Source organism: Sander vitreus, chromosome 14, assembly GCF_031162955.1.
Source record: "Sander vitreus isolate 19-12246 chromosome 14, sanVit1, whole genome shotgun sequence".
In the NCBI taxonomy this organism is placed as follows: domain Eukaryota; kingdom Metazoa; phylum Chordata; class Actinopteri; order Perciformes; family Percidae; genus Sander; species Sander vitreus.
In genome coordinates this window covers 9,545,842-9,834,199 of record NC_135868.1, presented here as the reverse complement: position 1 = coordinate 9,834,199, position 288,358 = coordinate 9,545,842, and the positions used below count along the sequence as shown (strand labels likewise).

The 288,358-nt window shown below is 40.4% G+C and overlaps 10 protein-coding genes across 22 annotated transcripts in view; 3 read left to right on the top strand and 7 right to left on the bottom strand.

Moving 5' to 3' along the window:
* Positions 1-43,442: 43,442 nt before the first annotated feature.
* On the bottom strand, positions 43,443-88,669 carry sdc2 (syndecan 2). The gene is made up of 5 exons (XM_078267680.1): positions 88,226-88,669; positions 51,007-51,121; positions 50,076-50,248; positions 46,774-46,903; positions 43,443-43,817 (listed from the first exon to the last, which is right to left on the bottom strand). Exons 1-5 carry the CDS (start codon positions 88,283-88,285, stop codon positions 43,654-43,656), a joined length of 642 nt encoding a protein of 213 aa, XP_078123806.1. The 5' UTR covers positions 88,286-88,669; the 3' UTR covers positions 43,443-43,653.
* A 3,823-nt stretch (positions 88,670-92,492) lies between these two features.
* ppp1r36 (protein phosphatase 1 regulatory subunit 36) lies at positions 92,493-100,158 on the bottom strand. The gene is made up of 11 exons (XM_078267903.1): positions 100,129-100,158; positions 99,791-99,861; positions 98,917-99,000; positions 98,580-98,716; positions 98,233-98,302; positions 98,027-98,125; positions 97,731-97,871; positions 96,646-96,688; positions 95,782-96,011; positions 94,081-94,281; positions 92,493-93,031 (listed from the first exon to the last, which is right to left on the bottom strand). Exons 1-11 carry the CDS (start codon positions 100,156-100,158, stop codon positions 92,755-92,757), a joined length of 1,383 nt encoding a protein of 460 aa, XP_078124029.1. The 3' UTR covers positions 92,493-92,754.
* A 1,086-nt stretch (positions 100,159-101,244) lies between these two features.
* On the bottom strand, positions 101,245-107,394 carry LOC144529141 (putative thiopurine S-methyltransferase). Of its 6 annotated transcripts, none has more exons than XM_078268101.1 (9): positions 107,270-107,394; positions 106,265-106,390; positions 103,586-103,678; positions 103,321-103,453; positions 102,814-102,866; positions 102,341-102,415; positions 101,993-102,078; positions 101,790-101,834; positions 101,245-101,608 (listed from the first exon to the last, which is right to left on the bottom strand). In XM_078268101.1, the coding sequence occupies exons 1-9, from the start codon at positions 107,365-107,367 to the stop codon at positions 101,490-101,492; spliced, it is 828 nt and encodes a 275-aa protein (XP_078124227.1). In that variant the 5' UTR covers positions 107,368-107,394; the 3' UTR covers positions 101,245-101,489. The 6 variants fall into 6 exon arrangements, with proteins under 6 accessions (XP_078124227.1, XP_078124228.1, XP_078124233.1 ...); XM_078268102.1 differs by having other exon boundaries at positions 106,265-106,387; XM_078268107.1 differs by having other exon boundaries at positions 107,104-107,363.
* A 1,881-nt stretch (positions 107,395-109,275) lies between these two features.
* ext1c (exostoses (multiple) 1c) lies at positions 109,276-185,443 on the top strand. 2 transcript variants are annotated; one of them, XM_078267824.1, is made up of 12 exons: positions 109,276-109,448; positions 119,212-120,618; positions 171,318-171,411; positions 174,555-174,662; positions 178,655-178,774; positions 180,987-181,119; positions 181,669-181,787; positions 181,947-182,042; positions 182,407-182,493; positions 182,604-182,764; positions 184,306-184,477; positions 184,595-185,443. In XM_078267824.1, the coding sequence occupies exons 2-12, from the start codon at positions 119,672-119,674 to the stop codon at positions 184,778-184,780; spliced, it is 2,223 nt and encodes a 740-aa protein (XP_078123950.1). In that variant the 5' UTR covers positions 109,276-109,448; positions 119,212-119,671; the 3' UTR covers positions 184,781-185,443. The 2 variants fall into 2 exon arrangements, with proteins under 2 accessions (XP_078123950.1, XP_078123949.1); XM_078267823.1 differs by lacking the exon at positions 109,276-109,448 and adding an exon at positions 109,459-110,509.
* Positions 185,444-186,099: 656 nt separating this feature from the next.
* LOC144529466 (mediator of RNA polymerase II transcription subunit 30) lies at positions 186,100-192,053 on the bottom strand. 3 transcript variants are annotated; one of them, XM_078268575.1, is made up of 5 exons: positions 191,861-192,053; positions 190,367-190,597; positions 188,373-188,531; positions 188,001-188,090; positions 186,100-187,125 (listed from the first exon to the last, which is right to left on the bottom strand). In XM_078268575.1, exons 2-5 carry the CDS (start codon positions 190,589-190,591, stop codon positions 186,997-186,999), a joined length of 603 nt encoding a protein of 200 aa, XP_078124701.1. In that variant the 5' UTR covers positions 190,592-190,597; positions 191,861-192,053; the 3' UTR covers positions 186,100-186,996. The 3 variants fall into 3 exon arrangements, with proteins under 3 accessions (XP_078124701.1, XP_078124702.1, XP_078124703.1); XM_078268576.1 differs by having other exon boundaries at positions 190,367-190,593; XM_078268577.1 differs by having other exon boundaries at positions 186,100-187,092; positions 191,861-192,052.
* A 7,081-nt stretch (positions 192,054-199,134) lies between these two features.
* Positions 199,135-200,929, top strand: LOC144529467 (uncharacterized). Its single transcript, XM_078268578.1, has 2 exons — positions 199,135-199,396; positions 199,954-200,929. The coding sequence occupies exons 1-2, from the start codon at positions 199,337-199,339 to the stop codon at positions 200,395-200,397; spliced, it is 504 nt and encodes a 167-aa protein (XP_078124704.1). The 5' UTR covers positions 199,135-199,336; the 3' UTR covers positions 200,398-200,929.
* A 918-nt stretch (positions 200,930-201,847) lies between these two features.
* LOC144529464 (uncharacterized) lies at positions 201,848-205,088 on the top strand. The gene is made up of 2 exons (XM_078268574.1): positions 201,848-202,674; positions 203,807-205,088. Exons 1-2 carry the CDS (start codon positions 202,621-202,623, stop codon positions 204,596-204,598), a joined length of 846 nt encoding a protein of 281 aa, XP_078124700.1. The 5' UTR covers positions 201,848-202,620; the 3' UTR covers positions 204,599-205,088.
* Positions 205,089-205,171: 83 nt separating this feature from the next.
* anxa14 (annexin A14) lies at positions 205,172-215,480 on the bottom strand. 5 transcript variants are annotated; one of them, XM_078268570.1, is made up of 14 exons: positions 215,460-215,480; positions 214,459-214,498; positions 214,255-214,307; positions 213,720-213,816; positions 213,480-213,568; positions 212,286-212,399; positions 211,992-212,082; positions 211,783-211,862; positions 211,417-211,455; positions 206,344-206,434; positions 206,129-206,224; positions 205,985-206,040; positions 205,531-205,638; positions 205,172-205,339 (listed from the first exon to the last, which is right to left on the bottom strand). In XM_078268570.1, exons 1-14 carry the CDS (start codon positions 215,463-215,465, stop codon positions 205,280-205,282), a joined length of 1,020 nt encoding a protein of 339 aa, XP_078124696.1. In that variant the 5' UTR covers positions 215,466-215,480; the 3' UTR covers positions 205,172-205,279. The 5 variants fall into 5 exon arrangements, 4 of the variants coding, with proteins under 4 accessions (XP_078124696.1, XP_078124697.1, XP_078124698.1 ...); XM_078268571.1 differs by lacking the exon at positions 215,460-215,480 and adding an exon at positions 214,835-214,896; XR_013502992.1 differs by lacking the exon at positions 205,985-206,040.
* Positions 215,481-217,233: 1,753 nt separating this feature from the next.
* On the bottom strand, positions 217,234-262,934 carry crybg2 (crystallin beta-gamma domain containing 2). The gene is made up of 24 exons (XM_078268466.1): positions 262,595-262,934; positions 253,159-253,276; positions 248,556-248,711; positions 245,252-247,959; positions 234,737-235,901; positions 233,258-234,022; positions 228,262-228,309; positions 226,633-226,751; positions 224,552-224,777; positions 223,724-223,863; positions 223,443-223,569; positions 223,288-223,323; positions 222,977-223,116; positions 222,688-222,814; positions 221,640-221,797; positions 221,399-221,525; positions 221,283-221,315; positions 220,124-220,236; positions 219,786-219,915; positions 219,560-219,699; positions 218,958-219,081; positions 218,497-218,655; positions 218,217-218,376; positions 217,234-217,934 (listed from the first exon to the last, which is right to left on the bottom strand). Exons 1-24 carry the CDS (start codon positions 262,774-262,776, stop codon positions 217,846-217,848), a joined length of 7,290 nt encoding a protein of 2,429 aa, XP_078124592.1. The 5' UTR covers positions 262,777-262,934; the 3' UTR covers positions 217,234-217,845.
* A 20,031-nt stretch (positions 262,935-282,965) lies between these two features.
* Positions 282,966-288,358, bottom strand: part of prdm1b (PR domain containing 1b, with ZNF domain) — a 6,531-nt gene continuing 1,138 nt past the window's right edge. Inside the window, exons 3-5 of the mRNA XM_078267652.1 lie at positions 285,982-286,898; positions 285,741-285,869; positions 282,966-285,266 (exon numbers count right to left, since the gene is read on the bottom strand). Of these exons, the coding sequence (XP_078123778.1) occupies positions 284,691-285,266; positions 285,741-285,869; positions 285,982-286,898 (1,622 nt within the window). The 3' untranslated portion in view covers positions 282,966-284,690. The remainder of the gene's footprint in view (positions 285,267-285,740; positions 285,870-285,981; positions 286,899-288,358) is intronic.

Sequence of the window (288,358 nt, the reverse complement as noted above, 5' to 3'; positions counted from 1 at the left end):
TATTTACTTTAAACAATGGCGTCATCTACACCAACCTTTAAACAAACAGAAAATGTATCACAAGACTGTTAGTTTATTATACACAGCCGCAGTCAGATTTCCCCAATGTTTTTTTTTAATGTTTTTATGATATTGTCATAAGACATTGTAATGCTGAATGTAGAATCTTGTTACACCTTATTTAGAAGTGGTTGGCACTGACTTTGTGACTCTCCACCCATCACTTTGTTTTGGCAGCAGCACGAGTAAAAAGCTACTCTCTTGGGATCCGATTTATTCTTAGCTCCAGGTGCCTTTTTCTCTTTATTTTTTAATGAATTTAATATTGCACATAACCGGTTTGCTTCTAAACCCACTGAGCAACCATGATGCTTTGCTTCAGTTGCTTTTATAAAACTTCTTAAAACCCATCTTTTTCAGAAGTCCAAATTAGCTTTTTTTTCCTCTCCATCTTTTACAAAAAAAACTTTTTCGGCAAAATGATGTGAACTCTGTCATTTCTATGGCGAACAGCGGAAGTAAAGCAGCACAGTTACAGCAGAGCTGTATTGTTCATCTGCAGATTGTGTGTGTATGTGTGTGTGTGTGTGTGTGTGTGTGTGTGTGTGTGTGTGTGTGTGTGTGTGTGTGTGTGTGTGTGTGCTGCATCCAAGTACATCTTTCCATTTTCTTGTAAGGACTGAAATACTACATGTTCCTTTGACCTCTTTAATGCATCACTGACTCACTGTTTTAATAAATAACGAATATGTCATGTTCTCAATATTTCTGCCACTGCATTAATGCATCTATTAACAATGGCGTCATCTACACCAACCTTTAAACACACAGAAAATGTATCACAAACTAAAAAACTACTTACAGTAAATGTTGACAGTGCTCAAGACTGAAATACCTTGACTACTAGGGGACGTATTGCCATAAAGTTTGCTTCAGGCATTCATGTACAGTTCTGGATTAATTGTGATAACCATAGTTATGTTGCATATGTTAGCATGCCAAACTAAGATTACCTGGGGAAAACGTTTACCTGCTAAACATCAGCATGTTAGTGTGCTAAGGTTAGCATTTAGCGCAAGTACAGCCTCACAGTGTTCTAGTTATGGTGTTGTTCATTTTGCCCAATAAAACTGCACAGTGTGTAGGATTCAGTAAGCCTACATTGTTAATCACTTTGTTTGGCAGCAGAATAGCCCTGCCAGTACAAAATATAACCTGCATCACCGTTTAAAAAAATATATATATATTTTGAATCGTATGCTGTGGCGTTTTGGATGACATCTGTAGAGAGGAATGTTAGTGTGGATCTGTGGCAGAGAGGTTTGGAGAGGATTTAGAGAGACGTTTTTCATCTTCAACATAGTTGCAATCAACATCAGAACTTTTGCGTTATAAGGTAAAACACCACAGAAAAAAACATGCAAAGCCACAAAGATAACAATTTGTGGTGTCCAAAGACCCAGTGGCTAAATGTTTCTGCAGATAGAACAGTAACATTCTCCTTATCCTTAAAAAGTTCAAAATGACAAAAAAGTGACATGATGACTTGACTTGACTGATTGAATCATATGCTACAACCTTACAGTACTGTAAATTCTTGGATTATTAGCGATCATGCTACTTAGGACGATAATGTGGGTGATTTACTCATTATGAATTTAGCTCCAAACTAACTTCATTGTTTTAGTGCACATAACACACATCATTATTCCTTGTGTGTGACGCATACTCTCGATTCATGCCATAAACCAGATTTTAATTTGCAGGGCAAACCTGACGTCGTCATGGGAGCAGCATAATGGGCCCTGAGACGACACCAGTCCTATAGAAAACATCATTCTCCATCCCCGTGTTCAAGGGTATGGCCTTTGTGTGTGTGTGTGTGTATATATATATATATATATATATATATATATATATATATATATATATATTTATATTGTTAATCACTTTGTTTGGCAGCAGAATAGCCCTGCCAGTACAAAATATAACCTGCATCACTGTTTAAAAAAAAATTTTTTTTTGCTGCTGGTGGCTGGTATATATAAATATATATATATATACACACACACAGAGACCGACAAAAATGGTACAGTAATGAAAAATACAGTGGCTGCATACCAGTTTTGTAACTTTTGTCTGCACTTTTTGTTTAGATTTGTCTAAAAGCCTGTCTTTCTTGTCAATCTGTTGTCAGCCCAAAACTAAAACAGATACATAAATATATTTATATTTTGTATTTATGTATTTATGTACTCTTACCATATAAGGTAATAATTAGGGCTGTCAGCATTAACGCGTTAATCGCGATGCGATTAAGGGCCGAGCATAATGCGTTCATTTTTTTTAATCGTATTAATCGCATGCCGCCATTTATTCATTTATTTTCACTTCACTTGGGTTTGCGTCGTGCCTAACAGGCTACTATTTTGCCGTACTTCCTCGTAACACATCCTGCTGCTGCAGGAATAGCAACGTGGATTTCGGTGCCTCATTCTGGTGCCACTGATATGTCTGCGCTTCTCTCTGATGCTCTGAAACAGACGTTACAGGTAACAGAAACATCGCTGCACGTGACACGTATACTCGACAGCAGATAACGTTAGCCTACCGCTAGCTAGTAGCTGGATTAAACATGGTTACAATGCTGACAGCTAATGCTAAACGGTGTAAAGTTTGTCTGTATTTCACTGTAGAGGATTCAACACCGGGATGCAACAATCTGCAGCTGCTGTTGTCGGAAAAATGCGCTAAATGAAACTGGTAATTTACAGCCTCGTGGTGCATTCAAAGTTGTTGTTAAATGCCCTTTTCCCATCTGGTGGTTGTTTTTGTCATTCAACAGCTATTTACTAGTGAAATAAGTTATTGTTATAGTGATTACATTATTATGAAATCATTTAATTTTGACGATATGGCCTTAGCAATAAACAAGCCATTCTTTAATGAAATAAAAACTGTTTAGTACCCTTCTTTTTTTAACTTTCTTAAAAAGTATCGGTTCAGGCACCGTTAAGGCACCGGTACCGTTTTAAAAGTACCGCTTTAGCACCAGTATCCAAACCAAACAATACCCAACCCTAATATTGACTCTAGATTCAAATGTGTGACTAGATTAAATATATAATAAACAAATACAAATCTTAAAATCAAGTTCATAAAGTCACTTTCTTTGCATTCATTTGATTCCCAATCAAGATACACTGGTAAGAATTGCTTTCCATTGTTAATATGTACTTAAAAACAGTTCTGAAATGCAAAATAATAGAATTTTAATCATGATAAAACATGCGATTAATCGCGATTAACTATAGAAATTCAACAATTAATCGCGATTAAGAAAATGTAATCGTTTGACAGCCCTAGTAATAATGCTATTATAAATGTGTCAATTCATTAATTCAACTAAAGACTGACTTAGAAGTCCATAATTATGTTTGTGGCACACTCTGGACTCTGGATATGTACCTGCTTGTCCCCAGTGTGTGAACTTCCACAACCTGCAGCCACACTTCAGGAGTAAGTGTCTGGTAACCAATAGGCAGGATTATCAGTAGGATAATGTCTGTTTGCCTGCTGCATTAATTAAAATGTTAAAGAAGTCAAACACCTCAAGGGAGTTTGTGATCTATATGAAACAACCCATGATTAAATAGTCTTTGGGTCTGATAGTGGTATCTGTTTCTACAGGTTTATCACTGCTCACAGAGAGAAGGGAGATGGGGTGGTGTGGGGGTGTGGGGGGGATTAATGTGCTCATTATAGAGAGGATTCGGTTTATTACAGTTTTGACACTGATGCATGTAATCCAGCATGTTGGTAATAAAGCTACGGCCGCCCTGATTGGCTGTTTTTAATTGCTCTGACAGAACAGAGCAAATACAATAGTCTTGTCCTAAATCTTGGTGCTGTATGACAGTCCATATCCAGCATCTATAAACATTTAGCTACGAATTCAATGTCTTTACTGCTGACAAAAAGACTATTGATGGGATTAGTTTCAGAAAAGTTTTGGGCAGTTATGGAATGAATGGGGTCAACTTATGGTCAGAGTTTTAGTTAAAAGGAGGGAGAAAGAACATTGTATGGGCTGGTTGTTGGTGAACAAGCTGCTAGTCCATTAGTTTGATGTGTTTATCTGTTTGCCTCAATTCATTTAGCGGTCGGAGTTACAGAATACTGTGAATAATGCTGTAGTTTATTGGCAACATAATAAACTGATGGCCAATAGAAAAAACACAATAAGCACATGTAAGGAGATCTGTAAGAACCAAAATGAACTTATTTTAAGGGAAATACCCCTAAAATGTGGACCTTAAGCAAAATATCACTTCTATGATATAATTTTATCATCTAAGAAAAACAAAATATTGACATTGGCTGCAAAGAAATGCTAAGCCAAAAAAATAATAATGCAGTAATGAAGAGAAAGTGCTGCTGCAGCATGTCACATCTGGTAATGGCCTCATGGTGTAGTTTAACAGCAGGATGATAACAGGAGTGACTGTGGTGAAGGGGAGGGCAGGCAGTAGTTTATCAAGGGTTGAGAGGGAACAGTGGCGGCGATATAGAGGTGGTGGTGAGATCTGGGGGACAGAGGAAGCAGGAGGTGTAAATGTACTACAGGAGCATAAAGGCGGAGGAGGAGGAGGTGATGGAGCGTGTTGCGATAACAGCATGATGGTGGTACGGTGGGAGCAGGAGAAGAGTTTATCTGAGCCGCTGAATGTCCTCCATTGTTGAGGCCTCCACACAGATGTGCTTCAGAGGACAGAGGGAGGGGAGGGGGGGGATAGGGGAGGAATTTGACAATCTCCAACGCTATCGCTCAATCTTCAACCGCAGCTCCTACCAGCCGACAGCCCTCCTCCTCTTCTTTTCTTCACTCTCTTGGAGTCTGTGAAGCCATTTGAAGTGACATTCAGTTGACATAGTAAGAAGATAAAAGCAGCAGATAATGCAAAGTAGAAACTGAGGGTTCTCAGAGAGGTTAGTATTTATCTGTATTTTTGAGACAGCTACATATTTCTCATAAGTCATCCTTTTATAAAGGTTTCATAAGTTGTAAATACTGTATCTTTATTAATGTCAAATCATTAATTACTGCTGTTATATCTCTGATTTTGGGACCTTTTCATTAGAGCATAAACACACCATAAGACTTTTCAAGAACTGCATTACCACTGAACCATACTGTTACAAATGTAATTTGATTTAAATATGTTGGAGCTAGTTGTTTCTGTTAAAAATCAGATGACAATCATTGAAAAAACGTCGTGGTCGTGGAACAACGGACCAGATCTTTACTCTCGCAAGGATCCTGGAGGGAGCCTGGGAGTATGCCCAATCGGTCTACATGTGTTTTGTGGATCTGGAGAAGGCGTATGACCGGGTGCTCCGGGAGATACTGTGGGAGGTGCTGTGGGAGTACGGGGTGAGGGGGTCCCTTCTCAGGGCCATCCAATCTCTGTACGACCAAAGCGAGAGCTGTGTCCGGGTTCTCGGCAGTAAGTCGGACTCGTTTCAGATGAGAGTTGGCCTCCACCAGGGCTGCGCTTTGTCACCAATCCTGTTTGTAGTATTTATGGACAGGATATCGAGGCGTAGTCGGGGTGGCGAGGGGTTGCAGTTCGGTGGGCTGGGGATCTCATCGCTGCTTTTTGCAGATGATGTGGTCCTGATGGCATCATCGGCCTGTGACCTTCAGCACTCACTGGATCGGTTCGCAGCCGAGTGTGAAGCGGCTGGGATAAGGATCAGGCCTCTAAATCGGAGGCCATGGTTCTCAGCAGGAAACCGATGGAGTGCCTTCTCCAGGTAGGGAATGAGTCCTTACCCCAAGTGAAGGAGTTCAAGTACCTTGGGGTCTTGTTCGCGAGTGAGGGGACAATGGAGCGGGAGATTGGTCGGAGAATCGGCGCAGCGGGTGCGGTATTACATTCAATTTATCGCACCGTTGTGACGAAAAGAGAGCTGAGCCAGAAGGCAAAGCTCTCAATCTACCGGTCAGTTTTTGTTCCTACCCTCACCTATGGTCATGAAGGCTGGGTCATGACCGAAAGAACAAGATCCAGGGTACAAGCAGCCGAAATGGGTTTCCTCAGGAGGGTGGCTGGCATCTCCCTTAGAGATAGGGTGAGAAGCTCAGTTATCCGTGAGGAGCTCAGAGTAGAGCTGCTGCTCCTTCGTGTCGAAAGGAGCCAGTTGAGGTGGTTCGGGCATCTGGTAAGGATGCCCCCTGGGCGCCTCCCTAGGGAGGTGTTCCAGGCACGTCCAGCTGGGAGGAGGCCTCGGGGAAGACCCAGGACTAGGTGGAGGGATTATATCTCCAACCTGGCCTGGGAACGCCTCGGGATCCCCCAGTTGGAGCTGGTTAATGTGGCTCGGGAAAGGGAAGTTTGGGGTCCCCTGCTGGAGCTGCTACCCCCGCGACCCGATACCGGATAAGCGGACGAAGATGGATGGATGGAATTATTGAAAAAAAAAAAAAGTATTGAGCATCAGGAAACAAAACAATTTTGTAAAAGAACAAAAGAAAACTCATTACTAAAAACTGACAGCCTCAACCTCTGACATCCTGTACCCTGTGTGTTGTCAACCTGTTTGGAAGAGGATATGACAAATCTCATTGAAAACCAACTGCCAGCTGAGCCCCTGTCCTATAATAAGTAACTTATTTTGTTCAGTTGCTATGGACACGGACGGTAGAGAGCGGGGCAGTGGTAAGAGACAGAGGAGGTTGATGGGAATGTGAATCTGTATGTGCGGATAAAGGCCTGTTACTGTGACAATGTGGTCACTGCTCTGGGAATAGGCTGGCTGGCTGGCAGGTAACAAACAGCAAACACAAAGCACAGTGTCAGTCGCAGGGAAGACACATTGAAAAGGGAAAGCAGAAAAGTATTTTCCCAGAACCGTAATTCAAAAAGTACAGGAATTTGACTTTGAGTCATGAGAGCAGTGACACAGAGCTCAAATCACAGTAGTAGGAAAAGGAGAAAAAGGAAAGTCACAGACAGGCTAGCCACTAGATAATACAGTACAAAAAAGGAAACCACAGTTTCACAACCTGGTTTCTGCTATCATACATATTGGTAATAATAGCATTGTACTCACCCTGTTATTTTGAACAAACCCCCACGTCTTACTTAGAAAAGAAAACAATGTAATACTTAATTATCATTGTAGATTAAACAGATAATTTAATATTGAAGGGTACATGGTAGCAGTGTTTTATACTTTAAGTGTTGCTAATATAGATTTTTTTTTAATAGAAGTAGAGAATCTTTTATTTTATAAAACATTTTTGTTAACGGCTTTTGCCAAATGCAGGCAAATTATGCCGGTGTCATGCAATAAAGTGTTGAAAGACATCTCCACAAAGTCCTTTCTCCACTATACAAAACCATTTTCCTGTGCAATGAGGGATTATCATCATTGATTCGTACACTTTTGGTTTTTACTTGCAAATAAAGTGGTTTAGATAATCTAAACTGTTGACTTGTTTACAACCTTTCTGATTGTCTGCACGCAGTGCACGAGTGTCGTTGCTGTGTTTGCAAATCTCAGCAATTACTTAAGTGAGTGCAATATTTTTTTTTTTATCAAAAGATACAAAATTAGGACCAAAATAGCAATAAACTGGAGCACCCATTTTTTCTGTTATATAATCCCTCTTTTCTTTTGGTCCCTGTCAACTGCAATATCTTTCATGTTTTTTTAATGATCACAGGCTAACTATGTGTGTCACCCCCTGAGAAATAATACATTCGCAGCCTACGCTTTGTACATTGAGCAATTAATATAATGAACAAATAGCACTTAACGTCCCCATGCCAGGAGATTTCATTATGTTGTATCAACTACTGCACGTATACTGATGAATAGCTGATGATTTGTTTTGCAAGTTGTGTTTACTTTTATTGTGTTATGTCTATTGTTTTTACTTATTCTCTATTATATTCTGAGCTTTTTGCCCCTTCACTCTGCACAGGATACTGTGTGGTTACAGCTGGGGAGGAACTACAGTATAGTGAGCAGGAGAGTAGGGGGAAATGCTTGAAATAAATTGAACCATCTACAGAGGTAGGTGTCTCAGAGTGTTATAATGCAGGGATGATAGCGCCTATTCTCTCTATTATAAATACGAAGTGCTGCTGAGGGGATAAAGAGAAATATATATATATATATGTATATATGTATACATACACACATATTCATTGTTTTGTTCAACCTGGATGATAGTTAACAAGAATATTTTCTCAATGTGCCATTAGGCTCGCTTATTTCTCTTTATCCCGTTATAGCAAGATTCTGTTTTCTTCTAATGTGTACATGTAAGAAGTTTTTTACTGGTGGTTCATGTAGTGTGACCAAATGCTCAAGAAGACAATTTGCCCCTTGTGCTCAAAATGGAGGCATTGTTCCTGAACTATTCACTGTGATTTAAACGTAAATCGGGAAGTGCTGGTGTTTCCTTGGTCCTGTAAGCACAGTTGTTCCGTTTACACGCTGTGGCCTCAGCGGAGGATTAGCTGTACAATAACAGACTCTGTGTCACACACACACACACACACACACTGACATAGGCATATCCCATAATGAGAGAAAAAGGACAGACAAAGTGTTACCACCTGTTAAAGATAATTTCCAGTCACAGTCTCACTCTCCCATCAACCCCTCTTCCTTCTCTCTCTTCACATGGAGATAAACAACTATTACCAAGTCACTTTGACACTTTCATAGACTGCCGGGCCACGGCTACTGTTGAACTAACCACACAAGCAGGCATGCGGTGCTTACACCTTCACAGCTGCAAAGCCTTGGTGTGTATATTACATTAGGCTAAGCCATGTGAAGTATTGTGCTTATGTCTGTGTATGAGCATGAAAAAAATAAAATAAAATAAAAAATATATATATATATATATATATATATATATATATATATATATATATATATATATATGTGTGTGTGTGTTGTGTCAGTGGCACATGTTTTTTAGCCTTGTTGCCGCAGCTATCCAAAGCAGATTTAGCAGCTGCCTTTGACTCATTTCGGTCAGGGGAAGCATGTGAGAGGAGATAATTTGCAGCACACATACATAGACACACACTGACTTAGTTAGAGTTAGAAAGAGAAGAAATAGAGAAAGATATGGAACAAAGAGAGGAGAGGAGCAGATTGGGTGCCAGAGCAGAGAGGAACTGGTCTCGCTAAGCGACGCCGCTTGGCTCTTTAAGGGATGGGGAAATGAATATGAGTCTGCCACGTAATCAGCTTATCCCGGGACCTTGCTCGGCGCCTCGCTTACGCAACGCTCACAGCATCTGAGAGCCTTTCATTTAGTTTTCATTTAGCGGGCTGAGAGACTGATATACCACATCCACTGGCTGGCTCACCACAGCTGGGCTCAGCCACATACATCCTGCTCTAATCCCGCCTGCTGCTGTATAACTGTGTGTGTGTGTGGGTGGAATTGAGCTAGGCAAGGGGTTATGAGAGGTTATATGCGTGTGTGTGAATTTTTGCTGGAGTGTTTTTATTGTTCATCTGCAGATTGTGTGTGTGTGTGTGTGTGTGTGTGTGTGCTGCATCCTGCTGCTACACCAAGTACATCTTTCCATCTTCTTGTAAGGACTGAAATACTACATGTTCCTTTGACTCGCTGTTTTAATAAATAACGAATATTTCATGTTCTCAATATTTCTGCCATTGCATTAATGCATTTATTTACTTTAAACAATGGCGTCATCTACACTAACCTTTAAACACAGAAAATGTATCACAAACAAAAAAACTACTTAAGTGTTAGTTTATTATACACAGCAGCAGATTTCCCCAGTTTTTTTTTTTTAATGTTTTTATGATATTGTCATAAGACATTGTAATGCTGAATGTAGAATCTTGTTACACCTTATTTAGAAGTGGTTGGTACTGACTTTGTGACTCTCCACCCATCACTTTGTTTTGGCAGCAGCACGAGTAAAAAGCTACTCTCTTGGGATCCAATTTATTCTTAGCCCCAGGTGCCTTTTTCTCTTTATTTTTTAATGAATTTAATATTGCAGATAACCAGTTTGCTTCTTAACCCACTGAGCAACCATGATGCTTTGCTTCAGCTGCTTTTATAAAACTACTTAAAACCCATCTTTTTCAGAAGTCCAAATGAGCACTTTTTTTTCGGCAAAACTGTAATTTCTACGGCGAACAGCGGAAGTAAATCGGCACAGTTACAGCAGAGAAAAGCTGCATGTCTGGATAACTGACTTAAGACCACTAGCTTCTTTTCTGACCGACAGTAGTCTGTGTACTGAGTTTTAAAAGTTACAGTAATAATTTTAACTTTAGAAGAAATTGCATGACATTTAAAAGCATCTTATGCAACTATTTTAAAGCACAATGTGTGCAGTATGTGCGAGGCCTCTAAGATACGGTAGTAAAAACAAAGATGTTTCTGCTGGGCACAGGCTTTATATTATTATATATTTATTTTTAAGTCTTGAATGAGAGAGCCACTTTTGTGGCAAATGCTGGAATGGATAGGCAGCATGCTGACGGGTGGGGTGGGGGGGGGATATTACCTCTAACCTGTATTTATCCAATTAAAACGTTTGAGTACACATGCTCGTTCTTAGCTATACCCTGATTCATCATTTAATACAAGCTGCCTCGTACAACCACTGTGTTGTCGACTGGCGCAAGTCAAAGATAGTGTTTTGTTTGGCGGCATTACAGCGTGACTGTGTATCTTTTGACAACAATCTTTCTCATACAAATGAAGAGTTGAATTGATAAAGCAATAAAGCACACCCTTGCTCACTGAAATACAATCAAATTATTTGCTGGTACATTCTTACTTGGTCTGGTAACCAGTAGCTTATGATGGTTAATGTTAGCTACCTTAAGACAGACATTGCTGTACAAATTGGTGGCTACTGTTAAAATGACAGTCTCCCTTTTAAATATTGGTAACAAAGATGAACTGACCAATGTTTTTAATTACTATACTGCCACCCTGTCTCCAATAAATTACGTTTATATAGCACTACACTGTTTTCCCCAATTAGGACCAACTTACTCATTGCATCCAGACTCCTGTGTGTGGTTAGATTCAGGCAACCTGCTTTCAAGTTTAAGGTGATTAGAGAAAGATCATAGTATTGGTTAAGTGGTAATACACGTTGTTTCTCAAGTCACTGTGAACGTTTTCTATATTAAACTATGATCTTTTCATAACCAAGAGCTCTAAGTGCCTCAACATTACCATAAAAATGTTACCATAAAAATGTGGTGGCATCACATGTGTGTGTGTGTGTGTATATATGTATGTATGTATGTATATATGTATATGTGTGTATATATATATATATATATATATATATATACAGTATCTCACAAAAGTGAGTACACCCCTGACATTTTTGTAAATATTTCATTATATCTTTTCATGGGACAACACTGAAGAAATGACACTTTGCTACAATGTAAAGTAGTAAGTGTACAGCTTGTATAACATTGTAAATGTGCTGTCCCCTCAAAATAACTCAACACACAGCCATTAATGTCTAAACCGCTGGCAACAAAAGTGAGTACACTCCTAAGTGAAAATGTCCAAATTGGGTCCAAAGTGTCAATATTTTGTGTGGCCACCATTATTTTCCAGCACTGCCTCAACCCTCTTGGGCATGGAGTTCACCAGAGCTTCACAGGTTGCCACTGAAATCCTCTTCCACTTCTACAGGACGACATCACGGAGATGGTGGATGTTAGAGATCTTGCGCCCCTCCTCCTTCCATTTGAGGATGCCCCACAGATGCTCAATAGGGTTTAGGTCTGGAGACATGATTGGCCAGTCCATCACCTTTACCCTCAGCTTCTTTAGCAAGGCAGTGGTCGTCTTGGAGGTGTGTTTGGGGTCGTTACCATGTTGGAATACTGCCCTGCGGCCCAGTCTCCAAAGGGAGGGGGATCATGCTCTGCTTCAGTATGTCACAGTACATGTTGGCATTCATGGTTCCCTCAAGGAACTGTAGCTCCCCAGTGCCGGCAGCACTCATGCAGCCCCAGACCATGACACTCCTACCACCATGCTTGACTGTATGCAAGACGATCTTTGTACTCCTCACCTGGATGCACACATGCTTGACACCATCTGAACCAAATAAGTTCATCTTGGTCTCATCAGACCACAGGACAGCACATTTACACTGTTATACAAGCTGTACACTTACTATTTTACATTGTAGCAACATTTCTTCAGTGTTGTCCCATGAAAAGATATAATGAATATTTACAAAAATGTGAGGAGTGTATTCACTTTTGTGGGATACTATATACGGTGTGTGTATATATATATATATATATGTGTATGTATGTATGTATGTATGTATATATATATATGTTCAGCATTAACATTTTTGTGACTTGCCAGATATGTTAAATACCTACATTTTCCTAATTATGTTAATGAAATTAATCCAGGCAGCATTACGTTTCCTTTGTAACGTATGTGCTGCTCCAAATTCGTTGTCTATAAATGAAATTACTGGAGACAGGGTTGTCATCTGTATGGAAGAGTTGAAGAAACGCATAATTAAATAAGTTAATTTACTTTTTACTTGCAACATACAGTTTGCAACATGCATATTGCAACTGATCATTTTTACATCTCTTGCCTGACAATACAAGCTCAAGCAATTAATTTAATCACTTCAATCATTCTTCTGTAATGTTCATATAAGGGTCTATGACAATTTAACTGCCAAAAATAATAACTTGAAATGACTTATCCACCCCACTTCTAAATACAAATGTTTTTTTGTCGTTTGAAAGTTACAGATTTTTGCATGAGTGGATTAAACTGTTAAGGGGCCCCTGGACAAAATGAGCTGTTCCTAAAATTTGTACTCCAGCCTTGTTTTTTGCCTTTAAGTTATGAAAGAGAAATGTGTAACCACTTTCTCCACACAGAAAGGACATATGATTGCAGCAACCATGCTTCTCTACCAACTGTATTAGACCAAACTGTTAGAGGAAAACTCCACTTTGGGGTACACCTACACTACGATGTAATGTATCTGCAATTTGAGATGCTTTAATACATTCTATGAGTTATTTTGGAATGTGCATGATGAAGTTAATGTTTCTTGGTGCACCCACTTTCCCTCAACCCACCTCATCTACTTCTACATAAAGTTACATTTAGCCACATTTCCTAGAATAAGTGAGAGTCCCTAGAGACAGGGTGTAATCTCACTGCTTTAAATGAAACGTGGGCACATGTATAGCCAGCTCCGCTGCCACTAAAGTATGATGTACTTCATCTTAAAAAAAAAAAAAGTGCAAACTTGTAAAGCATTTGCTCTTTGATTGAGGAACTAAAACACTCCTACAGTATTTTAGATAGACGAACAGTAAATGCAGTACTTTGTTCAACAGTAGCACGTTATAATGCAGCTGCAATGAAGAATTGTCAACTTCTCAGCAAAAGAATACACCAAAAACACTCCAATGGACCAGTACATGTATGGGCAATACTGCTAAAAGGACTCAAAGTACCTTTGGTGGGGAAAACATTGGCGTAGATAGAAATTCTGGCAGTATTGGAAAATCAGTGGAAATTAGGAGGCAGGAAAGGGAATTTTGATGACATCCTGTATTGTTACCTGTAAAGTCCAAAAATAACCACACAGATTTGATTTATCTGACTTCATTAGTCTCGTCTATTTTAATTTGATCCAAAGCGCAGTCACATCCATCCTCATTAGAAAGCGTCTCTGTGTGACATAACACATGTCACAAAAATGCTGCCCTAGCCTTGCCTGTCACACAGCACTGATTACAAAATGCCAAGAGTCCACAGAGATATGTGTGTGTGTGTGTGTGTGTGTGTGTGTGTGTGTGTGTGTGTGTGTGTGTGTCTGTGTCTTGATTAATGTGTATCCCATCCCTGCATGCAGTCATGAATACCAGCAATTCTCAATTACACACTTGAAGTCTTCCCTATTACTCGATGTAAAAACACAGGTGTACTTTATGTGAAAGTACGTAGATAGATCACGAAAACCAGTGTTCAGTCTGATGACACCTCCTCTACCACAAAACATTATCACACTTCTCTTCCAGTAAATGAAGCTATAGCATTTGCCATAGGAGGTATATTGCACATACTGTATATAGCTTACGGAACTTTCCCCTTAGATAGTAATCTCACTCTGTACATACCAAGTGCTGACACAAAACACAGATGAAAGATGATTCATTTGAGTGGAATCTCCCTTTTAAACTAGAAGCAGAAAGCCAGATTCATCCTCCATCCTTTGCTCAAGTGTGTCTGAATCACACCCTCATGGTATGTTGATTGGATGTAATACAAAACCTGAGAGCTTTATTAGGGTATGTTGGGTGTGCAGCCCAGACAAGAAGTGTTTCAAGTGATGGCGCACCCACTCTCTTGTCTAGAGGAGAAACAAAGGCGCCTTTCTGCTCCCTGGGCACTTTTCCCCACTCTGGTAACAATAGAACCACACGTCTGTGTGTGTGTATATATGAGGCCTGTCTCTCAGCAGTAAGCCAGCTGGTTGAAATGCATAAGGTAGTCTGAATAAGAGGAAAAATAGAGAGCAGGTATGTAAGTTAAATTATACAGGCTAAAAAATATGCAGTCCTATTTTTTAGGTTTGTATTATGAACCTGCTGGTTTGTTTGTGCATTAATACTGGAATGAAGGTTAAAGTGCATTGCTATCAGCGTTCTAAAACCAGGGGTCTCTTCAAAAGCAAACAGGTTGAAGGTTGTGTTTGTTTTAGAGATCAAAATACCTCTGGCAGATTTTTCCAATACCAGGAGGAGTCATAGTTAAAAAAAAATCTGCATGTACTTTTTCATTTTACTTATCCCTAACTCTGCACTAAAAATACCCATCTTATCAAGTTTTTTTCTGTTATCGAGCCATTAAATTCTTAAAATGTTCATGAAATCAAACCCACTTTTCTAGTACTGTTTATGGTTGCCATTTTATTCAGCAATAGCCATTCAGTGTGTTTACATTCAGTTGTTACCTGTCTATATAATGTTAGTGGCAGAGTCTGCCATTCCAGCAGGATTACAACCGTCTTTCTTTTTCATCATCATCGCTGAAATATCTAAAAGTAGAGAGTGAGTGCATGAGCCGATTTATGTTGACTCATCACTTATTACCATACACACCTTTCTGAATACAGGTGCACAAAGATCACTTTTTCTGCATAAAGGTTATCAATTCAAATCAAGAATTAAAAATGTGTCGACTTAACTTGGAAAAAGAAAGAGGAAGGCATAATTACTGAAATATAATTAAAACTTTATTTTTTAACAAGTTTTCACTGTAAACAGGTTTCAAGTTTCTTATTACTGAGATATTTAAAAAAAAAAAAAAGAAAAAAAAAAGTGGATTAGAATAGTAGACAGCAATTTCTTGATTTAAAGATTGAAGTTAAAAGATTTTTGCAGTTAGGGACAATCAAAATAAACAGAATTTTGTTTCTGGAAAGGTTTTACCATTTTCCCTGTGGAACCACATTTATCCCAACACATCATTTGAAGCCATCTGGGCAGAGTTGCAATACATTTTAGAGGCAAGGTTGTCCTCGTATGTATGAATTGGACCAGTCAAGGGTGGGCGTCAAGAGCAAAAGCAAGGCTGTAGATGGAGATGAATATCAATCAAAAACCATGGAGATGGCGACAGAGAGCAGAGATGAAGGTGAAGAAGGATGGAAATAAAAAGAAACAAATTTCAGTACAAACACTATGTTCTATGACCACTATTTACCTGTCATGGCAAGTGTTAATTTGCCATGCCCAAACTAAATGGGTGTACAGCCTCCCCATTTCATAACACTGTAAAAGCCTAATTTGGTGCTAATAGGCCACTGTCTGTTTTTACAAGCAGTTGCATGCAACCACTAGAATTTTACAAGGGAGTGGTTTTCTCTAAGTGCCTTTTGCAAGAAATGCAATTTTCTCTAAGTAGGGTATAGTTAGATGGGTGTGAGGGTGGTGGGGGTTAGGGTGAGATGACTTGGTGCTATGGCTCAGGGTGGAGTCAAGGTCCAAACATAACAACTTTAGCAATTTTGGACTGAAAACTAACTGTAATCTGTAACTAGGCCCAGACAAAACATCTGAGAGCATAAATCGAAAGGTTGAGCTCAGAATAGTCATTGCTTGAAGTGACTTTAGCACTACATGAAATTCTTCATTTCAGATACAACACTGGAAAACATTGTCCTGTGTGTTTATTGCAGCACTTTTAGAACACAGCAATCCTAACAAAGCTAATAGTGACACAAAAACTGTCATGCCCTATACCTAAAGGCAGAATGAGTAGGAGTTTCCAAAAAACAATGTATAGATCATAGACTCGTACAAAAATAATCCCTTTTAATCCTCATTTATGACGCACTAGAAGTGTGTAATGGTGTCTGTATCTGCATAGACACTGCCTTCTGCAACATGAAAAGAAAAGAGAAAATCAAAATGAAAAGAAAACATAGGCCTATATTTTCTCTTTTCTTTTCATTTTGCTGTGTTTGGGACGTTTCTGAGCATCAGCCTTTGCTGTGTTCAGGACGTTTCTGAGCATCAGCCTTTGGGCACTGGGTGTGTAGCCCCCAGCCACAGCAGGATGTGAGGGCTGGATTCTATAAAAATGTAAGGACCAAGTGCTAGATCGCAAGCATGCATCCAAGAGGAAGCTAGAAAATGGCAGACACAGCACAGAAAAAAACGCAAATACAGCGAGGCGAAACGCTCAGTGGACAAAGCTTTCACCCGCTGGCGAGCACCAAAGGAAAGGATGGAAATGAAAAGCAACCACGGTCAGGGGTGCCGTGTAGTGTAGCCAGATCGTCAAAGATAGGCAGACAGACTTCTTGAATTCCAAACAGACCAAACAGCAGATGTATTTGCAGGGTACCAAACAAGTATAAATGAATAAAAAACACACAATTTGAAAATATCAAAAGAAACTGGAGCCAAAAACAACAACATCTACTTGATAAACTTGCTATATTGGCAGCACGACTTCTCATCTATAGGCCGTACCAAAACGTCAATGCAGCACGTGTTTGTATCAGCACGGCTCTCACCTTCTCTTTGTACACCTCAACACTCAAATCTTTCCTAAGCCGTGTTTGTATCGCAGCAAAAGGCCACTGCTTTTATAGGGCTCTCAATCAGCCCTGGACTGCACCACTATCTTCCAGCGGTGAGTCTACCAAACATTTTAACACCAAAATCTGGACAAAGCTAGACACAGTTTTCCCTCATTTTACACAAATAAAGAAAATCAGGATGGGAGAGAAAAGTGCTCTGGTATATTGGCATTTCTTTAAACCAATCACAATCGTCTTGGGCGGTGCTAAGCACCGGACAGAGCGATCCCGGTGCCTCTGCAAAATAGCCTTGGGAAGGAACTTGTTTTGGTGGAACATATACAGTGGGTACGGAAAGTATTCAGACCCCTTTACATTTTTCACTCTTTGTTTCATTGCAGCCATTTGCTAAAATCAAAAAAGTTCATTTTATTTCTCATTAATGTACACTCAGCACCCCATCTTAACAGAAAAAAACAGAAATGTAGAAAGTTTTGCTAATTTATTAAAAAAGAAAAACTGAAATATCACATGGTCATAAGTATTCAGACCCTTTGCTGTGACACTCATATTTAACTCACATGCTGTCCATTTCTTCTGATCCTCCTTGAGATGGTTCTGCTCCTTCATTGGAGTCCTGCTGTGTTTAATTAAACTGATTGGACTTGATTAGGAAAGGCACACACCTGTCTATATAAGACCTTACAGCTCACAGTGCATGTCAGAGCAAATGAGAATCATGAGGTCGAAGGAACTGCCCAAGGAGCTCAGAGACAGAATTGTGGCAAGGCACAGATCTGGCCAAGGTTACAAAAGAATTCCTGCTGCACTCAAGGTTCCTAAGAGCACAGTGGCCTCCATAATCCTTAAATGGAAGAAGTTTGGGACGACCAGAACTCTTCCTAGACCTGGCCGTCCAGCCAAACTGAGCAATCGTGGGAGAAGAGCCTTGGTGAGAGAGGTGAAGAAGAACCCAAAGATCACTGTGGCTGAGCTCCAGAGATGCAGTAGGGAGATGAGAGAAAGTTCCACAAAGTCAACTATCACTGCAGCCCTCCACCAGTCGGGGCTTTATGGCAGACTGGCCCGACGGAAGCCTCTACTCAATGCAAGACATATGAAAGCCCGCATAGAGTTAGCCAAAAAACACATGAAGGACTCCCAGACTATGAGAAATAAGATTCTCTGGTCTGATGAGACCAAGATTGAACTTTTTGGCGTTAATTCTAAGCGGTATGTGTGGAGAAAACCAGGCACTGCTCATCACCTGCCCAATACAATCCCAACAGTGAAACATGGTGGTGGCAGCATCATGCTATGGGGGTGTTTTTCAGCTATAGGGACAAGACGACTGGTTGCAAATGAAGGAAAGATGAATGCGGCCAAGTACAGAGATATCCTGGAAGAAAACCTCATCCAGAGTGCTCAGGACCTCAGACTGGGCCGAAGGTTCACCTTTCAACAAGACAATGACCCTAAGCACACAGCTAAAACAACAACTCTGTGACCATTCTTGACTGGCCCAGCCAGAGCCCTGACCTAAACCCAATTGAGCATCTCTGGAGAAACCTGAAAATGGCTGTCCACCAACGTTCACCATCCAACCTGACGGAACTGGAGAGGATCTGCAAGGAAGAATGGCAGAGGATCCCCAAATCCAGGTGTGAAAAACTTGTTGCACCATTCCCAAGAAGACTCATGGCTGTACTAGCTCAAAAGGGTGCTTCTACTCAATACTGAGCAAAGGGTCTGAATACTGACCATGTGATATTTCAGTTTTTCTTTTTTAATAAATTTGCAAAGAATTCTACATTTCTGTTTTTTTTCTGTCAAAATGGGGTGCTGAGTGTACATTAATGAGAAATAAAATGAACTTTTTTGATTTTAGCAAATGGCTGCAATGAAACAAAGAGTGAAAAATTTAAAGGGGTCTGAATACTTTCCGTACCCACTGTATAGGCTACGTTTAAAAGTTGTTTTAGTCGTTCAACAGAAAACTCAGATTGGACAGATAGTCTAACTAGCAGTCTGGATTTACCCTGCAGAGATCTGAGGAGTCTTCTCCGGGAACCATCACCTTATCGTGGTGGAGAGGTTTGTGTGTCCCTATGAACCTGAGGGCTGTGTTGTCTGGAGCTTTGTGCTCCTGGTAGGGTCTCCCAAGGCAAAGTGGTCTCAGGTGAGGGGCCAGACAAAGAATGGTTCAAAAATCCTATGAAAAATCGAGGAAGAGATGAAGTGACCCTGCCCGGAGGAAGCCCGGGGCCCCCGTCTGGAGCCAGGCCCAGATGGAGGGCTCGTCAGCGAGCATCTGGTGACCGGGTTTGCCACGGAGCAAAGCCGGGCACAGCCTGAAAAAGCTACGTGGCGGACATCCCTCCATCCCATGGGCCCACCACCTGTGGGAGGAACCGCTGGGGTCGGGTGCGCTGCCACATGGGTGGCAGTGAAGGTCAGGGGCCTCGACGGACCAGACCCGGGCAGCAGAGGCTGGCTCTGGGGACGTGGAATGTCACCTCTCTGTGGGGGAAGGAGCCGGAACTTGTGCTGGAGGTGGAGCGCTACCGGTTAGATCTGGTGGGGCTTACCTCTACGCACAGTCTTGGTTCTGGAACCATACTCCTGGATAGGGGTTGGACTCTTTTCTTCTCCGGAGTTGCCCAGGGTGTGAGGCGCCGGGCGGGTGTGGGGATACTCACAAGCCGCTACGTAGGAGTTTAACCCGGTGGACGAGAGGGTCGCCTCCCTACGCCTGCGGGTTGTGGGGGGAAAAACTCTGACTGTTGTTTGTGCATATGCACCAAACAAGAGTTCAGAGTATTCGGCCTTCTTGGAGACCTTGAGTGGAGTCCTGCATGGGGGCTCCAGTCGGGGACTCCATAGTTCTGCTGGGGGGACTTCAACGCGCACGTGGGTAATGATGGAGACACATGGAGAAGCGTGATTGGGAGGAACGGCCTCCTGATCTAAACCAGAGTGGTTGTTTGTTGTTGGACTTCTGTGCTAGTCATGGATTGTCTATAACGAACATAGGATGATGCTCATAAGTGTACTTGGTACCAGAGCACCCTAGGCCAAAGGTCAATGATCGATTTTATAATAGTTTCATCTGATCTGAGGCCATATGTTTTGGACACTTGGGTGAAGAGAGGGGCGGAGCTGTCAACCGATCACCATCTGGTGGTGAGTTGGGTCAGGGGTGGGGGAAGACTCTGGACAGACCTGGTAAGCCCAAAGCGGGTAGTGCGGGTAAATTGGGAACGTCTGGAGGAGGCCCCTGTCCGACAGACTTTCAACTCACACCTCCGGGCGGAGCTTTTTCGTGCATCCCTGTGGAGGCTGGGGGCATTGAACCCGAGTGGACAATGTTCAAAGTTTCCATTGCTGAAGCTGCGGTGAGGAGCTGTGGTCTTAGGGTCTTAGGTGCCTCAAGGGGCGGTAACCCACGAACACCGTGGTGGACACCGGTGGTCAGGGGAAGCCGTCCCGATTGAAGAAGGAGTCTTTCCGGGATATGTTATCCCAGACGACTCCGGAGGCAGTTGCAAGGTACTGAAGGGCTCGAAGGGCTGCAGCCTCTGCCGTGAAAGAGGCAAAGCAGCGTGTGTGGGAGAAGTTTGGAGAAGACATGGAGAAGGACTTTCGGGTCGGCACCAAGGTACTTCTGAAAACCGCTCGCCACCTCAGGAGGGGGGAAGCGGGGAACCATCCAAGCTGTGTACAGTAAGGATGGGACGCTGTTGACCTCAACTGAGGAGGTAATAGGGCAGTGGAAGGAGCACTTTGAGGAACTCCTAAATCCGACTAATACGCCCTCTATGGTAGAGGCAGAGCTGGAGGATGAGGGGGGGATTGGCATCAATTTCCCTGGTGGAGGTTGCTGAGGTAGTTAAACAACTCCACAGTGGCAAAGCCCCAGGAATTGATGAGATCCGTCCAGAAATGCTTAAAGCTCTGGGTGTGGAGGGGTTGTCTTGCTGACACGCCTCTTCAACATTGCGTGGAAGTCTGGGACGGTGCCTAAGGAGTGGCAGACCGGGGTGGTGGTTCCCTTTTAAAAAAAGGGGGGACCAGAGGGTGTGTGCCACTACAGGGGTATCACACTTCTCAGCCTCCCCGGTAAAGTCTACTCCAAGGTGCTGGAAAGGAGGGTTCGGTCGATAGTCGAATCTCAGGTTGAAGAGGAACAATGCGGATTCCGTCCCTGGTCGTGGGAACAACGGACCAGATCTTTACTCCCGCAAGGATCCTGGAGGGAGCCTGGGAGTATGCCCAACCAGTCTACATGTGTTTTGTGGATCTGGAGAAGGCGTATGACCGGGTGCCCCGGGAGATACTGTGGGAGGTGCTGCGTGAGTACGGGGTGAGGGGGTCCCTTCTCAGGGCCATCCAATCTCTGTACGACCAAAGCGAGAGCTGTGTCCGGGTTCTCGGCAGTAAGTCGGACTCGCTTTCAGATGAGAGTTGGCCTCCGCCAGGGCTGCGCTTTGTCACCAATCCTGTTTGTAGTATTTATGGACAGGATATCGAGGCGTAGTCGGGGTGGAGAGGGGTTGCAGTTCGGTGGGCTGGGGATCTCATCGCTGCTTTTTTGCAGATGATGTGGTCCTGATGGCATCATCGGCCTGTGACCTTCAGCACTCACTGGATCGGTTCGCAGCCGAGTGTGAAGCGGCTGGGATGAGGATCAGCACCTCTAAATCGGAGGCCATGGTTCTCAGCAGGAAACCGATGGAGTGCCTTCTCCAGGTAGGGAATGAGTCCTTACCCCAAGTGAAGGGAGTTCAAGTACCTTGGGGTCTTGTTTGCGAGTGAGGGGACAATGGAGCGGGAGATTGGTCGGAGAATCGGCACAGCAGGTGCGGTATTACATTCAATTTATCGCACCGTTAGACGAAAAGAGAGCTGAGCCAGAAGGCAAAGCTCTCAATCTACCGGTCAGTTTTTGTTCCTACCCTCACCTATGGTCATGAAGTTGGGTCATGACCGAAAGAACAAGATCCAGGGTACAAGCGGCCGAAATGGGTTTCCTCAGGAGGGTAGCTGGCGTCTCCCTTAGAGATAGGGTGAGAAGCTCAGTTATCCGTGAGGAGCTCGGAGTAGAGCCGCTGCTCCTTTGCGTCGAAAGGAGCCAGTTGAGGTGGTTCGGGCATCTGGTAAGGATGCCCCCTGGGCGCCTCCCTAGGGAGGTGTTCCAGGCACGTCCAGCTGGGAGGAGGCCTCGGGGGAAACCCAGGACTAGGTGGAGGGATTATATCTCTAACCTGGCCTGGGAACGCCTCGGGATCCCCCAGTCGGAGCTGGTTAATGTGGCCCGGGAAAGGGAAGTTTGGGGTGCCCTGCTGGAGCTGCTACCCCCGCGACCCGACCCCGGATAAGCGGATGAAGATGGATGAAGATGGATGGAGATCTGAGGAGCAGTTAACCATAGTCCTCATAAATCCACTGGAGTTTAAAATTCCAACAAAAAAGAAAGCGTAAGGTAACGGACATCTGGCCGAAAAGAGGAAAACAGAAAACCGAGCAATCCCGGAAGTGGAACGTCGTGAGGGACGTGACTTCTAGCAATTACCCCTTCAAATGAGTAAAACAAACACATGAAAATTAACTACACACAGAAACCCCCCCATGACTTGGTTCTGTTTCATGATGTCAGTGATGACATAATACATTAAATCTCACAAATACACCATGCTGCTGGGCAGCTCCTCCCCAAACATTTCTGCATTGTGAACCAAACAAAGGAATAAAGAAAAGGTGACTGTGAAGAAACAATCAAATCTGCTACTTAATACATATAACTGACACTAAACAGTGGTTGTGTAGCTTTTTTTGCTGGAAACAGCTGCCTTCTGTGGCCGTAAATGACACTATGAGAGTGAAGTCAGATCAGTGAAGTTGTGGGCTGGAAAACGCTCCTTCAGTCAGTCCGATTCTCTGGGTTTTTCCTCTACCAGTAGACCCTATTACATTAAAGAGATCTCATATTAGCAGTAGTGAATATTGCAGTTGTGGAAACAGCTGTAGTGCAATCAGCAAATTATTAATCACATGCTGTGCTATCACAACCAGTAGCTCCTTGTACTTTTGACAGTCCAGTCTGCTGCTGGAAGGATTATGATAAATCAGTCAATGTTCTGTATTTACAGTTTTATTTATATATATATATATATATATATATATATATATATATATATATATATATATATATATATATATGCACAAACCTCATCCATCCAATTCATGACTCTAATGTTGTGGTTTGACTGCTTGGAGAACAACCCAGGCTTTGTTTTGTCTTTTATGTTCTGAGCTATTCTGAACAATCTACTGCTAGTAAAAGGCTGACATCACAAGTGAGAGTTCTCTCGAGCGCTGATCTTTTCTTTGAACAACTTGGCATCCTGATATAGATTCTTGTGATGAGTATTAGACTTGCTTATTCTGCCTTGCTTTTACAACTCCGTTTGTGGAGGGCGGCAGAGGAAGAGACAAAGAGGGAGACAGAGCATTAGAATATTATCTGATGTTCCTGTGAAATGAAAGAAGAAATATATTTGCTTTTTCACGGAAGTAGAGGAATAAAAGATTATTCACATTCTAACACCCACTCTTTCCCACACTACAAATGTGATTTACAGTCAGTCGTTACCACTTGCTTTGGGTAATAAGAGAACCAGGGAGCTCAGAACTGCATCAGAAAAAGAAAGCGCTTGGTACCTAAAAACACAGAAAAATGCCAGTAAAGAGTGTGTGAGGTCTACGACATATCTGAATAACTAGAAATAGAGAAGCCAGGAGCATAATCAACACTCATTCCTCTTCTTTATGAAATGACATTGCCTACAACTACTGCTGCAGTAATTGTTGCAACAACAAAAAATAATCCACTCAGATGAGAAGAGAAATGTGCAGAGCCCATCTTCAGCTCTCTCAGCTCTCTGAATTATCAGCAGTCACCATCTTGTGCACGAGGTGGACATATTTATTTTTCATGATGTTTTGGAGGTGAAAAGTGCATCGCAAAGCAATTAGTCAAAACAGGAAAACAGCTGTGTGTGTGTGTGTGTGTGTGTGTGTGTGTGTGTGTGTGTGTGTGTGTGTGTGTGTGTGTGTGGTTCCTCAGGTGACATCACTCAGCTCCTTCCTCTGTCATTTTTTTCTCTCTCTTCATCTGTGGAATAGGGCCTTGTTTCACATAGCATCTAAAGTCTATGATGATCGAAAAATCCATCTTATTAAGCTTAAAAGGTGTTTCAAAAAAGATGCTAGCAATGATCGTAATACCTACTATCCACTCGTAGGAGGCTAAGCAACACTTAAGCAGAATCAGCAGGAAAAAAAATGAAATAACATGCCACTAAATAACTAAACTGTTTTGCCAGTTTCTGCCATTATCATCCTCCCATCCAGTTGCCGTATTGTATCTAACATCAGTGGGAAAGCTATTTTGGGTGCTATTCATAATACTTCATTTATTTTTCCCATAGATATTACATGACTCATAATTAGAGCACTTCTACGGCTTGGATGGGCATGAAATTCTCCCGGTTGAATCTTCAGTACAGAAGGTCAGCAACTGTGTTACATTAACAAAAAGTCGAAGATTCAATCCCAGGTACATAGAAACTTAAGGGGGAAGAAGAAGAACTAAACCTCCAAAAATGCATTTCAGAAGAAACATCCAATCACCTAGCAAATAATTCTGTTATGGAAGCTAAAGCCTGCAATTGCAACAATGAAGCCTTTTGAATTTGCTACAACTCTAACAGGCTTCTACTCCATAGCAACGGTGGCTGAGGTTCATTTTTATATTAATAGTATTGTAGTATTTAGACCAGGTCCTTTTGTGTGGAGTTTTGGAGAAATGGTGTTTCCCAAGTCGTCTTACCTTTGTAGATTTCTTCCATAAACCATCCATTTCTCTGATGTTTTCCAAAGAGAAATTTTCTGTCAAAATCAAGTAAGGTCAAAGCCTACCAATGTTTATACAAGACATTTCCCACCTTCTTTCAACAAGGCCAAATAGTGTTGGTTATGTATCCGTGAGAGGCCATTTCTGTTCCTTCAACATTTGGGAGGACCTATTGTGTTGTTAAGTTTGTATTCCACTTGGAAAGTAAGTTAGACAAACTTGCTTCAATTCGGACCATGGATGTATTAAAGGAGAACTGGATCGCTTCTTCATTTTTGGTCCCAGTGGAAGCTAGTTAACCTATCTTGCTAATGTTTGTTGTATATTTAGTTGCAGCACTGCGTTGCCAATGTGTGGAAAAGGAACTTCGTTGACACTGTTTTTGATTATAAAAAGGTTTATTACATCAAGGATTTCAGCATCATGATGGATCCTGCAGAACCCGGAGAGTACAAAGCCAATATGCACTCTGTCTTGCTGCAGCAAGAACATGGCTTATAAGGGGTACGTTTAGGTAACATGTTAGATAAAGTAAATAGATGTGAGTTGGCAAGTAAAGGTCTGAGTCCCTTTGAGGTCAGAGTCTCTTTGGGGGGCTCCAACACTACACATAAAATCATTGATCCCACTCAGCCCCCAATCATAGAATCACATAAAACATCCTCTTCAACACATCACTCCACTGAAGGGGAAAATCATTAAACTTACTTCACTAACACAGTGCCCATTATGTCTCAGCACATTTGAGCTTTATACAAACTTTAACCTTATAGGCTCTTCAGATACTACATGTTAGCAATGATTCCTTCAAAACATTGCTTGCATTCATGTTATACATGTTATTACAAGTCATTACCAGCACCACATTTTACACAGGAGAGAAGTCAAGCTAGTGTTAGCTCTCTTTCATGGGTCCAGTTGTGATGAGAGCAAATGGCCAGACTCAGCAGTGAGTTTAGGGGTATCTTTGTGCATTACCCCTTGTGTTAAACCACAACACAGAGTAACGTACGGAGAGATTTAATAACAGATGAGACAACACAATGGCTAACGTCAGCCACCAAGCTGGTTAAGTGCCTGTGTGGCAGTTGGAATTGAGGAGTTATGACAAACCATTTTAGTGCCTCCCACACATCGATATTGCTCTAATCGAATTGCTACTCAGTAAACTATGGTCTAAAGTTTCAACAAAATCCAGTCAGGGACAGAATAGCCCCCCCCCCCCCCCCCCTTCCTTCTAAACAATTAAATATCCACAAAACCAAGGCAGTGAAAAAAAATAATGTAAAGCACCCAAAGTTAAAATCTCATTGGTAGACATATTCATGCCAACTCGAAGATGGACACATACTTAACAGCTGACTTGATAAATACATCATTTAAAATGGCTCCAGCCTAAAAATATGACTCAGTGAATCATTTATGGGATAACAATCAAAGTTGTTCTCCAGGCATGAGGCAGCACGGCGGGACTCAAAACCTCAGACAAACGCCTCGGTGAGCAGAGAAGAGAGGAAACATTATGTATATCATTGCAATCTTTTGCTTAAGCCAGCCTGTTTTTTTTACTCCCTGTGCAGTGTTTTTGCAATTTAGGGCATTACTGACCTGGTGTCTCATGATCTGTGACATTTGAGGTACCGGTTACACAAACCATAAACAGATAAAACCTCCAACTGGTGTCATTTTGTATATAACAGATTTGCAAGTAGAAAGAGCTTTAATACTTTGATGTATTCTTTTTCCGCAAAACAGATTTTTTTTTTTTTTGGAGTATTGGTTGCATAAGTTTGACTATGTATGCAAAATTCCATGTAAAAAAAGCAGGATTAGCTCATATTAAGTAGTTAGAACTGGAGTAGTTGTGATTAAGACATCCTTTAATGATATCTGCAGGCTTTCTGAACTCAGGGTAAAAAGGGAGATAGAGTAAGAGAGGGGAGAAAAAAAGCAAGGGCGGCACGTTCAAGCAGGCAGAAGCAGAGAGGTGAGCGTGAACCATAGCGCTGCACTAATGTTTTCTTTCAACCCATTAATCTCTCGCTGGCCACGCCGCAAAAACAGGGCCTGGATGAGAAGGGGGCTGTAATCACACAGACTAAGCTTGCCAGTGACTGACTGACCGTCCCTGGCCTCCTGTCCGCTCCACGGAATCCAGAGTTAAATTCATGCATGCCAGCCTCAGCCCCAACAAACACATCAGCACATGACTGCAAGTTAGTGCTGTCATAATATAACTAAAGTCACATTCTCAACTAATGGCATGAGGCACAGTTGTAGATTTCTTTTGACATTTTGAAATGAAATACAAATGTTTACGTTCAGTGTTTCCAGTGGTGGAATGTAACTAAGTTGTATGAAATAATAATATAACTGTTGATGATTTTAGTACATTTTGCTGATAATACTTACTGTAAGTAACATTTTAAATGCAGGAATTTGACTTGTACTGGAATTGTTTCATAGTGTGATATTGCTGCATTTAGGGTAACTACCGTTTTTTTCAACCGGGACCCTATTTTCCTATGTTTTTGTGTCTAAGTGACTGATGGGAACAACAATCTTTGACATTGGTCCAGTATTAAGCATGACATCGGCAGCGGCGAAACAAGCTACAATGTAAGTTAATCGGGCAATTGTCCAGCTTGTATTTACCTTCACAAAAGTGCTTGTTTTGCCACTGACAGGCTCAGATTAATATTCTAAGTGTCTAACAACATTATGGATCCCTTCAGAGATAGACTTTTAAGACCTCTTTGAGACCTTTTTTGTTTAACCAGAAACAGCTCTGAAGTCGCTAGCGCTAAACCCACCAGACTCCACTTAAAAAACAATGCTTTTACTGTGTATAGAGCCAACATACAGTATTTAAATCAGTATGTAAATCAATAAACTGTGTTTGTTTCAACCAAAACTACAGTTGTGATGGTTGGAAAAGTGGAAAGACGACCCAAAATGGCTTTTCATAGTTTTTCATTTTGTTTCTGTCAACTTTGATTACATTGTATTTTACGATGCTAAAATAATTTTTTGTTTATTTACATGGAGTCTGATGGGTTTAGCAAATGCAATTTTGTGGATGTTTTTAGGTTTAAAAAAAGGATCTTAACTCTTTAACAGAAATGTCGACCTCCTTAGAAATTCTTTCCATAATGTTGTCAGACACTTAGAATATTAATCAGAGCCTGTCAGTGGAAAAACGAGGACTTTTATGAAGGTAAATACAAGCTGGGCAATTGCCCTATTAACTTACATTGTAGCTTGTTTTGCCGCTGCCAACTGCAGTGATTTTGCTTAATACTGGACCAATTTCAAAGATTGTTGTTCCCATCAGTCACTTAGACATAAAAACACAGGAAAATAGGGTTGGAAAAAAAATGGTAGTTACCCTTTAAGTTAATAACTCAAATACTTCTTCCGCCACTCAGTGTTTCTCAACAAAACACATCCTTGAGGTCTAACAAGCAATTTCAAAGCCATTTTTATTGTTAACATCTGTGCTTCCAAGCTAGCTGTCTTTTCTTTGCTGGTGCATTGATACATTTCTCGGCATATTACTGCCACCAGCTGTCAATCAGTGTGACATATAATAATAGTTTACATCATATTTTGAAAGTATTGTAATCTGAAGAGCACTTCCCCTCAGTTTAAATGCAAACCATTTGCAGCACAGTATACAGTATATCTCTTATGATAACACATGGCCTTAATAGAGTGCTTCTGGCAGGAGTCATAGATTGTGTATGGCAGGAACCCACCACAGTGGAATATAGATACGTTAGCTGGGTGAGGGGTAAATGGAGAGCCTTTGTAAAGGAGAAAGCAAGAGATGAGGATGACCTGCAGGAAGAAGAGGAGGAAGAGCGTAGGAGGATTGGATTGATAGGTTGCACAGCAGCGAAATCGCCCACAGAGCCACTTTGTTGAAATAACAGAGTAGTATCAGTGCAGGTGGATGATAGGATGGGAATCACTATCTCTTCCTGAACGCTGGGCACATGCATGTGTGTTTCTGAATGTGTGTCTTTGATACATATAGATACATGTACCCAGGCAACCACAGCACACACATGCAAGCACCACCCACACTATTTTTTCTTTCTTTCCATACATCCCTCTCATCCTGCAGTCACAGGCTTCAAAGTCCTGAAGCTAACGGGATGGGACCACCACGGTTGGTTAAGTAGAGACATGATCCATGTCCTGATCACAGAGGAGGACAGGAGTTGAAGGGGGTTGGTGAAAGGGGAGGTGGGTAGTAAAAGGAGGCAGTTGCAGGGGAGAGGATAGAGAGGAGGTGAAGATCTCACATGGAATTGACAGAGACAAAAGGAAGGAAATCAAGAGGGAGAGATGGAAGAACGGAAGGGAGAAGAAACAAGGGTATGTCTTCAGAGAGATGTTGGGTCCCTTTTGAAGAGGACACGGGCGCTGCTCAATCACAGCAAACTTCAAAGGCTCTTCATTAAAGCCTTGCCTGGAGCTCCCCCCCCCTCCCCTCTCCTCTCTCCCCTCCATCCTCATCCTTCTTTTCTTCACTGTCTGTCTCACTCACTCTCTCTTTCTCCCCTTGCCTCCACTCAGCCATTAAAAACAGCAGGTAGAGAAGCGAGTGAAAGGGAAGAAGAGCGAGGAAGAGACAAAAGAGCTCAAAGGGAGAAAGATCAGCCATGCAGGCAACAGAAAGCCACGTCTGTTGAGTTGAGTGGGCAAAGTCTTCTCTTAGAATCTATCTTCTTTTGTTGTTGCTCAAGCTCAATCAGCAATGTTGTCTTTTTTTTACGGCTTGAATGGTTGAGTCAGAGACGGATAAAGAGGTGTGCACAGGCTTGAGTGAAGAATCAGAATAGAAACAGAGGCGAATGCATCACAGTGTTTGAGGCCCGCCGTGGCAGGGTGATGTGTCACATAACTTATCAGCTGTCAAATGAAAAAGTCGGTGTTCCCAAAAAGTCAATCTCAGGACTTAAAAACAATCCACAGAAACGGATGCGTACAATGTTAATAACAATGTTCAGTGTCATGATGAAATATACACCATTCTGAGGAAAGATTCAGGGAGCAGCACAGCTTGATCATTAGCAGGATAAAGACTACACATGTAGCGCAATCCTCATGAGAGCACACACTTCAGTCTACAGATAGTGAATCAAAGGAAAAAGAAAGTGTAATTTTGCTCTGATTGGAGATGCTAGCTTGGACATTTGTCAGGCAGAATAACCAAAATAAAAACAAGCTTCCTGTCAGTCACAAATGATGAAAATGCATCAGTAGCCATGATGAATCACTGACAGAGAAATGTAAAACCGTAGACAAAATCTAATGAGAGAATGATATAGCTGTATGGCCAGGAGACAATTTTTGCATCACTACTTGAATATTTGCTCAGGCTCTCCTGTCACATCAGTAGCATGTTGGATACACAGTTCAAGTGCTTGTTGTCAGCTCCACTAATAAGAAGTACAGACACGCTGGCATCAAAGCCAGCATATTTTATTGATGTAATGCATTACAGTTGCTTAAGATAACAATTTTGAATAAAAGATATTCTGTAGACCTACCCGTATTATTAGCTTGGGGCTACAAACAGAGCTTTTCAGTAGTTCACGCAGGCAAAGTTCTTTTACAGTCACATGTTTCGTTTACCATCCAATCAAATACGAATTTGACCTGTCTCTAACATCAGGAGTCCATTTTAGGAAGGAGGTTTAACAAACTCTGAGTCTAACCCTGAACTCTGGGTTGATTTATCCTGAGATGAGAAACTCTGAGTTTTCGGTTCCAGAACAGCTGATCTGAGTTGGTTCAATCAACTCAGAGTAGGTTCACTCAGAGTTAAGGCCTGCACCACCACTATAAAAAGGCAGCATCAATGGAGGCATGATACTACGATTCACCATGGTAACAACCAGGGGCGGTTTTTGGCACGGGCGACCCGGGGTGGGAGTCATGGGGGGGCGCCACGAGCACTTAAAAATAAAATAAAAAATCCTCTGCTCCGTGAAGCAGTTTTCTATTATCTATCATTTCACTGTGTGGGGAATTGGCAGATTGGCGCCCCCTGCAGCTGCAGGCGCCCTGCTTGCACCCCCTACTTTCACAATGAAATCAACTAGTCCGTAACGGTGCGGGGCCGGGCGCGAAAGATAAACACACGGTGACAGGAGAACTCGGAAGTACACAGAGATGGAGCAAGACGAGTCTAAACCTTTCTTTTATGGCAATGGTCTAAACGCGAAAATCAAACAAAGTTACCCAAGCCGCTCAAATAAAAGAAAAAAGCGAAAAGACATGTTTTCGGCAGTAGCAGGACCTTCATCAGCTCCCGTGGCTGATGATAGTGGTTGTGGTGTCGGTGTCGGCGACAGTGGCAGTGGCATGCACAGTGAGGAGGAGACTCAGGAGGAGAGGGACAGAGATGAGGGAGTGAGGGTAGAACCTGCGGTAAACACAACTCCCCTTAAAACACTTTGGCCCTTGATAAAACTGAGCCAAAAACTGAGTGGTGGACAAAACACTACAACAATAACAGACGCATGCTTTACTGTATGATTGCATTAGTAGCCTATATAAACGTTGCACATCATGCAAGAGTTCAATACAACGAGAATTGTATCTGCTTTTCTATCTGCTTAGGCAGACAAAAACTCTTCAAATTAAAGCACAGGACCTCTTGAAATGATTAAAAAAAAAAATATATATATATATATATATATATATATAGAGAGAGAGAGAGAGAGAGAGAGAGAGAGAGAGAGCTTGTTGTATACCGTTTTATTAATTTATTAATCTTGTTACATTTTTTATTGTATATATTGTTGGCACATTTATGTATATAGTGTATATTTATTTTAAGTTCTGATAACCTATACTGTCATATTTTGTGCAGAATTGTGTTCATTGTGGAGATTGTTCACCTTAAAAAGTTTGTTTTCTGTTGTAATTGCAATAGTTAAATAACTGGATTATCTTAAGTGGGTTTTTCAAATGCTCTAATGAAGGATTTGAGCAATTGAGAAATATAATTTTCTCTTTCACTTATGTTGTTGGGGGGGGAGGGGGGGAGTTACCCCTCTCTCTCAGGTTTAAATAACCTCCCTTTCTGAAACAGAAAACCCAGAGTTTCCCTCTTCTCATAGTTAACAAACTCAGAGTTTTCACTAAACCTGCTTTCTGAAACAGACTCTGGTAAGCCATATAAAAGTAAATATTTGGCAATATAAAAGCAAATTGAACTCCCTCCACTTAACCTGCTGTTTACGGAAGAGGATTAGGGCCACATGTGAAGAAATGTATTTGAGTTCTGAGTTTAAAGTCAGAATTCTGACTTTTTTTTAAGTGTAAAATTATTATTTTTTTAAAAAAAGTCAGAATTCTGACTTTAATCTCAGAACTCAATACATTTTTCACATGTGGCCCTAATCCTCTTCCGTAGCTATTAGTGTTAAGATTTATGTAAATGTTTATTTATTTTTTTAATAAGTGTTCATATTTATCGACAACAAAGTCACAATGCCAAATAAAAAAATAAAAATGCTAGTGTCAAGACCGAAATGAGAAAAATGGTGGAAAGGAAAAGTTCACCAAAGTTAGTAGGATTCGTCGTGTTGGAGCCATTGATATTGATACAAAGTTCATGGCAATGTTGAGATATTTTAGTCTGGACCAAAGTGGTGGATAGAAGGATTGCAATGCCTAGAACTATGCCGCCCTACAAAGGCAAAAGACCTTAGAGAAAAATGACTTTAAAGTTTTTTAGTTGCCCAACCAATTGAATTATAGATAGGACACTGGAAATCTGGCAGTTAGATGTTTTAATAAATAAAATGTATCTACATAAAAAATCTTGAGCTCAAACTTGACTTTTTGACTTTTGACCTCTATTTTGAAGTTACTGTACTGTAAAAAGTGAGAAGTCACACCAAGGCAAAAGCCAGTAACTTCCACATTATCAATATTTGGTTGCTGATCACATTTACAAAATTATTATAGTAACACCTGTATAAAATCTAGTGATCATGGCATATATTTCTGATGATTTACAATTACTTATAGCCATCTACTTATTGCTATCCTGTCTGTCTATCCCTAACTCAATTTGAGCGTTCCAAAACAAAGTCAAAGAGCGGTAACTGGTGTTGTGGCGTTCTGCCTTGGTTTCTCCTGGGCTTTTGGAAGTTACTGTTCCCATTTTCTCGAAAAAACAACGAAATTGACTTAAGATACTTATCTGCATGATAAAGGATGTCTTGAATTTCCCAAAAATGTCATTAACTAATTTCCGACCAAAAACTAAGTTACACCGTTTTGCCTTTGCACAACAGCATGCTAGGGTGGATATAGAAATAACTGATTTTCAAGGGTTTGTCTTGTGAGGTGCGAAGGCAAAAAGCCACTTTCTGGGCCATAGCATATCCACATACAAATGCTCATCAGGTTGTAGTCTGTATCTGGGCCTGACGTCAGCCATGGTCATTTGAATACTGTAGACGCCGAAGACCTTTTAGAGAGCACATCTCTGTGGTCCAGCAGCTCCACTGGTTCTCTGCAGCTTTTAAGCACAGGGAGGACTGGACAGATCATTAACAGTTGGTGAGGGAGCCCTGGCTGTTAATGATCTTTCCAGTCTGTCCAGCCAAAAACCTCCTTGCCTCACAGTCGTGGCTTGCAGTGCCGGACTCCCATCACTGCATCCATCACCAGCAGATTAATGTGACGGGACTACTGCAGAGCCCAGCTGCCACCAACGGCTGTCATCAGGACAGCTTCTTAACATCACTACAAATAAGTGATTAACATAGTCATTTCAGCATTGACAAATAGTCTGGCTACTACGCTAGTGTACATCTTCCCCCTGCTTTTCTCCATCCAGATTTGCCTTCAGAGACACATCCCCTTTCTTGCCCCCTGGTTTTAACATCCTGAAAAGATGATTTATTTGGAGATATGAGGCTTTCATCATATAGCGCTGCAATGGTTTTGAGAACAAAGGCAGCAGTGCAATGCCAGGTCTTCCAAGAGGTCTACCAGTTCCGAGACTGAAAAGTATTTATTTTCTGTGATGACTATACAGTATAATCAAACAATAAAAAAGACAAAATAAGATAGAGAATAACATGTTGTGAACTAACTGAACTTGAAATGTATGTGTTTTAATAGTAAGTCAATCATGCATTTCAACATCAAAGCTCAACTTTTCCTCCTTAGCTTAGATCTTTATGGGAACCTTATGGATGTCTTGAATCTGAAATCATTCACCAGTCACTGTGCTGCATATATATTTACCACACTGTATGCTCAGTGTAGTGAAAAGTGAATGAGTGCAGTATATTTTACAGGGCCTTAACACAATTCCAGAAAACGCATTCCCATGGGCTTCGAGTACAAATCCATATGACTTTTCCTCCCTGTAGCTTCAGATCCAATTAGCATAATAGTTCTATCATGTTTCAGGCTATAGCCGGGGAAGATGAGAAGTGTGTGTTGATGTGTATTCATATGAGAGTGCTCGGGGAATGGCGTGATTTCCAAATCCTATCAAGAGGAAGCAAAGTGGCGCATTGGCATTCATTAGCAGGCAGCGTTTAATCAAGAAACTCTGTGATTAAGTGGCAAAGTGAGCAGCTTGTCGTTTCTCTAAATTGAGTTTGTCATGTGTGGAAGGTTATTTTAGCCATTTCGAGTTAATCCCACCAGCAATTGAACAGTTCCTTTTGGTTTCTGGTGGTTTGTGAGAGCACTTATTTTTTTATTAGTATTGGTCTGTTGGTTGGTCCACCACTTTGGTCCAGAGTGAAATATCTCAACAACTATGATTCCTTTTTTGTTGATTGACATGTAATTTGGCACAGATATTTAATGGTCCCCAGAAAAGCTTACTGATAGCTTACTTTTGTGATCCCCTGACTTTTTCTCTCGCGCCACCATGAGGTTGACATTGTTGGGTCTTAATGAAATATCACAACAACTATTAGATTGTTTGCCATTAAATGTGGTACAGGCATGCATAGTCCCTGGAGGATAAATCCTACTTTCATTGGTGATCCCTTGACTTTTAATCCAGTGATATATATCCAGTATTTTTTGGCACTTAATTTGAAATCAGTGAGATATCTACAGGTTAAATATCAAGACCATGTGTGTCTTGTACCTTTTTATTTCATTGCTCTTTATGAAAAGCCTGATTTAGTGTCTTGAGTCAACAAAATATGAGGTTATTCAAATAAATTGGTGCAATTATGAAATTGAATTGAGTGTGACTTGGGAGAAATCAATTTTACAAAAAAATAAATACATAAAAAGAGTGCATGAAGCCAATCTTGTGAGCCTACAACACCATTGTGTTCCTTTAATCCTTCATCTTCGCTGGCAAATTACACTTACCTTCATGAAGGTGGACTTAAAATTGGATGAAACAGAATCGGGATGCAATTCTGTTGTTTGAAAAGTGTCCTTATAACACTAGATTAAGTTGTATGTGGTCTATTACAATGGATAGAAAAACCTAGTATTAGTCTGTCTTGTGTAAAAGCAGTGTAACAGACAAACAGCCTTGATAGTTGCAGAATGCATCACCACATATAGGCCAACAGTATGTTTTCATGAACCAAAGCATCATGTTACAGAGAATCTCAAAGTTGCTGTTGTTTAAAGGCTTTTCATTAATTTCTGCATCACGTTAGCTTCTGTTTTGCTGGACCATAATTCCTGAAAACCTCTTTGCTCATTATCTGAATATATTAGCAGTAGTCATTACATTCTTCTACCATCCCAAAAATGCTGTTCTTTATGCATCCGTGATGACTAAATGCTTAATGTCTGAAACAAACTCAACAACCAATTTACAATTGCAGCAAGGCGTTGCACTCCTAACCTGGCTCTGTTTATACTTTTAACCAAGGAATTAAAATTCTTCAAAATCCCCGGCAGATCATCCAAATGAAGCAAAATTGTTGCATGATTAGTTTATGCTTCCCTGCCTAATGTAAAAAGCATCATTAAGCTTTAAAACCTCAAGACCTAAATTACCTTTTTTTATACATGACTCAAAGCTTTTAGAGGGAGGATAATAAAGGAGATGGAGATTAGGCCCACACCAAATTGGTACAAATTCAACACATTGTAGCAGTTTCTTCACAACATTTAGACATGATTTACCTCCTAAGCATCCTAAGAAGTACTCAGCTGAGCTCACCTCCCTCACTGGAGTGAATTACACTAGCTCTGAGACTGCTTTGCTTTCAGGAAAGGTCGAGGAAATACTGCTCATGCCGTTATCTCCTCTGTCCTCCTTGACAAGTCAAACAAAAAAGCCAGTAAATAGCATTTACTGTAACAAAAGAACAGTTAGTTTGGCTCAGGTAGGACAGAGACAGGGGTTGCCAATACCAATTGTCTTTATAGCAATTTAATATACTATATATATACAATCATTATTGTTTTGTCCGATTATTTCTTGCCATCCCACTCCTGCCAATTTTGTCCAGTACCATGCAGATTCCCTGACTTCTGATCCATCTGTCCTGTCCATATTTTATCCAAATAACCTGTGTTAAGTTTGACATTAATTTGCTCACTTTGACCTCCTTACCTGTACCGATCCAATCCAATTTGTGGTAACAGAACTACAAACAGTAACTGTAGCAGTAGCTGGCTCATACATTGTGCCAAAATGGCTGCAACATACAAAATAACTGTCAGATAATAATGCACATTCCTCTGTGGATCGCCATGAAATTCTGTATACAGGTAAGACCAGTATACTAGATACTTTTTGACCAAATACCTGCAAATCTCACACCAGCTTCAGCTGTGTTTAGTATGTGTTTGGTGTTAATTAGCAGATTTTAGCATGCTAACACACTAAAACTAAAACAATGAACATGGTAAACTTATATCTGCTAAACATCCGCACGTTAGCGTTGCCATTGTGAGCATGTTAGCATAGTGATGTGAGCATTTAGCTTCACATAGCTGCTAGCATGGCTGTAGACTCTTGGCTATTTTTGTACTTAGGGTTGCTTCTTCTTTGACTGACTTTTTAGTTCAGTATTTCTTTATTGTCTTCTTTGTCAGGGTGTGCTTTAAAGTAATAATACATTTAAAATAAAAATACATTCTTGATGTCATGTTGAAAAGAAGCAACTTGATTGGGTTTTACACACTGTTCTGCGCTCTGCAATTTACCCTTTCCACCACGAGACACTGATACATATAGCACACTGTGCCTCATACAGGAAGGTAAACGTTATTTAAAGTGGCCTTGCTTCTGTCTTCTTAGCCTGCTGTTTTGATACCTATAGATACCTCACTTCCAGTTTACCGCACTTTAGTTAGTGCAGTAGGAGTCCAACAACAGTGCAGTGGCTGCAGCTGGGAGAGTTGAGACTGAGGCTTGTGGTAACGACAACTAGGGCCAAGGCCATCCAAGAATATAGACTTGAGGTTGGAGCTTGGACTGAGACTTGAACTTCATCATACTAGAATTATAACAGTTAGGTTTGCCAGGCTTGGGCTTGTGCATTGGCCTGGTGCAGTGCTGTGTTGTGTCTGCTTGCTATGCTACGGTACTCTGTGTTTGGGTCAGTGAGGTGCAACGTGTCCACTCTAGTCAGGCCCAGGCTTAGTCTGCAGCCATGAGATCTTATGAGGCCTGACAGCCTGTTTACCTTGGACGCCATTTCCTTGACGTTTCTGCATGGTTTGGCGCTTACTACCAGTTTATGGCCGACAGCTTTATTGAATTAGCTTTGCAGCTACAAAGGCAGAGAAAGAACAAAAAAGAGACAAAAGGGAAAGAAAAATGAGCATAAGAGTGAAAGAAAGAAGAAAAGGTTATAAAGTAGTCTAAAATCCACCCACCTTCATTTTTGACTCATTGTGGTTTCCATTTGTGTTCTCTCTCCTGACAATAACACATACTGACCCCTTACATTAACCTGAACAAAACACAAACAGCATATAAATCCTGGTTGTACTTTGACACAAACTGGAGACTTAGGGCAAACACACGCAAAATAGTTGCACAGAGTGGAACAGACAGATTGGGAAACGTTGGTTACTGCAATCTAAATGGCTTCTCCTATTGGTTCCCTGCTGCACCACTCCCCCCTATCCTGGTGGGATGTCTTGTACAAACTGCCTCTGGGCAAATATCACACACCATATTGGAACATAGTGACCTGATTCCTTAGAAAAGAATAGAAAGAGGAGTATTCACTTAAAACAACATATCAAGAACCAGAGGTATAGCTTTATCAGCCTCCCCTCAGGTTAGATACAAGAGGAGATGCACATGGACACAATCAGTTTGACATGCTAACACACTTGTGCAAACACACACTTTTGCAATATGCACTGATGCATGCATGTCCATTTCTTTTCCTCCTTTCTCATCTTCAAAGAGAACATCACAAGGTGGTTTTTGCACACATGAAGGTCTTTCTGGGCTGTTTTGTCCCTCCTGAGAGGGAAAAACATGTTGGCTTTATCAGTGCAATATAGGCTACAAGCCCAGATATGTTTTATGTGATAACTCTAAATAAATAAATTAACCTGTTAATGAGAATAAACGTGCCCCCTTTGAGAGTTTTGTGAAAGCTTCATGTCAGCCTCACTGGTTTCTCAAATCACTCAGGATGTGCAATCCTATGTGAGATTAATCCCCACCGTTACTCTAATCTCCCTCTGTAACACGGTGAGATTAAGGCACTAAAATGATATGTGCAGCACATAACCACATAAAGATTACTCATCTGCACATTGATAATCCCCTTAGACTTTAAGTAATGTTAAGAGAGTGAATGTGCTGCAGAGTATTGAAGGCCGCCCTACATTTGAAATGTCTTTTATTTATAGATACAGAGATACCCTTCTTTTTTAGGGCAGCTTTACTGTGGGATGTTTTTGGCTTTAGGGTAACCATAGTAAGAAAGGCTTACCTTTGAATAATTAACCAAATTAGTACTTTGTTGTAGATGTTTTTTTAAGTAGTTAATGAGCCATAAAGCAAGGTGTCTGCCTTTCACTTTTTTTTAGACAAAAACACTTGCTAATAGATCCCAAGAGAAATTGCACAAATGTATTTATGATCAAATAGAAAACATATAAACTTAAAGCCACACACTCCCATTAATTATAACAGAACAGCATGACTGACACACTCATTGATATATTAGTGTATGTGTATTTCCAAGAAGTATTTCAACATTTTATGAAATTTGCTTATTTATTTTTATTGCAGAGATTTAGAGTGATACCACTGTCATGTCTGTCTGTTAAGTCTGGAGCCAGGAAGCAATTATCTAAGTTTAGCATAACGACTGTAAACAAGGGGAGACAGCCAGCTGTCCAAAGTTTAAAAAAATCTGCCTACCAGCATCTCTAAAGCTTAATTAAAATTTTGTCTAATGGAAAGTAAAAATAAAGTTCTTAATAAACCATGAAGCAAGCCATTTCTGTCAACTTTTTACAAAAAATCAAAACACTCACTAACAGGTCCCAGGACTCTTTTGAAAGAAACAAAACATATAAACTAAACGCCAACTTAAAGCTATAGTGCGTAGTTTTTGTCTCCCCCATGATGAATTCTAAGTAATGACAACACTGTTGGCGCGTCCACATGATACAAGCCTTCCGTGATCGCACACAGCCCCCACCCCTCCACGCAGTTGCTTGTAACCACGGAGGACATGGAGGATTAAAAAAACATGATGGACTCTTCAGAAGAGGTCATTATCTTCACTTGAGTTTCTACTCGCGAAAGTCGCCAGACGACAGTCTTCTGAACATAGCCATACTGAGAAATACAGACAGTTGTATTGGAGTTGAAAGCCTTAATTAGCTTTATAGCAACTCATTTGGCCATGGCTTCAATGTAATGGACGTTCATTAATATCAAAAGTTATGCACTGAAGCTACAACAAAACAGAACAGCATGTCGTGAGTTGAAACTTTCTAGGGCTGCTATTACCAATCGTTTTCAATTCAGATTAATCTACTGATCAATTTATCATTTAGTAGTTTGAAACTAGTGAAAAAAGCAGATTATTTCCCAGAGGTCATGGTGAGTCCTAAAAAATACTTGTTTTGTCTGACCAAACTGTTGAAAATCCAAAAGATATTCAATTTATAGTTATCTAAGATTGACAAAAGCAGTCCTTCACATTTGAGAAGCTGGTATGTAGGAAAGTTTGGCATTTTTGCTTGATAAATGGCTCAATCCATTCAAACTATTGACTTTATTTTATTATTATTTTATTATTGATTTATTTTTCACCCAGCCCCCTATAGTCACAGTGAGAGTTTTACATTAACTGGTAACTGCAAAACACCTGATGAGAGTTGAAGCATAGACAGTAAAATAAATGGACAAAGTGACGCCGTTGTTTTTGCCGTAGACAGGTAAAGTCTATAAGAAGCACTTTTCCGGTGATGGCTGAGCATTACTGCGCAGCCTCTAACTGAGCTTGACAACGTAGATGTGACGTGAGCAACCTGTCTGAAAGTTGTTAAGTCTTCTGGTAGCTGTGCCAAGAGAAATCTCAATCATTCTGAATCTTGTAGAGCAGGGAGCGTAGGTATATGTAAGGAGATAACATGGGCACAGGCTAATTACTGCTAACTAAGATGCTAGTTAACATTAGTAATTAAACTTAAACAGCTAATGTAAGTCGAAACTGCCTGCGAGCTTCTCCTGTTCTATACGGTAATGGCTCTACTGTGCGACAGCAAGTCGCTTGGTCATGACACAATCGTTAGCCTATTTTTACAAAAATGTCTGCTACGCAGCCATAACTTGAGATACAAGGTAATGGAGCCTTTTATACATTGTCATGTTGCTTTAGAAATAAACAATTAACAAATAAAGTCTTTAAACGCTTCAGATGTAAAGTTATTTGCTGTCAAAGTGACGTCAAAATGAATGGCAGTCAATGGAATGCTAACGGGAGGTGATGGTTTATTAGCATCAAAATGGCTCCATAGTAAGTACAGTTTGCGGAGGCTGGCTTACCCCCTTGAGTTGAAGTCACAGCAGAGGCGCAACATGCTTCCTGCTCTGTGTGATTTAGTTTTGATTTGTAAAAGATATTTAATTGATCTTAACATTGACACAATCAACAGATCAGGGAGAAAAAACAAGTGTGATTTTCAAATGAGATGACACACACACAGTTGGATATTAGGCCACAATGTTTATTCAGTAGTGTTGTTTCAACTTATAGGTACAATACTGTCAGCTTTTGTAAGACTAAAAAAAAGTTACCATTACAGTCATCCATGCTCAGAGAATGCCAGTCAAGTCGTTTACACCCCTCCTTTGTGTACACACCCGCCACATGCTCACCTTGAGCAAGTACATTTCCAAATGGTAGGCACTTTGAAGGTTTAAAACATTTGTGAATATACATTTATATATATTTATATATCTTTTCATATACTAATAAGCAATTGGACTCAACGGTCAGGTCTCTAATAGAGAGAGAGAGAGAGAGAGAGAGAGAAAAAAAACACCAAAAGAGAATGAGGAAACAACATGATGTGGCCATGGTGGAGGGGTTTGGGTCCGGGAGGATGGTGGGAGTAGAAATACTGTGAGTCTTTGGGTTTTTCAGTATAGTTCAGTACCTTAGGTGCTATGAAAAGAGCGGACAACAGAGATGGGGAGAAGAGGATGGTAGTGGATAACAACAGGATCACAGATGGATTGAAAGAAGAGAAGAACACGAGAGATGGAGATGTAGAGGGATGAACAGCGTCGTGTGGGTGGTGTTAGAGTGAGTTTAGATGATGTGACGGCATCTACTGTGTCTACTTCACATTACTGTACAGCTGAAAAAGGCAACTTCACAAACCTGACAGACAAAACACGTGCGTCTCTTCAAAGCAAGTTCATGTAGACGTGATATTAAAAAAATAGACAGTAACTTGTTGGTGTCATGCAACCGTAACCATAATGTTTTCATTTGATGTAGCTACGTGGCTATTTTGCTGCAGCCATTTTGTGGCCTTTTGTTGGGTTTTAAAGCTGGTAAACAACCTCAATTTCTCAACAGAAGCTCTTTTGAAATGTGTGCACTGACCACTAAAGAAAGAAACATGAGTAGCCCTGAACGTGGGTGTCTTGTCAAAGACTATTCAGACATAACACTGGACTGGACTGGTCTTACATTTTCTGTGCAGCCATATTTATCAATCCCTCTGAAGAACCCCTCTTTCTAGAGGGGGGGGGGGGGTTGGGGGTTGTTTTCTGCAGAGGTACGTGCTCTGCATGTGGGGATTGGGCCCGGGCCTGGTGTGTTTGTGTCCAAGCAGTAGCAGGCCTTTAGTGAGCAGACCTTTGGGCCTAAAGCATCAACACTGGGACAGGGACAATAACACCAGGCTACACGGGTGGCTCCAAGTAGCTGAGAAGGGGAGTGACACTCAACTGGCCATGCTCCAATCTGATTAAAAAGAAGGTGGGAGTGAGGGAGGTGAGGGTAAACAGAGAGAGGGGGAGGAGATGTTAGGGTTAAAGGGTGACAGCAGAGTTTGTGCGCAGTCACTTAACTCAAGGGACATATCGGGGAGGGAGGTGGCTATGGACCAAAAACACAACAAGCCACGGCGCAGAAACTTCACCCCCAAAAAACTCCACGAACACTCAAAGCTGCACCACATCAGTGGGAAGCGAAAGCAGTGAATGTGTGTTGTGAAAGAGAATGCATTTAAATAGAAAAGAAGTTCAGCGAGACATAACAGAAGCGAGATTTGCGGGTTTTTTTGTTGTTTTTTTCCCCGAGCCCTGACACGCTTATTTTTTTATCGTTTAAAGACCTGTTCCTTGTATGTACTGTAAATAAAATGCTGTTGAAAAAAAAAAAGGCTACAGAGAAGAGAACAAACAAATAAACAAAGACATAATGAAACGCTCACATTTGACTTAAAAACTGATGTGAGAACAAATAATAAACATTGTAACCTGAAGGGAGAACATTTACATTGACCGTTAACAGCGTTAATATGAAGACCAAAGAGCTTCATCAAAACTACAAAGGCATTTTTTTTTATTTTTTTTTAACATCAGAGAAAAGATAAATTAATGTAATACACCTTTAGAGATCAACAACAGACATGCTAGGACAAAATAAAAAGAATAAAAAGAAAGTAGGATTGATACAGAATAATTATATTCAATTATTTCCACTTGTAAATTTGTTTTCTTTACAAATAATATACTGCTACAGTTAAGAGTAGTCAGTGACTAGAATCCGCTCCTTTGACAGAAGACAGATGTGATTAGTTTCCTTGCCTTTACAAAGCCTGTTTAATATTTTTTCAGCCTTTTCAAATAATACACACATTGTTTAAATACACTGAGATTTTGCCATAGAATGAGAAATGCTTGGTTTTAATTTTTAAAGAAGAAAGAAAAGGTCTTAATAACAATACTCTATGCAAAAGCTTTCCATGTATGCTATTTTCCTTAAATCAACAACAAAACGAAAACATTTTGTTGTTGATTCTTGTTGTTCGTGTTTGAACAGGTTTGCTGTTGTCGTGAACTGTGTTTTCAACAGTCACTCGCGATTTTACCGATCTGATGACGGGAGGGTTTTTTTATGCATAAAACTCCTTGGTTGGGGCCTTCTGATAGGCTGCGCCGGAGGGTTTTCTCTCTCCCAGATCATAGCTGCCCTCATCCTTCTTCCTCATGCGGTAGACCAGGAGGAGGATGAGGAAGATGGCAAACAGGAAGCCGATCACGCCGCCTGCAATAACAGCTAGAGGGGGTGGGGGCGGGCAGAGACAGAAAGGGAAGGTAAACTATCAATGCTCAGAAAGTTAAATCAATGTCCACTGTGTGTCCTCATGGACAATGATACCTTAAATTGAGCCGACTCCTTATAGTCTGAGATGAACGGTGTCTTGAGAAATCAATTACGACAGTGAATTTTTAGCAACCCTATCAGTAATCAATACTAATGCAATCACCCAGCAAATGATCAAAATCTAGGGCTTAAATGTGGTGAAACCAAGTGGCAACCGTCTCAGCAGAATGTTGAAATCAATGCAGTTACTTCATGTCAATGGGAGAAAAAAAACCAACTCAATTTGTCTCAAGGGATACAAAATCGATCATTTTCTGTCGTTCATTTCACTTCTAATGTGTGTCCTGTTGGTGAGTTTGAAAGTTAGTGATCCATTTAGTAGATATTAAGACTCCAATCCTTGATTGGTACACAGAGCTGTGTTGTCCCAATGGTGGTTAATTCAACATGGTCTGTATTCAATTTAGTGACTGCCGACTGGGGGCTTAAGAGAAAGAAGCCGATTGCATTGGTTCCATTGCTTAACAGTCAGGCAAATAAATCCAATGGGGACAAACAATCAACGACCAGTCCAGCATGGCTTGAACTAAATCTTATTTCTGCTCCTGAACTGGCTGATAAATCTCATTGCAAGACAAAAATATTGACAGCGAACACAAAATCTCCATTTCTGATTAGTTCATCTGGTTGGAAGATTGTGGAAAACAAACTTTCAGGAATAGAATCAGATTCTATTTGTAGAGTTTTTGACAAAAAGATAAAGCTAGCATAGTAATGTTATATGTAAGAAGTTATTTTATTGTTTGATGAATGTTTTACCACTAACAGAAATAAGAAACAACACACAGTACTTTCTAATAACCTTTTTAACTTTCTTGTCAATTTGGTATTATAGCAGGGCCCAAATTGACTGTATAAGTTACACTTATTATATAGGTACTCAACATATCATGACTTACCCAACGATGGGCCAAGCTAAAAAAAAAAAAACACTGGATCCTACATTTAATAACTCCACTGAAGACATCATTAGGGTTATATTCTCAGAAACAGGATTATACTGTAGAAGACGATGTACAACTGTTTGTACAGGCTGAGTATTACTAACCATGACTAGTGAACTGATCTTCAGGAGTAACATTTGTGAAGCGCCACTGTAATTTGTAATGCAAAAACATTGGTTTAGCACTTGTTTAATGTGACTTGTCATTATCTCTTTTATCAGTCAAGTCACCATCTGTTAGCAAACTAACTTGTCTAAGTCTTTTAGTTTGGTGTGTGTGTGTGTGTGTGTGTATACACATAGAGAGAGATTAGAGGGGCAGCTGTTGTCACACAGGAGGACGACAGATGTGACTAGTTATTAGTCACTGATGCAACACACCTGGGGGACACCAGTAGAGCAACGGATAAAATGTGCCCTGACAATCACGCAAGGGTGACCGGTTTGATTTGTTGTTTTGGACAATTTGTTCTGCTTTGTGACGGTTATTTAACAACGCCTGACGAGGGAGCAATGCTTGGATCTGTCAGTACAGTGTGCAGATCTTTTCTGTGACTTTTGCGTGCAACTTATTTTTCATTCACCACCTGTAGATGTTTTTGGATATGCATACCCTACACTCAGTTAAGGACACATTGTAAACCGAAATGCCAACAGTGGTGTAACATCAAGAGAAATCTGAATATGATCCACGCCCTCCTACAGCTTTGACCCCGACTCTCCTCACTAATGCGTCTAACTCGCCACATGGGCTTATTTCACTCTCCCTCCCAATTATGCCTGTACGAGGTTCTTTATAGCTTCATAATTGGTTTAGGGTCATTCCTGGTGCTACATTTTGCCCTCTGCTCCACTTTGGGTTTTCACATGTTGACAGGCCCCATGGTCCCATGGGTAAAGATCCTGGCACACAACCAGCTGCTGAGCTCCAAGAAGCAGTAACACAATTCAGAGCGAATAAATGAAAATTAGATTATGGGCAATTATTTTTATGGAAGTCATACGGGAGATGAAGAGTAATGGTTATAATCTAGAAGAAGGGTAAGGAGAACACTGTAGAGAAGGGAGAGATAAGCAGTGACTAACAGGCTTTATCTAAAGAACCTTTTTTTTTTTTTTATCACAATCCAAGAACAATATGCAAAAGCTGAAATGAGACTATCATTAGGAGAGAGATGTGAGCCGAGTTCTCATGTAACCATATTGCCAACACCAGATGGATATCACACCAAAGTAAAAGTGAGGTACCAATCAATGTTTGCCTCAGACACGTAGGGAGAGATAGACTGCATCAGAGAGCACAGTGATTTCTAGTCAGATAATTTCCTTTCCACTCTTTCATGTATTTAAAGCGACACACACACACACACACACACTTGAAATCCCACAATGCTGTGAACTACAAGGTCTCACAGAGGGACGCAGATGGAGTTTATTAAAAATAATGATGTTGAGAAGTGGATTAGGCTGGAGACATTATGGAAAATATTTCCTGCAATTTTCATGTTGTAACGTATAAGAATGTGAGAAACAGACGACAAATGAAACCAACGTTCCCAAAATGCATCGAAGACTGTTGGTGGAGCATCAAACTGAAAAGTTACTTTCATTAGAGGCTCAAATATTAAAGGAATAGTTTGTTTGTTATATTTGGGGATATATGCTTTCTTGTCAAAATTTAGATGATGAGAGCTAAAGGTTAGCTTAGCATAAAGACTAGAAACAGGAGGAAACAGCTAGCCTGGCTTTGTCCAAAAGTAAGAAAGTCCGCCTAGCAGCACTCTAAAGCTCAATATTTAACATATTATACCTCTGCTGTTTCCCCATTTCCAGTCTTTTTGCTAAGACTTGGAAATCATTTTCGTATGTGGTTTGATGTCTGTCGTGGTTTATTATGACACATACCTGCCAACACCTCTGTCCTCTGGAAGAGGTTTTCAGTGCGGACCTCAATGGCCTCCTGGGGTGAGCCGGGAGCACTAGTTGTACTAGTAAGCTGGTTCCTCTGCATGTCCTCTGTAACTGGCACTGGTGCCTGAATGAGGAGAAGAAAAACAGGATGGTTAGAAGGGAGTTCGAGATTGCTTTATTGACTGAGCTTGCTTTCACATTCTGTTCTCCTGATATTTCTTGTCTGTGTGTTTTGAGGATCTGGGTTCATTCAGGGCGTTTTCACACCTCTAGTTCGTTTGCTTTAGTCCGTATCAGCTTCCCCTAAAATGTCTAAAATGTCATGGTCAAATACGTACTATTGTGTTAACATTTTATTGACTAAAAATGTGTTAGAATACGTTCATCTCAAAGACGAGTTCGTTCAGAATCAGCTGACTCAATTTCCTTCTCATACATTCCCGTAGCGTCACAGTGCATTTCCCTGTTGAAGCCTAGCGTCCATTGACTTCAATGGGACTGCTTTGAGCAGTTTTTTTCAGTGCTTTGAAACTAGACGGTCATTGGATAAATTCTGCTGCGATTATATCCCGCCCACGGACGCTCAGCGTCTTTGGGGGTCAATGGAGCAGTGGGCAGGCCTGGCTGCCGGGGTTCTGCGTGATGATTGGAGGGTCTGTCGAAAGGCTGCATCTCCTTTTGATTGACAGCGATTTTGTACTATAAAAAGTCGCCGAAGCTGTTCGAGGCTTCGAGCAGAGCTCAGCTCAGTCCCATCGCGGATTTTGCAAGTGTTGTTGAAAGACGAACTGCTGCAACCTATTTCTTGGTATTTGCTTGGCGAAATTGCTAGCCAATTTTCATTATACATTTCATACAATTATACACCACATTCCTTGTTTCAGTTTAACCTAATTCCCTTCCTTAATATTGTTTCGTTAGATAGTTTATTCATTCATACAGTAGGCTAGGCTAGTGTTGTAGGGGTGAACTAGCCAGCTAGCAAACTGCACACGATGGCAGACAATGCTAATATTGTTGACCTGATTTTGGCAAAGCCATTTGAAAGTCTTCCTTACGAGGAGAAACTTAGAATTAAACAGCAGGGTTAGATCAACACTTAAGATTGATTTAGTGCAAAAGATAGGGAAAAGTAACAGTAACAGCTCTCCTGGTATGACAAAGTTTGCCGGCTCACTGGAAGTGCTGTGACAAAGAAAATGTACTGCTGGCCATGCCTCTTGATGAAACCTTCTCACGGATATTATAAATGATTATGATAATAATAATTATATTATTATTATTATTATTATATATTATTATTATTATGTAATATGTATTATTATTATGGAATATATTATTATAATATCAATACATTGACAATTTTTATGATGTAGGCCGAAAATGAGCTTCCCCTCTTTGAAAGACCAGCAACCGCCACTGGAACATACAGCAGTTGGTGCAGTTCGAGGTCGGATCTTATTCTCACCACAAACTTACTGCTCCAGAGTTCAATTGAAAGCCTACCGAGCCCACCTCATCAAGGAGGTCTGGCTTGTTTGGTCCGTTTTTGGTGCGCACCCGGGTGTGATTGCCGCGTTTTCACCTGCCATAACGAACCGCACCAGCAGGGCAAACAAACTCTAGTGCGATTCAACCAAACTAAACGAGGCAGGTGTGTAAGCCCCCATAGGTGTTATGGCATAATCCCTAAATTCATAACAACTTAATATTTAAGAAATAGCTTGATATTTAGGAAATACGCTTAATCACTTTCTTGCTGACAGCTAGAGGAGAAGATTGATACAACTCTCATATCAGTCAGTTTAATAGGAAATTACAGCCAGCAGCCAGTTATCTTAGCTTAGCATAAGAGTGGAAACAGGGAAACAGCTAGCCTAGGTTACAAAATCTGTCTACCTACCAGCACCTCTACAACTCACTTATCAACACGGTATATCTCGTTTGTTTAATCTGTACAAAAACTGATGTTTAAAAATTACAATTCGGGGGTTATGTTTGGGACTATTTCACTGTGCCCAGCCAAGAAATAGTCTCACAACAAACATGATATTTACAACCAAGATATAATGTGTTAATTATTGAGTTTCAGAGATGCTGGTAGGTAGCTATACACTTTGACAGAGCCAGGCAAGATGTTCCCGTTTCCAGTCTTAACGCTAAGCTAGGCTAACCGGCTGCTGGCTCTAGCTTCATATTAAATGTATAAGTATCAATCTTCTCATCTAACTCTTGGCAAGAAAGCAAATAAGTGCATTTCAAACCATGTTTAGCTATACATTTAAGGAAAAAGTGAGAGTTCCACTGGTCCACTTAGCATGAAGGTCTAGTCAAAGGAGGAAAATGGAGACCAAAATGGAACAAATCCAGATTGCCCAAAAAGATTAAAGATTGCAAGGCTCAAAACATTTAGGCAATGAAAACCAGCCAGTGAACCTTAGGTTTTGCTGGGACTCTAGGAAAAGAAGCAGCATATCTGGAATGGATCTGGGCCCATGTATCCCATGCTTTTTCAAATAACACTACAGAAGAGTGAAAGGACCAAACTGTAACTATGCCAGTACATTTGGCTATTAAGGGAGTAGTGATAGAGGCAAGAGGGAAAAAAATGTAACCGGGCCAGGTAGGTTTGGCTTAGGGGGTTGAGACCTTGACGACTAATCCCAAACAGATGTAATATCCAGTACAGTACAGTAAGAGTGCATCCCACAGAAGTGAGATCTAGGATGGTTCCAGAATAAGTGATTATGTCCGAGAGAGAGATGTAATCCTCCGTAATTTACAATGGAGCGAAAACATTGAGAACTGATGTGAGCACTTGATCTTTATCCTGAAAGCAACCTCACAGCTCCTGGTATTACCGGGGATTTGATGACATACTGGGTCAGCTAAAGACATACCGAGGCACTGTGTCACTCTCTGTTGAGTCAGGCCAGTTACAAATGAACCAGCATGATTATGAATGACTTTCAGTTGCATTATGCCATAATATTATATACAAATGTACATGGCAAGAGTTGAAAATGTTTCTGGATGTTTTAATGTAATAGTTTCATATACATTTAGTAGTTCAATATACTTAGAAAATTGTGATTGTGGACTTTTAGGCTACTCAGAGCACCATGTGATCTCGGTGGCGCAAAAATACATGTGGGCATATCAGCATTAGTAACACATAAGTTGTCAAATACAGAATGTATATTTAAAGAAATAGTCTTTATCAACATTATCCGATTTTTTAAAACTTAATAGTGGTATCAGACTCCAAAATCCAGTATCAGTCGGGCTGTACTTACCTCTGTTCTGAATGGTTTCCTGGGTGTGATGTCCCTGGCCTTTTCCCTGACCGTGGCTGTCTCCACCCTGGGGGTGAAATCTTTGGTGGAGTCCTGGGTGGGTTCTGCTGCATTGGGCTCCATATAAACCATAGTGACAGTCACCGTTTCCTCCACCACATCTTCCCCTCCACCTGGGAGAAAGAGGTAAATGATGTCTCCATTAAAAGGCAGAGTGTTACTGAAGTTAAAAATGCAGTTAAAAATGTTAAGATTATGATTTGTGTATGTGCAAATAGGTAAAATAGGGGCATTTGTGTTATTAATATTTCATGCCCACAGTGATATAGTTTGTCTGTGGATTTATTTTAATGCATTATTTACAGTTTAAATCTCCTATAGAATACAGAGTGGCAGCGTTATAGGGTATACAGTATTGGAAGGGCTATTGATCTGGTCTTTCTCCTTTTACCTAGCATGATCTTCTCTCACTGCAGTTATGCAACTCTCTCAGAAAGGAGACTTACTTTTGACCAATGAATGAGGGTTGTAAAGGTGCTTAAAGCAAGTAGAGCAGAGGAACTAATAAAAAAAGAAAAATTTGCACACTTGCAGGTGTCACACCTTGGGTGACAAGGCAATCTCAATTTAAATCGAGTGAGAGAAAGAGAGAGGCAGTGAAAGAAAGAATAGACAAAGAGAAAGGGCGAGGAAGTGCTTTCCCTGTGAAAGAGAGAAACTTTTCACAAAACCTACCTGCAGCAGACTTGAAAATTAATGTAATCACGCCTGTGTGTGTGTGTGTGTGTGTGTGTGTGTGTGTGTGTGTTCGTATTCAGAGATGCTGAGTATCTTTGAATATATTTTATTTTTGCTACAGTATGAAGAAGTGTGTGTGTGTGTGTGTGTGTGTGTGTGTGTGTGTGTGTGTGTGTGTGTGTGTGTCTCTTACCTGAGCCAGACCCTGAGTTAAAGTCATCATCATCTTCAGGGTAGTAACCTCCTGAGCCTGTGTCATCTAGGTACAAGTCATCAGCCTGAGAGGAAGTCTTGGCTGCGTCTGCTATCTGTAAAACAACAAGATAACAAGGTTTTGATGACGTGATGGTTTTATTACACATCTATATTTATAGAAGTCCACGTTAAAGGACAAGTGTGGGCTTTGGAGTGCTTGTGGCACTAGAGGAAAAGTCAGGCACTCTCACACAGCAGTGTGGCTCTGGGGGTGGCAATGTGTTGTTCTGCTCACATCTTTTGTCCAGACTGAAATATCTCAACACCTATGGATGCATTGCCATACAATTTCATACAGTCATTGGTGGTCCCCAGATAATAAATCCTAATGACTTTGGTGAACCCCTAAAAACATGTCACCATTTGAGGACTTAAATGAAGCACAGGTGACTGTCCAATCACAACATGTAGCCCCTCCCACAGCCGTGTTGTCTTGACAACAAGCCTAAGTGGTGGGAATGTTTGTGTTCTGGCTTAATTCAGTGATTGGCTGAAAATACCACAGTTTTAACAGTGCCCGTTTGTTTAGAAAGCACCTCCTCTCATGGTGTGTAGGCTGATATTTTAACGAGAAATAAGATTTAAAAAAAGGTTTTCCTTAAAGTGGCTTGCAGAGCCAGATATATGTTGGACACTTAAATATTACAGCTGCTATACAAAGTGTGTGTGTGGTACATACCGATTTATAGTGTGTGTGTGTGTGTGTGTGTGTGTGTGTGTGTGTGTGTGTGTGTGTGTGTGTGTGTGTGTGTGTGTGTAATAGCTATAAATGCATCCATAGCAACATCTATTCAACTCCTATTCACCAATCTGTGGTCAGCTGTACTGCTCCTGCTATACTGATAGTCCTGCTTTAGAAAAAAAAAAAAGAGTACAAAAGAGAGCACCCATAATATATCACCCCTGTGTGTGCTGTGAGGATGTTGTGCTGATAAACCTGGGGCTGAATGAAGTTAGATTGGAGGAAATAATCAATTCGCTTGACAGGAAATAAGTGATTTTTGTTGTTGTTGTTAAAGGCAAAAAAAAGAGGCGTGCTGTGAGAAAGCTGAGAGAATGTGCAAAGACAAATTATGTTTTGGACAAGGGGGAAGCAAGTAGGGTGGTTTTCATTATGGAATTGTCTGTCCATTTTTTTTTTTTTCAAGTTTGTAAATGATGTAAACTTTCTGTGGGTTTCAGCATTTCTGTTTTTCCTGTCTGCAATTTAAAAAGTGAAAAAAGACCAAATATTAAAAATTGTTCATCACAATTTCCCATAGATCAAGTAGCATTTTCAGATTTCTTGTTTTGTCTGAACAGCAGTCCAACACAGGACTTTAAACACATGAAAGTAGCAAATCCTAATTTTGAAGCTGGAACAAGGACGTTTTTGGGCAATGTTGCTTGATTAATTACTTCAATAATGAACTGATTATCCGAGTTGTTGCAGATTAGCTTTCTGTTCAATCACTCAATGAAGCAACAAATCATTTTAGCACTAGAAAGAGAACAGAGAAAATGCCTTCTTTCAGTTATGTCCCTGCTTCATCTCAGCATTTCCAATTACACTCGGTATTCTAATGTGAGTGTGTTCAGTAATGCTTTTAAGTCATTGTATGTGCATATATGTGTTTGTGTGGAGTAATGAAAGAGAGACCTGGCACTCTCCATAACAAAGAGGCAAGGAATACACACAGCTAACAACAGCGTGATAGAGCAAAAAGAAAGACAGAGGCGAGATGAAACAGAACAATACGTATCTAGATCTCTCCTCTCTCAACTGGCTCTGACTTCTGGAAGAAAGGCCATTCACTGCTGAGCCGCCTGATCAAAGAGAGAATTTGTTCAAAGCAACTTTATCTTAACCTTTCTTGCCTTCTTCTCATCCAAACAAATTCACCGGTCCATGCGGTCCACAGGTCTTTATGCATTGCCGATATGAGCACAATGGACCAAAAGGAGACGGGCCACAGATCAACTGGTGACAAAGGGCACTAATGAGATAGAGGCCACACACACATCCATGCATGAGTGGACATGTTTTACAAATGTATGCAAGCATTCATTGACTATACATACATTAGAGTGAGCAATTTAGCATACAACAAGACAGCACACACACACACACGCATGAAAACACAAAGAAATGCATAAAGAGCTAAAGGGCCCTATTTTAACGATCTGAAACGCCAAGTATCAAATGCCAAACGCAAGTAGCTTTGTGGGCGGATCTCGGGCACTGTTGCTATTATACCGGCGGGATAAATGACTCTTGCGCCCGACGCAAATCTAAGATGGGTTGGTCTGAAGTAGCTACATTACTCATAGGTGTGGTTTGGGCGTAACGTGCAATAAACCAATCAGAGCGTTATCTCACATTCCCTTTTAAAGCAGGCGCCCTTGTTCCATGGTGGATTGCTATTAGACGCAAATAAATATATATATATATAAAAAAAAAAATACATCCATGGACGCACGCAAGGAGTGGTTCACACCCGAGGAGACCGACGTTTGCTATTGATTTTTCTTTTTGACAAAATGTAAATAAAGAAATGTCACAAAAACATACTTTCCGATGTTTTGGGCTCACTCTCGCTGAATCACGAGGTTCTGAATGCATGGTGATATTTTTGCAATGTAGTCCAACATTAGACCGAGATTACCTCACTATAGACGATGCAGCTCTTCTGTCTCTCCTCTCTTGTGCTGCTGCTGGGGCATTTGGGTTAAGTGGCCTCGGCACATGCAGTTCAACATCACATCTCCTTAAGTCCTCTAATATTTCCTTATTTATGTCATCAACACATCTATGATTCATGGAAATGTTGTGTAAAACTAGGTCATATTTTCCCTTGTATTTATGTATGGTTTGCAAAAATGGGAACTGCTGGGTCCGGGAGATGAGAGAAGCAAAGCGTATGCGCGGTGTGCACACTACATTACGGCCAAGCATGCACCCTTAAAATAGCATCTGAATAACACGCCACTGACTTCAGACTAGGTTTTTCATGGTCTGTGGCGGAATTGTTTTCTGAAACTGCAAAATAGCACTAGGGAACGTTTGCGCCGGAACACACCTCCTCTTTTTGCTGAACCGCCCCCGGGAGAATCGGTATCGGCTCCGATACTGCCTAAACGCTAGTATCGGTACCAGGAAGTCCTGGAGTTCATGCACCAATCCGATACCACGTAAAAAAAGCCCTAAAGAAAATCTACATTAAAGTAGTTTATGTTCTTTTTCCGTTATAACGGATTGTCAAACTGCATAATAAAAGAAAGTTCTGTGGCGTTCATTGTTCATGTTTCACAAAGAGTTTACCTGAGCCAGACTGACAACAAAGATATAGAAATAATATCACGTCCATACAGGGATAGTAGAATACAGTTGATAAAACATAATAAAATATATGACACACTGGTATCGGCCGATACGCAAGTTCAGGTATCAGAATCGGCATCGGGAAGCAAAAAATGGTATCGGGCCATCTCTAGTCGGTGTACAAAGTCAATTGCACTGGGTGCAAGATAGGGCCCAAAGTATTAACAATGAAGCTTTAAATCCCCTCATGCGTAATAAACACAGATTTCAAAGACATTCTAATTAAATTGAAAACACTTTCACCTGACTTGCTACATGAATAAATGGAGGATATGCATAGTGATGCACAAGCAGCTAGCGAATTATCATTTTATTTTCTCTCTGTCTCTCTCTTTAACCAGGAATCCCTTAAGGCTGCAACTAATGATTAATTTCATTATTGATTAATTAGTGATTATCTTGATTATTCAGTTAATCATGTAATCATTATTTCAGCACTTTTAAACAAAGCATTTGGGTTAGAGCGGTCCAACTGTACGAGCTACGCTGCAACACCAAATCAGTGCAGATCTGAGGAGGAAATGGTCTGTTTGACCTCGATAAACATCCCTGACTTTATCTGACCCACCGGGACACACAAACTAGCAAGCTTTCTCTTTCTTTCTCTGTCACTTATGCACAGACACAGCCACCCGATAAACTTTTCTCTCCTTATCAAATCCAGTGACATTTACAGGTAGTCTCTGCTTTCAGCCCTTATCGCAGACTCTGAGCTGAACCAGACATCAATCTGTCGACAAGTAAAGCAGCGTAGACAGCGAAAACCAGTTAGTTGACAGGTTTGTTTGTTCCACTATGGCATGGCTGCTCTAGTCTAAAGAATTATTTGAAAAAAGCATGCAGTGTTACTGGTAGAAGAGACTCAGGGCAGGAAACTTGTAAAATGAATCCAGTTGGTTACTTTAGCAACTTATCTTGTTGCAACTTATCTTGTTTTTGGCTATGAATGTTAAATATCTGATGAACAATTTCTAAATCCCATTTATTACACAACAAAAGTCTATCGACTCTTCCATCTTTAGAAACCAAAACAGTGCTCTTTTCCTTACTTTCTATGTCTCCATTCACTAAATCTAAAAGCTAATGTGATATTAAAGTTTTGTGAACCAGTAAAAATAAAAACGTTAACACCTGCAGTAACTTCATATTAAATTTTGAGTAGTAAACCCTTTTTATTCACTATGTCAACCGGTATCAAATACACAACATTTTCTGGGTATTACAGGCATCAAAGACACTCCGTTGCATTCAGTCACTCTTCATAAATCAGGCCTAACTTTCCACTGGTCTTGCTGTAAACCTGTAGCTGTAAAACATCAATGCTCCTGAGTAACAGTCTCTATGCGGTACAGCATACTTACACAACAAAGGCACACATTTTCAATGTGACATGTCACCTTTGTGTGCAGCAACACCGAAATAAATAAATAAGAAGGAAAGCCACGGATCATATAACAGCACACACACATATATATATATATATATATATATATATATATATATAAATAAATAACTCATGCACTTTCCATCACACACAAACACACAGATACACTCATTTACTCCTCTTGGTGTTAATAGCAGTGTCAGAAAAATCTTCTGCAGGTACCTAAAATAAAAAACACTGACTGTGTGCCTAATTTTATGGGCCACGTTCACAAATCATACTTAAGCCCTGTATGAAAACAACACAGCATGCTCATTCAGTTGAATGAGGCCACAACGTTTGCCACAACACAATGCAACATCATCCATCAAGGCACTGCATTGGCCAACCAAGCAGGTGGATCACTTTGTGACAAAGCCATATTTCTACAGTTTACCCGCAATCGCCACAATTAAATGATTATCACGTGAAGTTTCCACTGTCTTGGTGTCCAATACACATTCAAACTCACGGCTCTACTAATCAATATGTACTTTCTGGATCGTATTTCATCATATCACTAGTACCTGAAACAACACGCCTGGACTCATGCAGCTCCTTGCACTTTTTTTTAATGCAGCACTTTTTTCGTTTTGAAAGCCCAGTACAACAGTCACATCACTGATCTTTTGAAAGCGATGTAACATTTGAAAGAAGAAATATCACAATCTTCGTCTTACAAATGACAATTAATCCATAAGAAGAAATAAAACAAACCCTTACTCATTTCAATAACTCAGTTACATCTGCATTGATTTCACATAATTCAAAGTTATTTCAGAGGCCAAACCTTAGAGTTCCTGACCTTTAATTAATTTTTTTTAATTCTAGTTACAGTCAGCCTTGTTGGAGCTATCTGAGCCGCTATGCAGGGTAGGTAAATAGATAGACCTGAAGGAGAAACTAGAGATCATCTTGTGATGGAATCAAACCAGCCATCAAACCAAATTGAGCCAGGGGTGTTAAGTGGCCAATGGCCCCTTCCCTACTTCCAACCCCTCTTCTTCTGGGTGCCCTCGCTCAGACCAACTAAAGTTTTGTGACTGCATCTTGCATGGTTGTGATGACATGGCTATCACGGTGACAAAATCTGTCCACAGAGGTGGCCGGGTTGGTTCAGTGGTAGAGCAGGCGCACATACAGTATATGTAAGTACGACGCAGAGGTCCAGGGTTCGAATCCGACCTGTGACGATTTCCTGCATGTCTTCCCCCTCTCTCTCCTCTTTCTCGCCTAGCTGTCCTGTCAAATTAGAAGGCAGAAAAGCCCCAAAAATAATCTAAAAAATAAATTCTGTCCACAAAGTACTCAAAAACACCTCTCCCGCTACAGAAGGTGTGTCCTTGACCACATTTTGCCATGATGACACACACACACACACACACACACACACACAGAGACTCGCAAGGTGAATATAATACCAGCATCGCTGTCACAGCAGGTAATAATGAAGCAGGTGAAACTTGCTCACACACAGACAGACACCTTAACAAGCAGATCCTACATAGTCTGACTACGGTTAGAGACGTCTGAAAGGGACAGACAAGGAGAGAGTAAGTGAAAGCGAGCAAGAAGGAGGGCAAACTGCCATAATGAGCTAGTAGCTAGCGATGCATGCCCTCTATTAGCTGTGAGAAGAGCTGCTGTTACTGGCATGTCTGCCTGCTAATGAACTAATACGCCAGTGGGAGGGCAGCTTCCAGACTGACTGACTTTCTCACTGTTTGACCTGTAGACCCCGGGAAAGGGATGAAGACCAAGATTGGACAAGATGTCCGCGAAGAGGCAGACAAGGACAGACTGAGGAGGAGAGTGGGGGATAAAAAAGAGAGTGGGGGTGGACAAAAAGTGGGAGAAGATGAGAAAAGAGTGAGCGAAGGAGGGGGAAATAACCCACTACTGCAGACAATCCTGTAGCCTGGAGGTTGCTCTGCTAAAAGCCTGTCAACATCACCATGTCCATGCCTAGCAGGGCTTGAAAGGCACTAGGTCTGTATGCGCTTACTGTGTGTGTGTGTGTGTGTGTGTGTGTGTGTGTGTGTGTGTGTGTGTGTGTGTGAGAGAGAGAGATATTTGCATCTCCCTCTCCTTTCTATAAGGGACAGACGGAGGTGATGAGGGGATACATATGGGGGAAATGGAGTCATCTGAACTAACTCTGGGCTCCTGACTTCCTACTGTTGACACACTGCTCTCACTTCTAACACAGCAAATATTAGCCCAACTCCAAGTCAGGCCAGGGGAAATAGTGTTCCTCAAAGGAATGCAGACACACACACACACACACACACACACACACACACACACACACACACACACACACACACACACAAACAGAACATCTGCATGTCCATGAAAGCACCCACGGGACACACATATGTGCCAACACAGACAGACACACAAATCCTTATCCAGCTCTCACATCTCAAAGGCGTGAGACGAATACACAGACATACACACATCATAACACCGACTTCAGAGAGAAGAAAAAGGGGAAAATAAGTGCACGGGGGCTGGCAGACAGACAGAGGCTCCGATCCTCTTTCGTTGGTCTGCTGTTGTCTCTGGTTCTTAACTATTTCCTTAAGTCTACCTCAAGAGCCATTTGACTTGCAAACAAGCTTCCTTTTTTCTCATTTTGAATCAAATCCATTCTACTCGACTAATTGACATGATTAATCGATATGACAGTAATTCAACAATTTTCATAATAATTTTTTTATTTGACTCATTTATCAGGCAAAAATGCAAAACATTCTCCGGTTCCAGATTCTTAAAGGAGTAGGTCAACTTTTTGGGAGATATGCTTACTCGCCTTCCTGTCGAGAGTCAGATGAGAAGAGAGAGATAGAGAGATAGATAGAGAGATAGATAGAGAGATAGATAGATAGATAGATAGAGAGATAGATAGATAGATAAAAAGACCATATATGTGTGCTTAGTATGAAGCCAGGAGACACTTAGCTTAGCATGAAGACTAAAGCAGGGGGAAACAACGCGTATCCTCTAAGCACCTATAAACACAATATTACTCATTTGTGTAATCTGTACAAAAACCATAGTGTAAAAACGACAAGTTGCAGTTTTATGGGGGGATTTGTGCCAGACTTTTTCTTTTCCCCTGCTGCCAGTCTTTGTGCTAAGCTAAGCTAAGCATCTATCTAGGTTATAGCTTAAAAGCTAAAGTTAAAAAAGGTTTTGGACTATTTATCAGACAATACAATTTGAAGATATTACTTTTGTCAAAATAATTAATTGATAATCAACATGATGACTATAGGTTAGGTGGACCCCTCAGCCCAAGTTTCACAATATCTTCATATGCATAGTGTGAAAGCAGTACTCTGTGGACTGTATTGTCTGCTTTGTTCTGTCCTGTGAATTAAATCAGTTCTCATTATCACAATCAGGCAAACAAATATCTGCATCTATGAAAGAACTCAATAATATGTGAAGGAGAGGGTGTGTGCGTGTGTGTGTGTGTGTGTGAGCCTGCTAATCCTTAATTAACTAAGTAAGGTGGCAGATTGGCCTGCTGTCTTTCACTTTATCTTTTCTCCTCGTCCTGTCACAGATCGATACACAAGGTCAATATACAGCAACACAGTCTAGCAGGCAGCAAATGTGCTCTACATTGTTTCACTGTAGACAAACCTAACTCCCTCGACAAGCCCACTCCCTTCTTCCTCCCACCGCCTCCTTCATTACCTGGACTTTATCACTGCACAACTGACAGGACACTCGCAAACTGTAGACAAGAGGAGGGGATATGGGCTGAGAGGGCCATTAAATATGTCCCCCTACTCCAGCTGTAGGGACAAGAAGAAGAAAAGAGAATGAGAGAGGCATATGCCAAATTTCCACTGCATGGTACGGGTTTGCTCGCTTTTGGTATCAGGTACTTTTCTGGAATTTGTTTTCCACTGCAGATAGTACCGCCTCAATGAAGGCAGGATTCTTAGCGGATCGTCTTTGCGACACCGTGTGAAACTGCCGTGACATCATCTTCAACCTAGGGCTGGGCATTACAGTAAAGTGATGTAATTTTCTGACTGTTCTAGCTGTTTTATTATTTGCCTTTACCCACTTAGCCATTATATTCACGTTACTGATGAGTATTTGTCAAAAATCCAACAACAATAGTCAACCCCACAGTATCAATATCGAGGTGTTTGGTCCAAAATATTGTGATATTTGATTTTCTCCATATCGCCCAACTCTACTTCAACCCGACATTCGCTAAATCTTTTCATTGGCAAACAAACAGAGGAACATCCGTACTTTGTCAATTGGCAACGGCGTGGTTTTACGAATGATTAAAAATAAAAATTGTGGCACTATTGACACTAGCATGGCTATATATTATGACCTCATAAGGAGCAAGATTCCAGATCGGCCCATCTGAGCTTTCATTTTCTCAAAAGGCAGAGCAGGATACCCAGGGCTCGGTTTACACCTATCACCATTTCTAGCCACTGGGGGACAATAGGCAGACTAGGGGAACTCATATTAATGTTAAAAAATCCTCACAAAGTGAAATTTTCATGCCATGGGACCTTTAATGTTACATACATGTAGTAGTGCTATATGTTGTTACCAATTGCACTGACAAAGTGTTCAGATTTCCTGTGGCTGGCTTCTTCACCATAACTATACACCAGCTGAGGCTCATTACTGTTATTTAGAGCAAAACAACACATTTTCTCTTTAAAAGAGATGAAATAATTATAATCAATGGGCATAATATACACATAGCGTGGCATTAAATTATCCTAAAGACAGTTTTTATGTTGAGGCTGAGGATGTCATTTGGACAAAACCTTTCAAATTAGATTTTTAAGAGGTAAAAAAAAAAATTCTACAACTTTGCAACTCTATTGTCCCTCCCTGATGTTTGGAGAAGTGAAGAGTATAGGAGAGGAGTGACTTGAGAAGACCAGTCCATGAGAGTTTGGTGGCTATATAGGGCGACAAATTGGCTTCCCTGAATTCATGCAGCATTGGCCATCAACAGTGCAGACAGCGGCTGCTTTCATGGATCAAGTATGAATAACAGCTGGAAACTAGAGATGCACCGATTACAATTTTTAGGCCGATTCCGATTTCCGATTTTTCATTGAGTTTGACCAGCCGATACCGATTTTAGTCGATTCCGATTTCATTTTTTCTAACCACTTTACAGCACACACAAATGGTAAATCTTCTATTAAAGATAAGATAGAAAATAAATATTTCTATCTTTTCTTTAATAGAAGATTTACCATTTTTCATAGAACATTTTTGAATAGATAATCGATCACTATAAAATAGAACTATATAAATTACTACTGGTGGGGGAAATTCAACGTTATGGAAGAACCATTTCCTTCTTTTCACATCCAATATCCAACTAAAAAAATTTGATATATTAGCAAACTAAACTTCTGTATGTATGAAAACAGGGAAAACAGGTAAAGGCAATAAAATAATATATAAATAATAAATAAAAATAGATAATATAAATAAAATAAATATAGCCTTGCAGTATAAAGATATTTCTCAAAACACACACACAGGCCTGTTTGAATGTCAACAGTAACATTACCTGAAAACAGCGTGTAGTTCCTTTTTCAGCAAGTTTGCTTTATTTGTCATTGTGCATAAATATGAACAATACTGTTGCTGTCAACGGGCTTATCTGCTGCTAACATTAGCTACCGGCGGTAGGTTTTTAATGTTGGTTTTGAGCGCTATGCATCCCCACTAACCTGGAAAGCGTTTTAAACAGTAACGTTAATACAGCGTGTCGGAGGAATTACAGCGTTTTTTTACACAGCGGCCAGCGGGGCATCAGAGGCAGAGGGACCGTAGCGTTCGCTAACGTTAGCTTCTTGTCTCATCTGGGGTCTGATAAACAGTAAATTCATCAAAGTCAGTGTGCCCAACGCCATTTTCGGATAAACTGTAGCTGTTATATTTCACGGGACCCGTGTGAGTGCGGTTTTCATGTTCCAGTTGTTCAGCCTCAGGGGAGAGAGAGCGGTTGACTGTTCGCCTGAGATCAGTAGAGCAGATGGCGCTGCAGAGCCGTGTATAATTACGACTTTATGACATTTCACAAACTGCTGATGCAGTGCGCCGCTGCTAAGTGCATATAGCGGACCGGCAGGTCGCCGGTCATGGCCGATGACGTGAAAATCGGCCAATTCTGGTCACCAGCCGGTCAATCGGTGCATCTCTACTGGAAACATGATGGTGTTGTGATTAGAGACTGAAAAGCACAGGACAGGAGGAGTGCAGACAGAAAAAAAACAAGAGGACAGAAGGAGTTGGTGACATTGAAACATTAAATTTGTCGCACACCACCTGCTAATGACTGAAAGAACTTGTGGCAAGATAGACAGGAAAAAGGTCTGCGTGTGTTATGTATGTGGGTGGTGAGCATTGTTTGGATGCAAATGTAAATAAGAACAGAGCAGACAGTGACAGCCACCGACAGGACTAAACTAAAACTCTAATGGGCCAAAATAGGTGTAGGTGTGTGTGTGTGTGTGTGTGTGTGTGTGTGTGTGTGTGTGTGTGTGTGTGTGTGTGTGTCTGCCTTTGTGCTCTTTGAACCCACTCTAACTTTTATTGCCCTCCCCAGGATCATAATAAGGAACTAATTGATAGTCTTTGAGCCGCAGGCTGAGGAGAGGGGGAGTTCCTGCAGGAAGTCAACACAAATCAAACTCTCTCTGAGCCTTTAAGGTCTGGAGCTACTCCAGCTGAGTTGTGGTGGGGAACAGTCACTGCGTGCACAAGTGTGTGTGTGTGTGTGGGTGGGAGAGAGACAGAGAGAGGAAGTGCAAAACAAGATAAAGAGAGAGAGCGCCATAGTCTGAAGTTGACATTTACGGTTTACAAACCTACTTTTCTGAATGTCGCCTCCTAACTTAACCACACAAGTTTCCGCTTTTGACCTAACAACTCAAGAAAGTTCAAACTGTGCATTTCTGCTATACGAGACATTCCGATATCCTACCTCTCTTTCATGTAAAACTACAAATACAATATGCTATGGAAATTTCATCCCACCTCCCCTTGACTGTTCATTTAATTTTCTCACTGTTCCTAAAGGATTAGATCACATTGCCTCTGTAGGTGAAAGACCCCCAGCTGAGCGTGTGGGTGCCTTTGGCTCAGATTCATATTGTCTCCTATTCCAAAACAAAAAGCTGTCTGACATAGTTAGGCATATACAACATCCCACATGGCTCAAGCCCCTCCATAAGGGGGTTGGCGGGAGCCAAAGGGGTTTCCAGCTCAAACTTCCAGGGGTGTCTGCACCATACTGTGCAGTGTGAAACTTATGGCCTTCTAAAACTGAAGGTGAACCACTATTAAAGACTCTTAGGAGGTGAGGAGCCAATGATTCTGACCGTCTGCTTTTGTAAACAAAAAATCTGTTGCAGCTTGGTTTGGCGCGTGCTCGCCCAGGCAATATTGCAATAACTAATAAAAGGAGAAATCATAGAATAATAGAGACTGAGGGAGACTTTTGTGTTAAAGAGATAATGAATTCTTCCAATTATTCCAAAGTTTTTGGCTATTTGGGATTAACAAATGAAATATGAGGTTTCCAAGATATGTTTTCATTAATAAGTACACCAAGAAAACAAGTCAACTTTACATTAACCACTGACTAAGACATTGTCAATCAATTATAAGATACATTTAGTGATAATCTGTATGTATGTCACTGTTAGCAAATTCAATTTAAAGACCAAAACCAACAGTGAATTGATCTTACTAACAAGAAGTGCCTGTGTAGCCAAAGCCTGATTTAGCAATAGACAGTATATAAGAATGGACCAACAGATCCCGTTGCTCTGGATGGAGACCAGTGAAGGATATTAGAAGCACTTTTCCGGTGATAGCTGAGCGTTACTGCGCAGCCTCCAACTGAGAGAGACGACATAGATGTGACGTGAGCAACTCTGAAAGTTGTAAGTCTTCTGGTAGCTGTGCCAAGAGAAATCTCAATCATTCCCACTCTTGCAGAGACGGAGAGCGTAGGTATATGTAAGGAGATAACATGGGCACAGGCTAATTATTGCTAACTAAAATGCTAGTTAACATTAGTAATTAAAGTTAAACAGCTAATGTAAGTCGAAACTGCCTGCGAGCTTCTCCTGTACTGTACGGTAATTTGTCTACTATGCAACAGTAAGTCGCGTGCTTATGACACAATCATTAGCCTATTTTTTACAAAAATGTCTGCTACGGAGCCATAACGTGAGATACAAGGTAATGGAGCCGTTTATACATTGTCGTGTTTCTTTAGAAATAAACAATGGACAAATAAAGTCTTTAAACGCTTCAGATGTAAAGTTATTCGCTGTCAAAGTGACGTCAAAATGAATGGCAGTCAATGGAATGCTAACGTGGGTGAAAGCAGGTGAGTGCTTGTTAGCATCAAAATGGCGCCATAGGAGCTATGCGTTGTGAGGAGAGGCTTACCCCCTTGGATTTAGCTTGAGCTTGTTCCTCTGTACTGAGCTCCATTGTTGACCAAAAACTATTACAAACACATCAAGGAACTTCACATTACAATTACCATGGGCTCTGTAGTTTATTTTGAGTCAATCCCACATACACCATCCTGCTGCTGTAAATACAAGCGCACCACATGTGTATTTATCCACAGCTGAAAATAGTCCCCAATAAAAAATCATCATTACAGTCATTCCTGTAATGTTTGCTAAAAACTACAGTGCCTAGCTGTTTAAGAAAAGCCTCTTCTTTTTAAATAAAAGTATATATTCTTCAGTCAGTTTTAATGGGCATGGGGCTGAGAATCACAGACGAGGGGAAGTCAGAAAGTATTAACAGACAGACTAACACACTGTTGGTTTTAGTCCGAAGATCACACAGTCACAAATAAACGTATTAACTTCCTATGGCTAAAATGTTCCCAAACACTTTCTTAATGTCACTCAGACATCCATCAGAAACAGAGCAGCGTGGGCTTCCCGTAGGAATGCTCTTTTACTTCCTGTCAAATGCAAGTCCAAGAATAACTTAGCCCTAGTTTGCTCTGCCAATTCCAGGAAAAACATCTGGATCTCTTGACTTGCTAGATGTTTGAATGTATTCACCAGCTACTAAGTGACTTGGGCTCCCTACTGTTTTGCACTGAACAGGTGGCATATGGTCAGCTTGCATGCTGGAAGCTGTAGTTTTATATCACAGTGTCTGTGACAACTGTTGTGAATGCAAATTACCTTAATTACTATCAATTATAAAAAACAACTATATATAATGATAAATATCAGCAACACAACACTTCTCTTTTTAAAATTGTCCAAATATCATTTAGAGATTTCAAGAGGGTGAAAGGTAAAAATATGAGTTACCCTTTCATTCCTCTGACACTGCCCTGCACACTATTATAAAAAGGAATGCATTAGCACAACTTTATGTCCCTATATCGATTAAGTATACGGTCCAGTAAGGACAGAACAATCAAATACAGCAGATCTTTCTGCAGCTCAACAGATATGTCGGCTGACTGGTTCAGACTGTCACTGCTGAGCTAATACACCGAATTTCTGAAGTATATGACAGATTAGCTACCTCCTCACTACTAGAACATTTTCTGTCCACTGAGAGAGCATCAATAACTACAACTGGTGGCTGTTGGAAGGCGTTTCAGTTTATAGACAGGGTAGATGAAGAAGAAGGTAGCAACTACAATGTACATCAAGGGTCTTTAACGTTTTTTAAGCCAAGGACCCCTTACTGAAAGAGAGATTAGAGCAGGGACCCCCTACTACATATTGTATAAAATTAAGTTGCATCATAAACGGGGCCTATAATAATGTGTAGGGCGGCCTAAAGCCTTTTTTATATACCTTTTTTGCATAGAATACTAAGCAATTAAAATAGCCTAATAATTGTTGGCATTACTGTTACCAATCCCACCGACTTTAGTGAGCCCGTGACTTTTCCTTTAGCAGCACCAAGAGGTTGCCATTTGTGTTTTTTAATGAAATGTCCCAACAACTATTGGATGGACTATCACAAAATTTGGTACAGACACACATGCCCCCCTTAAGGTTAATTGCAATATCTTTGGTGATCCTTAAGTTTATGACCAAATCCCTGCAAAATGCCAAAATGATAACTACATATTATACCTACTGATCATCACCATATTAACATTGTCATTGTGAGCATGTTAGCATTGAGCTCATAGCACCGCAGAGTCTCCCAGAAAGAAGCGAGTTAAAGTCCAGTTTGACAACTAAAACTGAATCCATATGGGAGGTGACCACTTTCTGGCTGTAGGAGTGGACTAGAGAATACATTTTTACTTCAAAGCTAACAAATGAGTAAAAAAAGAGAACTTGATGGGGGCTCACTGAGTCATCTGTAGTTGTATATTACTATAACTTATACCATGTAAACGTGTGGGGAGAATCGTAAGCCCACCTGCCATAGCGTGCCGCTTTTGAACCAGCACCACATGCTCCTCTGTTTTTTCCTCCTACACACCAGTAAGACACAACATGGAGTGGCTATGATTTCCTCCTATGCAGTATTGCTCCCCAACAGGATGAAAATCAATTTCATGGTTTCCAAGAAAAACAGACACATGCTAACAGACCACTGACGGGCAAGAGGGAACAATGGTGCTCGCTTCCTACCTGTCCAGTTGTATTTAGTAGTCACTATGTAACATTCTTATCTCATAGCACCTTTTCTATTTCATTTATGGGTTTTTTCTGTGAGTGCGTCTCACATGCTGCAACATATTACAGCTGATTTACTTCATCTCAGACCACTAAATATTTCACCACTCTAATTAAAGGCTGTCTGATTCTGTCAAGTGGCTCTCTAGAGGCCCTGATCAGATTTAAAGTTAAGTTAATGTAAACCTTCTCACTGTGAAATTTCTCCCTGAGTGCTCCCAGAACTCATAAAGAGGGGAACAATGTGGAGCTCATGTGGCTTCAACATGGCCCTATTTAGAGAATACCTCAGTGCTGTGGTATCCAGCTTCATGGACCGTAACTGGCTTACTTTATGCCTTCTGCACAAGAAGGAGCTCTGCAGATTCCCAGGCCTAGCGAGCTCTGCTGCTCCCTTGAACGAATGCCACCCTCTCCTCCCTCCTGTACGCCTCCCTGCTTGCCTGTCCACCGGTTGGGAATTGGGGAAATTCCTCAGCGCCGTTAAACAGCTTCTGATACGCACGGGAAAGCCTACATTCTTTGTCAGCTGTGAAACTCTAGACACTGGGAAATGGGCTTCACCTTCCAGTCATCCCTGGTGCTTAGGAGGGGGGAAAACAGGAAGATTTGCTGCAGCACGGCAGCTTTCTTCCCTCCAGACAGGAGAGAAAAAATAAGCTTAAGAGAAAAGCTTGAGCTGAGCAGTGCAGAGAAGAGCAAACATGGTAAGAGACAGAGAGATTTAATTGTGTTATATAAAACAGGTACCTCAAAGACTCTAATAATCCAAAAGCACTAAGGCGCAGCATGGGAACAATCAAACAAACAAAAACAAGTATCTTATTGTCCTGATAACTCTTTAATTCACTCATTTAAAAAATTCAATTGTTGATGTTTAAACCATGCCTCCTTCACATTCTAACTTATCCATAAAGTGTAGATAATCTTCCTACTAGGTTTTAGTCTTTTCTGACATTGTTTTTGTTTGTTTTTTAGAAAGAACTGAAGCAATCATGTTGATTTGAAGCCTCTTAATTACATCTGTAGGAATTGACCTCTTTTTTGGGGCCCAAAGACCCAGATATATTATGTTACAATGATATAATAGAAAGAGAAAAACAGCAAATGCTCACATTTGAGAAATTTTAACCTGATGTGTGCCTTTTTCCATTCGTTTTTGCTTGCAAAATGACTGAAATGTCAAATTAGTTGCTATTATGTTTCGGTCGATCCATTAATCGACTAATTCAGCGTTTCAACTCTAATTCAGTAGTCAACTAGGTAATTCACTAGGTTTTCATGAAACATGACTTAATCCAAGTATTGGCCAATTATTATATGTGGAAAATAGCTTTAATAATAACTATATTTATTGGCCATCCATTTAGGTTTACAAGGACTTTGAGGCCCCAGGGGAACCTGCATTTGTATGTTATTCTTCAAAGCAGAGACTGAGGGATGAAGAAAAGCAAGCTTACAACAGAGAGAGGTTTGAAAGCCCCAGGTAAAGGCAATTACAGAGGACACAAACAGAAACACACAAACACACTGAGACAGAATGTTCATAGACATCGTCACTTCTCTCCTTTAATTAATAGCCAGATATGGTCCCATGGCAACCTTTAGCTGGACTAAAGAGGTCCTGTGTTTTTTTTCCTCATTCATATCCCACTGAATTATGGCAGACAATGATAAAGCCTGCAGTGCCTACTTAACCTGGGGAGAACATTAGCATTATGACAAAAGCTTGTTCTGTCAAAAAGGTCTCAGTGACCCTATTACATTCACTCACTCTTAATAGAACATGAAATTAAGCAGAAATCTGGCCCTATATCGGTGCAGCATTCTCAGTCTCTCTTGGCCCCCAAAACAGCAGATTTTCAGTCCTTCACCTGCATCACATTAATACTCACTTGGCTTAACTTTTATCCCACAAATGCACACTATATGAGACCCTAGCCTTTCGTCTATGCAAGAGCAGGAAATTAATAGTTATGCTGCTAATTTAGCAGGTATTCTCCAAGGAGCTGCAGTGTATTTCAGAGAAAGTAGAATAAAAGAGCCCGTATAACATCCCCCATCGCTGTCTGTACAGGACTTCTCATCTTTCAGGCCTGCTATGTAATACTCGGCTCAGTGGACAGGAATGAGTGCATATTGTGTACATCCACCTCTATTTAAATGCATATGAGACTGTTATCTACCTCTCTGTGCCAACAGGCTGCTTGCTCCCTCGATGCAAGCATACCGTGGTTTGGTTGAGTAGCATGTGGCCCAGAACTGAAGCTCTGCTGTGCTCAACTGCTCTCAGCAGCCGACACACAGACTCTGGTTTAAAAGCTGGGAAGGAGGAATACTGGTGCCAAGACCATCTGTAAGGGAGTGTGAGAGAGAAAACAGGTCTCTCTTTATCTCATGTCCTTGGACCGGCCTGCTAAGAGGACACGGGTGGATGGATGGAAAATCTTTCAACTATTACTTGTGGAAGCTTAAGCTCAAGCTTACGGTACAGTATACTGTATATAATGAGTCGACAGATAATTAATTGCCAACAATTTCTAAAAACTGAGCAATCATTTAAGCGATTTATCACGCAAATGCCACACATATGCTGGGCCCATCTTCTTATATTAGATTTAGATTTTAGATTTATTGTCCCAAAGAGATATTTGTTTCCACAGCCAGTACACATAACAGCAAACAGCAATATATAGATATACAAATAGCCACATACAGATATAGTCAGTAAGCAAAATCTCCACGAATGCATTCATCATACCAGCTCACAACAGTGTCCCCGATTGTTGTTTAGGGCTGCTATTGCATAGGGCACAAAACTCCTGCTGAAACGAGCTCTTCTCTGTTTGAGAGTCCTGTAACCTATGCCAGATGGATTAAAATGTGAATTGTTGATTGAGGCGACGATCAGTGGAATTTGCTTTTGTAAGTGCTAGGTGTGACGGCTCTGAGGTTCATTTCTGAGAGATTGGGAGTGGGAGGGTTTTCCGCTTTTCTCTGTGTCATATCATTGTAAATTGAAAATTGAGACAGTTACGTTTAGATATGAGGACAGAAAACGCTCCTGTGGGTCGTATTTCCTGCCATCGCTAGGGGCGTTCATTTATGAAAAACAGGAATAATTGACCTATATCGTTGCACGGTTTGGAGGACTTGAGTTAAATGCTAGTGTGCAGAAATACCAGGAGCGTCATTATATACATTGTGTTTGCATAAAAAAAAGCCATTTCACATGCAAAAATTGGGTAAATGTGCATACCACTACAATACATTTGAGCCTTCATACAAACACTTCAGACACTGTGGGAGTAAATAAATAAATAAAATGCATATTGCATATGCAAAATGAATATATCAAATTTCACAGCATTCTTCAAAACAAATATCTAGGCATAGACAGTGATTTTATTTTTCAGATACACTGCCTGAAAATATTAAAGCCACATCAATGCGTGTGAAAGAAATAATGCACTTCTTTAGAGACATATTTGTCTCTCTGATGAGGAAGTCTCCAATTATAGATGCCAGGCGCTCGTATCCTCTGACCACCACCGGTGACACTGATGCTTAGTTGTCTGCACTTCTTGGCATTTGACTGTGATATATGACCATTTCCTCTTCGTTTCTGGAAATTGAAACTCTGAACTACTGCTGCTGTTACATACTGTCAAAAATGTATCTTTAATGGTCACACAAATACAAATACACCAGAACCATGAACACCAAATATATTGCATCCTGCCTCGAATTTATTTCACTCTCAGTGCAGTTTATTTGGGATTTTTGGTCTGGCATTTTGCCACCTTGCCACCAGAATTTTTTTTGCAAACAAACACCTGAATGACTGGTTAATTTATATCCATCCAAGTATTCAGAATGGCTGTTTTATTAACCGTTTTTAGCTAACTGTGGGAGGTAAAAAGGCTGGAATCCTGGCTCATGTATAAATGAAACATTTCGTTCCGTGCTATTATTAAGTGTTTTGGATGCTTTTACAAATCAAGATATCACATGGCTTCCTAAATACTTTGTAAATAATAACCACCATTATTAACCAGTTAAGACTTCAAAAGCTTCTCTGGGCTCCCACCTGAGATCTATCACACTGTGTGTTATATAATCCTCTGCTGTGCATATTACACCTGTGCCACAGGCAAACACTATATACACTATAGAATGGATTGCTTTGACCCGTGCATTGACCCAAATTCACATTCACTCACTCACACACACACACACACACACACACACATAGTTGTCAGTGTGTCAGTTAGTGCTCTGGAAAGGGATGAATGCAGTCTTTCAAGCCGCAGCAGGACTACAATATCAACCATTCCTGCACTGACACAGGTGGTGCTGCTACTACTGCTGGACAAGTCAGTTGAAATGAATATTGTGTGCACATGCACCTATAGTAGATTAATGAGTGTGTGTGTTGGTGTGTGTGTGTGTGTGGTAATCTCTATATACAGGCATACACAGTATACAAGTATAATCACCTGAGGCATATGGGGTCAGTCAGAGTCCCGTGTTCTGCACCGCTGACTGAACTTTCACGTCAACAAAGCGTGCGCACATACACACAAACACCACTGGAATGTGTTTTGTTTGAACCCTATCACTATAATTAGGCTTTGTGTACGTGTGTGCATTTGTTCCATGATGCCTGTGAATGCTTTGTACTTGCACTCTTCGTTCTTAAACCGAACAGTTGTTCAAGTACTGCCAAATGCGGGTCATGTAAATTACATGCTGAAGACTGCATATACCAAACGTCTTGGTGCTCTGGAGTTCAATTTGATTTGGAAAATAAAACACATTGTGGTACTTCAAACGTTCTGTCCTCAGTCTCCCATTAGCTGTTCTACCTCTGGCATGCACATAATGTGCAACATAAAGGGGCACTGCTAAGTGTTTTAAACTCAGTGCCCTTAATCTTTGAAACAATGGCATGCACATAGTTTAAGGCTCAAGAGGGGGTCAAAGTCATTAATCACTGATCATGTGCTCCAGACTAAGAGCTAAGCTAATCAACTTGTCTTCTAACAATCAAGGTGCAGAGTCAATGCACTTTCAGCTCAGTCAAATGAGTGTAAATTAAAAACAGTGTGTTCCATACAAGAAAGGCCAATTAGTCAATCACTTGTCTTTTTTTCAGTTCAATAACAAAGATAACCCGCTATGAAAACTCCTTGATAGCAACGGTGGATTGTCAGCGGTTTCTATTGTTAGGGGTCCTCTAGCGCTCAGTGTCACAAAACCAGTCTCTTACACCTCACACAGTCTGGTTTGCTCTGTCACTTTGTCAATGGAAGGGCATGGTTTCCATCAACTCTGCCTTTTAAAAGCTTGTGTGTTTCACTGGCGTTATAAAAATCCCCAGGGCAGGGTGAGGTGTGCTCACATACTGTATGTACACATTAAAGTGTGTGTGTGCACACACACATTTCCTTGATGGACGAACTATGTAACCAGTTTCAAATAGTAATATAGTCCAGCTTTTTTCTCCCATTTTAACGTCTCTCAGTCCGTTGTTGTGTGTCGTTGCTGTTGCCAAAAAAAGAAAAAAAAAGCCTCCAGCTCTTCAAAGCCAGATCATTAACACCACAACATAAAAGCGCTCAAGGACTGAAGGGGTCAAAGTTTGCCACGTCTTCCTGGCCACATAAAAATACAACAAATATAGAGGATGGATCGGAGGAGGAGGAGAAGCTACGGTGGCTCTGAAAGCTCAACGCACTGCCAACGTGCAAACAGACAAAACACAAGCAAATGAAGAAAACGAGAGAAAGAAAAGACAACCAAATACGGAAACAGAAACTTGCAGCAGGTCTGTAAACAATTGTTTGCCTATTTCCACTGACAATCTGAGTAACATGGGTTACCCCGTGTATTTCAGATGACATGGTTGGATTATAAACGTATAACTAGGAAGAGTGGGAATCCAGATAGCAATATGTTCATGCCTGTTAATACATGTGGCTATTTATGCACTTATCAGCGTGCACGGTAAAAAAAAAAAATCATGATGTGCCACATTGCTCCATCCAGGACGCCAATCTCTCACTGCTGCCAGCTCTGACAAATAGGCCTTTATCACCTGAGATGAAAGCTGGGGGAGAGAGAGAGAGAGAGAGAGAGAGAGAGAGAGAGAGAGAGAGAGAGAGAGAGAGAGAAGATAGGGCAGGGGCATGCGAGGAGGGGGGAGGAGAGCGATTTTTGTCGCTTTGTTGACTGATCTGGTTCAATCCTTGTGGTGCAGCGATTGAATTCCCATCCAAGCATTTTCCTTAAGAGGATTTGGACTCAAGGGAGTCAGCAGGCAACAGGACTAGAGTGTGAGGAAAGGAACCCATGATGGGATGGTAAAAAATAAATAGGAACCAAGGTAAATCCTGCTCTCAGTTGAGGGAAACGTGTTATCACTTCTAGCAGGGATAATGTGTTAGCTATTTAAAGACAGGAAGGATGCAGAGATGGTGAGTAAGGTTAATGAAAGAAGTCCCACACATTATAACTATCAGAAAGAGAGGGACTGTGGAAGAGAAATTAGACAGTAATATTTGAAGGAACAGATAAATAGAAGGAATAGAGATGCATTGGAAGGATGAGATGACGGGAGGGAAACGGCAGGTGGTGATCTCTGATCCCCTTATCCAGGGCTAATCCTGACCAGCAGTGAGTGTGTTTGCATGTGTAGTAGTGTACATGTGTGTGTTGTTTTTGTTGTTGGCCTGACACTCACTGGCACATCAGGTCTGTTAGTCAAACCTGAAACCAGCTTTAAGGAAACAATTTGAGATCTGTTCAAATGGGGCAAGGGTTCATTTAAAAAAAAGAAGAAAAAATGCAGAAAGGATTGAAATGTCTCATTATAGCCAACTATTCAGTGAGCCACATTTTGTTCTACCAATACTGTGAATCTTAACAAAAGTTTGGCTATTGTTTTTGTATAGTATACATGTTTTGACAAGCGTTTTGTCATTTCTTGCTGCGTTTTTTCACTTGTTTCTGTCTGCTCTCCATCTCACCGTCACTCAAAGCTACAGACTTCTGACAGCTCGCAGCTTGTCAGATGAAACAAAGTACGTCTCAGCTTTCGTCCACAAAACAATAAAACTCGGGTGTAAACTTTTCAAAGTTTGAGAAACAGCAGATACAGTGTGATTGGGTGAGTTGAGAGTGAGTGAGAGTTTGGCAGCCCTCGGTACGAGTCCAAAGTGTCGTCTCCTACAGTATGCACAGAGTATATTAATAGTCAGCTAGCCAGAATGTCTGGGGCACAATGTGTTTGTGTTACAAAATGTACAGAGACTGATTCATAAACACACTGCTGAAATTTCAGTTGTTACACTGTTATGTTTATATGAATAATGACCACAGATTTATAGTCTTTATAGATTCAAATTATATCTTTCCTGTTATACTATGATCACAATGAAACAAACACTATTATATAGAGAGCCTAAGTGAAACCACAACTCCCAAGTACTGTTACAGAAGTAAAAACACCTAATTCAAAACAGTAATTATGTTAATTTGTATACAATATTATGTTATATATGTTTTGTAGCTGCCTATAACACCTAGACCATGACAGGTCAACAAAAGAGGCAAATCCATGAGCGAGTGGAGTGTTTTTAGGCAGCAGAGATTACAGCTAAAGAGTAAGGAAAATGCCAATAATAGGAGAGTGTTGCTAGATATTATGGATATGGACAAAACAGTTACGTTGCTATGCTGGTAAATTTTCATGGAAGCTGCAGTTTTTTTGTATGCTGGAAAAAACATGTTTTAATTAGATTAGATTGCATTGAGTAACATAAGATAGTGGAACAAAGGCTAGCCGGGATGGTACGTCAGGACTTCTGTACAATAAGACCTAAACAGTAGATTATAAATCAACTGATTAATACTGGTTCATAATCTAAGCAAAGCAATGTGTGTATCACCTCCTGCCATCAGTGCATTGTCATGTTTGAAGAGGGTTTCATCATCTGGCTCTAATCCAGTCTGGGCCACCATGTCATATGATGATGTCAGATGACTGCAGTTACAGATGTAGATGTGCAAGTCATTATGCTGTGTCATGCTAAGATGTTAAGCCTCAGAAAAAAAAATGTCTTGCCAAAAACACTGTAATCCCCCTTTATTCAAACCAAAGACAAAATGTGCTATCAACCGCCAACAACAACTAAATTACTGACACATTTATTACACTATTTTAAAAACATTGGTGTTATGTAAAGTGCCATGATTAAAAGCCAGGAGCTACATTGAGTTCATTTATAAGTCTACACGACATGCAACGGATTGTAAATCCATTTATTGTTTGTCAAAACTGCCAGTGAAGAGGTGCTTAAAACAGACTTTGAGTACTCCTGCGGGGCAACGGTCTGAATATATGCAGTGTTGTAATGTCTTGACACATGCTCGAGGTGCTAAATGGTGTAATGACCCCCAAATATTTTGGATATCCTCTATGATCCTGAATCAACAGGCATTCAGACCTCAAGTCTCAAGCAATGTTTTACTTATTTATAACCATTTTAGGCTATATCCACACTAATACCTTTTTGATTAAAAACATATCTTTAGCTACGTTTACACGACATGTGTTGTCAGACGTGTTAATATGGATAGTTGTGTGGACGGAAGTCGTTTTTGTTTCAAAATGCTGTTAAAAAAAATGAAACGTAGCAATGTGGATGTAGCCTCTGGTAGTTTTAAAGTCAGAGCAAGGTGGGAATGTAATTGAGCGTTGCCATGGCAGGACATCTCTGTTCAAAAGATGGGCAAGTTGAAAAGCATGACACAAAAAAAAGGACAGCTCTTAGTGGGCTTACGTATGAACAGTGACTAGATGCAATGTGGGCTAAGCATGACTCATGTAATTGCACATTAATGGTGTGTAATTATGGGTGCATGAGCTGAGCTGCATGCCAGACTCAGCGTAGGGTCCACAACTACACAGGTTTTTAAATCTCTAGTCTCCATCAATATGAAAACTTCAACCTAAAATATCTTCAAACACAGACAAAGGAGTTCCTTTTAATGTCATGTTTGCTTGGCAGTATTAACACAGTGTAGGTTTAATTTCTGCAGGGAGTTTTAAGTACTGTAAGGCCCACCGACATAGAACCAAGAGCCAAATACTAAAGTCGATTATTGCAGTAATAATGTGCACCCATGAACCTTGAAAGACCATGATTAGCTTAAACAATATAGTCATTGAAACTTCCTATTTAGCTAAAGCACTGATCGTGCAGGAGACAAACTTCACATTTCAGCCACAGAGTGGAAAGAATGAAGCCACAGGCCACTTGTCCACCGTAACACGGTTACCTGTGTGGATCAACAGTGTTGAAGAGTAACCTGAGGTTCATCTGGCAGATGCTGAAGATTAGCCTGCCTTGGGCTGAACAGCACCTCAGACCTCTTAGCAGTGTAGTCCAAACTTAATCAGAATTGGTGTACAAATACTCACTGCAACACAAGGTCTGTCCATACAATGGCGTCAATACCAGTTTAACCTGCTTGCAGTTACAGTAGGAGCAGACACGGCTTGCAAGTAAAGCTATAGCGATTAGATGATTAATTGATTAGTCGTTCTGTAGAAAAAGTATTCAATTTTGAAAATTGATTCATTGTTTTGGTCATTTTACAAGCACAGATACCGTGCATTCTCAGTTTCTAGCTTCTCAAATGTAATGATTTTTCTGCTGTCCTTGTATCATATGTCACATCACATTCCATAGATATTGGACTTTTGATCGGAAAAAAACTAGCAATCTGAAGAGGTCACCTTGGACTCTTGGATAGACTAAACAATGTGAAAATACAATACAACTCCAATGTTGACCAGTTACAGATTATGGTGTATACCGGTGTTGGTGAATAAGACAGCACATGCTGCAGCCATCTAGGCAAAACTAGAGCACTTCCTTTAGCTTATAAGCCCGTCATTTCACCAGTGTGAAATAAAGGTGATTTTGTTTGGAGAATACAGCCTGCCTTAGGGATCAAACACCAATCACACAAAGAGGAAGCCATTGTAATGTACATCTGTGTGTCTCTGTGTATGAATGATGTTTGACAGAAACACCACAGCCTGCCATCCTTGCGCTCAGTTCCTGTGCTAGTTGAAACAAACAACAAAAAGAAAAACGCTTTCATGTTTAACATATGCAGGCCAGCTGCTTGATGCTAAATGCATTCTTCTCTTATCAACCAAACAACAGCCCACAAGTAAGATCAAAAATATAAGTCAACGGCTCACAATATTCTAGCCGATATCCTCCAGGGTGCATTATATGTTGCAGTTCAGTTTTGATTTGCCCCTAACTGGAAAGACTCTTCTGAGGATTGCCTGCTTTTTTATGCTGTTAAAAAAATAAGATCACACTCTCCGACTTCTAAGGATGAGATGTGCATCCGTAATGTCACAGCAAAACCATATTGTATTGGTTTGAGGATATTTTCTGCGACTTTTATATAAAAAAAAGGTCTTCTAGCCTCTGGCTCATACTTGGAAATGATGGGGCGAAATTCTTATTCATGTTCCATCCAATGTAAATAATTGAATTCTGGCAACCAAAATAGGCCCAGTGCTCCAACCACAGTTAGGCTGCATTTTCAATCTTTAATGACTTTGTGGAAGAATAAGCTGAGACTTTGAAACAGTGCCAATTTATCAAGACAGAAAACACACTTTCAACTGAGATAACACACAATTAGCAAGAGCCCAGCCTTTCACAGAAGACAGCGACTTTTTGCACTCACTCCTTTAGATGCAGGACCGATATCACTAACAAAACTTCTGCAGCTAAAAATGGCTTTTAATGTGCCTGCCAAACCTCTGCTCACTATATGGCCTTTCCCAATTCTTTCCCTGTGCTGTAATTCTACAAGAATGTGTGGTTTCTGAAGACTGTAGTCTGGCTTTCCTGAAAGGTCCTGAAACAACACAAGATGCTGGCCGACTGGCGCTCCACCCTGTGCTCCAGGTTTTACTTTACCACCACCTAACCGATGGGCTGAGCATGCTGGGGTCTCAAGAGAGTCATCAAAAGACATGTTAAGACACAGCATCTTCTCTTCTTTTTTTTTTTAAACAATAAGAGAGATGAAGCACTGAGCTCTACTCCACGTTACGTTCATAAAACTTTGAAGACTGATCTCTCAAGTAAAAACGGACAGATATATGCTGTGAAAGCTAGGGAGCAGAGCTTGTGGTAGTACATCCCACACTAAACAGGAACACTATCAAAAACCCACCAGACAACAGATGTTTGCAGCAGCTTTTGCACTGCAGGTCTAACAAAATGTGTCATAAACTCTCTTGTGGTCACCAAGTCACACAGAGCGAAGTGAAACCACACTAAACAAAAGCAGAAGCTGTGATAGTTAGCAATCATCTTCAAAAAGACATCTTCAATCTTCAATCGACGCTTCAGAACTGTGTGTGTGCGTTGATGCAGAGAATGTGTAGGCAGCTAAGATGTGGCGAGTTCAGTTTAGATGCACACTGTAAAAGCAGGATGCCACAATTTCACTATAAAAAAAGAGAGTCTCTAAAAGAGGGAGAGAGCTGACATAACCACAGTTATAGCTAGGGATGTCACGAGACCCGGTACTTCGGTACCAAAATTCTGAAAACATGACGTTTTTCTACATTACCATAGGTACTGGGGGATGCAATTCTTCTGGACCTGATGGGGGCAGTATACGCATACAAGTGTTCTAGTCTGCAGCTAAATGCTGGAGAAGAAGAAGAAGAAAGCCTGCCAGCACAGAAAAACAGAGCGCCTCATGTCTGTGCACGGTTTTACCGTACATCTACAGCAACTGCTTTCCCGACTTCACCTGGATCCCAGACAGAACGTAAGTCTGTAAACTAACTTAACAACTAATTAGTCAACAACTAAACATGCTTGCTGTTTAGATTTGCATCTCCTGATTACATGTAAATCACACTTTCCTTGCCCCCTCCACTCAAACCCATCAGAACGTTGAAACTAAAAAACAAATGAGAGTGAAAAAAGAGTCCCAAACCCCCCAAGTGTTATACTTGTTATCCTAAAATTACCGTGGCATCGAATTGAGTATCAAGAATCATGAAATTTCACTGGTATTAGTATTGATGACTACATATCTGGCATGACATCCACAATTGCCACTATTGTTTTTTTTTTTTTTATGATGTTCAAATGTTTAAATAAAAGGAATTAATGTACGTATTATAGTTATTTTTCTTTTCTTTTTTACACACCATGTTTCGACTTTGGTATAGAGTATCGTGTACTTTTTTGCTGGTATTGGTACCCCCTACGAGATCTTTGGTATTGTGACATCCGTAGTTATAGCTACGAGAAAATGCAGCAAGACATGCATTGTTCTCATAATATGGCGAAAGTAGATTCCCTTTGATCAGAACATTCAGACGTTTATGTAAAATAGTATTCAGCAATTCATTATTCCACCTCTAAAACGTTGGGAGGACTCATAAGAAAGATTTGAAGTCAAGCCAAAGCAGCAGCGCAGCATATTCTGGGTTGTCTTCGCATAATGCAACTCAATAGCACTTCACAAAGCTCCTCCTGAGTCACAGCAGACATTATAATTTACAACTATTTTCCTAGTTGTCCTAGTGTGTGTTCATGATACGATTAACGGGGACCCCCACATAAAAACAATGTCTCCATGTAAACTCCACAGTGCACCTTTAAGTTTGGCTTAGTTCAACGATGACACTGAAAAATAAAGAAAACTACTCATGTGTTTACTTAAAAACTGTTTCAAGGGTTAATTGAACAGCACTACTGGACATAGGGGACAATCACTTAAGTTAGCCAAAATGTTATGAGGCTTAAAGCTGCTTAAAGCTTCTGAAGATCCCGTATTCTCTTTATATATCCAGTATGTAATTCTTTGTGATGAATCTGAAAAGCCCTACAGAGACTGTGCTGGGAAAGCCAAAAGACTCCCAGACAGAAAGGATATCCTGCTAAGTCTAGAGGATAGTGGTCATGCAGCCATTCCACTCAGCCACCCAATCACTTGATTAAACAAATTATTATAATCAAGCTTTGCACCCTGCCTGCCTGCTTCCATTATACCATGAAAACTGGTTTAGGCATAGCATGGAAATGATATGGATTATTAAAGTGAAGCTATGACCTTGGCTGATGTCGCTGTCAAAAGCCCTTATATTTTTGAGGGTGGAAGTAAAACGGAGATAGCCGAAGAGAAGGGTGAAAGCAAAGAGACAGACCAAAACAGAGAAATCCAAAAAGAGAGAGGATAATGAGGATAGCGTAAAAACTGATTTGTGTCCTTACATTTACATTTAAAATTTCCAAACCCCACACACAATGAAGCCTGCAACCTGAACACAGTCAACCATGCAAAAATAGATTTCCAGTAAAGAAGTCAAAGGGTCAACCATGTACCTGACTGTGGACATGACACATTCTTACTGGCAGCCTCTGTTTGTTTAGAGACCTCTCCCTGAAATTTTCCACCCGTCAAGGAGGGCTGTGTGGTCTCACCCGTAAGGAGAGTGCCGGCAATGAGCGTGTCGGCGATATTTGCATTTAAAATCAAAATGGATTCCATCTGACACGGTTTCTCTGGTCTAAAGCCTCTGTGGGCTGGATAATAAACCCAATCCCTCAGCGTAATGGAGGACTGACTGCTGGGGCGCTGAATGCAGCATCATGCTCTGCTGAAAGGGTTTACAGTCGCAGTTGAGATCACAGATGGCTGTTAACAGAATGCATTAGTGAAGATGAACTCGCCTGGTAGAATCGCCACATTAGTGCCTCTGATCATGTTAACATCCACAGCAGGGAGACAGTGTGGGGTTTGATAAGGCATGCAATTTGGCCTGGGGCTTCACATTTAATTGTGTGTCAAATGTACTGCCAGAAATGAATTTAAGAATATTGGCAATATCAAAATGCCATACAATGTAGAACAGCAGTCCAGATGTCAACTGTGCAGGCAAGTAATTGTTACTCTTAGGGTGGTATATAAAGTTTATACATGTTTTAGCCAATTAAGTCACACATAATAAACATTACTCATTTTCCATTTCTGTAAGACAACTAGGGCTGGAACAACAGAAAATGAATCAGCAACTACATTTTGACATTTTGAACTGTCAAACATTTGATTTTTCAACTTCTGCAATGTGAAGATTTGTTGTTTTTCTTTATCTTCTATGGCAGTAAATGGAATAAGTTTGGGTTTTGGACGGTCGTTCAGGCAAACAAGACATTTGAAGACATCAATTTGGGCGGGCATTTTTCACTTTCACACAAAACATCAAACGATTAATCAAGAAAATAACTGGCAGTAATTGCCACTTGCAGAAGGCTCGCTTTAAGGACATTCCATATCAAGTCTGATATTTTTTGTGAGAAAAAAAAAAAAAGTAAATACATTTAAAGTCATTGGTATGCACATGGTGTTATATCTTAATTGTGTATTTCAACTTTTTGAATGCCCAATGGCAAAAACTAAAAGAAAGCAGAAGAAAATAATTAAAACGAATAGAAACAACAATAAGGCTACGGAGTTTCTGGCTCCATTCACAGAGCACAGAAGGAGCTGTGTTCACAGATTTTACTTTTTTCCACTTCAAATTCTTTGTGTGTGTGTGTGTGTGTGTGTGTGTGTGTGTGTGTGTGTGTTGTGTCATGTACATAAAATCACACCTGTTTGTTTTTTCAGATTACAGACTATAAATTATTTAACACTTGCTGTGAAAAGGCCCTCAGTCTGATCCTCAGTAGCAAATGAAACTCCACTCCAAGTATTTTCTTTATTTCATTGCCCAGCAATGTCCCTTTATAAATTTGGCCCCTGCTTCACCAATGTTAGCTCATACAGTCTTACAGTGTGAGTCACTGTCTGGACCGCTTTGGTGATGTGGTCACAGTTTAGACTTTCAAACATCGGATGTCTGCCACAACAGCACAAAGGAACATCTGGATATGGATAGGGTCTTGACATCACGGTTCTTCTAAATCAAAATAAGGAAATGAAGCAAACTACAGCAAAATCAGCACTCACCATTGCCTTTGAAATTAAACTCAGATTAGGAACTAGGATATGAAAGTACGGTTTTAGACTCAAATGTTTGTTTTTGCCAAGAATATGGATTGTTGGGAGACGAATGCACATTTTTCCAAGCCTCTTATTAATAAATTACAGGTTATGTGCTCATAAGGACATTATTAAAAGCTGGAAGCATTCAGGAGACTACTGAGACTACCCACGTGGAGACAGGGATGGAAACACATCTACTTCCTCTTTTTTTGTGATCCATTACAATGACGAACACATCTCAATAATGTATATTCATGAGCTCTCAATTGCAGCCTTTAAAGCCACTGCTTTTCACTAAAACAAGATGAATTTACACACAAGCATGCATTTAGAGGAAAAAGTGCTATGTGCTATGTGGGGAGTTCATTAATGAATTTTTCTATCCAGCTCATCAGCTTTCCCAAATACCCTCTGGAGTCTCAGAGTTTTCTCATGAAAACAGCTCTAAATTAAATGACTGCATGGAGTATAATTTGTGTTTGGTGATAGGCTACACCTTGCATAGAAAGCATGATTTACACACTTTAGCTCATTTGCTGCCGTTTTGAGTCAAGATGGGGGGGGGGGAAATAATACAAAACACCAGACAGAAGTACGTTTTTTTTTCTGCTTGGGAGGAACACCAGTGCAGATATCAATTTGGCGCCTTTTAGAGACGATAAAGCGTGCTCGTAAATATGGGTGAGCACAGATGTGTTAAATGTGGCGTGCCATTTTCCACAGCAATCTTGGGAGTTACATGGAAAAACCTAGCTGACGTCATGGCTTCAAATGTCTGCCATTTTTTTCGGGATAGTATACAGATGGAACACATTTGGCCCTAAGATCATTGTCTATTCAGCAGAACAAAGTCAACCAAGAAAGTTTCACAAGCAGCATTTGATTTCACTTCATCCTTTAACGAGCCGACCAACAAAACCTGAATCGACCACAATCCGCGCTAATGATATTTAATACAGGAAAAATAGAGTAAAGCAGTCTAATTCAGCTTTGCAGTAAATTGCAGCGACCCAACAATGTACAATTCTTACGATAATTTTTACGTGCTTTGGCATATAGACTCTGGACCGTAAGAGTAACAGCATTGCAATAATGTGTGAGATTCAACAAAGCAGAGCTGAAACAAATGTTTGGCATTGCTTAAAAATTGAAACACCAATCATTTGCTTTTCAAATGTGAGGATTACATGTTTTTCTCTGTCTTATCTGATGAACTGAATATCTTTGGGTTGTCCATCCATCTTCGTCCGCTTATCCGGTATCGGGTCGCGGGGGGAGTAGCTCCAGCAGGGGACCCCAAACTTCCCTTTCCCGAGCCACATTAACCTTCATAAACCTTTAACATTAATCTCTGGGTTGTGGACTAGTGTAAAACAAGAAATGTGAAAACCTTTTTAAAATCACATAAGAATAAAAAGGTGAAAGCACAAAGTATCTTTCGCAGTAACTGGAAAGTGAACAGGGCAGATTCCTAAAACTCTTACAGACTGTTACCAAAGCAGACCTGTCCAGTGGTTACATACCAAATATCACTCGGGGCACTCCGTTTACTACATGGGTTTGTCTCTTTCATTTGACCCCCTGCCAAGTTAGACATTTTTCACACCTCGCACAGCAAAAGGAAGGCAGGGTTTACACTTCTCCCCCACTCATTTTCCTTCATCTCCCTCTTTTTCTCCTGCCGACTGAATCTGGAAGGCAGTTAAAAAAAAAAAAAGAGAGAAAGAAAGAAAGAAAGGAAGAAAACAGACATCCTGACAGGGTTTTCCCCATTTCTCTTTGTCACAACCACAATCCCCTCAACTGCTGTCCTGCCAACGAAGTTTCCATTTGCTAAGCTAATTAAATAGAAGAAAGGGAGGAAGAAAGAGGGTGGGTACAGAGAAAGAGTAATGCTCCAGGTCTACTATGTCTAAATATTTTCATCCAGATTGCCACATGCAGAGGCTTTTATTATCCAACGTTGCAGCCTCGGATAGTCTGCTAGCTAAGAGTGGCTGTGGCCCAACATAAAGCAGCACTGCTGTCGCCGGTTTCACTGCAGCCACATCTCCCTAATGTGTTTTCCCTTTGCCTTGGTGGCTGGGATGACAGTGTATTTTAAACACGTGGCTATAAACTCGCACACACACAAACCCAGAGGGACATAAAAAAGGCACAGATGCACAAACCAGCACACACAAACACATGCACAGTCAACAGAGTTTGGCTATTTGTGAGTCTTTACTAGTATGCACAAGTCCTTGCCAAAGTAAGAGCCTCTTCCAACTCGTCAACAAGAGAGGAGGAGGAGAGAGGGGAGAGCAAAGCAGCTCCTTTCAAAACGCACAGACGTCTTGCAGATGTCGGCAAATTCAATGCAAGCACCCACATCTTAAGGGAAGGGAAAAGAAAAAATGTGATGTATCTTGTGTGGAAAAAATATATACCCTTTCCCTTCATTCCTTCCAGATGCATCTTCACCATGCTGGCAGAGAGATGTGGCAAATGGGGCGCAATGTAGAGAGGGACAGAAAAATAGAAACACTGGGGAGGCAAGAGACCATGTGTGCGAATGTGTGTTCATCTACTTGTGTTTGTGTTTGTGCTTGCATGGTGACAAAACAGGAGTTCATGCATGGACACAGATGGATTCAGGGGCAAAGGGGGGCGGTGGTGGTTGCTGTTGTGCTTTCAGTGGTCCAGCAGCCCCTGCCTCCTGCCTTATGTAGAGTCCATTAGCGATTGCATAATGCTTGGCAGACAGGGACCGAGTGAATGCACCCCCCCCCCCCGAAGGGTCGGACACTAGCGAGGAGGTAGGTTGCTCTGTAGAGCAAGAAACTCGGTGTTCCCAGTGGTGGATTTATTAAAAAAATAAAATGCAGGGGGGCTAGTTGTGTCTTCGGTTTGAGGAATTCTAGGTTAATGCAAAATAAAAGAGCATCATTAAATATACAGCAGGGGAAGCTGCAGTCGCAGGACAGCATCTGGCCTCTGCTTCTATGTGGCACTACATCCTTTTATGTCTCTGCTCTGTCATTACCGTCTTGCACCTCAACTTTTATTACATTCATTATTTGTATGCTTGCATATTATTCCTTGCTGCACTTATCCCTTTACATTACCTCCTCTTGAATACAGAATGACAGAGAAGAGGGTACATATTTTGCCCACCCACTACAGACAGGCAGTTTACTTATTCATCATGAAGCACATTGGCAATGAAGTGCTTTACATGAAGCATATTGCTTTTATGACTGAAGAATTAAGAGAAAATGTCCAATGTATACACCTCATGCAGGCTCTAAGAGCCTTGGGCTGTGAAACGGTGATGGGTTGCAATCAGTTCAGTAGCCTCCGAGAGGGTTTCAGGAGGATCAAAAAAAAAAAAAAAAAACATTAATTTAGAGGAAAATAACATGCTTTTAGGTTTTATATAGACTTCAGATCAATCTACGCATGTATGTGTATGCATTTGTGTGTGTATACAGTATTTGTCTGACAAAATGCACTAGACAGTCTTAAGTTGCGAGGAAGGTCAGCGTGTGCGTCTCTGCTGCTCATTTCATTACCACCAAATCAGCTGAAGACTTCCATTTAAGCCAGAAAATGAAACTATGATGCTGCTGTGGGGCCAAGATAATACATCACTCATAATACACAGCCTGCACCTTTTCCCCTCCCTTCAAAAGCCATCAAAGGCTTCAAGTTGAAGTCATGTATTTGCTTGGATGACCTTTACACTGTCTCTTGAAATACTATAAAGGGATTTTTCTCAGGCTTAGCATGTCTTTTCTTTCGGACCATGTGAGAGTAGTTTGTCATATAGCAATCCGATCTCACTTGCCCTTTTTGAGAAAAGACCAAGACAGCTTTCACCTTCGTCATCTTCATAAATGGGGTCAATCCAAAACAAATGCCAAGGAGAAGAAACTAAACCAATATGTGAAATCTTCCTTTGGTTGCCTCCAGAATCCCTTGAACATGAACAGAGACATTCCATGTGATTTTGAATCTGTTTCTCCTCCATCCTCCCATTTCCCCCTCTCAAACCATCCTTAGAAGCCAGGCTCACACCAAACCCGCCTTCCTCTGAAGTGATTCTTTTGAGTGCAGCATCAGAGTACAAGACAGCACTCAGAACCCCCATGTAAATCACAGATGTAAAAGGGAGGTGAACAACACCCACGCTTCCCACCAAAACATGACACAAATTACAGACCACAACATCTGGTGAGTGGCGTGCACCGAAACACGACAGGGTGGGCCGAGTATATACAACCTGGCTGAGCCCAGCCAAACTCTTCCTACTTGTTCACAAAAGTTCTTGAAAGGAGAGGAGTGGAAAATGTGAGAGAAGAGAGTAGACCGTTGCAGTCCAACCTTCACTATGTTGACCTCATCTAGAGATGTGATAATAACACAGCAGCATGGCTCCACTGTGCTTTGCATCCTGCAAAACAGTATTTTCCTTCAACATGTGCAGAAATCTCACATGTTGCATTACTGTCAAACCATTACTTGCTAAGTAAGATGATAAGCAGGCAAGCCAACAAAAAAAGAAATAAGGATCATAAATGATTTCTAGACAAAAATCACAGCCGGTATTTTGTTTTAAGCCAGGAGCAGTGAGTTTTATCTGAATGTTTATTAAAAGCAGCCGAGTGTTATAGTGTAGAGTGTTATACTGTACCCATGTGATGCGATGGGGTAATTAAAACACAGACATATGTGCCTAAAGCAGGTTATCAACCACTTGTCAACACCAGTGCCAATACTGAGAATCAATGTCACGTGTCAAGTTCCAGTGAGGCCTTCAGGGTACATAGAAAATGGGGAGGTGGATATTGATCAGGTTAAAGAGTGTGTGTGTGTGTGTGTGTGTGTGTGTGTGTGTGTGTGTGTGTGTGTAAAGTAATTTCGATGTTTATGGTCAAGCATTCCAATCCTGCCATATTCTTGTAATGGCTTATCTCATATTGGTGGATTTGGTGATTGGGATATTATACTATATGGCCAGGAAAATATCAGCCTGTATAATTGCACTGCAATCCAATGTAGTATTGCAAAAAATGCTCCTTTGGCAAGACTTTTAATTGTTGTGGACACTGTAGTACAAGTACTGTCCTCTTATATTTTATGGGCACTTTGTGTATATTGGACCATTGTATAAACATGATATACATGATGATGATGATAAGAAGTCAAAGTTCAATAACAAACCTAATCGTTGTGGACAGTTACACAGCTCTGGTGTTTAAAAAAAAAAAAAAAGAAAAAAAAGAAAGAAAGATCATCGAAAACATGTTAAAAAAATAAATAAATAAAAAATAAGTACTCTTAGGGTGGCCTAGTGCAAAACAATGAGTCATTAAAACAACAGTGTCTGAATCAGCTGATCAGCTGCTCTCACAGAGGAGGAGGCACTGCGCCAAGCGACAAGTCACAACCCACAGAGAAACAACAGGAGGGGACAATAATGACAGAGGCTGCACATAAAAGTGCCAAAATCTGTCATTCCAAAAGACCGGCTGATTTGCAGGGTGATGCACACACTCAGGCACTACACTGACTTGAACCTGAAAATGGATCAAGGAAACAACAGCAATGTGTGGGTTTAAAACTAGGCTGATAATACAAAAGGGGAAAAGATGCATTGAGAATACAAGTTAGGATACTGCTCAAATGAGCCACATTAACTAAATGTCATAACCATTCAATCCTTGCCACCAAAAGGAAGAAGAAAACAACAGATTATTTGTCTGTCCAATAATAATAATAATAATAATAATAATAATAACATTTAGTACTCAATAATGAATCCATTTCAGTGAGAAGGGACCTGTCCACAGCAGTCTTATGAATCAAAAACATAATCACTGCAATACAGCTAGAATGCTCATATAGAGGCTCTGTGTTCCCTAATAGTCAATGTGTTGATCATATCCTTCATTTCTAAAGGCATATACAGTAGGCTAGTCTATAACCTTCCCAGTTCATGTGATATTTTTAAAGCGTCTCCCTAAACTGTTTAGTGGTTATGCAATTAATTCATAGCTTTGAAAGAGACGTTTAAGTAACAGATAAAAGCTCGTTGAATAAACTTTATCCACATAGGTTTAGATCCCTTTAAAACATTGCTCCATGTTACGAAAAAAAAACTTAAAGTACTGAGAAGCACATTGATCTCTACAGGCTCCATTTGAGCTCGTCATGCACAGTTCAGTATCTAATATGATTTAAATAAAATTATCATAGGCTGAGTCTTGTGCAAAGTGGCAGCAATGGGTCTGTCTGCTTGGTTCTCAGGCACAACGATTCAATGGATAAACAGTCCGACTTCTCGGCAAAGTACAGATAAAACGTTTCTCATCGTTTATTCCATCATACCACAGCAGTGTTTTGCACAACATAATAGGAAAACACACATGAAAATCAACAAATGCTCCGAGGGTTTTATCAAAGTGCAAAAAGCAGCAGCTAGTGGTCCGACCGTGGACCCAAGTCGCCTTTCTCCCCCACAGCTATTAGCCCGTTTTAAGTTTGCTTTCCAGAAACTTACCCTTTCCCCGGAGATGAAGACGGTCAGCCCGAGGGTCAAGATTATCCAAACGTTTCTCATTATTCCTCTTAATTAATTCAAACGCGTTGTTACGAGCGAAATGTCAAATCTTTACCCTCTTCTTCTTCTTCTTCTTCTTCTTCTTCTTTCTCCCTTTCGCCTTCCTTGCACCCTTCGCTCCAACTCCTGCCGCTTCTCTCAGGAGTGAGATCCCACCGGATACGTGTTGCGTTTTGGTTATTCCCCCCCCCCCCCCCTTCTCTCCAGGCACTTCTTTTTCTCTCTCTCTTTCTTTTCTGTGTAAATCTGACAAAAACGATGTACAAATAAGCACAGTTTAATTGCAAAGACCTCCGTGCGCCTTGTGTCACTGGAATCCGCACGAGACACCTAGCTCGCTCTCCTCTCCCCCTCAGCGCTCACTTGAAATAGCGAGGACAAAGCTTTAAGCACGAGCACGACTGACGCTCTGGTGAGTGCGTGCGCTCTTTTCGGCCATGTCACCGCGAGACCGAGGGAGAACTTGCGACAAAGTAGCCAAAAAGGAATTACACGACAATCACAATAAACCAATTATGTTTTGTATTGACGTGCCGTAAGTACTTATAGAAATTACTATCAATTATTGTATTTTTTTTCTGCTGGGGAGGTCGGAAAACAAACTACCGGTAATTGAGCCATTTATCTCCACATCTAGATAACGATCATTAATTGCACCCTAATGAGGATTTCACTCAGCCACTGCACTAAATTCCAATCAAGTCTCGTGTCTATTATGCAGCTACTTATGAACACATCTGATTAGTCGTTCATTGCTGCTGTATTTAATCAATGCACCAGTCTTTATATATGAATAAAAATACACACACCATCCTGTTAGACATACACTACACAATAGAGATGGAGTTGAACACTGAAATAGTTCCATCGGTTTGTTTTATGACCAGGACGCCACCCCCGTACAACTGAGTTCAGCCATTTATGGGCAAAGTCTCCCCCTGCTGGTACAAATGAATAACTCCCCCCCATAATCTACATCATTGAAAAAGTGTTGCTTGAAAAAGAGGGCTGAGTACCTGCATTCTTATTTAAATGTATTTGTTTTTCTTTTCTTGTCAAATTTCAACACATTTATTTATTGTTAGAATCTGCATTTCTGTGATGTTTTGGGTGGATTTACATGCGAGGGGAAGCATGCCACTTGGTCACTTTAATATTTTAAGATGCACAATTGTTGTGTATTGTTGTATATGTTGAGTATTGTTGTTTATGGTGTGTGTGTGTGTGTAGGGGGGTCACTTGGACCATAAGGCTGAATAAGTGTTTTCACTGGTGGGGGGAGTCACAGTCAGAGCATAGGACAGTTAAAATTTTTGGAGGGTGTGTACACTGTGTGTGTGTGTGTGTGTGTGTGTGTGTGTGTGTTGTTTTATATGCCAGTGCCAATTTTCTTTATTTTTTTTATTTTATGCAAATATAATGGACAATAAAGTAATCTAAATCTTCTGTAAACTATTAGCAAGCTAGAAACTCCTACCTCACAGCTTCCTCTCTCACTGTTACAGGCAGGGGCGTAGCACAAAATTCTGGGCCCTGTAGAAAGGCATTTTCTAGGGGCCCCTCCCTGCATCCACAGCTATTCATTCTAGCATCTTTTTGGGCCCTCCTCACATGAGGGCCCTGGGTACTCAGTCCCCCTTCCCCCCCCAGTCCAACGCCCCTGGTTACAGGTTGTAGCAGCTCAAAAGAAACCGATTAGTCAGAAGTTAAATGTCCCTCTCTCTTAGGAATCCCCTGTTTTCTTGATAAAGCTGTGTGTAAAATCTATATAAAAAAGGCTGTAAGCATGAACACATATCCCTTTGCTTCACAGTCAACTAGTCATTAGTGCAACTAATGCATGATTTGAAAGGTAATTTTGTAATTATTCAATTCATTTAAAACAAGTTGCAATTTTTGCACGTAGCGGCTTTCAAATGGTCTACTGATGACAAGACTGCCAGCACAATCTTCCACCTCACAGTGAAATTTGTAGCTCACTAAAATCCATTCATACCAGCGGGAACAGCATTTTCCCAAAACCTTTTGAAAACCACTAATCCCACCCGATAACAGTGTGCCCTTTGTGCACATTAAAACCTTAAACTCCCCTGATCACATGTACTGCCAAACTAAATTCCTTAGGCACCATCTTAGCTACACATAATGCAAGTCAGTTCTGCAGATATACAAGGCAACTTCCTTCAATATTTGAAAACACAAACTGAACTGCTGAGTTCCACCACATCATATCACTCACTTGAAATGGTTTAACTCATGAACCTTTAAGAGATGTGTGAGTCACAACCAAATCAGAAAGCTTGACTAATTGGTGCCACTGCTGGGGGAAAAAAAAAAAAAATGTTTAGGAATTTTGAGGCAACATGAATGATTCTGACTGATTAACAAGAATATAATGTATGCAATGAATCAAGATGGTGCAGCTTCTATGTGGAGGTTTGGCTGGTAGTCACTTTTAGTTTAAAATCCAAATTAATTCCATTTTTTTAAATGGCACTTTAAATAATTTCAGTTTAAATGATCTGTTGTTGAATTGTGATTTGCACAGCAAAGAGGGAGTGCAATCAATGGATAATTACACTGTCTGATTTTGTTACTTTTCTGTAATGTTTTGAAACCCAGCATTTAATATTTTGAGAGTTTACTAGAATTAAATCCTGCTGTATTTACTGAGGAAGAGACGAGTACATTTTATTTTTTTCGAGAGATAATTCTTTACACCACTGATGATGGGAGACAATCCAACTAGAAGTCACACCATTTTAAATACTGAGGTATCTAATAGGTAACTCTATATAGTTAAAAGTAATGTTTCGACTTAATTGCTTTCCTGCCGAGAGTTAGATAAGAAGATAGATGCCACTCTCACATTTGTTCTGTAAATATGTAGCTGTTAGATTATGTAGTGATAAGCTTAGCATTAAGACTGAAAACATGGGGAGTCAGCTAGCCTGGCTCTGTCCAAAGGTATAAAATCCACCTACTAGCAGCAGTTTTGAAGCTCACTACACACGTTATATTTGTATATGAGGGATTATGTGCGGGACCATTTCTTAGTCCTGACCAGTAATTGCCCAGCTGGTTGCTTGGGAAGTGGTTCTGGCCAACAAGTCTGTCACAAAGGCCCCCGTAAAACTGCAAATTGCCTTTTTTACACTTTGTTTTTTGTACAGATTACCAAATAAGATATAATGTGATAATAATTGATCTTTAGAAGTGCTGGTATGCTGATTTTGTTACCTTTGGACAGAGCCAGGATAGCTGTTTTCAGTCTAACTAAGCTAATCAGTCGCAGCTACATATGTACCATACAGACTTGTGAGTGGTATCGATTTTCTCACCGAATTCTATGCAAGAAAAAGAAAGTAATGCGAGTATTTCTAGAAACGTTGAACTATTTCTTTAAGGCAGTAGTTAAGATTACATCCAGCCTTTTGCTGTAATTTATATTAAAACAGATATACATAGTCTCTGCTCCCCAGTGAAGCACCTCTTTGATTATTCAGCCTAGTGAACATGACCTGTTAACTAATGTGTGAGGCAAAGTGAAAGTAGCCATCAGGGGATGAAGACAAGACTGCAGAAGAGGGAAGAAAGTAAAGTCCCATTTGATCTGAACAATTCTCTTTGTCCTCAAAGTGTTCATCCTCAATGACCTCAATAGAAACAAACAGTAAAACTAAACGTAAATTTAAACCAGGAACACTCTACATTTTTAAAACTAATTTAGAATATATCTTGTGACCCATCCCCCACCCTAATGCAGAGGATTCCTAGGCATCCTCAGAGGGCTTAACTCTTCTCCTGGTGTCCCAGATTATACAGCCAATTAGGGCGAAGGCAAAGCCCCTACTGCTTCCAAGCCTGGCCAGAGAGTGGTGTGTGTCTGTGTGTGAGTGTGTTAGACGTTATTGTCAGCCTGTTGTGGTGCAGCACAAGGACACAGAATGATGGTCTAAAAGGAAACCTTCAATGATCTAAATATAAAAAGGTGAACACTGATCGGGATGACAAATAAACTTTGTGTATACTGTATAATTTGATTTCCCAAATACATATTATATCCAACGTGAACTATGCATGCATAGTTCACGTTCCTTCCTTCATTTTCATATGAGAATTGAATGTATTTCAGACTCTATAGGAAGTACAGACAATCAAAGTTGTTATGGATTTCATATTTTATTAAACAGCACCACCAGCTGGCAAATATGAAACTGATTTAAATTCAGAAGCAAATATGGTGTGTGTGTGTGATGACTGCCCAGGGAGGTGCTTCTGAAAATGAGGCACACATGTGCAAGGTAGAATGAAAACGTAGCTCCTACCTGAGTCTTTCTCCCTGTTTTTGACCCTGTGGGCTGTGCTGAGGAATGCGATTGGAAGGCCATACACATGAAATGCCTGTATTATGCCAATGAAAATGCATGCCCACACTCAAAACATTCTGCAACTTTCACCCATACACATCATTCAGTATCTGAGGTCACCGCCTCGACAGTAGCTGCAGAGTTTCTAGTGTTAACGAGGGTGGGGCTGCCATATCTGTCAAGGCCTGTCGATTTGGGTCCCATTAAGGATGACCTGCTACCTCGAACGTGGATGCCACGATTATCCTCACTGTTGGTATTAACATCACTTCCTGGTTCATGGTCATCATCCTCATGTCTCTTGTTTTTCTGTTCACCGTAGGGAATCAGCGTACTGTGGCTGAACTGTCTCAATGGCTTGCCAAGAATTCCAAAGCTGATTTAAGAAAGAAAGAAAGAAAGAAAGAAAGAAAGAAAGAAAGAAAACCCAAGTCATTTTTTCTGTGCTATCTTAGCACAAAAACTTAGAAATACACACAATATATTTACATAGTTATGTGAAAAGTATTAGTCTATAAATCATTTCATCAATCATCTGCTTAGATGCCAATAAAGAATCCCATTCCATATGAACACTGAGATTATTTGGTTAAAACCAGCAGAGCGTTCTTTAACACAATATGACCCCTGGGAAAAACTGATACAGTGATGGAGAGTCGCTGTTACTGCACATAATCACAATAGTGTTCAGTTTCATACTACTTTTTAATATCTAAGAAATTGAAACAAAACTGGCAGGAAAAAAACTGAAAGGTTTCTTATCAAAGTAAAAAAAACAAAACAAAAAAAAAAAACACACACCACAGCTCATTACAGCTAAATGTCCTTTAAACTAATTATTAGCAACATTCAAACAAATCTTTTAAGCTTCACTACATTTTTTCATGAACACAGAATCAAATGACTCCATCTAATATAGCAAAGGGTCACTGCAGTTCCTGACCCACTGTAAATAACCCTGCAGCTTTATGGAGCGTATGGTTTTGGTTTTTCATGCACACATACATGCTGAGATAGTATGGCTCTCATCAACCCCCCACATATGTAATAAAACCATAGGCATTCCCTTCCAGCAATCAAGTTCTGACCATAAATATAGATTTCTTAGGAATTGGTGGACCAAATGAGAACTAAAATGCCAAAAACATGACACCAATAAGATCCTCACGTGGCTCCGTGTCGGTTGGATGACAAAGTGGATAACTATTTGCTATCAAGTTAGCATTAAGCACTTTAGAAGCCAAGAGTTTGTCAGTGGTGTGTCCCTTTATGTCCTTGACTGTTTGTCTGACATCATCGTACACATAGCAGTACCTGTTATTTTGGGTATGGCAGTCGAGAAACAGATACATCATACCCTCATTCAAAACAAATCCCACTCTCCTGAGTGTTATATGTGACATATTCTATGATGTTTTACACCACCTGACACTGGCCAGCTGCTGGTTGAGCTCCTCCGTCAGGGCCTTGGTGTCACAGTGCTCGGCCTGCAGGGGGCTCGGCCTCCCAGCCCGGCTGCTGAGGAACAGATGGGGTGACCGTTCTTTGGGTGAGGGCAGCAGAGATACCATCAGTGGGGATCGCTGATTAAGTATACTGCTGAGGGCTGGACTCCTCTGGGACGTTCTGGGGGAAAAGTCAGATCACAGAGCAGGGCCAAAATCTTTTTTGGAATGTATCGTATATTAAAACACCCTAGGGAAACATGCAAATGTAAAAAAAGATATATTGGCGTAAACAGAAGGCAAATGTGTTAATGCAAGAGTGTGTACAATTCATGCAAGAGTGTGTAAGAAGTTCTCTCTAATACATTTCACTTACTTGACTGGTAGTATAAAATAAGAGAACAAACTTATGAACTTTCACAGTACATTTTTTACACCGTTAATTAAACTAAATAGTATAATACTAGAGTCTAAAAGTCTTATAATACTCTGTCTTTACAGTAGTCCATTCACACACAAACAGCTGCATAAGCATTTTGAAAAGGATACAACATATTCCATTGTGTCATACATACCTATAGTACTCACGGTGGAAACTTAAATATCCAGAACTAATTAATCAGGATATGGTAGCCATATTCTCAATATTCAGGTGTTATTCCAGAACAAATACAAAAAATATATATAGTGTATTGTTGTTGTTTTTTTTTTAAAATCATCTTTTTAATGTCTGCAAGACAGCTGGAGGCAGTGATGACTCTACTCCAAATCGTGTTGTGTGGTGTATCTCTACCCTCAGGAGGAGAGCAGACTTCAAGCCCAACTTTTGATTGTTTGGTCTCAACCTGACAGCAGGAAAGAGCACTGGGCCGCTAACAGCTTACACAACTGCCAATCTTGTGTCATACACAGCAAAGCGACATAAAACAGGCTGTCGAACAGTACCTCCTATTGAAAAAAAAAGGTATGAATCTGTCTACATCAATCATCATATTCCAGTTAGAGGTCTGACTTGACATCAATCAAACACAGACATCTTTACTGCCGGAGCTGTTATTTACTCCATAAAATGTGGAATTAGGGTCAGACTGGTTAGAGATATTTATGGTTAGGCAATAGATAATATTAGTTAGCTGTTTAACCACTGTGTGCAACCTGTCCGGCACCAAATGTCAAAGTTAAGAACTAGCTGATGAACACAGTGTAGCATTTAGCAGCTAAAAAAACTGCTAGCACAGCATATACTGTATAGCATAGTATGGCAGTGTAACAGAATCACAGAAAGCAGGGTTTTATATTGGCCAAATGCTTGATGAGAGTTCAACAAACATGAACTCTGACCTGTAAATGTGCAGGAGCTCAAGGCCAGAAAGGTATTCTTGAATTTGTCACTGAATTTAGTTTTTAAATGACAGTAAAAGAGAGGGAAAGCAAGTACTCACAAAAGTTGATGAGATGTGACTGCCTTCAAAGATTGACCACTACTGAAACTTTGCTCCAGAGGGCCATTATACTTATCTTACCCTCTCTCACTGGCCCTGTAGGGGGAGAATTTCCTCATGGGCAATAAATATAGTATAAGTTCACAGATATATGAACCTAAATAGTTAAGTCTACTCTTAAAATACATCTACAATGTTAGTGAGGGTATCAACCCAACCTTTACTTCACTTTAAGATACCTGTGCTTGAATGTGCCATTACATCCCATCACCTTGGGGTCAGCTTCTCCCGTCTTCACTGAACCATTAACGGTAGTGAAGATCATGCCTGAGTCACCATCAGTCCTGTTCCTCACTGCCGTGTTGAAGGTGTCAGAGTACAAAAGACGCCCCACTTCCTCTTGGATGTCCCTCAGGTCCTTCCTGCCAAACGTCACCCACGCCACATAACAGAAGAAGCTGTACAAGCACTAGAAACAGAGGGTGAGGGGAAAAGAGGAGGAGAAAAGAGTGTCACTTGGGGTTATTTATACTCAAATCAATTATTTCCTTAATTCAATACTTTGTCCATTTTGTTCAAGGAGTCGTTAAATGAATATTCAAATTGCTGTCTTTCTTATGGCCATTTAATCTTCTGTGTTTTTAAAAAGGTCACAACAGCTTTTTCTATCCAAAGAAGGTCACATACAGAGCAGGCAATAAGCTGCTGCTGTTAGCGTGACAGTTCTCTCTCTGTCCACCCACCTGGCTAAATACTGGGGAGAGCCTGTCAAAGCAAAGCACCTGTGTTGAGTCAACATCTCCTCTCACTAACTAATTCATTAAGGCCACCAGGCATAACTAGCACTCAATGTCGTTCTGTTCTGCTCGCTGCCGTCTGTATTCACAGATGGTAACCCGGCCTTCACTCTGACCAGCTGAAGGCTTCATTTTTTATATGCAGATGAGGCAATACAGTTTCATATGTTTCAATATCCTGGTTTAGCAAGGAAAGACATGTAAGGTCAGTTACGAGTCAAATTTATCACATTGAGGGGATTGTTAAGTAAGTGTACCAAGGTGATTAGTATTTGTAGCACAATATAGGATTCAAATTGCACCTACCGCATGCAGCAGCCATTCTGTGTTGTTTGACGATATCCAGCCCCTGTAAAAACACATACAGTAAGAGCTTGGTATGTTGTGGCAAACTGTGATTAGTTGACTTCTATTCGTGGGTGACGTGATAATTTTAGCACTGGGTCTAACATTTAGGTCAGTAATCTGTTTGCTGTATGACTATACTTTGAGCAGATAGCTATATTTCAACAGTGCGTAACATTATTGAGAGCAAAACATTTTCAAGAAAGACCTGAGAACAAAGAAAAACACTTTAAAGTCAGACCGGCGATACAACCGCACAACCACAGTGTACAAGAAACCATGCCAACATTTGATCAAATGAGTCAGAAAATCAAGAAACAAAAGAAATAAAAAGAATGGCAAGAGTCATAAAAAAACATTAATAAATATAATAAAGCCATTAGTCCAAAACTAATGAAAGAACCCAGCGTGATATCTTGTTTGCAGTTCAATGTACTTCAAAAGATGCATAGTACCTGAGTAGTACCATAGTACCAGTCATAGTGCAAACATATGAGTATCTAAGGTTAAGGTCCCTCTTTTTTTCTTTTTTTTTTTACTGTCCCTCAACTTTATGAAGCTAAGAAAACACTCTTGGGAAGCACAAAGCAGAAATGTGGAACTATAGAGACTGTTAAGATAACTACTTTATTTGTCTAACTGAGGCTGCTGATGTGACGTACAGTACAATGGCTTAGTATGAGAATATCAGATGTTTCCCCTTTCTTGCTAATAGGAAAGTCCATACAACTTTACAAAACAGAGAGAGAGAGTATGAGATTTATGAGAGTTCCTCGCAGATCTTACTTTGGGCTAGAATGACAGCAGAGTTTTGGTGATGGCGTTTGTGCCTTATCCCATTTAGATGATCACAACACTTCAAATCATTCATATCATAAGATTTCCCTGAATTCCCAGAATGGACCTAATCTATAAATCCTGCCCATGTTTGTGATTTCCAGCATACATGAAATCTCCATCCTGGCAAATATACAACGGAGGGAAAATATTGCAGAAGGAATAGCACTTTTTATGTCTGTCTGTTCTGAATCTGAACAAATACTCACTTGTGAAACGATGTGTGTTGATGCTGTTGCATCTCCAGGTCCATGATTAGGCTGAAGTAGCAGACAGCCAGCTTCTTTTGTGCCATTTCCTTTTTGGCCAAAGCCTCTGCCATTATATTGTGCTCTGTGATGATGTCTACACTGGCAGGTTGGTTAGAAAGAGAAAAGTGTAGAAATACAGCACAGAAGAGGATTGGAAGAAGAGGAAGGGGGAGGAAACACAGATAGTAACTGTGATAACAAATACCACAACATTATAATGGCAATATACAACAATAGACAACACTTATACTTACACCATTAAAGACTTAGGTGTATTCTCCAGACACTTGTGTTCAAAGAAACAAGACAGGTAAAGGAGAAGGGTAGTCAGGACTTCATCAAGCTCTTTACTCCTGGACACAGACAAGCAATTTGCATGTATGTATGGCTTATCTTGTTGTACAATGTACAACAATGGAAACTGTGTGCATGTATAAAGTAATGTCTTTGTTTTGCTTACTTCAATACAGCCAAGAAGCAGAATGGAATGGGAAGTGAATAATTCTCCTGTAGCAAACTGACTGCAACCTCTACAACACAGAGAGCTTTGTCAGAACAGGGTCAAAGGTCATCTAGCACTCAGTGGGTAAAAAAATATGGCATTACTTGGCAAAATGCTACCACCATTTCAGAAGAGCAAAGTTATGATATGATATGAAGATTGATCAACCACGGATCGATTTTAATTTTGACAAAGCAATCACTAGGAAATAGTAGTCATATTTTGGTTGTCCAAAAACCTCAATCTTGTTGGGGGACACTTTGGGGGTCATGCAGTATTATTGTTTTGAGTTCATCGACACTTGCGTTTAACATCATCAATGTTGATGCGGTCCCCTCGCCTCTTCATCACTGAGGCCCTATAAGCATTCAGATGCGCAGGGCTCAGGCTCTTTCTAATGCGTTGGCGCCCTCTACTGTTCAATGTGCAGATCTCAGCCAACCTGAGGAATCAGCAGTGATGAACATGCGCAGGTTAGTCTGTGAATGTGAGCAGCAAAACATTGTGTGCAATCACAAAAAAAAAAAAGATTGGTGATTACAGTGCTATGTTACTTCTGCCTATCGAATAATCAAACACAGTTGAATAATGTGAGCACATGTATATTTAAAGACCGATCGCTGCTTGTTGACCCAGGCCTACCATTCTGATCGCTGCTGAAGATCGTTGAAATTGACATTGGTTTGCCTCCTTTTCCTCAAAACACCCTCCTCTGTTGGACTAGAACTACAAGAGAGGGAAGATGTTTACTATATGGGGAGATCAGGGTTGGTTGTAACAAAGGGATGGTTGTAACACCACTTTCACCAAGAAGGGATGACTTTAGAGTCTTCAGATCACTTTCATGTATGACCACTTCCTTCCTGACCTTACATGTGAAATTGCATAGCTGTGAAGAAGTGTGCAGCCAAAACACTGATTTTCAAGACTTAAAGTATTTTTTTGAACAAGTCTATATTTTGATTAGTCCTCCTGATACTTTTGAATTTGTACACGTCTTGTATTAGATTAGAGAATAGTCTCGAAGTCTAGAAGTTGTGGTGTGGTCTCATTACATTTGTATTTCTTTGTTCCTATTGTTACAACTTATCCCGAGAGTGGGGCAACTTGTAACAGTGGAGGTCCTTGTATTGCACATCAGTTTGCACATCAATTAATTATACTATATAACAAACATTCCTATTTGTAGTAGACAATTAAGGGTACATTTGAGAGCTCTAACAAAAAAGGCAGGGAGTTAAAGACAAGAAGTGTTACAACCAGAGTTCAAAATGAACTTTTCCATCCACCAGCCGCATTCAAACCGCTACTGAATGTTCAAATTTGACCAGCCACTCGGTAGATTACCATTTTTTTGGGGCTGGTGAGTGAAGCAAATCTACCAGCCACTTGCATATTTTACCTGCATTTGGCTAGTATGGATGGTGCTAATTTTGAACCCTGGTTCCAACCATCCCCGGCCTCCCCCATTAGTCTCGTGAGACTAGTAGGTGCAATTAGGGTCAGCTGGCCTCACCTGACAAACTCCACTGTTCGAGTTTCATCACTCCACACCCAGTGACCTGGAGGTGGTAGCGTTACACTCACCTGAAAGTTAACGGTATTCCTTTAATGTCAGCCAGACTTTTACATTTGTAAGTTTAGGATTAATAGTAAACATTGACTATCAACTTACTGTACTTAAGACATTTTAAACGGTAAAATTGCAGCACAAACACCAGTAGTTTAGCTAATAGGTTAGTTAACAGTTAACGTTACCGGTAAACGTATTTAAATAACTTTATCGAACGTTTCATTTTTGTCACACAACCTCAAGATTTTTGACGTTCGTCCGTATCAATTGTGGCAACTTACGTTTCTCGGCTCCTCGGGATATTTCGGCATTTTTCTGAACAAAACGTTCTACAGGTTAGCTCGTGCGCCTTCCTCCTTGCCGTTTGCCAGTGTTTAGGCACTATATCCAAGCAACAGCCAATTGGAAGAAGCTGCCCCGCTGACGTAACCTCATGACTTTTTCCTAATTTTACGAGAGTTGCTTAAAAAGATTTTCCTCTCCAAAAAAGTACACATTACTTTTGCTTGGGGGTCTCAGAAATCCCAGCTGATTAACGATTAATACAATGGATTTCCATATGCTCTATGTGTGATTGGCATTGACAGTTCTTTTTACAGTTTGCAGCACTAACGTTACCCCTCCCTGATCCCAAATGACTCTATTAGGATGCATGTACTCCGCAGTAGTAGGCTACATGCGAAACTAGGATTCATGTTACTGGAGTTTTATAACAGTTTGTTTATGAAGGGTTAATATAAAATGTTTTTGTCTAAACTGGACTTTACATGTGTGCTTTTTGTAAGAGGTGAAACTTTAGTTCATCTGTTTTGGGACTGCATCTACAATGAAATATTTGAGACTTTCTTCAAAGAAGTACATTTTCTTTTGAGATAAACCTGCACTGTTTGGAGTAGGGATGATGAATTGAAAGAATGTGATAACATATACATTATTAACCTGCATTTGATTTATTTTATTTTTTTTAAATACACCATATCCATACCAGGATATTCTCAAACTACAAAAAAAAACAAGCTAAGTGAATTCAATTAATGTTACTTTTAGTAGTATCTTAATACTCTGAAACTTAGTCAGAATTGTACGGCCATTAAAAGTAAGTCCATTAAAACTGTAGGCCTATATGTATATATATATATATATATATATATATAAAAAAAAAAAACTGACGCCAAAGGTCAACCCATGAGAATCATAGCATCATTTTTCCTCTTGCTTTGATGTCTGAATTTTAGTTTACATCCTCTTTTCTGTGTATCTGTTGTACATTCTGTTTCGCTCTCAATAAGTTTTCTTAAAAAAATGTTTATTAATTTACGAAAGAAACGCCTACTTTAAATTGTTAATTTGTCAGTGATACACAACAGCTCCCACCTGGTTTCAATACGGCATGGACATCTTGTCACAAAATAAGTTTTATTTGGTCAGTCATTCCAAACTTTCTTACAGTTCTAAGAGGCCTAATGCAAAATCATGAGTTTAAAACTCTTCATATTTTATTTCCATGCACCTTTAATTTCCCCTCAAAATGGAATTGTATTTAAAAAGATGTATAACCATTACAAGGAAAGCCTATGAGATGAGTTTGCAATAAAATACCCAAGATCTGCTTTTCTATGCTCTCTAAACTTGCAAGTTAGTTTTAAATGCTCTTTGGAGTGATGAGGTGTACGTTTTCAGTCAGGTAGTCCAGCCCCCAGCCTCGCTGTCTTTCTGTCAGGGCATCCAGCGACGACAGCAGTTCTATATCACAGCTGTTCCCTGAGGAAAGAAATGCATAATTAAAAGCCACAAATTAATCTAAGCCTCCATAGCCTAACATGTATCCAGGTGTCACTTTCTACAGTACCATTGTGCTGTTCATATTTTGTGGTTGATTTATAGTTTTATGATTTTTTTATGAAAAACACACTCAGCCATGATTGTTCTTAACAACACTTACCAAACAGGCTGTTTACTTGCTCATTGGGCACTAAAAATGGAGGACCTGAAAGACAAATACAAGCACAAATATATTTTATTTTCACACTGACCCTACACAAACATTTTAAACTGCTAAATAAATGAATATGTTCTCTTGTTTTAATACCAGGCGTGTAGGACTCTTTATACATTGCCTGGCATTTTAGACACAAGGACAGTTACCGTCATATAACTCAGGATTGTACAACAAAGTGTCCAAAAGGTATCTGCAGTCTTTGGCCATGAGAGAAATTATGAGAGCAGCATACCTGTGGTATTGTGAGAAAGAATGTAGTAAGACAACATGGAGCATATGTATGTTATATTCTAGAATGTAACCAAACTTTGCTATATCTAATAAATTACCTGGTGTTAATTTCATTGAATTGTGTAAATAAAATAGTTTTAAGAGGTTAATATTAGAGTGATTAGGTGTTATATTTTTCAAAATGATGAACATTATATTTTAAAATAACTCATCTGCGATGTTGAGTCTTAAAAAACAATATCAAGGGTTCATACTCCTCTTACTTTTCTCGGTCTCTTGGGTTGATGGCCACTAGAGATCCCCTGTCCCAAACAGCCCCAAACTGACCCTCAATGGAACTGTGATATGAAAAAAGATAAGATAAAAGATTTTTAGGGGCAGCAATGAATAAAAATAGTAATAATGGAAGAAACGTAGTGTACATACAACAACAACAAAGACACTATAAATAACAAGTAACAGCAAACATTAAGTTTACAAAGTGCAATGAGTAAAAAAGTGCAGAAGTAGAATGTACAAAGTACAAAAATAAAAGGTGGAACATAGTGCGTGGTTTATGGCAACAGTTGCCTTGGTAATGAAGGAGCCTTGAACTCTGGAGCTCCTGAGCCTAGGGACCTTATACCTCCGCCCAGAGGTACTTGCACAAGTAAACATCTAGCCATCTCTGCAATTAATTTAACATCTTTTAAAAGGGATTTTTTTTTTTTTTTTTTTTTAAATACAGTTTACTAACCTGGAGAAGTTGTAAAGGTCACACTGATATAGGGAGATATTTCTCTCTGAGCTCTGTGGAACATAGACAATGTGGATTAACAATTGTGTCCATATCTGTGTAAAAAACATGTTTTTCCAGCTACTGTCTCTACATGTGGGTCCCATTAACTGAACCTTTTACATGAGATACTTACCATTACTGCCATTTGTCACAGCATGTGGAAACACAATGGCTGCTATTGTTTGCTAATCCTGTATGCTTTTATTTTTGTCTAAGGTACATGACTGTGGTGTGGTTATGCAGTACAGACTTTTGTCAATCAATTTGCTCTTCAAACTGACTTTTCCATGCCATGACAATGTAACTTTGACAACAATACAATATTTTGTACAGCATGATGACGTATTACGTCTATATAGACACTGGACTAGGATAATGAAGTCCATTTCTCCCTTACAATGTTTCACAGTAATAGTGTTTCTTAGAAATTACGATTCCAATTGATTAGTTTAATTGAGCTACTACCTTGAAGACCTTTGCTCCAGGTATGGCAGGGACAGGCTCCTCATTGTAGGTCATGTTGTTCTCCTCAAAGAACTGTTTTATAGCCTTTTCAGATATCTCCACCCCCACCACTGAATGGCCCATGTCTGCTAGCCTGGGATTCACACAGTCAAAGGAATTTCATTATAGGGTGTGTATACATTTTTAATGGGAACGGATAAATGATAACTGAATACTAAACATTATATGTGATCTTCCTTATTAGATATAGTACATTCTTTCATACCACTTCATATCTACAGCTTTCCCACAGAGAGGGAAGAAGAAGCGAACTTCTGCCCGTCCGGCAAGAACTTTATCAATGTTGTTCTCCAGCATCCTGTCGGAAAAACAACAGTTGGCAGCAAAACACTAGTCATTCCTGCATATATCTACCACCATATATATATATGGTCATATAATTAGAATATCATGAAAAAGATGATTTATTTCAGTAATTCCATTCAAAAAGTGAAACTTGTATAATGTATACATTCATTCCACACAGACTGATATATTTCAAGTGTTTATTTCTTTTAATTTTGATGATTATAACTGACAACTGATGAAAACCCCAAATTCAGTATCTCAGAAAATTAGAATATTGTGACAAGGTTCAATATTGAAGACACCTGGTGCTACACTCTAATCAGCTAATTAACTCAAAACACCTGCAAAGGCCTTTAAATGGTCTCTCAGTCTAGTTCTGGAGGCTACACAATCATGGGGAAGACTGATAGCTGACAGCTGTCCAAAAGACGACCATTGACACCTTGCACAAGGAGGGCAAGACACAAAAGGTCATTGCTAAAGAGGCTGGCTGTTCACAGAGCTCTGTGTCCAAGCACATTACAGTTTTTCTTGATTGCTTTGACCTGCTTAAAGAAACTGGGATCCACTCGGTTTTCATCATCACTGTCTCCGCAGAGCAGAAGACACCTCTTGCAAATGTTTAAACCCTTTCTCATTGGATTGACACATTTTCCCCACCCTTTTGCAGAACAGTTAACACGGATTTCATTCAAGCAGTCCAAACTCCATTGTTTTAGCTACGGTAACCAAACAGAAACCATCTGTTCCTAACTATTAGAAACTACCTACATAAGAATGAAATCACTGAAGCACCTGTTTGACGCTCCTTCACACAAATCTTCAATTAGCAATCAGTCTGCAGGCCTTAAAGGTGCAGCGTCTGTGTTGTTCTCTGCCAACATGGATGGAAGAGGTCAAAGACAGAAGAGACTGAGTATCAATAGTGGCTATTTCTTATAGATAAGATAATAATGTAATAGATATTTATACTTTACTGTAATAGATTTTATTTTCTTAATTTCTTATACTCATTTTATTTTGGTTTACATGTATTTTGTGTAATATTTACAGTATTTCAGTTTTCAGCCATAGTTTCAAAATAAGGATTAATGGAATCAATAAGATTTGCATCAAAGCATTTCTGATTCTGGATCCAGCAATCAAGAAAAACTGTAATAGAGAGGCGAAGGGAAGGAAAAGATGTGGTAGAAAAAAGTGTACAAGCAATAGGGATAACCGCACCCTGGAGAGGATTGTGAAACAAAACCCATTCAAAAATGTGGGGGAGATTCACAAAGAGTGGACTGCAGCTGGAGTCAGTGCTTCAAGAACCACCACGCACAGACGTATCAAGACATGGGTTTCAGCTGTCGCATTCCTTGTGTCAAGCCACTCTTGAACAAGACACAGCGTCAGAAGCGTCTCGCCTGGGCTAAAGACAAAAAGGACTGGACTGCTGCTGAGTGGTCCAAAGTTATGTTCTCTGATGAAAGTAAATGTTGCATTTCCTTTGGAAATCAAGGTCCCAGAGTCTGGAGGAAGAGAGGAGAGGCACAGAATCCACGTTCCAGTCCAGTCCAGTGTTGGTCCACTGTGTTTTCTGAGGTCCAGGGTCAACGCAGCCGTCTACCAGGAAGTTTTAGAGCACTTCATGCTTCCTGCTGCTGATCAACTTTATGGAGATGCAGATTTCATTTTCCAACAGGACTTGGCACCTGCACACAGTGCCAAAGCTACCAGTACCTGGTTTAAGGACCATGGTATCCCTGTTCTTAATTGGCCAGCAAACTCGCCTGACCTTAACCCTATAGAAAATCTATAGGGTGTTGTAAAGAGGATGATGCGATGTGCCAGACCCAACAATGCAGAAGAGCTGAAGGCCACTATCGGAGCAACCTGGGCTCTCATAACACCTGAGCAGTGCCACAGACTGATCGACTCCATACCACGCCGCATTGCTGCAGTTAATTCAGGCAAAAGGAGCCCCAACTAAGTATTGAGTGCTGTACATGCTCATACTTTTCATGTTCATACTTTTCAGTTGGCCAACATTTCTAAAAATCCTTTTTTTGTATTGGTCTTAAGTAATATTCTAATTTTCTGAGATACTGAACTTGGGGTTTATTAGTTGTCAGTTATAATCATCACAATTAAAAGAAACACTTGAAATATATCAGTCTGTGTGGAATGTATGTATACATTATACAAGTTTCACTTTTTGAATGGAATTACTGAAATAAATCAACTTTGTCATGAAATTCTAATTATATGACCCACACACACATATATATATATATATATATATATATATATATATATATAGTTAGGGTTACATCATCACTCAATTTGAACTTATTAACCCATTAAAAAACAGTCAAACTTAAAACCATGCAATCTCTGAATGAGATGGTGATGTTTCCACGAAATTTGATGTCCTTAAGTTGATAGTCCTAAGTGCCTGTTCAAAAGGCATCTTCTCTGACATTTTTATGGGATCGCTGCAGTGGGAATGTGTATCTACAGTTAGTGTAATCTTTTAAAATTGCACATGCATTTAGAAGACTTTTGATTGTCCTTATCCCACCAAGGAGACAGATAAAAGTGGGGTATTTACGTGTGTACATGAGGCTGATGGAAACCAATTCTGTCCTCCTGCCAGCGTTCCTCCCATTCTGCCAGTGCCATGACCCGATCCGCCTGCGGTGCCAGCATGCTGGTTATGTTCACCTGACCCCAACTACTAGTGAATAACACGAAGCAGAGAGACAGAGAGAAAGCAAAGAATGTAGAGAACAGCATTCATATATATGACTGCAGACAGGGGTGAGTGCCCATGATTCACACAGTCACACGTTCCTTCCTGCACATAAACCACACATATAAAACAGCTGCACGGTAAATGTATGTGAAAACATGGCTTCAGAGTGCAGTTAGCAAACTTGCAGGGTTACAAAACCAGAATTCCTATTGACCCAAGAGCATCTGACTCTGATGGTAAATAATTACTGAAGAGTCAGACAGGACTGAGGTTTAAGGTCACGTACACACATACAGAGTAATTTGTGCAATCTAATGTGCAAACACTTGGCAAAACTGGAGGTTACAGGTTTTAGCCTGCATAATTATATCGCCACAGGAATAACCACCTTCTTGAAATTAAAGCCTTTTCTATTAGTCATGTGAGTAATGAAATTCTGACGTCACGGGGCAATTACCAAACGGCTTGCATAACAAGAGACGTTTTTTCTAATGAAGATAAAGTAGTGTTTACTGCTATGTTATTAAGAATGTAATCAATTTTTATGTCAGATTATGAGCAGAAGCGATCATATTTGTAATGTATAACACGCTAGTCCATGCTTACCCAGCAGCAGCCTGGCATAAAACCAACCACAGTACTTTTAAAAGAAACCCTGAATTCCGCATGTTTGTAAATTGTAACCAAGAGCGTACCTTTCCTGAATGAAGACAGCTAATATTTGTTCAGCAACACACCAGCAGCGATAGTGTTGGTCAAAGGTTCTAAACAGTCTCTGTGTTGGTCACGCAAACGTCTCAATCACGGTTACATGGGTATTTTTTGTCCTGGTTAAAATCTGTAAGGTGATACTTGTCTTACTTGCCGCATGGATTATTAAGGACAACCGTGGCAAAAGTGGCAGGACATGTAAGAAAGCATTGCCTTACAATTGATACTCGCGGATTATAAGTAAACATGTCGCACGGGTTTACTTCTGGTTTGGGAGGATCCTGATGTTGCATTCAGGTACATGGGAAATATGGGAGACACCAGCATCCGACATAACAACACTACCTCACTTTTAAATGATTGTCCCTGGGCCTAACAATTATTTTATATGAGCACACTGATCACCAGTAAAGAAAATAGTGTCTCCTACTGCTGAATACATGCTTAATTTTATTTGCTATGTTGTTCTCTGTGGGAACTAGCTATGTTACGTGAAGGGGTTTCCAAGCAAAGTTCTAGGGCTTATTTAATTTCAGACTCTATAGATCAGTAAATAACCTTTTCCACCCAAGGCTGTAGTTATCACCTCACATTGTCACTTACTTGGTTAGTTATAACGAACTACTATGTATATTTTTTCATATTGTTCTTTAAACAAAAGCATAGTTTGCAAACCTACTCTAATCGATAAATCCTTATATTCATCTATGTAGTATGAGCATGTTCACATTTAAACATGCTTTAAAACAATATTCTGGCACATGGAGCTTGATAATTCACCCTTTTCTTTAAAAAGAAAATCCTTACTCGAGGCCCACTAACCTTAGATTTCTTCTGGAGCTGTCAACAGCACCTCACGGTCTTCCTAACAGGTGGAGTTTGCTTAGATGTCATGGTGAATTGACTTTGTTGTAGTGCAGAGTAGTTTGGTGCTGTACTGAAACAATGAATAAACTACTAAATTGACAGAAAAGTATCAGTTTGATAATCGATTAACCATTCAAGTAGCCTATTTCTTTTCGGGCAAAAATGCCAAACATATTTTGCTTTCAAGCTTAGTGTTAGCTATAATAATATTAATATACAGCCCTCTTTCCCATTGTCAGAGTTTAATACGATTTATATATTTTATTATTTTATTTTTTATTTTTTTATCAGTTATGGCATTTTGATTCTTGATGCACTCTTGTTTTGCTTTCCTTTTCTGCATTCTGGAACCCCATTCAGACTATGACAGCTGTCACTAATCCTCAGAGAGCCTCTGCACTGTTGCTCATTGATTAGTCTCGCTTGCCCCTTTGCCTGTCTCCACACTTGATTCGATTTTAGCGCTGAGCTGGCGCCAGCTGACGAATCCAGAGATAAAATATTCTTTCAAAGTAGACAATGTGAAACAAGAGGAAATAATGACTTTATCCGGACACAGAGCGGCGCACGAGTCTCAGAAATGCCGTCTTTACCGTGGAAGTAAGGCGCTCGTCACTGTATTGCCCTTAATATCATCATGTTGTACCCCATTGGACGTACAAAGCCGTGGTAATTAGGCACTCGCACATAGCATTTGGAAGCTACATTAACACAATAGGCTACAAAGTAGCATAGGCCTATATGAGAAAAATAGGCTAGCCTACTGTATTTCAAAACAACCCTCTACCATGATTAACATCGAATTGGGTCTTTGGGCCTCCCCATGCATATCCTTAATATGTGAAGCGTGTGTGTTTGTCTGTTGCCAAAATAATGAAGCATATTACTAAATTGTAATTTATTTTTTAGTGATAATGCGTTACATAGCCTATTGTCATCACTATGGCCTAACGTCTCGTTTTATAGAATTCAGCTGCATCAACATCCTTACATTGGTGTCCCTCAATAACTATAATAATGGGGCCCCAGTGTTTACACTGATGTAGGCTATTTGAAACCATAGTTTCCGCAAAGGTGACAAGATTGCTATATTCTTCAGCCACAATAGGCTAGACTATTGAAAGGGGGCATTGGGAAATGTGACGCCCCTTCATGTTGGTTCAATTCCTGTGCGTAATTCGGTGTTTCCAAAGCGCTCCAGTTGCGGGGTCGCATCCAGATGTGTGTGTTTTTCTTTACGGTGCGACGAAGACGTCGAGGAGCCTCTGCACCAATCACTGCCGCCCGGGGGCGGGTCGTGTGTGAACTGTGGATATGGAAAATGGACAATTTAACACGCACGTTCATCATTCATATCCCGATGGGGAGACCTGCGTATGCACGATGAATTGATTCGCAAATGCCCGGCCGTGGTGTGAAAAGGAAAATTACTACAGAGGGGAAGAGGCTGGTTCGCCACCCGGTAAGGGCGAGCTCTCTGTCGGGGAGAAGTCTGAGCGTAGCGGGATCGTAGCCCACAGGGTGATGTTTAGATGCTGTGTTCATTGTCAGATGCATCTGAGTAATAACGGGTGGACCGATGTTTCTGCTGAGATTATAGATTAAATTTCTGTATTCAGAGTTAGAGTATACTAGATAGCCTGTTAATCATTTGACTCAAGGATCTGGTCTAAAGGGATCAATACCAAATTGCAAGCTCATGCTCATAAAATGCAACGACACGCTTAATTGTCCCCTTGACATGATGATAACGGCTCAGGTTGCGATTGTAACATTTTCTGTGAAGTGTGTTTTCCACTTTAAGACAGCTAGACTGCTTTAAGCTCCTGGTGTATTGTTTGCATGGCGCTCAGCGGCGCAGCTTTGTCACTCACGCTGCTCAGATGTTGAGATTCGAGTGTATAAGCAGCCCTCACGATCATACAGAGAAGCAAAACTAGAAGAGCCTTTTGTTGTACTGTAACGATTCTATAGAGATGAAATAGTCCCAGAAGGTCACTATAACCTGAACTCACTGTTAAGTGCAACAGGGGCACTTTCATTCAGACAGGCAGTCTGTTTCAATAAACCTATGTGGCTGTTGGAGCAGCAGGGAGTGATGATGTGCGGTCCATGGTGCTCTGAATGAGAGAGGTGCATGCTGGATAATAAAGGAGAACCCGACATATCGGCGAGTGAGGGATCTGAGAAATTTGGAGGACAGACACGAGGGGGCGGCGGGACACTCCGCCTCATTATTTATTATGGACGCTACTGGGCGGTGCGTATGTTTGCGCTTTGTCAGCCTTGTAACTTAGGGCTCGTAAATCGAGAGCGGGGTCGCCCCGTGAGGAGGAGAAGTTTGTGTTTTGAGCCTCGACAGCTGCTGGTGTCATCGGCGGACTCAGCTGTAGCAGCGCCGCTAGAACAGGGCGCTCAACAGTTCAGTGCGCAACTGTAGTAATTCTGCTGAACCTTCGAGCTCAGAACTGGATGAACCTGCTGTCGCCACCTGCAACGGATCTCTGTATCGTTCTGTGACAGGTAGGATGAATAGGCGGCATGTTTTGTAGCGAGACTGCCACACGGCAGAGTAGAATAGCGTTCAAATAGGCTACTGTAGCGGTGTCACTGTCTGGCTGATGCATTTATGGACGTAAATTAGTAATTCTAATGATATTGTAGATAATTAGATACATTATCTGGGTCCTTCCTAAGCATCAGCTCTCTGAGCTTTGGGAAAATATTCAGCACACGTTGAGATCTTTTGGCAGATGATCTACTTCTCCCACTGCTCAGATGGGCTGTGGGTTGCACATTACTCTGCCCCATCCAAGAATATTAAATAAGGTTGCCACTTGTTCAGCTGTCATACTTTTTTCTGAGTGCAAGATTGTGGGAAGAACATCAGAATCACTTTAATCTTAAATTAGACTGACTGTAAAGTCTCAATATACTTTGCAGACATATAGGCTACTGATGAAGATAGTGAACAGAACACAGATACAGTGACATTACAAGGCATCTGGGATCAACGGTATGCACATTATGACATGACTTTATTCAGGCAGCACAATTCACATTAAAAACAAATACACCACAGGGATCTTCTTAATGCAGTTCAAATAAATAAGCTTTGTTCTGGCTTCTGTTTGCTTTAGATGCCTCTCTTGCATTCAATATATATTAGCTACTAGCTCAGGAAAGAGCCGAGCATTACCTGCTTTCACATCCTACTAAGTGCCCCATGTATTAATGAATCCCAAAGAAACCAACAAGGCTGCAAGAGTTACTGCAGCAGTTAATTACAACTTTATAGTTATTTTTATTTTTTGATGATAAAAGACTTCAGTGATCCCAAATAAAGTGCTGTCATTATCATGGATTCACAGAAAAGGCTCTCCTGGGATCCTGATGGCAAGCTGTAAATGGATTTCATCTGATTTATGAAATGACTTTATTGTAATGGCAACCCCCTCGCCTTAATGGGATTATGCATTCATGATGGTTGTGTAATACCCTCCCTGGTGATTAACAGAAGCACACATCTTGTCTTGTCGAAGCATTGACCAATACAGACAATATTCAAATTCCAGATGTGGTTGGCATTTCCATAATTCATTCAGAGCAGCTAGGCATTCATTAGTGTGCAACCTTTGAAAGCTATTAACCCTGATGGGTCACTGTGCATAGTCATCATGTACAGTATTCTCATGCACTTTTACTCTGCTTTTGTAAAATTATGTAATAATCAAGTTGGAGAGTAAATGAATGGTTCTAAGGCTAAAATGATTAGTATATAGAATAGGCTTCATACTATTAGTGTTATGCATAATCCACTCAGGGAGAGAAAACACTTTCAAATCAATTTATTTTCCTCCCAAGATCCTTAATCTTTTCAAGCCATATTCTGCAAAAACTACTGCTTTAATCTTAGATGTGCAGGGAACTCTACTAATTGATCCCCTGTTTGGAATGTGCGACTTCTTCCTTATCCCAGGGTCAGATCGTATATCATCCCTGTGTTGTCAAGGTCAGATTGTTTATAGGCCGATCTGATCTGAGTCCTGCGATAGAAATGTCTCTGGACTGAAGCTGCAGAGATAAGATGGTTTGTAGGTAGGATGCACTGCGAGCAGGACTAGTTAATAAGGCAGATGGATTTCACTGCATGCTGTGTGTGTTGTCAGCTGCACAGCCGGGCACCCTGAACACAGAGCAGTGCACTTTCTGTATCAGTGTCCTTTTCCACTCTACACGCTCGGAGCTGTGTGTGTCCGTTAGCTATGATCTTGGTCTCTGTCCGTGTGATACAGACTGGTCTGCACGTTTTCTGTGACTGTAGACAGCTTTGCCAAATTCAGAGCGTGAGCTTGAACTTCCTAATAACTGTTCCTACCCATCTTGTTCATTCTGTTAATTAGCCCTTGTGGCATTGGAGTGCAGCATATTGTTGAGACATAATTAATCAACCCGGCTTGTAATTATGCTGGGTTTGGAATGTGAGCACGGTTGGGAGGCTGGTTGCATCGCTGGGCGTTCAGCTTGAGGTAAACATCTTATTAACCGTGTCAGAGTCCCTCAGCCCACACGGAGCAAGTATTTTATTATCTTATATTAAGGTGGAGGAGAACGTGCTGTTATTCTACACAATGAAAATGGCCTCATAAAATTGAAAAGTTTATGGTCATTATGCGAGGTTGTCGATCTAATGGAAAAATACTCCCATAGCTGCGTGTGAACAGAGAGATTGTTTTTAATCTAGTGAAAAGAAATTTTGTGTGTATGTGTCTGCTTATACATGCATATAGCGTGGGAGTGTAAAGTATTTCAAAGGGCAACTAGTAGCTGAGGAAAGAAAATAGAACATGTATCACATCCTGGTTGTAAGCCTTTAATGCAGGTCTGTCAGGAGAGACATACCCTATTTTCTTTTACCGCAGCAGTTTTCTTAAGTTCACCACAGACTGACTGACAAGATTACAGACAAGTGGACACACTTTATACACGACTATATACTATACAGTATAGTATATACTATACTATATGACTCCTGCTCAGGTTTTACACAGTCAGAAAGAGATAGAAATGCAACCCCACTATTATGCAGCCATTCACATTCATGTCAATAAAAGCACATACACAAATTCCTGGCTAGACTGGCCCCTCCGGTAACTAAAACAAGGACACAGTGGTTCTCAACCGAAGGGTGGGACCCCCCAAGGGGTCATGAGATGACAAAAAGGGTAGGAAAGCAGAAAATATGTTTATCTGCTGCACAAAATTAGTTTTATTTTTTTCCTAATATTTGCTTTTTGCTTAGATATGGATCATTTTATATTATAACACTGGATTCAAGTTGCCTTTACATGCGTAGGGAGTCACAGGAAGCAATGCATCATGGAATCCAGCATATTTTATTGATAACATCTATGCTATTTACTGTTCAATCTCTTTGCACTGAATCAGAGCTGTATTAAGTTATTGTGAATGCAAACCCAACGTTTCCTACTACTGCTGCTTCACATTAACAGTATTCAAGTGGCAAAAAATGGGTTGACTATAGTGCAGCCAAACAAACTTACATTGTTTTAATAAAAAGATACACCAGTTACTCTTGTATTTCTGAGTAGCAGTTCAATGAGCATTAACTGCTTCCATGATTCTGGGACCTGTAGTATTAAACTGCGCTTGACTCTTTGTCGAACTTGCCTCCATTCAGTAATATATTCAACCTGTATTGAGGGATCACAATTTGACAGAGCTTAATTTTAAGGGGTCACAAGCTAAACAGTTTTGAAAACACTGACATAACACAAACAACACAGTGCTATCTTCTGGTCTACAGTCACGCTGTCACATCTCTCAGGCCTGTAATGACAGAGTCTGGGATTTAATTTTAGCTTGACTGAGCCTTTCACCTCACCACAAGATTTGTGTTTTCTCCAGAACACTTCATTTTGCAACTAATATGTTGCCAGCTTTAGGCCAGCAAAAATACACATGCCAGATGTGTGTATAAGTATAGTTCAGACACACTCGGGCATACACAGCCACAACAAGTCACTGAAAGGCCTGCTGCCACTGAACACTGGTATTTACACAGTGCAATCACGCAGGATTTGTGTCAGTGTACAGGCTTCCATCATTCAGGTGGGCTGTCTTTATAAGCTAATCATATAATTTGGGAAGGAATGGAAATATCATTTTCGCAGGCATTTGGCCCATCCAGTGTCAATTTACAACCTGCTCTATGTCACTACCCAAATCATTTCAGACATAATGCTGCTGCAGCTTCTCATACAGTGGCAATGACTCCGCTACCCGGAGAATGACTGTAATGGTAGAGGATTTCATTTGGAGCGTTTTACAATGTCAGTTGGGCTCAGCACTGTTTTTTTTGGCCAAAAAGCGGCAAATTGGACAAATAAGGGAAAAGCCAATCTGTCCCTGAAAGACAGAAATCTCTTTCTAAAAACCATTTGGTGGAAGAAAAACACATTATGACAAATACTGAATTTCCTGCAGAAGGCCATCATCGGTGACATCCATTTCAGAGCAGATCAGTTTTCATTCACTATCAAAGCCTGCATAACCACAGTTGAATTAGCTGCTGTGTAAACACAATTTAAGGGAGACAGATGGAATGGCAAATTTCAATTTCATTTCCCCAAATGACTTAATAGTGTAGTTCTGTGGAAAACTGGCAGCAGGTAGAAACAGTTGAGGGAAGCCCTTGGGTGCCTCAGAGAGGAAGACATCGAGGGCAGGAAGTAAAGGGATTGGGTCCAGCTGTCATCCATGAAATATCAATCATTAAGTCCCTCTCCCCCCTGTCATTCTCTCCTTTCATGCCACTTAATGTCCTTTATCCTCACCTTTTATTCCCCTTGACTTGTTCCTTTCCTGTCCTTTTAAGTACTCACCTTCCCATGTCCTCCTGATTGGACTATATTTAACAGGAAGTCCAGCCCTTTGTTAAAATGTAACATGTCTGTCCTGTTTGATTTGGCTACAGTAGGTGTGTGTTTAATACTACAGCACATAACTACATATGCATATATCACATAACTACCTCATTGAGTCTCTTTTTCAGAAATACGACAGAAGAGCAACTTGAGTATTCGTTTACAGCCCAGTCAAACAATCTTTTAATAAAGTCAGTCAATAATAATTGTGACTGTGATCTGATATCATGCTGCACACGGCGTGAGTAGTCTTTGTACAACAGCAGGGCACAGAAAAGTTAGTTATGTTGCTGAGAATTTTGAGGTGTGCAGCCTGGCTATTGTTGATAATGCTGACCATAAATAGTTTTAAAATTCATGGAAATCTTGGGGATTATAATTTTAAATCAGAAAATGTTCAGTAGGAGAGTTCCTCAAAACTAGAGAGAGAGAGAGAGAGAGAGAGAGAGAGAGAGAGAGAGAGAGAGAGAGAGAGAGAGAGATCTTAATGCAACGGAAGAGAAACTTCCATTGCATTAACAATATGGAACATTTAAAGAAAAAGCTGGATTGTCCAGCTCTGATGGTACATGTTCCAACTGCCACTTTATATTAGCTGACATGTATTTTCTCTCTGTTGTGTTGACACAGTTTCATTGCTTGCTCAGTACACTCTAAATGAACCTTCCTGGAAATTTCTTTGCACTCAAGACGAGCATATGATCAAACAATTGTTGGCCTTGCTGAGTGTATTCCTCATGATGATCTGTGATTAAGTGTTTTGCACTCACCTCCCGCAGCCCCATTTCTTTTGGGATGAAGCAGGAGTAGTTGAAAAATAAAAACAGTGCAAAATTGTATTGTTTTTTTGTGAAAACCCCCAGTCAACTTAGGTAGGAGGGGGAAAGGAGGTAAGAGGAGGAAATAGAAGGAAGGACAGATAAATTGCAGGACAAGTAGGAATTGAGAGAAGAAGTTATAGATGGAAAACAAATGATGAGGGGTGGAATTGTAGAGCTCTGAATCCTGCTCTCACCTTTCCTTGAACCCTGTCCTTCCACCTTCAGGCCCCTCTATTCAATGAGCCTTGTGGCTTTTTCCAGTGCTAGTCACCCAACCATAATGATCCATCATTGATCCATGACAGAGGGACTTCTCTCACCACTTAAAGCCACTTGTGTGTGTGTGTGTGTGTGTGTGTGTGTGTGTGTGTGTGTGTGTGTGTGTGTGTGTGTGTGTGTGTGTGTGTGTGTGTGTGTGTGTGTGTGTGTGTGTGTGTGTGTGTGTGGTGTGTGGTGTGTGTGGTGTGTGTGTGCATCCATACGTGTGTCTCCTTGCTGATTTGCATCACTAAGGATGTCAGGTCAAGGCATGCCCCAGTGTTTCACTGGCTTACATTCATCATTATTGCTCCTTGTTAATGGCCACACACTGACATTGTACGGTTTGTCGTTGCACAACAAAAGTAGGATGGTAGGGATCAACACAACAGTGTTTAACAGAGGCTTTCACACACCTGGAGCTGTAAGTAAGCAAGATGATGGAATCATTTATTATGATTTTTTTTTTTTAAATGAGTAGCTTTGTGCCCCAATATCCTGTTAAATTATCTGCGACTCATCCTACATCCTCCTCTAAACCTGTAATATCTGTAATAACGCCTCAGAAAGTTCTCCTTGTATTGTAATTTTAAAATCATTTCAAATTTGAGCTGCTGTTATTTGAAATTAAACTGAATAATGGCAGTTTAAGCATGGAAATGGAAACTCCTATTGTTGATCCAGTAGTAATAGAAAGACCTCAGTGCACTTAAATCAATGTAGATGTCCTTAGTAGACAAGTTATTTTTGCAAGACAACTGCAGGAAGATGAACAAAAGCAATGGCATTTATTGGCATTAGATTATATCAGGCAACGGAATAAATTCTTCATGCCCATCATCATTACCATCATCATAATGATACCCTTCATCACTTTTCTATTACACCTTCTTGCCATCACCATCAATTATCCCTACAACCACAAATCTTTAGGACAGAGCTCGTACAGATCTCTCACCGGAGTGTATCCTGAAGAAGATGGAGGTCTATGTGTGCGCTGGTGGCAGGGGATATAAAGCACGAAAAAAAAGAAAGGAAAATCAATGCCTTAACTAAAGGAGCAAGTGAATTATTGATGAGGCGTATGCAATGAGACCCCAAGTGTATATTTCTCCCTAACTTGGACTGCTTGCTGCTTAGGCTGCTACAGTCGTAGCCGGAAAAGCAGAAACAAGGGAGGTGCCAAAAACCACCCACGAACATCTCCACAGGCAGATTAGCTAACCTGAATTATGGTGCTCATATATTGGTACAGTAAGAAGCTCATGTGCCCAGATGCTTCTTCTGCAGTCAATCTGTACAGTCAAGAACAAGGGCTGTCACTTTTTAAAAAGTTTAAATTAATTTGAACTAACATGTATTAGAATGCAGCACACGTAGCCTTAAGTTTATTATCCCATTGTCACTACCCGATGTGAGTCGAGTGCAGATGTGAGTTGTGCATGCGTCACTTTGCGACAAGGGCTCCCCCTCCTCACCAGCCCCACACAGGTAGGCTAGACCAGATTTCACGCAGATCTGTTTTGCTGTTAGCCACAGAATAATGAGATAGGTACATTACATAGCAGTAATTTATTATTTAGCGTAAGGCATCACATTTGTCTGTCAGTTCTGATGTCAGTTCTAGATTAGAGGCTGAAGTAGCCTACAAGAACCTGCTAATGAGAGACTTCTATAATGTCAATACAATAGAAATGGACCTACATAACGAAGTTGGTTCACTGCTGGCTACAAGTTAGCAATCAAACACAACAAAGGCTGTCACTTAAATGGCGTTTTGAGCTAACGTTAGCAATCAAACAATCATAGATAGCTAAAACTTTTTTTTAAATGAGAGACGATTTCCATCTTCTGTTATTGTTTGTAATGAGAAAAGTTTATTATTTTTTGCTTGCAGCCAGATCCGGATCCCTTGGCGTTATGCCGTAAACCATTTAAATCTGAGCATGTGCAACTCACATCTGCACTCGACTCACATCGGGTAGTGACACCTATTGCAAACCAGTTATAGTAGATAAACAGTGGTCAAGCAAAAAACAACACTGTTTTTCTTAACTACTCCAAAGTCTAGGTTTTCATCACACACCTTACAGTACAGTGTGTTTACAATCAGTAAAATCTGTTAAATTCACACATAACTATTCCTCTACCCTTTTGAAATCAGAGGATGCATTGTTTACCCACATCACCAGTGTGCTGTTTGTTTTATTGCAAGCAGAGAAGGCAGGCATCACTTCTGCTTGGCTGGAGAAGAGGCAGACACGGGGAATGTGAATGAGAGGTAGAGAAAGAGAGAGAGAGCGGCCAGGTGAGACCTGAAAGCTGCCTTTGTGTGGCTGCTGGCAGTACGAACACTGCACTTCACTGTGAGGCGTTCCACACACACACACACACACACACACACACACACACACACACACACACCAGTATACTGTACACGTTGGAGAGTTATGGGGGGATGTTTGGTAAAGAGGCTGAAAAACCGTTGCGAGTTTGCAGATGTAACAAAACAAGCCTTCACTCATTCTCTCTGAGGTGAACGGACGTTTCAGAGCCATAAAGTTGCTCTGTTTTCCTTCTGCGTTTCCAAATCTCCATTTCAGATGCTAAACACTCTCTTATTTTCTCCTTCACTTCACCTTAACTGTATCTGGTTCAGTTCAGCTGGAGCTTGAAGAGCATTATAATATCTAGTTCTGTCTACGAATCTTCCAGAAGTCAGCACACATCTTAGCACATATGAGCCTGTACAAATCCATCTTTTTCACAGGAATGTGGAGATAGAAAGATGGTGGACTTCCTGAAGAGATGGTTTTGGTGTGTGGCAAATCAGGGATGGATGCCTTTTTGAAAGTGCGCTGAGTTGTACTTTTCTCACTTTTTTCTTCATGAGCTAGAGCCGAGGAGGGATTATGACAGTTTAAAATCCTCTGCTGCCTGTGAAACATTACCCAGTGGTGCAATTGTATTGCTACTTGATTATATATGTGTATTAAATGTGATTGGGGTTGCAGATTACAGATGCCAAATGAAAAGCAAATTAAAGCTCATACCCACTGGACAACTAAAAGTGTTAGTTATGGCATCTCTTGAGACAGCAATTTCACAATTAATGCCAGAGCATGTCTCCGTGTTGGTTGCAGAGTGGCAACTCTGTCTGTGTACTGATCTGTAGTCTTGTTTGTTTACTTCTCCCCAGGAGGGGCTCTGCAGACAGCAGTCGCGCCAGGCACCATGAGGCAGAAAGCTTGGCCTGAGAGAGCGGAGAAATCACCCTTCATCACTCTCAACCAGGCTGGGCAGTGGAAGAAATGCACACAGAGGCAGCAGCAGAAGAAGCAGCAGTGCATGCCACAGCAGACACAGGCGAATACACACATCTGAGAGTGCATTGGAGAGCAAATGGGGAAGGCAGAAAGAAACTGAAATAGGAGAAACAGTAACTCAGATTGCGTCATCCTAAATGGCAAAGTGGACTGGGCCATCCTCAGAGGCAGTGATGTCCTTGTTAACACATTGTCCTTCGTTAGAACCTCCTTGTTAGAAATCACAAGTCAGTCCCCCGCCCCTGTGAGGCCACAGAGCTGAGGGGCAGAGGAGAGGAAAAACAGAGGACGAGAGAGAGACAGAGTGGAAAAAAGAGACTGTGACAGGCCCCCATGCAGGCGCGTAAGAAGTATGTTCTGCTGGGCTTGTGTGCGTGCTGCTGGCTGGTCCTCTTTTACTGGGGTGGAGGAGTCCAGCTACGTCTGCTTCGGCTGCTGACACGCCAGCGGGGTGAAGTGGTGCGCCCCTGGCCCAACTGGACCGACAGGGCCTTCCTGCCCCGCTATGCCCACCTGGATGAGCTCCAGACGGACCCCGGGACGGCTGAGTCGCCCTGCCAGCGCCGTCAGGCATGGTCTGCCATTTATAAGGACAGTCGCTGCCGCATGGAGACCTGTTTTGACTTCTCGCGGTGTCGCCGTAGAGGCAGGGAAGGGTTTAGGGTGTATATATATCCTTCAGAGAAAAATGATCATGTGTCTGAAAGCTACAGGAAGATCCTGACGTCCATAGCCGAGTCCCGGTACTACACATCAGACCCCCGTGAAGCATGCCTGTTCGTGCTCGGGATAGACACCTTAGATCGGGACCAGCTATCAGGACAGTTTGTGCCTAATGTGGATGAACGTATCCGTGGTTACCCATTGTGGAATGACGGGCGGAACCACCTGATCTTCAACCTGTACTCAGGCACCTGGCCTAACTACACAGAGGACCTGGGCTTCAACATCGGCCAGGCCATCTTAGCCAAAGCCAGCCTCAACACAGAACATTTCAGGCCAGGCTTTGACGTCTCCATCCCGCTGTTTTCAAAGGATCACCCACAGAAGGGTGGAGAGCGGGGCTGGCTGGTGAGGAACACCATACCACCACGAAGGAAGTACCTGCTGATGTTCAAGGGGAAGCGTTATCTGACTGGCATCGGCTCAGACACCAGAAACGCTCTTCATCACATCCACAATGGAAAGGACATTGTGTCGTTGACAACGTGCCGCCACGGGAAGGACTGGGAGAAGCACAAAGACGCCCGCTGTGACCATGACAACCTGGAATATGAGAGGTAAGACAGGGGTCATGTGGCCAATAGGGAGGGCCGTAATGAGGTGATGTTAAAATGAGAAGCGAGGTGTGCATGAGTATGGCGCTAAACACGGATTTATGGGAAACAGTATTTTTTTTTATAGGAAATACACATCGTTGTTCCTTTTGGCTTTGTATTTGAACTTTACATGTTGTTTCATTGGTCTTTTAGATGTCACGTCACGGCTTTTCTACAAGCAGTGTCAGGGGTTGCTTTTGGGTCCCACTGGTAGTTTTTGTCTCTTTTTGTTTAGGTTTATGATGTTTGTCAGTTGCATTCAAGATCAAAGATTTTAGACACTGACTTAACTAAATTTAGATTCAGGTCACTATTTACAGCAATTGTTGTATTAAACATTGGTTGTAATTTGCTCAACTAGTAATAAGAAGTTAATAATAAATGTAATTAATCTTAGAGGATTATAGGTGAACAAATGAGTATTTTGAAAAAAAATGCCCTTGCAGTCCTTTCCATTTTGTATTTGGGTGTGTACTACAATAAAACAAAGGCAGCTAATTAATTACAACTGCAACTACACTGCATAAAGAGCCAAAGCAAAGGTCACCACAAAGAATGTCTTTGTAAAATCTTTTATCACCTCAGAGAAAACTAACTGCTGCCTGGTGTTAGTGTGAATGGTTATTATATTTGTAAATCAGTCTGTTCATTTTTCAAGGTGTTTTTGCTGTAGTTGTTGCATGGGAGATACAGTACGCTTGCCTTTTCCACCTAAGTTTTAAATGAGTTTACTGATTGGATGGGGGGGTGGAGGTGATAAAAGACATTGGGAAATGAGAGTCCAGCAACATCTGCAATACTTTAGAGCAATGATTTATTAAAGCGAACTAATTTAAGCATATGAATTTTGTTGGGGTTTGAAAACAGTTTGTACAAACATGTATGCCCTATATATTTCCCCTTCAGCCGCCCTATGTGCTGTTGAGGCCACAGAGTGGTTTTAAAGTATGTGAGCGCCATTGTTGAGTTAATAATGAAAAGCTTTAGGAAACACACCCATCTGCCTAATACATGTTGCAGCAGCAGCTTGGTAAACATGTCTCATCCTCTGAGTACTTTTCTTCTACTGGCTTATTGTAGCTCAGACAGTGATTTAAAAACAGATGGAAATAGATACATGAACTTAAAATCTTGTTTTATCTAATTGCAATAGTATATTTTTTGTGGGGTGGTGGTGGGGTGGAGAACGATGACGAAGAAGGACCACTGAAGTTTAGTTTCATGCAAAGCCATCATCTTCTATTATTCTTTACAATAGTTATTACATTGTTGAAATAGAGGAGCTATACCGTTCTTTAACGCAGCCCTTTTGTTTCACTCAAACTTGCTTAACTTACACTTTGCAATTAAAGTCTCTGAAGCTAAAGTGCTGACAGAGCTCCTCATTACAAAGTCTGTGCCTGTCCATTCATACACAGATACCAAGGATAGTGCAGAACATTCAGAGACAGGAGAAGATGAATTGCAGTGAAAGATGAGAAGAATGAGAATAAGGAGTTAGAGCCACACCAACATGTCTATTAAAGTTTGAGTAGATTCCCGATAGTTTAGGACCGCAAAGCAACATTTGGAAGAACTATCAACACTGCTATTATTTCATTATAAGACAATGCATAGAGAAACATAATTTTAAGTGTTTAGAATTTTGGAATTAATTTATTGTCTGATTCATGCTCTGAAAAACATAAACGGAATAAAGTGAAGTCAAAGGCAGTGGATGATCGAGACAGATCTATGTAAATACTAAAGCTGTTTATAAATGTTCTAGGTCTCAGTAAAAACAGCATTGTTTTCCTGTTGTTTTTTCCCCAAAATTGGTCTGAACATCTATAGCCCCTCACTGCACTCTGGACTGGAAAAGCCCAGCTAAGTTAGGATAGAGGGTTAGCTCTACTAAGCAGTACATTCATTCACGTCATCATACAGCACTTCAAGTCAAAAGAACTCATGTTCATAAGTGACATGAAAACTATAAATTGAAAGTTAAATTAATAAAACATTAACTTTATGATAAAGATTAGTTCCTTTTTGATTGAGTCCGGTATAGTGTTTAGCAGTGTAATATTTTGAAATTGCTTCTGCATCTCTGAAATGCTTCTCCTCTGTTAGACTGATGGAACTTTTCTGGTATAAGAGAAGCAAACAGCTAAACCCCAATTTCGATCTAAGGCACCCGGAGGTAGAAGTTGTTTTCATGTGCTATCAGATGCATGCTCAAAGCAAGTATCTTTTCAAATTTTCTTTACCCCGGGAACAGCCGTTAGGTGATGATGGTTCTGATCCATGCACAGTCCTTGCTCATGTGGCCTGTAACTAGCTACTGTAGGCTTGTTTACATTGGGCTGGGCAGCAAAGGGATGGAGCTGCTCAACATTGTATGAAAGAGCTCATTTATTCCACACAGCCCGCTACTCAGACACCCGGGTGGGCAGGGGGAGCGTGGAGTGGGGAGGATAGTGGGGGAGGTCCAATGCGGTAGTTTGCGGTAGATTTGGATATACCAACGGCTCTGAGGGCGTAAGGGTGTGAATGGGGGAGGCAATGTGAGAGACAGCTGCCGTTTTTGTAAGAAAAACACAAAAAGCTGGATGATTTTTTTTCTTCCTCTCTCCCCTTTTGTATGAAGTCTCTTTCTCTGGAAACAGGAGGCTTTTAGCCTCGGAGAAAGAGGTGTGAAGCAGGGATGTGGGGTGGGAGCAGTGAGGGAAGGTGATGGTCCATCTCTTGTTTTGCATCCTAAGAATCTCCTTTTGGGGAAAGAAGAAGAAAGGGATTTCAGAGGGGAGAGCATAAAGACCGTGGAAACCAAATGATCAAAAAGACAAAGAAAAAAGGACGATAAACAAACTGCATGAGCAAGGATTCTGTTTGAAAACCATGTAGAGACACAACCTCACCTCTCCATCTGTCTGCTGCCATTTCCTCCCTCTCTCGTACCTTCGATCTTTCTATCCTTTCCTTTTACTCTTCTCTCTTCAGTTTCTGGCAAAAATTGTGCACCTGCAAAAAAAAAAAACAGTATGCAAATAATAATTCCACGTGACCAAGCGATCATGTGTGTGTGACTGTCACTGCTAGAAATGCATGAGGTTGTGTCTGTGTTTGAGAGAGACTGTGCCACAGTCAATGAGGCTCTTAGAAGGTGGCACCAGGTTAATGTGCGCATGCATCTGGTACACTAGCAGATTAGCCCTGAGGGACCTGGAAAAACACAGCAATCAACGGACAAAGGACACAAGACGGGGGAGGAGGAGGAATTAGGACAGAGGGGGATGGATCAATAGACTGACATCATTTTTCCGCCCAAGTTAAAACCTTAACATCCCACCCCCCAGATGCATGAGAAAATTAATTGAGCTGTAAAGTGACTGCCCCAAAGGATAACACAAACGTTTTGTTTTTTTTAACAGTAAAATTGCATAATAATAATAATTATAATTGTGTTTTAGTGAGTTTAAGGTAGGGTTCACTGCAAACGTGTTATTCTACAAACAACAACACACAGCTCTATCATTTTTGGTCTGCAGTTAATGATTATTTTCATTATCAATCAATCTGTTGATAATTTCTCCAATTAATTAACCCAAAACCCAAAACCCTCAAAAAAAAATCAAACAGAGGAAAACAGCAAATCCTTACATTGGAGAAGTGGTTTAACTGATAAATGACAAACAATTAATCAAAAATCAAAATAGTTTTTTGAATGATTTTCTGTAGATCGACTTATGGTTTCAACACTAATTCATTTCAGTTAGGCTACAATGAGTTGAGGCATTATGGGTGTCAAAGCAGAAGGCTCCGGTAAGAAAAACGCTATCAAAGAATCTAAGATCAGCAAGTGCACAATCCTGGTTGATTATTTTGTACTAAGAACATCTTAGTCCTGCTGATCACCTGCTGATTCACAATGGAGTTTAACTTACTTTTGCAGTGTAAATCCTATTTACATCTTGTTATATTATTAGACAATGTTTTAACCTATTACCGGTAAACTGCTGTGCATCGTTTTAGTGTCTGATAAGCCTTAAAGTGCTCATATTATGCTTTTTGGCTTTTTCCCTTTCCTTTATTGTGTTTTTTTTTATTGTGCTCCAAACAGCTCTATTGTAGTCCAGCCTTTACTTCCGTGACGAACGTGCGTCACTTTGTAACACACGTTATAATGCTCACCTAGCTGCTAGCATGGCACGCCCTCATACTCTGCTTCTGACTGGCTAGTAGTCCTTACCTAGGTACTGCACATGTGTGACTCCCAACAAAGATGGAACAGAAGTGAGATGCCTCACTCTGTAGCTAAAACAGAGAGCTCAACACACAGGGTGAAAAGAGGAGTTGCAGCAATGTGCAGTACGACAAAAATATGGTGTTTTTTGAAGATTAAACCACATAAACCTATTTTGCTACAACCTCTAAATACAGTTATGAACCTGAAAATGAGCATAATATGAGCAATTTAAAAACTATTACTCAAACTGGCCTGATTGTATTTCATTATCTGTCAGCCTGTATGAAATTGATCTACTAACCACACAACATTGCTTCTCACATACAGGTCATACTGTAGGTTAATTTTTGGTCATCAGTCACTGTTCACAGAGACTTCAGTCTGCCACTGTAGTTCCTTACACATTACTGCTGAACAGTTTAACAATTAAAGAGTTGCTTTACCCATATCACCCAAAACATTTTCATTTTCTTCCTGTACCTTTGATGGTATCTAGCCATGCACCTGCTGATATTTTGTGTTTTATTTGCCAAGGTTTTGAGTTATTTTATACCTGAGATGTCTGCCTTTACTGCAATACAAAGGTGGAGATGGAATGTTTTTGTGGTCCTCACAGCATTGAAAACTTAAAAATATTCAGCAGCAACATATCTTTCTAGAAACAGCATCCCAGTTACTCTATAGCCCACAGACCAGGTTTTCAGCAGGCTTCATAGTGCGTATTTCTTTGGTTGAAAAAAGCTCAAATGAAATCCGTTCTCAGTGGGGTCTCTGGTTTATCCTGAATCATCCCCAACAAAGACGTCTATTCATCATAAACAAAGTAGTCTGCAACCTGTGTTCAACCCATGTTGGTTAAAGACACATTTTCCCATTTAGACTGATTGTTTTAACAGGTTTTAACCGCATTACTGTGCCACTCACTACCAAACAGCAGTGTAAAGCATTGAAAAGCTGCCCTTCTATGTCTTTTTGCTGGACTGCTGAATAGCTGCAGAATGCACACTCTTTTGGCTTTATGAAACAATGATAATACCTCCAAGGTTGTTAGCAGAATAGTTTTTAAAAACGGATTAAGTTTAAATACCTTTGCCCCTGCCATTTCTATTAACACAATTTAACTATTTTAAAGTACGGAATAATTGGTAAATGGCACCCAAAAATCCCATTAAAATGCGCCATAGGGAAAAAGAAATCTGAATAGGAACAGAAGGTGCCTGGAAATACTTTTCGGGTCTATTGAATTTGGTGTGTAAGTTTGAGTGTGTGCGTGTGCATGGATATGGATGATAGGAGAGAAAACAGAATGAAGTAGCAAAGAGACAAGTTGTAGGTAGGACACAGTGGTACCCAAGGCGATAAGAGCAGCAAGACAGAAAGGAAGAAAAGGAGAATGTCATGTGATAAAGATTACAAAAAATTGTGAAAAAGAGCGAGGGATACCGCAGGCAACTTAAGGAAAATGCGAGAATGCAACGGGGCAAGAGGGAGGGTGACAAAGTGGAAGAAAAAGACAGAGTCAAGAAAGAGGGAATTAGAAGAAAGGGGATACTTGAAGCAAGGGAGAAGCTGTGCTGCAGCCTAATGGCCTAGTTTCCCTTACTTTAGAGAATTCTCTAAGAAAGGGAAGAGAAACGTGCATTGTACAGTGAATGTAAATGAGCAAGAGTGTGAAAAACAGAGAGGGGAGGAAGAAAGAGAGGGATACTTAGGAGAAACAAAAGGTACCACAGAAAACGTTCTCAGGTTCCTTTCGAACCAAGTGTTTGTGAGAGGGAACTGGGGTTGAACAGAGATGGGCAGGATGGGAGGGAGAGATTGAAGTGACAGGGAGGATGTGTAATGGTACAACGCTCTACCGCCCTGTTTGTCTTAAATGGCCTTGGCGCATAAGGGCTGGTGTTGGAAACCGATGGGTCATTATTAATGCCCCTACTTGAAGGAACTCAAGGTTGTTGAAAGAGCGAGCAATCAGACTTTAAAACCTGGGTAACAGTTCAGGATGAATGCAGCATACTAATCAGACAAAACACAACTGCAAGAGAGGCCGACTTTAATAATATTGCGGCAAGGAAATACTTTAGAAATGCTTTGTGCATGTAAATACAGTATAATAATTCTGATTTCAATGTGGTGTGTGAAACCTGAATCAACAATGGAAAGGAAAACAGTGTCATTGTTATCTGCTGGCAGACATAAAAAAATGCCCCCCATTGCTGTGTAGTTACTAGTTCTGCACATACACAGTTTGAATTACTAGGTAGGTGCGTGCATGCACAGTTGTGTGTCTGGGTCTGTAAACGCTATACGAGAGTGTGTGCGATTTGAGATTTTGGTAAACCAAATAAGAAACGCTGCAGCCCACTGTAATTAGGGCTTGTGAAATTGTACCTCTGAAGATGCTGTGGTCTGAGTGTGTGTGTGTGTGGTTTGTGTGGCCACCCTCTGCTGTCTCTGTTTAGAATACTTGGAAATGAAAGGCAGCCTTGTGATTCTTTGGCACTTGTACACTCCTTCCTCCGTTCTTTTTCCTCCTCTCCAGCTCGTATCTTTTTAATCCCACACATCAGTCTTTCTTGCTTCCACTGTGCTTTTGTGAAGTCTGGTAAAAAATATTAATCAAGTCACAGAGTGCTCCAACAGTACAGCAAAGGTTGAACGGAAGGCATGAAATTCACCTGTTGTCTCGCTGGCCAATGTAGCTGATTGATTTTGTTTTTCTTTAAAGCTACTACAATCAACAATGGATCAAATGACGGTGTGTAAAGTGAAAGGGGTCACTCATAGTGATAAACCCACAGAGAATTATCACCCTGCTCTGCAATTCCTCTTACGTAGCTCTATGTAGCATTTTAGCATCTTGTTTGGGTTTCACAGCCTACAGCTTCGATGTTTCGGTTCACTCTCGCCGCTCTCATCAGCGTCATTTTCAGCTGTAGCAGGAGGCTCTGTTCAACAAAGAAAATGTGCATGTGAATCCATTGTACGCTACCTGCTCAGCACCAAAAGACAAGCAGCTATAGCTGGTGAACATAGTTGGTGAAGACCAGACCAGAGCTAACAGGAGAATTAATATTGGACTTACATTCTTCAGGTGGCCAGAAACACGACTCTAAATAAATACTAATGTTGCTCCATATATTTTTGGATGTGTAATAGATAACTCTTTCCAAAACTCCAATTTAAAACACAAAAAAAACTTTTGTTTGGTTGTGTTTTGTCTTCTGACATGTTTATCAACTGGAAATTAGGAAGGGAAAACGTATCATTGATTGTTAATTTAGTCTACTTTTTTTTTAATAAAAAAAATAAATCGTTTGTATCATGCTATTACATCCAGACCACAGTTTTATTTTGCCAAGCCATTTTATTTATTTCTGCCAGATAGCCTAACATCTGACTTCCATGAATTCTGCTGGACAAATGATACTTGGGCCAAGGAATCATTTGTTAGGTTTTGGTTTTGACCTATTTGGAAATTCCAGCGCTTTTCATTATTGTTTTAGCCGCAACACTTGAGAGGCGTGTTTGCAAGGTCGCAAAATCCATTTTAACTTAACTTCAACTGATGGGAATGATTTCTTTGGCTGTAACGTTAACTTGGAGGAGTGCTCAGTGTTGGCGGAGGTTCGTGCTTTCTGAGAGTCTTCTACTGCAGCTCCCCAGACTACCACAGCTTTCATTCCTTAGTGTTGAGAAATGTTGTATCCTTGGTCAAATGCAAGCCAGTCGCGACCTGCTTGTCATTTCTCATTAAATGTTTGTGGTCAAATCTTCATCCCTTCATTGTTCTCTCAACCGCTGTTCACTGTTTGAAAACTTGAGTCATACTTGTAGCCTCCCACTTCCTACATGCTGCTATTTCAGTGTCACTTCTCCATTTCTCAAAAATATTATTTATCTGTAGTCTGAGGGCATTCAATGTGACAAAAGCTTGTTGTTTACAAGTCGGGCTGGCAAAACCAGTGACACCACCTCATGAGGCAATCATGGTCTCAACGGCTTTGTGTTGTACAAGCTCTGGAAAACTTCAACAATGTTTGTCATACAGAAACTTGATCAGAGAATGAAAATGCCTGGTGGACATATCTGCCACACCCTGGCTTTACCTTTAGAAGGTCACACAATGTGACATGGTTGTTCACCGGTTTTGCGACTTCTAATAATTATTCTCGCTCTGTCTCTAACTCTATGGTGTCCAGACGTCCCTGGTTTCGAAGAAGAAGAAGACAAACATTGACCAAACGTGTTGTCACGCACCCTAAACGCGCAGGCTCAAGACAGCAAGGGCTGGTCAGAGCTCAGAGATGTTCTAGAATGCCCATTTTACGATGCTAAAATGACTGTTTATTTACATGAGTCTGGTGGGTTCAGCGAACGCAATTTCGCAGACTTTTTATGTTTTAAAAAAGGTTCTTACTCTTTAACGGAAAGGTCGACCTCCTTAGAAATCCTTTCCATAATGTTGTCAGACACTTAGAATATTAATCTGAGCCTGTCAGCGGCAAAATGAGCACTTTTATGAACGTAAATACAAGCTGGACAATTGACGTCCTATTAACTTACATTGTAGCTTGTTTCGCCGTTGCCGACTGCAGTGATTAATACTGGACCAATGTCAAAGGAAAATATTTCCTCAATAGTTTTAATTGTATCCGATACTCAATGAGCTGTTGCAGAAACAAGCCCAGCCTGAAGCAATAAAGCCTTGTTTCAGATAAATGTAGTGCAGTAAACATTAAAACATTTCCCTCTGGGGTGTAGTGGAGTACAAGTATGAAGTAGCAGCAGCGGCGATTCTAGGATCAGACCTTTAGGGGGGCTCAGCCCCTAATGAGAATGTGACACGGATATAGTGCATGCAAAAGTGATAATCTGCCCCATGAAACTTCTTCACAACCGCACTCTTGCTCTCCCTCTGACAGATAGAGACTCAGCCAAAGGCGTGAGTCTGGCACAACCACCTCAACCAGAATCTAAGCTTTCCCATGATATTAGCGTCAGTTGCTGTGACAAATGGTTTGCGAGAAAATTAACATTCAACTTACATGAAATGTTATCATATTTGCATTCTGCATAAATCTCTGCACACCCAGTACTCTCTGTGAAATATCTCACAAACTCTTCACTCAACACGTGCATCGGTACAACAAGCGCTTCCCGAGTAATCCGGTTTTGAAATTGCAACAAATTTCTACATGGTCTCCAACTTTGGGCCAAAATTATAATGTATTCTCATGTAAACTATTTATGTCAGCACAGACATTTTTGTAAATTGCTTAGCCAGTGTATCCCACCATAATGGCTATTATATTGCCAGATTCCAGACAATCCCACTTACTTAAATATATCCCACTTACAAATATGAATATATATTTCTACTGGTATGCTTCCTAGTGACATTAGTGCAAAAATATGAAGAAAAAACTATTCCACCTATGTGTGCATGGTTATAATTCTGAAGTGCAAAATAGTTCAGGCTACAGCACAAATATTTCCATCCATAGATAATAATAATCAAGTCTAACCTCTGAATTTCTTTTCAAAGTGCACCAGATTGATGCATTTAAACATTAAAATAGACAACATTTACAGGGGAGCATGCCCATTGATGCCCCTAGGGGGGCTGGTGCCTCAGTGTAGCTCCAGGTCTAGTGACGCTCCTGGGGCAGTGTCCCCATTTTAAGTTTTACAAAGATAGAAAATTACCTCTTTTGGAGGTATTTATTGATTGATGATTTTGTCTCAGAAATCTGGTCACCTTATCTAACTCACACCTCACAACCCCGTAACTTTTCTCCCAACATCTTGTCCTCCTCCTGCTCTCTCACTTTTTATTTCAGACTGTACTTGACAGAGTCCTCCTACACTTGAGTGCAAGCCTCCTACCATATTTCTGAGCTCCAGTATGCATAATTCATCAACAGACCCCTGCTTTTCCATGAAGGCAAACTTTTTTTGACAGCACAGCTTTGTCTGTAGTGTTACACACAATTGTTTTGCACGCCGTTGTGTTGGTTACATGCACATGGATGCACATATGCATGCTCGAAAACAGTGACGAACAGTCCCTTCTTTGCTTTCACTTGTTAATCTATGCATTCCTGCTCTGACACCATGTTTCCCATCCCATGATGTTTGAAAAGTCCTACTGTAGGGGTCATCCCATTTTCTAAAACTTTGTAGATCAGTTATAAGCCATTTATAAGAACAACTTTTAGGTTTGAAGTTTGTGAAAAGTCCATTTGACTGAACTACCTACCTTTTTATAAAGGGCTGCAGAGGATCTGAACAAACATATGTTTATTAACAACTGAAGCCTTTTTTTAATGGATTACCAACATTTTTAACTGCATTATTACCAAATAGAACAAATAAACACTTGCCAAAAGGATTTTGTTGGTGTTGCTGGCAATCCATTAATTAATGCTTAAGTTTGACATTTAGGCAACCAGAGGAGACTCCAGTCCGGCACATAGCCCCCCAAGAATTTTTACACTTTGTTTTTTGTACTGATGAAAAAAAAACAGATCTAACATGGTAATTAATGAGCTTTAGCGGTGCTGGAAGGTGGATTATGTTCACCGTTTCCAGTCTCTGTTCTGAGCTAAGCTTACCCTGCTGCTAACTGTCTGTAGCTTCAAATTTTGTATCAGACAGGTAAGGGTGGTAATAGTTGTTAATGCATGATATTTCATTTTGGGATTAAACATTTGATTTTTCAGTTGAGGCTGGCCTTCAGCTGGTTGGGTCACGTCGAACTCTTAGTTGTTATGTTGCCGTCTGATATCCTGTTATTGCAATTATCTCTGATACGACGCATTTTTGGGAAAGTACTGGAGAATTTTGGTTCTGGCTACCAGACTTTGCACAATGGTTAGAATACAAAAGTTCATGCAGAGGATTAAAGAATATCTGTATTAACAGTTAGGCCTCTACTGTGGGTTTCTACCAAAAAGTCTTTCCATCCTAAAACTCATAAAATCTAGTCATATAGTGCAACTAATACAGTCCAGCTGCTTCAAAGGAGATCACCTTACCTGTAATATCCTCTGTCTGTTGGTTGACCTCGCTGTGTTCACTTATTACGGACATATGTGAAAACAGTGATGATTTTAAAAATCATTCCGACTGATCGTCTCAAGGAATGTGAAGGCAATAGTAGCTCACAGATCACAGGATGCAAACCATGACTAGTGGAAAATCTTGGCAGGCATAACCTCAATTTATTTCAAATGCTTTGAAGATCCGTTTAATCCAGGTAGACTTTATTAGTGGAGCTGTGCAGTTACAGTAGGGGATCTGTGTCTCACTGATATGACAGTATGAGTATTAGCATTTTTTTACCAGAAATAGTCCAGAGTGGAAGGCTAACCAAAGCCAAATGTAATAACATGCAGGACAAAACACTGATGGGAGCTTGGAGATTCAAACATTTTTGCACGATTTATTGGTTTTAGAATCAAATTAAATACAGTAACCGTATTGACGTAAGTGAATATAACTTTGGTTTTCTGAGTTTTTGCAGAAAAGGAGAAGCTGCGATGGGTCATATCTAGTTTGTGAGCTTGTGAGGAAAGCAAATTGTGAAAGGATGTATGCAGCCTGACCCAGCCTGATGGTCTTGACTTATTCGGATCATATTCGGGCACATTTTCATATGCACAAGTAAGTTTATGGAGAATATAAAGGAAATGGGTAAAGCAGAACTTTTAATAGCTGCCAATTTATCAGGCGCTGGATGTGCTGCTCTTTGATCTGGTTTGTGAAGATTTGCAGAACATTTTGTGATCTTGCTTTTTGTCATTGTGTTCTTGTCACATCAGTGCAAAGTGATGATTCAATTTTGATAGCTGATTGTTATGATTGGTTCGGATGTAAAAGAAATATTAGCTTCAGGCTTGGGGCTTGCTTTGGGCTTGAAAATTGCGTTGGCTGTAATGACTCTGGCTGGGCCAGACTTAAGGTCCCCCCATCTGGTGTCCTTCTGGTGGCCTGCGTCTGATAATTTTGAACCTGATAACCACTCCACACAGCAATTGGCCACCTGTGCAGAGGATGTAAACGTCCCTCTTAAAGTGTTTTTTGGTATTCTTTACACCACTACTTCTGTCTCACCAACGTAACATTTCAGCCCCCACGCAGTAATTTACAAGTGATGTTTAAAATAATTAAATAAAACAGGAACATAGTAGTTCATCATTTCACAGACCTCACACTATGAACAATTGTTCAGTCATTCTGTCTGCCTGTTTGGTTGTTGGAGGTTTGGAAAAGGTTGCTCTGTACTGTTTGCTGACTGCACGCACTGCTTGTAAGAAACAAGAGATTCACACGGGCATGTACTTTTTCACTACCAGCTCCTCATTTCTCAATTATCTCATCTCATGCTTTGTTTTCTCTTTAAAACTGCGGGATATATTGAGTGGGCGGCTCTAGTCTGTCAGGTGCCTATCAGGTTTCTTAAGGAAGGCCGTTTGGCCCGGGGGCTCCTTCACTAGTGTGGATGTCCTCTTAATGGGTGCCCATTCAGTGCCCTAATGGGCCCTTTATCAACCCCGGCTAACACCACAGCGATCATAGCAGGAAAAGCCTCTGGCGACCTTGCTCGCTTTTGTCCAGGCCAACTGGAGCGTAAAAACTTTGACAATGACAGTGCAGTTGGGAGAGAGAAAGAGAGAGATGTGGAGGGAGACATTTCTCATTCATATGCAGTTAAGGAGCTGAACCTCTGCCCAGTGACCTGGATTTTTGTTTACTGGTTTTTGATTGCATCCATTTGACCTTGACCTCACCACACGCTGTAAGAGCCTATGGTTTAGAGATTACGGAGCCAAGGAAGGAGAGATTAGTGATATCTCTTTCTTTCTTGGTTTCCTGATCTTTGAGAAAGGGATAATAGATTTAGGGGGAAAGTGGAAGGCACAATTGGATAATTAACTTTTTGAATTACGTTTTAAAAACCGCTCAATCTTACCAGTAAGAAAGATATGCAGAAACAGTTTTAGAAGTTCAACCCATTAATGTGGAGAAGAAGACAGCAGCCAAATCATTACTATATTAGACACACAGCACTCAGACCAGATTTTTTCAATTAGGTTGTCCCAAACACATTCTGAAGATTTGTTTTAATCACTTTCTCACAGGACCTCTAAATTGCCTGAGATACATGATGTAAAATGAGGTCAAAAATATTGTGTAGTAAGTTTGCAGTAAGATGAAAAGGCTTCTTAATAACAGCTTCTTTTTTCTCTCTCTTTGATGTCGAGTGAAGCGCTCCGATTGGTCGGTCTTGAGATGAATGACTGATACATATTGATAATCCAAGCACTGGAAGGTTCAAAGGACTCACTAATATATGCTGCACTATCAGTGTTAGAATGATCTACCCTGGTTTTTAGTAACGCAGGGGGTATTGGGGTTAAACTGGGATTTGAATGAGAGCCCGTCTAAGCGACCTCTAGTATTTTGTAATGCAAACTATTTTATAACCCTCCATGTGTATTGCTTAATTATTTTACTCATACGTCGTCCTTTATTGGAGCATTTATAGCACTGCTTGTATAATGAATGTGTGTGTTTTCTGTGAAGCACGTATCTATATTTCTATTACGGATGTCTTGATTGAGGTTTTTGGGCAGGCATGTGTTTCTGAGTTCATCGTGTACTTCTTCAGAATCCATTTGACAGTACAGGATGTCTTCTGCGTTCCACTTTATTGTCAGTTTGAAATGGCATTCGCATTAGATAACAGATTTTTCAGAGACTTTGTTGGAACCTGATCTTTCATGCCATTATCTGAGGACTACTTATCGCACTGGTAATAAAGGAGTACACTGTGTACTTTTTTAATTAATATGTGAGCAACTTGGGAAGGGCACCTGTTGTAGCAGCCTGTGCAAAAGTGTAGGGCACAAGCTATAGTGCATTGTTTCTGTCTCCCCATGAGGAATCCTAAGTAATGTCAACAAAACTGTCGGCGCATCCACATGATACAAGCCTTACGTAATCGCGCACGCGCCATCACCCCTCCTCCACGCAGTTGCTAGAAGCCAAGGAGGACACGGAGGATTAAAAAAACATGATGGACTCTTCAGAAGAGGTCATTATCTTCACTCGAGCTTCTGCGCGGGAAAGTCACCGGACGACGCAATCTTCTGAATGTAGCCAGACTGAGAAATACAGAGAGAGTTGTGTGGATCTGGTAGTCTTAATTAGCTTTGTAGCAACTCATTTGGCAATGGCTTGAATGTAACGGACGTTTATTAATATCAAAAAGTTACACACTAAAGCTTTAATCTTTTGAATGTCAGAGAGGTTTTGAAATCTGACCTACTGTGCTCCTTTTGCTGTTCTGCTCAGCCAACACCTCTTTGTCCAATAGTGTTGCTTGGAGAAAGGGCGTAAACCGACTAAACTGTACAAAGTGGACAGTGGAAAGATAAAATCTATATCATATTTATTTAAGTGCATGGTTAGAGAAAAAAATAAGTTTTTCAGGAGCCTCACCTGTTTTCTTGCTTCTACTAAATTGTAATCCACTCATCACAAGTTGGAAAGTGCGTGCATGAGTGTATTTTTGTCTGCGTCACTGTTGCCAAGCCCAACAGCAGACAATATGGTATGTGTGCCCCAGATAAGGGCTTTTATTCTACCTAGCAAATGAAGAATGTGTAGAAGATCATGAATTACTCATGAGGTCTGGTGTTGAACACTTATTTAATGATAGCCGTGCTGGGACCGCTCTGTACCTCTCGCCTGTCCTCATCACCTTTGATGAATGAGAAACAAGTCAAGAGAGAAAGAGGGAGTGAGTCAAAACTTCCCCTTAGTTGCTCTCAAAATGTCTTCTGTGCTGTAGTCTCTCTGAAACTGCACCATAGACACAAACCCTGCGAGCCACAGTCGCACCTCAGAGTGTATGATGTATGGCCTGCTGCACTTCCTTGTCAGATGGCCTACTACACTGAACACCCACCTACAGCACACTGCAAAACAGTCTTCCTGCAAATGGCACTGTGCCGAATATACACACAGTTTGTCAGGTCTGCGTGTCGTGTGAAAAATAGGCTTTATGTTGCATCCGCCTGCTCAACCTAAAAGTCTCTCTCGATTAAAACTTCGACACAGTGAGCTCCTTCACAGTACAGCAGGCCCTGACTCATTCCAATCCACTGCTCATTTCAGTCCTCATTTCCTTTACATTATGCACACCATTAAGCATATGAAGTCCAATGCCTGCCATTGTGCTGTTCCATGCTCTTCATTTTATCTGTATGCATCTCCATTCCTCAGTAAGCGGGTGCATCAGGGCAGATTAGGGGGAAAAAAACGGCATGGTAAAATGTAATATACAGTAATTTAAATGATTCAAATAAATGAAATGCGTCTACAGTCTATGGCCATGCAAGCGGCTCTGTGAGGCACAATGGTGCTTTGAGCTAAATGCTAACATCAGCATTAACATGCTTAAAGTGGCAATGCTAACCCGCTGATGTTTAGTTTAGTATGTTAGCATGCTGACATTTGCTAATTAGCACTAAACACAAAGTACAGTCAAGGCTGATGTTAAAGTCATTAGTTTTGCAGATTTTAGACAAAATAAAATTGTGAACTGATGGTCACGCTTGATGAAAATGTAAGGATTGCTGAAACTTTTTACAATTCCTGGTGGTGGCCGAGTGGTTACAGTGCATACCATCTAACCGCAATGTCTGTGGTTTCGACTCAGGATGGGGACCTTTGTTGCATGTCATTCTCTCTGTCAACCTGCCGGTGGTGCTAGAGGAGAAGTCATGGTATCACCAAAGTCATTGGGATACATCATCTGGGAACCATGAATGTCGGAACGGAAAAGTTTATGCAAATATATCCAATAGATGTTGAGATTTTCAAATTGGTCAACTGATGGAGCCAGATAAAAAGTTAGGGGATCACCAAAGTCACGAGGAATCACCCTCTGGGGACCAGGAATGTCTGTATAAAATGTCATGCCAATAAAGCTAAGAGATATTTCAGTTTGGAGCATGGCTAAAAATAAAAAATGATATAAGATGTACTCCTCCACACTGTACCTCACACTCTGACACTTTTCTTGGAGTCGTTCATCTTCAACCTGGTATATTTATTGCCTGCAGTGATATGTTTATACCATTACTACTATTCGCTTGCTGTTGGCATCTACTATAACGACCTCTAACAGTCCTGTAGTGGCATGCAGTGTCACTCCCAGCCTTTCACCCAGTGCCAAGCACAGGATTACACACATACACACCCCTCATATGCCCCTTAACACTCTTTCTCTATTTCCTGTCTTTGCTGCTGCTCTTTCTTTCACTTGATCGTTCTCTCAACACAAGATGCATGTAGTCACACACGCCCCTGCTCATGTTTCTTGCTGTGTGCCCAGCCAGCAGTGTCCTGCGCGCTCAGCCCTGCTTCTGTGTTTCCAGCTGTCCACCGGTTATCACTCTCTCTGTCTCTCTGTCCACTGGCTGCCAGTAACCAGAGCACTCTGTCTCTGTCTTCATGTAGTGACCTTCCCTCTCTTACTGTAAGATGAGTCTTCACATACTTCCCTCTTTTCCTTCTCTTTGTTGTCTCAACTTCCACTCTCTATTTCTGTTTTATACCCTTTAGGAAAAGAGATTTACTATTTCTGCCTCTTTTACTTTTATTATTAGAATTTATTCTTTTGCTCCGCTGTTATCTTTCATTCGGCTGCTCCCCTATCCCCCTTGCCTTTCTACCCATAAGGATGTAATGTGATCAGGTGCAGTGTGTGTGAACCATTTTGGTTATATTCACTTCAAAAAGTAGATTATGTCTGTGTCTGTCTTTTTCCTCATGCAATTTCCTCTCCTCAGTCCCTCCATTAGGAAGGAATAGCAGGGGCAAGTGGTGAAAGTAGTATTCAGAACCTTTTCTGAAGTAAAAGTGTTGATGTCACAAAGTAAAAGTATTCCATTACAAGTGAAAGTTCAACATTCAATCGATTCTGTTTTATAATCGTATCCTCAGCATTTTACCTTCTGTGCTTGATTAAATTTACTTTTAGACCAACTTTGTTTACCTTACCAAACAGCCGTACAAACATTTCATTCACAACCACTCACAGTCAAAGTGTTATCCACTCTTCTCTTTTCATGATGCAAAGTGGGTGGATTTAGGTAAAATAGTGTATTGATTTCTCAATAACAACAAGAGGAGTAGAGAAAATGTGGATGGCATAAAGAAGCATTTTGAATAATTTAGAAACACAAAAGCGATTGCAAGTTGATTTAATATTTTGTATGTGCAGTGCATTACACTCCCTTTTCCCGCACCCACCCAGCCTCTACTTACTTACTATGCACATGCAAGCACTTACACACACTCTGTCACACTCTATCATGGCCTCTAATAGGGTATAGGCTGATGGAGCAGCCAGGCCTGCTCAGCAGACAGTGGAAGAGTGAATCTATATTCAGTCTCTGCACTTCTTCCTCCTCCTCTGGAGCCTAATGAACTCAAGGGAATCCATGGAGCCAATAAACGTACCGTGATCTATTGAGGCACGCTCCCTTGAATGCAATCCATACTCCACGGGGCATGGACTTTTTTCTGTGTAGGCTAAGTGTCTGTATGTGGTCATTTTTTTATTTTTGTATCTGGTGGTCAACAAGGTCCAGTGGTTTGGTGGAGGTTTAGTGCATGTGTGCATGGCCCGCATTAGCAGTTCTGTGTGTAACGGAGAGCCACTAAGTGAAAGTCAGAGAGAGAAAAAGAGAGAATGGATTAGGTAATGGGTCTCTGTTTCTCAGTGTTGCGGCTATTGGTTTAGTACAGGGCAGCTGCAGCAGACGAGCAAGGGGGAGTAACAACGTTAGTGTCCCATAAAATGCAACTTCCCATGAGAGTGCCCTCACTGCCACATCACCTCTTAGGTTAATGCAATGATGATTAAACATGTGGGCCTTTATTGATTGCTATAGAAAGATTATCTTCATTCAGAGGTCAGGAAGAGCTACAGGACAGGTGTTAAAGCTGGTAGGCTCTAGTGTCTTACCTCAGCTGTTCTTTCAGATCTTTATGTCTTGACATCAAGATCAACTGGGCTTGCTTATTTGTATAATGCAGTACAACTGTATGAAGCCACTTGTATTCTTTTTTTCTCAAACTTTCTATTAATTCATCACCTATTGACAAGTTGGGAAGTTGTACAATAACCATTTTTTGAGGTATTTCCTGGTTTCAAGGAGTTCCATTTCCCCCTGTGGCTGTGTTGACTGATAGTGAGTAGTGAGTGTAATTTGCACATTAATATGAAAGCTCTTAACCCAGGTGCACTGGAATAACAATGAGAATAAAAACTATAACACTATTAAATTAAAATCCAGTGTAGTGGATTATCTAGCTTTAGCAATTTTAATGTGTGTGAAAGTCAGCAAAGTACTTATTTTTTCTGAAATGATGAGAAGAGAAACTGGAAAGGAGATGAGCCTGTTGACATAAACCTAAAGATAAGTTGCCTCTGGTGAACCATTGTGGCCACACTCTTGTGCATTTCAAGATGTTATATCAGCACTCTATTGAACTGTATGCCACCACACTAGTGTGCAGCTCAGCCAAAAGACAGCAATATCATCCTGATATAGACACGAAATGTCCGGATTTCATTGGAAATTAGGCTGCGATTGTTTGGTGTGATGTGTGTGGGCTACTTGGACGTGGGTGTACAAATAGTGCCATTAGCCACCGTCGTTATTCATTAAGCCTATAATAAGGCCTTCGTTTGTATTGAAATGGTTTTGCTCAGTGATTATTGGCTGGAAACTTGCCATCTTGGTGCTGTGATCTCCATGTTTGATCGGAAATATCGCTGGTTGGATTTGAAAGTGAAAAAGAGACCCATAGAGAGAGGAAGCATGCTTGAGGCAGAGACACATTATTATTTTGTTACTGTCTCTCGCTCTCTCTCTCTTTTTCTCTCTCTCTCTCTCTTTGTCTTTTTTCTCCCTCTGTTATACCATCCTTCCTTCTTTCCATCTCCCCTTCTGTCTTGCGGTAATGCTCCATTGATCTATGCTGGGAAAATATATTGCTAATTCACTGAACCCTGCTCAGCCTCTGCTCTGCCTTGGGCTGATTGCACTAGTTCATCCTTAATGTTGCCTTTCTCTGAGCTTTCTCTCTGCTTCCATCAGCTAGCGTCCCAACCGGACACGTTTAACCCTTCAGCCTTCTATTGCACTGAAGGGTGGCTGCCGGCTAATGGCGAGGCATACTCGTCTCTTCAGCAGGTGGTGCTAATGATGACAGCGCCAGAGTACGTAAGTGCCAAAAAAAAAGTGATGATATGATGAGCAGTGCTCTCAGCAGTGTGTGTGTGCGCGTTGTGAAAGTTGTAGAGGAAAAACTTCTGCAGCAGTTTAACTTTCAGAAATGATTAACTACAGACAAATTAAAATGAACGATGACTCCGAACTTTGCTGCTTTTTCCCCCGCCTCATTCTTTGGCACTTTCATCCAGGGAACCATATACGTGTATAAATATCAAATGAGGTCTGAGTTCAATCGTGAAGCTGCTCATTAAGTCATAGGTAGCTCTTGATTAAAATCGGTCTGCAACAAAGCTGTGATTGATGCAGCACATCACGAAAAATGTACAGAAATAGAGAATGGAGGTTATTATTGCCGTGTTAATATAACACAAGCAAATCGCAGGCAAATGGAAGAACAGCCAACTCGACAAAAACTATGAAGTCAAATATTAGTTTTCTGGTTTGTATGTGTATGTATATTTCTGCAATGAGGTCTCTTTATCTGTGTCTCTCACACACTAACACACACACCGGCTTTAGGTCACGATGCTCAGATGTCTCCTGTCCCTGGCTACCTCACTGCAACAGAAGATGCTCATTTCTACCCTCATTCATCATCTGAATGCCAGGCGCGGCAACCTCTGAAGCACAGTGGATACAATTAAACAAAACCCATTAGAATTGTGCCTGTGGTAACTTTGCCAAGGGCAGAGACTTAAAAAAGGAACTTACAACTGAATGCTGGTTTTCAGCCATTTATTGAAATGGACAGCTTTTTTTTGATTTTTTTAAATCAAGTGTAAGTGGTTCTGTAGACCTTAAAGCCTTGGGTACCATCTGTTTGGTTTGTATTGATACTTGTTTAAAAGATAAATGAAATTGTGCACACAAAGTACAGGGGGTACAAACATTTTATATGTTTTCTGCCAGAATTCTTAAATGCAAGGCACAAGGCCTACCTTGTGTGCATCAATGTAGTAAATCATAAACTAAAAATGCATAATGTTTACTCCAGCTGCCCTCTTGGTCAGCAAAGCATTATATTTTATAAACTCTTATGAGAAAAAAACTATTTTTAAAGAAAGATATTTAAAAAAATAAATAAATAAATAAGGTTATTTTTTATTATTTAGGTACTTTCTTGCCAAAAGTGAGATGAGAAGATTGATACCACTCTTCATGTCTGTGTGCTAAATATGACACTGTTAGCTTAGCACAAAGACAGGGAACGGGGAAACAGCTAGCCTTGCTCTGTTCAAAGATAACAAAATCCGCCGTTATAATTTATTTGTTTAATCTCTACAAAAACTGTAAAGGCAGATTTTGTTACCTTTGGACAGAGCCAGGCTAGTTATTTCCCCCGTTTTTATATTTTATGCTAAGATAAGCTTACCGGTTGCTGGAGGTATATTCATATTTAGACATGGCAGTAGTATCAATCTCCTCATCTTACTCTCAGCAAAGAAAGGACATAGGCATATTTCCCATGTCCAACTATTCCTAAAAGAAATTATTTGATTGAAAATAAAATTTCAGAATATTTCATTGTTTTTGGCGTACAACATAAGTAGACCAAACAAAGCAATTGGAAAACAATATCATCGTCATGACCTTGCTCCAAGCACGCCTAAGTTGCCTGTGCTTTTGATGTGATTTCCATGACCGGTTTGATGCTATTGAAGGGTTATTTACATGTCTTTTCAAAAGCAGAAAGTTCTCTTTGATAGAGCTATCAAAGGGGAAAGCTGTCGTGTTTATGAGTTATGAGTTTAAGAGGTCAGTGTGTGTGTGTGTGTGTGTGTGTGTGTGTGTGTGTGTGTGTGTGTGTGTGTGTGTGTGTGTGTGTGTGGTTGGACCTTGTCTTTCTCTGTCCCCCTCCAGAGAAATACTGACGTGTGTGTGTGTGTGTGTGTGTGTGTGTGTGTGTGTGTGTGTGTGTGTGTGTGTGTGTGTGTGTGTGTGTGTGTGTGTGTGTGGCGAGGTCAGAGAATGGTGTTTATGGTCCTACTGAGGCGTGACATTTAAAAAAGGCTCCATGCAAATCTCTTTTCCTCTCTGTCTGTTTTTCCTCTCCTCTTTCATTCAGTTTTCAAGTGTCACATACTGTATCGTCATTTCCTCCCCTCCCCTCTCAACCTTATTTTTTGCATCCTTCTGCACCTGAAAATGTAAATTTGCATGGCTTTAAATATGCACATAGCGCGGGAGGTGTCAATCACCATTTTGTTTTCATTACATGTTCCTTATCTAGCCTTTCCAGATGTGCGAGAGGGATGATAAACTGGGGAGTCAGGAAGTGTTTGTGCTGCTTTTGGCTACAGTCTAGTTTCATTCAGTGAGCTCTCCCTAGAGGCTACTGTAGTTCTGCTCTTGTTTTCCGACCAAACGAAAACTCTGATTGGCTCGAGGGCTGTTCCCCACATGCTAGTCAACTCGTCTGACTTAATTAACCACTAATCTCTCAGCTGTCAGCTTCTGAGGCGGGAGTTGAAGGGACTTCAATCTCCCGCTCTTTTCTGTACCTTTTCCCAAAAGCTTTAGCGTCCCTGTACAGAGCACCCCAACCCAGTCCGCCCCCCTCAAACCCAGACAACGCCGACATCAAAATACCCCGCGTCATCCCGCTTCGACAGCCAGCAGACGTCAGCCACCCACAGGAAATTGAAAGCTGGGTTGAAAAGAGTGAAAATGAACTGTAATTTTTCACTAACGTGTAAAAAAAAATAAAATAAAAAAAAGCAAGACCAGTCATTCCTGCCAGGAGGGAGTGGTTGATGGACAGCTGGAGAGGAATGTAATAAATTTCTCTCCGATGCAATGATGAAGGGGGAAGAAGGGATATTGATGTCAGCGTTTGTTACAGAGGCAGGATAGTTAGTCTAGACATCACCCAAAATCTGAATCCATGACTTTCCTGTTTTTCTGTGTCGCTTTCAGCCAATTTTGCTACATAATAAGTGTAACGGATCTGTTCTTTTCAGATTTTCTAACTAAAAGATGAATGATGTTTTGCTAGCCAAATGAAGGTGCAGCACTGTGTACACATATTGCTCTCAGGCAAAAACAATGTCGCTCAAGATGCTGTTCAATTGTTCTCCTGTTTGCCTTCAAAATGACAGCACAATGGATAATGGACAATGGACTTACATTCTTTGGTCTCAACTTCAACTTTAACTTTATTGTCCCGGAGGAGAAATGTGTCTTCCATCCAGGTGAAACATAGACCTAAACATAAGATACTGTACATAAACAAATACATAAACCATACAGTAGAAATATGTAAAACAATTCTTGCTGACATAAAACATTATACATTAAGCGACAGCAAAACAGAAAACCTGGAGTACATCCAACCATCTAACTCTATCATCAGGGGTTAAAAAGACTTTGCCATGACCTTCTGCTGTGCCTGTTTCACTTCCTACTGTATGTAAACTAATTATTCGCTCACATGGTCTGTTTTAAACTGGCGTCACTGAGACAGGAGGACGCCTTTCCGATCATGCCACAGACTGACGGTCATCAGCACTGATTTGAGGAGGTCATGTTGAGAGCAAAACATTCCCACAACTTGTATTTACTGTACACAGCAATGAGTGTTGCCTTGTTTCCAGTACAAACTGTATCTGCATGAGTTCATTTAATGTGCTTCCTTTTTAAAATTCCTTGGTCGACTTTTTTTGTCCATTTAGTCACCGACTTTGATCTCAGCATTCGTATCAGTCCTCAAGCTTCGGGCAATTCACTAGCAATGCATAGCAACATATTTGCATATTGGTTGGATATGCCCTTTTATGTATGCTTGTACATAACTTCTGCACCTCTATGAGCCCACTAGGCAAGTTCAGTTAGAACGTTAGCTCCAATATGTTGCTCTAATTAGATGCAATGTGTCGTTTTGAATGTGCTCAGCGGGGTATAAGGACTTTTGTAGTGCAGGTCACACATGCTGCACAAGTCTTGTTGTTTAATTACTGGATATCACTTTCCCTGAGGTCCCACTACCGCTCCCTTAATTCCTCACTCTTTCATCCCCCTCTTCTTCGTACCCTCAATATTCTTTCCCACACCCTCACTTTCTTTCTCCTACTTTACTTTCTCTATCTATTCTTCTTTCAAACCCCACAACTGCTCACCGTTTCTCCTCTGCAGCTATTCCCTATCCTTCCTTCCCTTCATGCTCGTCTCCTCCTTCCTTCTGGATAGACTTATCTGAGATGGCCGCTGGCTCATCTGTGGCCCAATTAGGCATAAACAAACATTTGGACATCTCCCTCCTGAGCCCCTCCCCTGTTGCTCCATTCTTTTTCTTCCATTTTTCTCCTCACACAAGGACAACACAAGTGTTTCTTTCTCGAATTATAATCTGTGTTCTCCATGACCGTCCGAACGTGACAAAATGAGTGGTATAGAAATAAAATAGACAGTTTAAAGAGACAAATAAAAAGATGTGGAACAAGGGAAAACATGCAGTTTTACATAGGAAAGTTTTGGCAGAGAAGGAATAAAGTAGGAGTCAGAGGGTTTCAGGAGAGATATTTACCAGCAGGAATGTCTCAGGAGCAGATAGAAACTGATGCCTCATAAGGTGTTTTCTTCATTCTTTTTTTTATTTGTCGGGGGTGTTTTATATACTGCAGTTGCATAAACCATATACCACTTCTTTTGTTTTCAGTATAGCACTGTAACTAGTGTAGTTGTGTGCAAAAAGTTGTGCTAAAAGTTGTGAAAAAAGAAATTATAGAAATTCAGAGGAATAAGATATATCATTGAATGTTTTAATGTAATTTTCCAATGCTTTGGACCGGACAAATGAAAGTCAGTTCACCTCCACTGTTTTGGGTTGGAGCCAGAAATCTTAGAGACAAACTGGTAAATCACCCTTTTCCCTGGCTTGCGCTTCGACAATGAGGATATAGACACACACACACACACACACACACACACACACACACACACACACACACACACACACACACACACACACACACACACACACACACAAAGGGGTTGTGGGATATGTGGATGTAAAGAAGCTGCTCTGAATTCAAAGCATGGCCGAGCTAAGGCTGCACTCAGCTGGGTAGAGCAGGGTAAACAAAGGAAGATCACTAGACAACGCTTCTGAAGGATTGTGTGTGTGCATGTTCATGCTTAGATATCACCAGGACGTTGTTGGACAAACCTGCTGCGGTCTAACTTCACCTTGATCTAAGGAAAGACAAAACAGATTGGAGAGAAGGAGGTAGAGTAAGTCAGGGGAGTTAGTCGTTGGAATTTCTTCACTGCAATGTTTATGAATCATCTGAGAGCCATTTATAATGTCTAAATGCTGTGTTTTAGGTAGTTTCACAGCAGTGAACTGAGACTGAGATACTGAATCACTGTTTTTCTTTGTGCGTGTATGTACATCTGTCTGAGTGTATACCGATTTATCTTTACGGCTTCTACATGCATTTATATGTATGTTTAGATATATATAAGCTTGTGTGTGGGAGTATTATTTGTTTGTACGTATATTAAGGCACAAACACATACTCCCAACCCCTCTCTCCCAGAGAGGTGCTGCAAAGATGATTGTGTCACAGCAGGAAGAGGCTCTCTCTCAGCTCCATGTCTAATTAACTTTACGCCTCATTTTGTGTGTTTGTGTTGCACGCGTGTGTGGGCTCTGCCGCGCATTGTGGCTGTAGCTATGCCAGTGCTAAAAATGAGAGCAAATTATTTAAAATGAATGTGAAATATTTAATAGGAGACTGAAATATTGACCTGGTATTGCCGCAGAAGGTGGGAGGCAGAGGATTCAGCAAAAAAAGGAGTGATAGAGCTGTGACGGGTGTGTGAACCTCTGGGTTCAAAGAGAGAGAGAGAGAGAGAGAGAGAGAGAGAGAGAGATTTGGGGAGTTGGTTTCTTTGTGGGATGTTGATGTAAATCTCAAAGTGAAGTTGCAGAGAATCACTGATGAAAGCTGTTGTCACTGTGTGTGTGTGTGTGTGTGTGTGTGTGTGTGTGTGTGTGTGTGTGTGTGTGTGTGTGTGTGTGTGTGTGTGTGTGTGTGTGTGTCAGAATCAGAATCAGAAAGGGTTTTATCGCCAAGTACATTTTTTAACACATACAAGGAATTTGTTTTCGTGTTGTTGGTGCACGTCACACATTCTTTAGATTGAATATTAAACAATATAAGTATAGGTACAAACAATATAAGTATAAGTATATTTACACAGTATGTATTAAGTTAAAAAATAAAGAATAAATAAAGATATAAATAAAAAATAAAGAGCAAAGAGCATTACAGCAGAGAGAGAACAGTGGCATGAAGGTGGAGTGTCAGGGTGGTTTCCGGGCCTTGTTAATAAGGCTAGTGGCGGAGGGGAAAAAGCTGTTCATGTGACGTGAGGTTTTGGTCCTGATGGACCTCAGCCTCCTGCCAGAGGGGAGTGTCTCAAAGAGTTTGTGTCCGGGGTGGGAGTGGGTCGGCCACAATCTTTCAGCACGCTTCAGAGTCCTGGTGGCGTATAGGTCCTGGAGCGGCGGCAGATTACAGCCAATCACCTTCTCAGCTGACGGAATGACACGCTGCAGTCTGCCCTTGTCCTTGGCAGTGGCAGCAGCGTACCAGATGGTGATGGAGGATGTGAGGATGGACTCAATGATGGCTGTGTAGAACTGCACCATCATTATCTTTGGCAGGTTGAATTTCTTCAGCTGTCGCAGGAAGTACTTCCTCTGTTGTGCTTTCTTCACGAGGGAGCTGATGTTCAGCTCCCACTTGAGATCTTGGGAGATGGTAGTTCCCAGGAAGCGGAAAGACTCCACAGTGTCAATTGTGGAGCCACAGAGGGTGATGGGGGCAGGTGGGGCTGGGTTCTTCCTGAAGTCCACAACCACCTCCACTGTCTTTAGAGCGTTGAGCTCTAGATTGTTTTGCTTGCACCAGGTCACCAGGTGGTCAGCCTCCCACCTGTAGGCGGACTCGTCACCATCAGAGATGAGTCTGATCAGGGAGGTGTCGTCCGCAAACTTCAGAAGCTTGACAGACTGGTGACCGGAGGTGCAGTTGTTGGTGTACAGGGAGAAGAACAGGGGGGAATAAACACAGCCCTGGGGCGATCCGGTGCTGATGGTCTGTGAGTCGGAGACGTGTTTCCCCAGCTTCACATGCTGCTTCCTGTCAGACAGGAAGTCAGTGATCCACCTGCAGGTGGAGTCAGGCACGCCTAGCTGGGAGAGTTTCTCCTGGAGCAGAGCCGGGATGATGGTGTTAAAGGCAGAGCTGAAGTCCACAAACAGGATCCTGGCGTAGGTTCCTGTGGAGTCCAGGTGCCGGAGGATGTAGTGTAGGGCCAGGTTGACTGCATCGTCTACAGACCTATTGGCTCTGTAGGCAAACTGCAGGGGGTCCAGGAGGGGGTCTGTGATGTCTTTGAGGTGTGAAAGCACAAGGCACTCAAAGGACTTCATGCCCACAGAGGTCAGGGCGACGGGTCTGAAGTCATTAAGTCCTGTGGTCCTTGGCTTCTTGGGGACAGGGATTATGGTTGAGGTCTTGAAACAGGCTGGCACATGGCATGTCTCCAGTGAGGTGTTAAAAATGTCTGTGAACACTGGAGACAGCTGATCAGCGCAGTGCTTCAAGCTTGATGGGGAGACAGCATCCGGTCCAGCAGCTTTCCTGGGGTTCTGTCTCATAAAGAGTCTGTTGACGTCCCTCTCATGGATGGAGAGAGTCGTCACTGAGGTGGGTGGGGGGGTGGGGGAGGGGGGGACCTTTATGGAGGGCATTGGTGGGGGAGGTGGAGGTGAAGCACAGTGGCTGTAGCTGTAGGGAGGTGTCGTGGGGGATGGTGTCAGGACTGTCCTTTTGTCTTTCAAATCGACAGTGTGTGTGTGTGTGTGTGTGAGTGTGAGTGTGAGGGTGTGTATCGCTTTTATCTTGGGTATATCATATGTGTGTGCACCTTCTTTTAAACGATAATTCAGAATTATTGCAACCCTGACCGTTAAGGTTCATTTAAGGGCCGAGTATAGTGCAAAACACACGTGGGCATGCACACAGTTCTGTTACTACATAAGTTGGTTTACACATTTGTTGGCCCAATTAATATTTTCCATACATGAATGCCGCAAATGTCCGTGTGATGTAATTTTTGAGCTGTATGCAGACAGTCGGAAAATATAAATTGGACTTTAATTTTGCTTAATTTTGTTGGCGTGTGAACAAACGTGTGAACACATTTGTATATGCAGACACCCAATTTAATATAGCCTTGGGATATTGTCAGAGGCCCAGAAAATACTCTGGACCTGGGAATGTGGCAACATTGCTAAAATAAAGTCAGATGGGGAAAGAAACATGGGCAGTCAGACGCATTGTAAAAAACAAAAAAAGCTAAAAAAAGTTTGGCCAGATTATCTAAACCATTTATTTGGTGGTGAAAAATAAAAGTGAGTAGCTAGTATGGTAGGTCAATGTTGAACCAGAAAAGTGTGGGTTGTTGGCCTTTTGTTTCCTCTTCCAAAAAGGTTTGGCTAACCTCGGGGTCTGTGGTCATGTTTCTCAGATCTCAGCAAATAACTTTGAGTTCAATAATACTATCACCATTAGAACCATTGGCCAAACCTAAAAATAAAGGAATTATCGTTTAATACCTGACTGTGTATGTATGTCAAGACTGCACTATGTGAGCTTATTCAGGTCACAGCTAAACTGACAGGCATCAAGGAAAGATGTTCGAGGGGCGATGGCGTTAATGAGAAGAGAGTGTTAATGTGTTGCGTTAACGTGTTTGTGAATGTATGTGCGTTTGTGGGAGGTCTGTCGATAGAGGGCTCACACTGAGGAAGATTAAATCCTCTGTATTACTTACTGAGACACAGACACAGGCTTTATATTAACAACAACAAACTCGGTGGGGTTCAATCATTCTGTAGGGACTCCTGTTGTCACTGGTGTATTTACTCATTAATCACATCTGTCTGTCTGCAACACAATGGCGCAGTGGGTAATGCACACACATCTTGCCGACAGATACATAGTAAATACAGACAAACACATGATTACACACACAAATAGATACACATTAGAACACAAATACATATCTTCACTTCTACATTCATCTAGAAAGTAGTAGTCAAACACTTATACATATGTACAGACAAATACAAACAGATATATGCATTTATGCAGTACATACATACAAATGCACACACGCTTTAGAAGAAACACAGAAAAATTTATCTAAAAACACAAGATATAAGCACACATTGACAAACGCATTATTGTAATGTTTGAATACTCACAAACTCACACAGATGCCTTCAAATGCACGGCACTCCTCTTGCTCGAGTCGAGGGCTGGTGAATCAGTAAAAGTACGATTCAATTGCTCTTAAGTTTCTGTCGATGTTTGATTTCTCTGTGTTTTCTGCAGCTGGCGTCTGTTGCTGCGGCAGCTGTGCTGCAGGGTTACAGCTCTATGACACTGATGTCGTTTTGCCACGTCTCAGGAAAATAACACATTAAGACTCAGTCAGTCATAGCTGCGTGCGTTCTTGTCCACACACACTGCACAGTTTAGTGTTTACCAGCGCTTTATTATCATTGTTAATGTGTGTCTGAAAATAACCAAATGTGTTACTAAATTAATAATATAGAAATGCCGACAATATTTCCTTTATTTGTTAAAGGGATACCGTAGTTCAACAAGCTAAGATAACTGGCTGCTATCTGTACCGTCATATTTAATGTACAGACATGAGAGTGATATCTATCTTCTCATCTAACTCCCGACAAGAAAGCTGAAAGGTTAATTGCCCAGAATTTCAATAATATTCCTTTAATAAAAATATCAAAACATAAATTTTAGGAACCACCAGTGAGCTTGTTGACCTGTAAAATAGCTTCATCACCCTCCTTGCTAATCTTGTCCTTCACAATACCCACAATACATCATAGATGTTTCTGTCGCGGAATCCAAAGTGTTACTTACATGCTTGTTACTAAAGTGCTAAGCTCAGTGTTTCCTCTATGTTGATTTTGTAGTGGCGGCCCACCATGGCAAAATTTCTGCCACCACGGTATCAGAAATAGGGCTGTACAAAGAATTTAGTCACGGTTGCCTTTTAAATTATCCTGCCGACATAATGCACCCACATTGCAATTTAACAACAAGTAGAACTATTCAGAGGTTATTGGGTCCATCCAGTTTAACTCCACATACTGTTGTGTTGATGTAGTTTATTGTCAAAACGTTTGCTTTCTTCCCAGTTGACTATTAAACGAACAGCTCCACCAAAAACATCACCGCGGTGGGTCCGTTCTAAGTGTAGACCTGTTGTAGATGTTAAGTGCCCTATAGATCCTCAAAAAATACAGTTCAATCACAACTGAAAATATGCCTGATTGTGTGTGAATAGAAATGAATAAATATATGTGTTTGTGTTGCAGCGAAGTGTCAGTTCCGTTTCATACGTAAAACATTTGGCGGCTAAAAAAAATCCTAAAGTAAACACTGAAGCTATTAAGCCACATTATCTTTCCAGGTTAAAATGACTCTCCACCCACTATGTGCTGTTTCAGCACATAATGACATGATTGATGTGTGTGGACTTGAAGCAGTTGGCGTGGAGCTCCAGTCAGTTAGATGCTGTCAATCATGAAGAGGTCAGCTAAACAAAAAATTAATGGGCAAGTCTTTGTCTTTTAGGGTCTTCTGGTTGATTAGGTTAGTCTGTTGAGATTTGGAGAAAATCTGCTGACTAGGAAACAGGCCATGACTTACATGAAGTAATTCTTTGAAGTAAATGAATTGCTCCTTTAAACTGTTATGCTCATTAGGTTTTTTGTAATGCTTTGTGAATCTGCATTTGTCACAAAAGCTGTCAATGCTGTCACTATTGCAGGCTGCTGTGAATCCCGCTAAGTCCGAGCCCCCCACATAACAATTCCTCATTTAACCCCTGCAGCTATATCATCAAGTTGTCAAACAGATTTGGAGGAATTGCTTGCATATAAAAGCACAAAAACGTAATATTAAATAAGAAGCCGACTGGAGAGAAATCAGATGCTGTCTGGCCGTCAGCTGACGCTCGTGGAAAATACTAATCATGTATTTTGTTTGTGGCTGCGTTTGACAGCCTTTTCTGACAGGAATACAACTGTACAACAAGTATTGTGTCGATATAGTGAAAATCTACTAGATGGAGGAGGTTTAACATTAAAACAAGCTTAACAGTCATTACAGTGCTTATGTTTGGGAACCATAAAATGAACACTTATCCCTGTAAAATGATCCCGAATACCGTAATAGACTCAGCAGAGCTGCTCTCCACTGATAGTATAATCAAGCCTTTGAAAGCAGACTTTTTTTTGTATTTGCAAATTGAGGTAGAACTGTCAGAGAGCACAGGAATAATATGAGATGGGTTTATCTCCTTTCAGTGGATTTTTTGTTTTCTCTATAGGAATTATGTAGAGCCAGTGTTGCTGTTTGTTGTTTAGCTTGTCTACCAGCAACCATCCAGCCTGCCAGCCAGCGGTCTCTCAATGGAATGTTATGGAGAGTTACTGGAGCCAGGCCAGTCCCTCCACACTGCACCCACTGTCTCCTCATCTCACTGCACTGAGAGCTGCACAAGCTGAGGATAGCACAGCCAATAAGGAAGCCTCAAGCCTGAGAGTGTGTGCATGAATGTGTGTGTGTGAGAGAATGTGTGGGACTCCTGAAGTGTCTGCACTTGCTTAGTCTCACTTTGCCAGACCTTCCTCCACCACGGCGCTGTAGAGGAGGAGCTGGCTAGTCCACACTGCATTCCGGGATGGGAGATAAACATGCTCTGGTTTATTGGCATTTCTTTAAATCGATCACAATCGCCATGGGTCACATGCTTATTGCCTTAAAAAGTAGTTTAAGTGTTAAAATATTTTTGAATCCATAGTAGAGAATGTGAATTCCTGAATATTTATCGAGGACGGGCTGACCCTGTCTGAGCCTGCATTGGCAGAGTGCTATTTTATATGAAGAGAGGCTTTGAGTGCAGGTGAAAACGATGGCCTGCAGTTTGGGAGCACAGGTTACACTGTGACATGATCATTTTTATAATCCTTTTTTTCCCAAAACCACTTCTTGTGTTTGACCACTAGTGGAAAAATGCCATTTATTTTACAGCTACACAGCCATTCTACAGTTTATTCATGTCTATGGATGAGACCCATACGCTTTTAAGGTTCCTTATTTGTCATGTGCACAACAATAATGAAAAACTTAGGCCTCAGGCACCTCCAACAATGCTCATTAAATAACTAAAAACCGCCTTGCCTTCAGCAAGAAATATACACATACACCTTTATCCTCCTAATAGTATAACATACACAGAAATATGTTCAAACCAAAGCGTTCATTTCCAAAATGCTATGCAAATCTTCATCCAAAAACAACTGCCTGGTCATACATAAATCTAAAGTACAGTGAATCCAGGCTCTAAATGTGTTTCTCAAGCAAGTCTTAAAAACATGAATATTCCTTTTTATTTTTTTTTGTCTCTGCTTATTATTTATCCAAGTGAAGTAAACTTTTTTGAAAAAGTAGTACTATAATAAGTTGGTATGTGACAAAGTGCACTATAAAAATCCTTTCAGGAGGTAATCATTGCAATAGCAACCTATGTTGTTGCTGTTCTCAAAGGTCCTGAGGTGGAAGTGGGAGCATATGGTTGTGTTAGCACCAGGCTCAGCGTACGTCCAGGGAACTAACCTTTTGCTGTCCTTCAAGAGACAACATGCTCGTACATAATTTTAAAGGCAGAGTGATCGTGTTGCACCAGGGAGCTGGTTAACCTTCTGTTTCTCATGGACGAGCGATGTTGACAGTGTTTCTTGGGAAGAAAGTCCACCATAAAACTAAATAAACATTACCCGTGTTTATAGATGGTTCATCGGAGCTCTATTTAGGAGAGATTTTGCTCTCTATAAAGGGACATACAGAGAGGATTGGTGCTGGACCCTGGAGCAAAGGTTCAGTCAGCTGGCAGAAGGTGACCCTAACTTGAAAGTGATGTGACTGGAAATGGCATATGTCAACCACACATTATCTGTGTGGACAGATTAGGGACTGTATGACAACTATTGGGGGTAGGTGGAAGCAGAAAGGCTTCCACCTACCCTTAAGGCAGTGGTTCCCAACCTTTTTTGGCTTTTGACCCATTAAAATAATGCAATGTCTACATGAGACCAATGCATGAGTCTATGGATTATTATGACTAAGTCGGCCAAAAAGTAATGGGTAATTGTTCAGACCTAAAGAGGACAAATTTGAGTTTAAAAATCCATTAATTAACAAAAAAGCAAAGCTCAGAGAATCTTAAAATAAATCTGATTAAATCTGATTTTATTTTGCAGTCTTAATACCTAATACTGAACACTTATTTGTTCTTTTGCCAAGATTTAGATGAGAAAATCGTTGCCACACTGTCTGTGCGTTAAATTTCAAGCTGGAGCAAGGAGTTACCTGGGGTAAACAGCTCACCTGGCTCTGTCCAAAAGTAAATAAATCCACCTAGCAGCTACCTCACTAATTAACACGTTATATATTGTTTGTTTAAGCTGTACAAAAACTGAAGTGTTAAAACGACCAAAGCGATTTATGTTATGTGCAGGACTTTTTTTTTTTAATTGAATAATTTTTTAACCCTAGTAAAAACTAGTACTTGTGGTTTTACTCTTGGACGGAGCCAGGCTAGCTGTTTATCCTACTTCAACGCTTGATCCTAAGATAAACTAGCAATGTCTGACTCCAGCTTCAAATTTACTTTTACAGACATGAGTGGGGTATTGATCTTCTTCTCTAACTTTCAGAAAGCAATACGCATTTTTCCCAAAATGTCACACTATTCCTTTAAAATACCTTGTTCTCTCAGTGGAAGAAACACTTTGAGTTTCCTCAAAAAACTGTTACATGTATAACCTTTAAAAGTTACACAAGCACATAAACAGGAAAGACAATACATCTAACACACATTCACAGAGATTTGATGAGGAATTCCTCAGAAATGCCGACTGCAGGCAAATGCTCGACATTCCATAAATTGCTCCCATAGAAAGGTGTTTGCTTAGGTTTGTGTGCGGAGAGGCTGATGATATATGGTTGGGTCATCACAAAACAAGTGAGGTCACCTACTCGGACTGTGTGTCCAGCTCAATTGAGGTTGTGTGTGTGTGTGTGTGTGTGTGTGTGTGTGTGTGTGTATATATGTGTCAATATCCTCATTGTTAAAGCGCAAGCCAAAGAAAACTATGATTTAAAGTTCATCTCTGAGATTTCTGCCTCCAACCCAATACAGTGGAGGTGAACTAACTTTCATATGTGCGTGGGTGCTATGTGTCAGGTTGTTGTGTCAGGTTGTTGTGTGTCAGGTTGTTTGAGTTTCTCAGTGTGTTTTGTTGTGATCTAGATAAGCTGACAACTCCAATGTATACTTTTGGTAAATGGAATGCAACGTGATCTGGCAATGGGAGAAGCCAAGGTAACATTTTCATACATTGTGCTACATCGTGTGAGGAGCCGGCTGGAGTCGAGAAGATCTGGACTGTATCCAATCTGAAGAAGATTCCAGATCGGCCCATCTGAGCTTTCATTTTCTCAAAGGCAGAGCAGGATACCCAGGGCTTGGTTTACACCTATCGCCATTTCTAGCCACTGGTGGACCATAGGCAGGCTGGGGGAACTCATATTAATGTTAAAAAACCTCATAAAGTGACATTTTCATGCCATGGGACCTTTAACAACACCTGTAGCTGCCAGTAGTCCTAACAGGACGCTGATTGGTCCAAGCTACAGGTGGCTCGGACACAAATGCATTACTTGAAGCCTGACAAGATGGATTTTCATGTGATCTTGTGATCTGGCGACAAGTACTAAATCCTTTTTTTTTCAATTTATGTTTTGATTTGCTAGTGTCGTTCCAATATTGCTGTTTGGCTGATGTCCATTTTTACATGCTTTATGTGCTGCTAGTGGGAGTACTGATATTTCTTTATATACTAACTGCAAAAACAGTATACTATGACAATTCATATAAAGTACATACTGTTTATTATAAGTATGGAATTAGGACACATCAACGATCTAATAAATACAGGACTCATGGGGAAGATAGTCTGAGTCTTAAAAAGGAGAAAGTGTTGTCATAACACTGGCACTTTGAACGCTGGCCTTCATATAAATTTAATTTGTTTGTTTCTAAGGATTAAGAGCACAGCTTACAGAAGTTGGACATTTTTAGATCTATATTTTATGATGTTTCTGCTTCATTCTGCTTGTTGGAGAGTTTCTGGACCAGTAAGAGAGAGTGGAGCAGTGATATGTAGCTCTTAGTATTGCAACTAATACTTGTAATTAGTATTGCATTCTAATTACAAGGCAAGGCAGCTTTATTTGATTACAAAACAAACATGCATCAAGTGCATGAAAAATGTGAAAGAAATTATTTTCTGGCAACTGGAGTTATTGCCACTGTTGTTACAAAGAATTTGGACTTTATGCACGTACATAATAGAAAGGCATTTTCTTCTAAACTGTAACTCTGCAGTTTTGCAGTGCAACCACTTGTATTTGTGGCCTAAATAAACTCCCATAGGAGTGTCTTTGGGAAATATTGCTGCTGTCCTTAGAGCATGAAGAATTCATGTTTGAAATACAAACTGCTAGGAGCTGCAAGGCCTGCACCACAAAGAAAAATATAATCTGCCACACTAGAGAATAAAAAAAAAAAAATCCTTGGTTGCCTCACACTGACGTTCTTATGTAGATTACTTGAGTATTTTAGGGATTTAATCAGCGGCCAACAATCTCATTGTCTCATTTCTTTCCTTCACTGTAGCGTCTAGCTCACTAATCGGCTTGATATCAGCACACCCTGCATCTCTCACTACACCGGGACACAGGTAGCAACAAACAAGTGTGAGCTCGCTTGCGCATGCATGCACGCACACACACACACACACACACAGACACACACACACACACATGCAGATGCACCGATTTCCTTTGCCCACACATTTGCCTGTTCATGTGCGACTCCCCAGGGTGGTGTCAGGGCCCTGACTGATGAAAACACAGCAGCAATGGCGGTGTCAACGCCATAAAACAAAAGCTGTGTGTGTAGATGAGCTGCCAGCCGTACCTCCAGTGATGGATTTCACCGCGACCACATTTGCTGCTGAAAACAGACCATTTTGTCTCCCTACCGCTCTTTCTTCTTCCCTCCCTGCTCTCTTAATTCTTCCACTTCTGCCTTGTTTTCTCACTCCCTCTATCACAGAGCCTTTTATTTGTCTTTTGCATTTGCCAGTGTAATGTTGCAGAGCTGTGATTTTCCCCTGTATCACACTTTTGTTTACATTGCCTGTGCCCTTCAGCCATCTTCAGAGTTGAATGACTCATGTTTATGACCCTTACAAAGGAACACATCTGTTCTCTGCCCATGCCATACTGTCTTTTTCACTGTTGTTGGTCCTCTTTCCTCTCTGCTCCACTTGTCTGCACACGTCTGCAGCCAACCCGCATCAGTCTTTTGTCCATTCAATATCCATGACAGGTGAAAGGGTCACCGCAAGCTCCAATATCCTCTAAATCTTCTCTAAAATAAGGGCTGTGTGTATCTAGCGAATATCATCCACAGGTGAAAAGTGTCAGGCAGAAAATTGTCAGATTTGTGCTTTATTTCAACAGACATTTCTTTTGTGGCTGTAATATCCATTTTAGCTGGAGAAGGTAATTTAAAGTTTTCACCATCCTGGAATAGTTACAGATTGTGTTGTTATTTTCTGCTTTTATATTCAAACGTCATGCATTAGTCACACATATTGCTTAGTAATAACAGTCCACATTGACAGATCAGTGTTAAACCAGGCTTGATCATGACTCAGAGTTTTCCGATGGTTTTAGGTGCAAAATGCAGCTCAGTGAAATATGCAAAATCTCCTAAACCGTGTGACTATTAATAGAAGATTAAATATCACAAAGTCAGATTATGTTCACATTAGGGAGTCTCAGCCGAGAATCTTCCTCAACGATCTTTTGTAGCCCCACTCAAGAATGTGTATCAATTCCCTAACTACAATCTGGGTTAATATGCAATTACAGTGCATATGTTTCATTTTGGTGTTTTGCAAGCAGACAATCACGGAGGATAAATATGAAAGAGACGCGTCGTGAGGTTTCCATCCAACCCTTCACATGTATACAAACCTATACCATTCTTCCTTTAATATCTTAACAGTCATACAGAGTACATAACAGGGCGAAAAACGACGAAAGAAACGAATGAACGAGATTAAACATGATTGCCGGATGCTTTAACCTTAAAGGTACAAGGACAGTTTAGTAGTTACAAGTGTTTGATGAGCAGATTGATACCACTCTCATGTCTGCAAAATAAATATAAAGCTACATCCAGCTGCCAGTTAGCTTAGGTTAGCATGAAGACTGGAAACAGGGGAAACAGCTATCTGGTTTTGTTGTTTTGCAGAGGGTTATGTGAAGGACTATTTCTTGGAATTCCGCCCATAACCCACACTCTTTGTGCTAAGGTAAGCTAACCAGCTGCTGGCTGTAGCTTCTCATTTATCCTGCAGACGTGAAAGTGGTATCATTCTGCTCATCTAACTCAGCAAGTAAGCATTTTTCCAAACATTTTGACCTATTTCTTTAAAAAGATTTTTACACATTGTCAACATTGACATATTAACACCTTGTAAAATGTATATGTGAATATGTTAGCTTATTTACACATCCACCTGCTAATAGAATAATCAGGTGGATGTGTCTTAAAAGTTTAATATTCACTCTCCTTTTAGCTTCACCAACTCCTGAGAAAATTATCTGGCTCTTTAGCTGCCAAATGCTCCACTATGTTGCCCATTTGGTGGCCCAGTTTTCTTTACTGAAAACAGTTGCCTGCTGTGTCTGGAAATAATGCGGATACGAGCAGTGAGTGAACTAAAACAGTAAAGTTGCGGCCTACTGTATGAAATCTAAACAATGAGCTGAAAGATGCTCTAACGCTCCATAGAGCAAACTGGAGAGTTGGATCATGACACGTGATTTATTCTTAATATGAAAATATTGATTAGAGCAGCTTGAAACATGTTTTTTACAGTGTAACAGCAATAGATTTCAGTACTCAAATAATCATATCACTTTATGTAATTTATAGTTTGCTGGAAAGGTCCCAAACAAAACACATTGCCTTCTGTCAAAAACCAAAACTTCTTTGCGGGACACCTACCAGTGACATTCAATCATAAGTTTAGTCAAGCCAGTTGGAAGACTCAACCCCACTCATTTGACCATGAAAGTTTATGATAAATGGGCACACTTTATGAATAGCGGCTCTATTTAGAGATGGCTCCATAAAACAAGCAGCCGTCAACTGTTTTATGTTTCGTCATAAAACCTAAGGTCAGTGCCATTTGAAGTCCCAAAATGAGATTCATTCTCTATTTTTGCAGGGTGGCAGTTAATCTCTTGTGACATAATGTTCATTAAGGTAGAAAATAAGCAGGACTAGTGTTCAACCTGAGTCTGGAAACTTTAGTGGTTAAGTTAGTTGTGTTAACATTACGTATGTACTTTAGGGCAGAGAACATACAGTCTCATGGCCTTTATGTTAACGGAAGAGCTATTTGGGGCTTTGTGAGGACATGAAAGGAGGGTTTTATACATATGACTGATGGCCATACTAATGATCCTACAGTCTCTGCAAACTCTCGCTCTCTGACTTTCCCTCTCATTTGACTTCAGAAGGAGCCGCCACATGATAGCCATACCTATTGTAGCACCACCTGTGTATGGGCGTTTCAATCACCGCTATTAGTACAGCTGCTTGTCTATATGTGGCAGTATTTGTTCAGAGCTAAAATAGCTTTATAACTTGTGTGTTTGACTCTGTGCTCTCCAAATCAGCCCCATTGTCACCAATGCAATGTCTGTTGTTGTCTGTTTGGCTTAAAGGCCCATAGGTGGTCCAGCAATGACAGTGGTGCAGTTGATTGGATTTGCGTGTGTACGTCCGTGTGTGCGAGCGTGCGTGCGTGTCTCTGAGTGTGTGAGTTTGTTGACTATCCGGTGAGCTGCCAGTTGGCTTGCCTCATCACGGGGACCAAAATCTGGCAATTGTCTGGCAGCCAGGAAAAAAACAAAACTTTTTTTGGCACTTATCTGTGGATAAACATTTAAAGGTACATAGAACACACATGTCCCTCCTCATACGTGTACATACCCATGTGTGGGCTCAAAAATGCAGCATTCCCCTACCACCCGTACGAATTCCCAACACATTTTATTTTCAGCATGCAGCAGAGAAATTCATAAGGGAAAGAAAACTGTCATTGATGTGTAAATTCGCTATAAATAATTCCTCTCCCATCTCACCCAAAAGACCATCTTGGCGCATGTGTGCTGCTCCTGCTTTCAGCTTACGTGTGTCTCTCTTTCCCTCCCTCCCGTATCCATCCCTCCCAGCATCATTACTTATGAAGCAAAGTAATGAAAGACTCATTTTCAGTGTTTTCTGAGCCCCCCCCCCCCCAAGTCATCCGTGCTCCCTCCCTTATCCTGCAATGGGCATAATGGATAAAGTATCCAGCCGTAATGGAAAATGAAAGCAGGGTTGTGGCCTATACGCACTCGCCCATTGTGAAAATCAGGAGAATCAGAAGAGTCCTTGCCTTGCTCGGCTCTATATTTATAGGCAGAAAACCTGATTTCAGATCAGTCACGCTAGACTTGCACAAGACACCTACTGCACGCCAGGGGAGGCAAGCAGGCTGACAGTCAGCCATTTCTAGTTATTTCTTTCTTTCTTTCTTTCTTTCTTTCTTTCTTTCTTTCTTTCTTTCTTTCTTTCTTTCTTTCTGTCCTCTCTTGCAAAGAGTGCATGCTGGGTTTTATATTCTGTCTCTATATATCCTTGCGTTCTCTCTCTGTTTCTGTGTCCTTATTTACCCCTTACTCTTTTGATATTCCTCATCAAAGACAAGGAGAGAGTACACTTTCTTAACACTGCAAAAGTCTTATCAATTCATTTTGTCACCGTCTAACAATTTTATTTTCTTGAGAAAAAAAAAACTGCCAGCGTGATGAGATCATTTCAACCTGAAGCTTTTGTAGAAAGAGTCATTCATTGATCATAGCACAGTAATTTCCCTTATTCTGTCTTCTTTTACGATACTGACGCTCACATCAAAACAGATTGCTTCATGTACAGCATTCACAAAGGCCTTCTCAGGTGCTGACAACAGCAGGACTCATACGACAAAAAAAACTAAAATAACTAAGCAACAGTTGTTGTTTTTTACCACTTTTAAATCTCTCCGTTAAAAGCTACAGCCAGTAGCCTGTGATCTTAGCTTAGCATAAAGAGTAGACAGCTAGCCTGGCTCTGTCCTGTCCACCTGCCAACGATTATGCATGACTGGCTTTAAGAAATTTGCAATTAATCAAATGACCAAAAATCCGGTGACATGCAGTGAGACTGTGGCTTTTGGGGCCTCAGGGATCTGGGCCCCTGAGGCAGAACCCACTTTGCATGAATGCTAATCCAGACTGTTTTTTTGCAAGCCCAGCTCTGTTGAATGTCCTCTGTCCCCCCCTCCCTTTTCCAAGTTCTCTCAGCAGCTATGTTGAGATCTCTTTTACCATCTCTATCCTCCATACAGAGGCCACTGACTTCATGGTCGTGTTCCTGTGCTGCTGTGCTTTTAGCCAAATGGACAGACAGCTGTGCTCCCATTTCTATATATAACTAACAACCCCACATGATGAAGACTGTCACACCCTCTCTCTAGCTACTACATGTAGCTGACCACTGTGTTAATGCCCAAGGAGTACTGTATGAGTTTGTATGTGCTCATATAATTTAATCTGCAGTATTTTTTTTACTCTCTTTTTAGAGGCTTTTTGCTAAAACCTGCACTTTTTTCCGCTTTTAGCCAAACATGAAAAATGTGGTTTTATGTAAAAACATTTTTAAAAAAAAGATACACTGAATAGATTCAGTGAAAAGCACTTTGATAATACTAGCTGGAACTACTTAAAATACGGTATTTATGTAGCTTTAATCTGAATAAAGCCACGATTTTGTTATTACATGGATGCAGGACACATAAAAATCCTTTTGAGTCTCTAAAATTTCAGCAGATTGTCCACTTTATTTTCAAGGAGGAATAGCAGAAAATGGAGACCTATTTATCTCTTCTCTGAAACATTTATATCATCCTTGAATTCAGAGTCGTTTACAGGAAAATTAAGAAACACACAATATGAATCTTGATATGGCACCTAAACTCTAATTGACCTCATTGTGTTGGATACAAATCCACCTTTCATAAATTTTTTATTTTTACATGCACGTTTGTTTGGCTGCATCTCTGTATGTGTGTGTATTTGTGTGTGTGTGTGTGTGTGTGTGTGTGTGTGTGTGTGTGTGTTTTTGCGGGAGCTGGATTGAGGTATAAGTAACAGCGTTAAGGGATCAGCTGGCGGTGGGGTCGTATCTGTTCAGATTAGAGAGCTTAGTCCTCCCGCCTGTGTAATTAACAAGAGACAGAGGGGAAAGAAACAGATTAAGACAAAGAGGCAGAGAGGAGAGTAAGTACGCATGGAGAGTGGTATTAAAAGAAACCGGCGCGCACACACAGGAACACACTCAGCAGAGGAGGGATTGTGTGTAATGACAGGGTACCCGGTGGTCAGTGTATTTGTGTACATGATGAGTGTGTGTGCAGCAGAGCACTGAGTCCAGAACCAACAACAGATTGGATATAAAAGGCTTGGACTGGATATGTGGTTTGTCTAGCAGAGTTCAGGACCTCTGTAATGTCAACAGTGATAATAACTGCAGGATGGCAGGAATGCAGCCACAAAAATCTGCATGTACGCAAACACACTTTTGAAACATTTGCAATAACGATTTTAGATAACAGGACCAATTGATTTTGTAATAGTGTTTTCCAATCTTTTGGCCTTTGTACCCTAAAAACAAAGCAATGTAAAATAGCAACCAAAAAAAATTAACTGAATTTCGACGATACCAAAACTGTACTTTTCAAAAAATATATCTTAATTTTAGAAATATACATATTTTTCTACAAATTCATTTAGCATAAAAATATGCCAAATATGTGTCAACACACAAACGTATCATGTCATAATGAGAAAGGTAACTTGCTTTTATGAGATTAATTGATTTTATGTAAAAGATTTTGTAACGATAGAATACATAAACAAAATAAAGTCGTGATATAATAAGGTTTCTTGTTAAAACAGAATAACTTGGAAAGTTTATTTGTAGAGCACCATTTAAAGGAAAGGCAATTCAAAGTGCTTTACAGAAGACAGAAAAGGTATTAAAGAAACAAGATATAAATAGATATAAATAGATATAAAAGAAAAATGAGTAAATATAAAAAGACACATAAATAGGAGTAAAATAAAATCCCAAATTGAATTTATTAAAAGGCAGTGGCAAACAGAAAAGCCTTGATTGAGAAAATATGGCATTTTAGGCCTTGATGTATCAAAAAGAAATGTTTTTTTTTATCTGTGAAAAGAAAACCAGTGCATTGTGACAAAAGATGAGCCTGAACTCTGGTAGCAGGTGTGCATTGGATGATTCTGGTTCTGTATGCTGTGAAGGGTGTTAATGCAATTAGTGTTAATTTAAAAAGGTGTAAACTTGAAATGAGGCCTGTGTATGACACCGTTAACTGGAGAGAGGTTGCTGCATTAACATAATCTTGTCTGCTTGTTAAAAGTCATATTCCATGTGCAAATTGCAGGTTCTTTGCTAATGAATAGTGTATGTTTTCTCTTATTAATTAACAATTATATTTTAAATTGTCTTTAGGGAACAGGGTTAAAAAAACAAAACAAAAAAACACTTCATGATCAGGATGTCAAAGCAGATTATAAAAGAAAAATATGTACAGATTTATTATGTTAACCAAAGAGTTTAATTGTCACTCCTGAGGATACGATGACTCAATGTCACAAAGGTGAAACAACTGCATGCAAATGCAAAGGGAGAAAAAAATCACTCCTTTTTAGCCCAGCACTCGAGCCCTTAACAGTAATGACTCTTGGTAACTGAGGAATACAAAGCTGCGTGGCAGAAAATCCATCAGTGAGTCTGCTGCGAGATAGCAAAGAGACACAGAGGAATGGTGGCTTTTGATACTGCGTGGCCGACTGCACAGAAGGCATCAGACGTTAGCCCCCATGTCTGGGGATGACTAATAACACTCCTGTGGAGCCCAGGTGTGTGTATGGGTCAAACATGGCTGTATGGCGCGAGGGACAGCCACAACAACCAGAGATCAGGAGGTAAAGTGGTCGTCTACCAATCAGAAGGTCGGTGGTTCGATCCCTGGCCCTGCAGTCCCATGTCGAAGTGTCCTTGGGCAAGACACTGAACCTCAAATGCTCCCGTCAGGGTGTAAATGTGTGTGAATGTTTATAACCTTGCATGTCAGCCTCGGCCATACCATATGAATGGTACGTGTATTATGTTAAACCGCTTTGAGTCATCGTTAAGACAAGAAACGCGCTATATAAATGGCGTCCATTTGCAGAGGGGTCTGAGACACTCACAACTGAATGAAATTTGGGGATTGTCACACTACCAGAATGCTGACAAAAATACGACTAAGTTTCAGTCCCTGAACTTTTAACGTCTACTTGTCATTACCTTCATCATATTACCAACACATCTTACTTGGATCTCCATTAGGAACACAAAAAAAAGAGGCAACCTTCTGATAAAGAAGATGACATTATGTAGATAAACAATGACATATCACATATGTAAGCCTCATTCAACAAGTGGGCAGAGCACCAAGGCTCTGGTGGCATGGACAAGGTTTACAATTTGAAACCATTTTAATTACACTGCAGTACGATCCAACTGAAATGTCTATTCATGTTACTTTTCCTGACTTGATCTTTCAAATCTTTGCTGGATCTCCAAGCAGAAAAGCTCCGGGATTCAATTCAGTGTGTGTAATTTCATGCTGGCTCCTGTGAATACCCACTGCAGCACTGTCTATTTTGATCCTTATGAGTTTAACTTTTAATATTTGTGTGAGCACTGTCATGCATCTATACCCTTTTCAGACATTTCATAATTTGCAAAAGAACTTTTTTGTGATAGTCACACTGGATCGCCATCAAGGTGCTGAAAGATGAGGAAGAGGAAACAGGAAGGAAAAGAGTGAGAGAACGGAAGATGAATAAGATTCAGTGATTGTAGGAAATGGCTTATCTGTCCATCTGCTATTAGACAGTCGATGAAGCTGGGACGTAACGTTGTGTGCGTGCGTGCGTGTGTGTGTGTGTGTGTGTGTGTGTGTGTGTGGGGGGGGGGGCAGTTCTTAGTTCTAACAGTACAACAGCTGCAGAATAGGATTTAGCATCTGGATACACCTTATCTTTCTCATGTTGACTTGTCACACACACACACACACACACACACACACACACACACACACACACACATACATGTACATGCAAACACCGGTCCATTTCTTTCTTGACATGGAGATTACTGAAATTAAGACAGAAGGGATGGTGAGGGGGAGGAAAAGTAAAGATTATGGGCACTCTTGCTTCCGTGTGACATCAACAGGACATCATTCACACTCGTCTCTCTCTCTCTGTTTAATGTAAGTGGATACTAGAAGAGCTCATTCCTCTGCATACTGAAACCTGAACTGTCTGTTTAGCCTCCTGCCTTTCACTCCGTCTCTCTTTTCTACGTCTCTGCATCTTTTTTTTCCCTTTCCATGCCCTGTAATCTTTACAATTTGGTGTTCACATTTTGGCTCATTCTTTAAATTGGGTTTCATGGTGCTATATTGTCCAAATAATGCTTCACTTACAATAAAATACATCACTAATATGTTTCCTCTGCTTCTGCTTCTGTCTGATGGCATGTTTAGCGTCTGTTGTAGCCAAGCGCCTGACCCATTGCCTGCAGACAGAGCTGTGGTTTTGCGACTTTCTCTCCTCCAACCCTCCCTTCCTCCTGAGTCCCAGAGGTTGCAGCAGCTGGCTGCATACATATTTCTCTCCCTCCGTCTTTAGCATTTTTTCTGTCCTTTGTCTCCCAAATACAGGCCTTTTATTTTATTATCCATATTATGTGCATAATGTGGCCTCATATCACACACTATATGTAGTGTCATATTACTAACTCATTGTAAGTTGCTCTGGATAATAGCATCAGCCAAATACCAGTAATGTTACCCCAGGTTCTGTGCTTGGTCCTGGGTGGAGGAGACAGGAAGCTAGCATGTAGGAATGGAGAACTGGAGAAATGGAGAATAAGGGAACTTTGGTGAGGTGGTAGGGAAACTGGTATTGGAAGGGTGATGCAGTCACCAGAGCAGGAGTAGCAGAATTCTGGAAATGCTAAAGATTTTTAAGGTTTTTTTAGTAGAGAAGTGGCTGGAAATGTGGGGAAAGAGGAGGGGTAATGGCAGCGTTACCTGGCCAGAATCAAACTGAGTTTGAGATATGCATCTTAAATACTAGTCCAGGCTGAAAATGAAACAATATTATTGTCTAGTACATGATACACAGTGCATTTTAATTTCATTGTACAGTGGCAGTGATTAGCCGTGTACTGTATGGATGTGTGTGTGCTGAAATTACAGTCGCTTCTGCCACTCAGGTCTCGTTGTGCTCGATGAGGTGTACATGAGTAGGAAAAGTATTGACAGTGTCCTGTTAGCGCTGTGGCAGATAATCCATAACCTTGGTCAACCACACACTTGTGTTCACGAACAGGGACACACATGCATACACACACATACTGGAGCACACACACTCTATTAACACCTGACCTTTACAGGAAGCAGAGTGGAGATCAACTGACCAGAAGCTGCTGTCAATCAAGAAGCATCCACCCTCCCTCCTCCCTCCTGCTTCCCCTCCATCCCTCACCTCTCCGCTTTTTTTTTACTTTCAATATTCGTTGAATGGTCAGTAGTTTAGTATAGAGGAATGAGTGTACATTTGAAGGCAGAAAGGAAAGCGGAAACCACTGAGTGAGTGGCATTTTTTGTTTATAGTAGAAATAAATAAGAATCACACATACAGACAAAATGGAGGGTGAGAAAAAAATGTAACGGAGAAACAAGTCAGTCAGGGAGGGTGAAGCTGATGGGTTTATGAGTGAAAAGAAGGGCTCTGGAGATGATAGGGTCGAGGAGAAGCAGATTTGCTTATCAGACAGTACCAAACACACGTAACAACAGTCAGTGACTCCGAATGGTGCAATTTTAGTAAACTCAGCTTCGATGATAGTGGTATCACACTGAGCCCAATGCCTTGACATGAGTGTGTGTGTGTGTGTGTGTGTGTGTGTGTGTGTGTGTGTGTGTGTGTGTGTGTGTGTGTGTGTGTGTGTGTGTGTCACACAGGGTGGGTGTAAGAAACTCGGTGTCTCTATTTATCTCATGCATGAGACTGTGGCTATCAGAGACAGCAATACGAAAAAGTATAGCCATGAAATCTGTGTTTGTGTGTGTGTGTGTGTGTGTGTGTGTGTGTGTGTGTGTGTGTGTGTCCCAACTACACAATCAACTTATCTTACATAGATTGGCTCCATATTGTATGTTTAATATGTAACTATATCTGTCCTCCTTGGGGACACACACACACACACACACACACACACACACACAGACAGAGCAGTGCTGACTTCTACAGATATAAGTGTGTGCACAATCAGTCTTTTAACAAACAACACAAACAATGTGCAATCAAGAGAATACAAATGAGATTAAAATGTATTCAGACAATACATAGTGTCAAAACATTAGGTACACAATGTTTCTCCAGATTGTACACATGCCCAAACATAACTACATAATGCTGAAACAATTAGTCGACTAAAACAATAGTTTAAAAATAGTCTTTTTCACACAAAATCGCCAAATATATGCTAGTTCCATCCTCTTAAACTTGCCTTAGAGGCAATAGAAACTAGCTTTAAACACATCTTTGATATGGTACTCATGTCATCATGTGTTTATTTACACATATAGCAGACACATAGTAGAACATTAGCATTCATCAGGAGTCGTGTTTGGTGCTGAGCAGATACATTCTCCTGCTTTTTATATAATGGTATTATTGGATATTAGACTAATGGTCGAACAACCAATTTAAAGATGTCGCTTTGGTCTCTTGGAAATTGTGATGGGGATTTTCAGTATTTTCTACAGATCTACAGATTAATCAATAGGGAACATAACCGTTAGTTGCACAGTATACAGTATATTGCATTCTTAGTTGCATGCTTGCACCATAAATCCACTGTGTTCATTCAAATATGGACTTTGACACAACAATAATTTACTAGTATATCTGTTTTGTAATGTAATCCACATCCACACACATAAGATCTGAGCACATTCACAATGAGGGCTTCCAGATAACAATCATGCTAACTGCCATCCAGTGCACACAGTATTCATTTAAATCCTCCCTTGATTATTCTGTAGGTGCAGGTCCATGCGTGTACATTACAGTATTATACTACAGTATGCATGCTTTTCCACATTAACATGCAGGGAGTCTAGTGTGCTACATTCCTTGCCATGCACAATATGAAATGACATGCATGCAATCACATACACATGAATACACAGTGAGTCATTTTTTTTGTATTCATTTTTTTTTAAATCTATGATAAGCCTGAAGAGGCATTTACAGGGTCGGTTCATTTAAAGATAATGTCTTCAGAATTAGTTCTAACCTCAAAGATATATATTTTACGATCATATAGTGCCAACAAAACAAGGACATTTTCACATTTTAAAGGGTGGAACATGTACATTCTTGGCTTTTTCCAAAACAGTTGATTTCAGCATCTAATGTGGGAAAACCAATCCTCTAACACACATATACACAGGCACACATTTACACTTGGTCATTTGGCATAGTGTTGTAATCCAGGGTCTATCCATATGCATACACTAACCAACTTTTTATGTTTTCCTGTGGAATCTTTATGACACACAACAGCAACAAACACATGTTCACTCAAAGGCAAGAAGAAAAGGACAGCGAGAGAGGGAGGCAGAGTAAAGGAGATACACAGCAGGCCTGGTTGTTTGTTGTTGGAACAAAGTGCTATTAAATGATTTACTTGTTCCCTGCATTTAAGTCCATTCCTTAAAGAACAGCAGCCAGCAGACTAGCCGGCTAGACAGACCAAAGTTGTGCACAATGCACATGAAGTAGTATATGTATGCGCACCTCACATACATACACTACCTTATGCACAAGCTGACTCCTAGTTACGCATTGTCAAACTCACACAAACAGCAGGAACACAGAGAAATGGGTCAGACTTACCAGCTCAGTCTCACTGCACTTGCAAGATACAAGAGGCCCCTCTGTCTCACATAAGATACTATACATGCAAACACACAAACATTTACAGTAATGCACATACTGTGTGTGTATGTAAGGAAATATTAATGTATTTTTACTCCAACAAAATATATTTACTCTAGGAGATTAAACCTATTTACTTTTAAATGCAACACACACTCTCAGTTAAAACATTTATTTATTCCCTTGGTCCAAATACACAGAGGAGTTGTACATCCTTACAGATGCAATCTACAAGTTAATTTACTCATGCATAACTAAATTAATGTGTTTACCTAAATCTCAAGCTCAGAACAAGATTTGGACACATAATCCCTTAGAAATACATTGTGTAAATCTCTTTAACCGTCTTGACTGTTATTCTGGTATTCATTTCAAATATACATCACTGCCCAAGGCTAGAGGATTTATGCTGCTGCAGATGCACACAGATCCATCACACGCCCACACACACATGTATATGTACAGCAGTGGTGATAGCAAAGCTCTATCAACAGGTGGAGGAATATCCGAGCAAAACCGTAGGGAACGCCAAACAAGGCTTCCTTTCAGTAAACTGTGTATGTATGTGTTTTTGTCCGTTTGGTGTGTTTTGACACATTCATATCGAATACACACTCATACAGTGACATCCATTCAGATCTTGATGTCCAGGACTGAGTGTAGCAGTGTTAATTGATGCCAACATCAGCAATGAAATCTCCAATTTTCTCATCCAGGGAGCAAAGTGAGGCCTGCACCTCGTCACTCACGGAGGGTAAATGACTAAGCGAGTGAGAAGATTAATGGCAGACATATTTTATACTAACATCCCTTCTGCAAATAAACAAGCAGAGAGCTGGATTCAGAAGGAAGGGAGGGCTAAGAAAGAAGACAAGGAGGAAGCGGGATAAGAGCAGCAGCTAAAGGAGGGGGTGTCGTGAAGTAATGAGACGATGAGGAGCAGAGTGAACTCTCCCATTAAAGCCATGTTTGTTTTCCCATCTGTTTACTCCACTGTGCAGTTCTTTACCATGAGACGTTACACCACCCGTACTTTTCTGTTCCACTCAGCAGATGAAGGCATGCATTGATGCAGAGGTTTCCATTTGGCTTCTTTTTCATTGCGCAAATATGAAATATGAGTATGAAGTGGTGGAGCTCACCCGGGTAACGTATGGCAGCAGTCAGTGGGAGTAGTGGCACCAGTTCAAACCTTCTTGTCTACAACACAAATCAATAGAGAACAGAGATTAGCGCATATTTACTTATGAGCTCAGTGATGGATATATTTTCCAACATACAGTAGCTATCTGTACTGGTGCCAACATGTCAGCAGAGGGTGGAAAAAAAGTTGGGAGATTTATTACTGTACATAATCTGAGCCATTATGGATAAATATCAGAAATTGAAAGCCACAAAAGTCCTGGTTTATTTTATGTGTGACAGATGTGTTAAATATCATATATCAAAAGAGGCATGTGTCACCACACTGGCAGGCCATTTATTAGATTTATTTGCTATCATTTAGTTATTTCACTTTGTTTGTTTAGATCCCCATTAGCTACTGCATTGTAACGGTAGGTAGTCTTCCTGGGCTTTCATATTTTTTGACAATACTTCAATACACATCCATAACATTTATACTCACAATAAGAGTCAATACATAACACAACCACTCAGACACACAACAACCAACACCAACTCAAAGCCTGTCTAATACACATAATAGCCTTATTTAATATTTTCATCTCTTACATAATTGACACTTCAGCAACTCACCACTAAATCACAAATCGAGTGGGATGGATAGCTCTCTACATCCCTATCACATCTTCAAGAACAGAAACTATATATAAAAACAAAACGTTAAATAATGTTTTACACTATTCCTTGTGTACATTTTTGTTAAAACATGTATTACTTTCTGAAATAAAAAAATCTTATGAATTCCATGCCACCACTGATCAGTAGTTTTACAAATTCTTATTTTTTATTTTTTTTTCATTCCTATAATCACCTCATTTTTTACCACCAGACTCACTTCTGACTTTAATTCCGTATTTAACTGGGTTCAAGCACACAGCTGGCCGTAAATTGTTTTTTTTTAAAAAAGCACTTAAATAACGACAAACATCTTGGCATCTATCTTTACACATACTGCATGAAGTGTGTGTTCAGAGAGGTATGAAAGAGCTGAAAAGAGAACTATATATTTACAGTCAGATAAGGTCACATCTTACACTCTGTTCCAATACATATTTCATGCAGTTATGCTTATATATGACTATCCTATTGAACCAATTCTTAGGCTCTTCAATATAGCTTGAAATATTTATCTTAAACTTTAACCCTATACCTGGTTTTTATAGCAATTTTGGCTCTAGTTCGTTTTTTCTGTACATATTCTAAAGTTTGGAAAAAGTCCCATATCACATTTGAAAAACGTTTCTAAAGATGTTTCTTTCTTCAGAATCAAAACTGTAATTATTAACAGATCCTTTCAACAACCTCCCATCTCAGCCCCTTGAAATTCTGTGTAACTTTATTGTCGCGTCATTCTGCTTACTTTTAAAATAGATTTGTTGTTCCGCCCTTATACATGCTCTGTCTTTTTTTCTGCTAAAATTAAATGAAATAAAAACATATAGATTACCGTAATGCTTTGTTAATTGTTTCTTCTCTCTTTGTTAGGTTTGATTACCAGGAGCTCCTACACAACTCCACCTTCTGTTTGGTGCCTCGAGGTCGACGCCTTGGGTCCTTTCGCTTCCTAGAGTCACTACAGGTAAATATATATATACTGTATATACAGTCATGTGCAGAAGTTAGCACACCCATGCTAAAGTTACCCTTCACCATACCTAGAGACTGGCATGGGGTACTTTCCATGAAATCATCTCTCAATGCAAATCAAACCAGCTATTAGGCTAACTGAAATAAAACCATGCCAATCTCTAGGTATGGTGAAGGGTATGTGATGATGTGGGGCTATTTTAATTCCAAAGGCCAAGGGAACTTTATCAGGATGCATAGTATCCTGGATCCATGAAATATGACCTGCATTCCTCAGCATTAAAGGCCCTGAAACCCTTTTTCCTCAACTGGCTTCTTACTAAGAGCGATTGGACCATGATCAACTCAAACATCTCTGCTTTCATTGTCGGTGTAAATGTGTTCAGTTAAACTCTGCCGCCACAGTGATGGCTCGACGCTTGAAAGCCCAACACATAAACCAGACGCCAGATGGCGATCATCTATTGTGTCCTGCACACAATCATTGATATTGTGTAATACTGTATGTGTTAACAAGTATAAACCATTCACTAACACAGGCAAATAGAGTACCATAATACTGTCAGTTAATGTTGTCTTTTATATTCTATATTCTTTGTAAAACGGTGTTGTTCATCCTGCCTGGGCACTTTAGGACTCTCCAGTTTCTCTGAGGCCCCATATAAACACACAGCTGACATTTCTACATACTACATGCCAACACAGCAATCATCAAAACAACATTAGCTGCAGCATTTTCCTCTGGATATAACTGTTATGTCAGTGACCAAATTACACTTTTCCAGGAAACAGCTCTGCTTCACATGCCAGCTCATATACAGTTCAGTCAACAAGGAAGTGCACAGGATGCAGAATGTTTATGTTCCAGAGCCATGGTTTATGTAGTCCTTTGGTTATTGACACCTTAATGGTCACATCTGTAAGTGTTTTCCCCAGACCATTGTGTTGTGTTAAGTGCAGATCTAACGATAAAGCCTTTATTTGCTATTTGCTAGGCCTTTTAAACTAAAATGGGTCCATTAACACACACACGGACGGGCGCACACACTTACACAAACACTGGAATTGTTCATTTAAGTCCATCAGTGAAATGTACACGAGTAAGCAAGTACACAAACAATGAAGAAACCACAAAGGCAGTGGAATGAGAGAACAGTTTAAACCAGTCCGTCAGTTCTCTCTCTGCCACCCAAGTCGACAGTCTCACACCAGTGCAGGAAGCAGTAGTGGCTGTTTTTATAACACTGAACTCTCTGGCTGATACAATGTTCCCTGGCCACACTGCTCTCCTGTGTGTGTGTGTGTGTGTGTGTGTGTGTGTGTGTGTGTGTGTGTGTGTGTGTGTGTGTGTGTGTGTGTGTGTGTGTGTGTGTGTGTGTGTGTGTGTGTGTGTGCGTGCGCTGTGTGAATGGTCCGGAAGCATCCATAGGAGTGGCAGCCTGCCCCACTACCGCTGATGTCTGCTGAATGGACAAATCCACACTAACAACCCACTTGGCTTGACAGCAGTCGTGGTCCCTTTCTCCTCCTGTGTTCTTTCTTTGTCCTCTCTTTCTTAGTCTTTTCCTCCCTGCCATCCTCTTTCTATTCCATTCAAGGCACTTTTTAAGATTTTTCAGTTGTGTTTTTGTCCTCTTTTGGTTCCAGCCAAGTCCACAAAAGAACTGGCAATTACCAGTACCAGTGTGGTAGGAAACTTGCTGCCAGCTTTCCAATATACACACAGACACACATTTGCACATATGCATTTACTCAAACCCTCCGCCTTCTCTATCTCCCAATGCAAACAAACCAAAAACAACTACACAGCACACATAGGCTTTCCTATTACCCTACCTCTAGGCAGGAAAGGATTCAGATGTTTGAAACTCTCCCTCAGAGTGCCTCATCTCTTGGGGAGAAGACTCAGGTGGGCCTCGGGCCGCATTTTTAAATTTAGAGGCCTTGGATTAACACTGTGGGAGTCTTCGTGTTACCTCGTTGTAACCTGCGGCTCATTTTGACACATATACACACACAGACATACAAGTCTCTCTATTTGTTCGGGTGTCCTTCAGCAGGTTTATTCTCAGATGAAATGCTTGGAGCTTGGTAGCCCCGGTGGGCCAGAGAGAGCGTTTGATCTCCACCAATTTCAGCTACTGCTGCTGCTGTTCTCTGGTGGTTTAATTAGAATAAAGTGAGAGAGAAAAATAGCACCCAGACCTATCAACACTCAAGATCACAGTGGGTAGAAAGAGGAAGAGAGCAGGATGGGATGAGATTGCAGTGGAAAGAAATGGAAAAAGGAGGACAGAGAGTGAGAAGGGGGAGACCAAAAGGCTTGGAAAGCAAAAAAAAGTCAGTCAGTGAACGAGGGATAAGGCAACATCAAAAATCAACTTTATTAAAGCATGATGCCTCCACGTATCAACCTGTTCCTTCTTGTTCTCCTCCCATCCCTTCATCCCTCTCTTTACCCCCTTCCCTGCATATGTCCCCTCAGTGGTTGTACCTAATTAGTACACAAAGAGTCCGCCCTGTCAGCCACATCTGTGTTTGCATGTGTATGAGTGTCTTTAACAAACCTCCAGGGCTTCCTTGGAAAGGAGAGATAGGGGTTTTACTCTTAACAGTGGGGCTGTTTAATTAATCGAAATTTTAATCGTAATCATGATTTTGGCTCCTAACGATAAAAAAAAATGCACATTACGTTTTGCAAATAAATTCTTATTTTGTCTTTGTTTGTGTTCTGGGTGAAAAAAAGTTATAAAGGGAAAAGTCTTAAGGGAAATTTCACAGTTCAGGGTGTTTTCACTGTTGATTTGTTTAACTGTTTTTGGGTATTAGGGTATTAATGATATTGTCTGCTTAGCCTGGCATCGCCAAGCTGCTGGAACTGAACTCATACAGATTGTATTATATTCATGCAGCTATAGTATGTCATGTTGTGTTACTGCCAAAGAGATGCTGGCAGCAAGTGAGGAACCCAGTCAAACTGCAGCTGATTACAATTAAACTGATATATAGATTTTTTTCAATGTGCTCTACATGTTACCAGTTGGATTATCAGTGTCACTGTCTCTCTAAGACTCTATACATTTTTGTTTGTGTGTGTGTGTGTGTGTGTGTGTGTGTGTCCGTCTGTTCGTCCAGGCGGCGTGTATCCCAGTGCTCCTAAGTAACGGTTGGGAGCTGCCGTTCTCTGATGTCATACAGTGGAACCAGGCAGTCATTGAGGGAGATGAGCGATTACTACTACAGGTAATACACTGATGGATTTACTCACGCTTATTTACAGGTGCACACTAACACAGACACACGACTAGGACATCTTGATGGCCGGATTTACCTTTAGGGTGTTGAAGCGCCCCAGCATGCCTGTGGGCCATTACTGCACTTTCAAAAATAAAATGTCGTTGTTGTTTCAATTGTTTTACAATAAATTATGTTATATAAACCTCAGAATAATTTATGTTGACAACAGTAATGGCATAGTATGTCAAAAAAAGTCATAGTATTGTAGGTGGAAAAAAAGTGATAAGAAGTTATAACATCATGAAAGGCCTTATCTGGGTATCAAACCTGTGTCACATCTCTGCAATAAGTACAGGCTGTTTCTTGTTGGCAGCAGTATAAACCACTGAACCAGTGTGCCTCCAAAGAATTCATGTTGAAAACAGTAATATATATATATATATATATATATATATATATATATATATATATATATATATATATATATATATATATATATATATATATATATATATATATATATATAGAGCATAGTATGTCGAAAAAAGTCATTAAAAAAGTCACATTAGTGTATGTCAAAAAAAAACGTCATGAAACGTGCCAGCCTCGATTGGGTATCAGACCTGGGTTAGAATCTGCAGTGACTACTTGCTTGTTTCCTGTTGGCAGCAGTGCAAACCACCGATCCATGTTTGTTGATAACAGTAATAGCATAGTATGTCGAAAAAAAACATTAAAAAGTAATAGTATGGTATGTCGAAAACAAGTCACGGTATAGTATGTTGAAAAAAGTGATAAAAAAGTCATAGTATAGTTTGTCAAAAAAAACATCATGAAAAGCCTGAACTGTATATTGAACCTGGGTTACATCTCTGCAGTTAGTACTTGCTGGTTTCCTGTTGGCATCAGTACAAACCACTGAGCCAGTGTGCCACAAAATCTTTAATGTTGAAAACAGTAATAGCATAGTATGTAAAAAAAAAAAAAAAAATACATTACAAAGTCAGAGTATTATGTGTCGAAAAAAGTCACAGTATTGTATGTCGAAAAAAAAACCTGGACTGGGTATTGAACCTGTGTTAGACTCTGCAGTGACAATTAAATGTGCCAAAAAATAATCAATGTTGAAAACAGTAATAGTATAGTAAGTTGAAAAAAGCCATTAAAAAGTCAAAGTATGGGATGTTGAAAAAAGTGATAAAAAAGTCATTGTATAGTATGTCGAAAAAAAGTCATGGTATAGTGTCTTGAAAAAAAGTGATATAAAAGTCATAGTATTGTGTGTCAAAAAAACCCCATCATGAAACAGGGAAGCATCAACTTGATAACAATAATAGCATAGTATGTCGAAAAAGCCATTAAAAAGTCATAGTATAGTATGATGACAAAAGTCAAAGTATGGGATGTTGAAAAAAGTGATAAAAAAGTCATTGTATAGTATGTCGAAAAAAAGTCATGGTATAGTATATCAAAAAAAGTCATAGTATTGTATGTCGAAAAATTCGTAGTATAGTATATAAAAAAAATTATGTTAAAAAAAAGTCTATATTTAAAAAAAATCATAGTGTATATATATATATATATACATATGTTGAAAAAAGTTATAACAAAGTCATAGTATAGTATGTCAAAAAAGTGATAATGTCATGGTATAGTATGTTGAAAAAAGTAAAAGTATATTTTGTCAAAAAGTGGTAAAAAAAAGTCATAGTATAGCATGTCGAAAAAAGTGACAAATAACTCATAGTATAGTATATTGAAAAAAGAAAAAGGTCATATTATAGTATGTCAAAAAAAAAGTCCTAGTATATTACTATGTTGAAAAAAACGCCATGAAAAGGGCTGGCCTGGACATGGATCTGAGCTCTTAAACGCGGAGTCCTAAAAAACGCAGAAAAAGCATAAAGAAGCACTAAACTTAAACAGTGATAACACAAAAACTGTAAAAGATATCAAACAGCTGAATCAGTTTCTAATAGCTGAATGTGTTGTGAATATTAAAGTTTAAAGTTTGAATGACATCTGTAGGTGAAAGCATGTGGGAGCAGTAGCATTTAGAAGTAGAAGGAGCCTGAAGAGGATTTAAAGATTGCTCCATTGACTTTCAATATAAAAAGAAAAAAGCTTAATATTTTAAAAAACTATAAATGGTGGAGAAAGGTTGAATACAAGCACAAATTTCCTGAAAGAGCTGAACATTTTGATATTTAAATGTTTTTTGTGAAAGTATGCAGAAGTAGTAGGCGACCAAAAATTGTGCGGAAGAATTGGATAAGAATACTGTGAATGCTGCCCAAGTCCTAAACTTTGTGTTTCAAGTACTCAAGAAGTCAGGTATTCGTCCATCTGCTGGTCTGCACTGCCAAACATACCTTCTCGTCCTGTTCGCGCTACATGATCGGCTGCTGTCAAAGTGCATTTATTCTCAGAATACTTTTTGTACTTTTTTATCCAATTTCTTAGCAGTCAAAAACTTTATTTGGAAAAAAACTAAAATAATAATGATCTCTATTGGGTTATTTTACGCAGAATCAATATCAATATTGTCCTCCTTACATCAGTGCTAAGCATATAGAAGCTTTATCTTGGGTCAAATGTACACATACAGTAGTTACTGGGAAACATCCACTATGTAGGGCTGTGTGCTCCCAAAGTATTTAACTTTGTTTAAATGCCAACGGTTTCAATTTCTACTACTGTAGTGGATGGCAATTTGTTTAAGATTATGGAAAGTAAACCACTGGAGGGCACTTCATTTTTTTCAGCGAGACCGATGAAAGAAAGAAATGCTGAGTGAGAGATTGCATTGAGTAACAGAAGCGAAAGTGAAACAGAGACTCTCTATTACCTGTATCAAACAGGTACAGGTTAGGGCCCTTTGAGATTAAACACCCATAGAGACCTTAATCCAGCTTCAGTTCAAAAGCACTCGCTCTCTCATCCTGTGTGTATGTGTCTCGTCCCACACAGACACACAAACAAACACAATGAGCAAGCAAAGCCGGCTCACTCTCAGCTACAACCTTTATCTCTCTCCCTCAGACAAAACACATCATGTCTCCTCTGCATTGATTTCCACTAATAGAGGACATGAATTGGCATTCAGCTAATGATCAGGAACAAGCCCCTGAGAGCTCAGAGCAGGAGAGACATTTTCAAATTAGGGCAGAATGTGACTGAATGAGCTGACCTCATCAGTGGCATTTCTGCCCACCAGCAGAACTATATAATACGCACACAAATATTCACACGGTCTGTGATCTGAGGTTAAGGAGTGTTACGTTTTTGCAGAAGAGGCTGAGTGAGGGCAGACACTTCAGACAAAGCAAGGACGATGCTTTAGTGAGGCCGTCCTTCAGATGTACTAAAGAAAGGGAGAAAGTAGGAAGGGGGGGGGGGAGAGAAAGGGGGAGAAAGGTGAAGTAGTAAAATGTAGAGGAAGGAAGGCATGTGAAGAGAAACTGAAAGGTTGAAAAAACAAGGACAAGAATTTAAAAGAACAAGAGAGAAAAAGAGATTTAGTGGCTTCTCAGCTTCTTTAACTGGCGCTCATTAGAAAATGTGTTAGCTGTGTGAAGACGAAAGGGTTCAAAGGAGTCAACCGCTCCCACTTTTCTAAGTTCATCATGGCTTTATTCCACTTGCATTGAGCCGCTGAGCTTAACTCTCTAAGTGATTAAATCAATTTTGGTGATTCACTTGAAACCCCCAAATGTGGTCTTTACAAATTAAGGTGTAATTATCTGAACAACACACCCCAAATCAGCTCTGTGTCAAATTAGTTTTTTTTAGATTGCCAAATTAAGCAACCACTCAGTTCAGTTTACACAGTTTTGATCACTTAAATGCTATTTCCCTCTTTTTCTCTTTTCTAGTCTATTTTAAGAGACACGACTTGCTTTAAAAACAACAATCAAAGTAAAGCGCTTCTCTGTTCTTCTTTTTTAATGTTTTTTTCCCTGTCTGGATGTTTTACTCTTCTCATCTTTTGTCTTCAGGTGCCATCCACAGTAAGAGCAGTAGGGAATGAGAGAGTCCTAGCCCTCAGACAGAGGACCCAGATGCTGTGGGAAGCCTACTTTTCCTCTGTGGACAAGATAGTCCTCACCACACTGGAGGTCAGCCTTAACACACACTCAGCAATAAAGGCCCCGTCACAGAAAGTCCAGGCTTTATGTGGCTCTAGAAGCTCGGTGATGCAGTGACTACTTGCAGGGCTATTTGGTAAACTACTGTAGCTGATGAGCTAACCTCTAACACGCTAGCCAGCTGGCAACATGCTAGCGCTATTTTGTTCTGTGCTGTGCCATTTCTTGCCACAGCCGGTCATTCTTTATCTTAGGATTGTTCATTATTTCAGTCAAAAATTACTTATTGGAAAGTGTCAAAATTCAGTCTGAGATACAGGTTGCTGGTCTACCTGCAGGGCATTACTGCCTGACACACCTCCACCGGTGCCTTGGAGAACAGACCTCTAGTGAAGCCTTCTGGGGGAGACAGATCAAACACCTGTACCAGACCTTAACGGGTCATCAGCTGGGGACCACCATTCACGGACGTTTCACTCCTTTACCCCCAGTACGTCACCTGGTGGTGGAGGGATTTCTCCCAGCCACCCCCTGCTGATACCCTAGGTGTTATCTGGCCCCCAACTCTTCGCCTTCCTCCTCAACCACAACCAGCTACCTTTTTCTGCTTCTTCTGCCAGATCTTTGATGGCTTTGCGATGCCTTGCTCCTGTAGCGCTCAGAGCAGTCCAAAAAAAACTGCAAAATAGCTGCAATGTCACTATTGCACTGTTGAGACGGTCTGTCAAAGTTAACCAAAACTGAACTCATGAACGGTTTTAAATGCTTGTCTTTACTCTAGTAATATATCACTCAATATCTCACTTTGACAGTATCATACCAAATCTTAGCTTCGACCCACTAGGACTTCTGTCCATCTCCCACAGATACTTTTGGATAATGTTGCTTTTGGCTGCTGAGTATTGACTAGAAAACTAAATGAAATGTATAAATCTAAATACTCAGCGTTTCTGCTACCATACAATTCAGGGAAGTTGAGGAACGTGCAGCAACATCCAGGGAAAACATCTACAAAAAGAAGCCACTGCTGTAAGCATGTTTTCTTTTGAACACACAGCCATAGTTGCTACCTCTCTGCGGTTCACTGCCTGTGTGCTATCATCAGTCCTCTTTCAGAAAGGCTTTTCAAATTTGAATCAAACCACCCTTCTATCATTATGATTATGGGGTTGGACCTTGGCCCATGCTCTACATTTCAACTCTTTCACTATCTCAGCTCTGATTGTACTGTAGGTCCAGAGAACATTTCAAAGCTTTCCACATCCGATGCGCCTGAACTCCCCGAGAAATCCCCTAATGTATAGAAATGATATGTCATTATGTTGCAAATATCAGTCTCAACCTGCCAGTTAGCCTTCACCGCTTTGGGTTCATCTTTTGAAAGAGTCATTGCAATATACAGCAGAAACACAAAGCTGCTTAGGTTATTTCCCTGCTCTTCACAGATCTAGCATCCAGTTTATATATGTATACGTATATCTTTCCCTGTCCGTCTTTTGTTTTAGCCTTCCGTCTTAAGAGAAGCTGTGAAGAAATGCACTTCAAAGGTAGTTGCTGCAGCTAAGAGAATGTCATTTGAAGGTTAACCCAAGGGTTAGACGAGACATGAAAATAAATTACAACCTCCTAATATGAGCAGTTTTTGCACACACTGCCAGTGTCAAATTTAGCACATAAGAAAATGAGGGGAAACAACAGATTTAACCCCTCTGAAATCTGAAGAAATCGCACAGTGAGTGGTAGGCTTTGCACTCTGTTGTTTATAAAGGCAAGTCTGGCAGCCCCTGGTGTATTTGCTGTTGGGGATTTATGCTAGAGATAATAAAGAAGAGGTTCTGGAGGTTGGTGATAAGCTGCTTATAAACATACAGCATGCAGGGGGGAACCTCTCCCCATGGGAGACAGCTGTGCAGTCAGCCTGAGGTCAGTGAGGCAGAGGGCTTCTGAGCAGCTACATGCTGGTGTTGCTGTGTGGACACCTCCCGTTGGTGTAAAATGGGAAGTACACAGAGCTTTTCATTCAAGGTTGCTTTAATATGCAAATGCAAGTGTGTCAGGTCTTGAATTGCAGTAGAGTTTACATTAAGCTCCAAGACTCTCATCCACCGGCTTAGAGGGAATGAATCTGGTGCAGGCTTATACTAGATGAGCACAACAGTCACTTTACAACACAAAATGAACATGTTCTCTCTGATTCGCACATTGCAACCCTTATCCAACTTTGTCCTTTTTCCCTCCGCAGATCATTAAGGACCGTGTGTTTTCTCACATATCGAGGAACAAGTACATGTGGAACTCCCTGCCAGGAGGTCTGCTGGTCCTACCAGAGTACTCCACTCACCTCGCACATTTCCCTTTCTACTACCTGGGATTAGGTAAACACAGTCTTAATTCAAATGAGTCTGCACAGCATGCAAATCCTGATTGCACATCAGGGATGTTGATGAGACTAGTATGTCAGAGCTGTGGAGGGAGAGATGAGCAATCAACACTCAACCAGCAAGTCATAATAAAAAATGTACTGAAGTCTTCATCTGTAATAGTTTGAATTTTGCAATCATGCTCAAATATGTTACAAATAAGGTTTATTATTTGCATTTATTTAAAGCCACTCAAGTGTATATTAATGTGACTTTTTTTTTTAGCTAATTCTGATAGCATGCATTTTTGTTTTAAAATTGGGACAATTCTGGCGAAATTTGATGCAGTCTATATGCTTTTTTGATACCACCAGTAGGGGGGCACCATAAATGTGAACTTTCAAAATCTACACATGGCAGCTTTAAATTCTTCTGATGATCCTTGATGGACTTACACAGATACACTTGTATATGTTTCTTGTACCAAAGAGCACCTAATAAATATTCAAACAGGTAACACACTCTCTCTTACCCTTATATTATTTTTTTCATAACCTTGTTCAGGGGTCAGTCCAGGTCAAGAGTTCACTGCTGTCATCCATGCTGTTTCCCCATTGGTCTCCCAGTCTCAGCCAATCATGAAGCTGCTTCAGGTGGTCTCCAAGTCAAAATACTGCTCACAGGTAGAGAATTAAATATAATGTAGCCACAAATAAAAGAAAAAGGAAGCATACTTTTACCAAACCCTGCTTGGTGATCAATGTCGGCAGCCATTTCTGATCAGTCTAATGCATCTATCTCTGTATGTGTTGTGTAAAATTCCTTTACCCTGCCACTTCCAGATCATCATTCTCTGGAACAGCGAGAAGCCGCCACCCATTCGGAGCAAATGGCCTCCCATGCCCGTCCCCCTCACTGTGACAGACGGCAGGAGGAAGGTGAGAGCCAAAGCCACTCACACTGACGCCTGAGTGACAGCATGACAAACTGTCAGTCGCTCAGTCTGTTTATGTATCTTTCTTTCTTTCAGTCTCTATCTGTGTTACTGCATTTCTCTGGGTCTTCTCCTTGATCTATTTTTCTCTGTCTCTCTTCTAACCATGTATATCTGACATGTCCACCGATCCGTGTGGCGTTCTGTTTCATAAAGTCACTCATCCTCAACATTTTTTTCACTCCCAAGGCAAAAATCTATAGTGATCCACTGTATCATCATCTCTCACTCATTATCATAAACACAGGCCAGACAACATACTGTATAGCCTACAGAACCAGCTACTTACTATTGTATTTCTCTCTCAGACCACCAGTCGGTTCCTACCTCATGTTGCCATAGAGACAGAAGCAGTGCTGAGTCTGGACGAGGATACAGTCCTGCTGACCAGTGAGGTGTGTGTACATGTGTTAGTAAGAAACACAGCAGAACTGCACACACATAAAAATCAATATTCCTGAAAAAGTAGCAACAATATATAAATGTTCCATGTATGTACTTGCAGGTGAACTTTGCCTTCTTGGTGTGGCGGAGCTTCCCTGAACGGATCGTGGGCTACCCTCCCAGGAGCCACTTCTGGGATCCCCTGAAGCACGCCTGGGGCTACACCTCCAAATGGACCAACGACTACTCCATCGTCCTGACTGGAGCTGCCTTCTATCACAGGTACACCAACAGACTGTAGCAGACTGAAAATACTATATAAAGCTTGTTTTTTTTTTGTTTTTTTATATTTTCCCTCTTAATGTTTTCATTATTATTAAAACAAGTATAAACAAGACTACTACAACCTGTCTACAGCCATACTAGCTGCTCTGTGAGCGCTTAGACAATATGAATGTAACTACTCCACAGGCAGGCTATTATAACAGCTGTTGAAACCTTGCCATAGTTTGAGAGAAAAAGGTCATTTTTGTCAGTTACTATGAAAACACATTTTCCATCCATATCTGTAACTGCTTATACTAATCAGGGTCGCTGGGGGAGCTGGAGCCGATCCCAGGTGACATTGGGTGAGAGGTGGGGTACACACTGGACAGGTCGCCAGACTATCACAGGGTTAGAGGCAGCCATTCACGCTCCTACTCACACCTACGGGCAATTTAGAGTCAACATTACCACATGCATGTCTTTGGAGTGTGGGAGAAAACCCACAGGTGCCAAGTCTGACACATGTAATGCATAATTAGCAGCTGAATGAAATGCACTTCAGTAAAATCTCTAGTCTTGAAAACTAAAGTTATGGAGAACATATGCATTGTATCACAGGGGTTGAGTTTGTTGTGCACTATAAATATCAAATCCCACTGATGGTGAAATGGTTAACGTGTCCCAGATACATATCATCACCATACATCACACCATCTACTCGTTTCTGTAGATGCTACCATGTCTGTTACCAAACAGGTGCTGCTGCCTGCCCTCCACCTATGATAACTTAGATTGCAGAGATCTCTTTATTCTGTACGATACATTTTTAGATAAATGTTTAGCTGTGCTTGTCTAAGAGGCTGAAATTGTGATTAGAGACTGATAATAGTAAGACAGAACATCAGGTTTTGCACACTGGTGACGTGACAAAATATTCCTGCAAGATGAATAATAGAACAATGTGTAATAGAGGCCAGAGGTGGGAAAATAACAGCTTTTAAATACTACTTGTATCATGTCTAAATGTTCCATGAACCTGAAGTTAATCATTTTTAAATTGGTGTCCAGAAGCCTTTTTATAACCAAATGTGACAAAAAAAACGAGAATGTGTATTGATTTTGGACCGCCCTACCCCTGGAAACACTGGCAAAAAAAAACTCCTACCTCCTGCTCAACGGTCAGGAGGTAGAAATCCTGGAATATACTGATTATTATAATAAGTTAACTTTTGAACCCAGCAGTCTTGTTTGTTTGAGAAACCTGGGTAATCTGCAAGTCGTTGACGTCATGCTTCTTCAAATTTATATTTTGAATTTGTATGACTTTATGTGAATTTGTATGATGTGTTTATGTGCTTTGTGTTTCTAACTTGTTTTTGTGGTGCGAGTTGAACCCCTGATCTCCATGTTAGTTATTGGAAGTGATAATAAGGCTGATCCAATGTCTGCAACATGTTTTGCTCTCATTAATAATATCCTTGCAAATGTTCTATCCATTCTTTTATATTTTAATACCATTATATACATGCTTGTATAATGCTTTCCCTGCTCTACAGGTACTACCACTACCTGTTCTCCCACTACCTGCCCCAGTCTCTGCGGACTCTGGTGGATCGCACCTCCAACTGTGAGGACATCCTGATGAACTTCCTGGTCTCTGCTGTAACCCACCTGCCGCCAGTCAAAGTGGCTCAAAGGAAGCAGTACAAAGAGTTGCCCAGTCCACAGGTAGGTAGACATTTGTCTTTCAAACTTGTGTTTAATGCTGTAGTCTGTGGATGCTGTTGACTCAAATGGCAGATCAGTGCTGGATGATAAATGACCGTGTCTTTGTCAACCTCTCAGGGTACAAAAAGTGTCCCCTGGGCCAACCCGGAGCACTTTAACCAGCGGCAGGAGTGTGTCAACACCTTTGCCAACTGGTTTGGCTATATGCCTCTGGTCCACTCTCAGTTTCGCCTGGACCCTGTGCTCTTCAAAGATCAAGTGTCTGTCCTCCGCAAGAAGTACAAAGACCTGGAGAGAGCATGAAAATGATGGACAAAATGGACAGAAAGGCTGGGAAGCATCAAGGTCTTGTCTAGTGGCCTTTTTGACAGACAAATGGACCATTTAATCAAGATGGGATACTCTAGACTGTCTGGGATGTGGACAAAGTGCCAGTGTGGTCAATTTGTGACATGGACAAAGTATAATCATGAGACAGACCCTGGTGGACTGTATACATATAAATATAGAGTAAAGGGCCTATACAAGTTTGAAAGGAGCTTCAAATGATTCTCCCACCTCCGTGAGTCTGGTAAGAACACAAAGGAGGACATTTAGGGGCCTAGAAAGAGTCCCTGTGATTGGGCCTCCCACTGAGAAAGGGCAATCTCTATTGGACAGCAAAAAAAGGAGCACTGAACACTTCAAATGTCAGTGCTACTGCTGTAACAATTACAAGAAAATGGTGGACTGGTATTGGTGCCACCATGCACTCCATCTGCCAAATGGTGTCTCATCATTACTTGCAGGGACTGTTGCCCTGGAAACAGATCAATTCACATCAAAATGCTAACTGTAAAACCAATAAAATGATTTATAAATGCAAATTCTGGCATGATGCTGCACTTACAGTAGTTGTCTTTTTTCCCCTTTACTTGGCACACATGCTCTATTCGAAGCAGTCTGGGAGATTTATTTTCAGCAGAGGTGACTGAGTCACATTTGAGAAGCAGGAACTAGTGAATCTTTAACAATTTGCTAAAGAAAATGACTTGTATCACAATTCTATCGGTTATCACATTTTTTTTGCAAATTGACTAATTGTTTCAATTTTACTCTCAACTAAGCATACTACTACTTAATATTTCCACAGTTCATCAGAAATTACCATGAGCCCAGTTCATGTTGTGTAAACATATGCGGCTCAAATAAACTGAGATAAGCACATTTTCCCATCAGGTACACTGATAACTTGTGCTGTGTACAGTGTGTAGCGTGTATTAGCGTGCCTTACACAGCTAAAATCCTGAGATTTTATCTTTGTAGCAATCAATTTGATGGAGAACCCTTTGGGCAGATTGAATTGGCTGTAAAATGATAAATACAATTACAGCAATCAAAAGTGTTGCTCAATCACGTCCTTAGTATTTTTGTGACTGTGTCTTTGATGCCTTGATGTGTAGGAGCGCTACACGGATGAGCTGTTAGTGTGTAAAGAAAGATGAATACAAAAGTCGGTGGATATGCCTTGATGTACTTATATACAATCTCAATTGTGAAGGAGATCATGCATTCCCACATCGACCCTCAGGGTTGGAATTGAAACAAAGTCTTAGCTGGTCTATTATCTAGAAGCAAGACTTAAAAGTATATGTTTAGAAATTTTGTTTAAAAAAGTTTATTTTATAGAAAACAGAAATGACCCAGTAGGCCAACCTTTTGTCCCACAGTTTACAAAAATAAATTCACAGGCAAGCAAGTCTCAACCCCCTCAGGGTAAACAGGTGTGCTGTCTAGCACTCAGGAAGCTAATCTCATTAAGCACATGCACAAACACACACACACACACACACACACACACACACCTATGTACAAAGCACCTGAGATACATAGCTGCCAAGGGGCTGATTTGAATTCTGAACTCATACTGTTTTACAACTGACAAAGCATAATAAGGGCAAATGTTCCTGTGGTAAACACAGTCATCAGATCAGCCTCTGTGCTTACTGGTAGAATTACCTGCAATGAATACAAGTCTGTCTGGTGTCGAGTCAGCACCCGGGGGCAAAACACCATCAATACGACTTTTTTTGTTTTTAGCTGAGGCAATACAGGTTTCCACTCTTAAACAGTATGAAAACAGGAATCCATAACTTATTTGAATAAACACATTGGCAAAGTAACAGTTGTAGAGCACTTGGCAAACATAAAGTAGGCTGTCAGCTGCCACGTACAAAAAGAGAATGATTCCTTGGAGTGTATCAGGTTATCCTTTTTAAGCTTTCATGAAGCATGATCCTATCTAAATAATAGTTTCCCCCTCAACAACTTCAATATCATACATACTAAACAGCAGAAGTTCTTCTGTGACTTATGAGTTTCAGTGATGAAGTGTCAACACAAAGGACACACATAGTGAAAGGTCCCATAATCCAAATCCAACAGAAATTCCCTTATTTCACCTGGTCTTTGCCATTAATCAGTCCATACGTCTGTGGAGGAATGTATCTCTTAAAAAGAGAGAGGATCTGGTGGAACTATCATTTCCTGAGCGTCAGCATGGCGTTGACATCCCACAGCAGGTTCCTCATCTGATCCATCAGAACCTTCATCTCCTGGTTCTTCTGGCGTACCTTCTGCAGGTGAACCAGGAAGACACAGGAAAACACCTTAAAGCACATGAACCATAGCTTTCACATTTACCATTCTTACAGTCACAAGCATCAGGACAGAACCTAGTTTACACACTATAGTCATTATCAATAATTGAGGCTTATGTACGGTAATACCTGCTGGAGGATTTTGAGAGTAAAAAAAAAAAGAAGATACTTTTAACTGTTTTACTACTATGTTGTTAATAAAACAAACAAGCCTACCAGCTTTAGGCAAACCTTTTCCACTGTTCCACTGGCTGCCTGGTGGCAATTTCCGAAACAAATTGAAATCTTCATTCCGCTAGAATAATGTCTCTAACATTTACAAAAACAACCCTGATTTTAACTTCATTTAAGGTACAAACTATGCATGGTTTCTGTGTTCCATCCACACCAGCAAGGTGTACCCTCGTCCTGTGTCAGCACTGCCACCTAGAGGCATTTGCAGGGGACTTTAAAAAGCTAAATATCTTGTCTTGCTCAGTGTTCTTTCTAAACCTAATGGGAATCCCACTTGCATTTCTAAGAGCAAATAGCACAAAAAAACAAGTCAGTCTGAACTGCCAAGAAGTAATATTGTGTCACCCAAATAACAGTACATTGACGCAATTTAAATAGTTGCAGCAATGTTAGACTTAAATGATCTTTAGATTTTGCTAGATATTTTGCAATATCTGGCAATATGAGGAACATTCTACTAATTTGTAATTACTTAACAGCATGTATTTTATTTATTAGAGCATGGGTTACTGCAGGTCAGGAAAACTACTAATTGTATTGCAACCTGACAACAACATAGCGAGGCGTAGCTGTCACTACTTCACTCACTACTCCAATGCAGAAATGATGCGTGATAGTTGTGACAAAAAAAAACAAAAAACGGAATGCACCTCTAGAACCTCTTTTCTCTCCTGGTTGACAGCAGAACTGCAGGGCTCCACTTTGACAGAAACCAGCTCCTCTCCAACATATGGCAGAAGCTGAGGACACAGAATACATACAAATCAGTTTCTTCCCCCTCCTGTCTATGAATGCATTGGGTTTTGATCCTGAAAGAACCTAAGTGTGGATCCACGGGGAATTCTACAAATACATACAATCAAGCCCTGATCAAAAGGACAAAAAGAGTAAAGCTCATTTTCAGGTTTGTTCTAATTTACATGTTTCAAGCAATATTCATCATTTATATCCTTTCAAAAACACAGAATATCTGAAAGAAAAAACTGCGTGAACATCATCTAAGCAGAGGGCTCCTTCCTCACCTCTGACGGCCCCTCCTGCAGGTCAGATGTCATCTCCACACAGCGTTCATACAGGAGCCGCAGCTTTCTGAACAGCAGGGCGAGCTGCCGTAGGTGTTCCTGGAGCTTCCCAAAGCGGTCCTGGTACATCGCCTGGCTCTGGGTCACGCCATTAGGAAGCTACATCAAAGACACACAGCGTCGCTCATCAGTAATCTGCAGATATCAAAACTAGTTGGTTATTAATATGAAGACAGTATACACTTTAATACACATTTTTTATAGTGTATTAAATATAAGAACATGTGGATGGCGATTGGTCAAGCCTGGGTAAAAATGCATGACAACACAATTTTTGAGTCCATGGCCCCGATGCTGCTCCTTTACTCTGAGTTTTCGGTGAAGGAGAAAAAAAAAAAAAAAGAACTTCTAAAGTTTAATGGACAAGGGCAAGCTGGAAGAGGTGAGTGATACACTGAGAAACACAGTGAGAGACAATTAGAGACACAGACCAGGAGGAGATAGACGAGTAAGATAGATGCTGACAAGCAGATACGCCAGAAAGGAAGATGGGACAAATGCAAACTGACAGACACCAGAGGAAGGAGACAGTAAAGACTAGATAGTATAAGTTAAACTAAAATTGTGATCTATGATATCAGTAAAGAACAGAATTCTAATATTCGGTCCTGCCTATAAAAGGTGAAAAACTAATAAAAAAATAAGGATTAGTCTCAGCCAAGTGCAACAGCAAGACAGGCTAACATGTTTTAATACACACATCTCTGACACTTTGTCAATAAAAACTCAGGCTTCACAAAAGAAAAATCTGTTTTTTTCTGAAATGTAAGCCATGTGGTCTATCACTATAACAGTAGATCCTACACAATAAGAAAATGTATGTGCTGATGTTAACAAAACTTGGCTTTCACACCACGAGTTGACTGTTTTTAAATGTGGACCCAGGAAGACTAGCTGTGCTTAAATATCTTTACACACCAGGGACGTTTTTTCGTGCGATTATTTCGCATGTCAATCAGTGTTTCCGCTAGAAATTTTTTCGGGGTCGGGCTTATCTGCCAATGTACGCTACCGACCGTTACCTTGAAACCATCCAGAAAATAGACGGTACCGTAGGGTGATTTAACGTCACTGCTCATTTTACACACAGTTTAACAACAAAACAAAATGCTGAGTGAACATTACTAGCTACATTTTTCATGTTGGTTTTGAGCGGTATGCACCCCCACTAACCTGGAAAACGGTTTTAAATCAGTAACGTTACTACAGCGTGTCGGAGGAATACACACAGTCTCCTGCAGCGGCGAGTCAGAGGCAGAGGGGCCGTCACAGCAGCGTGGCTAACGTTAGCTTCTTGTCTCATCTGGGGTCTGATTAAATTGGGGTCTGGGATAGTAAATCCATCACAATGCTATTTTCCAATAAACTGTAGCTGTCATATTTCACGGGTGTTAGTGCGGATTTCATGTCGCGGCTTTCGTCGCTGTTAATCACTTATTGAGTGAAGTAGTACTCGCCCTGTTGTTTATTTGGTTGCCATAACTTCGCGAGTGATGACGTCCTGTCACTGTTCCAGTTGCTCTGCTCACCCTAGGGGGAGAGAGAGCGGATGGCAGTTGCTTGAGTTCAATAGAGCAGACGGCGCTACGACTTTATGACTTTTCATAAACAGCTGAAGGAGCGGTGGTGCGCGGTGTACATAGCGGAAACTCTGTTGTGCGTCTGCCCTATTTCTGATACCGTGGCGATGGAAATTTTACAGTGGCGGACCGCCACTATGCTATCAACATTGAGGAAACACTGTCAATATATGTTTTCGAACGTTTTTTTTTGTCACGAGTAGTTTCACACAGAACGCGAATAAAAAGGCACAGCTGGGGGATCCTCAAATAAACTAAACTAAAGCCTAACGACAGCTCACATAGAAAAGATGGGGGTGGACATTCTCTGCTATTTCAAAACATTATCTTTACCTAGCTAACAGTGTCCAGTACCTGCGTAGCTCGTGTGATCTGGAAGATCTCCATGGTGCGAGTCACAATGTCCTGGACTGTCTCCTGTCCAATCCGACAGAGGAAAACTGGGGAGATCTCCCTCAGTGCCCCCTGAGGGGGCATGGGCTGCTGACCTGCAGCAGAGACAGCACTTGGGGGCAGGTGGGGCTGCTGCTGGGAGGGCATCCCTGCCATCCCTGGCTTCTGAGGTAACGAGGCTGCCATCACTAGCTAGGCAAATATGTGGGAAAGAGATGAGAGTGACGTTATGAACCCAGTATTCAGAAATTGACTTGTGCTGATGTCACAAATGGGGCGACTCATACACGTTATCAGCAAGGGGGTAAGCTTCGCTTCAGAGCTCGAACCTCCTATGGCGCCATTTTGATGCTACAAAACGATCACCCGACGTCAGCATCCCATTGACTGCCATTCATTTTGGCATCACTTTGACAGCGAATAACTTTACATCTGAAGCGTTTAAAGACTTTATTTTTCCATTGTATATTTCTAAAGAAACACGACAACGTATAAAAGGCTCCATTACCTTGTAACTCACGTTATGGCTCCGTAGTAGACGTTTTTGTAAAAATAGGCTAACGATTGTGTCATAACTAAGCGACTTTCTGTCGCATAGTAGAGGAATTACCGTATAGTACAGGAGAAGCTCGCAGGCAGTTTCGACTTACATTAGCTGTTTAAGTGTAATTACTAATGTTAACTAGCATGTTAGTTAGCAATAATTAGCCTGTGTCCATGTTATCTCCTTACATATACCTACGCTCTCCGTCTCTGCAAGATTGGGAATGATTGAGATTCTCTTGGCACAGCTAAGTTAGTTCATTAAAATTATCAGAATGAGATGCCAAACTAAGTTTTCACTTGCATGGACTTTAACTTGGTGTGTTTGGTGCACAATAAATATATGAAAACAGAAAAGAACAACAAACAATAGAGCAACAGTCAGAACATAAATATAGAATAGAAATAGTACAATAACACATATGTAAAAGACACTATGACAAATATGTACAATAACGGTTTTAAGGCCGTACGGTTTTGAGCAAGGTGTGCAAAATATTAATCTGGATGACCAAAGTTCAGTATATATAGTATGCGCAATGGTCAGGTATAATAGTAACGTTAATAATAACTATAGTAACATAATACTAACTCAAAGTTTCCAAATGATAATTTTACATAAAGTCCTGACGATATAACGTTGCTGTAACTCTATTTGCTAACGTTAACATAAACTGTGAAAACGTACTCCACATGGTCAAAACGTCTATTCTAGGATGCACTAGCTAAACTAAAGATACTAAATAAACACAGCGTTTTTACTGACTGACAAAAGCTAACCTTGGAGGCTAAACAGGCTAGCCTGAACAGCCTGACGTTAATGTAAAGACTCATACTGAGGCTAGCTAGTTAGTTAGCCGCTAGCCAGCCAGCTAACTAACTAGCTAGTGGCCAAAGCAGAAAACCGCTTACCTAAATTAACTTCCCTCTGTTAAATGCTGTCCAAATATGTCCGGCTTGCTCTAGTAGTTGCGTAAATAACGTTAGCTTATTTATTATTTAAAATAAAACATAATGAGACCTTTCCACTTATTTCTTTCAGAAAGCGCTGCACGTTTTTTTAATTATTGCGTCACTTCCGGTCACATGACACATTCCGCACCACCAGATGGGAACAGTAGTTGTTGATTAAATATTAACATAGAACATCACACAGAAATCTTGGGAGCATGCAGTGTTTTATTATTACATATTTTATTATTGGATTAATATTACTGATGCATGTGTAAGCAGCAATAATTGAATATTTATGCAGATACACTATTTTCTTGGACACAAATCATGTATTTCAAAACTAAATGTTATTGCCTTTTAGTTTGATCAAATACACTTTTTTCTGTTTCTCATAATAAAATGTAGAAATTACATAAATAAGCCTGCCCTAATAGGCAATACTAATAATAAAAATAGACCGAGGATTATATGAAGGTCATATGAGTGAGACTTTGCCTTGAAGTCTGGCCAGCCCTATGAGATTTGGAATTGGCAAATCATTTATGTGTTAACCTGCTTTCTTTATTTGTTAAACTATGGTGTCAGCCACTCTGGTTTATCTTCCGTGGTTTACATAAGATCAAAGGTTGCCCTCATGGTAGACGTTTTAAGGAAGTACATTATGTTTTTGATAAGGTGTGGTTCCTTTTCGACCTTAACAAATGCAAGTGAAATCCCCACATAGGTAGCAGTATCTGATCAAACTAAAAGGCAATACAGTTTAGTTGTGAAATACATTATTTCTATGTGTCCAAAGTATTTAGAATTTCCTCCAAGGTCGGATCAAATTAAGCAGTGTGCAAAGAAACTGGAAAGAACAGAAAATAAATACAAACCTGCAAAAATTGATTGTGAAGCTGGAAGCAGAGCTATTTTACTTTTCCCTGCTCTGTGTCGCTGCAATAAGTCATCTATACCCTGTTTTGACTCTGACCTGTTGGGAGTTTTTTTTACGTCTCCGTCCTTTTGTTTGTGTACTTTGCTATTTTCATAATGGTTGTGTGCTCACGGCAGAACTTCAACCTGAACCTTTATAGTATCCTGAGGGAGATTTGGTTTGCAGGGAGGCATTAAAGACACAAAAACACACTGATGACAATGTACAGCAGCACATAAATGAGGAGTTTGGAATGGGTTCTTCAATTTATAGTTTTATAAACATGTCATGCTTTTATTTGATTCTTTCACCCGTCATCCATTGCTCATTGTTGCAACCATGTACTCTAAAGTTTTGCAATATTGAGTTTATATAAACATGATTGTCTGCGCATCTAATGAAAAATCCACAGGACCCCTTCTCTCATCTTTATAGCAAAACTCAATGAATTTACCGACCATTATATATTGCAATCAGCAACTCTCATCATACAAAACATGTAACAAAAAAAGGGTTAATAGCATCTTCGATATCAAAGCAAGATATGGACCTTCAAAAATGGATCCTTAGCTAATCCTACAAATAGGGATGTGGGAAAGAAAACATTATAGTTTTACAAATTAAATACGCAGTAGCACTGATGATAAGGACCATTGTGTTATCTGAAAGAGGCATTTAAATGGCTGATACCAGGAAATATGCAGCATAGTGATAACACAGCTGATAAAGCACCACAAAGGCTTGGCTGTGATCTCATGAGTTATGACAATGAGTGAATAACACAAGATGGTCTTCTTGACTGAACTTACTCTAAGCTTTATTAGATTATGTGAATTTGTGGGTTGCATTTGAGGACAAATGTAGTTATCTTAATCGTGAAATAACTTAGGCTACACAGAGTTCTTGTGAGAATTGTGTAACTTTTTACTTAACTTTTCCCTTGAAGCCTCTCTGTCACACCCTTCCCTCTGTCATCTCTAACCCAATAAAATGGGATTGTCTGTTTACTTTTACTTAAAAATAGATAAGCTGAAGTTTTATGGGAAGATGAATTAGATCTTTCTAAAGTAAAACACTGCAAAGTTAAAACTGGAAACACCGGTATCCAATGTTATTAACTGGTATTAATTTTATTTCATGCACAAGTGCAATGAGGCTGTCACATCATTGCTTTGCCTCTTAGAAAGACGCCAGTTTTGCCTCAAGCATTTTTGTACAATCTGGATATCAAAAGCTAAACATCACAGTGGCACATTCCATTCTGCTTGCTTCAGTTATTCCAACACATCAGCTGCTAGTCAACAGGCAAGGTGCAATCAAACGTGCTTTATTCCCCAAATTTGAATCAGAACTATGTTCATTTGGTTTGGGAAAAATGTCAAAGTAAGCAGAGAAGAATTCTTGTGTTATCAGAGCAACCCTGTGACTGGTTTCTGTGGTTACATCCCATTTTTTAGGTAAATTAGATACATTTTCCTATGTTGTCTTTTTTCTCTTCCTCAAGTTTATCTGAGCAGTTTCATGTCTCCCTCCATTTGTTTGTGTACTTCGCTATTTTCATAATGGTTGTGTGTGCTCACTGCAGAACCTTTATAGTATCCTGAGGGAGATTTGGTTTGCAGGAAGGCATTAAAGACACAGAAACACACTGATGACAATAAACAGCAGCACATAAATGAGGAATTTGGAATGGGTTCTTCAGTTTTCAAAACGTTCCATGCTTTCATTAGACTCTTTCATACGTGATCCATTGCTCATTGTTACAGCAACTCAGTGTAATTATATCAGTGTTTTAGTTTTAAGTCAGGTTCAGTTAAATCATCTTGCTATTGTTATTATGAGTTAGGTCTTGTAACTTAAAATTGTGGTTTGACTGAAAGTCCAGCTTAGCTTATTGTTAACGTTAGTTGCTAACTTTGTCTCTTTGTTGTTTGGTGTTGGGCAGGTAGTGGACAGTAAAAAGTTTATCAGAGCAAGACAAGGAACAAAGTTTTTTTTCACTGAAAATAGTTACGTGCTTTGGCTCAAAAACTACGCTATGAGAGCAGTGGGAGTGAACAGAAACAGAAAAGTTACAGGCTGGTAAACTAAATAAAATAGAATATTGATTAAAGACACTTTAAGCCCATAATATTTTAACATAATGTTATTGGTTAAGTCAATTGTTTTAACTTAATTCATTTCATTGGTTTGTTGAGTTTTCAACTTTTTTGTAGTGTGATTTTTTGAAAAGAGTTTATTGGCAGTGTGTATCAGGGCAGGTTGTTAGGGAAAAATTATGACACTTTTTCTCTGATTATTATTAAAACTGTTTGCATTATAACAAGACAAAACACTGTTGCTGCTGTTGCCATCTGGGAGCCACTGTCTTGTCCTTGTCTGGAGCACGGTGTGATGCTGAGGAAGGAAAAGGTGCTCCCTGACTAGATAAGGGAGACTTCATCGTCTCTTACCAGATAACAACTGACGACACCAACTCGTATACCATGATTGTATTGCATTTCACTTGGTATTATAAAAAGCGGCTGTAGAGAGCTTTTCGTTAGGTCACTTCTGTACTCATGCTGTGAGTACTGTAACTGTCTCCTTGTGTTCACAAGTAAAAATGAACTTTGATATAACTTCAGTGGTCCTGTCTATTATTTGATAATGAAATTATTCTAACACAGGTACATCCAAAAAGCCATGAAATACTGTTTAAAATCTTTCAGTAGCAGTGTTTGGTCCAAAAACCACGCACAATTAGGGTCTCAAGGATTTTTGCAGGAATAAAATCTGGTAGTGTTACACATAACTACTGAAAAATAAAGGTGCACAGCACACCAAGTAATGTAATATTTCCGGTAATATGACACTACTGTACGATGTGGGACAGTCCTTGGTGTCCAAATCCCAGACACAAATCCCCTCAGCATCATTTCATCAGTGTGCCTTAATCTCCAGGGTTGAACTGGGCATGTATTGGTGTGAGTAAAAAACCAAAATGTAACCCTGGCTTTGGAGAAGACATTCAGTATGATCTACTTTTAACAAAATACAGTGAAAGACTGATACACGCAAGCCTTTTTTCCTCATGACATGATTCTAATTTACAAATCACAACTTGTTTCTCTGCTCTTGCTTATCATTAATACTGCAGGTCAAGTTGGAAATGCTCCAGAGCACACTATGTATACAGTATGTTTGTTATTCTCTCTCTGACGACTAAGAGTTATCAGCATCAGTGTTATGGAGAGCTGGCAGGTATAAAGGGACAGACAGAAAGGTGGGGATAGCCGTAAAGTACAAATGAAGACCAAGATGGGGAATACAAGAATGCTTGTCCTCTGTGTCTGTTGGACCTTCATGTTACTGGGCTGCACTGAGGTAAGGGACACTTTGGATAGTGGTAACAAAAAAAAACATGTTGTGGGACAAGTGACCTTTCATGGACCAGTGATGGCCAAACAGTTCACCCTCTCTGAGTAGTGGACACTGTTTGGACAGCAGATTTGTCAGGATTTTGAACACAAAGCACAGCTGCCTTTTGTTTTTCTTGCCTAAGTGTACCTTACCTACTAAGTACTACTAAGTACCTTATACTGACAAATGGAGGTCAATGGAAAAAATAAAAATGCTTCTTTGGTACAACAAGCATTTTTTCTGCTTGAAACAAAAGATCTCTCTTGCAAAACGTAACACTTAAAGAAGAGAAATTAAATAAATGATAAAATGAGTATGAAAATAGTAAGTATTCATTCTTGACTTTGGAAACAGTTGTCACCACATGGTCCAAGCTGTTCTAGAGCTGTTTTTGCTTTAGCACTTTAAGGACTTCTTATCAATGTTGGCTTAACAGTGAAAATTGAAAGTTCATTCTTGACCTTGGAAACAGTTGATTTTGTGTTTATAGTTTGTTTTTAACCATTAAAAAACCCTAAACAAGAAAAGAAAACCATTGAATACTTACTACACTAATACACTACTACAAAATGGCTCATTATATGTAACTACTTAAAAGCTTTTGAGGGTTAGTCAATGCATTTTATTAACCATGTCATGTTAAATTTTAACTGTTCCACATCGCCATAATTATGACCAGGAACATAGCTCCTCCACTGCTATAATTCTGAAACCGAATAAATTAGACCTGCACTTGATCGCTCGATAGTGTTTTAAGCCCCCAACGTCTCCTTCCAGGTAGCGCTGTGACCGTTGATTTCAAGGCACCTAACCCTAACCCTAACCATAACCATTGCCTAATCCTAGTGCCTAGTGCTGCCTGGAAGGAGACGTTGGGGTCTTAAAACACCGATAAACCACTTGATCACATATCCCTTCTTTTGCTGCAGGGAGCTTTGGTGACAGCCACGGGAGTACTCCTGTTTCCAGATAAACTAGATAACCTATCAGGGAAAATAAAGCGTAGGTTTGGACTAAAGGGGAGATGAAAAACAACAGACACATATCCTGTACAATTAGTTGAGGGCAGAGATGTGCTGCAGGCCTCTAACCACCTGCCTGGCCTGACCAACTACAGCAATATGTAAAGTATGGTTCATGTCTTCATGCCTCATGTACTCATTGGAGTACATAAGGGACTACTGGGTACTGGAGAAGCAGGTGCTTGATCTTTACATGGTGTAGCAATGAATTATTTGTCACAGAGACAGTGTTCTGCGGCTTTATGGCATCAACTGACAGTATATTGCAGGCAGGAGATAATAACAGTATATAATGGTGTTTAGAATTTAGCCAAGTAATAAGAATATAATTGCATCTTCTTATTACTCTTATAAATAAATATCATTATGTCTGGTAGTATCATCTGTTTGTATCATCTGTTTGTCTGCTTTTTTAGGGTTTTTATCATTTATATGGTTACATTTTTGTTTCTTAAAGGGTTGGTTTACCAAAGATACAGGTTTTCTCCCTTACTTCGAGTGGTATTTATCCTAAAGATAGTTCTTTTTCTTTTTCGCTTTTCCCCAAATAGTCTGTGCTCTATGCAAACATTTTTATTTATTTATTTATTTTTTTTACAGGAGAACCCTATAAAATCCACAAATGCAGCAGTGACCAGCAACAACACCAAACCAACTGCCACCCAACCTGCAGCAGCAACCACACCACTGCCCGGCCATGCCTCTACTCACGTAACCTCCAAAAAACTTCCAGCACCTTCCACCTCTTCATGCAACACAACTACCATCACTCCATCGCAGCAGCCCACAAAGTCCTCTGGAGCCACGACTTCAGCTGCGACGTCTGCCTCTTTGTTCGGGTCCTGCAGTCAACTCCTGGTGCCTGCGATCTCTGTTCTGATATGTGGTGCATTGGCCTGAAAGTATAAAACCAAAAAAAATCACAAATTCACCTTTCCTCAAGATACAAATTGGTTCTTATTTAATGGCTCTCACTGTGGCTGTCATACATGTGTCATATTAATGCTATGAAGTGCTTTGTTTGCACTGAGCTCTTTTCCGCTTTTGATCAAGACTGTTCCACACAATCTCAATGATTTATGTATAATGCCATGCTTCAGATTTCAAAACTATATCTTAATTCATAGACACAGGATATGACATGTATCTGGATGTTTTGGCAAATAAAATAGTAATTCATTACCATAGGACTCTAAATGTATTTTTTATTTGAAATGGTGGGAACCTCTTGGGGAAAATGTCAAAACAACTGGATTAATCCTACACACTGATGGACATGGCAGAGCTCTCTTTGGCAGAGAAACTCTTTTCGCAAATGCCACCCCATTTGCATTTTGGTTGGCTGTTCTTCTCATGACTCTGCTTCCTAGTGGCTTACTGTAAATGCAGCAACAGGTGTATGAATAATGCCCAACTACCGAGCTTTGATATCAGCTGTATGATTATTGATTTATTCTTCAGTAACAAATATTTTCACTTGGATAAAGATCCCCAAGGCTGCTTTAAAGAGGGCCATTTCCCTATGTAATTCAATGTGGAACTCTGCTTTATATTACACTTCATTCAACAAGGTGAAGCTATTCAGGATATTACTTATATTTAAGTAATAATCAGTAAGTTTCTCACTAGATTCTACAGACAATCACAACCATAAAAGACTCACAAATAGCTGCAGTTAGGTAGTTGGAGGCACTTTGCTGAATGAAGACAGCAGAGACAGTATCTCTGACATTGATATCTGAATTTGTTTCAATTGTCTCAGTGTGATGTTTTGCATTTGTTGTTCACAGCCGGGGTGGAGACTGAGGAAAGGCTTCCTGGAACAGGTATCAGGTGAAAAATCTGAATGCCTTATAAAAGGCCAGCCTCTGGAAAAAACACTTTTTACAGAACTCTTGGCAAGGATACATAAATGTATGACTGGGCCAGACTGGAATTGTACCTCATGCGATTTCATGTGACAAATCAAATTGATTGAAAAGAAAAGAAAGACTAAATAGCTGTTAAAACAGTGAGGCTTCTGCAAGGGTTAGGGTTAGGGTTAGATATCTCCACCTGTCTTTGTCGTCAAGAAGAAATCATCTTTCATCCAACATGAAGTATCTTGTCCTGGGGCTGTTTTTCCTGGCTCTGCTGGGATTCATCGGTGCACAGGTAAAATCTCTTCACCGGCTGTTGAGTAGATATACGGGGAGATGTATAAACCTAAATCTAAAAGAAGAAACTTTGGATTGTATCAGAATCAGAATCAGAAAAGGGTTTATTGTCACAGTAATTTACACTAACGTGAAATTTGCCTTGGTGATTGGTGCATGCATAAACAAACATATTAAACATTAATATGAAATAAACAATAAATACAGAAACAAATAACTACAAAATAGCTGTTAATGGGTTGAGTGCAGAATGCAAAAAATATATAGTATGTGTGTGTGTGTGTGTGTGTGTGTGTGTGTGGGGGGGGGGGGCTGACTGCAGAGGGAAAAAAGTTTTTATGGCGTGAAGTTTTGTTCACTCATTCACTAACCTATAAGACTTATTCATAACAGTGACATGTCAAACCTTTTTTATCATCCTGCCCTTGAATTTTTCATTATTAATTCAATTTTTCACAATATAAAAGACAATATCATGCTCCCCGGCATTAAAATACAATGCCATGGTATGTCATAAATCTCTGTTTGTCTCCTCCTTTATCCTTCGTCACATAGACTTCACCATCAAGTAGTACCACCACAGAGATGCCATACAATAACACCTCCAATACAACCTGGCAATCCAATTATACCACCACTGACAACAACAACAACAATCTCACTGGTTCCAGATCCACTGGATCCAACCTCACAGTATCCAAGCCCACAAGCTCCAACCTCACAGTATCCAACCACACAGGCTCCAACACCACAGTATCCAACCCCACAGGATCCAACACCACAGGCTCCAACCCCACAGGCTCTAACCCCACAGGATCCAGCCCCACAAGCTCCAACCCCACAGGATCCAACCCCATCAGTAGCCAGACCCCCACGATGGTGACCAAATCCACATTGATGACGGCCAAAGTGAGCATGACTACAAAGAACGGACAGAGCCACATCTTCACCTCTGTCAGTCTGCTATTTGGATCACTTGTTCTTCGAGCACTTTGGTAATAGAGGACATACATGAGTTGTATGTGTTAAACTAAATAGTGGTTTATTAAATTAGGAAACGATTAGCGAGAGACACAGTGACAGAGCCAGCTATTAATTAACATTCAGATAACAACTTTGACAGATTCTCAGTCAGATTCTTTGAAGGATGAAGCTGATGCCTATGAATCCTAATGAGTTAAAGCATGTTTGTTTGCATTTTAAGAGATTACTGCTGCCTGATCTGTATTGGAGTTTAGCATATCCTAAGTCAAATTTACCCTTTGTGCATACTGTAGACTTATTATTTGTCCTGCGTGAATATATCTTTATTTAATCAAATTGAAATATATTTTTTTTTTGTCTGTCCCCCTTGAAAACAAGATGCTGCATCTCAAGGGGTTACTCCTAATAAAGACATTTTCAGCAAACTGATTTTCTTGGTATGACCAAAAAAACAATAAACATTGAAAAAAATAGTACTATTACCGTATGTTTTATATATATATATATATATATAGAAAAATTGCAAATAAAAACATATTTATATTTATATATGATTATGTGTTTTGAAAGAAATAAGTTAAAACTTTTTTTTCTTTTTCACAGTGAACATTTCTTGAAAGCATAGCGATTAAAAACAAAAACATTGTAAAATATGACGTGCTTGATCTATGATCTCTGGAGTTTCTGTTGTCGTGGTACACTACACACAGTAATCGCCGATGTATTGTGTAAAAATTAGATTTGAGGAGTCAGGGCAGGGAGATAGAGTTCATTCAAGAGGGAGGCCTTACACAAGCTTCTGTTATGTGTTGATACAAATACAGAGCCAACACCCACATATTTTTCAACAGCCAATACTTAACATCACAACTCTTTTCATATTTCCTTAAAAAGGAAACTTTCAGGTAATAACAAATTAAATATTGTGGGATTTCCATATTAGCTCACATACAGTAGTAGACAAAGATAGTATCACTATACCACAAAAGTGTGAAAGTGAAAAAATAACATACGTTCAAAACATGGTGATATGTGAACCTTTAATGACACCTAAAGCAATGTTAAAGCTATAGCGCGTAGTTTCTGTCTTCCCATGAGGAATTCTAAGTAATGACAAAACTGTCGGAACATCCACATGATACAGAATGCAAATTATTGACAGTAGCAGAGTTTGGAGATTGTCTCTTGATCAAAAACCACATACACTTTGTCTGGGAAAAATCTTGACAATGACCTTTATCCTGTGACTGAAAGTGTTACACATAAGGAAATAATATTTGTACCTATTTAATCATTCATTTGTCAATTATTAACAAGGATATGTCATCGTTATTGGTCATGAGTGCACCAAGGGGCGTTCAAATAAAACATTAACATGAAGCCACATCAATACAGGAAAGTTTATATAGCAGTCTGTCATATAGTTCAAATTTAATTTTTACTTCCTCCCTGTCATGTCAGTAAAATATTTTCCATCATTGTGAGCACCAAAAACAAAGAGAATATAATCAATTTAGACTTTAATGTTTCCTAAAGTTGCCATGTGTTCTAAAATGCACATCAAGTATGAAATTTGACTTTGGGGTTAAGGAAGATAAGCAATCATTGGGGAGTTAGCTGAAGGGGATTGCTATCATATTATAAGAATTCATACTTCCTTAGAACTGAGCAGTGTCATAAAAACTGTGAAGAAGTTTGTTTTTGTGTTTGATTGCATTTAACTCAATACATGTTTAACTTACAAACATTACTACAAGTGGTATGACCACCCAAACGCCAGCGAGTACAACCTCTCCCCTATATTTTTAACTTCTCTTTATCTGAGACATGTTAATTAACAGGAATAAAGTGTAATGTGAATGGTGAGCACTTATTATTATTTTGTGTGTTATAGGTCCATAGAACCATGCATTTCTCACACACACACACACACACACACACACACACACACACACACACACACACACACACACACACACACACACACACACACACACCTCCCCAAACAACTTCCTGGATGCAGTGCCAGGTCTTATTGTACGTCATCATTTCACCTACCCCTCCTGAAAGGTGATATTTTTGTATAAAAGCAAGAACAAAAAGTCTCATGTCAGTTTCCCAGAAGAAAGTAGAAGTGGACCAGGTTATAGTGGGAGAACACATCCACCTGCTGTCTGTGCAACAGAATATTTTCAGTAACATTTCTGGTGCATCTCTGCCTCCTCTCGGCTCTCCACCATGAAGATGTTGGCTCTGGGATATTGCATACTGGCTCTGCTGGCACTGGCAATGGTAACTACCTATACACTTTGTGAATTGTTCTTCAAGAAAATATGCCAAACTACTTTACCATCCCTGTAGAGATAGAATTTTTTTCTTTGCACTTTGCACATAACAAGATTTAACTAACAAATATAAATAAATAGGTGCCTTAAAAATGTTGGAAAAGTCAGAGGGGTTGAGTCAGCCCGTGACTTGTCTCATTGTCCTGAAAAGGTTAGATAAGTTAGTTTTTCCATGTAATTTAATAGGTCTTGACAGCCATTAAATATGTATTATACTGCTGTAATTGTCATAGAGAAATGCTTATTGTTACTGCCACAAATTGTTTGATCATTAGGATTTTCAGAGAAACATGGTGCTGATGGAATACATTACAGGTTAGCAAAAGGACAGAAATTAATCTCTAATCCAGGGGTCTTCAACGTTTTTTAGGCCGAGAACCCCTTAGCTTACCCTGTTGCTGAAATGTGCTATACAAATAAAGCTGCCTTGCCTTGCCTTAGCTGAAAGAGAGAGAGAGAAGGGACCCCCTACTGCTGAACATATTGTATAAATATGTTAAACCAGGTTGGATGGATGAAAATAAATGGATTAATATATTATTAATACATCACAACATATATGTGGAAGGCACAGTGACTCCTTAAACTGAACTGTATGGTTCCCATAGTGGCTACCGTACCTATAGTATAGTAACTTTATCTTCAATGTGTAAATTAATTTCTTTTTTAATTCACAAAGAGGCCAATTTATATTTGCTATAATATGCTGGATTCATATCATTGTATATTTTCATACATTTACATTTTTGAAAAAAGAAACTTTCAAAAAATATTTTTTTAACATAATTTGGCAGCCCCCCTGCACTAACTCTGGCTCCCTAGGGGTCACGGACCTCCCTGTTGAAGATCTCTGCTCTAATCCATTGCAATGGGAAAACAGAGCTAATGTATTATTATTCACTGGAATTTACAGGACAGGACAGCACTATAATTAGTAGTAGTCTCTAACACGATAACTTGGGTAAATCATGTTCAGTGATCGATGGTAACCATGATAACAGAAATATTGTTGGCGTACACACTATAACTTTTGTTTCTAAAACTGATTTAAATGACTTTTACACTCTATTACCACTCAGGCTCAAGGGAGCACTACATCTGCTGCTACCAATGGAACAACGACCACAAGTGGTATGATCACCAAAACGCCAGCGACTACCACCACTTCCCTAACCACCACATCAACCGTTGCCCCAACTACCACTACAACTGTTGCCCCAAGCATCGCTACAAGTGGTATGATCACCAAAACGCCAGTGACTACCACCACTTCCCTAACCACCACATCAACTGTTGCCCCAACAACCACTACAACTGTCGCCCCAAGCATCGCTACAAGTGATATGACCACCAAAACGCCAGTGACTACCACCATTTCCCTAACCACCACATCAACTGTTGCCCCAACAACCACTACAACTGTCGCCCCAAGCATCGCTACAAGTGGTATGACCACCAAAACGCCAGTGACTACCACCATTTCGCTAAACACCACATCAACTGTTGCCCCAACAACCACTACAACTGTCATCCCAAGCATCGCTACAAGTGGTATGACCACCAAAATGCCAGCGACTACCACCATTTCGCTAAACACCACATCAACTGTTGCCCCAACAACCACTACAACTGTCATCCCAAGCATCGCTACAAGTGGTATGACCACCCCAACACCAACAACTGAAACCACTTCGCTAACCACCACTACATCTATGTCTCAGACAACTACTACGACACCTATCACCCCAATAATGACGACAATGACAACATCAACCACCAAAACTACCACCATAGACAATGGAGGCTCAGAAGTCAAAGCTTCTCTGCTGTTTTCTGTTGCGACATTGTTGCTCTACACGCTCTGCAGCTGAGCTGCAAAACTCGCCTAAAGGAATAACTTACTCTTGTTCTTCAATGTATCAATGTTTCTGAGTGTAAATGAAGGTTGAGTTACACTGAACACAGGCCAAAGAAGGGACTGAAGGATCAAGTACAATCTACAGTCTGTACAGTATGAATAAAATGTCCAGATTGTTCTTAAATTACTGTAACTGTGTATCCTAATGAACTTAAGGCATTTGTTAAATCAGCAGGTAACCAGAAACATGTAATGAAATGGAACCGAACACTATGTGGCATCAGGAATAACTTTTTATTAAGAAAGTAATGTGAGGACTGAGGCTGTGTGCGCTTTATGTTAGACAGTTAGTTAAGACTAAACTGTGATAGTTATCCTGCCTGTATACATACATGTATGTGTATGTAGATAGAACATCAGGATGAATAGGAAGTATTTTGGCAGATATATAAAGTAATAAAAACAAATTTAAAAAAATGCACTAAAAAAATATCCAATATAAAATGTCTGTTCCATTTCATATATTTGCATGTCATAAAACTAAGTATAGGCACACTTAAATGAGATTTCAGAAAAACATGAAAAGTAGCAATAAACATAAAGTTTATTTTAGCGTTATCATAGACTGATTCAGGGGAAAGAATAACAACTAAATGAATAAAAATTGCAGCTTCTCAAAATGTGTAGCTTTTGTTTAATCTTCAGAACGACAGATAGCCAGTAGAGCCTGTAGATGATCTCCTTTGAACTGTTTCTGTTGGTAAAAGATGTTCACATCAAAAAATTACTACTTTTCCCTTCCCAGAATATAAACATTATTTGCATTTCAAAAAAGAACTCTTCTGAATTTAATATTTAATTTGGAAAAAAACACATCATCATGTCAGCACACATACACTTATTTCAAGGCGTTGTATTTAGTACAGTATTATGTGTGGGACCCACCTGTAGAGCAGTGTAGAGAGAAGTGCCTGTTAGTTTGAGGTAGGCAGCTCGGATACACAGCAGATCTTCCTCAGAGTGAGACACCATAATCCTCTGCATTATCGGTGTCTGAAAGAGTGAAATGTTTTCTGTGTGAACTATTACGTTTTCATACACGTTTGACTTCAATGGGACTGTTGGTTTAACCACTCATGTTTGTATAACTGTACATCAGAAATTAGCTTTTCTATGGTCTAGGGCTAGGAAAAAGGTTAAAATATATCTATATAGCACAAGTCATACATTAAAACACATATTGCATACAAGGCATTATGTGTATTAGAGACTTTAAAGATTGAGTCATTGAGTCTTTATACTTATAGATCAGTCAGACACAGTATAGTTTGATAATCTTAACTATTTAAATAATAAGTCATCAGAATAAAAGAGGCAATTGATGATGAAAGGATCTTACTTTTGTGGTAGTTAGTCTCTTAGCGAGATAGACGTCAGGGCTCTGAATGCACTGTACTGTCATAGACAGAGACATCAAGAAATATTACTAACTGACTAATCAATGGTCAGTCAACACTCACAAAGCATCTCAAACAATATTCACCTAAAACCTGCAAACCCAGTCGAAAGTCTCCTGTAAATTCTTTCTCCAGAACCTGATCCACCATCTGTCCTTTCTCCAGCTCCAGTCCCATCAGCACTGTCAAAACCATACAAGGCCAGGGGAATGTACATATTCATATTTAAAACAGTGAAGAATTTCAAACACACAGAAACAAATGTAGAAGAACTACTAGGCTATATGTTTGAAAAACATACCTTTGTTAAGATGGTCTGAGTCTCTAGAGGTCAGTATGTTAATCCACGGTCCTGGATCAGCTTTTTTCCCACTCAGTGACGCGGAGAGAGACTGGACAAAAACAGAACAAAACAGTCAGAAAGGGGTGAAATCTCACACGTCTGGCTTACAACAGCTACACTCCATGCAAGGGCTGCATTATGTGTATTATGCCAGTATAGGAACCATACATTCACAGGAGTGAGTGTGATTAGTGGTATGCCTGTTCTATTTCGTATAGGCTTCGCCCTCTAAGCCACGCTATGGGTTTATCCCTTCGCGCATGCGCAGTCATGAAGATTTTATTTCCCGCCCTTGCGTACCGCTCGGGCTTCAACTACGTCCGCAAATACTGTATATAAACAGAGTGGACCCGTTGCTCTGCTCCCACTTTTTCTTCAAGCTAGCAGTATGAAGACAAGCTTGACTTCCAGCGGTGTTCGCCTCTGTCCCACCTGCCGGACCGGCTGCATCCTGCCGCCGGACCTCCATCCCCGCTGTGAGACCTGCCTTGGCGCCACTTACGCCTCCTGCCAGTTCGGCATCCGCCTGCCATCTAAAGAGCTTAACCGGTGGGCGGAAGCTTTTCTGGAATGTCAGGCTCTCACCCCCGACGCCTCCTGCCAGTTCGGCATCCGCCTGCCATCTAAAGAGCTTAACCGGCGGGCGGAAGCTTTTCTGGAGTGTCAGGCTAGCGGGGAAGGGGATGGCAGCTGGGCAGACAGACGGCAATCCGTCAACACCCTGGATCCGCCGGAGGAAGGATTTGTCGACGAGCACGAGTCCGATGGCTCGATTCCCTCGGATAACGATAACGTGGCTAGCTTCCTCTGGAGCTAGCCACGGAGATTGGCAAAGCTATGACCGCGATCCTCACCCTGACCACGGTGGCGTTGTCCAGAGTCATGGCGTGGCAGACTGTGGCCCAGCGAAACATCTGGCTCCACATGATACAGCTACCCACTGATATCAGACGCAAGCTTCTGTACGGCCCCATAGCTCCTGGTGGACTATTTGGGCCCCGCCTACAGACAGTCACATCCCATTTGCAGCGAGCGGAACGATTTAGAATGCTCGGCTCTTGGAAGGCGGCTGCTCCACAGAAGCGCCGTCGCCATGACAACAGTCGCGCGCCACAGCCTCCACAGCGACTGCCGGCCCGACATGACCGGCAGGCTTCACGGAGCCGGGGGACCATGAAGGCGGCCCCCACCTGGTCTAACCCACCCCCCGAGCCACCCAACAAACAGCGGCGTCGGGGCGCGGGGAACGTCTGTCCCTCCACGGTTGAAAATTGGAAACACAACGGCCCTTTTAAGTCTTTCTAAAGAGCAGTTTCCCTTCAACCGAGCAGCCCTTGTTCCCAATGAACATTACGCTGATGTCATGACAGATGTTCCTCACACAAGCACACACCAGGTCACCGCTGCTCGCGGAGCTCCACCGCTCTCTCACTATGCAGACAGCGGGAGCAAACGCCCACCCGCTACAATTAGCGCCGCTCAGTTATCCTCCTCCCCCCGGCTACGCCAGCGGGATGAGGATGAGGATGACCCGCCACCCTTTCGACAGGGCCCTACCATGGGCTGGGCAACACGATCTACTCATGTCTCGCCCAGCAGCGGGACAGGCTCTGCGCTTCTTGCTAGCTATGTCTCTGAACAACACACAGACATGCGCGCGCCCGCTCTCAGAGCACAGCGCGTCATGGATCAGGCTGACACACATGGACTCGTGGATGTCAAAGCTGATATCGCGGGGCTACACACTCCAGTTTGCCTCCCCCCGCCTCGCTTTGCGGGCGTGTTGGAGACAACTGTGTCATCCCAGGCAGAATCAGACGCCATGACGTCAGAACTACAGGAACTGCTGTCAAAGGAGCAATTTCCCGTGTTCCTCCGGGGGAGGAGAAAGAGGGATTTTACTCCCGCTACTTTCTCACTCCAAAAAAGTCAGGCGGGTACACCCCATCCTCGACCTGTCCCAGTTCAACCGGTGCGTCATGGAGCGCCAATTCCACATGCTGACTATCAGACATGTGTTGGAATGCGTGCGCCACCAAGAATGGTTTACATCTGTGGATCTGAAAGACGCATACTTTCACATCCAAATCATTCCCAGGCACAGGAAATTCCTGCGCTTCTTTTTCCAAGGGGTTCATTTCCAGTACAACCGACTACCGTTCGGTTACTCCTGGACCCCCGCATGTTTTCCAAGTGCATGGAGACGGAACTTCAGCCGTTGCGGAAAAAGGAGTCCTGTTTTATCTGGACGATTTGCTCATCTTGGCTCCCTCTCGGGAAACGGCGGCGCTGCACACTGTGGCAGTTCTGCAGCACCTGAAGACACTGGGTTTCGCCATAAACTGGCAGAAAAGCTCATTGGTTCCCACACAATCGATTATCATTTATCTGGGCGTAGTGCTAAACTCGATTGTTATGAGGGCCAGGCTGTCAACGCCAAGGCAAGACGCGCTGATCTATCTCCTGTCGCGCACCACGCCACGCGCAAAGGTGTCAGCGCTGTCCGTCATGCGGCTTCTGGGCATGATGTCCGCGGGCTACATGGTAGTACCCCTGGGGCTTCTCCACATGAGAAAAATCCAGCGGTGGCTCCTCCGTCAGCGCGTCGACCCCATACGCCACAAGTGGCGAATGCTGACTATCCTCCTTCTCTGCAGTCAGACCTGTCATATTGGGGGAACCCCCGGACCTTGTCAGCTGGGGTTCCCCTGGGCAAGGTGACGTCATACGTGACAGTGTACACGGATGCGTCCCTCACTGGCTGGGGAGGGATGTGCGAATCACAGGTGGTGGGAGGGGAATGGCCACCTCCCCCTCCCCCACACATAAACTGCCTGGAGCTGTCCACGGTGCTGAAGGTTTTAAAGCACTTCGCCCCAGTGGTAGCGGGGAGGCATGTTGTCGTACAAACAGACAATGTTACAGCAGCGTTCATAAATCGCCAGGGCGCCGTACGTTTGGCCCGGCTATTGGAAATAGCCAGGAGCCTTCTGCTGTGGGCACACAATCATGTGCTGTCCCTCAAGGCTGTTTACATCCCCGGGATACTAAACCGGGCGGCAGACCTAATGTCGAGGGGAGGGCCCTCTCACAACAAGTGGAAATTGAATCCCACTATCGTTCAGAAGCTGTAGAGCAGGTTCGGGGAAGCGGAGGTGGATCTGTTCGCCTCACGAGAAAACACACAGTGCGCTCTCTGGTTTTCCTTGAGCACACGGGACAATCCACCCCTCGGCGTGAACGCTTTCTCTCACCATCCCCGGCCCAGAACCCTCCTATACGCTTTCCCCCCGGTCCCTCTGATTCCTCGTCTCCTGGAACACATCCAGGAGGTGAATCTGTCGGTCATCCTGGTGGCACCGGAGCGCACCAGCGCATCCTGGTTCCCGACGCTGGTCCAAGGAGCGGCCCTGTCAAAACAGCATCTGTCTCACTGGCTGTGCGAGGCTATCACCCAGGCCTATAACACGGAGGGGGCGGAGCCCCCCCAGGGCATCCGGGCACATTCTACAAGGGCACTATCGGCATCAACAGCTCTGTTCAGAGGCATGTCAGTAGCCGACATCTGCGCAGCGGCCTCTTGGGCATCCCCATGCCCTTTCATCCGTTTCTATTTGCAGGATATGTCCGAGCCCTCTCTGACCCACTCGGTCCTATCCTCACTCAACGACGAATGATGCCTCGTCGTATGTGTGTTCTGTCTGCTGCCGGGTGCTGGGAGGAGAGCGGTGTCCCACATATATGTGTAGCCACTGCTTGTGTACTGCCTGGGGTCCCCCCCCCCACTCTGGGTGGCTGGGAGGAACTCGCGTGTCCCATAATTATCAATCATGTATTACCCTCACCAATCATGCATGCCTGCACTCTCGGCTTGGGCTTTACAGCCAGCTAGGCCAAATCATTACCATGGCAGGCTCCGTTACCTAGATAACGGCTTATCAGTCTCCTGTCAGTGCATGAGAAAAAAAAAGAAAAAAAAAAGTTTAGTCTATATTCCACTTGTGGGCTCTGGGTCGCAGGTGGCATTGACTACATCAGCTTTGCCTTAACCCATAGCATGGCTTAGAGGGCGAAGCCTATACGAACTAGAACGATAGTTACGTTATTGTAACTCCAGATTCTATGAGTATAGGCGTAGCCCTCTAAGATCCGGGCCACCTGCTCCAGTGACATTAGCTGAAGAAAAAGCTTATGTTGGGAGCAGAGCAACGGGTCCGCTCTGTTTATATACAGTATTTGCGGACGTAGTTGAAGGAAAGAAAATCTTCACGACTGCGCATGCATGAAGGGATAAACCCATAGCGTGGCTTAGAGGGCTACGCCTTTACTCATAGAATCTGGAGTTACAATAACGTAACTATCGCTTTTAATACAGTGCCACCCCAAATGAGTGATGGTATGGCAGATTAATTTTAGAAGACAGATTTTCCTGTGCAAGAACGCCCCTTATTCCCAGGTTTACCACGGGTGTAATGAATATTGCTAGCCGTTATACCATAATAGTGCACTGTCAAAATTTAGAACATTGTGTCTGCTTTATCATAATGACCTACTATTCCCCCTCAGACGCACCAGTCTCACGTTATGTGCAAAGTATTTTTCTGTTCTGCTTTCAGCTCGTAGGGAGTTGGGTTGGGAACCGGAGGGTCACTGATTCAAGTCCCTGTACGGACCAAAGAACAGAGTATGGACTGGTGGCTGGAGAGATGCCAGTTCACCTCTTGGGCACTGCCAAGGTGCTCTTGAGCAATGTACCGGACCCCACCAACCACTCAGGGTGCCTGTCCAGCAGTCACAGCCCACTCACTCTGACATCTCTCCATTTGTGCATGTATAAGACCTGAGCGTGTCTGTGTGTATTCCAGGCCTGTGTGTAGTGTGTTCTGACAGAGTGTAAATTGTAATTTCCCCACTGGGAATCAATAAAGTATAAATTAAATTAAATTAAATTAAAATATAATACTGAAAGCTGCCCTTTATACCTACTTAGACCACAATGTTTGTGTATAAAAGTATCAGGGAAAATAATACCTCAATATCTCTTTGCACCCCAGCAGCAACATCTTGTTTCTATTGGGAGAGAGGAGTGAGAAAACACTTTTATTTTTAATTTTAAGGTCATATCTAAATGTAATCATCCCACACATAACATGAAATGTGTTATTGTCTAGTGTTTAAGAAGTCACAAAAGTCACAAAAATCCTATTTCTACATTCCTGCAGTGCTGAGATGTTGCCCCACTGCTATTTCATATCTAAGATAAATAGCTTCAATAATATGAAAGGTGTTGGATCAATGCCCACTATTGAAGCTTCACTGTCCCAAACAGTATTAAGGCCAATTGCTTTACTTCTAAGGTTAAAGGTGATGGTAAAGGTAAACAAATATTTATATTACATTCAACAAAGCCAAAACAAGCTTAGTAAAGTCTCCACTGGTTTCTCCTTTCAGTTCCTTCTCCAGGTCCGTTTTATACACTGAAAATGGATACAAATAACAATATGACAATTATCCGGACAGAAAAAAAATTATGGATTAGAGGTTCAAATGTCTACAGCAATCAACTAAAGAATTTGGAGGAAAGACTAAGACATTCTGTGGCTTACATTGTTTGTATGCAGCACTGATTTCTTGAAGCTGCTGTCCGGATCGCGTACACAGGATCTCCAGTAGTGTTTCTTCATCTGTGCCTATACCCTGCACACACACACACACACACACACACACATACACACACACACACACACACATACTATATCTATATATCTATCTATATGCTGGGATATATATGCTGGGATATGACAGACAGGCAAGGTGAAATCACTACCACCCTGTAAAAAACCCACTCCACAAGCCCCCCTGAATATGTACTGTATACAAACACACAAACACCCACTCACCACCATGGCCTGTTGCAGGCGATAAGCCTCATACTCCAGAGGAGGCATCAGCAGCTCCAGCAGTAGAAGCTCCAGATCTCCAGCCAGAGCTTTTTTCACACCAGATGACAGGTCCTGCCACAACATTAGAATAAACACTGATGTTTTCTTATATCTTTTATCTGTTGACTCTCAATGTACCAGATCAGACAAAAAACTCTGGTTTACTGATATATGTCTCATAATGTATTAGTCTAACTAGTAAACTAAAAGTAAAATTGTCAAATAAATGTAGTGGAGCAATGTAGTCAGTAGGCAATATTGGCTTCCAAAATGTAATGCTATAATGTAGGTATAAAGTAGCATAATATGGAAATATGTCAAAACCTATATAGGTTTTCCCCTCTACCTCCCCCGTTTTCAGTCAGAGGGGTAAGTGCTGTAACCATTCGGCTACCAAGACACTCCTAGCTTTATTATTTCTATTTTATTCTTGTTAAAATGTAATAGCCTATTCCCCTATTCAATAAGATGGCATTGGCTCAAAAGAGTGCGTCTGATGACATCATCAATTTGAATAACAATATAAGTTTTGGTTTCTGTTCTTCAAACTTTCCAAAGACACTCTACGCACAGAGATATATGGTTACGCAATTAAAAAGAGATTCCTGGCTGTTTGACCACAAAGTGTCTGTGTAGTCAAGTATTCAGATAGTATCATCTCCTTCTGCTAAAGAAAATATTGCTAATACAAGGGAAATAAATTGTATTTCTTTTCAAAATATAGCTACCCATACAACCTATAAAAATGAACTGCTGCCAATAAATAGTAAATATTTATGTACAACACTACACCATCCTATTCTCTACTGTGACGCTACTTTAGCTTATACTGCTCATACTACTCCCTCTCTAAACAAAGGTGTGTTCAAAACCAGTTTAAATAATGTTTGAACAGCAAACACTTGGGAGTTACAGATGAGCAAACACACATTTACAACATACAGAACTGTCGTTGCAACTCTACATTCTGTTGTATTGCATAGCAAGGATTCTTTTGGGAATATTATACATTGGGGGGCTTGCTGTGGCTTTGAACTTTGAACATGTTATTCTCAATATCATGTTTTAGTTTCTAAATGTTTTTAGAGCCTTTTTGCATTTTGTAAATTGATACATTTAGTAAGAAGTGCTGTCTGCTCTTTTTTTTCTTACCTTTTGTGTTATATTTTGAAAGGTCTTGGCGATCACTTGTCTCTGAGCGTTGTTCCGGTTGGTTAGGATTCTCACCAGAGTCACTGCATCTGAGGTACACAATGTTATGATACAATATTTAACGATGAGGAGAGAAACGTGAAGAGGCGAAAGACAAGTTGGAGTCTGTTGATCATTATCCAGCATGGATGTTCAACAACACCGCTTTTTAAACCAGTTTGAATCTACTTGCAGAAGTACCTTTCTTCTCCAGCGCTGTCTGGATCTCCATGACATCCCTGTCAGGATGAAAATTGGAGAAGGGTCGCACCGTTCCAAGGGTACCCCAACACATCTCCTATATGAAAAATAGGGAAACAAAAACAGAGAGAAACAAAAATGTAGACAAACAACAACAAAAAATACTGCAAAGATGGAAGAAAGGAAGATTGGGCATACTTCCTGACATTGGATTAGGCATATATAAATATATAAAATTATGATAAGTGAGTGACAGGGAACAATTGGAATGTGTAACAAGATAAGAAGCAAGATGAGTAATGAAGGTGAAAAAAAATGAAGGTGGATCCAAAGAAGATCAAAGACACATGTCAGTTTGAAGAAAGTCAAATATTCTATACTTTGCTTTGACTAGTGGGGTTTGGGGTTTAGTTTGCCAGCATAAGTACTGAACTATTCTATGACAGGAAACATACAGTAGTGTCCAGCTAATACTTAAACATGAAATTAGTTAGGAGTTGAGTTTATGAATTCATAACTAGTCTTTTTTTCTTACATTAAAATTGAAGAACTGGAAACATGAGTTCACATTGCAGCATTCCAGCATGCCTAGAGGTCCCACATACATTATGACTTTTGTACATTACATAACGCAGATAATCAGAGAACACAAGACAGCAGATTACATTATGTACAAATAAGTAAACAGAGTCATAATGCAATGGCAGAGGGAAGACAGGGCAAGAACAAGTCTACTTACATGAGATTTGAAGTACTCTGGGTCCATGGCTTTGTTTCAACTGTAAGAAATAATATGAGGAAGAGATAAATAGTTCATACACATGCAGAAATATACAGTTAATGACATTTATAACACACAGCACATGGACACAGTATACCAATAAAATTACCTTCAATGTGGTGTTGTGAATAGTAGGAAAGAGAACATTTAAGTTAACCTTGAATTTTTGTTCAATGAATCACTTGATGACTCGTCCTAATCTCAACAAAACAGTTATATTGCTTTAAGTGTCATCTATAAGGGACTAAGACAGCCAACATGCCAAAACAAACACCTGCAGAATAACACAAGTACATTTACTTAAAAAAACTTTGAAGAATGCCCTTTTTCCTACCTGTAACAAAATGCTGTAGCAGCTCTAGGAATGTGTGGAGGTAATGGAGCTTTTTACAACCTCTTCTAATCAGCCCTGAATCTCAGTCCCACCCTTACTGTGCCACACCTGCTGCAGTTCATCCACCTGACTGTCAATCAAACAGCTGACTAATCAGTGCTCAGTACCATCACAGCTTTGACAATACCACTGGTCTGTAGAATTACCATGACAACCCACTTGTAAAATACTGACATTCTTTGCAGTGGAGGAATCCAGGCAGTCAGGTTTGTTTACAGGTGGCCTAGTTGCGAAATGATCATATGCTGTAGATTCTGTGGCTGATTTGGATGAAAAATGTTAGGAATTATTGTTGTGTAAGGCTGCAAAATGTATTCCCTTTTATTGTAAGTGTTCAAGTTACTCCTTTGTAATTTTACAGCTTGTCTCAAAGATGCCGCAGATGTCTGATAAACAAACCCACCTTGCAACATGCCAGCCATCTCTGTAAGTAAGTGAGGGGTAAAGTCTGGTTTCAGAGTAAAACAGATCTTCATAAGACTGGTGTGCTCATGTATAACCTGATTGTCTATTGGCTCCAAAACCAAATTATGTCACAAGAGATAACAAAAGGGCTTTTCAGTACCTGCATTTGTGGCTGATTGTGATAACAATCTGATACTCCAAGACGCTTATCCGCCCTATTCCCTCAGTCTAGAGAAGAACAGAGAGAGAGAGCGAGAGAGAGTATATGACAAAAACATACATATCACATTCACTTTCAAAATCAGCAGGCTCAAATTACAAGTCATATAAGTTATTGGGTCTCACATAAAAAACACCATTTGCTCATAAAGTAATTTCTAACAGAAAGAACTACATGAGCATGATGAAACCATTGAACAAATGTATTCTTCCTATAGTTTGAATCTCTCCAATCGTCTGTCTACCTGCTGTTCACCTGCAGAGCACAAAGAAATATGAGACCTGTGTTGTTATTACAAACACAGCTGATCAACAGCAAGCTCGTTTGCCTTTTGCTAAAATAACCAAAGTGTTGCTGTCCTCAACATCCATTTCAAAAGAAACACAATTAAAAACAAAACGAAAAGGTTACAGTAACTTATTTCCATGGCCTAGGAAAGTTCTTTCATTATCTGTGAATATGAGCTACTCTCGCTCAAAGCCAGAAACCAGAGAAGTTTGTCTTAAACTTGTGACGTCATCAAGCATAAAGCCTGGAGCTGCTCTGATGAATGGGAGACTGATTTGGTTTTATTTTTTTATACCCAAAATGAGCTTCATTCTATTGGAGTGTTGTCATTTGTGAAACAGAAAATGTATACTCTGAACATTCCCCCAGGTGCTCTCATTGTCATCTATAACATCTTTCCCAATTGACTGTCTATGGAGCAGTACACTTTATTTGATGGCATCACAAATTTGAGTTTGAGCACTCTATATTTTTTTATATTTGGGAGAGAGTTGTTCATGTTTACTAATATTTCTGGACTGTCTTAGACCATAGGAATAACTTGAAAATTGGACGAAGTTCCACTTTAAGAATAAACATCAGTTTCAAGTGTCATGTGAGAGGTAAAAGCAGTTGAAACGGTATTAAAGTGTAAGTTAATGACACAGTTGAATTATTAAAATTAGTCATTTCTTAATTATTCAGTTATTAGTTCATTAGTAGGTTTCCTCTTTTGGTCATTAATTAATGAATGGTTGGAAATATTTGAAATGCTGCATATCTCAATATGAGACATATACACAGAAATAACTGAGTACTGTACCATTAGTGGTTGTTTTGGTCCATTTTGTACTGGGTGTCCTTCTTGTTGGCTTTCAGATTTCAGAAGCCATTACCTACATAAATACAATTGTGACACACCCTGAGTTCAAACAGGCAGGGAACTGAATAGATGAAGTTTGAATGGATGAATGCAGGAATGGGAGGTATGAATGAAAAAAAGCCTGGGTAAACAATTGAAATAAATGAACAAAATGGTCCATTAAAGTGGAGGAAAAGACCCAAGTAGTCTACTGCTCCTCAGACATATACACAAAATGTCTTGATCAGTTCTGAGAGAAAACATCAGGGCTGATCAGTGCTGTATAAAAAGATAGAAAAAAAGAGCTGAACATCGATGTGACACCTTTGATTATTATTATTATTATTAATAAACATTTTTAAACCTGCAGAGCACATGAAATATGAGACCTGTGTAGTTAGTACAAAAAAACTGGTCTATGGCACGTTATTCTGCCTCTCAGTATTTAAGTGAGTGTGTGAGTAAGTATGTTCTTAGTCAGTGGATTTAGTGTTTTTTTAAACTGTGTATTTTTGTAACAGGATGTATTTACACATCCTGTTACAAAAATGTTATTCATGATTCTTTTGAAATCAATTAGTCAGCTTTGTTTTATTTTACAATGTTTATTTTGTATTCAATATTTCAAAACCACTCCCTCGTGCACATCCATCACATCCTTAGTATCAACATACAGCTGATATTTTCATTTTAACAAAAATACAATAAGAAACATAACACACACAACCCATTTCATTGCATTGCGCAATGTGATATACTGCATACACATGTGCAACATTTCCCACAAAACAAACATTGATACATGCAGTACTTACTTATTTAAAAAAATACCTTAAAAAAGCATTGCATAAGTTTCTTGCACACTATGCATTTGTTTGGCTTCAATTGCCCACCATCTGTATGAAGCACTGGTAGCCACATGAAAACAAATATATTAAAGCATCAACTACAGGTTCTTCTACAGTCAAAATAGAGATTCTAGTTTGAATACTCACATTTTTGACAAGTGATATAATCCGATAAAAGTCAAAGTCAACTGCATTCTCATTCTCCCAATGTTCATATTAGTTACAAGGATTTAGAGAGAATTTAAAAAAAATAAATGAGAAGAATTAAATATAGTGACAGAGGTTCCAAGCACTGCTGAGGAAAGCTTAACAGAAGAGAACATGAGAAATATGAGTTTTGTATAGCAGGTTAGAGCAGCTCTATCTCCCACTGTTGGCTTGGCCTCTCCACATCCTCCGGCATAATCACCACATGGTCCTTGTCGTAAGTTTTACCACCTGAGGAAAAGGCAAATAATCATGTTAACAAAAAGTTCAAGTTGTGGTGGAATGTTACTAAGCACATTTGCTCAAGTACTATTTGACAGTTATAGTTACTTTGCACTATCTGAGGAAATACATACATATATATCTATGTATCTATGTATGTATCTATCCATCCATCCATCCATCCATCAGCTTAATTGCCCTTATTTTGAAGAGGGAACTTAAATTACTCTTACAACTTCAATTTTAGCATATCCATATCTTATAAATGCTATACCGAATCATTTCTCATACCTTTGACATCCAGGACGCAGCCAGGGAAAGTAAGGCTGGTGATGAGGCCTCTCATCTGAGCTGTCCAGGTTTGTGTAGGCTGCCGGGTCTCCACCCACAAAACCACCTTGGCTGCCGGCTCTATGTTGCCCATCACCTGAAGGCTCATGGTCGGGGACAACTACAGCACACACACATACAGTACATGATTAGACCATGCTCACCATGCTCAGTGTTAACAAGGTAAGGTTTTGGTTTGCATGATGCAGTCAACTATTTTAACATTTCAATCATGCATTACCTTGCTTTTGATGAATCCATCCTGATAGAACCAGATGTCACTCATGGGCTCCGCTTCTGGTGTCACCACCACTCGTCCTGATTTCATCTCCTCCACGCCGTCCTGGACGGACAAGAAGTGACCCCTCTCTTTGTTCTTAATGCGCAAATAGCGGCGCTTCTGCAGAAGACAAAATATATTTATTATCATTAGAGAGTCACAGATCAGTGGAATTTGGGCTGTTCAAATCATAGTAGTTTAGGCTTATTTATTTGTTCTTTATCCAAAAGTAGGAAAAAATGATCTATAACTCTTGTTAATGTTAAAACCTAATATCAGTCTAAAGTGACAGGAAGAATGCACTCTTCAACTAACGCACTACACACTGCATTTCACATTGTGTCAGTAAATGCACGTTTTTAAATGTGTGCTTCATGACTTCATGACTTTATGACTGTTGTATAGATGATTTGTTAACAAACCTGTCTGACTGGGAACATTGAGCCAATAGTCTGTATTGAGCTAAACTTCGGCCAGTTGGTGATTTCAATTGGTTCCAGTAGGAATTGGCGTCCCCTGTAGTTGCTGTGTTCACATATCACCCAACTGCAAAGGAAGACAGACTAAATTAGACAATGTGGTGCCTAACTATAACATGGCAAAACACTAATTTTAGTTTTGTTTCATTTTCCACTGTAACAGCTGATTATCAATTATCTATCAACAATGTCCACTCCATGTGGTTTATTTTCACTAGCTTACACTGTCATAAAAAGATGAGATGCTGCCGCTCATAACAAAAACCAGAAAGCTAGTGTATGGTTAGCTCAGTGGGTAGAGCAGGCACACATATGTAGAGGTTTAATCCTCGACACAGAAGGTCCAGGGTTCGAATCCAATCTGTGACGGTTTTCCTGCATGTCCCCCCCCCCCCTCCCAGCTTTCCTATCTAATAAAGGCAGAAATGACCCCTAAAAAAAACCCAGAAAGCTACTTGATGACGTGTGTCAATACAAACACACAAACTGAACATGAGCAAACAGTCTCCCCAAACACATGCAGACGCAGCGAGACAAACACTAACCAGCCACGGTTGACTCTGACAGACAGAATGTGGTTGTTGAAGCCCTCTTCAACCATGCTGAAGATCTCTGTATCCATGGTGATCTCTCTGCCCTCCAGACACTCGAGGCCAAACAGAGAGATGGAAGGAACTGAGAATGTCTAGACGTGGGAGAGATGGAGGGTCAGAGCAAAACAGAAGAAAAGAATACAGAGCTTCTTTTTTTTTTATATGAACGCTTTCTCACCATTGGCACGATCTTGGCAGAACAGACGACGCAGTTAGGTGGACATCCCATGCTGGTTAAATTGGGATAGTCTCCTTCAGATAAGACATACAAGTTCCCAGAGTACTGTTCATTCTCGTAGAGCACCCAGCTGAAACACAAAAATTAATTAGAGAGATAATATATTAGCTTTGTAATTCTCCCCAATCTCATAACTACATTTACTACTGCACCATCATGCATATTTTGTTGTTCACCCTTGCATTAGCAGTCTTTCTTTACTTTCTTTTCACAGACTTTCCCCCCCTTGTTTCCTTTCTCCTTGAATCATTGTTAATGCTCTGGTACTGGCTCCTCACCTTCCCCCTGACACTCGACAGGACTTAGTCAGTAATTTTTCTGCCATGGCCTCCTGGTTGCAATCGAAGATGTTACACTCGCCCTGGAAGTCTGGCTCAGTGTACAGTATTAGCTGACAGGCAGAGACAGAGGGGGGGAAAAGGAAAGTGAGAGGTCAGATTAACACATTTCTAGCCTAAAGCTTTTTATTCTTCTAATTATTTTTGCCTTTTAAGCACTGAATACAAAAGTGCTTCTACTGCAATGTTGCTCTGCCCCTGTGAAGGAATTATTTGGTTACACTTTACTTGAAGGTATCTACATAAGAGTGACATGACACTGTCATGAACGGGTCATAAACATTATAAACAAGTCATAAACGTTTATGACATAACACTTCTTTTAGTAAGTAATTCGGTTTTTGTCATGACAAGTTATGGTTAGAGTTCATGTGTCATGACTGCATCATGACACTGTCATGTGTTCATGACAGTGTCATGTCACTCTTATGTAGATACCTTCAAGTAAAGTGTTACCAATTATTTATCTTATTTAGATACTGTAGGTCATAGCTGTCATAGGTCAGGTATTGGTGACTAGTCTTTTGATCCTCTGATAACTCAGTATTACTATTAGATATTTCATTTTCAACATTTAAATAAAAAAAGGATGAATATTGGAGTGTCTTTGGCTAAGGTAAATCTACCCCTGTGCTTTGAAGCGCATCAGTTTCATGGATGTTCTGGGCCAATATAATGGGTTTTTGCCTGCATGGAACAAAGTGCAGATGCAGCACATGAACCAGCTTGTGCCAAAAAAAAAGAAGCTTTGCACCATTGCGTGCTGTGACAGACACCAGGCTGAGCAAAGAAACGGACAACTGAAGGAAAGTGATTGCGGCTGTATGATCTGTTTTTAAATTAAAAAAAAAACTCCACCTGCAGCCCTGTGGACATAAGAGATGTGTGTGCATCTGTTTGAAAAAACCCTGCTTACTCTATTTTTCTCTCTAACTGGAAACTCCAAAAGTGTTAAACATCGATGTGTGAAATTTTCCATGAACTGAGTAGCAAAATATCCTGTCTAAGAGTGACATAAAACTGTAGATACAAATCAATATTAGCTACGAGACTGAAATGCATAAAAAAAAAAAAAAAAAAAACTGAGAAAGTCAAATACCTGATTCCTAGTCCTTGAGCTGTCACTTGGAGCCTAAAAGTCAACACAACAGAAATGTAAGCAACATCAGAGCACTGATCAAATCAATATTTTGAAGACTTCCCAGTGGTTCTCACCAGTAGGATGGGCTGCGCTGAGCAGATGCGAGTGTCCTGAGAACCCCAGTCAGCACAGTTATTATAGAAACCTTTCTCTAAGATGTACTGGTTACCAGAGAAGTCCACATGGGAGTAGACTATCCATCTGTAAGGAGGAGGAGGATCAATTAGCTAGTTATTGTAATACATTCCCACCTCACTGGGTTATGAAGTACAGTAAATATACGGTGTATATATATATATATATGTATCAACTTACGCCCCACTGACTACATGGATGGAACGTGTGGAGGTTTTGTACTCAAACAGCTCAACGTCAGGAATGGCCTCCGTCACCTCGAAGGTGTTCTCTGCCTCCACACCCTCCTGGTCTTCTTCTGGCTGTTCAAACATTACCATCAAGGGGTCTGCCAGGTCCTGCAGAAGAGCAAGAAACTTGGTTAACGCACCTAATTCACACTTGTGTGGATAAAAAGCAGTCTGGGCTGAAATAAGATTCTGTTTCAGGTAACTGTCATATTTTGACAATGACAATTATCTGAGAGAGAAGACAATATGTTTTGTTTAAATGGCAGAATGTAAGCATAGTGAAAACTAGCAAACAGTACTTGCCAATTTAAACTGTCCCTGTACAGTACAGTATTTTTAACATCATTGTATTATTACATACAGTACTGCATGAGCCAAAATCTATACATAAATCAGGTCAATCATCCATTTTAAAGAACGTTCAAGTAATTTATGTAGCAGGTCATTCCTGCTGGTTGCCTTAGTCTTTATTACTCTATTGTATATATTGTTTGTAAACCATACCATGTTAACATGGAACATGTGGCACTCCGTGTCAGGACTACAATGGCCATTTACCAGAGTGCAAAGTCACCTTTTAGATTAGAGACTTGAATGATGTATGAGATAAAATGAGGTCAATACAGCAACAAAAGTAAAATAACACATAAACACAGAAAAAGAACAAAAGATAGGCAAAACGTATACGGTTACTACAAAAATCTGGAAAATATGACAGATTGTTTCATCAACTGCAGGGCGTACTGAAATGTACTATTACCCTCCACCTGTTCATGAGCAAAAACCTTCCATTACAACAATAATGTCATTGTTGATTTAGTCAAGGTTGCACCGTTTCTAATTCAACCTTTACTAAAACAACCTGACCAGACTTTTAATGTTTAATCTGCAGTTTGCATCCAGTTAGGGCCACCCGTTACCTTTTTGTTTAGATTAAAACATTGAATTACTACTTATAATAAATAACTAACTGCTGTGAAATATTCCTTGCAACTTACTGCTCGTATCACCCGAACAGAGCGCAGCTCAGCATCACAGCCTCCCCACACCCTCCAGTCATGGTACTCTCCCTCCTCCAGCAGGTACTGGTGGCCTCGGAAGCCCTCCTTCTCGTAGCCCACCCAGCTGCAGCAACAGAGAGATTATTTGGAGCTATTTGATATTGGCTTTCAGGCCTTATGTATTACCCTTCACCTGAATTGTGCAGCAGTAGTACTTAATCATTAATGACCACCAAGATGTCTTTGCAAGCTTCAGTGAATACAAACATTGCAAAGCAGCACTCACATTCCTCCAAGCACTTTTAGGGAGCCAACTTTGTACATAAAGGCTGTCTGCTGCCGGTCTGTTCTGGTCATGAAGTCTCTCATGTTTGTGGTTATGGTCCTCGACTTCCCGGTAAAGTATGGCTTGTCGTAGATCACCATCTTGAGTCAAAGAGTGTCATTTACAATCAGGGCCCACTGATAACTTCTTCAGTGTCGGTAATCATACTGTAGGTGTCATTCATATCACTGCTGTCGAATAAGCAATTCCAAGAGTCTCAAGTATTACTTTGATTTAGCAGCAATTTATTAGCAGTACTTGTGCTTTCTTACCTGTGGTTCACTCATATTTTCCACTCTTGGTTCCCCCTATGATGAAAAAAATAAATGAACTTACTGTGAACAATCAGGGGATATACCTTTATACAGAAATATACAGAATCAGTAAAGAACAGAAATTGTAAATACTTAATAACAGTGCCACTTACTACTTTGAGTGGATGTAGTGATCCCACATAGGGCTGTTCCACTCCCCAGGCCGCAGGGTTGGAGTACCCCCCTACCTCCAGGACACGTGGTACACCCTGGAAGAAGGGATGCGCATACACGAGCCATCTGAGCAGGAGAAAAGATAAAAGAAACAATAAAAGCAACATTCGTTTGATTTTCAAATGAAATTAAGTGAAGCAGTAATGGCACATTGTTGAACCACATTATGTAATTTCAATACGATCACACATTTTCTGATAACTCATAATTCAGAACTCACAGCCCAGCATTAATGATGATAGAGTTAGCCCTGATGGGGAAGCCAAAAATCCTGGCATCCTCAGACGTATCTCTGAAGATGACCTTCTTCCCTTCAGCGTTCTCCTCTGGGAAAAGACTGATTTCTGGGACGCTGTAGTCCTGAAGCAGGACAGAGAGCATCCATTAATGTCACGCAACGCAGAAAATAACAGGTTGTAATGCTTAAGATAATATAAAATAAGATAAGATAAGATAGACTTTATTGATCCCACAATGGGGAAATTCAATGGTCACAGCAGCGAAATGCAACGCAACAAATAACAAAAATAATATATTATTATTATTATTATGCAGTGGTTGCCTCAGTGGGAACTATACTGATTACTAAATCATAATCCAAATGTGAAAAGGATTGTCTTACCAGCAAAACACAGCTCGACACAGATTAAACCCCATACTGATTGACAGGTTCTTTAATATGCAGAATCATATTCGACAACTAAGAAATTAAAGCACAACTAGAACCAGATTTTTGATACAGAATGAATGAAGATGACCACTCCTTAAAATAGTTGACACTTCATAAACTTTTAAAAGTTAGAGCAACAGGTGCTCGCTCCCATCTCTGACACTAGATGGTGCTCCTGAGTTAAAGAGCACATTACACAGTACAAAATATCGGTCTATTCAGCCTTTTTGCATCAGATAAAAATGTTAAAGCAATAATACTTACATGTACAAAAAAGGGATTTCTACTGTACTTTATCATAACTGATCATATCAGATTTGAATGGAGGGTGCGTGACAACAATTTTGGCAACAAGCAAAAACAACCCAGTGAACTTACCCTGACAGCTCTTCGAACAGACCCAATGATGAACCTCCTGGCTGGCTTGTTCTCTGTCTGCACATCACTTGTTTCTCCACTCTGTTCTCCGTTCTGCTCTTCACCATCTTTCTGTCCGTTCTGCAGCTGCTCCTCTGGAGGATTGAAGGGGTAGGTGAGCTCTATGTCTCCCTCATCTAGAGCGATCTTCTCCCCTTTAAAGTTAGGCTTCTCATACAGCACCCATCTAGGGGGAAAAAAGGGCACGAGGTTACAATCTCTAATGTAAGATCTGGGCTGCAGTTCTGCTTGGCATGTGTCTGTATAAAATTAGGGATGCCATTGTTTGATGTGTTTTTTCACACAGTTGCTGCTGTGCTACTAGATCAAGGCTTTCAGTGGAGGTGAGTAGATGATTATAATGAATTAGTTAAAGATGCAGTAGGTTATAAAACTAACTTTCTGTCATATTTGCTGAAACTGACCCTATGTTCCAGTAGAACTAAATGAAGCAGGTAATTTAAAAAGAAAATCTGACTCCTCTGGCACCACCTACAGCCTGTAGTGCGAATTTGCAAAAACCTACCGCTCCCTGTTCAGATGCACCAATCAGGGCCAGGTGGGGGGGGTGTCTAACTGCGTGTCAATCACTGCTCATGCACACGCATTCATTCTCCCTTGTGGGGGGAGGGGTTTAGGAGACCATTTTGGGCTTTAGCGGAAAGGGGGGAGGGACTGAGAAGTTGTTGATGTTCAAATTTTTTGGCTAAGTCCTTGATCTTCGCAATCCTACCTACGGCACCTTTAAAAGGAGACTATGTGAGAAGAAACACATTCTCCTTTGTAAGGTTAAAACTCTTTAATTACAGCATTAGCTGTGGTTTGGGCAGTGGTGCAGTGTGCGATGCATGAGATGACAGTATAATTATTTCTTTGAAAGAAGCCAAGATAGAAGAAGTGTTCACCTGCTGGCAGTAGTACAAGTCAGAGCAGTACTGTCAGTGTTACTGCAGGTTCAAAATGTTGGCTGTGTTTGATAAAACATTCCACATCTGAGGCAAGCGTGTGTTTAAGCTTGTGTGTGGGTGTGTTAACCATTGAAGGCATTTGCATTTCCACAGAACATCAATAGCTGTTTGCTTTGACGCCACATCAGTGCCTCCGGAGAGAAGGGTTTATTTTGTTACACCCCTTACATTTAAAAAAAAAAACAAGGTGTCATCATATTTACATTTGCAAATTTTAGGTTTCTCAGGAAGTCTCAGGTTTAATTGAGTGCTAAGAATGTGGTAGTGGAATGAGGAAAGCGCACATTTACTCATGTTTGTTTACTGCTATAATTCGCAAAAGTTATACTAGGCAAAACAATCTGCTGAAAGTGACAAACAGGAAAACATTCTTAAAATTGAGCCTGGTTGCATGAGTTGGTGCATGGTGATTGCTAATGGTAATGTAGCTAGTGGTATTTGTTTTTGGCCTAGGTTTTGGTTGTAGGGCATATCTGTACCAATTCCATGATACATACTAATTCTAAGCAGCTGGCAAAGTGACGAAATAAAGTATACTCAAAACAGTCGGCGTACTATACTGTACTACAAAATGTATGTTTGAGTGTGCTGTTGATGTACACAAAACCACTAGCTAGCGCTGTACTGGTCTGCCTGCTGAACACCATAGAGGAGATGGAGTAGAGGAGGATGTTAGCCAAGCTGGCGTCAATCATTGGCAACACCTCTCCACCCTGCATGAGATGGTGGGTTAGCTGAGCAGTAACATAATGTAGCACTGCTAGCTGTTCTGCAAAACAGACCAACACTTTCAAAATATTGCAATAAGTATAGTTATTTATGTATTACTCTGTGTCACCTCCTACTGTGACCTGTGCAATATGACATGTTTTAGTCATCTGTATATCTATATATATTCTTACTCATCTGTACATAAAAGAGGTGTTTATAGTGTTCATATTACTATTTTTTTTTCTTATTTTTCTATTCCTATTATATATATATATATATATATATTTTTTTTTTTTTTTTTAGGTATTTTGCTATTCTATTTCTATTGTATGTGTTAAGGGACAATTTGGGGTAGCCACTCACCCTCCTCTGATGACCCTGATGGAGATGGTCTCCTGAAGCTCCCAGGGCGTGGCATCGATGACATCACTGCGCACCTCGATCCTCTGGCCACACATCCCTGGCTGGTCAAAGATATACATCTAGAGAAAACGTAGACAGATGTAAGAATAGATCATAATGGGGATTCACTATTGTACGTTGCTCATTTCAGCAGCGCAGACTTTTGGCAACACAGGTGTGAATGACTTTTACATTTTCATTTACTCGGGACGGTGAAAATCATACAATGGCAGACCAGACATAATACAGTAATGACAAAGAATTACTGCAGGTAAGAGATCAACCTGTGCTGTGAAATTTTGCACAAATAATAAAATATGAAAAGAAATGTATCTTCCTTTAGGAATTTGATGACAGTAACTTCTTACATAACCTATTCTCTGCAGTACTGACGTGTTTCGTTTATTCAGGTCTATGGCCCTGGAGCATGGAAGAGTACCAGTGTACCCTGATCCTAAATGTCAGCTCCTCCTTTACCATTCAGGATTGTTAATGGACAATCTGCAGCTGCATGCATAAGCAGGCCTGACATTTAAAAGTTAATAACGTTGTGTCCTGGAATAGGTGTGTAGTTTAATGGCAACAATCAGAGTCTAAAATACCAAAGATGTTTTTGGTTATCTGTTGAAGAACAAAGAGTTTTACCACCCACCAGTCTGCTAATTCCATTGAAAAAAGGTTATGAAATAAGTTATGGGAAGACACGTGTTAACCGAAATTCTGTGAATGAATGTGTAACAGCATAATGCCACACCACATGGACGCCCTCACACTGAGATTTACATACAGTAAAAGCTTTTGCAACAAAGAGCTGTTTTTGCAGTTCGCCTATATTAAGCTACTCTACAAATACATTTGTTATATGCAGACACAGTATAAACAGTAGTGGCTAGAAACCGCCTTTAATAATCTAGCCGCTAGAATATTCTTTTTCTGCAAAACAATATACGCTAGCGTATGCGTATATTGTTTTACAGAAGAATAATATTATATCATACCTTTTTTGTAATTTTTTAGAAATCAAGAACATCTGTCTTCATGTTCTCTTGCTGCAAATACATTGTATGTAATTATTTCCTAAAAATAAATCTGTAATAAGAGATTTGATTAATAAGCATTTTTGTTTAATTATATTGACACAAACCTGATTCCATGGCCTTGTACTGTACCAGTGTAGCTAAGCTAAACAGATCTCTATCTATCTCTATCTGTTAACCTATGTTTGAGTATTTTAGTCATTTTAAGTCATAAACCATAGTATTGGGGATCATGGTTATCTGTACCAAATTGATGATAATGGCAATCTTTGTATTTAGACACTTTATTCTCTATTGTCTCCTTTCTATTCTTCAGATGCCCACATGAATGTGGTCTTTATATGCCATTTTTCAGCACGAGAAAAAGAAGTGATTGTTCAACTAGCCAGTGTTAAAGCAAACCGAGAGAAACACAGTCTTCACAGTGATGACATTAATTCCTGGTCCCAGGTTAATCAGTGACAGCTGTCAGCTTTGAAGGCGAACTTGCACATGTATCTCAGCGGCACATGTTTGAAGTGTATTTAAGAGTGTATGTGGTGTGGAGACTCACCTTTCCAGGACGAGGATTGAGCTTCCCATGCTCCTTCTCTTTAGTGAGCTATGGACAAATAAAACATATTTTTTAGAAAGCTTTCTAATAGTATTTAATGCATTTTCTTTGGTTTATGTTTTTTTTCATTAATGTGTACTTGCACAAATTGATCACCATTACCAATTTTAAAGTTAGACGCCACCTATTACATTTATTTTAGCTGACTTCAGTTCACTGACTTTAGCAATCATTTAGATTACAACCTGTGTCAACCTTGTACAACATTAACACATTCCAGACAAACACTGTTTATTTTACCCTGTTCAAAAGGTTGTGGGGGCGTCAGGGAGGTGAAGTGAGGAGAGAGGACATCCTCCATGACAGAACAAGCATCTCTTTAAAAGATCGGCATACTAAACATTCCTCCCCTGTACCTGTTTAACCTGATGTTTTCTAGTACTACACCCACTGATAACAACAGTATGAGCTCACTTGCTTGGAAATTCCACTGGAATTAACCTACTTTTCCACCTGTGTGTTCATGTATGGTGTGTACTTCCCTACCTTTCGAATTTCAGCTGCTATGTTGCTGGAAATTTAGGATGTTTGCTTGTGCAACTTGGAATGTGCATATAGATTGACCAGATTGATTGTGTGTTTGGTCCCAGGTAACACTTGGCCTCTACTCTCCCAAAGCTCTGTAGGAAACAGGCTATCATCTGCATCGTGTTACCAAGCAAAGAGGGCCTCCCACAGAAGCTCTTATTTCACCTGTCCTCATTTGTGTCAGACCTTGACCTAATTTACCATCTCAACCAATTAACCATCTCAACCAAATTTATCTAATCGTATAGGACACAATAGCATTTGGACTTTTCTAAAGTGCAACAGAACACCTTTTACATTTTCAGTGAAAGCAAGCTGAGGGGGTGAATGGTGCCTTTTCAGCACTGACCTCGTAAATAAAAGAGTAGACTCATTATTGTTCACAGACATACCATACAACAACAAGTGTCCCACCATAGAGCCAAATAAAAAAAAAAGCTTTGTCAATTACCTGCAATTGTTCTGCATTTTGAGTCAAGAAGCTTTAGCATTTAATAGTTTACATCTCTTTTTTCACAGAAAAATATATTGGCTCCACTTGATGCATGTCATGACAAGAGAAATACGTGTTTCACCAAAGCAAAGAGTAAAATGGCCATATTGGCCAAAAAAGTGCATTTGTATGTTTGTACTTGGAGTATTCATACTGTCAAGTGTTGTTGTTATGTTGTTATAAGACATGCTGCTATTGCATAATCAACCAAGACTCAAAGTCAACATTTCCATTTGTCTGGTCTTTCATAGTAACATGTGACTGTATGTTGATGCTTTTGGGCAGAAAAACATGATCTAAACATGTGAGTGACAAAAGCTGAGACAACTGAGGAGTAATGATATATCGTAACTGGTCCGACTGAGACACTTGAGTCTCACAGGATTCCCTTACCGGTAATTTACAGGACAGTGCAGGCATAAAACATTAGGACTGTATTTCTCATTTCACCTGAGCACCATTGCAAGAGGCCAATACGGCTGGGTACTGAATTCAATACATATTAGGCACCGACCGAATTGCCTCTAAAGTATTGAGGATTCGAAAAATGCCTTGTCATTCAATACACAATTTCAATACCTAAGGAGTAAATCTCATCATCGTCAGTGAGCCAATAAACATGCAGCATCCATGATCTAATAATGCTGGTGATTGGCTATCTAACGTTACACTTTGTAGAGACACACAGGGACAACTCTACGTTACACACAGAGACAGGGCTTACGTAGAAGGAGCTAAAAATAAAAGACTTGTGCTGTAATGTGTAATGTTTTAATTTCTTTTTGTTTTATAAAATTGGTATTGAAAAAAGAATTGTTTCACCGGTATCAAAGTCATGGCATTTGTATCGGTACTGGTATCAAATATTTTTGAACGATACCCAGCCCTAGAGGCCAACCTGACTGAACCCCTAATAAGATCGGACTGAATGACTCGAGGAAAACATCGCAATATTTCTGACCAATATAGCGATTGCAATTTAAATTGTGATCTATAAATTAACATCCAGGCCTGTATTGTTTGTCTTTAAAACATGTTTCATACAAAACATACTGTAAACACGAATACTGTGTCTCTCTACATGAATATAATCAGATAAAATAATGCTTCTGTGCTTTGCATTTTGCATTTATTAAAATAATAATATTCAAATGTAATCATGACATTCAAACGTGTCATTACATTTAACTTAATTAAATGTTCACTTGCTACAGCTTGTTAAGGCAATAGCAGCGATTTTGATATAAAAAAACAATAAATCATTCAGCCCCAGTGTTGTCAATGCTTTACATTGCTGCAGGTATAAGTCTGTGTATGTTTTCTGTATATACTTCCCTTCTTGACTTCACTCCTTGCCTTCCCTATACAGCTCAAAACAAGGTCAAACAACTGCATCACTCATGGGGAGTGAAGTGTTTACTGCTGCCTTGATGCCCAATTGAAACAAACTCCAACAGACACTTTTCCCCTTCCACTCCCTTCCCTCCCAGCATCCTGGGAACACGATCTACTCTCCCATAAAATTGGTTACAACAGATGGAATGTGCAGTTTCAGCAAATCACATACAGTACCAGTCAAACGTTTGGTCACGCTTACCCATTCAAGTGAATGAGAAAGCGTGCCCAGTCACTATTGACTGGTACTATATATATATATATATATATATATATATATATATATATATATATATGATATTTATTAATAATTGAATTACAAAATGTTATGACAATAGATGACTATTGACATACTAATAACAGTGTCTATCAATTATGTAACATAAGAGGAATAAATGAGGCCCATTTTTGAACATGCCTTTGTGACTTAAGCAATTTTAAACCTTCAACTCTATCAACAATAAAGCATTTACTAACAAACTAACTTGACATAATGCTGAGGAGGCATGTGTCATATTATAAAAAAAGCATGAACATGTGCTACGTATAACTGATTAACAAAGCAAACAAAAACTCATAGAAGGGAACAGACCTGTCATCGTCTCTCACTCTACAACCTTCAAATCTCTCGCTGTCAATTCCACTTCATCAAATGTCAAGAAAACAAGCAGAGAAATAAGAGGATGACTACAAAAGGCAAGGTGTGGCAGTGTCTCTGCAGGAACAGACAGGTAGCTAGAATGGGTGGGGAGCGCAGTAGAGACAGAGAGAAGCAAAAACTCTTCTGCAAGGACATAATGAACCAGCTGAGAAAGTGTCTCAGATGGTTTAAATGCACGGAGGAGCTTACAGCATGTATTCCTATTAAAGCTTTGACAAAAAGAGATATGTACATCAGTCCTGCAGTGTGTTTAAAATTCCTTTGAAGTCATGAATATGTGTTCCAAATTCTCTCTCTCCCTGATGTAGTTGACAGGAGCAAAGGAGGATGAAGCTGTAAAATACATCCCTGTTCCAACCAACCACCCCACACACACACACACACACACACACACACACACACACACACACACACACACACACACACACACACACACCTTCTGTAGTAGTAATCATGGACAGGAATGCAACTTTCTGTGTTTGTAAAACAAGTGTGACGTTGAGGACAGTGACAACTCCCCCTGTCTGAAAAAGTGTGACCGAATGGCTCAGTCAGTAATATGAGATGCCAGGCTGCATGCTTTGGCCTGGAAAAAGAGCTGCTGGAGCCATTCTACTGAATTATTGTTTGAACATGAACAAACATCCTGTGCAAACATGTGTACTAAAACTATACAGGACAGTTATAGAATAATAAGTAGTTACACCTCTAGAATCTAGCTGACACTCCTTTGCATGCAAATAACACCACTAACATGTGTTATGCATGGAGGCGAAAACAATCAACAAATGATATATTGCAGAGAACCGCATCATTAAAAAAGTACAATCTAAGGCTGGTATTACTGCTCGTCATCGCAATCTTCCCTCAGGGGTCAGTTCTGTGGTGTCTGTGTTTCCTAACTGCCTGCACTCAGAATATATAATGGTTAAGTGACATTTTGTGGTTTCTTTGCTGAGGTGTGAAATGGGAAGAACAACTTAAAGTGGCATTGTGATGCACATTTAATTTGAAAAAAAAAGCTGTTTGTAAAGGAGAGGGTGTGTGCGCACCACCATAAGTGCATGTGTGAGAAGATGTTCTCTCATGCCAATAGAAATCATTTTAAGACCTCATTTATCATTTATGTCCTAATCAGTTAAGCCCTTGATATGAATGTGTGCATGTGATAACAAGTGCAACACTGGATACACACCCTTTTTCTGTGTTTTTGAGATGCTCAGAATGGAGAGCCTGTACCTGAATGGTGGGTTTGGATCCCACAGACTTCATAAAGAAGAGCTTTCTTGTATGCACAACAAACCACATATGAAGTCTTCTCTCTTACTTATTGTAACCTGACCTGTTATTTGTCTTTTTTTACAACAGTGAGGAGAATAGATCTGACAGTGAGGCTGCTAACAGAATAAGTAAACATGGATATTACACAAAGGCAGAAATATGTGTAGAGGATCTTCTGTTTCTTATGTTGTTACCATAGACGTAGCTGCCATTTCAAGCCTCACAAAACTTTAAACTGACGTGCAAATGTTGGACTTCTCTTTTGTTAAACAAAGTGTGAAATAACAAGAAAACTGCCTCTTTTTTTCCTGCATTCTTCCAATTACCTTTGCCTTGGAGTGCAGAAATAATGCATTATTTATACACTGTGTGCACATCTCTTCCCTGAACTGAGGCCTGCTCTTATAGATATTATATAAGTTCAAAAATTCCCATTTTCCTTGGCAACATCATACTTGTGCAATTCATGTAACTTTATCTGATTGAGACATTTCTCGCCTGATGTGTTATATATTTAAACGTCATTCAAGCAACAATAATAATACTTAGACTACATAAACAATATTAGTAATACTTACATAAGCATCAGGAAAGGCCCTGTATTTCGATATTAAATTCCTCTCAGACTCAAGTTCTTGACTCTGGAACTGGGACCCTCCATTAATACTGTTGAACAATGAAGTCTGCTGGATCCCCACGGTGCCCTCTCCACTGAAGCTCCTCTGCAGGATGGGAGTGCCTAGTGCCCCAGTACCTACACCTGTCCCCATTCCAATCCCCTGTGTCTGGCCAAACATTGATAAGGGTGAGTCTGTGGTGGTGAACGGCCACTGGAGGTCAGTTGAGCCGGTGGGACTGAGAAGGCGTGCAGGACTGTTGCTGGAGAGCGGCGAGCCAATGCCCGGCAGTGGAGGCCGACTCATACGAGTGTTGGGGTCTTCAGCACCGGTCAAGGAGCCCGATGAGGTGGATGAGGAGTTCAAAAGGAAGGAGATGCGCTCAAAGCGGGACCCTGCTGGTTCTGTTCCAGTGCCCTGTTCACCAACCTCCTTCAGTCCCAGACTCATGCGATCACTTGAAGGCCCTGATTCAGGTAGCGAGCTGGTGTGGAAGAGTGGGCGATGGGCCTTTCCATTTTCCAAAGTCTGATCTATGGATGCTGACCTGTGGCTTCCAAAGATGTAACTGTTGTCCAGGCGAGAAGTAATAAGTCTGTTTCCATTCATCACTGGGGATTTTAATTCCTCAGGAGAAGAGTCAGATGACTTTGTCATTACTAAACTGTTGGTAGCAGATGCTCTCAGGGGCAAGTTCAGACCTCTTGTTCCAGGCTGCTCCTGGTCCTGCAGGTGAGTAAAGCAATAAGTTAAAGGATTCACCCAAGTTACAATAACAAACACATACACAGATTTTTGTCTCTGAGATTTCTTCCTTCACAACAATACAATGGAGGTGAATGGAATTCTGTTTGTGGGGCTGACAGATTTAAAATAAAAAAATAAAAAACTGGATTAAAAAGTGTTATCATTAACATCTCTATTCACAATCATTAGCCAAGTTTCCATCCCGTACGTCACGATTAATTTGCTAAGTCTGTTTCCATTGCCACTTGTCGAATTCTCTTTGTATCGATACACCAAATTTTCCACCTCAGCCAAGCATAAAATTTGTTTCCAACATTTCAACTTTTTTTTTTTTTTAATATATCCGGCATTTGAACCTATTTTTTTTAATGCGCAACTTAAACATGCACATTAAAAACGCATTCTTTCCCGTTACTTAGCTAATAAACCAAGTTTGGCTGAATATTTAAAAGAGCTATCAAAACTTAAACCAGAAAATCTTACTTCATAGAATAATAATAATATAAAATAATATATTCATGGCCTGAGCCTACATACAGATTTTCCTACTCCATGCAATAAAGGTGAAAATAACACCTTTTGGTTGTTTTGTGAAAATAATGTAATCCTAATTTGTAATGCATTTTGGAGATACTATGAAGGTTTTCACTAAGCAAAGACAGTTTACTGAACTTGTATCTGAATGTACTCTACCTGTTGGCTAAGCTTCATCATTTCCAGCGGTGAACGAGTGTCTCTTTGGGAATTTCTCTTCAGTCCCAGGTCAGCAGGCAGAGAGTACAGTCCTGTGAGGGACTCGGGAGGGTTGCCTGTTGCTTGCATCTTTTTTGTGGTACTGGTGAGGGAGGCAGGGATGTCAGGGGTGACAGTGATGGGAGCATCCTCGACAATAGATGGCAGGGAGGAAACAAGGACCGGAGGAGGCCCACGTAGGCCCATGTTCCTTGGCCTCAGGGAAGGTCCCATGCTCTTCAGGGTATCCACCAGTTTATCCATGTCGAACTGGTTGGAGGAGTCTTCGTCGGGGGAGGCAGGGGGACTGCAGGAGGGAGCTGCTGGTTCGGAGACCAGCTCCACCAGTGTGGCCTTGAACACTCCAGTAAAACTATCTGAGTCGCTGTCGTCTCCTTCTTTGACACTGTCGATGACGTCGTGACTGGTTTGTTGAGCCGAAGAGAAGCTGGACACAGGGAGCTGTGTGTCCCAGCACGACTTTATCCTCTCTGACTCTCCCTCTCCCTCTCTCTGCCCCTGTCTTTCACCTGCAGGTGCAGTTGGCTCCTCCTGCTCCACCAAACTCCTCCTCCACTCATCTCTTGGTGCTCCCGCTGGCTCACTCTCATAGCTCAGGTAACATTTGGTCCTGTCACTCAGCCTGTTGCCAAGGATAATGTGTTCCTCTGAAAAGGGGGAGGAGGAGGACGCATTGCTGAGGTGTTTGTATGCTGATGCCCCAGGTAGAGCAGAGGAGGAGGAGAAGGAGGAGGAGGAGGAGGAGGAGCCCTCCGTTTTGTATGGTTTATAATGAGAAACACCCTCAAATCTATTCCTCCATTTGTAATCTGAGCCGATATCTGATCCATTTGATTCAGTGACAGCTGTGCTTGTTTCGCTGTAGTCCACTGTATCCTGGCTGTCCTCAGTTGTTTTGGCCTCAGTGATCAGAGATAATTTATGGAAACGATTTTTGGATTCATCGTCCTTAGGGGGAGACAAGTTCTTTATGGACAGTTTGGTGCTCAGGCTGCTGTAGCCTGAATTCATTTTGTCAACCGATTCTTTGTCGGCTTTAGGCGGCTGGTTTTCTAAAGCAAAGACTTCTGAAGCTGATGTGGGCGTCCTTAACTCTGTCAGGGACCTGGATAAATACAACAAAACAGGCAAAGATGACAAAAACTGAATAAACAAAGCGAGAGTCTTAAGTACTGCAGTGCTTTCAGGGTGTGGTAGTCATGTCACATCAAATACAGTTTGAACAGGCCTCATAATTGCAACAGCTGATTGACTCATTTGTTATCTGAGTTTTTGACATATAATGGTTGAAATAATTTGAGTTTGAAACAACAAAGTGAAAAACTTAAATGAAGCAAAAGTTGCATCTGGATTCACTCTACCCTGCACAAACACAGTCATAAAACCTACAAATAGTTTGTGCTGGGAGGACTGTGTGCACATAAACAAAACACTGTCAGCTCACAATTCAGGGTTACATAGTCACACTACATTTACATATAATAACTGTGCTAAGCAAATTCTTTAGCAATGCACTCTGTGTTTTCTTCTCCTGTGCAAGTCTCACACACACTTGCCGAGCAAGTTTTTTTGTTATTTTAAAGGCCCTTCTAGGGAAGGGCATTGAAAAATAGGCCATAATTGAATGCTGTAATACATCACATTGGTTAATTGTTGTGCAATTCTCAATGCATACTGTACTTGTCCCTATTAAATAAACATTAAATGAAATGAAAGCTAGTCACACTTCAAAATGGAAGCCCTAACTAGCAAAGTTACATCAGATAAGAGCATCCAGAAACCGAGCTGCAACATAGCTGTGTGTGGTGTGTGTGTGTGCGTGTGAGAGAGAGATAGTGGCTTAATTATAAAACATATATAAACACCATGATAATCATGTTAAAACCCGTGAAAACAGTCGCATTATGGCTTCTGTGGTTCTGGAGGAAGCTTTGCAAACTGAAAAAAAAAAACCTGATGATGAGAGTTGAATTTTGGGCATTGTAGTAGGTAGTGTTTTTGAAATATTCAGTTGTATGGATAATCAAAACTTGTTCCTGTATGTTTTTACATCCGCAAACCTTTTCTTGAAAGCCTGGACCAAAGCCAAGCAGGAATCTATTCATTTTATTGTAGACATTAAAGCCTTAAAATCTGAGTGTGTACATTATGACAATTGTTCTGCTTATGAGAAGTGTTCTCTATTCTTGAAATCAGGATCTGGTTTCTCCTAATTTGTGGACTCTTGAAAAGCCATCTACGCTGGGCATATTTGCATGAACAAATAAATCATAAAAATGTAATCATCACCATCAGCATTGTTTACCGAACCAAAAAATGCATTAAATTGAATGTCAAGAAGCTGTCATATGCCAAGCAGCAATCCTGAGTTGATCCTCCATCAGTGAATCATTTGGCCTTTAACACATCATTGGAACTCTGCCCTCTGCATCGCAGGAAAGTTTCAGGGAGCGGTACGATTATAAACTCGGTGCACGTAAATGGCAAAAGGTTTTGTGTTGTTCTCACAGACTGCGTGGGAGACTAACAGTAAAAGGTGAAAAGTAATGCAAATACTGTAATGCACATCCTGACTCACTGTCATCAAACAGGTGGCACACATGGATGTGATGCCCTATGTGGATTATTCATAAGGTCATGAGAATATAATTGCCTCAGTGAGTTACTTAACAGCATCAGCTGCTACTTTACAATAAGAAAAAAGAAAACTTTTAAAAGGTCACAACTAGACAGGTATGTCTTTATTCTCTTGCCACATATTTATTTTAACACTGTAAAAAACAAGAGGACAACATCTAATCATAATGCTTTTTGAGGTAAAGTATATAATACAAATAAATAAAAAAAATCGGTTGTTTTACATGAAAAATGTCGAGGTTTTTTTCAAGAGATTGTGCATTGAAAAAATGCGAGTATCAGTGGCCCTGAAAAGACTCATCTTCACACACTGACTCACCCTCTGTATCTGTGTTGGTTCTGCAGATCCAGGCTAAAGGTCATAGAGATCATTCAGCGTCGATAGAGACGGTGTGATAAAATTAACACAGTGGTTAATTTTCCCTGGTATCATAAAAGACAACACTGGATCTACCTAACAAATGAGCATTAAACCACAAACTGGAGTGAAGTTACCTATAAGGTTAATTAGATATGTTTCACCAGAAGGCAGCTACTCTTGATTGCTGATCTCTCATCTAAAATAAAAATCTAGAAATTACACTAGCAGATATTATTTATTCTTGTAAACCACTTTATTCACAATTTTTTCGATCACCCACAAAGGTTTGGTTGTCAGAAGAGCGGGGGACACAATGAAGTAAATATATGCAATTTCGCAGCCTATAGCAGTTAGATCACAGTATATGCTCTTTAATCCCTGCATTTATCCTCTAACAATATCTAATTATAAATATGTCATACTTTATGATACACTATAAAGGCAACTTTGCTTTACTAACAGAATTTTTTTGTGTGTTAATATACAAGTTGTAAACCTGAACTATTAAAAGTAAGCGGGACAAGAAAAACAGGACTTTCATCACGCCCCTTGATCACACCCTTTTAGTACACGATTTATTATCTTAACAATAAATAATTCAGTAAATGTATATTATGTATGTATTTATTTGTTACATTTAGTTTTACAAAGTCAGGAAAGCAATGTTTATTGCTTTTATGTCACATAAAAGAATGATCCCAGTCACTTCCACAGAGTGAGGCATACAGCTTATTTATTAAACACTGGTATTGGATCGGTATTAAAAATTGGCCAATACTTAAAGCCCAGGTATCGGTATCAGGATGGAAAAAGTCGGATTGGTTCATCCCTACACGAACCTATACAGACACACCTACGAGGACCTACGAGTCCTTATGTACTAGTACACGGAGCGACACTTGGGAAATGTGAGCGTTGCACATGAAAGGAAAACGTCTTATGCTGTTATTTATGAACATGGTATAATTTCAGCTCTCTGCCTCACCCGGTTATGCAGCTCTGAGAATATGATAACAACATCTGCATCTCCATGTAATTTCTTAGTAAATGTCCTAAAAATACTCTGTTTATTTCCCCCATAGGTGAAAGAATATGTTGGAACGTAGTCACCATCCACACTGTACACCAAGCATAACATGCAAAACAATAGTTTTTTGTTTTAAATATCCCCTGTCAAGCCATCTTAGTCAGAGAATGACAAACATGTGCATACCAAAAAGGTCCAGCTGGATGCTTAGGATATTTTACTCCAAATCTTTCGTTTGGATTTCTACCATGGGTCTGGCTGTCAAACCTTCTCCTTGAGCTTTATTGAGCTCAAGGAGAAGGGTTCAAGTGTAGTTTACACAATCAATAATCACTGTGTTAAAGGTAACTGCAACCATGATTAATCCACTGCCCTGTGTTTAATCTATTTAGCGTGACTCCTTGTTAAACATTCTCTTTACACCTTGAAGCATTAGCAATGAACGCCCTGTCCAGACATATAGGTTTAACATTAAAGGGGAACTCCACTGTTTTCACACATCAAAGTCTGTGTACAGGTCCTGGGGAAGCACTATTACACAGGTGAAAAAAAGTTGTATAAAACCTTTTGTTGCTCTAGAGGGAGCTGCACAAGTTTTAAAATAAAGAAATCTGGGGTTGTGGGGACTTCTATTGCCCCGTCCTGATCTCTGCTTTGGGCTAGCTGCTCAAGTCTAACATTAGCCACTACTGGCATAAGGCACCCGATTCTCCAAACTGATGGCACTCAAATTGCATTGTGGATAGTCTATATTCACGACGTTCCACTTCCGTGATTGCTCCGGTGCCGCCGAAAATTCAGCTTTTCAGATTTCTTTGTGTTGGAATTTTGAACTCCGGTCGATTTATGAGGACTATAGTTAACTGCTCCTCAGATCTCTGCAGGGTAAATCCAGACAGCTAGCTAGACTACCTGTTTTCTGTTACACGACTAAAACAACTTTTGAACGTACACATGTTCCACCAAAACAAGTTCCTTCCCGAGGCTATTTTGCAGCTGCACCATGGCTCTGTCCGGTGCTTAGTATCGCCCAAGACGATTGTGATTGGTTTAAAGAAATGCCAATAAACCAGAGTGCGTTTTTCTCCCATCCCGGAATGCTGTGTGGACTAGCCAGACCCTCCTCCGCAGCGCTGAGGAAGGTCTGGCAATGCGAGACTACATTGTGGATAATGAAGGCAGCAGCTTTGTATAGATACAGCATACATGTATATTAATTCAGTGTTAATTAGGGTCTATAGTTCTCTGAGAGGTGGTCAAAGGTGGACCTCCTGCCCTTTTGACACTTTACCACTATATTTGACACTTTACCTTTAAATACTTTTACTTACTGTTGTACAACTGTATACACACTGTTTATATATGTATATTTATACCTATCATTATGCATACTGTATACATTTACTACATTCCAGTTTACATTAATTTTCAATTACAGTCTAATTTCTATTACTTTAAAAAAAAAAATGTTATATTTATCTTTTAATTTAATCTGCACTATTTTATGTTTAGATTCTCATTTTGTATTTACTTATTTATTTTTATACATATTTAATTAGCATTGTTGGAGGGTGCCTGATACTTAAGATTTCCATTGCCAACCTCTACTCCTCTGTAATGGTTGTGCATATGATAAATAAAGAACTGTAACTGAAACTGAGTCCGGAGTGAGACAATTGAAAATGAATGATTGGAATATTTCTGTTGATTAGAAACAAGTGTTGAATGGTGTCAAAAAAATGCAAAGTGTGAAGAAGTAGACTTCTGTCAGGTGTTTTGCAACAATAGAAATTCTCCACGAGTTTGTCATTCCACTCGTGTTTCAAGTAAGCTGTTAGACAGCCAGTTTGTCACACATGAAAGGAAAACAAATGACAAAGCTCAGTGGCAGTGTTTTGACTAAAGACCTACAAGGGGCTCAACTGACTTCAGGGCTTATCCTAGCAGAAAATTCTCCAAAGTATTGAGTCGCTCTCTGATTTGGGTAAAGAAAGAAAAGAAACACCAATGAAAGCAAATTGCTGGATTTAATTCTAAAGCTAGGACATGGAAATATCAGTTTCACTACCTTTATTGTTTGGATGCCCAGTGTTATGCCTCATGACACTACTACAGAAGAACCCTGTAAGACAGGTGGGGCTGGCCAAATGCCTTGTCTGTCAACAGTTTGTTGGCAAGTTATTGAACAAAAACATCTATGAAAATGATCATACAAAAGCACACACACTGTTAACAAAACCTACTGGACTAAAACATCCCCTTTTTTGTTTTAAATTCATTCTTACAATATTTGCTATAGCGTAACCAGTAGCTTTAACCTTGACTCAACCAGTAAATAGTTCCACGAAATTTGTTCTTTTGAGTTTTACCAAGACAGAACACTGTTTAGCATATGAAAGAAACCCTTTAATGCATGAATAAGAAAAAGGATATAAAGTCATGGCTTGGGAAACCTCTCACCTACATTTGGTTCTCCTATTCTGATTTACATGTTTAGTTTCCCTATCTGATGAGCCTACTCCATCTTCTATTTCTATGTGTTGGCTTTCAGCCTCCCACGCAAGTAAAAGACATGTCTTTGCTGCCATCTTGTGATTTAAAAAAAGTACAAAAGAATATGGTCCCTTATAAACGGAATAAATGGAATACTTAAGGATAATATAGTATAATAATATTTATAGGAATAAATAAGGAGTCATATTTATTATACTATTTAAAACGGACACCAGCAAGCTATATTTAAGTGATTTGAGCACCAAGTGTCCCACTACCTGTGCAACTAGTTACACAGCAGGACAAATATTGTAGAAAGTAGCTATTTATACAGTATACATCTAGTGATGCATGCAGAGTCACCAAGTTCCTTTATATTGTGAGTAGACTGAAGCAGATTGCAGCTTTTCTTTGTGTTGTGCACTAATTTAAGTTCCTATTGTGTTTACATAGCGTAGCAACAGTTGATCTGCACCTGTCATTGTGTCCCACAAATTCCTCCGAACATCTTATCTTTCCCAGACATCTATCTTCTCTATCATCTGACAGAATAAAGGAAGCTGTGGTCTTTGACTGCAACTGTTGACACTTTCAACACACACCAAACAAACCAGTAGCATCAAGGAAGCACATTGCTACGCACAATAATGCACGCCCAAATACTGCAGCTCGTCCTGCAACTTTCCCAAATATGTTGTATGGTCACAACTTCTTTACTGTTTTTATTTATTCCTGTGAGTTCAAATGCTTGATCAAAGGCCATCTTCAGATAAAAAAATTAAAAAATCTATATATGGATGTGTTGACAATATTCTGGCATGAGACCCAATGCTATATGTGTCAAGAGATGTTATGATGTGAAAATGGATTGTGATTGTATGAGTATGTTTAGATAAAGTTGTAAACATTTATTGCAGTGATAACAACAATGAGAGTTGTGTGTCTCTGCTCCTCTGATACACCCCCTCACAGATCCTGAGATGGAGGTTCTTCAAGTGACCCCAACATTCTGTATTTATGTTAGTACAGGAGGAGGCTGGGAAGATGGAGGCAGTTCATATTGCTGGTAAGCATGCAGAAGCAACAACTGCCAAAATTGTTCTTTATGCTGTTCATATGGACTGCTTAATTCATACTGTCCATATGTGTATGGGAAATTAGACTTTTAAGTTATACTCTTACCAAAGTCAGTATCAAACATTGACCCATTTTAGGCTTGAAATGTGGCTGTAAAACTTGGTTTGTTCATGAAGACCAGCAGATGTGCGTGGCCTGAATTCATGTCACTAACAATAGAGTAGTATATCAAGTTAAACATGGAAGTAGTTTATCCATATTGTGATAAGAGCTTAAAAAAAATAAAAAAATAATCGTTTCATCATTAAGTTGACATGCAGAAAAAAAATTTTGGCAATAAATTTGATTTAAAAATAAAATCATTTATGTATCATGTATTAAGCAAACATTTGCTGGCTCCAGCTTCTCAAATCTCAGGATTTGCTGCTTTTCTCTGTTTTACATTATTGTAAACTGAATATCTTTGAGTGTTTAACTGTTGGTCGGACAGAACAACCTGGAGACTTCACATAGCCTCAGGGAACTTGTAATCACTATAATTGTTCTATTACTGTAAACCCTAAATCTTCAACAGGGGGTCCAGGACCCCTAGGGGGTCCTCAGAGTTACTTTAGGGGGGGAGCGCCAAATTATGGTATGATATATAATAATTTGTATAATGTTTTGACAAAAATTAGAATATCTTAACATGAATCCAACATATAATTAGCAAATATAAATTGGCCTATTTGTAAAAAAAAAAACTAAAAAAAACACATTGATTATAGGCAATTTCTCCGATTATAGGCGATTATACTGGCCTCTAGGTAAGGTGGTCTCTAAAGTAGCCATCCACAGATACAGTTAATCCTAAAGATTCACTGTGCCACATGTATGCTAACATTAAACTATGATTCATAAAATCATGCCAACAATTATTATTTTATTAGCTTAGTATTCTATGTACTAAAAAGGTATGTAAAATGCTTTAGGCCACCCACACATTATTGTAGGCCCAGTTTAATATGCAACTTCATTTTATACAATATATGTAGTAGGGGGTCCCTGATCTGTCTCTCTTAAGGCAGCTACACACCGGGCCAATAATCGGCCGTTGGACAGTCTGGTGAGGTCAGTGACTCGAGTCTGTTCGGTGTGTTCCGTGCCGTCGTCCATTGGAGGAGCTGTCGGCCTTCATTTTGACCGACCTGACATGCTCAGTCAGAGACAGGGCAGTCGGGACTCACCCGGAAATGGCAAGTGGGATGAGCGTGACTAAGCCTCTCAAAATCTGACAAAATCTTTTAAACTGACCTTTGTCGATCTGAAATGACAGATTCAGCAACTGCATGACCTATTTCTCACTTAAGATGTTTTCAGAAAACACATTTCGGTGAACTATTTTAGCATAATATGAGATCGTATTCTGAATGAGTCGCCATTAATGGCCGGTTGAAAAATCTAAAATCCGGAAACAGCAGCCAGACCCACTTGACGCATTCGTCCAATCAGCTGCCGGTTTTCATTTTTTGGGCGACAATACAGAATAGCGCAGCCTGCTGTTATGGAGACGTATTCGTCGCTTCGTCGCTTTGCGTTCCGAGGCATTTTTTTGACCAACTCGGGGAGACCGATCAGTCCAACTGCCTTTTCTGCCAACGGTCGGCCGTCTGGTTGGTCTGTAACGGCCTTTAGGTTAAGGGGTCCTTGCCTTAAAAAACGTTGAAGACCCCTGATGTAAACGATAATTAAAATAATCTTTAGTTGAAGTTAAAGATGTTGAGTGTTTGGAGATGATCTGCTTTTAAAAATCTGACTTTTGTTTTAATTTAAAGGATTTTATTTATTGCTTTTTCTGCTTTTAAGGGAATCATTTTCCATCACGTTATCTTTTAATGTTTTGTTATAAAAATATGCAGAGTGTATTGAACCATGAACACTGTATTGTGTATTGTACCAGACAGACTGTATCAGTGAACTGACCTACAAGTCAATACTGTACCCTTATTGTACTGAGTGATAGCTCAGGATTGAAAAAATAGAATGGACTATTGGACTAGTCAAGTTAGTTAATCTGAGTTATGTTACAGAGCTAAGGGTATGTCACAGGGATCCTGGGTTATATCACTTATGTACAGGTATGTACAATTGACAGTTCTGTTGTAGGGGTGCGGGGAAAAAAAATCGATACAGCATAGTATTGTGATATTTTTCGTGGCAATACAGTATCAATACACGGGCGCTAAGTAACGATCTTTTATTATTTATGTGTCGGTCAGTTTGTCTGCTTGACAATCCCATTTTGCAGCAATAAAATTGAAGTGAGATTGTATCTTTTTAGATAAAACAGATTTTGACGAAGCAATATATTGCAGAATATTGCAATATGTTTAAAATCGCAATAATATTGTATTGTATCGTGATGATATTGATCGTGAGGCCTCGGGTGATTCCCACCCCTACTCTGTTGGTAAACAAGGCAGCTCATCCACTGCTGACTTTTATACCAGAGGAAATGTTCAGCCAGCGCACATTTCAGGACCTTATCAGATAGCCAAACAGTAAGGCGAGAAAGTTAAGGTTACTTATTTAAAGTGTATCATCTTGGCTGCAGAAGTATATCACTTTACAGTAACATCAAATCAAAGCTCGCTTATGTGTCCAACATTCCCCTTGGGCTACATGTTGTACATTCCAGGACAGAAGCTAGAGAGCCGCAATTTCCTAAATGACAGCTTTCAATTGGTAAAATTACTAAAGTTAAGGACTATTAAATTAACTTGTTCATTCACATACAGTGTTTATGTTGAGATTTACATCCAGAACGCCTGCAGCCCTGGACTCAAGCTTTTTTTCAAAGAAGATAAGACTCTACACTTACCCCTGATTCAGGTCGGGTTGCACTTCTGCCAGATGCCCGTGTCTCTCTGATCGTGTCTCTTCGAGATCACGACGGTGTGTGTCTGCGTTCGGGGCTGACAGCTTGACTGTCACCTGTTCTTGCACCGTCTTGGTTCTGTCTGTGATCTGAGTAATTGTATCCACCCACTCACTACGCTGTGGAGCCCTATTATGTTCAATCTCTGTGGCATCTGATTGCAGCTCAGCGCTGTGCGTCAAAGTGCCTGTGACAACCTCTACTCCAGCAGACGTATCTGTGACTGCACTAGCTGTAGTGTTACTGCTGGTTTCTGTGCTGTATTTGTTCACTTCACCTATTTTGGCTGCCTCTGCAGTCAGTGAAACTTGCTCTTCTGTCTCTCTAAATCTGGGTGTGATTATGTCTTCCTCTCTTGGGTTACTGGAAGCAGCATGCATGTATTCAGAAATCATGATGTCTTTGTGAGACAGATATTGTATCCCCTGACTTGGGAGTTGCTTCCCTCCATTAAGGGGGTCTTCTGTTTCCAATTCCTTGGTGCAGTTCCCCTCTGACTCCTCCCCCTGCCCAAGCGGCTCACTGGAGGGTTGAGCAAAGTTGCATACCATCAGCGTGTTCACCTGCTGAACCGGTGTAGCCAGTATCTCCTCCTTTCTCTCTTCCTCCCCCTCTTCTTTCATCTGTGGCAACACTGTGGTCTCCACTTCTTTCTCATGACTCTTTGCATCATTGCCTACGTGAAACTGAGACGTTTTAATTTCCTGCACTTGAGCCTCTGACCTCTGACCTCCTACTTGTTGCTCTACTTCGATTCGGCTAGTGACACCCGTTTTCTCTTCATCATTGGCCATTTTGCCTCCTTCATTCTGCAGCTTAACAATTACCACCCGGAATTTTCCCTCATCTCTGTCTCTAATCCCTCTTTCTGCAACCTCCCCCTGCTGTGGAAACTCGCGCAGCCCGGCCTCTTTCACCCCGTCTACCACGGAAAGTTCTTCCCTTTTATCCACCATCTGTTCATCCCCGCTCTCCTCTGCGTTGTCCTCTTCAGCACTGTAGTAGATCTCCATGACACTGCCATCATCTGATCCTAAGCTCAGATATTCTGGACTTAAAGGCCCATCAGACCCGTCCCTTTGTCCGGAAAGAGAAGAAAAAATCTCTCTTTTTTCAATTCTTATCTCAAGATGCTTTGCTGCACTCATTTTTTCAGGTACAGGAGAAGGACAGACAGGATCGGCACTCGCTTCGTCCATGACTAACTCTTTGACTACAATTACTCTCCGTTTGGAGTCTGTAACCTGAGTGTCTGCCCCTTGGGATGTTGCATATTCTGAAACAGGAGGGGAGGAGCTTTGAACCACAGGGGCTGACCTGTCTTGAATGAGGCTAAAACTGCCTGATTTCACCTCTGAAAGGGATCGGCTCGGCTCTGAGTAAGGAGTTTTATCACTGTCAACTGGTTCAAAACCTGAATTGATAGAGGAAGGTAGATATCTGTGGGAGATATATGGGTCTCTTTGAGGCTCAACGGCAGTTTGGTAAGAAGTAAATCTGGAGCTCTCGTGAGAAGAAATCACCTTTCTCTCGCTAAAGGTGGCTTTTATGTTCGTATAATCCCCTACAGCATCATCCATTCTGCAAGGAGTAGAGTCAAACTCATGTGAAGCTGACAGGCGAGAGTAAACATTAGTTTCTGTGTAACATTCATTGCAGCTTTTAACCATGACGGGTTCTGATCTTGTGTTAGGATGTCTAATCTCGGTATGGATTTGAGGCGACGGGTTTGAGAGGGATGACAATACCTCCGAGGTAAAACTCTGCGGGAAAAGTGACTCATACAACTCTCCATAAACTGCATCTGGACTGACAGAATGAGCACCCTTCTTCCCGCTAACAGCCAAGGTGGTCTTGACACTCGTGGCACTTTCGGGAATAGATCTCTCAGTGCGAGAAATTGAGACTTCTTGATGGACAGAAGCAGAGTCTGAGTTGAGAGCTGGCTTGTCAGCCTGAGGAACAGGGGTTGACTCCGCAATTGCGGTGTCACTTTTGGAGTCAACACTTGCCAGGGAGAGTTTGCCATTTTGAGTTGTACTGTCATCTACATCAGGGGCATCAGGTTGATGATGTGATAATTTAACTCTGGTGGATTCAATAAGAGAGATTTCAGTTTTTGTGCGAGACTGCTGGAGGATGTTATTATCACATGGGCCGTTGCTAAAGGAGACAGAGTCAACAACCGCTGCTTTTTTATCTGAGGTGTCAAGCAAGTTTGGAGGCTGGCTAGCTGGAAGGCTAGGCACAGTCTGGTTATCGACGTCAGAGGTGGTTTCTGTACGAGACATGGAGGCAGTTGGATTGGTGTTATCATGCACGGGAAAGTTTTCTTTCTCCTCTGATGAATCTGGATTACCCAGCTGCAGCTCAGGGATGGTAGCAATCGGTGCTTTCTGCGGTTCCTGATACGCATCAAGAACATTGTAGCCGTTTGTCAGAGGTTCCATCGCATTTAGTTTGGTGTTTAAGTCAACAGATGACTGCGATTTGTTAGGGAGAGTGAAATATGATTTTGACTGGTTTGTGGCCACAGGGGGAGGAGAAGAGATGTTGAATGTATTGCTGGTGTCGAGCTCTGGTTGAGACATGCTGAACATTGTCTTCGTGTTGGCCTCATCCAACTCCATCTGACTGAGGTCCGTAGGAGTCTAGAAGAAGATCATTTACAGAATTTGTAGATGTGGATAAGTTAGCCCTAGTTTGCATCCCTCTTGTTTTATCATTACAACCCACAGAGCCAAGCATTATTCATTTAGAAAAATAAATCCCTGAACTTTCAAAACGGATAGTCTTTCTAGAATCCTTTGATGTGCAATAACTGCTTTTTGGGGCAGGGGAACTAGTGAAGGCAACATTGACAAATCATCACCTTTTAAGTTAACTAGGGTACTTAGTTAACTAACAGTTGCGTATTTATACATCCAGTAGTTACAGAGCAACATTATTATTCATTTGGAGCTGTGTTTGTGGCCACCTGGTGAATGTAAGTCCAGTATTCACTGGAACATTTATTCATTAAAAGAGCTTCCTAGTTAATTAACTCTGCGATGGTAATACAGACAATTACACCCACATAATTATGATACAAAAACAGATACGGATATTGATAAATCAGACAAAACAATATGATCATATAGCTATATAATGTAGGCAGTTGATGCACTAAATTTGCAAAATTAACAAAAAGTGAGGAAAATTAATTTGTCACAGAATTAAGGAAAAATAACACAGGGAAGGGGGTTACCTCCTCTTGTTTTTCAATGTCAGGTCTATGAAGGCCAAAGGTGCTCTTAGAAATATTTCCTTTATCATTCTTCTTCTTCTTTCTAAACCCAAAGGAGAAGGTAGTAACCCTTTTTGGCTTACGGAGGTCCAACTCTGAGTAGCTGAATTCTTTGCCCTGAGAGGAAGAGGAAAGGATGGAGGGATGGACAGTGAAACAGGGAGAGAGGGAGGAAGAAATGCAAGACATTGAATTTCAAGAGAAATATTAAATCTAATCTAAAATAAACATAACATTTTACCAAAAGCATGTAAAATATATTGCCTTAACCAAGACTGTATATTATGATTAATAATTGAGTGTAACTTTTATGACTTTTTACTAAATACAAAATTAACTGAAAATACATATCCTACATACCAAACATACCTAAACACTGTGAAACCCTTGCCAAGGGTTAATAAACCTCCAAACAATGCCTCTTTGAGTCACAACAATGAGGTTATTGCACAATTAAAAATAATTCCACTGAACACATTATGAGTCCGTAAAGTTGCCAACAAGGAAAAGAGCTGACACCCTAACTTCATTCCAAGCAGCATAATCTGCTCCACCCTGAAAAAAATTAAAGACTAGTAGAACACAATCTACTTAACCTGGTACTGCAGTTGCTGGCTCAAATACTGTGAATTAGAGGGCCTTTGAGGGTATTTTTCTCCATTATACTGTTATATAGCCTCTATATGTAGTATATAATAGACTTACAGCAAATATCATCTGCAGCCAGAGAGATTCAGTTTATCACCAAATAATGTTGATTGCTTGGTTTGGGTAAATAGATTTTGAAGTTTACAAGTCATGACCGAGCCATTATTGTTACAAAAATGTGTTGTTTAAATGATTGAGATAAGTGTAAAAGTATCTTCAAAGAGCACCTAGTATGACCCAGCTATCCTAACCAAGTGGAGTTTCATGAGCAGGGCCACACCTCAAACGCATCTCTTCCAGCATTCCTATAAATATCCACCTAACAAGATTCAAGATTTCCTTTATTGTCATTGTAACCCTCTCTCTCATTCGCTCTCGCATTCTGCGCCCCTCCCACCCCGTTTATTTCTTACTCTCCTTTCTCCTCTCCATAGGGGGTCTGTCGTGCCCGGGTACAACGGCAGATTCCCTACCATAGTTCCCCCACAACATAGTCACCAATCAGATATCAACAAGTGACTTCACCTCATACACCAATCATCTTTCATTAATAAATTGTTTAAAAACATATCTGGTTATTGGTGTGGTCCTGTGTGAAAAAGACACAAAAATGTGCTCCTGCAGGGAAACACTAATTGCAAAGATAGAGGTGATGCTATTCTGGTGATTCTAGAGCTGCGATGACAAAGAAGAACGGAACAGGAGGCTGTCTGTCATGTCACCATCAGTCAGTTTTCTAACTGGGTGTGCCTGACAAATTCTTCCTTCTGTGATGGATAATTTGGAAAGTATGAAAAGCAAAGACAACAATCACAGTGGAGTTTTAGCTGAGGCTGTATGCGGTGGACAGGGTAACTCTGCGGTGTTAGACACATCTAAAGTCTAGTACATGAAGGTGTCTGTGCACAAATAAGTATTAAAAATTAAACCAAAAATTACAACAACAAAAATGCCACACACAAACATTTTAACTGTTTTTGTTTGTAATTTAATTTCTTTTTTTATTGATCACTGTGAATCCAATCAATCATTCTTACTGTACCTATCTACAGGTCCTGCTATAAAAAAACTAGTTATCATCCTAGTTTAACATAAAGTTGAGAACTTTTGAAATAAGAAATATGAAGCATTGAATGAAGCATTGAATTCCACAAGCAAAAAATAATCCTTATTTTTGAGCCATTTTTGTCCGTAAATTAGTCTTTCAAGTCTTGTTGACACTCACTCACTTACCTACTGTTACACAACTTTTTAGCATTAACCATTTTCTTATAATTGTCAGTTGTAGTCAGAGTGCTTGCTGTTCAGCAAAAGTTATACTGCATTGGATAACTTTAAGGTTGTCAAGTAGGCAAGAAAGAAACCACAGCTGTTAGGTGACCACATGATAACGTATTAGTTGAGATGATGAGTGGAAACTCAATCATGTTATCACTGGTGACAAATACACGATGTAAATAATATTCAGCTCCCTCTCGGGACACTCAACAAGGGACCTGTAGTAGTCCTCATTAGTGCTCTTTACTACTGATAAGCGGGATTACTTTCTTCACATGCCATATGTCCTACAGGTCTAAGCTACAAAGCAGTCAGATCCGAATGGATCTTCACCACAACGCTGCTGCTTAGCAAAGCACTGGTGCCCTCTTCTGGAGAGAAATAAAAAGTATTTCTCCTGTTTCTCTGTCTAACTCTGTGTCATATTTATGACAGGTGTACCTGGAAAATAAGACCAGAGTAATGCAGATATAATTAAACCATAACATTGTGGACATTAAATGCAATAATCACAAATTCCTTGAAATTTGAACAGACTGTGTGCACAGACATACTGTGCTGTGTGTGTTATTTTATGAGGTATAGTGCCCTCTAGAGTGGAGTCCTGTATGTTGGTCACCTGTAGGCAAGTGTACTGTATGTCTTTTTGTGGGTGTAACCCAATTGAGATTATAGGAGTTTTTTTTAAGTCTAAGTGTGGTTAAATAACAAAGGAAAAATAAAGTAATATGATAAAGATTGTGCTTATTTTCAAAGTTCAGTTACAGTTATCTGTGAGTGTGTGCTTGGGATAATTGATGGGTTAAATAAGTGATTCCCAAACTTTTTCTGCAGGGCCTCCCTTTTGTAGATGAAAATATTTTAAGCAAGTAAAGCTAAAATTAAAGTCTCTTTCTTTCTTTATTTGTGTACGCTTAAAGGAGTCATGATTGTGTAAGCAAGACCCTGAGGGAGCTTCTACAAATTGAAGGTGGAATGGGGACCTGGAATCACTAACAGGCCATTATGCTTAACTTTCACAAAATGTTTCCCCCCCAGGACATTCTTGTTCAGACAAGTTTTAAAATATTTAGAATGCCGTGAGAAAACCTATAGGCCTGTTCTGCTATCTGAAAGCCAAACACACATATGAATACACTCACGACTAAAATATGGACGACATTGCAACAAGTGTGTCTTGTATTTTTAGGGATGATAATATAAGACTAAAGCTCAACACAACATTAGTCCACATGTCTCAACCTCTTAAGAAACCAGAGCGAGAATGCTATTTTTAAACTTTAAACCTTTAGTGCGTAACTTTTTTTATATTAATGAACGTCCGTGACATTCAAGCCATTGCCAAATGAGTTGATACAAAGCTAATTAAGACTATCATCTCCACAAAACTCTCTGTATTTCTCAGTATGGCTATGCAATTACCTCTTCTGAAGAGACCATCAGGTTTTTTTCCTCCGTGTCCTTCTTGGCTACTAGCAACTGCGTGGAAGAGTGGGGGTGGTGGGCGATCACGGAAGGCTTGTATCATGTGGATGCACCGACAGTTTTTCATTACTTAGAATTCCTCAAGGGGGAGAAAGTAACTACGCACTATAGCTTTAAACAGAGTAAAATGCCTGTCTTGTCTTAAAGGGATAGCTTGGATATTTTGAAGTGGGGCTGTATGAGGTATTTAATCCATAATCAGTAATACACTGACTGTGAAAAAGTACCTCATACTACCCCACTTCAAAAGATCAGAATTATTCCTTTCATTTCAGAAAGGGTATGGAGTTTAAAACCCTGTCTGGATCAGTCAAATCATGTGAACATGTTGTGCTAAAGACATATTTTACTGGTATACAGTAATGCTAAAAAAGATATTCCCCATTCAGAACTGATGAGGAAATTAGAAATACTTTCAGGAAAGGGCAAAGCAGTAAGTATAAAACTGGTTATCAGTCTGACAATCAGCCATCAGCTTTTGATTGCCAAGCTTGACTCAACAGTTGAAACATTTCCATTGCTTATAATTGTGGTCATAATGCTCCTGTGTAATTAAAGGCCATATTTTATTAATGAATGATGATCTCCACGATGCTGTACAAATACTGTACAACATACAAATTCTTTCAGTCTTCATTATTGCCTTTTCTTACATACGGCTGCACTCCCAGTCATCAGAGGAAGGCGGATCCCTCTTGAAACTACCTCTCCTGAGGTTTGTAACTTTTTTTTTCTAAAAGTATGGGGTTTTTTTTAGGGGTGTATCTTGTTTAGTTGGGAAGGCCTATAAAGTCCTATAAAGTTTAGTGGAACATTATAAGTGATATCTGTCTAAAACACACACTGTAACCAATGTTTTTGAATTTAAAATACCCAAAATAACATTAATTACTTAGTTTGTTAATGTAAATAAGACACACAAGTCACACTATTCATCCAGTACAGTTTGACACACAGACACAAAGGGATGTGTGGCTTCATGTACACTCGAAGCTTACTTGCAAACTCAGACTAATGCTCTCTCTCTCTCTATATATATATATATTTATTCTTTTTTAACTTTCACTACAAAATAGTGTTCACTGTGGACTGTTGGCCATTTTTTAATAACTACCTGTGAAAAGAAGTCAACAATGCAAACAGCGTGACTGACCTTTGACCTCGGTGCGGTGCCATAGAGAGCAAACCTCTTGTCGTCCGGAGCGATGTTGTCAGCCCAGGCCTCTCCATCCTCGGCAGTGTTACTGGGCTCAGCAGCACTGAGGGGTACACTGTCAAAAACATGAAATTAGTGCAGTCTCTACTAACTGAAAAATATATTAGCTTAATTTGTACTTTTGAATGTTTCCTGCAACCGAAACAAATATGTAAACAATGGGAGCTTTGAAGTTTGGTCAAACATCTGACACGTTTAAGTTATGTGAATAAAGACAAACTTTTTATAATAAATTAATGAGTTAATATGCAATATACAGTACAGCATACTATAACAATGAGGTAGTGCATGAGGAAAACTATACATATAAGTAATCGTGTGCACTATAAGCAGTGCAGAAGAAGAAGAGAAGAAATATGCTGCTTAGCTAAATAAAGCAGTGAATCATTGTTTAGGGAATGTTGAACTGAACCGGCTAAGCAGAGAGTGAGTTTATTTTTCTTAGAACACATTCCATGTCAAGTGTGACTTTTACATAGAACAAAAACTTATTATGCCATCAGGACAAAGTTAATAAACATTCAAACTTGCTAGGAAGCTACATTAGCTGTCACCTAAAATAATAAATTGGTAGCTACAAGCCTAAATAAGAGCATTGTATTAGCATAATTACATTTTTGTCCACATTGTTGCAAAACAACAGGCTTTTGGCTTTGTTCAGTCAATTGTTTTACGACTCGTGTCTTGGGACATGCAGCGTCAGTGTGAGGATGCAGGGGCTTTAAAGTCAACAGAGAGGCTCCATAAACAGTCATGAGCTATCATCACCTTAAACAACTGATACAAAGGTTGCTTTATACACAAAAGCTATTTTCCTTTGCACAACTGGATGAAACAGGAAGTCAAATGACAAGCAAACAATAGCAGCAGCGCCACAATTTAATAGACCACTGTCTGTGAATTCAAAACTCGTACATACTCACAAGCGTGCACACAGCAAACATGCACACCATTTGCTGTTATGCATAGGGCTATATCACTGAACAAATTTTGATCGCAATTTCGGCTCTTAATGATCACAAAAACAATGCAATTGAGAAAAAACATTATTTTGCAAAATACATTTTGCAGGTAAACTCTTATTTATATATATGTCTTGTGTTCTGAAGTGGGAATTCAAAAAGTGAAACGGAAAAATATTAAGGGAAATTTCACAGTTCAAGGTGTTTTCACTGTTTTTTAGGTTCAATAAATGCAACATCTTTCCAGAAGTCAATGAGTAATCTTGTTAAATAATCGTTATTTCAATATTGACCAAAAATAATTGTGATAATGATTTGTCCCATAATCGAGCAGCCCTAGTTGTGCAGGTAGGAGCGATCTTTTCCTGTACCCATATACTGTAGGTGACAACTGCTCCGACTTTTCCTTGTTTAAAGGCCTAATGCAGCTTTAGCAGTTGGGGGTTACAGTATACTGTTATATAATTTGAGAGCCTCACATGGACACAAATACATTCAAAAAGTAAAACAGACAGACAAACACACTTGACTTGAATATTTTAAAGTGGGGTTGTAAGAGGTACTTATCTATAGTCAGTGTACAGTAGATTGTGGTCGACACACTATATTTAGAATATTTTCACTGCTTTACCTTGCTTTCAGACAGCCCTCTCTGACAAGGAACTAAAGCCCTTAAATATACACCAGACTCCCTTGATAAAAACAGTATTTTTTGTCATAAAAGATGTCCAGACATAAGAGGATAAGTCATATCTTTGTCCCTAGGTGATGTGTGTTTACACAAAGAAGCATGCAGAGCCTTCCACTCTGTGAACTTGCAAAGCCAACACCTGCCATTCTGAAAAAAAAGAATCTTGATTTGGATAAAGTTCAACAGGATGTAACTGAGAGATGAGAGTACTTCCTTTACTTTCTCTGGCTGTGCAATAAAATGTGGGAATGTTTGTTTGCATAAGAACACAATTGATAGAGAGAGGGAAGGAGGTGAGGCCTACAGCAGTGAAATTCACACATTTGCATCTATATCTACAAACTGGCATCCACTTGCCACAGCCAAGCCACATGTTTTAAGCACCATCTCGGTCACCTTACAGGAATAGTTGAACATTTTTGAAAATATGCTACTCGCTGTATAGACAAGACTGGTATCCATCTTCATATTTAACTCTAGGCAAACACATACATGACTCTTTCCTCTAAAATCCTGTTGGATGACTTCTAACTGAAATATCAAAGCAAAAATGTATTCTCTACTTTGTTTCCAGAAGCTCAAACAGTCTTTGTAACCTTTGTGTGCATTGCTATGGTACATTCAGGCATGCGGACCTAAGGGAGATGACAGACAACTATGTAGGCCACCCTGCTCTGTTTTATAGTTACAGTCTGTTTGGAAAAGGGTGTTAATGACTGCTTAGTGACACAATGGCATTTTAATTGGGCTTTAAATGCAGCCTAATTAAAGGATGTCTGCATCTATGTTGCTGTCATCTGTCGAGGGCCTTACTTCTGTATTCCCACATGTGCTACTATCATCAAGTGCTACTGCCTGATGTATTATTGCCCGATGTATTAAAGTTATTGTTTAACTATTTTAATTGTTTAGAGCACACAGCTATCACTTGTTAAGCATCAAGTAGCTGATGTTGAATCTCAGTCATTTGCTAATTCTGCTTTAAATAGATACACACAAAACATATTGATTATGCTTTCACTGTCATTCGTTGTAGTGAACCACCATGCAAGATAATTAGTTTAATTCAATATTATGTCAATAAATTACAAAAAAGTTTGCAGAGAGAGAAGTGATCCCTCCATTTAAAAAAGGGATCATCTATATCTTTTGTCTGACTGATACGTAATGATGCAAGTCAGACATTTGTTAGGCTGTGGAGTCATTTGGAGTCAATAACCCTATTTAACAAAAAACATTAGACAATAGATAACTCGACAGCAGTATCAGCAATTTACTACTTGAAGCCCAACATTTACTGACAAAGCTATTTGTAACTTCACTGAATCCAGCTCTATGAATTCCTCTACTGCTAATTAACCTGGCCTGTCAATAATGGCCAGGCAATAGTGAAGAAAAGCAAAACGGCAACTAAGGATGAATTCCAGACAAATAGTTCGTATAAGACAGCGCTAATAAATAAAAGAAAGAAACTGGTTAAAGCACAAACATAAATCAAGTCCTGTAGGAGTCCTGTAGTACTGCAACACATGGATTTGGATACCAGATATTGTCCTATGTGCATTGCTGCTAATGTAGCCTCAAGATGCTAGCCACAAGTAGAGCTGTAACAATTCCATTACATTACATTTTTCTATACAATGAATTGTCTCAGAAGTAATTGTGATTAAAGGCAAATTTAAAAATATGTATTTATGTATTTATTTTTTCAACTAAATTAAAGTTTTGAATGAATCCCAGGATACATCTTTTGGTTATATCTGTCATGTGACCCAGATGGTGTAATAACGCAAACACAGCCCATGAAGTAAATATGCTTCTTTTTTATCATAAAACATTGTATTTTTTTCTTAAATGAACATAAAACTGACAATTACCATCAACAGTCATACACATTAGGACATTAGCTAATGTTTGTAATTAATTGTGATTTAACAAAGAAAAGGTGATTATCTGTACTTAAAAATGATTGTGATTAGACAATTATTAAATAATTGTTACAGGCCTAGCCACAAGCAAAGATAAGCTGTCTGGTTCTTTCTAACTCCACACGCCCAGATTTTTTTAAGTTTTCAAACTTGTAGTCTTCAGTCCCGACCGATGCTGACTTCAGTTGATTTATCAGAAGTCGATGGAGTTCCCCTTAAGTGTTCTGTCAGTTAACAAATCAGTTTAGTTACTGTCACTATATCCTTCAACATGCTTATATAACAATACTTTTTTTAAACAGGGTAGACATCATCACTTTTCCATGTACTTCAACTCACATCCACAATGACAATACTAGGTCACAATAATAGATAGAGATACTTTATTTATCCCGAAGGAAATTAAGGTAATGAAAATAAATCACCTCAATAAAAATGTTTAAGGATGAATTATTTCTACTGAGAGGTGTGCAGCAAACTCACTTTATGTGACCACAGTTCCTACAGAAAGATCCACTATACAGTGACTCATTTTGACCTTGATTGTTCCGGATTTCAGGTATTTAAACACAGTTGAGTCAATCATCAAAGCTTCAACTATGACTAAGATTTTGTCTATGTATCCTTCGGCACAATGATGGTGTATGTGTGTGTATTTGTATTGCAATTGATTAGTAGTTAATGCAGCAGACATGTAGAGCAGCAGGTTTCTCTACAGTATCTCTTTAACCACAGCAACAACAAACCTGAGCAGATACCAAAACGCTGGGTGTGTTTGTCATCTTGAGCGTTTCCTGTCATGTCATACAGAAAGGGGGGTGAAGTTTCAAATAAGTCCAACATGACTTTGACATCCCCTTGAACTGTATGAATTGCTATGAAGTCAAAACAAACAAAATATCTTGAAGATGTATTTCTAAGACCTTGAAATCCTCAAGTATTTGTCACATAAATACCCAGGACATGGATTAAAACTAAATCCTTAACTAACAACAAAAACAGATTTAGTCTATGTCTGGATTTAATTATAACTGGGATTATGATTCAGTGGTTGAGAGGCTTTTCATTCTGTTTTAATGTGTTATACTTCTGTCCTGCAAATTTATATTAACATAAAGCTTGTTGTTGCTGTTAAACTGTTATCCTTGCGTAACCCGTGTGTGCTACTCATGTGTGCAAAGGCGCTTCTTGTAGTGTCATTTCTTTTTCTTTTTTTGCCCTGTGCAAACACAAGCTGTCTTTCAGTCTGATCTACAACCATGAACAACATGATTACATTGCCCTGTCACGTGACTTGTGGCTCAAACACCGCCTCACCTGTGTGTGTCTTCACACCCCTTTGCTTATACATTGTGTCAGGTTCAGTGCTGTGTCTGCACTGTAAACATGTCAGGCCACAATGGTGAAGTTGACAGTGTTGAACGCTTCAAAACTGACTTTTAAAAACGTTCTATGTGCATGTATGATACTGTTAAACTACCTTTGTCTCTCCAGGGTAAGGTCGCACTTGACTTCTACACCAACCTCACCCAAGTTCTTTTTATAGCCCAACTACAAGTGGTGAAAATGAGGGGCTACTGCTTGCAGACATTTTGCACAACACCCTACTGTCTGGTGTTGTGAGAATGTAGTGATAGTAGTGCTTGTGTTTAATGCTTGCAAAATTAAAACATTAGCCCTTTAGTGGTTTTGAAAGCAAAAGCAACACACTGGTTTGGACTGGTGGACCTACCTATCTGCCAATATTGGCTAATCACAAATATATTGGATAGTAATTAGGAAAAACTATCATCATGTTTGTCTAGCATGTCAAGGAGGATGTATTGTTTAAAAATGAGCACATCACAGGCTAGCAGATGTTTCTTGCTCGGTTTACAATGATGGCTTTATTGCTCAGCTAAAACAGCGTGCCTTCTGCATACATGCCTAAAGTCATGAATAAAAGTACACACGGCTAAATTTTGAGGGATCCGGTCTTCTAACTGTTAGCAAATAGCAGTATAAAACAGCCTCTACTTTGTAGTCAGCATGAATGTGTCTCACTATTTTGTTAACAATTCCTTTTCTATAAGATTAGCGCTGTAAAAAAAAATATTACTTTTATTATCAATTAATCTGTCAATTATTTTCTCAGTTTTTTTTTTTTTAAATGTCAGAAAATAAATTGTGAAAGACACAACACAATTGCCTGAAGCCAAAATTGACCTATTTAAATGACTTGTTTTCTCCAACAAGCAGATATTCAGTTTTAATATCACAAAAGACAAAAAAACACACACTATTCACATGAAGAAGCTAGAACCAGAGCTAGAGACAAATCATCAATTCATTCTAACTAAATTAATTTGTTCAGCTCAAAATAACATGATCGAAGTGATATAGATCAAAATGATAAAAAATAAATAAAAAAAACAATAGATAGTGGATCATGCATTTTGTCTTTGAATAAATACATGCCTAATTGGGCTATAGCTAAAATATGTTTGACTTTTCTAAAAAAAAAAAAAAATGTATAAGCTATTGTACTGCATGGTCCTGAAGAATTCTGCAAGCTTTAATTTCTCCATATTTCATTTGCTTTTAGCACAATTACATAATGACTGAAATAATGGACTGAATGTTATGAATTTTACAGTCCCTCTTTCAACAGTCATGTCTAGACAGAAATGTCCTTGATCTAAATCACTATCAACTCAATAATCTTAGGAAATGGATTTGGCATGATGCAGAAAATAACCCTTTTTAGACCTCATTAAATACTTTATTGCTGGATACATTTCTTCGACAGCCTACTGTGTGATAAGATTTGAGTTACAATGGTACTAGTCTGTAACCTTGACGTTCCACTTCTGGGATTGCTCCGGTGCCGCAGGAAATTCCAACGGATGCATGTATTTTTGCCGATGTCCGTTTCCTTCCGCTTTTTGTTTGTGTTGGAATTTTAAACTCCGGTGGATTTATGAGGACTATGGTTGACTGCTCCTCAGATCTCTGCAGGGTAAATTGAGACAGCTAGCTGTCAAATCTGAGTTTTTAACTAACTATTTTATAGCGGCTCCGTGTGGAGCTTCGCGCCACCCATGACGCTAAAAGCGATTTGTGACGTCAGTGACTTCATCGGACCTCAGCAAAGGGAGGAGGACAGAGAACGGGATGAATGACCTTTACCGACTGATGTCTGCGACAAATAAATCTCTTGAATCTTCATTCTTTCTCAACTTCACTCAGTATGTTGTAAACATTACTGTTGCTGCTTTAAAAACATCATTTAGTTTCTGCTGGAAACTGAAAGTGACACTTAAGTCACACTGGCATTGTTTCATTGCGCTACCTTCAGATGACTACATTTTAAAGATGACTTCTCTTTTCTACATAATGTGTAGACCTTCTACTTTTTGTTATTTTTGTTGTTTATCTGTTCGACGAAGAGCTGTCCGCTTCCTTTCGGTGCCAATGTTGAGTAATAGTGCTGCACAAGGTGCCAGGGAATCTTGCAAGAATAAAACAGTGATACCTATAAACAATATAGAAGACATATTATATATGATATAATATAAATATAGTTCTGATGAAATTATCAAATACACATCCCCTGTTTGCCAACCTTTTTGATTTTCCTGCCTCCTCCCCTTTCTCCCTGTTTCACCTGAAGTTTCAATTCCCCCCAGATTTTTAAATGACAAATATCAAAACCTGCCCATCCACTATATTTATTCAGAAATAGCCGAGTGCCACTGCTGTTTGTGATTGTTTTTTTCTACATTACATAGGCCTACTTGTTTCACATATTAATTTGTCTGAAGAGAGCACGACAGAGAGGAACAGGCAGACACACACACACACACACACACACAATTTCCCAAATTACGTCATCTCTCCAGTTAAGACATTTTCATTGTGCCGATCATCTGCATGTAGCCTACTCTGCCAGTGCTGCTAAGCCTGTGCATTAAAACAGTTAAAAATGGTGGCAGCAGCACCAACAACATCCACCAAGTGTTCAGGAAGTTAACCAACTAATTGATGGGCATAGCAGAAGTAAGTCAGCCAATACAGGTTGAATAAGGGCCAATGGGGAAACACCAAGGCTGTGGTCTAAAGCGTGCCTTATGGTTGTGCGGAGGCTCCATGCAGAGCTTTCGCTGTAGCCTACGTAAGTGGCCTGAAGTTTATACTTGTGCTTTGGTGGGTGCGTCGATCTCTTAGCAGGGCCGGCATGCGTGTGTGGGGAGTGTGTGGTAGAGCGAGTGAGAGAGTGACGGCGATTAGCTTCGGAGCGAGTCTCGACTCTAGAGGCATAGTGAGAGAAACAAAGTGTCTCCCCTGTGCTTTCTGACCACGGTGGGAAATCTGTAGCAGGAAAGTTAACCCTCTCCTTGATTTCATGTTGTTTATGGAGAAGGAGAACCCTGAAATGAGTCGGGGGAAATACAACTCTACCACGCCACAGCCGATCGACGTGCATGTAGTTACATTTATCGAGAGGTGTACGTCAGGCTACGGCATAGGGCCCGGTGTAGGTCCATGTCTCCACATATTAGGAAAAGACAACCGCGGTGCGAGGAGAAGCCGACTGCCCTTACTGCCAACTACGTAACTACGCGACAGTGGATGTTATTGACGTGGGTCTGCCGTGATGAAACTAGACTGTTCCGAAGGTAGACTACAGAAAGCGCATCTGGATACTTCACCCCATGCGTTCTCACTGTGTTGTTTCATGCAGGATCTCTCTCTATAAACGTGGACAACCCGGTGGAAAATATTATTTCATCACCATTTTATTTCCCATCTAATTCGGCATTAATTATGTCTGGTCATGTGAAGCACTCGCTGCATGTCATTTCATCATTATAAAGCACTGAGCTATAGGCTGTTTCTTGTATAGGTGTTCTGCAAATAAAAGTGTATTATTATTGGTTGCTCACGCTCACCCTCCTGCCCACTGATAGGCCCATTTATCCGCATGAATCCCGATTACTGTATGAAAATAAATGTATGCAAGATTAGCAGAACGTGTTAGGCCTACGGATCTACTGTACATATTATATGTTATAAGGGTTAGATGGTTGCGAGTGGGTGAAAGAAATACATTATTAATGAGGACAATATTTTTTAAACTGTAAACACAGCAGAGCTGTTCACTGCTGTGCACATTTACACACGAGACAGCAGTCAGCAGCGTAAGTCAATATTCTGAATATGAATGGCCAAATGTGATGCGTTGCTTTATTAAATGTTGCTGCCGCAAGGACTTGTGGGACGGCATTTTCTCCTTTCCTCCTTTTGTAGAGGATGGTCCAGTGTATCCTATGCTAAAGGAGATGATAAAGGAAGCATTGAAGCACCTTTCCTTATCACTTAGACAATTCGAACAGCTCTTATCATGGCAGCCACTTAACCACTTCCAGGTCATTTCACTCCGTTAGGGACCTTCCTAAGCAAAATTGACTATTTGACCGAAGCCCAACACTGACGTCATCACGATCATATAGACCAATGGGTACTTCATCACTCAGTGACGGAGCACAGAGGGACAGAGTTTTGAAGTTAAAGTCCTGGCCCTAGGCCATGGTGACCAAGGTCCAGCCAAAAGGTTAAATATACAGTGGGCAATACATTTGGAGCAGCTGAGGTAATTACACTGTAGGATATCTTTAGGCTAGTTGTGTGGCTCTTTAAAGCACCAGAAGCTGCTTCATGTGGCTGCTCCTCCATGATAAGACATACTACACGACACATGCACATGTCATGAACACTGGCTACTGATAATTCACGACATTGTGCAAACATACCTGAGCAACTCCGGCTTCACGGGGACAGAGTCATTCTTCGGCTTTGTCTTGAACTTTAAGAACGAAAACCTCTTCTTCTCGCCCTTATTTTTGTCCACATCCTTCTCCACCGATTCGTCCAATTTGTCATCAACCCTGGAGAACAAACTTTTCAGAGATCTTTTGGATGAGTTCTTCGCCATCTCTACTGGGCGTGATGTCAGCGAGGCAGAGCGGGTCTTTACACGAGTCGCAACTTCTTGCCCGCTGATGATCGATTCATAAACTGATGAAAATAGTCGCAGAGTGGGAAAAAACTCCACGGCTACCACTTGTTGACAGATGACAGCTGCTGCTGCTTCATTTTCTGAGCAATATGCAGAGCTCAGGTGTGGCGACGACACGCCCCCGATGAGCAACACCTATCCCACACAGCCTCCCAATGATACTGCTTTCCGGTGAATCTTGCTACACACAACCATATATTATGCGATTAAAATGATTCGAAAACATTTCATTTTCTCCAAGTTGCTTGAAATTATGCGCACGTTTTTTATTGGTAGTCTGCCTAATATGTGAATAATATCCCTAGTTTCCACTTTCCACACAGAATTAGCAATTGTCCATGTCATTATGACAGATTTACCTGTGTACTGTCCAATTGGATTCTGTCATTGGTTTTTGGGGAAGGAGTGTCTCCATTGATGTGTTGATGTGTTATGTGTGTCCTGTGTTGCGTTTACAATGCTGTTGGCATCTGGTGGTGCTTTTTTAAATCTGTGTAGTGTATTAGACATCCTGCTGCACACTAAATTTCCTTTTCTAAGGATAAATAAAGTGGAACTTGAACTTGAACAGATATGGAATGTCTGTCTCCATCTTGATAAAGCTTGGAGAACTAAACATACCACGGAAAAGAGAGCCTGGCATTATCGGTTTATCCCCCTGTCAAAATCTTATTAAGTCATGTTTAAAAAATATATTCGAAGATGTTATCAATAATATTTAAAATCTGTATGTCTGATGATAGGAGATAACTAGCAGCACTTGCTATGACACAAATGGGAAAAGTTCAGGATCACAGATAATTATTTAAAATGTTTAGCTTTTGTACCTAATAATAATAATAATAATAATAATAATAATAATAATAATAATAATAATTAGGCCTATAACAATAAGGAATCAGATAGATATGGTTGATTGATGGGCATTTACACAAAACAATTTTCACATTAGATATTATATAGACAACAATTATGAAATATCTCCTCATTATACCTCCACAGTGTGCAATCACAGTGGTTGAATGGCGACATCTTGTGGTCTCTATGCAGTTTGCAACCTGATCAGAGATCTGCTGAAAGGGCACCAATATGGTACTGGGCAGTGTTGGGTGTAAGGTGTACAGTGACGTAACTACTTTTTTCGGGTAAAAAGTAGTGTAACGCGCTACTACTGAAAATTTGGTAACGAAACGTAGTTCATTTTTCAATTCGGCGCAACGTTACTTTTCCCAGGGACAGATTTGACAGCGACGCTGCATTCTCAGCTGCGCGCTCACAAGCTCCACATGGGGCGTGACAGAGGCTGGTAGCAGAGCAATTATGGCAAGCAGAAAAAGCTAACGCGCTGGACTCGTTCATAATGAATCAGTCACTCTGTGAGTAGAGGATCCAGTCTGCAGTGTAGTCCAGACACTTCACTGATAAACCATGGATTGGCTTTATGGTCAAAGATAGTTTTTGTATAATTAACTTTAGTCTCTGCCAGAGACGCCTGCTTTTAAAAGTAACGTAAAAGTAACGAGTAAAGTAAAAAGTTACTTTCCATAGGAGGTAACTAAGTCAACTTAAAGTAACTTCCCCAACACTGGTACTGGGGCAACCTGTGCACATGTTTGCATGCATATGGCTTACTCTACCTCACGATGGCGCTACTAGCTTTCTCAATCCAATCAAAGTCATTAAAGTCAGTTCCAGTGTGTGCTACGTGTTTGAAAAGGACATGAATATGAACTGATTAAGGCAATAAATGGTCAATTAAATAATACAATTAAAAACTGAGCTTTTTCCCTCTCAGTGAATTATAGAAATTATATTCAACATTTGCAGTAGGTTACTTAAAACACTCAATTCTTTAACTCTCAGATCAATATATAGTCTCATGAATTTGTTTTAAGTCATGAAATACACGATAATGTTAAAGGTATAATTTTGATAATCAAACACTAAAGTTGCCTTGTAGTGCTACCCTATAACAGTAGTCACCCATATTGGTTGCACTGCTAATCATGAGGAGGTAATGTGAGATAAGAGACTGAAAACACAATCTTACATAATCTCATTTTTATGTGGAGGGTAGTTAAAGGGAAATCATATCACTCATTGTGCTGGTATTTCCCTGCAGCAACTTGCAGGGACACAGAATGTGAACCTCTAAAGTCCTATTTTATTTTATTTTACACAGCGCTCAGTTATGTATACAGGTGCTGGTCATATAATTAGAATATCATGAAAAAGTTGATTTATTTCAGTAATTCCATTAAAAAAGTGAAATTTGTATATTATATTCATTCATCACACAGTGATATATTTCAAATGTTAATTTCTTTTAATTGTGATGATTATAACTGACAACTAATGAAAATCCCAAATTCAGTATCTCCGAAAATTAGAATATTACTTAAGACCAATACAAAAAAGGATTTTTAGAAATGTTGGCCAACTGAAAAGTATGAACATGAAAAGTATGAGCATGTACAGCACTCAATACTTAGTTGGGGCTCCTTTTGCCTGAATTACTGCAGCAATGCAGCGTGGCATGGAGTCGATCAGTCTGTGGCACTGCTCAGGTGTTATGAGAGCCCAGGTTGCTCCGATAGTGGCCTTCAGCTCTTCTGCATTGTTGGGTCTGGCGCGTCGCATCATCCTCTTCACAACACCCTATAGATTTTCTATAGGGTTAAGGTCAGGCGAGTTTGCTGGCCAATTAAGAACAGGGATACCATGGTCCTTAAACCAGGTACTGGTGGCTTTGGCACTGTGTGCAGGTGCCAAGTCCTGTTGGAAAATGAAATCTGCATCTCCATAAAGTTGGTCAGCAGCAGGAAGCATGAAGTGCTCTAAAACTTCCTGGTAGACGGCTGCGTTGACCCTGGACCTCAGAAAACACAGTGGACCAACACCAGCAGATGACATGGCACCCCAAACCATCACTGACTGTGGAAACGTTACACTGGACTTCAAGCAACGTGGATTCTGTGCCTCTCCTCTCTTCCTCCAGACTCTGGGACCTTGATTTCCAAAGGAAATGCAAAATTTACTTTCATCAGAGAACATAACTTTGGACCACTCAGCAGCAGTCCAGTCCTTTTTGTCTTTAGCCCAGGCGAGACGCTTCTGACGCGGTGTCTTGTTCAAGAGTGGCTTGACACAAGGAATGCGACAGCTGAAACCCATGTCTTGATACGTCTGTGCGTGGTGGTTCTTGAAGCACTGACTCCAGCTGCAGTCCACTCTTTGTGACTCTCCCCCACATTTTTGAATGGGTTTTGTTTCACAATCCTCTCCAGGGTGCGGTTATTATCCCTATTGCTTGTACACTTTTTTCTATCACATCTTTTCCTTCCCTTCGCCTCTGTATTAATGTGCTTGGACACAGAGCTCTGTGAACAGCCAGCCTCTTTAGCAATGACCTTTTGTGTCTTGCCCTCCTTGTGCAAGGTGTCAATGGTCATCTTTTGGACAGCTATCAGTCTTCCCCATGATTGTGTAGCCTCCAGAACTAGACTGAGAGACCATTTAAAGGCCTTTGCAGGTGTTTTGAGTTAATTAGCTGATTAGAGTGTAGCACCAGGTGTCTTCAATATTGAACCTTGTCACAATATTCAAATTTTCTGAGATACTGAATTTGGGGTTTTCATCAGTTGTCAGTTATAATCATCACAATTAAAAGAAATAAACACTTGAAATATATCAGTCTGTGTGGAATGTATGTATACATTATACAAGTTTCACTTTTTGAATGGAATTACTAAAATAAATCAACTTTTTCATGATATTCTAATTATATGACCAGCACCTGTATAGATAAATATTTTGACAGAAGGCCTCAAGATCAGGTAATAAAGCAGAACCCATCCTATAGTAAAAGTGGAACATTTTGGGAAATGCAGTTTTTTTGCACTCTGGTGGAGAAATAGATGAGAAGATTGATACCACTGGTATCTGAAGAGTGGTATCAATCTTCTAATCAGACTGGATGAATACATTTGAAACTGTTGCTTTTAATGTCATTATTGTGACAGCGTTACAGTGGTGCATGATCCAATATTATTGTAGCAAAATAACAATTAATCCATTTACCAAAGAATCATTAAAATACAGTGAACGCTGAGATTTTTTAGCCCTGGGGAAGTTGCCCACTTTGCCTTGTACATTCACTCTATTCCTGAATGGAAAAAATACCGAAATACTAAAGTTGCCTGGTATTGTTTTACTTTCACAGTAGCCAAGCATAATATGTTTTAATAGTGATAGACCTCTCATATTCTAGGACTAGGTGTCACATTCTTTAAATACAATTTTTGTTATAAAATTGTTTGCAATAAAAGTCCTAGTTTATCAGCACTAGGGTTACTTTTCAAAACAACTCTCAAGCATTCACAGAAGAGAACTGATCAATATTGTTTATAGCCTCTTTACAAAAGTGAACTGACTAAATATGGCGATATAAACAAACATTTATTATCTTTATATCTTAAACCTTTAGACCCATTTAGCTGACTTCTACAGTGTCACAACTCTTGTGCTATTACTCACTGCCCCTCACACCCTGAGCCCTGATGATATACAAATAAAGGCATGCACCACTGAAGAAAAAGACTAATCATGTTTGGTGTCTTGTCACTGGCTGTCAGTAACAAAACTGCAAGTGAACATTGACACACACACACACACACACACACACACACACACACACACACACACACACACACACACACACACACACACACACACACACGTACGTCTCTTCCAAGTAAGAGGGCAACTGCACAAGAAGTCTTGGCTACAGGCAAACACACTGCTTCTGTGTCACCTGCTTATTTACTTGATTTATTGCTAGGTGAACTACGTACTGTGTTAATTGGAAATTTTCCATTTGATAAAAATTTACTTGTCATGAAGCATAGCCAGAGCGTCAAAGATAGGCAGGCAGATTTCTTAAAAAACAGCACAGGTTTATTTGCAGGGTGCCAAACAAGTATAAATCAAAAAAGAAAATATCAAAAGAAACTGGAGCCAAAACAACAAAATCTACTTGACAAAATGAGACAAAGCATGCTTTTGTGGAAGCACAACTTCTCATCTTTAGGCTTTACCAAATTGTCAATACAGCACGTTTGTATCAGCACGGCTCTCACCTTCTCTTTGTACACCTCAACACTCAAATCTTTCCTGAGCCTGTGTTTGTATTACAGTAAAAGGCCACTGCTTTTATAGGGCTCTCAATCAGCCCTGGACTGCACCACTATCTTCCAGCGGTGAGTCTACCAAACATTTCTAACTTGACCAAAATCTGGACAAAGCTAGACACAGTTTGCACTTATTTTACATAATAAAGAAAACCTTATGAGGGACGTAACTTCTATCAATTACTCCTTCAAATGCATTAAACAAACACAGAAAACCCCCATGACCAAACAAAAAGGTGACTATGAATAAATAAATAATTAACTGTATAATAAACCTGCGACTTAATAAATCTAACTGAAACTAAACAGTAGTGATGGCGAGATGAAGCCTCATGAAGCATTGAAGCTTTCCAGCCAATTGGTTTGCAAAAGGGTTCATTTCTCGAGGCTTCATTTGCCCACAATACCTCCTGATGGTGTAAAATATGCAGATATATTACAGATGATCTAGTGAGCTGTGATACACTGTATCAGAGACAGCTTCTGTATACATAACTGTATTATAAACAGATTTCCTTGAGAGGAATGCGGCTATCAAAGGTGTTTAAATTGATCCTTTTGGTCATAATATAATAGGAGGGGCAATATTAGTAGGCTATTCTAAAACTTGAAAGTTTAAGTGGTTTAACTGGGCAGAGGGTAGTGAATGTGCTTGTGTAGATCATGGATGTGTCCGTCCATACCACGTGACGTGGTTCGAATCTCGAACCACGTCACGTGGTATGGACGGGCAGCAAAGCTTTGGATGTCATCAATAACGTCATTTGTCTAAAATGATACAAGCTTCGATACGCGCTTCATGGACAACTTTCGAGATTTCTCGACGTGCTTCAAAGACTTGGCAGAGAACTTAACATCACTACTAAACAGTGGTTGTGTGTGAAATTAATACCATATGAATACCATATAAAATAACTAGAGCAATGTGTAAAATATGGAAAAAGGTACAAGCACCAATGGACAAGTAGTGCGTGAATCACCCACTTTGTCACAATTATTTTACTCCACTATAATTATCCAATGTAATTTTATATTTGTACGTTGTAAGTAGTATAATTACAGGCGCCTGGGTAGCTCACCTGGTAGAGCGTGCACCCATATAAAGAGGTTTAGTCCTTGATGCAGCGACCGCGGGTTGTACTCCAACCAGTGGCCCTTTGCTGCATGTCATTCCCCCATCTCTCCCCTTTCAAGTCTAATCTGTCCTGTCGAAAATAAAGGCCTAAAATGCCTAGTAATTACTTTTACTTTCGTTTAAACGTCCCTCCTCTTTTGAAATATGTTATAAATGCTTAACTCTTAAATTTTTATATAGTTTTCTGAATATAGTGCAGTAGCCAAAGTTTGCTCAGTTCTATTTTTAATACAAATACTTATGACATACAGCACAATGCAGGGCATTCAACGCTACCTCATGCTCAAAACACTTATAACAAATAAATATGAAATGGATAGATGGGTGTTGGCATAATTGAAGAAAAAAATGTGAAAATGTAGGAAATGTACAGAAATCTCTTGAGTGAAACTTTTGGGTGGCAGAGTTGTAAGACTGGAAAGTATTTTTCTAAATGAACCTGTGATACATTATTTTTTTTTTTCCATTGATGGAGAACTAGACCATAAATACATGAGCAGAATTACTGACGGTTACTGATACTGTAAGTGGCTGATAGAGATGACACATAATGTTTTCTGTACAATTTGTTCTATTTCAAAATGTATCAAAGACATTACAGTAATGGATGACAGCATTGCATAATGAAATCTCAGAATGTAAGGATCTGATTTATGTCCAAAAAAGGTATGGTGTACTGCATGATGCAACTTCTGACTTGATTTTGTTGCAAATAGGCTGAGCCACAATAACAGTACAGAATCATGGTTAAAGACTTTTAAAGGTACAATATGTTAATTAAAGGTCCAATATGTAATATATTTACTGTAATAAATCCAAAAATAACCCCAAACCCCAGTTGAAATACTATCTTTTCTGACAACAATGCTAATGCCAGTATTTTCTCCTTTTGAAATTTCCGTCCAGTCCAGTGGCATTTTTCTGCATTGTAAGACTTGAAGTTCTCTGTAGAGGTGTACTTTGCCTGGAAGGCACTTGGAATATTATAAGTAAATGACTTCAGCTGGATATGGCATTGTACTGTTAAGCTGATGCTGATGCCTGTAAGGGATCTACTAATGACTCCAAGTGTACATTTTCCCCAGAGAAACTGGAAGCCAGATCCATTGAATTTCAAGATGATTTCTCAAGATAATTAGATGCATGATGCAATCTGAGACACATCATGACTTTTCTGGAAAAATTAATTGGTGCTGTAATTTGTACTCAAGACAACTTCATGTGATGAATACACTAGATGGGCAATATTGGTGCATGCTAAAGTTTACATTCCTTTTCCAGTGACCTCATGATGAACTTTTGGAAAGTTTGGAAAGAACATGTTTTCACAGTTACTTGAAAATGATTCACAGTTTTGATGTGTTATCTCCCTTTGGCTTTGGTAACTACTTTTGAAAATGGATTGAGACACTTTATACTGACCCAATGGCAGAGGTCTCCACCAACTATATAATATCATCTCCTTTCAAACTCACAAGAGGTACTCGTCAGGGGTGCCCTCTCTCGCCAATGCTATTTGTGTCATGAATCCCGCTTCCTGAGTCCGTTTTCTGCCTGAGTTGCCTGTATTCTGTCCTGGAGTCAGTTTTCCTGAGTTTCCTGAATGCACCCTGTCTGGTTGCCTGGCGACGAAGCAAGGCGGGAGTTCTCTCAATTACCCACACCTGCATCTCATCAGCTATCTGCACACCTGGTCTTGATCATCCCCTCTTCACTTCATAAGCTAACTTCTGACCTGACATCCATTCCCTGCCGGATCGTTAGCCATGAACAGTATGTTGTGCCTGCGTATCAGCATCAGTTTACTAAGAGTTAGTTTTGCTGTTCTGTTATTTTTGCTTGCTGTGAACTTACCTTCCTTTCCTCTGTCTGCAGTTACTCTCCCGGGATATTCACTCCACCTCTGCCTGGTCGTCTCTTGCTTCAAAAACAATATTGGATCTGCTCATTCCCTCCCACCTACTCACCTCCACTGCCTGCTCCGTCACCTGGATTCTCCTGCTTCCACATTTAAGTCTCTAAATACTCACCTTTATTCAACTCATCTTATCCTGGTCTGCTTCAAAAAAAATTGTTTTGGTAATGGAACCACTTGCAATTGTGGTGAGATCGCACCCTTCAATTTCAGGTATAAAAGTATCGGACACCGAACATTGCATTGTAATGTATGCCGATGACACCCTTTTACTTCTAACAGACCTAAGTAACTCAATTCTTAATCTGACTAATTTAATTGACACATTTGGGAAATTTTCAGGCTTTACAGTAAACAAAACAAAATCCTCGAATGTTCTTGAATAAGCGGGAGCGAATAAATTCGGTGATAAACCACCCTTTCAATAATGCGGTAAATGGATTTAAATATCTTGGTATCACCATTACCCCAACCATTAAAGATTTAGTATCCTGTAACTATGATCCTATGATCTCTACAGTAACTGAATCCATGAATAGCTGGTAATCAATGCCAATCTCCCTATTAGGGTGTATAAATATAATCAAGATGAATATACTACCAAAGTTTTTATACCTATTTCAATCCATTCCTTTACCTCCGCCGCCACAGTTGTTCTCCAAAATGAAGCAACTATTTACTAAGTTTATTTGGAATAACAGGAGGTCAAGGTTGAGACTGTCACTTCTTTACCTGCCTTATGAGAGAGAGAGGAGGGTTACAATTACCCAATTTACAATGGTACTTTTGGGCTGCTCAAATTAGAGCTGCAATGTACTTGTTTTTGCCTGAACCTTACTTACCATGGGTGCAAATTGAAAGTATCTGCACTAAAGGCCAGCGACTTGACACTTATTTATACTCTGCATCTGTCAAAAAACTGAAGCGGCTCACTGATAACTCATTTTGTGAGAAACACAATGAATGTCTGGCACAATGTACAGTCATTTCTTGGTGAATCTACTTTTGTTTTCAGGCTTTTCACTAATATGGGGGAATGATAACTTCTCTCCTGGAAAAAAAGACCAAGGTTTTAAAATGTGGGCAACAAAGGGCATCTGTAAAGTTTTGGATATATATAAGGAAAGCAAACTAGCTTCATTTGAGGAACTTGGAAATTAATATGATATACCTCGGACACACTTATTTAAATATTTACAGTTAAGGAGCTTTGTTTAAGCACAGACACACTCCTATATGCAACCCCACTTGTCCATGTTAGAAAACCTAGCAGTGAATAATTGTACTGGCAAGGGACAGATATCCTTACTCTATAACATTCTGGTGAAAAACCATAAAGACACTACTGAGCATAAGAAAACTCAATGGATAAATGACTTACAAAAAGATATCTCGGAGGACTGGAGAGAGGTGTGCTCTAGAGCACAACTAACAATAAAGACCGATCTCAAACTGATTCAATATAATTGGATTATGAGAACTGATGTTACTCCGGAAAGACTGAATAAGATGAATCCAAATATTCCGGATATCTGTGTTAAATGCAATGTTGAAAAGGGCACTTTATTTCATTGCCTGTGGGACTGCCCTGAGATACGAAAGTTCTGGAATTAAGTTATAAAATGTATTTCTCAGATGACCTTAAATCCAGTACCTGACAATCCTGCACTTAGCATTCTTAATTTGTATCCCAAGGACTGTATGTTAAACAGCAAAGAGAGGAAAATAACAGACTTATGTTTAGTACAAGCTAGACACTTGATTTCTCTCTGTTGGAAAGATGTCAAGAGCCCTTCTGTTGGTCGCTGGCTGAAAGAACTATCAGCATGCCTTGTCCTTGAAAGGTTAACATACACAATGAAAAAAATCTGCTGAATTCAAAGAGATCTGGAATCCCTTTCTTTCATTCTTGGAGAACTGTGAAGTTGAGGAAACTCTGGAAACTTGAAGGTGATATATCCCTAACTATCGATAGCTCCTTAACCATGTGATGCCAAGCTGTGTATGATTATATAATGTCATTACCCAGTTTTGTTTTTTTCCTTTTGGGGTGGGGGGAGTGGATTATTTTATAGTTTGACTGTTATATGTGCACCAGTGTTTGCTTTTCTTTTTTGGTGTGTTTCTTTTTTTTTTAACCCACCCTTGTGGCAAGCTAAGGGATGTCCTGTGGGCTGCATGAATTGAGTCCGCTATTCGTCTGGCCACGGCAGAGAGGAACTAGGGTGTCTATTTTCGAAGAATAAGAGGAAGAAATTATAAACAGGATGTTTGCTTCACATGAGTCCAGGGGCCCGTTTCAGGAAGGAGGTTTAACAAACTCTGAGTCTAACCCTGATGTCTGAGTTGATTTATCCTGAGATGAGAAACTCTGAGTTTTCGGTTTCAGAACAGCTGATTTGAGTTGGTTCAATCAACTCAGACTAGGTTCGCATGCACCACCACAATAAAAAGGCAGCATGAATGGAGCCATGATACTACGATTCACCAGGGTAACAACCATAAACAAACGGGTCGGCGGAAATATTCATGCGCACATACAGCGAATTTGAACATATGTTTCGTTAAAAAAGCAAGTAGGCTAGTATCTGGAAATGAAAATACATCTATAGTGGGGGCCTCAATATCATCTCCCGACACGTGTAACACCCTGCCAAGTAATACAGCTTCTTCATCAACGGGATCGTCGACGAAAGGAAATGCCACGTTTTGACATAAAAAAAAGTTTTATAGTCTGCCAAACGCAGTTATATAAACCAACCCTGTATTTGTATTCATGCAGATAACAAACTGCACTAAAATGCGCCTGATACAGACTGAATGAATGAATGAATGAATGAGGAAATGAAAGAGTGCTGTGTCAGAGGGAGAAGACTGAGAGAAACTCAATGTTTGTCAAACCTGCTCCCGACCAGGTTAGGTTCACAGACTCAGCGACCATAGTAACTGACTCTGAGGTTAAGTTACCTCTCTTTATGAAACAGAAAACCCAGACTTTCCCTCATCTCAGGGTTAACAAACTCAGAGTTTTCACTAAACCTGCTTTCTGAAACAGGCCCCTGTTCTCTTAACCAGGCAGCCAACAGTACTGCCAACGACAATGTTAAATAACTGACATTTCTAATTAATTTGGTTTTGTCCAGTTTTGATCTTTTCAAAATTATTTACTAGACCTTTGTTAATTTACATCAGTTGAGTGTACTCTGCTAGGTTATATGCTAGTGCCAATGCAAAATGCGTACAGATAACACGCCACTTGGCTTTAGGAAAGTGGCGTGTATGTTTACGCAAAGTCATGATGTCATGTTGGCTGGTCAGACAAAAAATACCTCAGCATTGCTAAAAACCTCCCTGCAAGTCTCTCCATCACATCTTTTATTGATTATGTGTATATTAATCTGTAGTATTTGATTATGTGTAAACTAATAAAAAAATTCAAATAAAGATGAAATTCCAAATTTCATGTTTAGTTACATATCACACCCCACCCCACAACCCACAAGTTCTTAAGTATTGTAGAGATTAGTTGTTAATAAATATTCACACTGACACTAACTGCCAGGTGAAATTGCTAGGTAGCTAATGGAACAAACTGACAAAGCTAACGTTTAGAGTGAAGGGTAAAAGACATAATGGGATACAGTCGATACATCTGACCTGCCACTTTAAATTGTTTAATAATGATGTAACTGAGGAGATTTAGATTACATTACACAAAGATAACAGAATGTACCTCAGATTACATTAGGCTGAATGACCGAATAACGGCAGTTGGTTTAGACACAGGTATTTTCATTTTGCTTTATTGCAAAACAGGGTAAACGTGTAGTGCAGTTGGCAGCTTGCCAGAACAAAAGGATTTCCTGTCACCACTGCTCTTTGACTGCACATTTTAAAGGTCTGAGGTGCCTTTATTCTGGTCAGTGGTGTGTAGGTGTTTGTGATCTTTGCTGTGGGATTCTCCCCCGCAGCAGAGATCACAAGACGAAATAGAATAGAATGAGGAGTCGACAGCAAAAAGAAAAAGAAAGTGGTTAAGACAGAGAAAGAGGGAGACTGTGAGAGAATTACTGTAAAGAGCAAACCATGTTTACAGTAACTTTGCTACTTATTTTGTAGATTGAAAGTGTGTCTCACTGCCATGGAACAACAGTGATTAAGTTTGAATCCTATTTTGGGGTTTCATGTTCGTTTTGGTATGCCTGCTGTGCCCGTAAATACATCACACTGTTTTAGTTTTGAGAAAAGCAGAAAAAAAGATTAGGGTTTCAAATCTACAAACATCATGTCTGAAAAAAAGGTAATCAGTGACTTTGATCAAATAAGATTGCTGACCTCAGAGCAGTTCTTCAAATTAATGTTCTATAATCAAACTGAAACCTGAAGCTAACACACAAGTGTTAAATAATCAAAACAGGTGATACAAATTAACACCTGCTTTTATAAAACAGAAGTATCTGTTGTCACACAGTGATTTTGTAACATAAAAATCATGATCTAAGCAGTTTTTTTGTCAGAGTTTCAATAATGACTGACTTGTTTCATTTCCTGTATTTTCTAGGAAAGACTAGAGCCTGAGAAGTGAACCAATCAGGGGAATGCAGAGTGGGACTTCCTAGAGTGTATTACCAGCAAGAGAGGGGTAGGATGTTAAAAGGGCGTATGTATGCATTGTGTTTCCGCCTACACACACAATACACAGGCCCAGTGCAATCATGCATCAGCATTTCTGGCTACTTTGATATGATACATCAGTAATGGTCTCATATCAACTGACCAGATTTAAGGATAAAAAGACGATGAAGACAAATCTTTCGCAACCTGTCCTTTTAACTTTAACCACAATTTTTTATTGTGTTGAACCATGACAACGAAGGTCTCCTAACCTTAACAAAGTACATGATTTTTTTTTTTTTTTTTTTTAAGATTATTTTTTGGCCATTTTAGGCCTTTATTTTTATAGGACAGCTGAAGACATGAAAGGGGAGAGAGAGGGGGAAATGACATGCAGCAAAAAGGCCACAGCTCAGAGGCGAACCCACGGCCGCTGCATCGAGGAGTAAACCTCTATATATGGGTATGCGCTCTACCAGGTGAGCTACCCAGGTGCCCAATAAAGTACATGATTTAACCTAAACCAGAATTCCCCCCTTAACCTAACCTAAAGTCTTTTTTGTGCCTAAACCTAACCAACACTTACCCATTGCGTTGTCATATCATTAAACATTTATTTTTCAAGTGATTTGTAACAGTTTTTAAAAGACGTCCTGCTGATAGGGGCATCAGATCAGAAAATGCTTCTATGTGTCTTTCTGTAGAGCATGGACAAACAATGTATTTTGTTGTTTAATTTGGAGACCTGGAGGGAACCATAGTTAGCAGCTGCCTTAAGAAGGTGATTAGTAAATATACAGTGTGCTATTGCTTATCAGATGACTCTTAGAAAGTCAATCGTCACTGCCAGAAATAATTTAGAATAATTTATTCTTAGAAATAATTACCTTTCTGGGTAACACTTCATAATAAATGTACATGAAGTATCATGAATTACTTAATGCATTCAAAACGTTGGAGTTTAACCCGGTGGACGAGAGGGTCGCCTCCCTACGCCTGCGGGTTGTGGGGGAAAACTCTGACTGTTGTTTGTGCATATGCACCAAACAAGAGTTCAGAGTATTCGGCCTTCTTGGAGACCTTGAGTGGAGTCCTGCATGGGGCTCCAGTCGGGGACTCCATAGTTCTGCTGGGGGGGGGGACTTCAACGCGCACGTGGGTAATGATGGAGACACATGGAGAGGCGTGATTGGGAGGAACGGCCTCCCTGATCTAAACCAGAGTGGTTGTTTGTTGTTGGACTTCTGTGCTAGTCATGGATTGTCTATAACGAACACCATGTTCGAACATAGGGATGCTCATAAGTGTACTTGGTACCAGAGCACCCTAGGCCAAAGGTCAATGATCGATTTTATAATCGTTTCATCTGATCTGAGGCCATATGTTTTGGACACTCGGGTGAAGAGAGGGGCGGAGCTGTCAACCGATCACCATCTGGTGGTGAGTTGGGTCAGGGGTGGGGGAAGACTCTGGACAGACCTGGTAAGCCCAAACGGGTAGTGCGGGTAAATTGGGAACGTCTGGAGGAGGCCCCTGTCCGACAGACTTTCAACTCACACCTCCGGGCGGAGCTTTTCGTGCATCCCTGTGGAGGCTGGGGGGCATTGAACCTGAGTGGACGATGTTCAAAGTTTCCATTGCTGAAGCTGCGGTGAGGAGCTGTGGTCTTAGGGTCTTAGGTGCCTCAAGGGGCGGTAACCCACGAACACCGTGGTGGACACCGGTGGTCAGGAAGCCGTCCGACTGAAGAAGGAGTCTTTCCGGGATATGTTATCCCAGACGACTCCGGAGGCAGTTGCAAGGTACCGAAGGGCTCGAAGGGCTGCAGCCTCTGCCGTGAAAGAGGCAAAGCAGCGTGTGTGGGAGAAGTTCGGAGAAGACATGGAGAAGGACTCTTTCGGTCGGCACCAAGGTGCTTCTGGAAAACCGTTCGCCACCTCAGGAGGGGGGAAGGGGAACCATCCAAGCTGTGTACAGTAAGGATGGGACGCTGTTGACCTCAACTGAGGAGGTAATAGGGCGGTGGAAGGAGCACTTTGAGGAACTCCTAACCCGACTAATACGCCCTCTATGGTAGAGGCAGAGCTGGAGGATGAGGGGGGGATTGGCATCAATTTCCCTGGTGGAGGTTGCTGAGGTAGTTAAACAACTCCACAGTGGCAAAGCCCCAGGAATTGATGAGATCCGTCCCAGAAATGCTTAAAGCTCTGGGTGTGGAGGGGTTGTCTTGGTTGACACGCCTCTTCAACATTGCGTGGAAGTCTGGGACGGTGCCTAAGGAGTGGCAGACCGGGTGGTGGTTCCCCTTTTAAAAAAGGGGGGACCAGAGGGTGTGTGCCAATTACAGGGGTATCACACTTCTCAGCCTCCCGGTAAAGTCTACTCCAAGGTGCTGGAAAGGAGGGTTCGGTCGATAGTCGAATCTCAGGTTGAAGAGGAACAATGCGGATTCCGTCCCTGGTCGTGGGAACAACGGACCAGATCTTTACTCGCAAGGATCCTGGAGGGAGCCTGGGAGTATGCCCAACCAGTCTACATGTGTTTTGTGGATCTGGAGAAGGCGTATGACCGGGTGCCCCGGGAGATACTGTGGGAGGTGCTGCGGGAGTACAGGGTGAGGGGGTCCCTTCTCAGGGCCATCCAATCTCTGTACGACCAAAGCGAGAGCTGTGTCCGGGTTCTCGGCAGTAAGTCGGACTCAGCTTTCAGGTGAGAGTTGGCCTCCGCCAGGGCTGCGCTTTGTCACCAATCCTGTTTGTAGTATTTATGGACAGGATATCGAGGCGTAGTCGGGGTGGAGAGGGGTTGCAGTTCGGTGGGCTGGGGATCTCATCGCTGCTTTTTGCAGATGATGTGGTCCTGATGGCATCATCGGCCTGTGACCTTCAGCACTCACTGGATCGGTTCGCAGCCGAGTGTGAAGCGGCTGGGATGAGGATCAGCACCTCTAAATCGGAGGCCATGGTTCTCAGCAGGAAACCGATGGAGTGCCTTCTCCAGGTAGGGAATGAGTCCTTACCCCAAGTGAAGGAGTTCAAGTACCTTGGGGTCTTGTTCGCGAGTGAGGGGACAATGGAGCGGGAGATTGGTCGGAGAATCGGCACAGCAGGTGCGGTATTACATTCAATTTATCGCACCGTTAGACGTAAAAGAGAGCTGAGCCAGAAGGCAAAGCTCTCAATCTACCGGTCAGTTTTTGTTCCTACCCTCACCTATGGTCATGAAGGCTGGGTCATGACCGAAAGAACAAGATCCAGGGTACAAGCGGCCGAAATGGGTTTTCCTCAGGAGGGTAGCTGGCGTCTCCCTTAGAGATAGGGTGAGAAGCTCAGTTATCCGTGAGGAGCTCGGAGTAGAGCCGCTGCTCCTTTGCGCCGAAAGGAGCCAGTTGAGGTGGTTCGGGCATCTGGTAAGGATGCCCCCTGGGCGCTCCCTAGGGAGGTGTTCCAGGCACGTCCCAGCTGGGAGGAGGCCTCGGGGGAGACCCAGGACTAGGTGGAGGGATTATATCTCTAACCTGGCCTGGGAACGCCTCGGGATCCCCCAGTCGGAGCTGGTTAATGTGGCCCGGGAAAGGGAAGTTTGGGGTCCCCTGCTGAGCTGCTACCCCCGCGACCCGACCCCGGATAAGCGGATGAAGATGGATGGATGGATTCAAAAAAGAATGAATTCATTCATGTAGTACTACTTTATGAACTATCATTAATGTACAAGGATTAATAGTATCTCATGCCTGACTTAATGCAGGAACAATATGTAAATTAATGCATCAATTAAGGTATTTCAATCATGATTTCTGATTTATTAATGATGTTCATGTCTTCTTCATTGGTAAATCAGTAGTTAAAATGACTAAAGGCTGAAGAAACTGAATTGTAGTGTTGTATTAATGATTAACAGTACAGTACTTCTTCATTATTTCATCATGTTCATGGCCCTGCAAATAAAGAGCTGACCGGGTCCATAATGTTAAACATTAATACATAAATAAGATATGATTAATGGTGGCTTATGCAGCAATCATCTTTGTGAACCCTCAAATAAAGTCAACTCTTCTGTCTAGGCATCAAATTCAATCAAAAAACAAATGCAAATGAAATCATAATTTTGGACTTCATCGAGAAATTTCAGGTGTACAGACACTTAGAAGTTAGTAAAAAGTAAAATTCATAAATATCCTACTTGTGTGAGCATTGTTCTCAGGCATTACTGTTCAAGTGCCTTATGTCGTTGTGAATAAAGCAACCATAAAAATGCTATCATTACTATCACTATCATTTTGCCAACCCACTCCTTCAATTCTTAACCCTTGTGTTGTCTTCCTTTCAACCTTGAAAAAAACACATTTTTTGACGTTTTTGACGCCTTTTTTACAGTTTGTTTTTGCTTTTTCCAACGTTTTAATTATATTATGTATTAAATACGTTAAATTTTTCTTCTACACTTTTTCAGCGCTTATTTCTACGTCCCATATTTTCTGATATAAAACAAAAATTTAAAATGGGTCAATGTGACCCGAAGTCAACACATTTATTTTATGCCACCATTAATCATATCCTATTTAACAATGTTAAAGAAGGACCAGGTCAGCACTTTATTTGAGGGGCCACACACATGATGAAATAATTGTTGTGGTTTGGGTTTTTGTTTCCAGTTTTCTAGTTATTTTATTGTGTCTCTGTCGGTCCTGACTCGCCCTGTGTCTCCTGTGTTTTCTCTCCTCCTGCCTGCTACTGCCAGCTGACCACGCACACCTGTTCCTCATTCCACCATCACCGCTCTCCCGCCACGCACACCTGCCAGCCATCTACAATCAAGCTCCACACCTCGTTCCCGCCTCTAGTCAGCTGGCTTCCAAGTAATACAGCTTCTTCATCAACGGGATCGTCGACAAAAGGAAATGCCACGTTTTGACATAAAAAAAATGTTTTATAGTCTGCCAAACGCAGTTATATAAACCAACCCTGTATTTGTATTCATGCAGATAACAAACTGCACTAAAATGCGCCTGATACAGACTGAATGAATGAATGAATGAGGAAATGAAAGAGTGCTGTGTCAGAGGGAGAAGACTGAGAGAAACTCAATGTTTGTCAAACCTGCTCCCGACCAGGTTAGGTTCACAGACTCAGCGACCATAGTAACTGACTCTGAGGTTAAGTTACCTCTCTTTATGAAACAGAAAACCCAGACTTTCCCTCATCTCAGGGTTAACAAACTCAGAGTTTTCACTAAACCTGCTTTCTGAAACAGGCCCCTGTTCTCTTAACCAGGCAGCCAACAGTACTGCCAATAACAATGTTAAATAACTGACATTTCTAATTAATTTGGTTTTGTCCAGTTTTGATCTTTTCAAAATTATTTACTAGACCTTTGTTAATTTACATCAGTTGAGTGTACTCTGCTAGGTTATATGCTAGTGCCAATGCAAAATGCGTACAGATAACACGCCACTTGGCTTTAGGAAAGTGGCGTGTATGTTTACGCAAAGTCATGATGTCATGTTGGCTGGTCAGACAAAAAATACTTCAGCATTGTTAAAAACCTCCCTGCAAGTCTCTCCATCACATCTTTTATTGATTATGTGTATATTAATCTGTAGTATTTGATTATGTGTAAACTAATAAAAAAATTCAAATAAAGATGAAATTCCAAATTCCATGTTTAGTTACATATCACACCCCACCCCACAACCCACAAGTTCTTAAGTATTGTAGAGATTAGTTGTTAATAAATATTCACACTGACACTAACTGCCAGGTGAAATTGCTAGGTAGCTAATGGAACAAACTGACAAAGCTAACGTTTAGAGTGAAGGGTAAAAGACATAATGGGATACAGTCGATACATCTGACCTGCCACTTTAAATTGTTTAATAATGATGTAACTGAGGAGAGATTTAGATTACATTACACAAAGATAACAGAATGTACCTCAGATTACATTAGGCTGAATGACCGAATAACGGCAGTTGGTTTAGACACAGGTATTTTCATTTTGCTTTATTGCGAAATAGGGTAAACGTGTAGTGCAGTTGGCAGCTTGCCAGAAGAAAAGGATTTCCTGTCACCACTGCTCTTTGACTGCACATTTTAAAGGTCATTTTAAATGACCCGAAGTCAACACATTTATTTTATGCCACCATTAATAATATCCTATTTAACAATGTTAAAGAAGGACCAGGTCAGCACTTTATTTGAGGGGCCACACACATGATGAAATAATTGTTGTGGTTTGGGTTTTTGTTTCCAGTTTTCTAGTTATTTTATTGTGTCTCTGTCGGTCCTGACTCGCCCTGTGTCTCCTGTGTTTTCCCTGCTCCTGCCTGCTACTGCCAACTGACCACGCACACCTGTTCCTCATTCCACCATCACCGCTCTCCCGCCACGCACACCTGCCAGCCATCTACAATCAAGCTCCACACCTCGTTCCCGCCTCCAGTCAGCTGGCTTCACCGTTCGGTTCCCCTCTCCCGGCTCCCTGCCTCCGCTCCAGTCTTCCCCTCTTCACTATCTCTGCTCTCCAGCCCCAGTGTCTCTCCCTCGGCTCCTCGGCTACGGCTCCCCCCGCGCTCCCGAGAGTATCCTGCCTCTCCTCGCTTCCCCTGCTCCCCAGCCCCAGTGTCTCTCCCTCGGCTCCCCGGTTACAGTTCCCCGGAGTACCTTCGCCATTGACTGCTTTCGCCATCCTACCCTTGCTCCCAGTTCCCTCTCCATCCTACCTCTGCCCTCTCATCCCTCGCCTACCTTCCCTAGACCTCGTGTCTCCGTTCCTGGAGTCCTCCTCCCCTCACCTCTTCCCCACTTTGTTTAAAAAACCTTTTTGTCGTTTGAACTTTGCATTTGGGTCCGTTCTGTCCTTCCTTGTAACAATAATTAAGTAATGTTTAGTTAATCATGATTACAACACTACAATTCAGTTAGTTTTTTTTTCTTTAGGTACAGGTTTACCAATGAAGACATGAACATCATTAATAAATCAGAAATCATGATGATTGAAATACCTTAATTGATGCATTAATTAACATAATGTCCCTGCATTAAGTCATGCATGAGTGACTTTTAATCCTTGTACTGATAGTTAATGAAGTAGTACATATAAGTGAATTCATGCTTGTTTATGCATGAAGTCATGCATGAATTCATGATAATGAATCTACCCTTATTATAAAGTGTTACCCTTTTCTGCCCTCCCAGCATTTTCCCACTTCTCAAATCTTATACGGGCATGAAAACACACAAAACACTAGATGTATAGAAACAATATCTTTAATATGCTACATCATGTAAATATAAAAGTATCATCAAAATAGTCTCTCACATATAAATTCTTAACATCTCATAACATGTTTTCAAAAATAAACTACATAGACAAACATATTGTACAAAAGAAAAAAGCACTAAAAAAATGAAGAAGTACGTCACTGACTCAATAGTATAATTTTCAAGATCAGTACCTGCCTGCTGGTTTTGGATAACAGCCAAAAGCACACAGATCTAGTTGCATGTTTATTTCAGTGCTAAGTGAGAAAAATATTAACAATGTAAGGAAATAGTGCTCCTGTGTTGCTTGTTTTTGTTGTCCAAAACATTTACAGTTAAAGCTTTGTACAAAAGGAGAAATATCTGAAACATTTGAATCCAGTAAAAAAACTTCTTAGTTTCTCAGTTTTAATGTACAGATGTTACAGTAAGAAAGAATAAAAGCCATTTTTCAGAGGATCTTGTATGCACATTACATTGTGATTGTGCTATCTCTTTGAACCTGTAGTTTTGTTTCTTTTGGTTTTGGTCAGCACAGTGTGTCTTTAAAACTTTGATATCTAAATTGCTGAATAACCAAGAAAGAAAAGGTGAATAATGCTTTTTCTGAACTTTTTTTTTTTCCTTTTAATGTTAGAATTAGTTGAATAATGATCCAAAAACAGTGCTACACATTCAAGTTCTTTGATTGTAATTTTGGCAATTGCTTATTAACACACAGTTTCAGCAAAACAGATTTTTCCCTTTTTTTATCATAAATAAATAAAAATAGTTGCAAACAGTTAAAGAGCAGGAAGGTGGTTTGTGCCATCACTGTGCCCTGTCATTCCTATGGTATATGCACCCACTCGTACCCATGCACCCAGACGTTCAAACACACTGTCATACAAAGTAAAACAAAGCACAATATAGCAAGTGAAGATTCATTCACAGGTTTGTACCACATTATTGTTCCTGAGTCAATTTGTAGTTTTCCTAAGAGATCAAATCTTCTTGGAAATGTCAACACATAATAAAAAGAAACACTAACAGAAAAAAGCTAACTATGATGCAACTAGCCGCTGCTCCTTCGCGTCGAAAGGAGCCAGTTGAGGTGGTTCGGGCATCTGGTAAGGATGCCCCCTGGGCGCCTCCCTAGGGAGGTGTTCCAGGCACGTCCAGCTGGGAGGAGGCCTCGGGGGAGACCCAGGACTAGGTGGAGGGATTATATCTCCAACCTGGCCTGGGAACGCCTCGGGATCCCCCAGTCGGAGCTGGTTAATGTGGCTTGGGAAAGTAAAGTTTGGGGTCCCCTGCTGGAGGTGCTACCCCCGCGACCCGACCCCGGATAAGCGGATGAAGATGGATGGATGGATGATGCAACTAAATAAATATACATGACTCAAACGAAAACAAAAAAAAGTAATAAGTTAAAGCACAAAAAAACAACAGTTCTCTACCTGAGTGAAAATAGTTTGAAATATTTCACAGCTTAACATCCTCCTCCATTTTCATTTTTTAAACTGAGTTTTGGGAGGAAGTACAATCACTAAATACCCCCTGCCCAGTCTTTGGAATGCTCTTCTTTTGGTTGGTTTGCTGTGCTCATTGGATTATAAAAGTTTATATTCCCTTTAGTGCCCTTATGGACAATAAGGGGAGTTTTATTTGGCGACATTTTGTTTCTTGGTTGATGGTACGCTGTATGTCCTTTTTATATTTCCCCCTCTTTCTTCTCACTGTCCTTCTGTCTTCACTGTTGGCTGTTGGTGGAGATGAACAACGCTGGCCCTCTCCTGATAGGTCTGTGGAGGGCTGTGGGGTGATGTAGGTATAGCTGATTGGGCCATGGGCATTGCTGGTGCGTTAATAGCTGCCGTCAGAGCTTTCAGCAGTATGGTGGCCTCCTTCTGGTCCTTCTTCCCCTCGCCTTCCAAGGTACGAGCCAACCAGTGCTCTACCGCTTCCTCCACCTGCAGTGCCGATGCCGCCTCTGTAAGCATGTCAGCCTCTTGGCTGGCGTCAAACCGCTCCACCATGTGTTTCATGTGTATGTTGACAGGTGCATTGGAGTTAGCCATGCAGCAGCTGCACTGGTGGATGCGGAGGGAGAAGCGGTGGAAGAAGGCCTGGGCGCAGAGCTGGCAGCGGTAGGGCCGGTCGCGGCTGCTGTGGAGGCGCCGGTGCAGTTTGAGGTGGATGTACTGGGTGAACTTAGTGCTACACAGCTTGCACTGGTAAGGCTTTTCCCCAGAGTGGAGGCGTAGGTGTGTTTTCAAGTTGCTGGTGCTACTGAAGCGTTTGTGACACACCTGGAAAGTATGAAATAGAAGATTAAGGCTTGTGTGTGCAACATTCATGTGACTGATTATGATAACACCTTAAGAAAACAGTTGGATTGTGTTTAGGAATATTCTGGAAGAATTGAGCAGCACAGTATGATGTCATCTTGATGTCATATATAGTATAGTATCAGGGTTGACCATGTAATTCCATTTCTTCTTTTTTTTAAACTTTCTTTGTAAGACCAGGTCTATCCTTGCTCTCAACACTCAGTGTCACACTGGTAAACAATTACATGACAAAGTATGTAATGGCACTTTGACAGAGCCTTCCAAGAAACTGACGTGAGTCGGAGAGCATTTGTGTATTGTTTAAAGTGTTTGCTTGTGTGTCTTTCACACTCTCGATTTTACATCAGCATGGGGAGATCAGGAAAGAGCTTGTAAAAAGCTTGTAAATAGACAAGAAACACACAAACATTTAGATGATGATTTTCAACATACTTGACATTCATGTGGCTTCTCCCCCGTGTGGACCAGGTGATGTTTCTGGAGGTGGGCCAGCTGAGTGAAGCTCTTTTTACATAGGTTACACTGGAACGGTCTCTCACCACTGTGCACTCGGAGATGAACCTATAATTACACAGATCATATGAAAAATGTAATGAGCACTGGTGGTGTCTAAAAATTGGAATACATTAAATAAAATTATAAGGAAATAAATTATAGGAACTGAAGCTGTTACCTTGAGGTTTGACAGCTGTCCAAAAGTCTTCGAGCAGATATTACATTCATACTTGATCTTTCCATTCTGTTTCTGCAGTGGATAGGGCAGGGATTTGTGGCCAAGGCCGTTGCATGTCGTTGGGTTGCTTTTGGTTGTAGCCAGGCTGAGATTCATGGCTTCTTCGCAACCAGAGCGAGACTGCTCAGTAGACTGATGCTGACTGTCAGACTTGGGGAGAGGGGAGAGCTCTGGGGTGGCCGGGGCGCCTCGTGGTGGCGACACATTTGGTTTAAGTTCTTTCAGACCTCCCTGTGAAGGTGGAGGGTAGGGGAGAGACACTGGCAGCAGATTTGGTGGGCCGATGGGTGGATACGGGAGTCCGTCTGTGCCCAGATAGCTGCTGTATCGGAGCGATCCTCTTGAGGGCAGCGTCCCAGGAAAGGGAGGGGAGTACGAAGGAAGGAGGAGGCGAGGATAGTGTGGGCCGTAGGGAGGAAGAAGCTGGTAATTGGATTGGAGGGGTCTGGATTGGTGGTAAAGGGGGTAAGATGAAACACCTTCCCTGTAGAGGCCGTGGAGGTGAAGAGGGAGATTTCGGTGCTGAGATGAGTGTGCAGGATGGGGATTTGCTAAGTACGGGTGATTTAAGCCCAGACTAGGCTCTTTGTGTTCGGGCTTAGGGGACGGAATGATCCCCTGGTCTTCTGGATCTCTGTTGCTCTCCTCCTCAAACTTTTTGCTGAAGTCCATGATCTGGTCGTCGGGCGTGTCAGGCGGAGTGTCTCTTTCTAACATCTCTACGTCGATATTCTCCTCTCCATCATCATCCCTCTCTTCTTTCATCTCTTCCTTTGTTCTTTCTTTAAGCCATGTCTGCTGAGGTAGGTGCTGTTTGGTGTACTCCAGCTCATGGTCTTCATCAGAACTCATGTATTCTGTAAATAAATGAAATTGTAAGCATGAGTAAATTACAGAATCAAACTGGGAAGGGGAAAGATCAATGTTAGATCTAGTTCTTAGTTCTTGTTAAAAATCCCTGGGCGCCCAGATAGCTCAGTTGGTATAGCAGGCGCCCATATATAGCAGCGGGCCCAGGTTTGACTCCGACCTGCAGCCCTTTGCTGCATGTCATTCCCCCTCTCTCTCTCTCTCCCCTTTCATGTCTTCTGCTGTCCTATCAAAATAAAGGCTGAAAATGCACAAAAAATAATCTTAAAAAAAAGGGAAAAATCCCTTACACACACACATCCGCCCACAGAAGGCACCCCTACTTATGGTAAATGATAGTAGTTTCAGTCTGACTTGACACGTAAATCATACAGTCTAGGTTTCTGTTTGTCAATCACATTAGTGATGCTAGTGAGTGAGATAGTAGTGAGAGAACAAGTTGGTGGTAAAGTGTGTGGGACAATGTCACAGTTGTATGGCAAGATTCTGAGTTTCATTTGCAAAACCATTTCTGGGTATAGCTGTCTTACTCGCCACAAAAAAACATCTCTTCCTTTTTTCCTTCTCTTTATTTCTTTTTGAGAACTTGTCACCATTACTGTATGTCAACTTCTGTCTCATGTGTCATGTCATTCTACCGTTCATTATGTGAATGGCATTCAGGGTAATTTAAACAACTGTACCAGTGTTTTGCATGGTTTAGTTAATTTAGTAAATCAATTCATTTTGAAATTTAAATTACCATTGACAATCTTCCAAACCATACCCTAGTGTTTCAGCCGCTGGTTTCCTTTCTCCTTTAGCTAAATATGTAAAGTAGCTTGCAGAGATTCGACCTGTGCACACTATTTTTATATTTTGTCTATGTTACATTACAGATGCACAGTAATGCATTTGAAAGCCAATTTGAAAAAACAAATTCAAAATGTCCTCGGTTTGCGCATTCAAGGGCTGCTGCACGAAGCTTCAACAATCAGTACCTGAGTTGCCAAACTAGATTGCCTTCAATATTAATATATCACAATCAAACCCTGGAAGGCAAACAATGAGCAAACCTGAACTTAGAAAGGTGAAAGCTTTTAAGATCCTGCAAGTTGATAAAACAATGTAATGATACCGCCTTGGCATTAGTCACCAACGTATCTGGTGTATCCAGTTGGTATGAGTCATTAGACTTTGTGGCAACAGACAATCATTCAGGATGATGAGGGTATGACTTGCTACTATAGCTACATAAAAACAAGTGACTCACAAAGATACTTTGACCAGGCATTATTCCCCTTTTTCTCCACTCTCCTTAAAATCCCACTTTTTAACCACATCTCATGAAACATTGAGATTTGTTTTCATCAATGTGTGTGTGTGTGTGTGTGTGTGTGTGTGTGTGTGTGTGTGTCATGATCTTGCATAAATACAGTGCTCTCTACGGAAGAATTATGTGTCTTTA

Coding starts and splice junctions, on each gene's coding strand:
- sdc2 (XM_078267680.1), bottom strand. CDS start 88,285: ATGAGAAACGTTTGGATAATCTTGACCCTCGGGCTGACCGTCTTCATC. Junction 50,249..51,006: donor TAACTCAGGGTCTGGCTCAG/GTAAGAGACACA, acceptor TCTTTCTCCCAG/GTGGAGGGGAAGATGTGGTG. Junction 43,818..46,773: donor GAGGACAGAGGTGTTGGCAG/GTATGTGTCATA, acceptor CACCCCCTCTAG/CTGTTATTGCAGGCGGCGTG.
- ppp1r36 (XM_078267903.1), bottom strand. CDS start 100,158: ATGCCGAAATATCCCGAGGAGCCGAGAAAC. Junction 96,689..97,730: donor CAACACACATCGTTTCACAA/GTGAGTATTTGT, acceptor GTGTTTTTACAG/GGGCTGGATATCGTCAAACA. Junction 96,012..96,645: donor CAGAATGGCTGCTGCATGCG/GTAGGTGCAATT, acceptor CTCTGTTTCTAG/TGCTTGTACAGCTTCTTCTG.
- LOC144529141 (XM_078268101.1), bottom strand. CDS start 107,367: ATGTTTACTTATAATCCGCGAGTATCAATTGTAAGGCAATGCTTTCTT. Junction 102,416..102,813: donor GACCTTTACAACTTCTCCAG/GTTAGTAAACTG, acceptor TTCATATCACAG/TTCCATTGAGGGTCAGTTTG. Junction 102,079..102,340: donor AACCCAAGAGACCGAGAAAA/GTAAGAGGAGTA, acceptor ACAATACCACAG/GTATGCTGCTCTCATAATTT.
- ext1c (XM_078267824.1), top strand. CDS start 119,672: ATGCAGGCGCGTAAGAAGTATGTTCTGCTGGGCTTGTGTGCGTGCTGC. Junction 178,775..180,986: donor TAGTCCTCACCACACTGGAG/GTCAGCCTTAAC, acceptor TTCCCTCCGCAG/ATCATTAAGGACCGTGTGTT. Junction 181,120..181,668: donor TTTCTACTACCTGGGATTAG/GTAAACACAGTC, acceptor AACCTTGTTCAG/GGGTCAGTCCAGGTCAAGAG.
- LOC144529466 (XM_078268575.1), bottom strand. CDS start 190,591: ATGGCAGCCTCGTTACCTCAGAAGCCAGGGATGGCAGGGATGCCCTCC. Junction 188,532..190,366: donor AGATCACACGAGCTACGCAG/GTACTGGACACT, acceptor TCTTTGATGTAG/CTTCCTAATGGCGTGACCCA. Junction 188,091..188,372: donor TGCAGGAGGGGCCGTCAGAG/GTGAGGAAGGAG, acceptor CTGTGTCCTCAG/CTTCTGCCATATGTTGGAGA.
- LOC144529467 (XM_078268578.1), top strand. CDS start 199,337: ATGAAGTATCTTGTCCTGGGGCTGTTTTTCCTGGCTCTGCTGGGATTC. Junction 199,397..199,953: donor TGGGATTCATCGGTGCACAG/GTAAAATCTCTT, acceptor TTCGTCACATAG/ACTTCACCATCAAGTAGTAC.
- LOC144529464 (XM_078268574.1), top strand. CDS start 202,621: ATGAAGATGTTGGCTCTGGGATATTGCATACTGGCTCTGCTGGCACTG. Junction 202,675..203,806: donor CTCTGCTGGCACTGGCAATG/GTAACTACCTAT, acceptor ATTACCACTCAG/GCTCAAGGGAGCACTACATC.
- anxa14 (XM_078268570.1), bottom strand. Junction 212,083..212,285: donor GCCTGCAACAGGCCATGGTG/GTGAGTGGGTGT, acceptor GTGTGTGTGCAG/GGTATAGGCACAGATGAAGA. Junction 205,639..205,984: donor AGAGACTAACTACCACAAAA/GTAAGATCCTTT, acceptor TCACTCTTTCAG/ACACCGATAATGCAGAGGAT.
- crybg2 (XM_078268466.1), bottom strand. CDS start 262,776: ATGGCGAAGAACTCATCCAAAAGATCTCTGAAAAGTTTGTTCTCCAGG. Junction 219,082..219,559: donor GTCAGAGTCAACCGTGGCTG/GTTAGTGTTTGT, acceptor CTTCCTTTGCAG/TTGGGTGATATGTGAACACA. Junction 218,656..218,957: donor CAATGTTCCCAGTCAGACAG/GTTTGTTAACAA, acceptor TGTCTTCTGCAG/AAGCGCCGCTATTTGCGCAT.